The following is a 288,358-nucleotide window of genomic DNA, read 5'->3' as shown; positions in this document are numbered from 1 at the left end:
GATTAAAGCATGGCTTAGCCACTAATGTTTTGGCCTTAGCCTCTGATGTTTTGAAATCCTAGAGATACCCCTGGTTTTAGGACGGGGCGGAAGGATAAAAAGATTTTTTTTTTTTAATAATTTCGTTTTTAAGTATTTAGAGTAGTAATTATAAATCCTTAACTAATTTATTTTCTTTTTGAGTATTTAACAATTCTCTTGTGTATACACTGGCGGCCAAAAGTTTGGAATAATGTACAGATTTTGCTGTTTCGGAAGGAAATTGGTACTTAAATTCACCAAAGTGGCATTCAACTGATCACAAAGTATAGTCAAGACATTATTGATGTAAAAAATAGCACCATCACTATTTGATGAAAGTCATTTTTGATCAAATCTAGACAGGCCTCATTTCCAGCAGCCATCAGTCCAACACCTTATCCTTGAGTAATCATGCTAAATTGCTAATTTGGGACTAGAAAATCACTTGCCATTATATCAATCACAGTTGAAAGCTATTTGGTTTGTTAAATGAAGCTTAACGTTGTCTTTGTGTTTGTGTTTGTTTTTGAATTGCCACAGTATGCAATAGACTGGTATGTCTTAAGGTCAATATTAGGTCAAAAATGGCAAAAAAGAAACAACTTTCTCTAGAAACTTGTCAGTCAATCATTGTTTTGAGGAATGAAGGTTATAAAATGCTTGAAATTGCCACATTTCTAAAAATTACTATTACAATTTGAAAAAAATGTTCAGAACTTCTTAAACTGCTTCAAAGAGTTCTCATCAAAAATCCTCCACGTGCAGCAATGACAGCTTTGCGGATCCTTGGCATTCTAGCTGTCAGTTTGTCCAGATACTCAAGTGACATTTCACCCGACGCTTCCTGTAGCACTTGCCATAGATGTGTCTGCACTTCTCATGCACTTTACTGTCTAGCTGATCCCACAAAAGCTCAATGGGGTTAAGATCCATAACACTCTTTTAACTTTGCAATTCTTCCCATAAGACCTGCACCCCTGAGTCTTCTCTTTACTGTTGTACATGAAACTGGTGTTGAGCGGGTAGAATTCAATGAAGCTGTCAGCCGAGGACATGTGAGGTGTCTATTTCTCAAACTAGTGACTCTGATGTACTTATCCTCTTGTTTAGTTGTACATCTGGCCTTCCACATCTCTTTCTGTCCTTGTTAGAGCCAGTTGTCCTTTGTCTTTGAAGACTGTATTGAACTCCTTAGTATGAACAAGCATTGTATAGCCTTTATTCCTCGAAACAATGATTAACTGATGAGTTTCTAGAGAAAGCTCTTTCTTTTTTGCCAATTTTTGACCTAATATTGACCTAAAGACATGCCAGTCTATTGCACACTGTGGCAACTCAAAATCTAACCTAATTTAACGAACCTAATCGTTTTCAGCAGTGTTTGATATAATGGCAAGTGATTTTCTAGTACCAAATTAGCAATTTAGCATGATTACGCAAGGATAAGGTGTTGGAGTGATGGCTGCTGGAAATGAGGCCTGTCTAGATTTGATCAAAAATGAATTTTTCAAAAAGTGTTGGTGCTGTTTTACATCAGTAATGTCCTGACTATACTTTGTGATCAGTTGAATGCCACTTTGGTGAATTAAAGTACCAATTTCCTTCCGAAACAGCAAAATCTGTACATTATTCCAAACTTTTGGCTGCCAGTGTATGTGCAAGTTAGGGTATGTACAGTTATTGAATTAAATATGAGTGAATAAATATATGGATATGACATTTATACATTATTGCACTATGGGAGTCCTGAAGGCAGTTTAATTGTTCATGTGGTAAATGGCCTGAGGTTAAAAACTGTTCTTGTTCCTGGATGTCCAACTGGACAGTTCAAAAAGGGAGTAGGCAGAGTGTGTGGGGTCTAGAGTGATTCTACCTGCATGTTTCCTCACTCTGGGGACGTACAGGTCTTGGAGGGTGGGTAGGGGGGCACCAATAATCCTCTCAGCAGTCCTGACTGTCTGTTGTAGTTTCCTTCTGTCTGATTTGGTGGCTGAACCAAACCAGACAGTTAAAGATGTACACAGGACAGACTCAATGATGGCTGAGTAGAACTGTATCAGCAGCGCCTGTGGCAGGTTAAACGTCCTCAACTGGTGAAGGAAGTACAACCTCTGCTGAGCCCTCTTCACAATGGGGTCTATGTGGGTGTCCCAATTCAGGTCCTGAGAGATGGTAGAGCCAAGGAACCTGAATGACTTCACTGCTGCTACAGTGCTGTTTAGGATGGTGGTGGGGTGGCGGGGGTGGTGGGGTTCTCCTGAAGTCCACTATCATCTCCACTGTTTTTAGTGTGTTCAGTTCAAGGTTGTTGTGACCGCACCAGACAGTCAGCTGTCTGTATGCAGACTCGTCACCGTCGCGGATGAGGCCAATGACCGTGGTGTCATCTGCAAACTTCAGGAGCTTGACAGAGGGGTCCTTTGCAGTGCAGTCATTCGTGTACATGGAGAAGAGCAGTGGAGAGAGAACACATCCCTGAGGAGCACCAGTGCTAATAGTGAGGGACCCACTAGCTGCTGCCTATCTGTCAGAAAGCTGTTGATCCTCCGACAGATTGTGGTTGGCACGGAGAGCTTGGAGAGCACAAGGTATTTTAGAATTTTAGAATACAATAGAGAAAGTAGTCGGATTCAAACGTTTACATGGCTAATATTTTGTTGTTTTTGTCTTTTCACTCAGCTTATTGTTTTTGGTAGCGGAGACTGTTATGGCCAACTTAAAATAATAAATAACTGAAAATTTTACCCATATTTTAATTTATTAATACATTACTGGTTGTTGGAAGTGTATTGTGATGTAGAAAATATATAAATCATTTTTGTAATTTTTTATTGTTTGAAAATAATTGCAAAATGTAAGTAATTTTACTCATTTTGATTTTCAATACTTTGCACATTAAAAACTGTTTAACTGTAAAATTGTGTTTCCCATAATTGCTGCAAAATATGAAATATAAGCAATTTCTTTTCACTTTGTTTCTCAATACACTGCATAAAACTTAATAATAGTAAAAACTTTATTCTGTAAACCTATGTTATCCATTAATAGCTACTAATGCAAACTATTTAAATTATATGCGTTGGCTTGTCATTTACATACAGTAAGACAACCAAAGACTGCTTTACACAACTTATCTGTATGTGGTTTCATACAATAAATTAAAAGCATTATAATATATATTTTAAATACAAAAAGATGAGAAAGAAACCGCTGCAGTAGTTAATACATTTTTTATTTTAAAACAACATTTACTAGACCGTATATTGTATGCCACACTGGCTGATAAATTACCAAAATCACCAGCAGTATTAGGCAAGAACAAACAAAATAAGGTGATTATTGGGCGAGAAGGATAACAAAGAGGAAAATAAATATACACATAAATAATATTTTGTAATTATGATGCTGCTATTAAGTAATCCCAAACAGTTGTGAATGTTATATTGTGCTTTATGAAGGCTATATCGTCTCCAGTTACTCTTGTAACCACGGTTCCCTGAGATGAAGGGAACGAAACATTGCTGAATGCTTTGGGGAATTCCTTTTCCACGACCTAGTTGAAGCCTTTGTATCATAACACCAATCTTATGATTGGCAATGATGTCTGAGCTCTGCCCTTTTAGGCGCACATTTGCCTTATATAAGCGGGTGCTCACACACCATTACTTCAGAATTTTCTGACTGAGGACAAGAACACATCACTCGTAGCTCAAAACTCTGAAGTAGTAGTACAGCCACTATATATATATATATATATATATATATATTTATAAAGGATACAGCTCCTGCCTGGGTGCTACGGGAAGCGGGTAGATGTCTCGCTGCTGCGAGGCGGAGAGACTTCTTCGCTGGAAAACTAGAGGGGGCGGGTGATCCTCGCTGCAGGCGCTGAGAGTCAGGTGATGAATGTCCTGATCAGTGTTGGGTAAGTTACTCTAAAAAAGTAATTAATTACTAACTACTAATTACATCTTCTACAGTTTAATTGGATTACTGCATTACTGATTACATTGCATGACTTATTACTAATTACTTTCTAAAACCCTTATCAACCTTGACCAGATGAAAAATACAAGGATAGACATGAAATAAATCATATAAAATCAAATAAATTATTCACAAACTGGCCAAAGAATTTAAGGGGGCAGCGTTAAATGAATATATATATATATATATATATATATATATTATATTAACATTCAACAGTAAATTTCGATTTTAAATTCACGATTGTTTTATACAGAATTGTTCTATAGTCTATTTACTGCAATTACCTCAAAAGTAACTAATTAAATTACTGAAAAATTTAGAGTAATCCTTTAATTTGCTTTTTCAATGAAAAACAAATGTAATTACGGTAATTAATTACTTAGTATTACACCCAACACTGGTCCTGATGGATGTCTGTAGACAGCGAAGAGAGGGCTGATCCAGGTGTGTAGTCAAGACGAGATGGTGTCGGTCTTGAAGGAATACAATTCGGAAGAAATGGTGTGTGAGCACCTGCTTATATAGGGCAAATGCACGCCTGAAAGGACGGGGCTCAAACACCATTGCCAATCATAAGATTGCCGTTGTGATACAAAGGCTTCAACTAGGTCGTGGAAAAAAAATTCCCCAAAGCGCTCAGCAATGTCTCGTGAACTGAATTGATAAGGAAGCACCAATCACTCGGGTAGGTAGGGTGTGAGCTCCTGAACATGATGAACTCTGGGATACACTTAGCCTGAAATACTACTTCGAAGCGGTATTCACGCTAGTGTGGATTTAGAGTGGGTTAAGTGCACTGAGCTTTGGCATGTTTTAGACATGGGACAGTCTTGAATACTTACTTCCTGTCACATGTATGCACACTCAAGTGACCAAGACTGCAAGTGTGGGGATTGGGACAGGGCCTCACTCAGTGCTGGTCCTCCCTATCCAACTTTTTTCCTGAATGTGGAAGTGTTCCACAATTCACCTGTGTTCAGTTTATGATCTTCAGTGTTTTTACTTGCATCAGTGTATATTCGTAGTAGGTAATGTTATGTTTAAAGTATAACATTTGTAAAAATAAAATTTGTCAAAAACAAAAAACATGTGACTCTATAGTGCTGATACTTCACAGTCTAGATGACCGCTTTTTGAGTGTGTAGTAGATGTTATGAAGCAACGGTCTGAGGTTATGTTGATATGACTAACTACTTTGAGTTGTCATGACAGCCAACAACTGCCTGAAATTCATTTTTACTCCAAACAACACTTAAATTTTTGTTGTTCTCCATCTGGATCGCTCATTTTGTTAGTTTTTGAGTCTCGAGACCAGAAAAAGAAAAAAAGACAATTAGAATCATCATGGCCCTGCCCAGTGGTTGCTCAGGAAATCTGTGAATACGCAATATATGCAAGATGCGTAGGGCCCCCTATCCGCCAGGGGGCCCCCACGCTTTCAAAGACGTTAGCAGCCGAGAACAATTATTTTTTGCCGTGAAAACATGACAGCTTCTTGAGGCAAACATATCCATAACAGTAAAAAAAAAAAAAAAAAAAAAAAAAAATATATATATATATATATATATAAAAACATGCAAATATAAATGTAATGTCAACTGTAGAGGAGGAGGGGGTTCGGGGATATTATAATCATTATAATTGTTTTGTTTCCATTTCGGACATGCACCAGGTAATGAGATGTGTAACAGTGTATAGGCATGGCTGTTCCTACACGTCAGGAACTAAAAAAGAAGAAAACGCGCAACTATCAAGTAAGATGAAGGTATGTACTTTTATCATTTTTAAAATTCTTATTTAATATTTACATTATCAATAAAAAGCTCATACTCCAGTTCTCCAGCTTTTATGTTAGACCACTGCTTTATGAGAGAAATTACATATCGAAAGTAATTTCTTAATTTGTGTCAGTACACATCAAAGCATGCGAAATCAAAACGCAACATATGATTTGTAATAAAATAATAATAATAATAATAAAATAATACCTGTGCAATCATGCAAGCTCTGCTGAATAGGCCATGTCATATCAGTAACAGGTGTTACAATATATTGTAAAAATATCAGAAGATCTTACAATGCTTAGTGATCACAACTTAAGTGTGATTTACTAAGCAATATGTTTAACTGAATATAACTGTATCTGAATGCTCCCTGTGACAAATATTTAAAAAAAAGTACAGAATTGATCAGAATAAAAATGATAGCCACTAACATTAAATAAATTATTAAATGTATGATCCAGAACAATCAAGTCTCGCTCAGGCATGTGCACCAATTCCGATCTTCTCTGTTATATGTTATATAAATATTAATCACATGATATAACATTACCATAGCCTAATAATTGAGGAAGCAGTCACAAATGTGTGATTCTTATTGGAAAGAAAAGGAAAGCTTCAAAAACATTTGAAATTTAACACAAGATTAGCAAGTATCCCAGAAAACAGTTTATTAAGTCCTTGGCACACTGAACAAAATTAAACAGCCCCCATTTTTGCCTGGATCACACTTTGCCAGTGGTACCAGCGACTGCAGCTCAATCTGAAATAGACAATGACATTGACATCACATGAGTATGCATTTATTTTAACAAGATCATGTCAGGTGAATACACATTTAAAGTTTGTAAAGCAACCTGAAATTCCAAATTAGTTTTAATACCACAATGAAATGTCCACTTACAGTGTATTGTGTGTAAGGATATTCACTTCCAAATACAAAACAAAAATCTGTTATGTCTTCTGTAGAAATATGTGCATCACAAATGCAAAGCATAACATCCACAAATATGGCCATGACAACGTATGATATGTACTATTTCCTGTCACCCCAATTTTTTTTTTTTTTAAATGTCGTGGTAACCGCTGACCTGTCTGCTTGCATCATTGCCAATTAGAACTGTGCATCTGCACACTTCAAAATAAGAGTGTATCATGAAAACAAAGTATTAACCCTTGTGCATCAATTAAAAAAAGTTACTCAGAGGTCCTTAGAGGACAAAAATGTCAGCGTCAAAAAACTGTCATAATAATATTAATATTATTTTCCACTTTCAGTGAGTTAATTTTTTTAACCAACATCAGTCCTGATCTTTTCAGGATTTTAACCCTTTAAACGCCAGTTTGTTTATATAAAGCCACTGTTGTTTTTTATGGGAAAAAAATAATAAAACACAAATGTATTATTTTCCATATACTAAATGCTAAGGGGAATTGTTTTTATTTTTTGGGATTATCACAGTCTGGGATATGTCAGTGACTAGCAACAATGTTGATTTTGATGCATTATTATTTTTTGTGTCGGATAAAAAAACAATAAAAAAAAAAAAACACACTCAGGACCTTAGAGGACAAAAATGTCTGTGTCAAAAAACTGCCATAAAAACTGTATATAGTAATATTATTTTCCACTTTCACAGACTTAGATTTTTTAACCGACATCAGTCCTGATCATAACTACCAAATATTCATTCATTTTCAGGATTTTAACTCTTTAAATGCCAGTTTGTTTACAGAATGCCACTCTTGTTTTTACACACACACACACACACACACACACACACGCACACACAAATTTCTCAATACACACATACAAAACACACTCTGACATCCATACCAACACACACACATATATTTTTAGCTGCATCATTTAGTCAATTGGCCTGCAGTGCTCTATAATACAGCAAACAGAAAATAGGGAAAAAGCATATATTTGCTCCATAGTCTAAACATGAGGAATTTGCCATAAGGTGTTAAGACTCAGAAACTGTAGACTGAATGAGTGTATTTTGTCCTGTGTCAATGGCAGATTTTGAAACCTTAACTGTAAAAAACCATAACCTCTTTATGAAAAAATACTTAAATCGTATCCCAACGTAGTAATCAGTCAAGCAAGACCGCACAAAGCGCACTGACTGATCAAAAGCACTTTTAACAAAACCATCTATTGTTACGGAAATGTAAAAAGTTGTAGTTTTGTCGTAACTTTGTCAACATATATTACCTTTTCAAAATAATCCTTCATACAAGTTGAATCATGACGGTGTTATTAATTAATAATGTTAATCAGGATAATTAATGAATATTCATGTTTTCTCCACCCACTGGAACAAAATTTCTCAGAAATGTAATATATTGTAACACCAGAAAAGTATTCAACGGTGATCCATTTTCAGAAAGCTAGATGGTCCTAGAACGTTATTTTTGGTGAGCATTTAGCTGTCAATCAAAATTTTATTTCATTTATTTAATTGTTCATTTGTCTTCCTTCCATTTTTATATTTTTGTTTATCTGTCTTTTAGTCTTCATTCAATTACTCTTGTTCACTGTTTCATTGTTTCATTGTTTGTAAAAACTTTAACATTAGGCTACTAGTCTATACATTTAGAGTGTTTTCAGACCTGTAGCTTGCTTGATTTGTTCCGAAACAGGGGCTAAAATTGTGCTATTAAAAGTCATGTGAGAACTGTCCCCTCATTAGTCAGAATGTTAATGCGCTGTTCCAGGCTTTAGCTCATATATGGGCTAAAATGATATACCTGTAAACAAATTGTGAACTGGTACAAATATGAGTATTGCTCTTACAAATAATCTAGGGGTTTGGCAAAATAGCCGCAAACTTTCCACAAATTTGCCACTCATTTTTTCAAATGCAAATGAGCTTGCAATATGCCTCAAATGTTTGCCAGAAGTTTGCAATTCTTCACTGGTAGTGAACCTGCAAGGAAGTTTTGGCAACAATGAAGAGTTTTCCAAAAAGCTCATTTGCATGTGAAAATAATCATTTGGCGAATTTGTGAGAGAACTCTCGAATTTTGTCAGGTGTTTGTTACAGTTATACAAAATGTATCCACACAGAACTGAATGCGCGTTCCAGTCAGAGGTTGCACTGCAAATAAACATTATTATTACTCAGTGGTCAGTATTGGGTGAGTAATGCTGTCCAGTGACAAATTTTTGTCAGTGGCCACACATATCATATCTAGCCTGTCTAACCTTTTCTAAGGTGATAGAACAACCTTTCAAAATAGATTCCATTGTGTCGATATGCCTTTGATGTTAATTATGTGACACTTAATTGTGTAAAACAATTGTCTATATAGCCCACAATGCAAATTGTGGCTGTAAATCCACCATGTTAAACTGAGAGGTGAGGATATGAGTATTTCTGCAGGAAACTCACTTTTTGCATGAAACACCTCCAACACACCCACTCCAACCCATCGCAACAGTGTTAAGTTTCTTGTTCTTCAGAAATGCCAGTGCTCACCACACACTGACCTGATTCAGAATCAGAAGAGAACCTTACTGAACAAGGTACAGTAGTGTCTCCCAGAGCTATGGTTTGACTGGAGATATTTCCCTGCATGTTCATTGTTCACCCAAAATATACATCATGCATACTCACACACAAACAAACACCACATTTACCACATTTGTTTTAGATGTTTGAATACTGAAGAGTAAGTTAACATGTCTCAAGAATGTGCTTACAAATGACTGCATCTGTCAAAAATAATAATCACTCTATTTGGACTAACTACTGTATTTTTGGTGTAACACAAACTGAGATCTTGGGACAGTAACATTTGTACATATTGAGTTTGAAATACCTATGGATGGATGGATGGATGTAATGAGGAATTCAATAAATTAGCAACAGACAGACAAAGATATGTATTTTCCTCATATATGAACACCTTTGGCAATGATGATGAGTCTCTAGATGACACTGACAAGCCAACCCATCTTAACAGTTGACTTTCATGCCACACTTAAACAGCCCAAGCTCAGTCAAACATTAACTGTTAAGACCATTTGTGAAAAGTAATTCCACAGATCATTGATGTCTGAGTTTTGACAGGGCTTTTCATAACTCAGGACATTAAGCCATTAAACAGTTGTAATTTAAGCCATGTGCAGTTCTTACTGTATGTTTGTGGTAGAAGAACAATAATTTTCCATGTTCCAGCACACTCTTGGAACTTTTCCCCTCAGGAACTTCATCCATCCTTACAAATTGTTTATAAATTGGAGTATTAGGGTATTAAATTGTTTTAAATCTTCAAACAAGATATAACATAAAACAACGGCATCCTGAGTAAACACAAAATAAAATTTTCAAATATATATATATATATATATATATATATATATATTATTGAAGCAAAAAAGTTATCCAACACCTATATCACTCATGTGGAAAAACTAACTGCCCCTTTAAATTAATAGCTGGTTGTGCCACCTTTAGCAGCATCAACTGCAAGCAAACGCTTCCGATAACTGGAGATCAGTCTTTCACAATGCTGTGGTGGAATTTTGGCCTAGCCAAAATTTAGTTCAGCCACATTGGAAGGTTTTCGAGCATGAACTGCCTGTTTAAGGTCCAGCCATAGCATCTCAATCAGGTTCAAGTCAGGACTTTGACTAGGCCACTCCAAAACATTAATTTTGCTTCTTTTGAGCCGGTCAGAGGTGGACTTACTCCTTTGCTTTGGATGATTGTCTTTCTGCATAATCCAGTTGCGCTTGAGCTTCAACTCACGACTGAGTTCTCCTTTAGGAATTCATGTTGCCCTCAATTATTGCAAGTCTTGATGTTGATGTATGATGTTCTTCTCGTGGAATTCTGTGTTTGATTTACGCCAGATGTAACGGGACAACTGTCTTCCAAAGAGTTCCATTTTCGACTCAGCAGTCTACCAAAAGTTTGAGGATCATCAAGGTGTGTTTTGGCAAAATTCAGATGAGCCTCCATGTTCTTCTGGGTTAGCAGTGGTTTTCACCTGGCCACTCTTCCAATTCCATTTTTGGCCAGTGTCTTTCTGATAGTGGAGTCATGAACAGTGACCTTTATTGATGTGAGACAGGCCTGCAGTTCTTTGGATACTGTCCTTGGATTTTTTGTGACTTCCTGGATGTGTCGTCGCTGTGCTCTTGGAGGAATTTTGGAAGGTCGGCCACTTCTGTTAAGGTTCACTACTGTGCCAATTTTCCCCATTTGGGGATAATGGTTCTCACTGTGGTTCTTTGGTGTTCCAGAGCATTTGAAATAGCTTTGTAATCCTTCCCAAACTGATGTATTTTAATCAACTTTTCCTCATAATTTATGGAATTTCTTTCAAACCTTGGCATAATGTGCTACTGGGTGAGACCTTTTAGCCAAATTCATGCTGCTGAAAAAGTTCAATTTAGGTGTTGATTTGATTGACCAGGGCTGTCAGTAATCAGGCTTGGATGTGTCTAGTCCAGCTGAACCCCATTATGAATGCAGTTTCATAGATTTGGGGATTTAGTAATTAAGGGGGCAAATACTTTTTTACACAGGCCCAGTTGGTATTGGATAACTTGTTGCTTCAATAAATAACATATTTTAAATACATAAAACTGTATTTTGTGTTTACTCAGATTGCCTTTGCCTTTGTTTTATGATAGATTTTGTTTGAATTTTTGAGAATTTAGTATGGGATATACACAAAAACAAAAGAAATCAGGATGGGACAAATACTTTTTCACAGCACTGTTTACAGTATATATATATATATATATATATATATATATGCAACAGTTAGTTCCGGTCCTCGAATATGATTGGACGAGAGATGTTTCATGAGTACTGATGGTCTCACACCATCAGCACTCGGACATTACTGTGAGTATCACTCCACTTGTGTTCGTGTCGTTCTAAACTAAAGTGTAAGAGCAGTGCAGATGTGTTAAGAGCTATTTGTCTCTTTACATTTAATTTTGTGAATAACATATTTTAACCAGCAGGTGTAATATGAGCCAATTGGTGACGTGAAGTGAGTCAGCGTCACTCAGTGTTTACATACAACAGCTCTCCGTGATCGCTCGGATTACTACTACACTACTAAAGCTAGGAAATATCTTTAAATGGCTTTAAACTAACAACTTCAGCATTAAGGCTCATCACAGCTGAGAGACACAACAGACTGATAAATTACAAGTCACTTACCTCTTACCTGAGTTTCCACATTGGAGACATACTGTTCAAAATGAGGAGACTGCGGTTTCTATAGTGAAAGACTCTTGAGCACCAGATACCGTGAAATATGGAAGAATTCCCCTGCTTGGATGGCTATTTTTCCACTGAGAAAATAGGATGAATTTCACCAAAATGACATTGTCTTCAGAACGCTGACTAACAGATTACAGCATCATCAACAGGTGATCGTACACGCTCCATCTCTCTCTCTCTCTCTCTCTCTCTCTCTCTCTCTCTCTGTCTCTCTCTTACACAAACACACACACACACACACATCCTTGTTTCTCCAATAACATGTTAGAAACAGCCCAAGACATGATACTAGTTCTAAAGTGATGTTTTTAAGAGGCTTGGACGCATCATTTGGTTTAAACCAGATTCTGATCCATGGCGTAAGAAAGTAGTTCCCTGCACAAATGCATTTTTTATGACCGTACTCAGTTTTTCCTAATTTTTTTTGTAATTTACTTGTTCATTGAACTGTTGTTTATAATCAATATCACATTCATAATCATGCTAAATGGCCCTAAATCAGCACTGCTTTGATTGCCTGCGGCTGAGTCACAGCAGTGCTGATGTAGGGCCATATTGCACTCATGCTCGTGTGATATTGCTTAAATATACAGTATATATACTGTAAATAGATAGATAGATAGATATTCCACGGGTTTGTTGAGTGCTTGATTCTGATTGGTTAACAGATGTTAACAGGAGTGCAAATATTTTTCAGAAAATGCATGGCTATGAAGTAGTTCCAGGTCTTACTGCATAACGGTTCCATATCACTTTGCCAATTATTTCAGTTATTTTAAAGAGCCGTAAAGGCTACCATGGCAAAATAACCAATTAAAGCAAAGACATTGTCATTCTTATCCGATGTATATAACCAATGTCTATAATATCCTAAATGTATATACATTTCGAAAAGCGCCTTTGCGCTGCCTCTCTCTCGTCTCATCCACATTAAACGTGCTGACACACATACATATGCACGCACACACACATAGAAACTCAAGTCACCACCAACAAACAGAGCTGCACCTCCACTACTTAATGAAACAAGCAACAGTTTCTATATTATCAGAAATAACTTTTAATATGTGCAACTTTTAATGTTTCAATGTATTTCGCCATAATCAGCTTCCCATAGACACAGTGGAAAGCACCATCGCCCTCCCCCTCTCCCTCTCTTTTACTTTTACACAAACTCTCTCGGGAGCAAAGTAAGTGCACCCCCGAGACTCAGTGGGATTGTTAACAGTTGTTTAGAAATGCAAAAGCTATATTCAAGAATGGCGACACTCGCTGCTGCTGAGTATACTTAAACTTATATCTTGTCAATTTGAAGCGATGTTATTCCTGATGAGTGCCGCTTTAAACACAGTTAATTCCACAAGTGATCTCTCTCAGTTTCTCTCTTTCTCTTATTCTCACACACACACACTATCAATACTGAAAGACAGCGCATCCTCCATTGCTAGTTGTAAAGTGATGCTTTTGAATTAACAACAAAGGCTTGAGCTGTATCAAAGCAAGACACTGAATCCGTGGCAGAAGAAAGTAGTTCCACTCACAAGAGAGTTTTATGGACGAAAACCAGAAAATGTCTTAACCTTAATGACTTAAGGTGTGGTAACTGTGGTATAAGTGGAATAATTGACTCCGGCCAAGTTATCTATGGGGTCCTACGCCAATGTTTTTGCTTTAATAAGGTTATAATAAGCTGAGGTTATTGCTGCTTCAAGAACAACAGCGGGCAGTTACGTGCATTTCATCTTTATCAGCACACTTGGTTGTGATTGGTTAATGTTGTGTCTATACTGTACACCTATATACACAGAATGGCAAAAGGTCTGGCAGTTTATTAATTCTTTCCTTTATTAAGTTATTTTATTGAGTTTGCTTGCATGCAGACATATAAATTGTAGTGTATTATAGGTTTGGTTTGAATAATTTTGATTTGTTTTGTGTCTTTTCAATTATCTCCTGATTATTTTAGTGTTGTACTGCACCCAGAGCCGCTGAGCTCAGCGTGAGCCGTGCGGCAAATATAGGCTCAACGCCGAAAATATCCACTCACTGCCACGTCTGTCACCTCTCGACTCACGCATGCAGTGTAAACGGTGTCATCTGTTAATATGGGTGCCGAAATGAAAACGCGCAGCTCACGCCCCACTCACGGAGGATGTGTGAACACGACGTAGGATTTAGCCCGTTTCGGAAAAAATCAAGCAAGCTACAGGTCTGGAAACACCCTTACGATTCCTGCCAATCATCACTTCTTGCAATGTATCAACTAAATGCAGAAGACAATTGTTTTTAAGGTCTCCTATGTACTGTATCATACTACTGTTCATGAATATTAAAACTAGGGTTGTAAATCAATAAAAACTATTATAGAATGAATAACATGACATTATGTTTAGCTGATTAGATAATGTTCAGGTGTTTATAATAAAGTGCTCAGTGATAGTACCGTATATTTTTATATATATATATATATATATATATATATATATATATATATACACTATATTGCCAAAAGTATTCGCTCACCTGCCTTTAGACGCATATGAACTTAAGTGACATCCCATTCTTAATCCATAGGGTTTAATATGATGTCGGCCCACCCTTTGCAGCTATAACAGCTTCAACTATTCTGGGAAGGCTTTCCACAAGGTTTAGGAGTGTGTTTATGGGAATTTTTGACCATTCTTCCAGAAGCGCATTTGTGAGGTCAGACACTGATGTTGGACGAGAAGGCCTGGCTTGCAGTCTTCGCTCTAATTCATCCCACAGGTGCTCTATCGGGTTGAGGTCAGGACTCTGTGCAGGCCAGTCAAGTTCTTCCACACCAAACTCGCTCATCCATGTCTTTATGGACCTTGCTTTGTGCACTGGTGCGCAGTCATGTTGGAATAGGAAGGGGCCATCCCCAAACTGTTCCCACAAAGTTGGGAGCATGGAATTGTCCAAAATCTCTTGGTATGCTGAAGCATTCAGAGTTCCTTTCACTGGAACTAAGGGGCCAAGCCCAGCTCCTGAAAAACAACCCCACACCATAATCCCCCCTCCACCAAACTTCACAGTTGGCACAATGCAGTCAGACAAGTACCGTTCTCCTGGCAACCACCAAACCTAGACTCGTCCATCAGATTGCCAGATGGAGAAGCGTGATTCGTCACTCCAGAGAACGCGTCTCCACTGCTCTAGAGTCCAATGGCGGCGTGCTTTACACCACTGCATCCGACGCTTTGCATTGCACTTGGTGATGTATGGCTTGGATGCAGCTGCTCGGCCATGGAAATCCATTCCATGAAGCTCGCTACTCACTGTTCTTGAGCTAATCTGAAGGCCACATGAACTTTGGAGGTCTGTAGCGATTGACTCTGCAGAAAGTTGGCGACCTCTGCGCTCAGCATCTGCTGACCCCGCTCTGTCATTTTACGTGGCCTACCACTTCGTGGCTGAGTTGCTGTCAGTCCCAATCGCTTCCACTTTGTTATAATACCACTGACAGTTGACTGTGGAATATTTAGTAGCGAGGAAATTTCACGACTTGACTTGTTGCACAGGTGGCATCCTATCACAGTACCACGCTGGAATTCACTGAGCTCCTGAGAGCGGCCCATTCTTTCACAAATGTTTGTAGAAGCAGTCTGCATGCCTAGGTGCTTCATTTTATACACCTGTGGCCATGGAAGTGATTGGAACACCTGAATTCAATTATTTGGATGGGTGAGCGAATACTTTTGGCAATATAGTTTATATAAAAGCAATATCACACGAGCAAGAGTGTGATATGGCCCTACATCAGCACTGCTGAGATTCGGCTGCATGCACGTGGTAGGTAATCACAGCAGTGCTGATTTAGGGCCATATAACACAATTATGAGTGTGATATTGGTTATATACAACAGTTCAAGTAAATAAAAATAAAAAAATTAGGAAAAACTGAGTACGGTCATTAAAAAGGCATTTGTGCATGGTTCTTACATGACAGATCAGAATCTGCCATTACTGGTTCAAACCAAATGATATGTCCAAGCCTCTCAAAAACGTCACTTTAGAACTAGTATCACGGCTTGGGCTGTTTCTAACAAGTTATTGGAAAAACAAGGGTGTGTGTGTGTGTGTGTGTGAGAGAGAGAGAGAGAGAGAGATGGAGCATGTGCGATCACCTGTTGCCACACCTAAACAGAGATGCTTTAGTGTGTTAGTCAGCTTTCTGAAGATCCTATCTTATTTTCTCAATGGAAAATTAGCCATCCAAGCATGGGTATTCCTCACTATTTCGCGGTAGCTGGTGCGCAAGAGTTATTCACTACAGAAACCACAATCTCCTCCACCATTTAGAACAGTATGTCCTCTCCAGTATGGAAAATCCAGTAAGAGGTAAGTGCCTTGAGTTTTTGTTAATAATCAGTCTGTTGTTTTCTCAGCTGTGATGAGCATTAATGCTGAAGTTGTTAGTTTAAAGCTGTTTAAAGCTATTTCCTAGCTTTAGTAGTGTAGCAGTAATCCGAGCGATCACGTAGTGCTGATGAATGAAAACAGTGACTAACTTCACGTCACCTGCTAATTGGCTCATATTACACACAAAAATGATCTTTTGCTGCCACCTGCTGGCTAAAATCTATAATGTCACAAAAATAAATGTTAAGAGACACATATGTACTGCTCTTACACATTAGTTTAAAATGGCACGAACACAATTGGCGTGATACACACAGTGAAGCATCCGAGTGCTGATGGTGTGAGACGTCAGTACTCATGGAACATCTCATCCAATCAGATTCGAGGACCAGAACTGACTGTTGTGTGTGTGTGTATATATATATACTGTACATATAATGTATTCAGATATACAGATTCAAAAATATTGTATTATTGTGTCAGATGAGATAAGCATTGATTAGACAATACAAAAAGTGTCTTTAGAAGTCAATATATTTTTGGTTTTATTCCCATATCATTGAACATATGCGTACAATCAACAGCAATCCATTTTGCAGTTGAGTTCATCAGTCTGTCCTATTCTTACAGAAGGTGTTCTTATGTTCCTTCAGTGCTATTTTTAATTACCGGTCTGTGTAAATATGCGTTAGACAGACTCTTTTTAAGCGTCTCACTGGTTTTCAGACACCGTGTTAGGATAAAAGGTGTTAAACTTTGAAAATCACAAAATCCTCGTATTCTGTTATGTTTCACTCAGCTGTCAAGAGCATGTCCTGTGTGATCGGCACTCATTCTAATGCTGCGCTGTATGTGAGGTTTATTGAGGTATGCTGACTGCCCCCTGCTGATGCGGCTCGTAAAACGTACTTCAAGCTTGAATTTCTCAGATGTTAGGAAAATATATACTTTTATTAAGGAGTTTACGTAAGGGTCAGGGGACATGATTAATTGCATAAAATTTTTTAACAGAGAATTTTTTATATAACTAATTGCACTAAATTAACATGTTAAATCAACAGCCATAATTACAACTTTTTCATGTTGTAATACAAACCACCTTTGCCCCAAAGATAAAAATGGTCTGGCATTCATGAGGTTTTAGATCTACAGTCAGATAATTCTCTAGTTTATGATGATCATGTTCCCTAAAGGTCTTGGATCCTCATTGCTAAATTATTAGTGCTGTACAGCTTGCAAATATATAACAGTTATTTTGCAAACTCAACAGGAACTATGTGCTGATCACATCCTTTGACCTGAAGTAGAGGCCACACCACAGACAACCTCAAAATACAGTGTGTTAAAAGAAATATGTTAATTTCAGCATAAAATGGAAAACTATATTTAGTCGTCACATTTCTCGTATATTGGTATTTCTGACAAGTAACCAAGTTGGTCTCCATTGGTCTCTTCATCTCGCTGCATGAAACCCACAAATTACAGCGAATTTCATGATAAACCACGGCTGGAGATTTCCCCGTACAAGATTCATTCATGACACATTAAGTGCTCACTGAATCTGTTTTTTGTTTTCTCCTTCACTCGCTCTCTCATCTCTCTCTATTTCTCACTCTATGTTTCTCTCAACCACAACTCCTGACATTCGTTGCTTTTTTCACTAGCTTGTGTTTACGGAGTTCAGTCTGGTGACAAGCTGTGGTAGCTAAGAAATGCTTGTCATCTCCTTCTGTCAATGCATTTTCTCCTAGTCATTTTGGAAGCTGTTCTTCTTCCAAGTAAATTGTTATAGCTGTCAATTCACTCTTGTCCCAGTCGTACTTATCTGCCTGACAAATATTCAGTGACATTTATGCAAATAATATTCAGTGATGTTATGCAAATAAAACAAGTAATTTAAGATGCGTTAAACCATAGATATGTTAAATGCTTAATTCTGATTGGCTGACAGACATACTAAGGTAAGTATTTTTCAGTAAATGTATGGCAATGCAGTAGTTCAAGGTCAAAAATTTAAATTCTCTCATCATTATGCACCCTCATGCCATCCCGGATGTGTATGACTTTCTTTCTTCTGTAGAACACAAATTGAGATTTTTAGAAGAATAATTCAGCTCTGCAGTTCTTCACAATGCAACTGAATGGGTACCAACATTTTGAAGCTCCAAAAATCACACAAGTCAGTATAAAAGTAATCCAGTAATCCATGACTCCAGTGGTTAAATCAGTGTCTCCAGAAGTGATTTGATAGGTGTGGGTAAGAATCTGATCAATATTTAAGTCAATTTTCACTATAAATTCTCCTCCCTGCTCAGTCAGTGTCTACTTTCACTTTCACATTATTCTTCTTGTGTTTTTGGTTATTCGAATTCTTCATGCATATCACCTCCCACTGGGTAGGGAGAAGAATTTCTAGCAAAACATTTATTTAAATATTGATCTGTTTCTCACCATATCTATCATATCACTTCTGAAGATATGGATTAAACCACTGGAGTCATATGGATTACTTTTATGCTGCCTTTAAATGATTTTCAGAGCGTAAAAATGTTGGCACCCATTCACTTGCATTGCATGAACCTATAGAGCTGAAATATTCTTCTAAAAATCTTTGTTTGTGTTCTGCAGAAGAGAGAAAATCATACACATCTAGGATGGCATGAGGGTGAGTAAATTATGAGAGAATTTCCATTTTTGGGTGAACTATTCCTTTAAATATTGATCTGATTCTCACCCACACCTGTAGTTGTTATAACACCCTTAAACAGTGCATATTCATCCAGAGCCTCCACTGCTTGCAATCACCAATAACGTTAGTCTAGCTGATAACAACAACTAAGCGGAAGTGTGGTGCATCTGAGAGGAAGTCTCTCGCTGTAATGGCGCCGCCCATGGAGAAGTCAGGAAAAAGGTGGATATGGCCACCTGATTTCAATAAAGAAGGATGTTGCCTCTTTTAGAAGGTGAAATGTGTAATTTCTACAATACTACTGGTACCAAAAGGAACTGCGGCATGGAACTGAATTCTTACACTTTTCGGTGGAATCAATGTTAGAATAGCTTACTTACAGTATAGTTGTCTGCATATTAAACTGGGACTGGAGAAAGTATTTGAACAATGAAAAAAATTAAACCAACTTTCAGAGAATAAGTAGGCCTAATTGTGAATTTATTTTTGGAAATTTGCTCGGAGGACATTCCCACAATAATGTATTTAATGTGCATTAATAGCTGTTAACAAACAATGGTATAAAAACATCAGAATAAAAATGACAGACTTTACAGAAGTGGAGACAGAATGAATGACTCTTATGAGCCAGTTCTTTTGAATTAATAGTGCAACCAGTGTGATGTGGTTCCCAAACAAATTACTCTTATGAACCAGATCTATTTACTTCATTCTGAGAAGTTACTAAATTTAGACCTGTTAATGAACTGTTACCGTATTATGTAATGTTGACTAAAGGTTTTTATTTTATTTTATATCTTTTTTTTATTATTTCTTCCTCAAAAGTAAGAGGAAATCAGAATCCTTAAAAGGAATCAAAACACTGGATTTAAAAGAACGGCAGTGAACTGCGAGTCGGACGGCTCTTCTCAACTGTAAGTGATATATATATATATATATACCAAGATAATTGTTCCTTGTGTTTAAATATTGCTTGTTTATCAAAACCAGAGCAGACAGTTTTCGCGGTGATTGTTCTTACTTCATATATAAGGGTCACGAGACTATGCCCATGTTCCCGACTGAAGTATGTCCTAAATCTATTCATACTACTGGCATGCATACCTAAAAGATGTACTGTTTTGGCAGCAGATAAGTGCCTCCTTTATAAAATACAGTACACACTGTGACCGTACACGGTATGTGTGTAAAAAGGCTCCTATACCAAAAACTGATACTAGCCAATGTACGAATGTCATTATGTAAACATTCAGTGCACAAATTAAATCCACGATGTGTCCTAGTGTGATTATTAAACAGCAAAGGCTGCATTTTAATGAAATAAATACTTTATATAGTCTACATGTGCACATGCAGACTACATATTTAGTAAATTAAATGGCAGCCTTTTGTGGTTTAAAATCACACTGGGTCACGTAGCGACTTGCTCTTCTGAAGGTGTGAAGCTCATAAACCGGCTTCACTCAGTATCTTGCCAAAATAAAAGCTCCATTTAATGGACAAAAATATGACAGAAATATATCACTTTCAAAAGAATCCTTATTTATAGACAACCTATGCATCTTGGTTTTAATTTAACTTACAATTACAACATAATGTGGTACTGGAACTCTCTGAAACAATATGCCAACTACCCTTGTGATCATGTTGCCCATTTCCCATCCATAATTTCTACTTGCGGTTATATTTTAAAAATATAGCTCAGCGAGTAAAAAAGACGCTGACTACCACTTCTGGAGTCACGAGTTCCAATCCAGGGTATGCTGAGTGGCTCCAGCCAGGTCTCCTAAGCAACCAAATTGGCCCGGTTGCTAGGGAGGGTAGAGTCACATGGGGTGACCTCCTCGTGGTCTCAATTAGTATTTCTCACTCTCAATGGGGTGCATGGTAAGTTGTGCGTGGATCGCGGAGAGTAGCATGAGCCTCCACATGCAGTGTCATGCACAGCGAGCCACGTGATAAGATGTGCAGACTGACGATCTTAGAAGCGGAGGCAACTGAGACTTGTCCTCCTCCACCTGGATTGAGTTGAGTAACCGTGCCACCACGAGGACCTACTAAGTAGTGGGAATTGGGCATTCCAAATTGGGAGAAAAGGAGATAATAAATAAATAAATAAATAAAAATGCACCTTGGCTCCATTACAATTTGAGACCATTCACTAGGGCTGGAAGCTGCTTATGTCATTGCATGTCTTTGCAGGATGCTTGTCACACCAAGCGGGGCTGTTCGAAATTGTTTCTGAGAACTGATGATCCTCTGCAGAGATGTTATAGTTGTGGTTTTTCAGGACCCTTAGAAGTGGGTTTAGACATTTTAAAAAGATATAAGCCATAAGGTGGGTATGACTCGGACCTGTTTGCTTATCTTGCTGGAAGATGACAATTTGATTGGTTACTTCTCTTCTCTTCTCTTCTCTTCTACAGTTCTTGCAAACTGCAACTTTTTTGAATGTTTTAATTCTGTTGAGTCAAACTGGACTTCTACTGTTCACACAACGCAGCTTCCTAGCTTTTAAACAGTGGCCCACATAGTCAAACCTTTGAGGTCGTTCAGCACTTCAGAGTTGACCTGCTTGTGTGACCTTACAGTTAGCTGCAAATGCCAATATGATACGATCTAATGTACTGGGTTTGTACTAGTTAATTAAAGGGTTAGCTCACCCAGTCATTTACTTACTCTTATGTTGTTCCAACCCCCTATGACTTTGTTCCGTGCAACACATGCGACGAAATTATGATGAATCTTGATCAGCTAGACCAGCTTAAACCAGTTTAGACCAGCAAACCAGTTTATGCTAATTTAGGCTTGTTTTTTTTTTCAGCAGGGACCACTGACATAACCTCTTCAGCCAAAAATAAAAATATTAAAAAATAATTTTGTAATATTGTAACAAAAACAATTTTTTGCTAAGCTCCAGAGAACTGTAAAATACTTTGCTCCGAAGCCCCCCATGCTCTCCCCTCAATTTTACACATGTACACACCAAACCTCACATTCACACATTCATTTTCACAGATGATGCAGTTATTTTCAGAGTGATTCAGTTATATGTGGGTAGTGGTCAAAATCTAGAGCATGGAAGTGTCAATACATGTTGATGTCTTGAGTGATCTGTAACCTGTGGCTTTTGATATTAATGTCAAGCCCCTTTGCTCACTTAACATTTGGTCTTCTGCTCTCTGATTGTACTGCAATGACATTTAAATGCATTATGCACAGTTTGCACACTATACTCTTTATTTAAACTGTAAATGTTTACTCATTAAGGTATGCACCGACAGTGGTTTTTGTAAGGCTAGTCTCGGAACAGTCTGTCTTCCAGGTTGTCACTGTGATTAAAATTATCTCATGCTTAAAGTGAGCTACAGTGCATGTTCAATGTTGGAATAAATCCTCTCATTACACTGTTCTTTCCTGAAGTGTATGTGTGGCTTTGTAGGACACAGAATAGTAGTCATTGCATAAATGGATTGTCAAAACAGAATTATAAATAGTTGTGCTCACTACTGTCTGTAATTAACTCATCTCACACTGTTTGTATTATGGACATGAGTGATAGTTCAGTGGGACTTATTGAGGATATGTGTGCTGTTGTACAGTACTTTTAAAACTTGTGTATCTTTTAATCTTGATGGATTATATCCAAATAACATAGAGACTACTTTGAGGAGGGCTCTTTTGATTTGGGCCAGTAATTAAACACCTACAGTAACACCCCAGAGAGGTCTGCAACTAACGATTATTTTGATAATTGGCAATTGACTAACGATTATTAGAACAAAACTATTTAGACAATTATTGCAACGATTTGCCTAATCTACAGCTCTTAACCGACAATTCAGCTTGTGCCTCGAGTTAAAGTGTTAGTTCACCCAAAAATGAAAATTCTCTTCATCTCAGATGTGTGTGACTTTATTTCTTCTGCAGAACACAAATGCAGATTTTTTAAATTATATTTCTGCTCTGTAGGTCCATGCAATGCAAGTGAATGGGTGCCAACATTGTGATGCTCCAAAAAGCACATAAAGGCATCATAAAAGTAATCCATACGACTCCAGTTTTTTCTATATTTTCAGAAGTGATATGAAAGGTGTGGGTGAGAAACATCAATATTTAAGTCCTTTTTTGCTTGAAATTCTTCTCCATGCCCAGTAGGGGGCAGTATGCATGTGAATCACCAAAAACACAAGAAGAAGAAAGTAAAAGTGATCTGTTTCTCACCCACACCTATCATATTACTTTTGAAGATATAGATTTAACCAATGGAGTCTTATGGATTACTTTTATGCTGACTTATGTGATTTTTTAAGCTATACAATTTTGGAACACATTCATTGCAGTGTGTGGACCAAAAGAGATGAGAAATTCTTCTAAACATCTTCATTTGAGTTCAGCAGATGAAACGAAGTCATACACATCTGAGATGGCACAAGGGTGAGTAAATGATGAGAGAATTTTCATTTTTGGGTGAACTATTCATTTAATAGAGCTACATATTGCCTAATTCTCCACAATACACCCTGCGTCACAAATATTTTAATTTAATACATCACATGCCATCTTATTATCATCTCAAGCTGTGGCAAATGCACATGAGAGACCAGCACCTCTGTGCTAGAGTGTCATCAGTCATCAGCCGAGAGCACTTTCTCCCTTGCTCAGATTGGATCACTTCACATGACTTAAAGAACTGTAATGTAACTCTGCAATGAAATATGTCAGTTTTGAAGTTTGTTCTTATGTAGATGACCTGCTTCCATATTATTCAAACTTTAATGAAGAATACATTAAAGATATACCGCTGGAGTGTTTCCTTTTTAGACGCTCTAACACTGCTTCTGTATTTACTTATTTTGTATTTTTGTATAATTCCCCCTTACTTTGCGATCTACATCACCTTAAGCTGTTTGAATAGATTGGAGTGCATCTGGACTGTGAGCTGTCTTCTTCCTCTCTTCCCTCCTCTATCAGAAACTCGAGCTGCAGGCCTCCTCATCATTGGAGTTTCATATGATCTCATGTTATGTTAAATGAGATCAAACGACTATTTGACAACAAAAAAATGTGTCAACAATTTTTTATTGTCGACATTGTCGATAATGCTGACTAATTGTTTCAGCCCTTTATGAACCTCAACTTAGTATCCAGTGTAGTTAAGATGATACAGTTGGTGGGTAGTAAGTGGATTTTAAAAATATATACAGTATCATGATAATTGAACCTCCTTAGTGTATGGTTTTATTCTGTGTCCACAATTGTAGGTACATGGAAATATGTTTTCGCCATCGTTGTAACATAATTTTGTAAAGTAGCAACTGTACTGGTTAAAGCTTCCATTATATCATCTATGCTGACACCACACAGATGGTGCAGGATATTAGTTGGCTTCATTTTATGTAAAGAGGACATTTTCTTTTAAATAATCTCCAATGAAAGATTATTTCAAAGAGACTGTGAAATTAAAATTGGAGTTTTGTGGCTTTTAGTCTGCTAGCCTTTCTGTTAGCTTTGAGGCCATCTATATGATAGTAAACTCTTTAATCCTTTAGCAGATGTATGCATTTAAAATTTTTAGTCCTTTCCTATCGAGAAAATAAATGCATGTCCTTTATTTGTCCTAAATCAAATCAAAGAGGTTTACTGTAATATGTCCCACCCAAACCTTTTGTTTCAAAAGGAAATACGTAACACAGGAAAGAAATTTGCACTCATCAAGCCATTTCATGGAGTCTTTAATGCTCATTAGACCACCCATAAGACTGTGTCCTCTCCAAAAGAGAATGCTATTATTAAAGAAATGAATAGTGCCTTTAAACCCAGTACTCTGAGAGACAGTTATAGACAGACCCCCAAAGCAAACTGCACTGCCTTTGTTGTGGGGATACCCTCTTTTGAAGGGGGGAAAAAAAAAACACATCAGAAGAGGATAGGTGCAGAGTAGTGTATTTTCAAGGTGATTTAGGTTCCTTGAGAGGTTTCAGTCGTTGTAGTACAGTTTCACTGTGCATCATCATGTTCTTGTAGCTATGAGAAACATTGCGTACAGTATGCAAAACATTTCTTTCAAAGGGTGGTGGGGGGAGCCAGTCTGGAAATTACTGGACCATTCAAGCAGCAACTGCTAAATGAGCTACCCGCAAAACTGTAGACTAACCCCTTACTATAGAATAACCGTAACCCTACCATAACATTTTTCGCACTTTTAAAATTATATATATAATGTAATAGAAAGGTTTTGTCAGATTTTTTTGGTCTCCAAACTATAGTTAACTATGTGTATCCACAAACACATCAGACTTTTAATCTCTACACTCCTTGATAGCACTTAAAATGTCATTTAGACACATTTTGCAACTTATATATTATATATAAACCAAACATGTTTACAAATTATCAGTGCTCAATCAATTAAATCCATTATCATAATGTATCAGGGTGTTTTTGATACAACAACAGAAAACCTGACCTAAACTCATTTAAATGTGTCATAAAAGCATATATAATGCTTGAGGAGACTGTAATATGCATGCAGTTGGCTTACAGGCTACTTCTCTCAGTTGTGGTTTCTTGTAGTAACAGTTTCCAGAACATGAGAGAAGCCCATTTGTAGACTGAATGTGGATTTCCAGAGTCAAATCACCATTTATTATGTAATTTTATCAAAGCTTACTCTTAATACATGTTCACTATTAATTTTGTGAACACTTACACTGATTGAAATAAATGTTGATTTGCTCAAAGTAGAATGTACTGTATCCCAAAAAAAGGATTTGGACATTAAGCCACGTTTTAAAATGTCAAATATACATTTTCAAATAAATAAATAAATAATAATAATAATAATGAAAACAAAGAAGAAGAAAACACACCCTTTACTGTATCCATATAGTCCCAGGGGGATTTAATAATAATAATAATAGTAATAATAATAATAATGAAAAAGAAGAAGAAAACACACACTCGAGGAAAGCACAGTCCCAGGAGGAAAAAGTTTCAATTTAAAATCTAACAAACTTCTTTTTATGAAATGCTTTGCTTAAAAAGTATGTGTGTGTTTTATGTGCTTTCTTTAAAATAAATGCTAATTGGTTTGATATTTTGTTAGCTAACACAATGACATTCAACCATTTGTACTGTGGCTTATGTGTCCAATTACATTTTGGGGCCACTGCATTGTTTTTACTTATATTGATATAATTTTAATACTTAGCCCTTAAAAGTCTACTGCCTTTAGAACATGTTCAGAGATGCAACTAATTACAGATGTTACTAATGTGCTAAAGGATAAAGGATTTAAAATAATCCTGTTTAACTAAGGGGCCTGTCACGTTTAAATGTGTTTTTGTTCATGTTTTGTGTTCATGTCTTTTATTTTGAAAAAATAATTGCTTGTTCCAGTTTCCTCATTCTGCTCATGTGATATCCTGTTTCCCTCCATGTTCATGTGTCTTGTTCTCATTGGTTCATTGTCTTGTTAACTCGTTCTCAGTCTTGTCGTGTCATTGGTTCATGTTTTAATATCTTGTTATCATGTTCATTAGTTGAGTCTCATCATTGGTTGTCTATGTCATGTGCTTACCTATGTCCATTTATTTAAGCCCTCATGTTTGCCATTGTCATTCGTCAAGTATTGTGGTTGTGTAATGCTCTGTAGCGTCTGTTCATGTCCTTATTCATAGCTCTCATTTCTCGTTCATGGTTTCATTTCACAGTTATTTAAGCTGTCTGCATGTTAAGTCTTGTCTTTGTTTTGTTTCACATTTTGGATTTCCACGTCTTGTAAATAAACTGCACTTGGGTTCTTCACATCTCGTCTTCGTCTTGCTCCCGTTTGCCTGCCTACAATGTTACAAAATACTTGACCTACAAAATGAACCCAGCAGTTCAGCTACTGCGTTGGTCAAGGGAGTCTTTCCATCGAGGAATTGGTTGAGTTTTGTGGACTGTGACCAGGTGAACATCAATGATGTCGCTCTCAAGGACTGTTTTTGTGTTGGCTTAAATAAGCCTCTATGCTTCATGATGCCTGGGGGCAAAATTCAATGGACTCTGGATCAGTTTATGGACTAACCTGGTGCTGAGTGGTTTGTCTTTCACTGTGGGAGTGGCTGATGAGGGACTCGGCACTCCCACAATGGTTGCCACATCCGAGTCGCCAGCCATGGTCGACGAGCCAGCTTCGTCCATGACTTAAGTCAGCGCGCCTATCCCGTCATGCCAAGTCGCCATGACCCCTGAGCCTGCCAACAGCAGTGTTCACGGCCATGGAGGTCATTCCCTTGTCACTGTTTGTCATGTTTAAATGTGTTTTTGTTAATGTTTTGTTCATGTATTTTATCTTGAAAAATGTAGTTCCTTGTTCCTGTTTTCTGGTCATGTGATATCCTGTTTCCCTCCATGTTCATGTGTCTCCTTATTGGTTTGTCTTGTTAACTCGTTATCAGTCTTGTCATTGGTTCATGTTTTAGTATCTTATGTTCATTAGTCTCGTTATTGGTTGTCTAATGTCATGTGGTTACCCATGTCCATGTATTTAAGCCTTCATGTTTGCCATTTGTTGTTTGTCAAGTATTGTGGTTGTGTAACGCTCTGGTCTTGTTATTGTTCATGTTCTTATTCATAGCTCATTTCATGTTCTCGTTCATGGTTTCATTTCATAGTTTATTCAAGTTGTAGTCTAGTCTTTTTGTTTTACGTTTTGGATTTCCTCATCTTGTAAATAAACTGCACTTGATTTCTTCACATCTCGTCTTCGTCTAGCTCCTGTTTGCCTGCCTACAATGTTACAGGGCCAAAAGGGCCTTGGCTTGTAGTTCCATTGATATGATGAAACTGACACTACAATGCTATACCAGTAACCTGCAATGGGCAAGAAGTTTTTGGTACAAGCAGAACAGTTGCAATTCAAGAAGGTTACAGTTCGTTCTTAATATAATTTAAATAATGGTTACTGTAATTTGTAAAATTTTTGGTGTTTTCTGATGTACTGTAGCTGGGTAGTGACTTCTAGGGACTCCACTGAACCAATGAAAAGACAGAGAGAAGCTCCTATCCTAGTGTGAGGAAAGTGTAAACAGTATATTTCCATGATAGTTTGAAGCATTGTGCATCATAAGTTGATAACAATCCCTTGCCTCCATACCGATGATTGATAATATGCATCTTTCATAATTTGCACACCTTCACTTTCATTTTCTTCATGGAATTATTCTTATCTGGCACATTGAGTTGCCCACGAGCCTTTGATGCAGTTCTTTTGCAAAATGCGATTATATCATCGCTGTGGTATCAGAGGTGGGTACTGGGAGATGCATGTGTGAATTTGCATGTGTTCAGAGGAAGGATGCTTCAGAGAGGCGAGGAGAAGTGAGTCTTAAACTTTTTTTTTTTTTTTTTTTTTTTTTACATTTCAGTTGTGGCCATAGTGATGGGTATCTTTTCATCATACTCTTCCTTTCACTCTTAACTGAATAGTTTACCATAACTTGGTATTTTGTGAGTGTGGAACACTGGTAAGAGTGGGCAGTTAAAAAATTATTAAAGGCGAAAAAATTTAAAACGTGAAAAAATCTCAGACTTTACTAATTTGGGCCTTTTGAGAAAAAAGTATTTAATAAATAAGAAATTGTGACAAACAAAGATATAAATAATTTAACTGTTTACATGGCTTAAATCTGTGTTTGCCGGATTCTACTATTATTAGTTTTATACATAGTAATCATTCCTAGTATGCAGTACATTTTCTCAAAATCCCCAAAATACGCGTCTTAATAAATTAGATAAAAAATTACACTCATAATTTTTAACCTTTTCACACATACGTCACACACATTATAACTGGGCCCCACAGAGTTACATCACACATATGTGTTTCTGCAACAGCCAGCTACGTTACAAGCTGCCAGATTCAAATCGGCTTTCGCACTGACACAGGCAACACTGGTCAAGCACCTGTTATTTATATTTGCTCAAACTGTTACTCATACAGTCTTTTAAACTACAGAATGTTTATTTTATATACATACATCCAACTCATTACCAAAGTACCACAATAAAAAGTTAACAGCTCTTATACGCACAGTCAGTACATCAAACCCGATCTTCCTCTGAAGCGTGCTGCCATTTGTTTACATTAGTAGCGGTTGTCATTTGTCAAACAAACAGCTACTCAAAGAGTCTTTTCAAGCATATAATATGTTTATTTGATGTAACAAACAGCTAAATTGTCACCAAAGTACCAAGATAACAGTTCACAGCTTGGATATGTACAGCCATCATATAAACAAGATGATCTTAAGCATGCAGCCATGTCTGCTGATTAGGTGCAGCTACGGTTTTCATTAACAGCAACTCATACAGTCTTTTCAGGCATATAACACATTAGTTTTCTAAAAGAGATAGCCAAACTATCACAAAAGCATTACGATAAGAGTTTAAAACTTGTATACTCACAGTGAAAACATGCTGATCGAGCACAATTATCCGATGTACGCAGCCAAGTCTGTTTACATTAGTGCTTGTCTCACCCACACACACGCACACACACACAATGTCTGAGATGTCAAACAGTGCATATGCAAACCGGACTGCTGATATTATTTGTTCATTTGTTTTTTAAATCTAGAAAAACTAAATAAAAAAAACAAAAACAGTACAGCAGACATAACCCATTTATTCACATGTTTACTATATTGTATACAGTTTTTTTTATGACAGGAAATAAAAAATTTAAATAAAATAATTTAAAACAAAATTCTCATCTACACTCTGCCCCCTCTACCGGTTGTGAAAATAACTTGCTCCAGGGGGCACTGCAGAGGAATATAGACCCTACTCATGAAAAGGTCAAAGATAGAAATCATATTAGATAGTTTCATAATAGTTAGCTTTGTTTTACATCATTGTGGGGACTTTCCATAGACTTTATACGGATCTAACGATAATTTCTATTCTCTAAACCTAACCCTAAACCTAACCCTCATGGAAAACTTTTTGCATTTTTACATTTTCAAAAAAAAACATGTTTACTAAGCCATTTCCCTCTTGGGGACCACTGGCTGGTCCCCACAGTGTAGATGATCTCAGGTTTTATTATCCTTGTAAGGACATTTGGTCCCCCACAATGGAGGTTAAACCTGTACACACACACACACACACACACACACACATTCAGGTTGCTTTTAAAAACTCAAATTAGATCCTTAGGTCATTCAATTAAAAAATCACAATTCAGAGAACTTATAGCATCATACAGGTTTAAATAATTTCACTACTTTGATTTAATCAGCCATTTGAATTAATTTTTTGCCCTGTTGAAGTTATTACAGGACTTCTTTGAAAAATATATTACTATTGTTGTATAATAAAAATACTAATAATAATAACTGTTGTTGTGTTATTGTTGTTATTATCATCATGAATTAATAATAATTAATAATAATAGTTATAATTATTATTGGTAATATTATTATCATTCAGTATTGTATTACAATAAAATAATATTCAAGTTGACAGTGTTCCAAAAAATAATGATGAGAAGTGGGCTAAATGACACTTAAGGGCTAACTGACCCTTTGTGACACAAAGTGGAAATGTACTGTACAATGTGAATGCAAAGAATATAGTGAATACATGTGATTGTGGTGTATTCGGTATATCCGTATTTATCAGTATGTTTGTTCCCTGGGATTTTCACCCATAACCTTGGTGTCGTACCATCTGGGTATGAATGCAATGCCTCTCTGAGCAATGCCTAACTTTAGGACTTTATTTTCATCTTGTTTGGTTCCATTTTGTTAAAGGAATATTACTTGTTAAATACAAGTTAAGATCAATCAACAGCATTTGTGGCATAATGTTGATTACCACAAAAATGCATTTCAACTCATCTCTCTTTTTCTTAAAAAAAAAAAAAAAAAAAATGAGCAAAAATCGAGGCTTCAGTGAGGCACTTCACCCCAGTGAATGGGGCCAATTTTTGGAGGGTTTAAAGTCAGAAATGTGAAACTCATCATTTTATAAAAGCATTTACATTAATATTTCTGTTAAATCCATGCAGGCTATTATTTGAAGTGTAAAGTTGTTTCAATTGTCGTTTTTGTGGTAGGCTCCTGTTCAAGATGGATGAACGTTATTTGTCACTGATATTACATCGTCTTGGCAACAAAGTTGTAAAATTGGATATAACTTTACACAGAAAAGGTCAGTAAACAATTTTATCACACTAAAATCATCTCAACACGCATATTTTTATGTCTTAATGCTATAGTTTGGAAACATTGAGTATTTGAATGTTTACAGATTGGCCCCATTCACAGCACCTCACTGTAACCTAGATTTTTTGCTTTTTTTTTTTTATTTTTATTATAAATCTTTGTGGTATTCAGCATTATGCCACAAATGCTGTCGATTTAGCTTAACTTGTACTGAACCCAATATATCCCTTTTACTTTCTTGCCATTGTGTATATAATCAATTTACAATAAGTTTAAGTTACTGAGCTTAACCAGAGCATATTTCTAAAAGTATGGTATACCCTTATATAGAAAAACTTCCTCAGATTACATCATAAACATATACATTTTTTTACAGTTACAGTGTACAAAAAGTACTGCAGTCTTCAGGATGGCCCATTAGCTAAATTCTACATAGCCATACTAATTCCAGAGTCATCAGCGACAATGAGTAGAGGTTATGATGGAGTAATAAGTCAACAGCACAGATAGGCTAGATTTCTAGAAGAAGAAAAAAAGTGGAAAAAGACCAATCACACATGACTGAAGTGTTAGGGGAGGGGCTGGCTAGAGTTTAGAGGTGGCCATGCTGTATCTCACCCACATGTAGGTTTCTGCTGGTTGATGAAACCTCTGGTTGAGGTCGCAATCTGCATTACTGCGTCTCTGTGCACTTGTTCACCTCGGGATGCAGCATCTTCTTTGAGCGCATAGGTACGTATTTAAAAGTTTCTGTGAGTCAGGTTCTTCTTTTCCATCCTCTTGTGTCTCTTTCTCTCTCATCTTGTGTCTTTTCTTGCTGTCTCTCTCTATATCATCTCCTCCCCCATCACTCTGTGCTTTCTATATCTGGAAAAACATCTTTTGATTACAAAAGCATGCGTGCAAGTGTCACAGACTGATTGAGCGTTGAGGTCTTCAGGCCCGGAGAGGATGCGTCACTGCAGACAGGTTTTCCCCTGTTACTCATGGGCCTCTTATTGTCTCTTTGTGGGCCTGACCATTGCATTTGTGCAGTTATTAAATGTATCACCTGTTTGTGAATTATTGGAAGCGTGTTTGTACATATCAAGATTGTCATGATCAGGGCTAATGCCTGTTTTAGGACTACAGTTTTGACATTTTATTGCCGTACCTTCATACAGTGATTGGAAGGGTTCAATTTGGTGATGGGACAGAGTGTAACCTAAATGTCATTTGAAATACTCTCACCTTTAAACATTTAAAGGTCTGCACAGTGGATAAGTCAGTTGCACACAGTTCTACAGAAATTGCTGTCATTTTTTGTGATGCAATTACATTGTGTCTTCAGTTTCATTCTATTGATTCTCACGCTAACCTGAGAATTCACCTGCATTTGGGCTTTAGAAGAAGTGGGCAAAGAAAGAGTAGGAACTGGTGATGTCGACCTTTTTCTGCAACGCTCTTGACCTGACAATCGCTAAACAAAAAAAGACGTCTGTTTCAGAAATGGTTTTGCAAAACTTTAAAAAAAACAAGTAGGCTAATTATTGGAAGTTTCGATAAATTGCATTTTAAATGGTAACTGTACAATAATCACATACTGTAGCACCACGTTTACCTTGTTTCTGCTTCTGTGTCTTTTCTAGTTGCTAGTGTAACTGCGTTCGCAATAGTTATACAACAACAGTATATGCAAGAGTGTGTAAACATTTCAGACTTCTGTTATGACTTAAGCTGAATATACATCTCTATGCATATTTTATGGAGAATATTAATGCAGTAGAAAAGCGTTTTTGATTTTCATTCACATACAAAAACATTTGTAGAGCAAAAACGTAAAGTGAGTGCGTTCAGGCTGGTGGCCTTTTCAATGGTCAGCAATCTTTAAATGAAGGCAGTAAATTCATTTTTGCATTTTTTTATTTATTTATTTTTTGTATTTTCTAGTGGTCTCAGCATATTGTTCTGGATTTAAAGCATAGCTTTAATACAGACTTACTATATACAATAAAATGGCTTGTCAGACTACAAGCTTTACTACAAGCTAATACTATTAACTAAACTCTAATGGACAAAAAGAAGTATGTTTTATCTGTTTGTAGAAAAGCAAATGATATTTTTAGGTAATATCTGAACTGTGAAAGTGGGAAACAACTTAATGTATGTGTGTTGTGTCCCAACTGTTGTGAAATTAGGTCATTTATTAAAAAGCGTACAGAGTAGCTTTAGTACAGTATTTATTACAGTTTACTAATATTTAAAACAGAAATGTGACTAGCAAATATTTAATGCATTAATATGACTTACTAGTCTAGACTATTAATACTGCAACATCAAACATTGCTCATCATCAGACTTTTTTTTCCTCCTCAGACAAATTTGCACACACAAGCTAAAGCTACAAACAAAGCCGAAAAGGACCAAAGAAGAAATCTTGTACTGTTTCTAGTCAGTCTTATTCTGTGTTTTATTATTTGGTTCCAGAGCTACTCCTTATGTGTGTCATGTCTCTATACGTTTGGAAATTAGGACAGTTATGAAAAAACGTTCAGCGTAGCTTTAGTACAGTAAGGTGACTAACTAATATTTAATACAGTATTATGACTCATGTAGACTATTAATATTGTAACATCAAACATTGCTCATGACAATTTTTTTGCACACACAAGCTAATGCTACAAACAAAGCCGTAAAGGACCAAAGAAGAAATCTTGTACTGTTTGTAGTCAATCTTAATGTGTTTAGTTATTTGGTTTCAGAACACCTGAATTGTGAAAGTGGGAACTGGAAACTACTCCTTATGTGTGCCGCATCCCAGCTGTAGTGAAATTAGAACAGTTATGAAAAAGTGTAGGCCTACAGCATAGCTTTAGTACAGTAAGGTGACTAACTAATATTTAATACAGTAAAATATTGCATCATCAAACATTGCTCATTAGACTTTTTTTTCTCTGAAAAATTTGCACACACAAGCTAATGCTACAAACTAAGATGAAAAAGACCAAAGAAGAAGTCTTTTATGTTTGCAGCCTAGTATATTTGGAGTTATATATTCTAAGTTATATGGTTCACAAATATAAATCTGGAAACTACTCTTTGTGTGTGACAACTCCACAAAGTAGTTTGACTAATTTATTTTACTAATATTTAATAATGTGACTCACTAGACTATTAATATTGTCATGATCACACTTTTTTTTTTTCCAGATAACTATGTATAGACAGGCTAATACTACAAAGAAAGAAATAAAGGACTAAAGTTGGAGTCTGTTTGTAGCCAAGAGTATTCTGCATTAAATAATTTGGTTCCAGAAGACCTGAATGCTAAGTGCAGAAAGCTACTCCTTATGAGTGTGACAACTCCGAACAGTTATGAAAAAGAAGTAGCTGTCCATTATAATATTCCACCATTAATGTATCTGAATAATTTTGAGTGGATGTGGTGTGTGTGTGTGTGTGTGTCTCTCACTTAATGGCAGTTTAGCATCAATTCTAGTAATAAGAACATTGAGCATCGTCATTTCAGTACAGCTTTTTCCACACAATCCGTCATCATTGCGTCTGCGCTGAGGGGGAGTGATCGTATCAGCGATTTGTTTTTGCAGACATTCGATACTCTTCGACTTTCTTTTTGCCAAACCGAAACACAGATAACGAAACAATTGGTAGGGTTCAAATCTTTAGATCAATTGTTTATCGCTTACAGAAATTTGAGATACTTATGTCAGTGTTACACTATGTTCTGTCAAAAGGGGCTCATTGTCTTTTTTTTTATTTTTTAATAAAAACAATTAAGCATTTTTACTCTCTTGTAGTTTCTTTATCAGGATTGTCAATATGTATGTTTTTGACAGTGTTTTTCAAAGTAGTATTTGGAATTGCATTCTTTGCACAGGCTTCAAGGTGGAGTATCGAAATCGCATTTTCGCGTGCCCCACACTAGCAGTGTCTGTGCAATTGCGGGGAACCCATACTCTTCCGAGAGTTCTTCTCAATTGTGCGATGTTCTGCGCTGTAATCAAGCACAGCACCAGACACCACATCACAATGCTACTACAGTAGATGCATATCTAAACCGACCTACTGTATGGCCTTTGATACTGTTGTTGTTGATCAAACAAACTTGAACTCTTATGAGCCTCATCGTACCAGCATTAGTCACAGTTTCACATTCTGAAGAGTTCTGCGGCTTCATCACAGAATTTCAAAGCTGATGTGAAATGCCCTTGCCTCACATGGCCAGACATGGCCACCTCCGCTCTCTGGTGCACCCAGACAATACAATTCCAGTTCAAGGTTGAATGTATTCTGAGATAGACATGATTAAACATCGCCAGACTTTCATTTTGTGAATAAGATTGTCTGATGGCTGAAAGTAGGTTAGAGGTGTTTTGACACCAATGAGGAAAAAAAACCCTTCATCTCAATACGTCTTTCACAAACTCTGAAATTCAGTATAATAGCCTAGTATATTTACGTCTTTGGGCTTATCAATCTTACAATCTTTCTTTCGGTCTTTCATTCTAAAAGACATTTGCGCTTTTTACAATATAAAATGGTTATGGTTAATTTTATGTCTTTAAATTTAAATGCAAATTTGAATTAAAAATTTAGTGCATTTTTAAATGGTCATGATACAGGTTATGATTACATTTTTATCTTGATAGCTTAAAAGAAATAGTCTTCTTATCCAAGGATGTAAGATGTTTAGAGATTGATTTTCGCTGTATCATTTTGAATCAAATGATCTCACAGAATGGTAATGGCTACTTTCATTTGAGGTTTCCAAATTTGGGAAAATAATCCAAATAATATCTTTGTTTGTTTGTTTGTTTGTTTTTTATTTGGCTAATTAATGGTCTGTTTTTGTTAGAAATCCAAGCAGAATGACTGGCTTGAAACATACACAAAATTAACTAAGTAACTAAAATAAGCACTTAAAATGGTTAATAATGAAAGGATGATTTTAAATTAAACAAAACCATGCCTTTTTTGGTCAAATATTTCCTGGCGGTCTTTTTAGTATTTTTCTCTGGCATGCTGGCTGCACATTTTTGCTCTAGAAAACTGCACTTAGAAAAGCATTTTTTCACCCATCAAAAATATAATTCAGGTTTGCTAGTGAGTACATTTGTTTTTAAAACATTTAAGGTCATACTTTATATTTGTCTGTTATAAAAACTGTATAAATGAATCACTTTTTTTAAGTATTTGCTTAAAATCTATGGTATATTAAATTTAGGTCAAAAATACCTACGAGACATTTTTTATATATATATATTTTAACATCCACTAAATGTTTACCATATTTACTAATTTTCACTTGAAATATTTAAAAAATAAAAACCTTTCGATTTATATCTTTTTTCCATTGTTGCACATTGTTGCTTCCAAGCAACATACCTAAAATTATGACATTAAATTATTTTTCTAATTTAGTTTTTGATTTTTGTAATAAGGTCCATTTTATGCAACAAAAGTGAATCAAACTTTTTCTTTAAAACAATGATTTCATAATGCGTGCAATATGAATTTAATGACAAAGGGTTCGTTTTGTGTTCATCCTATTTTATCCTGTTGACTAGCATTTTAAATACAAGGTTAATATGTTAAATTCACAACAAGTGATTTCAAATTATAACATGTTTATGACATTTGTAATGTTGTAAAATAATTTGTAGTTTGTTCTATTAGCAGAATTACGCCATTTGTCACTTCTACTGTAATAGAATTTCACTTCAACAAGTTTCTTAAGAAATTCATACCGATAAAGTTTTGACATCAATTTTCTCTCTTTCTCTCTCTCTTTCTTTCTCTCTCTGTCTCTCCATCCTCTTTCACATTGACTATGATTCCTTATGTTTCCAATGAAAAGCTTAACCTTTGTTTTTTTCCCTTCGAAGGTTGAAATGAGTTTTTGCAGCGCGACACTAAACCTGATCACCTCACAGCATCTGCATATTTTACTCTTAATTTTTCCCTTCTCCACTTTTGCATGAAGATGATCCGCATCCATAACCCTCACCACGTACCTTTTCTACTTCAGACAGAGCAGCTTCGCCAAGCAGGGACCCTTTGTGACACTCTTCTCACTGTGGAGGGCCTTTCGTTTAAAGCACATGCTCTTGTACTAGCTTTGGCTAGCAAACGACTCAAACGTCAGTTAATGAATCAACATGGTCCTGGTCCAGGGTACAGCTGTGCTATAGATAGCATCTCTCCCCATACACTTAAACAGATCCTGGACTATGTGTACAGCGAATCGGTGGAGGTACCCAAAGATGACTTGGAGGAGCTGTTAAGGGGTGCTCAGTACCTGGAAGTTGAGTCTTTGGTGGAGCAGTGTGAAGCACAACTTTGGGGCCCAGAGTCCCCAGACAAAGTGGACGGAAAAGGGGTCGAAAATAACACACTGAAACTCACTTTACTACAAGATGACAAAATGTACAAAGACTCTCAGTTGTCAAAAAGAAGCCCTCCTTTGGATGAAGACCTCAATGATTGTTCTGTTGAAGAAGAAAGTTCTCCTACCAATAAAGATCCAAGAATTCATAAGAGCTCACCTCATATCCCTAGTTCTCCACCTCCACAGAAGAAAAGCTGCTCTCCTGTGTCTCTTCTGCCTCTTATAACCTCCAGAGAAACCAATATCTCCTCTTGCGTTCCAGCTCCTTCCTCTCAACTTTGTTGGCCCCCTTTCAGCCCGTCTCGAAGTATGTTGTTCAACAGTAGAGAAATCCTGACCTTTCACTCCCTCCGAGCTTCCCAGCACATGTTGGCCTACCCCTACCCCACACCCATGTACCCCATCCTCTATCGCTCGCTCCAGCCCCAGGTGTCCTCTTCACTTATGGGTTACACAGGATTGCTTCACCCCAATCACCCGCTCATACACTCTCCAACACTGACTCAGGACCGTTCTTTTATTTCTGGTCTAAGACCAAAAAATGCCTCTATCAATGCAGCTATAAAAGGATCCAGGCCAGACAATCAAGAGAGGTAAGATTCTCAGCATTTTATTAATGTCAGAAAAATACAATTATAATTTTCATTAAACATTGTTTTATTTAAAACAATTTACAAAACACTTAACCAAAAGCAACCACGCTTTTGCGTTAGCTAACTTTGCCTCAGTTATTAAATATTTTTTAATGTGCAAGATAACCTACATCACTAAGATTTACAACTATGCAAATGAGTAATGATTTTGCATGTTAATTAATTTTATTAAAACTTTCAAATTAAAAATATATCAATGAAGTAGTGCAATAAAACATCACTTAGCTTCATACTGTAGAAAATAAAGAGGTAAACAAGTTTAAAAACTTCAGGCTTTTTTTTACTAAATATCTGAATATAAAAATGAAAGAAGATATTTGATTATATGTGAACATTGAGATTATACAGACAACTCTTCATGACCATTGTACTTAAGCATATATTCTCAGGTTTTAATAACCAACTGTGCTTTTTTCAATGTGCTTGTGTGTGTGCTTGTGTTCTTACATACCTGAGTATATGTGCATGTACTGTGTGTGTGTATATGTGTCAATGAATGAGTCTTACTGTAGGTGATACCCTTCACTTTCTGTACTTTCCAACAGACATATTTTCCCCAACCAGCCCCCTGTTTCACCCACATCAATTTCATTAAAATTAGGGGACTAATAACTTAGGTAATTCTCTTAAGGTGCAGAGGAATAACCTTAAGTGACATTGATTGCTATATTAAGTGTATTAAATTAAAGTGTTTGTATGTGTAATGTAATTATTTTGACCAATGACTGTGATTTGATGTATAATACATAGTTAATCATCATAATGATCTGTGAGTCACTATTTAAGTATTCCAAGTCATTAAAAATCTATTTTATTCATAATAGAAGTGTAGAAACACCATGTGAATAAGAGTATATACTGTATTGTAAATACTGGATATGTCGATGGAGTGTTTTGGAACATAACACTTACTATCTGGGCCGAAACTAAGGGGAGCCCCCCGACTGTCCCCGACCTTACTAACAGCAAACATGAAAGTCAGTCATCTCCACCTCCAGTGCAGTATGTTCTATTTCAGTCTTGTTTTTAGGCAAAATCTGTTCCACTCCCTACGTTCTTACACACACAAACTCAAACAGTTGCCCCGTTCAAACACAGATCTTTATTCTGGTTTTTATTGTGTGCTAATAATGAAACAACTGAGAGTAGATGCAGAAGTATCCCTTTACCTTTTTTGGCATGGATATATACAGAAAAACAGTACAAACCACCCACACACATCTTGAAATCATCACATTTCATAGGTAGATAAACATTGTAAAACATCTGAAATTATGTGAAATCTACAAATGCCCTTTGGGCAAATATATTAGTGCCACTTCTTAGATTTTGATAAACATTTTGGCACTCATTTGAATTCATCTTGTCTAAATATTTGGATAGCATACAGTCAGATCTTCTTTCCCTCACACTGTAGATGCACTGCAGATTGCTTTCTCTGGCAGAGGAAGCCATCGTTTGTTTGCTTTGTTTCCTGCTACGTGAACGCAAAACACTTTTGTTCCTGCAGTTTTGGTAGTTTTTAGACAGAAGGAGGTGATGTAAGTCTAAATGGATCTTCTTAACCATTTGATAAAAACAGGTTTGAAGCCCAATGCATTTGACAAGTCTGAAAAATAGCGACTGTTTGCTGCCGTGCAATTATGAATGTTTGGTTACAGAACATGTGTGCGTTCTTCACTAGGATACACTTGACTGTATTTACAGTATGTTTCTTATGATCTTTGAAATGTTTTGATCAAAAATATGATGCTGAAATTTTTTTAATTAGTTTTGTAGACACATATGAAAACCATGCCTATGTATGTATCTCTTTACGAAACAAAATTTATATTTATTTTATTTTATTTTAGTTATTAATTCTTTTAATAACTAAACTAATTCTATATAATTCTTTTTTATTTTTTATTTTTTTAAATGGATGATTTGAACTAGATGGTGAAAGACAAGCAGCTAATAAAAGCCCTGTGTACATGGGCACATTATACTGTTGAAAGTTCATAAAGATTGTTGACATAATGCCCAGAATGTGAGTTGTAATCTAGGCTTTGAGGAAGTACTTTGAAGAAGTTAAAATATAAGATAGCCTTGATTTGTTTAACTTTTTTTTCTTTTTTTTTTTTTAGTTTTGATACTTGACTATTATTCTACAATTTTGAAAATAATTACAATACAGAATGAGTTGGGGTGTACAAACTTTTGACTGGTAGTCTATATGTGACTTTGAGCTTGTAGTGTACACACATCTGTTCACATATATTCTTTTTATATATATTTTCTCCTGAGAAACATCACATGCTTCTCTTACGATCGCTCTTGTACATGTGCAAAGACCTATTTCTCAAGATCTCAAGCCAGCACAATGCATTTGTATTAATGCATTTGCTGCATCTCTAAGATGAGGTGAGCAGCAAACTTCTGTGCATTAGTAAGTGTGTGGGTTTCTCACTGACATTAACTATTGGTCAGAATTAGCTGTGGTCTGTCAATGTTCAACAGAACCCCTGTATGTGTTGAAATTAAGCCCTAGAAGTGTGACCAGCCTGAAGGTGTTTGATGACCAGATCAAGCAAGTGGTTAAAATAACACCTGTTCACTCAATGGCTCAGTTTGTCAAGTTTCTTAAGTTATTTGTCCATGATGAACAAAGTAATCATCACCTGTGCTTGATATGGAAAATATGGGCATCTTTGAATAAGAATAAAAATGACGACATTTTCCACAGGAAGCCAAAGGTACAAGAGGAGAGGGAGATATGCTGCAGACACTGTGGTAAGCCTGCCCTGGAAAACACGTGGAGGCCGGCGATTGGGTCGTCACCATCAGGTTATATGTCGTCCACAAGCACTCATGTGCATACAATCATGTACAATGGCCCCAAAAAGTAATTGGGTACTTAAGTTACACTTAATAAACATCTGAATTGCGCTACATAACAAAATATCAAAGTGTCATTTGTTTTACAGAAATATATGTAGCACAAGCACACTTTGCAAGCAGAATATTTCCCAAAAAGTAAAGTTTGTTAGGTTTGAAATGATAAGAAAGATATAGTGTTTAAAATGTAGACAAAAAAGTAAAAAAAATTCATAGTTAATGTGATGAGCTACACCTATGGTTACTCTGCTAGGACCTTGACACTATCCAAAAAGTGAATTTAGTTCTAATAAAAAAACAATTTAAAAAAAATAAACCTGTAGTGTAATTTGTTTGCAGGTTTGCTTGGTTTGATATTTTGTTTTCTATTACAATGCCGTTCATACATTTTTAAGCGTGACTTAAGTGTCCAAATACTTTTTGGTGCCACATTATGTACAAACACAAAACAATTACAAGAGTTTGACACTTATCCTATCCTTTAAAGAAAATGCACACTTGGGTACTCATACAAAAACTTACATAAACACACACATACACACAAAAGGAATGCATGGCTAAGCTGTCGTAATTGAGCATATCCTCAAGATCAGAGGAATATAAGCATGCAACAGGATGTAAATGTCGTGTATGATATTTCAAAGTGCGGAAAGCAAGCTAGTGTACAGATGCTGTCTGTCGACTCCTTCCACTGACAGTGGTAAAACAAAGCATCACAGACAGTATAAACAATGACAGTGTTTTTTGAAACGCAAAATTAATTAATGTATCTACAATAGGCGTCAAGGAGGCAGGCAGATATGTAATATCATATAAAAGATTCGATTCCTTTTAAATCAATTAACTCTAGAAACTTTATTAAGTTTGTTTGCCGAAACAGACGTTAAAAGGAAAATTTCAATCAATAAATCTATTGTTTTGTAATGTAAATCTAAAAGCTGAAATGTCATTTCTGCACTGCTAGTGTCACCAATCGGAATTGCAAAAATAACAGTTGTTTTCAAACAGGTCTCCCGAATGCTTCCCCATGTGACATTGGTCAGACAAACAGATAGCCCCGTCCCAAGTGCTATTGGTCGAGCGAATGTTGCTGTGTCGGTATGGTCGGGATGCGCGCAAACAGAGCAATGTTTAGAAAACGCCACAATTTTTACACTTTCAGGGAAATCAACAGCAGAATATTACACGTTTTAGATTTAAAATGTAAATTTTTTACTTCAAACTATCAATCTTCAAAAAAAATGGCACTTGAGGCAGCTTAAGTGTCCAAACATTTTTGTACGAACACTGATATATCTGACCCCTAACCTGTTCTAAACTGGGGTGTAAAGCTGTGTGCAAGAGAAAACTGTGACATCTAAGTCTTGGCACATCAGCACAGTCCTGCGGTCGATTGCCTCTGTGCTTCATGGTGGTTTGTTTACAGTATCATAAGAGAATTGTTGAGTTGTTCTTTTTTTTCATCCTAATTGGGGTTAGATTGCTTTTTATGTGTGCGAGCATGCGTATGCCTTTTTGTGTGCCTGTCTGAGCATTTTGGGGGTGAGAATGATAGTAACACATTGTTATGAGATATCACTTTGAGACTACATAATGGACAAATAATGTTTGAGGCTGGTTTTGCTATACAGTGGCTCCAAAAAGGATTTGGATACTTAACCACTTTCACTCTGACATGGGAAAAAGTGGTGTGGCACCAGTACTGTGTTATAAGTTTATGCTTAAAATGTAAAAATCCCTGGATACACTACCAAAAAATATTTTGACTTGTCCCTCCTTTTCATTTTAGAGTAAAGCAAAATGATGGGTTACATTAAGAATTTTAAAATGGAAGTGATTGTGGCCAATCCGTTGACATTAAAACAATGACTTTTCCAAAAGTACAGCCACAAGACGTAAACTATATGCGTATTAATATGAGTTTAGTGTGATAAAATCACTTACTAACCTTTTCTGTGTAAAGTTATATCCAGTTTTTCAACTTTGTTGCCATGATGATGTACACCATAAACCCTAAAACAACCATAAAAACGACAAATCAAACAACTTTACAGTTTTGACAGAAGAATTAATGTGAGTGTCATTGTAAGTGCCTCACTGTAACCTCGATCATTTTTTAAAGAAAAGGGGGGACGAGTCTAAATAAAATGTTGTGGTAATCAACATTATGCCACAAATGCTTTCGATTGAGCTTTACTTCTATTGAACCCGGAATTTTTTTTTACGAAAAAATGTAACATTGGAAATCTGAGTATCATAATTTATTTGCAGATGCCAATTTTGTTACGTTTTGAGGTGTGGCTTAAGCGACTAAACTTTTTAGGGCCACTGTATCATATAGTGTACATAAAGTATACTGAATTGCTAGATATGAGAGCCACATTCTCTGTTACTTCCATATGTAGGAGATTTTCCCTACAGTTTACAGTTTTTGAAAAAAGTGCGAATGACACCTTAAATCCGCATTTTTAGAATGGTTCGATGCTCATTGGTCATTGTTACTGTTTTAAATTAACCCGATCTCATGAAAAGTCATACATATTTTATGAGTTGGCTAAATCGTATGTAATACGATGTTGTTTTTATGAATTCATACGATTTGGTCACATGCAAATGAAGTAAGCGCAAGTTCCACGTGCGAGGCATGGAAGACATGCTTATTAATACTATGCCCTTGCCCAAACCCCTCATCTAAACCTAACCGCTCGATCAGTTGAGTGTGTAAACATGATAGGAAGCTGTTGTGTGACAGTAGTAAGAAACAGTAGTGTATTAGATGGAAACAATATCGTGCGACATGATTGGCTGTAGTGAAAGTCGTACGAATTCATACGAGAGAAGTCGTATGATAACATATGTATTAGCCAAATTTAGAGAAATGGTACAAATCCTTACGATTTCTCCATAAGAGTTTATTGTTTTAAAGAGAAAACTTGTGCTGCAAAGCGCAAGCTGCTGCAGCAGAATGTAACTGTGCTGCATCATGGGTTAGAGAGAGAGTACGGGGTATGTGGGAATGTGTGGGTGTATACATACATGTGCATCTGTCATGTGCTTGTGTGTGTATGTGGTAATGTGTGTGCCTTTGCTTTTGTTTTTAGCGTGCTCAGAATTGTAAACTTACACAACGTTGCATGTGTCCATTTGATTGTCACGAACAAGTTCTTTACGATTATAAAGGCAGAAAGTGTTAACCATGCTTTTTTTTCACCTTTTGAGATGTACAGGGGAGGATGTGGTGTGTATGTGTGTGTGTGTGGACAGGGAGAGCTATGAACTAGGCCTCACACCAAGAGAGTGTTGCCACAGGATGTGCTTATCTAAAATTGGGCCCCTTGGTTGTGCACTGCCAAAGCTCACGTCACTTTTTAGTTTTGACCATAAATCACTTTTCCATCAATTGTTTCAAATCTGGTCTTCCATGTCGTTTTTACATTTAGATAAATAAACTCTTTTGTTATAAATTCCTATATTATGTTGTAACACAGCTCAATGGAAAGGAGGAGGCGAGAACCGGCTTGACAATATAAATGATAATTTAATGAGAAACTTAACCACACACACACACACACACACACCCCCCGTAACACTCTCTGTCGCACTGCCGTCTCTGGTCGGCCTTATCCCTCTCGGGCTAATCAGCCCAATTAGGAGCCGGGTGTGCAGAATCACGACCCGACCCGGCCTTCCGCCCTGCCACATATATATATATGCACAGAAGATGTAATGTAACAGATCAAACAACTGAAGATTCTCAATCTTAATATAATTTTCATTTGGTCTCTTTAAAGTAAACCATCACAATGTCTGACAAGTACTTAGTTTACCTGTGTCAGGATGATTGTGACAACAATTTAGTATCTAAGCATTTATGATGGAAAACAAAGAAGTGCTAAGGATTCTGCCCTATTTCTAGGTCTTTATGAAACAATGACATGTAAGCAAATTTGTGACACTGAGCATGTAAACTCCTTTGTACAAAACATCAGGTTTGTCTGAGACCGCATATCAATTCTGGGATTTAAATTTTTTGTTTTTACCTGGAATAAACAAAGTTTTAGCATTCTGAGTATGTAAGGAAAAGTTATGCTGTAAAATTTTTATGAAAAATAAATATATAGTATATTTATAAAAAAGTGACATCTGTTGAATGCGTTGTCAAATTTCAATGAAAATTAGTATGCATCATCTGCATCATGTTCTGAGGGAACCTGAGTAGTTTAGAAAAAAATATTTTTAGCATGGCTATCATACTACATGCTATGATAGCTTAGCATGCTAATCGGATAGCATGCTAACTCTAAGCTATTCTTTCTTTTGTTTTGCAAATGGTTACAATGCTATCCCTAGACAATATTAGCTCAGTATGCTAATCAGTTAGCATGCTAATCAACAACTCTCTTCAGCAACACAAGCCTTGACAACCGGGTGGTGCAGTGATTAAAGCTCTGCACCACAGTTCCAAAAGTCGTGTGTTTGTATCCAGCAATGGATGGTTTTAAAATGTGTGTTTCTGTTTTACCTTTGAGTCTTCACATTGTGCTTACTACTACATAGGCTGTACTACATCACATAATTCCTGCTTTAATTCAAAACCACTTAGCTGTAACAATAACATTTTCTCAGCAATCTTCTATGCTCTTTTTTGTCAGCTGTGTAGTGCAGTGATTAAATCTCTGGACTACAGTCCTAAAAGTGGTGTATTTGAATCCAGCAAAGGATGGATTTGAAAACTGTACTTCTTTGATCTGTTCTTTGTGCTTACTTCTATGTAGGCTTTTCTACACTGGATAATTCCAGGTTGAATTCAAAACTACTTCGCTCTAACAACATTTTCTAAGCAACCGTTTTGTACTCTCAGCTTGGAATGTCTCTTTGGCATCGTGTAGACTTGTCCGTTGTGTTGTGAAGTGGTTAAAGCTCTGGACTGCAGTTTAAAAGGTTGGGTGTTTGAATCCCACCTAGGCAAGTCTTCCCTTATAATAATAGAGTTCTGGCAAACTTGCTGCAAATTTGTCACTTGTTATTTACACATGCAAATGAGCTTTGCAGCTAAATCTTCATTGTTGCCACAGGTTTGTCATAGACGTGTTTGCCAGTAGAAGCAAATTGTCCATTGTTGCCAAAGGTTTGCTGCAGGTTCACCACTACCGGTGAAGAGCTGCAAACCTCTGGCAATAATATGCAGCAAATCGCAAGCTCATTGCATATAAAAATAATGAGTGATAAATTTGCTGCAAGTTTGCAGAACTCTAGATTTGTGTAAGGGATACACTTGTACCTCTGCTGTTCTGAAGCTCTTTGCATTATACTTAGTGAATGTTTCAAGCCAGTTCATTCATATTTGTAAAGCACTTTTCAGAAAATCATACTCTAATGTCTTAAAGCCAACAGTAAACAGCTTTATAGAAAGTCATGCCTTAATGTCTTCATCTTTGACATGTCTGGTGGATAAAGGGCTTGCCCACACATTGCTGCTTGCAGCTATTAGCAAACTTCACAAGTCCACTTTCACTTAAAATAAACTTTTAATGTGTGGTTAACTGGTGTTTTAGCAGGAAATAACAATCACCACCATCAAGAAATTAGACAACACTTAGTCAATTTTAAACACATTTGAACAAATGTGAAGGGTTAAAGGTTACCAGTGTTGGGCCTCATGTAGTCAGATAGAAGACAAAGGCAGGACTAACACAGTCGTAAAACCTAACTCAGGCCCCCACATAACAAGTCTTAAATCTTACTGATAAAAACCGTGCCAAAATCAAACAAAGGGAGTCTAAAACAGACTACAAATCCCATGAAGCCTTGCTCACCAAAGGATCGAACTCTCAACTCCTATTGGATGAGGCACACAACAGAACGTCCCTCAACCATGACATCATCAGGAGTAGAAATACCTCTGAAATGCTTCCGGGATTTGCTTCCAGCAACTTTGCTCGCTGTGTGTAGACGCAGCTCATCGCTGCTCTCAAGTGCAGCCTTGTGGCACAAGGAAGTAACGTCCAACTTGAAACTGTGGCCATACAATCTCCATCTCGCTGGACGAGTTGAGATTACTCTGTGTTCCACTGAACACTCTAACGGATCCGAAGGAGACCGCCGAGCAATCCGCATCTTCATCCGTTTGTCAGCAGAAGTGAAGAGATAAAAGATTTCTCTTCCATCTTCAATCAAGTCGACGTTGCTAATTTCTCCGCCAGCCCGCCGAGAATCAGCAGCCATACCACCCGCCGACAGAGCGAGGAAACGGCCTCCCATCATCACCCGAGCCTCGAGGAACCGAGTCTGAGTTAAAGGACGGATGAACACACATTCTGCATCCTCATGCAATTCAAGTAAGAGGTTTACGTCTGGGCAGAGATAGAATATTATAGTATGTTATTCTTGTGTTTCAAGGTTTTTGCTTGTACAGTTTACAGACCGCCATGTACGCTCATTATTAATACTCAGGGTATTAATTATCACGAATTTGATTTGCTGTATTGTGGTCCAAACACAATGTGCATTTCCGCCATCGCGGGTGAGACCGGCAAACTGAGTTTATCCATTAAAGAATCAAAGAACGTGGATGGTTACGAGCCGTCCACCGCGTCTCTGAGTGATAAACTAACAGCTGCTTTCTCTCCCATGATCGCGAAATCGGCTTTGGGGCTGTCACTTAATTCTCTCTCTCTCTCTCTCTCTCTCTCTCGTACTAACCACACACACACACACGCGCGCGATCCCTCACAAACATTCTCGGACACATTTTTGGCTAGTAGATAGCTTCGTGATAAAGCTCAGCTATCCCTAAGCTATCGTACAAGCAGATACACGCGGTAACTGGTAGACGCCATTGACTGGTTTCTCTCCGCCCACATTTTCGGCCATATTCTCTGGCCGGAAGTCTCGCGTGACATACTCTCCACGAGAGTCACGTCCGCCATTTTGTGCGCGTCCCTCCTTACACACACACACACACACACTCTCACACACACACCCTCATGTGTTATAGGATTATTTTGATTTCCATATCTAATCATATCACTGTTTAGTTTGTAGTTGTAAGTCGGAAGTTTATTGACTGCATTGTATTAATTATTAATTGATATTACTGCATAAATAAACTTTGTATATTACAAAGAGAAGTGTTTTGGTTTGTTTTGCATACTCCTGTGTCATGCTGACGGGATGTCAGTGCTCAGATTCAAGCCTTCATTCATTGTTTTTTTTTTTTCGAAAATCAATATTCTTCAGATGTCGATTTTCCTAAGAAAACAATCTAATATTGAGACTGTTATACTATCTGGTTATTAGTCCCTGATTCCAGGGTGGTGCCCCGTCAATGTTAATCCTTATTAATATTCTATTGATTTTTGATAATTGATAATTATCTTTGATGATTGTTGAATTTGAATGATCAATAAGCTAGTGTTAATTTTAATTAATGTTTCATCGATGTTAATGATTAATTATTATCTTTGATAACTGTTGATTTAAAGGATTAGAAAAGCTAACATTGATTCTCATCAATGTTCTATTGATTTTAATAATTAATAATTATCTTTAATAATTGTTAATTATTGCTAATAACCAAACCCACTCCTAAACGTAGCACACACATTTACTGGAGCCCCATATGAGGTTTTAATGAGTTAGATTCAATTAATTAATTTAAATATTAATTAATAACTAAAGAAATAATTATTAATTATTTCTGATAGTAACACTGATCTAAACAACCAGTAAAGCTCAACACCAGCACTCCAAAAAAGGACTTTTGCAGGTTGTTCACTTAATTAAAACGAACTAAAGTAACACAATTTTAGAACATTTTGTCTTAACTTAAATTCATTACATTTATTCAATTAAATTTGTAAAAATTATTTTACTTAATCCATTGAGTAAGGTGAATATTTTTATAGCACTGACGAAACTGGCCAGGGGATTACGATTTCCCAGCATGCTTTGCAGGGGACTGGATGGTGTGAACAAATGTTGAAACTAAGTGTTATTTTATGCATTTCTGAGCAAGATAAGAATAGGATGAGTTTTGTTCATGTTTACTGTTCTGTTTTATAATTTTTTCAAAGTAGTGTTTGTTTGGCTGGGGGGTTACCATTGTGGTGAAGACTGGTGCTTGTGCTTTGGCTGAGGATGGACTTGCACTGTTAAGTGATGTATAATTTTTAATGCTGCTGAGTTATATAAGTATTTTCTATCAACCTGACAGTGTAACAGTTTCACTGTCCTTATTCTTGCTCACTTTCCATATACTAATGATTAAAAAACATATTAATTTGAACCAACATAAGACCAACATTTAATAGACAAAAAAAATATTCAGAAAACATAACCAGTTTAAGTTACAGGGAAATGATTAAATTGATCTGGTTGGACATTACTATTTTACATAGATTCTTACTCATTAATTTGTGTTGTCACAACACAAGGAGTTTGCATAAATAAAAACTGATTTGGTTGTGTGGAACCATTGTCCATAATTTAATTGAGTTAGTTTAAAGTATCATTTTTGTTTGAGTGAGCGTAAGACCAAAAAATATATCCCAGCTCTCTCATAAAGTACAAATGAAGATGTTTTGGCCCGAGTCTCAGAAATGGTGTGGTAGTTTTAGTCCATAGGTAAAGTCAAGCAGGTCAACATCTATTTCTACCTGACACTAAACAATTACTTTTGTTCGTGTAAAATAATGTAGTCTGGTTGATTAGTCATGTTAAATAATGTTTTTGAATGAAATAAAACCAGTTCATTTAGATGTTACCACACACTCTGATTTTTTAGGTTATCAAACAATGCTAGACCTTTTTGAGAACTAAATTTTCTGAGCCATTTTGCTGTTACTTTAAAAACAACAATTGTATGCGTCCTAGCAGTGCACCACAGGTGCAGTTCATCACATTAACTACGGACATGTTCCACTAATGTTCAACAATCACAAAGTGTAAAAATACTTTTGTCTAAATTTTGGACAGTATATCTACTGTTACCAATTTCTAAGAACAAACTTTTTCTAAAATGTTTTGCTTTTAAGTGTGCTTGTGCTATCTTTCTTTAAAATAATTGATAAATAGTTTGATATTTTCTGATCAAGTTCTAATGATATACTCTATATACACCGATCAGCCACAACATTAAAACCACCTGCCTAATATTGTGTAAATCCCCCTCCAGTGCCAACCCGCATCTCAGAATAGCATTATGAGATGCTATTCTTCTCACCACAATTGAACAGAGAGGTTATCTGAGTTACCGTAGACTTTGTCGGTTCAAACCAGTCTGGCCATTCTCCATTGACCTCTCTCATCAACAAGGTATATTTCCATCCACAGAACTGCCATCACTGGATGTTTTTTTGTTTCTGGCACCATTCTGAGTTCATTCTAAAGACTGTTGTGTGTGGAAATCCCAGGAGATCAGCAGTTACAGAAATACTCAAACCAGCCCATCTGGCACCAACAATCATCCATGCGATTATCTAATCAGCCAATCGTGTGGCAGCAGTGCCGTGCATAAAATCATGCAGATACGGGTCAGGAGCTTCAATTAGTGTTCACGTCAACCATCAGAATGGGGGGAAAAAATTTGATCTCAGTGCTTTGGACCGTGGCATGATTGTTGGTGGCAGATGAGCTGGTTTGAGTATTTCTGTAACTGCTGATCTCCTGGGATTTTCACACACAACAGCCTTGTTGATGAGAGAGGTCAACAGAGAATGCTATTCTGTGATGAGGGTTGGTGCTGTTTTGGTGGCACAAGGGGGGCCTACACAAAATTAGGCAGGTGGTTTTAATGTTGTGGATGATCGGTGTATACACAGTATATAAAAAGTTCACAGCTTTAGGCTATTCAAAAATGGTCTAACATGATAAAAAGATGATTCATCAATTTAGTGCATTTATCCACAGTTATTCACTTACATTTCTTTTTCTGACATCACCTGTTTGCAGGTTCGGAAGAGATGACTTCCAGGTGTAAGTTTTGTGAACGAGGCGGACGGGACAGGCGATCTCTGCGTTCGCTCAGAAGGGGTCTTGGAGAGAAACCTTACCAGTGTAAACAGTGTAGCAAGAGGTTCAGCCTTAAACACCAGCTGGACACACACCACCGAGTACACACAGGTACATCTCAAAGCTTACGATTCTATAATCCCTGGGGGAAAAACTAAATCATTATGGTTAAATAAAGAATTCACCTGAAACTGGACTTGACTTTTGTTTTTCATCTACAGGTTGGGATTAGGTCTGATTTATCTGTATTATGACATGCATAGATCCACTAATGTCACGAATCTCTGCAATTCTTGATTCTGATTGGTCAATTGCAGCATTCTGCAGCCAAATATGTGTGTGTGTGTGTGTGTGTGTGTGTGTGTGTGTGTGTGTAATAACTGCTAAACTGTATAAATAATGGAATAGTTCACCCAAAAATGAAACAATCTCTCATCATTTACTCACCCTCATGGCATCACAAACTCATATGACTTTTTATTTTTTATACAAAACAAACAAAGATATTTGATTTAAATTATGTATATGTCCATACAATATAAGTCAATGGGGTCCAAAACTTTCAAGCCCCAAAAAGGACATAAAGGCAGCATAAAAGTAATCCATACGACTCAAGTGGTTTAATCCATGTGTTTTGATGAAATATGATAGCTTTGTAGAACAAGAAACTTGTTCACGTGTCCTAGTGCTTGACGAGTGTGATTGTTCTCGTTAGGGCTATACTGCTTTTTTCTTACTTAAAGCTTCAGAAGACATGGGTTAAACCACTCGAGTCATATTGATTCCTTTTATGCTACCTTTAAGTCCTTTATGCAGTGTAAAAGTTTTGGACCCCATCAAAAACAGTTCATGCCATAATATAATCATTTAAACTTCAGTCATCAATAGTTCATGTCTATTTATTTATTTATTCATTTACTTTGTAAGCAGCTGTGCAGTAGTACTGTATATACAGTCAACCAGTGATTATTGCAAAATAAAGCCCTTCAGGGTGATAAAAGTTAAACCTGTCTGGGTTTATTTTTGCAATAATAACTAGCTGACTGTACATTGTCATTACATATCATCAAATTGTTTACATTAACACTCAAGCTCAGTTTTCTCTCACTTTCTTTTGCAGGCGAGAAACCATTTGAGTGTAGACTGTGTGGCCAACGTTCACGTGATTATTCGGCTATGATTAAGCACTTGCGTACACACGGCGGTGCCACGCCCTACCAGTGCACCCTGTGTCTGGAGTTTTGTAGCAGTCTAGCAACCATGCAGAAGCACCTGAAGAATCACTCCTCCCAAGACTTCCCACCAGACTGGAGTCTGAGCAGCACATATCTGTACAACAGTCACACCTGACCCTGGCATCTGCTTTCAGCAGCCTGTAGAGCCACTGGACGTTTGAGTCCATTGGGCTAAAATGTGTTGAAATGGGAATTTATTTCAACTTTTAATAAGATTTTTATTTTTGGAAACATTTTATTAATCTAATTGTTATTTTTTATTATTTACAGAGCCATTATACAAATATGATAATATATACATATTATATATATATATACATATATTACAAAGGGCTTTTGGATTGGATTTCTTTGAGGACTGAAGTTAGGTGAATATTTCATCTCCTAGTTACTATAAGGCAGACTGTAATATCATCACAATATAATTTTTGAGCCAATGAAATTTGTACCATTTATCTAAGTATTCACTATGTGATCTATTTACACAAATATGCAATATTTTAATTAAAAGCATTATAAGTAAACCGTCAAAGTTTGTCAGTAACTTTTCTAAAGCAGAATTCTTTGAAACTAGTCTTTTTTTAAGCAGCAGAATGGCAGGATGCAGATTTATCTCTGAAAGTGTAGGCTATTAAGTATAAAGTGTATGCCTTAGAGATAATGGAATACTCTTCATTGTGAATGAATCAATAAATTAAAGGACAGTTGATAAAACAGTGACTGTAAAACTGAATAGATGTGCACAACTGTAGGCCTTTGAATCATATTATTGGTATTGGTACAACATGAAAGAGATGTTGGCTCATAGAGACGTAGCTTCAAGTCCAGCCTCATCCCAATCCCCTCTCTTAAACTCCTACTTTCCTGTCTACTCAATACTATCCTATAAAGGCAAAATGTCCAGAAATATTATATACTGAATATATTCAACTATGTGTGTATGTGTGTATATATATATATACATATACAGGGTTGGGAGGGTTACTTTTGAAATGTATTCCACTACAGATTACAGAATACATGCTTTAAAATGTAATTTGTAGCGTATTCTGTTAGATTACTCAAGGTCAGTAACGTATTCTAAATACTCTGGATTACTTCTTCAGCACTGGTAGATTTTTTCACTTGTTTTGACTATAAAAACTCTGCCAGTACAGTAAGACAAAATACACATGTTAAAATACATTCTCTGAAAAACCTAAATATCTTATGCAGTGTTGTTTCTATAAAAAGATCAATCTAATTGATCTTGTTTTAAGGTTTTTTAGATATTTTTACAGGAAAACAATGAAAAAATTATCAAGAATAAGATTTTTGCCCTAATATCAAAGGTCTTACTAGAAAAAAGAAATTATGATCCAACGTGAATTTTCTTGATAAAAAAAATATGATCGTGCCTGGTAACGTGCATGTCAAATGGCTAGAAATAGCATTTTAGCTTAGCGTAAAGCTGACAATTTACACAAGGTTTATTTCTATTTCTTCTGCTCCAAACTTACTTCAAACTTACTTCTCTGTCTGCTCGTATGAATGTAACACATCATAAGAAAGTGTTTCACCGCTGTTCAAATGCACTTTGGATCGCATCATTTATATGTATAAATGTTTTCCATCTGAAAGGACTAAATATTAAATGAAACAAATTACAATAAAATGCAAAGTAATCTGTTCAGTAATCAAAATACTTTTTGAATGTAACTGTATTCCAATTACCATTTATTTAAATTGTAACTATAGTGGAATAAAGTTACTTATATTTTGTATTTTAAATACGTAATCCCGTTACGTGTATTCTGTTACTCCCCAACCCTGTATGTATGTATATATATATATATATATATATATATATATATATATATATATAAACACACCAGGAGATCAGCAGTTACAGATATACCCAAACCAGCCAATCTGGCACCAACAATCATCCATGCGATTATCTAATCAGCCAATCGAATAGCTGCAGTGCAGTGCATAAAATCATACAGATTAATGTTCACATCAACCATCACAATGGGGAAAAAATCTGATCTCAGTGATTTGGACTCGGCATGATTGTTGGTGCCAGACGGGCTAGTTTGAGTATTTCTGTAACTGCTGATCTCCTTGGATTTTCACACACAACAGTTTCTAGAATTTACTCTGAATGGTGCCAAAAGCAAAAAACATCCAGTGAGCAGCAGTTCTGCAGATGAATGAGAGTGGCCAGACTAGTTTGAACAAGTGATGGGTCATTCATGAACAATTCTTACATTTTGAACTAATCTTTTATGTGACTCAGAAGAACGAGTAGTCTCAGAGAGTGATTCGTTCATTTTGTGTTGGCCGCTCGTTTGTTACTTGAAAACCGCGTAGGCGCTGTACAGGAAACAGAAATTATTAGTTCACCTTTCAACTCTTCTGGTCTGAGTCGTTTGCATTTTTGTCATGTGACAGCCATATACGCTATGCATTGTTCACACAGGAAACAGAAGTGATTAGTTCAGCTCTCTAGTCATATCTGGTCCGAGTTGTTTGTTCTTTTGTCACGACAGCCGTATAGGCTATGCACATATGGCTGTCACGTGACAAAAGAACAAACGACTCGGACCAGATGACTAGAGAGCTGAACTAATCTTTGTTTCTCATCATTTGTCCTTAGCTGCATTATCAATTTTTCTTTATTGGGATTATAATTAAAGTTTGCATAAGTAGATGTGTTGGGGGGGCGGGTCTGGCTATTGAAAATGTAACATTTTAATTTTAATTCTGCTCAAATGAACAAAATGACTTGAATAAAGATTCGTTCATTTTGCAGAACGAGACTCAAAGATCCAAATCAATAAAATGATCCGATCTTCCCGTCACTAGCTCGAACTGACAAAGTCTACGGCCGTTCTGTACAATTGTGGTGAGAAGAATAGCATCTCAGAATACTATTCTGAGATGCGGGTTGGCGCTGTTTTGGCGGCACGAGGGGGATTTACACGATATTAGGCAGGTGGTTTTAATGTTGTGGCTGATTGATATATATATATATATATATATATATATATATATATATATATATATATATATATATATATATATAGACCCAAAGCGTTGAAAAGGAGTAAGACGCAGCCCAACACAGCACTGAACGCAGATGTCTCGAGGCGCACTTGTTAAAGCAGACGTTCTTTTAACATGACACGGCGTCTAGAAAACGCGCCGCAACAACGCAAACGTGTTTGATGTAAACTGCCCCCAGGTCTTCGTAGGAATGAAATGATTCTACTATATGTCTATTTTGCGTGTAAAATAGATTTATTGAATCTATTAAACAGTATAATACAGTATGGACGAGATGCCAAGAAAAATACTGTTTACTTTTTTAAGCAAACTTATTAGCTCTATGTTCTCATCCACCTCATTACTTGACATTCATTAATTTCTATACACTTTATAATAAGTTTGGCCACAACATATATGCACCTACTAGCATTATTAGCAAATAAATGTCTATCCATCACCTTTAAGATCCAGCCATGATCGTACAAATTATCTCCCAAACAATTTAAAAACAACAATATCTTGTGCGAGAATCTAACTAAGGAGAATCGCATTCGTTCACTTCAGACACTCGCTCCTCCTGGATGTTGTCGATAGTGAACGCGCGCACTCCTGGCGGTTTCACAGTGTTGTCTTCTTGATCATTCCCGCCTAATATCCAGTTGACACTCTCTTTGAGAGATTCCTGAAGCTCTAGTCCCGCTTGCAGAGTCTGTAGGTGGTTCGCATCTCTCGCACTGCACGGCGGAAGAGGCACTGGATAGGTGCTGTGGAAGCGTCGCAAGTCGACCCGGAATGCCCCCTTCTCCAGTGTCATGCACGGCTCGAAACGGGCTCCCCACTCTATCTCCGTCTCGATGTAGGAGGTTTTTGCTTGGCACATCATTCCTGACCAAAGAAAGTTGTGAAATGATCTGACAAGGCATTATAACATCATTTATTGATCTTATTCACGCTAGCGCCATCTTTTATGTTTTATAGGAATGACAACGAGGCTGTGAGGGATAGACTTGCAGTCTCTTCAATGGGCTGTACTGCAGTTTAAAGTGTTTTTGTGTCGTTCCACAGCAAAACATTGATAACGTATCTATCCAAGAACATTCTGTATACAAAGAACTCCTGACAACATGAGTTGTGGAAAATCAGATGTGATCTAGGAGCTTTATACCGTTCGTGCCATTGAAGAGATGGTAAGTCTTTCCCTCATAGCCTCGTTGTCGTTCCCATTAAAAATCAAAGATGGCGCTAGTGTGAATAAGGTCTACACTCTACAACAGATCACAATATGACCCCAAGCTAGCGCCATGCTCCACTAAATAGTTTTTTTTTTTTTTTTTTTTTTTTTGTTGTTGTTGTTGTTGTTGTCTTGCACAGGAGCGTTTTTACCTGGGCCCAGTGGTAGGCTTTAGCAAAATAGGGCCATACAATGACTTAAAATAATAATAATAAATGCTATAAAATCACTAAAATCAATATTAGTAGAAGTAGGCCTACAACATATTTCATAATTCAGCAACAACCTTCAACAGTTGCTCCCTTGTTTTTATTAAGGAACATACAGTTTTTCTTCCAATAGAAACGTTTGAAAACATTCAGCTTTGTCATCATGCTGAAGGGCCAGACGAAATTTGTCTACACTGGCCTCCAATATTATCTCTGGCAAAAGAGCAGTTCAGGTTGTAGTCCAAAAACCCAAAGGACAATTATATTCCATATTCCAGGTTCAATACCAGTTAAGCTCAATCAAAAGCATCTGTGGCATATGTTGATTACCACAAAAATATATTTCGAGAAAACAAATCAAGTTACATTTAGGCACTTAGGCAACAGTGGAAGTAATTGTTGCCTATTTTTGCAGGGTTTAAACAGAAATGTGAAGCTTATAATTTTATTAAAGCACTTACATTAATTCTTCTGTTAAAACTAATGTATTAATTGAGCTGTAAATTTGTTTAAATAGTGATTTTTACAGTCATTTTATGGTTTTAGTGTTTGTTGGCATTCCATCATCTTGGCAATGAAGTTGTAAAATTGGATATAACTTTACACAGAAAAGGTTAATAAGTGATTTTATCACAGTAAAATCATGTTTACACGCATCTTGTTTGTCATGTGGCTATACTTTTGAAAAAGTGAATATTTTAACATTCAAAAATTGGCCCCCGTTGTAGATGCCTCACTGTAACCCAGATTTGTGCTTTTTTTAAAGAAAGGAGGGGCACGTCAAAATACATTTTTGTGGTAATCAATTTTATGCCACAAATGCTTTTGATTGAGCTTAACTTGTAATGAACCCAGAATTTTTCTTTAACATTCTGGGTTGTGGCTTGCCTCAAGAATTTCCTATGGGTTTTAATAATTGCAGTTTTTTTTTATTAATGAGTAAAATAAATAAAGAGGCTTTCAACTTTTGTCTTAGAACATAAATTACACAGTCATACACAGTCATAACTTTCTTAATTTAAAGGTTGCGTTTGTTTTCTCAGTTATGCGCCCCCGTGTCTGTTACGAGAGTCTGCATGTAATCTGAGACAGACTCTGTAACTCATTGGGTATTATTATAGTCCTTGTAATTGATTATTACATTTCATAATCGATGCATCGTAGTTTCGGCATAATATATTCACGCATTTTTACACCCTTAAATATTATTATTACACGTAAAAAAAGTCATTTCATTTGGGTGTGCAAGCTTTCATTTTTGGTGGCATTTGAGGGGCACCTCAGCAAACGGGCAGGGGCTCGAGCATCTAAAGCCACCCCCTCTGCACGTGCCTGCTTGCTTACTTTCTTTGTAGAAATGCCATATTGGTTACACCATGGAAAGACATTTGGGTCAGTAGGTCAGCATATCCAGAGTTTGGGCTGCGTGGGTGGGTAAGTGATTGTAAACACACCTGTGGCTTCCACAATACCCTCCAAGATGACGATGATCTCAAACTGTTGCTTCCGTAGCTGCCCAGGGCCAAGCTCCCAGAAAGGACTGTTAGAATCTATGGTGTGTTGAATGACCTGGGGCTCCACCAGAAATAGACGGTCAGAGCCACTCTCGTAGCCAAGGTTTATCTCGGACTGCTCCAAGGGGAGAAATTCACCCTCAGATGTTTGCCGAGACTTGATGAGTTTAGCGCGTACTTTGGCATCTACCATGTGGCTATCACGCAGGTCACCAAGACGGAACATAAGGCAGAGACGGTCGTCACGGTTGGCCACAACACAAGTTCGGCTAAAAAGAAGCGTTTCTGCACGTTTCTTGGGACGCGAAATCTTGACAAACATGCAGCCCACCATGAGGGCGTCAATCATGGATCCCACTATGCACTGTGCCATGACCAAAAGTACACCTTCATGGCAGCTTGGAGAGACAGTACGGGCACCGTAGCCAATTGTTCTTTGTGTTTCTACTGAGAAGAGCAACGCTGATACAAAGCCATCCACATTGGGGTAACATACCTCACGACCTGCCAGTACATCATCAGCACTCTTTGGAGGAATTTCAAGATCTCCACGCAAGAATGCATTTAGTGAATACAGCCCTGCAAAGATAAACCAAGTGACTGCATAGCACATCATGAAGACAAAGAGAAACCATCTGTACTGAAGGTCCACAAAGGAGGTAAAGATGTCCGCCAAGAAGCGTTCTCTCTCAGCCATGTGTGCCAAGTCTACCCGACACTTCCCATCCTTGGACACATAGCGGTACTGCTCGCGAAGCTCCGGAGGGCAGGTGGGAGTCTGTGCAGTCTCTGTCTCTATTAGCTTGCTTCGCGCTTTAGCGCTACACTCTATTTCTCGCACAGGTGTGCAGAGGGCACTGCGGGATGGAGTGGCTGTGGCACTGCACAGAGGGTTGGTGTTTAGGCTAGTCATGTTGGGAACACTAAGCGCATGGCGACAACATGGACTAATGTTAGCCTCGTGTAAGGAGCAGCGCCTCAAAAGCTCCATTTCAGCCTCAGTGGGAGTGCAAATACTAGGCCTCTGGCCACGTATGTACCCGCGCTGTGGGCTGTATGGCAAGTCTGTAGTGCTCTTGTGGCGCCGCATGGACACACATGGGCTGGTGGCCTGACTTGGCATGATGTCAGGCAATGGAAGGGGATTTCCACTGACTGAATCGGGTTGATTATCACTCAAAGCCAGAATCTGGGTAGGAGAATAGAATCAATGACATTGTGCAGTAGAAACAGAAGATTCATACTTCATTCATTCACTCTGACATGATATATGAAAGACCATCTTTTCTGGAAAAATGTGATGAAATAGTTGATAATGTAGGCTATAGTGGGGTCCAAAATTATTTTATTTTATTTTATTTATTTGTTTGTTCTTGTTTTTTTTTTTTGTTTTTTTTTAATAAAACGTTTTTATTACAAATTATTACAAAAATAAATTATATTATCAGACAAACTCTTATTATCATTTTATATAATGTGAAAAATTTACATATATTTCAGAATTTCTTTGCATTTGGTATTTCCCCTTTTTTATTTAAAGGGATAGTTCACCAAAAATGAAAACTCTCTCATCATTTACTCACCCTCATGCCATTCCAGATGTGTGACTTTCTTTCTTCAGCAGAACACAAACAAAGATTTTTAGAAAAATACCTCAGCATTGTAGGTCCAAACAATGAAAGTGAATGGTGATCAGACATTTGTAGCTCTAAAAATCACACAAAGCAAACATAGAAGTACACTCCTGGGCCCAAAATGGCAAAACATTAAGCTTTTAATGGTCTCCATAACAAATCATTGTTCAGGAAATTAGTAATAATTAAACAAATGCACTCCTGGTAAACTACAATTTTCTGGTGAACAAAATATAAATAACATGACTTGAAAACCATGTCATTTCAGTTAAAGCCAGTAGATGGCTGTAGCCAACTACAGTGTAGTCTGATGGCCTGTTGTAACCTAATTTTATATTTTTTCACAAGAAATGCATTTGAATATATATTTAGACATCATCAAACAATTATCTGTCAAAGTTAAGCATTTTAAAATGTATTTGAAGTGTCAGTTTTGCAGTTAATGTCATTATGCTTGCAATCAAACCTGATCATGGTGTTACAAAGAGAAGACACAGAATAAGCATTTTTCTACCAATAATTTATTTCAAACATAAAAATTCATTAACTCAAAGTAAATGCATAATATTGTCAAGAAAATGAAAATCGAGGGCCTGGGTATCTCAGTGGTAAAATACACTGGCTACCACCCCTGGAGTTCACTAGGTCGACTCCCAGGGTGTGCTGAGTGACTCCAGACAGGTCTCCTAAGCAACCAAATTGTCCCGGTTGCTAGGGATGGTAGAGTCACATGGGGTAACCCCCTCATGGTCACTATAATGTGGTTCGTTCTCAGTAGGGCACGTGGTGAGTTGAGCGTGGTTGCCGCGGTGGATGGCGTGAAGCCTCCACACATACTATGTCTCCATGGCAACGCGCTCAACAAGCCACGTGATAAGATGCGCGGGTTGGCGGTCTCAGACGTGGAGGCAACTGGGATTTGTCTTCCGCCACCTGGACTGAGGTGAATCACTATGCGACTACGAGGACTTAAAAGCACATTGGGAATTGGACATTTCAGGATCTGGAAGTCGCCATTTGTCCTACCTCTGTTTAAAGGTGGAGATCCTACACTTTTAAACAATTATAGGTCAATCTCAAAGCTGTCACCATTGGCTAAAATCCTTGAAACTCTTGTTAGTGAGCAGCTTAAGGTGTTTCTGTATGCAAATTCCATTTTATCAATGTATCAATCAGGCTTCAGGAAGAAACATAGCACAATTACAGCAGCCATGAAGGTGTTAAATGATATTATGGATGCCCTTGATAAAAAACTGCACTGTGTTTCACTTTTTATTGAACTGTCAAAGGCCTTTGATACAAATGACCATGTGATCCTGAAGCAGAGACTGTTGAGTATAGGTCTGTCTGAACATGCAGTTGCTTGGTTTGTAAACTATCTGTCTGATAGAACACAGTGCACTCAATTTAAGGGGCTTAATTCTGTTCAAACTTCTCTGTCTCAGTTGAAGCTTGTAATTAACACTGACAAAACCAAACTAATGGTATTTTCTAAAGCAAAGAAAAGGCCCCAGAAGCTTCCACCAATTACCACTTTTCAAGGTGATGCCCCATATTCAGCAACTTACAAAAAAAACTGAAGCTGAAACTGGGATTTTATTTCAGAAATAAGGCTTGTTTTTCTTTTGAAGCTAAAAAGAGACTGCTGTTAGCCACCTTTTTGCCTATGCTGGACTATGGCGATATTTTATATTTGAATGCTTCTGCCCAGTATTTGAAATCAATTGACACCCTTTTCCATGGAGCATTGAGATCTATTCTAAACTGCAAAACTGTTACTCATCATTGCACTTTATGTGAAAGTGTTGGCTGGTCTTCTCTAGGCACCCGTAGGCTCTGTCACTGGCATATTTTATCTATAAAGCCATTCTGGGGTTTCTCCCGTCTTATTTGTGCATTTTTATTATTTTTAAAAGTAGCTGTTATTCACTTCGGTCACAGGACCTTATTTTACTAACTGTCCCTAATGCTAGAACTAATCTTGGCAAAAGGTTTTTTTATGTACTCTGCTCCATCAGCTTGGAATGCCTTACAAGGTAGCCTAAGAATGGAAAAACTTGTCCCACTAAGTGTTTTTGAGTCACTGATGAAAGCTTTTGAGACTGATTATTTGTCCTGTCAATGTTTTTAACTAGTGTTGTTAGGTTTTTGATTGTATTTTCTGACTTTTTATTTGTTTTATGTTGTCTGTTTGTAACTGTGAAATGACTTGCTGCTGCCTATCTTGGCCAGGACACTCTTGAAAAAGATTTGTAATCTCAAGAGCCTTTCCTGGTTAAATAAATTTTAATAAATAAATAAGATCTCCCATTACTGGCCACAAGCCAACAGTGAAGTTCACAGTTTCACGAGAACCCTTAAGACAACATCCACTGCCACTGTTGAAGGAAAATAATGGAAACAAGAGCTCCACAAATTTCTGAGAAATTACAGAGCAACCCCTCATCAAACTACTGGGATGTCCCCCACTGAACTACTGTTTGGCAGACCCATCAACATTAAATTACCTGCCTTAAAAAGTACAGTGGTTAACGACACACATTAACGCACAGATAGCTCCAAGAAGAAGAAGATGAAAAAATATGCAGACAACAGGAAGAATGCATCTCATTCATAGCTCAACATAGGGATGTTGAACTTTTTCGTGAAAGAAAAACAGGAAACTCATGACATCCTTCAACCCAAAACCCTACAAAGTTATAAAAACCAAGGGAACAATGATCACAGTTCAAAAAACACAGCACATCATCACAAGAAACATCTCTCATCTAAAACCTCTGAAACAATGCATTACAGTTCCACTTACCAACTCCAACACTGATGTCATATGCAAACCTCAGGAGCACCAGAATCCCTCCAGTACAAATGGAGATAAAATATCCCAAAAGAGAGAACAGAAAGAAACCGCCAAGACTGATGGATTACTTAATATAAGGCAAATGCAACACAATACAAGGAAACAGTCACTGAGTTCAGTTGAGGACAATTATGTTTTAGGTCTTCCTATATTTTTAAGTTCTGTGGACATTTCCACTTTGCTAATTTTAGTTGCTAAGGTTATAATTTGAAGTTAACACAATTAAGAGAAAATGTATTTTCCAATTATGTATGAATCTAATCTTACACCCTAATACTTTGAGTGAAAGTATAAAAAAAAAACAAAAAAAACACATTCCCTTTCCAAAGTTACTTTTCTAAAACAAAGGGATGCATGTAATGTTGGCCCATTTTCTGTCCAAACCGATTTTAAACGCTCACCTTTCACACATACAGTGGAGTACATGCAAAAGATTGGTCTCTTTGTAAAGACAACCCCTCAAATAAAAAATAAAAATGTTATATATTTAATAAATATTGTAGATGTTCAAAATATGAAAAAAAAAAAAAAAAAAACACAATAAATAGGCGCTTTTTGGATTCTGAAAGTTTTGGTTGATTCCATCAGGGAGCAGCAAATACAAGAATTTTTTTCCCTCTATCCCTATCTAAACAGAAGCTATTGAACTGCAACTAAAGAGAGGCAAAGGGTCCTTTTTTGTGTCTTCAAGTGTCATTTTGGAGACTCCAGTTACCCAAATGCAAAAACAGGTTAAAACAAAGAACATTACACCAAAATTTCTAATTTTATTGTATGTTACACATGGCAGGAGCACTTTTCTGGATTTCCTTCCAGGTTTTATCATCTTTGTCTCTGTGACACACCCAAGTAATAGGCAAAATGGCAGAAAAGGAATGAGACAGAGCAGCAGTTTTTTACACAAAAACATTTTTATTGTGTATAACAACATAAGTTATGGTCTACTTGTACCATAACTTACACCATGTACTGGTTACTACTTGAAGATTCAGAGTGCAAATATAGACTGTAAAGAGTTAAATTAGAGAGAAACCTGCAGAACTGCAAAATAAATAAATGACCACACCCACCTGCTGACACAAGACACAAAAAGAGAACTTGTAAATACATGGTCAGCATTTAAGAACATTTGGGAATTCTGAAAACAATGAGAATTAAACACCAAGAACTTTCAGTTCATTTTAAGGTCATTTATGTTTGTGTCCTTCAGAGTGCCACTGATTCAGTTCATCTTTGGCACACAGAAAAGAGGCACCTGGCATTTTGTACAGTATATAGGAGTTCTCACTTTATTTCCTGAGAGCTTGCACAGAGCACACACTCTTCTGCCACTTGTGCCATCTGCTTCCAAAAATTCTGGGTAACATTTCTTATCCTGGACGAGTCGAGAAGAGGATGACTCTGTGGCAGCAGATGTGCTCAGTGGTGTGGCAGCACTTACCAGCTGTGACACAAGCATCTCTCTGAGTGTTTTTTGGCTGAGAGGGGTCTTGCTCTGAGCCTTTGCCAGGTGCTGGAGGAGAATAAAGCTGTTTACTACTGCAATGTCCAGGAAATGGAAGAAAATGTCTTGTACCATCTTTTTGTCTTGTGCAGAATTTTTACCCTCGTAAACAAAAACAAAAAAGTTCCAGGTGTACCCACAGGCAGAATCTGCATGAACAAAGAGTTTATAGCCCCACTTAGTGGGCTTGTCCTTTATGAACTACTTGAGGCCTATGCGTGCTTTTGAAGCCACCATCCTCTCATCCACTGACACCTTTTGGCCTGCCTGGAAATATGTAGTACATGCTGCCAGGATGTCATGGTACAGTGGCTTGATTTTGTTCAGCTTGTCGCACTTCGGTGTTCCTTTTTTATGTGTGTTCTGCAGGTCCTGTTCCAGGTCGCAGAGATGGAGACTCCAGGAGATTGCTTGAAATCTGGCCCTGGACATCACAGATTGTGGGTAAGGGAAGTTATAAAGTTCTTTCTTCGCCCAGTAGTCTTCAACACCTTTCGCTTTCACGAGACTCATGTAGATAATCATGGCCAAATATGCATGAAAATCACACACCGTAAGAGGGGTCCAGAAGAATTTCTTCCCAGCTTCAGCTCTCATCACTGCACAGTCATTTGTGTTTTTAACAATGGTCTCTACAAATGAGTTTGTAAAAAAGAGCTGGAACAGTTCCAGTGGTGAATACACCCTGTCCATTGCGAGCTGTGGTCCTGGGTTTCTCCTTGGAAGGAAAGCTGGCAGCACAGGCTCCTTATCTTCCTCCTCTATGCCATGCTATAGTGTCTCAGCACATCCTGTTATCCCCCGTGCTGAACAAGACATACCTCACTTCTGCCTCCTGAGACCACTCTGTTTCTGCTGGAGGCTCATCATCAGCTGAATTTGTGCTGTAACACAAAAAACTGCAAAAAACGGTTTTATATGCACAGACTTGGGTTAATTTGCATTGAAATATATATTACATAAAATTAAAAAAATATACTCATGATCAACACAATATTCTTCATGTCTGAATACTTGCAGCATGTTAAAGTTGTGACATAAAAAGCAAAGTAAAACTTAGACTTGTGCTTTTTCACAAACATTTATAAACTTACTAAAAATCAGGGTCTTCTTCCCCAAGAAATTAATCTATAGATCTCTTGGACCCCTGCGCAGAATAAGGCCTTCCTCTCATCTGCCTTAACATGAAACATGGAGATTTTGCTGTGGGCGTGGACATCCTAGAAGTTTGAGGTGCTGTGTCTGGTTCAAAATTTTGGCCTATAACACAAAGCAAACACCTTATAATAAGCACACACTTGGTTATTGACACTGAATGATATAATAATGATATACTCATAATCAGCACATTATTCATGTCTGAATAATTGCAGCCTAGATGGGACAGATAACACAATATAAAAGTTATTAAAATTAAAACATCTACTCAGCCCTGCAAACATAAACAGTATATGCACAGTAAATATACATAATCTACAATTTAAAAAAAATATATATATATATGTTACTTTTGAAATGTATTCCACTACAGATTACAGAATACATGCTGTAAAATGTAATTTGTAACGTATTCCGTTAGATTACTCAAGGTCAGTAACGTATTCTAAATACTTTGGATTACTTCTTCAGCACTGGTAGATTTTTTCACTTGTTTTGACTATAAAAACTCTGCCAGTACAGTAAGACAAAATACACGTTAAAAATACATTCTCTTAAAAACATAATTATCTTATGCATTGTTGTTTCTAAAACAACATAAATCAAATTGATCTTGTTTTAAGGATTTTTAGATATTTTTACAGGAAAACAATACAAAAATTATTATTAAGAATAAGATTTTTGCCCTAATATCAAAGGTCTTACTAGAAAAAAAGAAATTATGATCCAACGTGAATTTTCTTGATAAAAAAATATGATCATGCCTGGTAACATGTGCATGTAAAATGGCTAGAAATAGCATTTTAGCTTAGCATAAAGCTAACGATTTACACAAGGTTTATTTCTATTTCTTCTGCTCCAAACTTACTTCAAACTTACTTCTCTGTCTGCTCGTATGAATGTAACACATCATAAGAAAGTGTTTCACCGCTGTTCAAATGCACTTTGGATCGCATCATTTAAATGTATAAATGTTTTCCATCTGAAAGTACTAAATGTTCAATGAAACAAATGACAATAAAATGCAAAATAATCTCTTCAGTAATCAAAATACTTTTTGAATGTAACTGTATTCTAATTACCAATTATTTAAATTGTAACTGTAGTGGAATACAGTTACTTATATTTTGTATTTTAAATACGTAGTCCCGTTACATGTATCCTGCCATGCACATGTAAAAGAAGTTACTATACATACTCAAAAAAAAATGTGTTTGCTTAGTTGCTGCATTTTGTCCTTGCAAGGCAGTACAGATTTGGACGATCAAACTTATGAATGCTCATGAAATCTCAAAAAAATAATGATTCAATCACTATTATAAGTGTAAAAACATATACTTACTCATCAAAATCAGGGTCTTCTCCCTCAAGAAAAGCAGCTTCTCTCACCAAGTCGTAACTCCCATCATTGCAAGAATCCTCGTCACATTGGTGATGAAGTTCATCCAAGACCGCTTGTACACCAAAGAAGAACTTATGCGGTGCCTTTCTCTTCCCAGATGCCATTTTTTTAAATCAAAAACTACAAATAATCGCAATCTACCGTCATATACCACCATCAAAAGCCGAATCCGCCCGCTTCTCTACATGTATTCTGCCCCGAAACATGCGCAACTGTGCGCTCTAGTTTTCTCCCTCCACCTTTTGTCGCATATTTCAGCCTATGAGTGGTCGAGAAGCTTGATTGACATGTCGTTGAAAAGCTTGGTGTCTCAGCTTTAAAGACGTATAAGATTTGTAAATCATCGTCATCATCAGAGGACGCCACCATCGTTTGCAGATGATGTCAAGATCATGTTTTTTCCTGTCGCACCGCTTTTTTGCTCTGGACTTCAGCAACATATTGGTTGATTATTTACACATGTAAGCTCACAGAAAGCTGGGAATAGGTTCATTTGAAAGAAACAAGCTAAGGTAAGGTAAGAATTGATATAGCGTTTTTGCCTAATTGGGGCTTACAGAAGCAGTGATCGGAGCAGAAACAAGACGTTTGAATTTTTTGTTTTTGATATATGTGACGAGGAGGAGGGCGGGGCCAGGCTGTGACTACGCATGCCCGGCCCCCAATCGGGCTAATCAGCCGAGGAGAGGGATAAATGCAGCTGCATGTGGCTCTCTCTCTCTCAAACTGCCGCATCCCGCTGCACTTATCCCTCTCCTCGGCTGATTAGCCTGATTAGCCCTCCTCCTCATCACAATATATTTTATGAATTTTTATATTTCACTTCATGACTCTTTTGATTATTATTCAAATTTTGGAACTACTGCAACAAAATCAGCCACAGATTCACATTTGTGAGAATGAGAGCTTTCATTTGATATTTGATTTGCCTATTTTGGTGCAATATGATGAGGATTTTATGCTTTATCCTCTTACTTGTAATATAAAAGCAAAAGTGATTATGTTCTGTGGAAAGTAGAGATTCTAAACTTTCAAATGGTGTCACACATCACTGTTTATGTAATATTAAATGCACAATCATTAATCACTTCTGATACTGCTCACAGACCCACCGGCGGGTCCGCTGAGTGTAAAAGGTTAAGGAAAAGTTTCCCAGAACCCTTGGCTGTGAGTGCTGGTCAAGCAAGCATGTTGCTGTCGGTATGCTGCACTTTATTTTTCACACAACGTTGTTGGTCTGAAGTCATCACACTGCCTGTTTAGTTTCACTTTCACATCTGAAAGTGAAAGTTAAAGTGGAGATTTAGAGTAAAAATGATTTATTATTGTTCTGTTTCTTACCCATACCTATTATATTGCTTCTGAAGACATGGATTCAAACACTGGAGTCAAATTGATTACTTTAATGTTTCCTTTATGTGATTTTTGGAGCTACAAAGGTCTGATCACCTTTCACTTATAGAAAGAAAGTAATTCACACTGGAATTGCATGAGGGTGACTAAATGATAAGATAATTTTCATTATTGGGTGAACTGTCCCTTTAAAGACAGCATTCACCTGATTTGGAACTGACTGCACAAGTTTGTGCAAAAGCTGATGATCCGTGTTATCCCAGAATGATTCGAGAAATTTTCATCACATTTTTTGTGTGTTTTATTGGAAGCAAGGAAGCAAAAGACCTTTTGTGCAAAGGGGATAACATGGACAATGTCACGAATTTGTCTACATTTTATTATTGATCTACGAATAGTGCAGAAATTTAAATATTCCTGTCTTTGTTTTATTTTATTGTATTTTTTCAAAATACTATCATTTTCTGTTCCAGGTAAAAAAATTTAAAAAAATCATAAAAAAAGAAGATTTTTTTTTAATATAGTCCACATTCACACAAATCTGTTTTTGTTTGAAAACTCAATTTTCAGTTTTCTAATGTCATTTTTCCACCAAAGTAGGCAGTAATGAAGAGTTTTTTAGAAAAGCTAATTTTTCCAAGTTCCAATGTGGATGAGAGTCGCAAACAAAGCAAAATCAATGTTTTCAACGAAAACATATTAGTGTGGATAGTCTCAGGCCACATCCACACTGATACGTTTTTTTGGCCACGTCCACACTAATCCATTTTTGATTGACACTTTGTTCACAGTTTCTCAAATTCATCGTTTTCCAAAGAATGGTGTGGGATTGGAGAGTTTTCAAAAAGCTCAATTTTTGGTGAAGGAAAATGCAGTTCTAATGTGGATGAGAGGCTTAAATGAAAAATGTATATGTTTTCAAACTAGAAATTATTAGTGTGAACGTGGCATTGTCTCAGGAAAACGATTACATTAGGAAATTGAAAACTAAGCTTACAAAAAAAAAAAAACAGATTGTTGTGTACATGGCCTCAGATATTTGGACCCCACTGTATTTCAAACCAAAATTTGAAGCCCATATAAATTCAACCTACAGTGGTAGTGTTCATCTGGTGGCGCACTCCATCTCCAGGTTTGGACAACACAACAAAGCTGGATTTTGGCCTTAGGCTAGGATTGTTGATGGATGCTGGTTTGGTCCTGGTATTATCTTGTGTTGGCCTTGAGGTCCCTCTGCCATCTGCGACAGGAGAACTTCTGACCGCACTCAGCATGATTCTGAAAGTGGCTCTACTCTTAACAGGTAGGTTGGATCCAAAACCTTTCCAAAGAGAAGAGATTGTCATCTGTATCTGGGCAGTATCAAATAAAATAAATTCATGTGTATTGTCACCATTTAAGTTATACAATTAAATGCCAAAGAAGCATTTACATGTAATATATATATAATTGTATGTAATATGTATATGTAAAATGAAAGTTTGTCTGGTTGTTTTGAAAATATTTGCACCAGAAGTGAGCAATTCACCAAGGAAGAATGGGCTTAAAGAAGGGTTAACCTGAGCAGACAGTTTTCTAAGCCTCTTCATCCGCTAGCTCAGCAAGATACTCAATCTCTCCTTCCCCATCTTGAAACACTTCATAAATGTGCTTACATAAATATTCTTTAATGTGGTGACAAAGGCATGACAGGATAATCTCAGTAAATTCTTCACTAGTTCAGTCATGTATTAGGTTAAGGACTGGTATTTCAGTTTAAACCATCAATTTTTTGTTAATGTCATTGCTAACAACCCAAATCAACAAGTAACATTAATCAATCAAAAACACATGCAATAACCTGGATCTGTAATCCAATTTTAATTCTGAAATGGTTTGTTCTATATTCAACAGCAGAAATTTACATTTTGATGGTACAAATGTCTTGATGTCTAGAAAGCAGGGTTTTCAGACTTTTAAGGGAATAAAACAGCCCATTTCCTTTCCTCAGTTCTCAGTTTGATTTGACTACTAGCCATGCTCTTTACCACAGTAACCAAGTCTAGATAACTAGTATGATTAAAATAAACAGAGCATTTAATGTATAGCTGTTTTTCCAATACCCCCCCAACAAAAAAAAACAAAAAAACAAAAAGAAGAATGAGAGCTTATCTTACCCGACGACGGTGATTCCAGCTACAGCTTTGGACAGTGAGTAGCTGCTCTTGCAAGTACTGAGCACAAACCTAGTCATCACAGTAGTGGACATCAAAGTTATGGGTTATCAGCTTATCTTAATCCAGGTGTCTCAAGAGACTACAGCGGATAGGACAGATTTGTAAAGTCATATTGCCCTTGGTAGGTATCCATATAATGACCATGATTAGCTCTCTATCAGGTTGCATTGTTCTGAGATGGGAGATGATTGTACCATGGGGTTAGTTAACAACTTATTTTCCACCAGCACTTGATACTGGGATGTAGATACTTTTGTATAATAAAACTACAAATGAATAGTTCACCCAAAAATGAAAATGCCCAGTAATTTTTATTATCTACTCACCTTCATGTCATTCCAAACCATGCTGTTTTTCCATCTAACACAAAAGGAGAAATTTGAAATCTTTATGCAGCTCTGTTCCATACAATAAAAGTTCACTGACTAAATCTTTCAAGTTTTATTAAAAAACTAAAAACATAAAATCAAAATCAAAAATGTTTTTTATGTGTAAATCTTAAAAATAGGCTAATATATATATATATATATATATATATATATATATATATATATATATATATATATATATATATATATATATATATTTTTTTTTTTTTTTTGTTTTTTTTTTTTGGAGTGTACAAAGCTTTTGTATGGCTTCAGACTCTGAATATAGCACACAATATGGGCTAGTATAATTTTTTTGGATTATTCCTTTACGGAGCTTGACAGCTGCGGTCATTCTAAGATGTTTTACAATAATGCAAACAAGTGTTTTTGTAGATATGAACAGCATATGGGGTTTGGGACAACATGAGGATGAGAACATAATGAAAAAATTTTGATTTTGGGGTGAAGTATAGGCAACATAACAACAAAATAAGACAAAATGTGCCATAACCAGTGTTGGGGAGTAACGGAATACATGTAACGGGATTACGTATTTAAAATACAAAATATAAGTAACTGTATTCCACTACAGTTACAGTTTAAATCATTGGTAATTAGAATACAGTTACATTCAAAAAGTATTTTGATTACTGAAGAGATTACTTTGCATTTTATTGTCATTTGTTTCATTTAATATTTAGTCCTTTCAGATGGAAAACATTTATACATTTAAATGATGCGATCCAAAGTGCATTTGAACAGCGGTGAAACACTTTCTTATGAAGTGTTACATTCATACGAGCAGACAGAGAAGTAAGTTTGAAGTAAGTTTGGAGCAGAAGAAATAGAAATAAACCTTGTGTAAATCGTTAGCTTTATGCTAAGCTAAAATGCTATTTCTAGCCATTTTACATGCACATGTTACCAGGCATGATCATATTTTTTGATCAAGAAAATTCACGTTGGATCATAATTTCTTTTTTTCTAGTAAGACCTTTGATATTAGGGCAAAAATCGTATTCTTGATAATAATTTTTGTATTGTTTTCCTGTAAAAATATATATTTTTTAAATGCTTAAAACAAGATCAGTGTGATTGATCTTGTTTTAGAAACAACACTGCATAAGATATTTAGGTTTTTCAGAGAATGTATTTTTAACGTGTATTTTGTCTTACTGTACTGGAAGAGTTTTTATAGTCAAAACAAGTGAAAAAATCTACCAGTGCTGAAGAACTAATCCAAAGTATTTAGAATACGTTACTGACCTTGAGTAATCTAACGGAATACGTTACAAATTACATTTTACAGCACGTATTCTGTAATCTGTAGTGGGATACATTGAAAAAGTAACCCTCCCATCCCTGGCTATAACCATACATGTCCTCCCCTAATTATTTAAAGAAGTGGAGCATTAAAACTGAACTATGATTTGATTGGTTTATGATTTGTAGCAGGCTATAGAAAGACTAACTCAGCTCCTCCCCCTTAGACAACTTGAAATAATCTCAGGACTGCTGCTTCAATTCTGCTTATATACGACGTGGGGTGAAATAGCAGCACGTTATAGTCATGACCTCAGAATTTTGTTTAGACGACTCTTTTTGGGATCCTGAACTTTATAAATGCAACCGATGTGAGACTAAGTTTATGATTAAAATGGGTAAGTTTCTTCAAGCATCATTTCTACACTAGATGAATTCATCACCGTTTGTCTGTAATATTTAGGCTATTTACTGATTTGCTTATTTCACGACAGGGTACGAATTCAGTCCAAACTGCGGACTGAGCGACAGGGGAGACCAGCTCAAAGGACCGTACAGAAAATGCAGCGATGGATCGTTTAACAATGGATCTTTCATTAATTGTCAAAAATGCGAGTTTTGCGCACCGCCACTGTTGGCTGCTTCTGTTTGCAGCGCCAAATCGGATACCGTCTGCTGCAGAGAAGGGTGCGTATTTTATTTAGAATTAAACATTTATTTTCTTGATTCCATCTGTTTTGTTTTGTTCACATTTTTCTTTATGCACCAAGAGAAATTCCATGTATTTCTTTTCCAGTTAGTTCTAATATGCCAAAGTTCGAAAGTTGCAGCGTGTTTTCTCAGGTCAGATGATAAAACCTAAAATGAAGTAGGCGCCAGTAAGTATTAGGGATGGAGGAGCCCACATACTTCTGATTTAGCCAACACAGAGTACAATGTGTGCTTCACTTGTAAGCACTTATTGTTGTCTGCTTGTTTGCTTTATTGCCTTTTTTTCTTTCTTTCATTATTTGATGTTCCTTACTGAGGAATCCTCATCTTTGTTTGTAGGAAGCAGGTTTTACATGGACGCTGCATCGTTCCAACAGTGCATACCACAGTGATAACGGTAATAGAGCTTGCTATAAACATTTCAAGCATTTTCTGAGCTTTGAAATACCACTGAACTTTCAAGATTATGGATTCAGGAGAGCCCAACCAGTTTTCTCATGTATCTATATTAAACCAGAGAGCTAAAAATGTTGAAGTAACAATCCTGGTTCAATACAAGTTAAGCTCAGTTGGCAGCATTTGTGGCATAATGTTGATTTCCACAAAAAGCATTTGAGGTTAGTACAAGGCACTTACAATGGAAGTGAATGGGGCCAATTTTTGGAAGGTTTAAAGGCAGAAATGTGAAGCTTACAATTTTATAAAAGCACTTACAATAATTATTCTCTTACAACTAGGGATGGGCGATACCACTTATTTTCTTTTCGATCCGATACCAGTAATTTCAAGTCCAATATCATCAATACCGATATAAATTTCTATAATTTTTATTTTTATTTTTTTGCGATTACTTGGGATTAAAAAGGGTCATTTAAAATAATATTTGTAGTCATAATTCAAGTCATTATTTTTTTTAATTTTATTTAGCCTAAACAGAAAATTATTAGACTTCTATTTTGTTTAACCTTACAAAAATTAACCACTACAGTAACTATAGTTTAACCATGGTATTAAGTTAAACCATAGTTACCACACAAAAAACATGGTTACTACAATATTACTTTAGTAAAACCATGGTTAACTATTTGTTTAATTACTTATTAACAACAATTACACTCAATTATAAGAAATAAGAAATGTCACTTTTAGATATGTTGTTATTTTAGCGTGAATTTACTCAAGAAGCAGTGGTGTAGTAGTGTCTGAAGAGGTGGGCATACTGTAAATATATGAAAAATACATGCACCCGATCTCTAAAATTAACTTCATACTGTATGTAAAATGTGTAAGAATTAAAATTGGGACTGTTGTAATTATAGTCCCACATAAACTTACAAAATGTATATCAGGGTAAGTTTCTTGCTGGAGAGTACACTGCTAAGAGCCATGGTATGGTAACTTTATGTTAAATATATATCTAAATTAATAGGTGTCATTAATGTTCGTTTTATTAGGCTACTATGAAAATGTTTAATACTTTATTATTACTCTAACTAATAAACTAATTCATAATATGCAATAAACTGTTAAGCACTGTAGCTAATATGAGTGTAGTAATGTTCACGTTATCTTGTATTAACATATATAGCCTACATACAAATTAATGGTTATTTGTTTTATTTGTGTACTATTATGTGCTTTTCTGTGTATTTCACATATTTATAAAAGTAAAGTTGAGTTCTAACAGAGGCAATAGAAATAATTTATGTAATAACTTTACAAATCTTTAAAAATTGTGTTTTATATGTTCTTTTCTATTGGGTGGCACATGTCCCCCATTCTAACCCTGAAAAATACACTTAAAAATTAAACACCTACATTATTTTTCATATATTTTTTAAACACTTAAACATAATGCACCTTGTAAAGTCCTACTGAAATTTAGTTGACATGAGTTTTCTGCCTTTAAATATTTTTTTTTTATTTTTTTTTTAATAATAATATATTTAGAGTGAAACATTTTTGTCCTCCATCTTTTTTGTCAATACCAAAACAAACACAAAAAGTCTCTCTGGACTGAAGCAAAACATGGCTACACCCCGAACTATGTGACCAGGAAGACAAATTATGCAATTTCTTCTCCCTGGACCATGTGGTGAGCAGATGTATTTTAACATTTTGAAATAAGAGTGTTGTAAAGTCAGAAAACCTGGATTTCATTACCGAACTTGTTTAGTCTTATAAAACACAAAATGTGACATTTGAAAAAATTACATGAGTTTTTTGTGACTTTCCTCTGTTCAAATGAGTAATGTCTAGAATTTTACTGTGCTGACATTTTAATATAATGGCAAGATTACAGTTAATACCGAACAAGCTATATTTGTTTTGGTAGTGATGTTAAGTTGTTCTTTCAGATTTTATTTAAAAAAATATATACACTACCGTTCAAAAGTTTTGAAACACTTGCCTGAAATGTTTCTCATGATCTTAAAAATCTTTTGATCTGAAGGCGTATGCTTAAATGTTTGAAATAAGTTTTGTTGACAAAAATATATTTGTGCCAACATATTAATTTATTTCATTACAAAACGAAACTTTTATTTAAATTTTTTTTTTTTTTAAATGGATGTCTTGGACCGAATAATTAAGAAAAGCAGCCACTAAGTGCCCAGCATAGATAGGAACTCCTTCAATACTGTTTAAAAAGCATCCCAGGGTGATACCTCAAGAAGTTGGTTGAGAAAATGTCGAGTACGTTTCTGCAAATTCTAGGCAAAGGGTGACTACTTTGAAGATGCTAAAATATAACAGTTTTGATTTATTTTGAATTTTTTTAGTCACAACATAATTCCCATAGTTCCATTTCTATTATTCCATAGTTGTGATGACTTTACTATTATTTTAAAATGTGAAAAAAAAAAAAAAAAAAAAAAGAAAGACTGAGTAAGTGACCCTGAACTTTTGAACGGTACTGTACGTTATTTATACCAGACGTAGGCTGTGCATGTTAAGTCTAGGCATTCAGTGTGATTCATGCCATTAAGAGAAACAGTTTCACAATGAATAATCATACATTACGTGGCAGTCAAATAGTAATACCAACTGACATTTTAAAAACACATCCACGCACGAAAGCCAGAACTTGAAATGACACTTAAGACACAAGCCTAATTTTAAATGCAGCATGACTGTTTTGTGAAATTAACATCAAAAATCATAAATTTTTTTATATGAATCTACCAAGGAGGTTTATAATACCTGATCTAATAATATTTGCGATATAAATGTTGCTTGCAATACATTTTGTTTCGTCAGGGTACAATGGTTATGCTGCGTTCCATTCAAGTTGGATGAGGGATATTCCTATTTGATATCTCCGACAATAAATGCATTCCATTCCCCGATATTCGGAAGATGACGTTTAAAGAAACAAAACTGCAATGCTTCCGTTAGCTCAGCAGGGGTTTGACTCACATTAGAGATGTCTCCTAGCAACCCAACTGATAAACAGTGCTACAGCGCTAGCATTTGTGCTACAGGTTTACGATTATCAAAAGAGATTATAATGTTTTATACACCTGTTTCTGCAGGCGTTTGTTAAACAAGCTTTAATATCATGTAATGTGGAAACGAACACATTTATCGATATTACTTGATAAAGTGAATGTTTATCACTTACTATGTATATCTCTCTGAGTGTCGACATGTTTGTGTAACATCATGCCCCTGCATCTCGGCGAAATCAGAGTTGAGAATTTCTGCACGAGCCTACAAGTTGTAATTCTGTCTTCAAGATGCATTTCTTTGCACTTTTCCTAGTAGGAAGTTGTAAAATCTGAATGCTCCAGCAGCCTAATTTACACTTAGAAAACTCCTGATGTTGCTATAACAATGCAAAAAGCACTTACCAATTTACTTGAAGTGAAAATCAGTCCTACTTTCCTGTTTAATAAATTAATTAATCACAGGTCATGCAGAACATCTCGCGTTTTTAAATCCATAAGGATCTCTTTCTCAATGGCGATAGGGGCAGTGATGACGACCTTGCGCTCTTCGCTTTCAAATTACGTACATCACTTAAAGCGTGATTGCGTCACTCAAGGCCAGCTAGAAGGCCTCGACCGGGACATATCCAAAAGATCAGACCCACCTAGAACAAATAAATCAATCTGATTGGCTGACGAATCTGACAATCTGACTTTAATTGCCCATTCATTTGCACTGTTGAGGGATTCTGTGGAAATCCTGAAGGCCTGATGGGATGGAGCTCAAACTCACGTGCTGCATCGGGCATGCGATTTGTGAAACAGTTGTCACACTTTGCTTGTAAGCATCAAGGAATAAATTCGGACTGAATAAACTTTTTGTTTTTCTCTATTTGTTTGTAGATTAAGAGTGGAAAGCGATTAAAAATACATAGGCAAAAAGGTGATTGAGAATGAAAGGATTCAAAATATTTTTTTTATTTGGCATGTTAGGCCAGCAGAGAAGGCTTTGCTGGCTCTGAGAATTCGCCACTGATTTATACATATAATACATACTCACCGAGCTCTTTATTAGGAAGGCCTGTACAGATACTTATTCATGTGATTATCTAATCAGCCAATCATGTGGCAGCAGTACAATGCCTAAAATCATGCAGATACGGGTCAGGCGCTTCAGTTAATTTTCACATCAACCATCAAAATGGGGAAAAAAATTGATTTCAGTCATTTTGACCATGGCATGATTGTTGGTGCCAGATGGGTTGGTTTGAGTATTTCTGTAACTGCTGATCTCCTGGGACGACGCACAACAGTCTCCAGAGTTTACTCAGAATTGTGCCAAAAAACAAAAACAAAAAAAAAAACATCCAATGAGTGGTAGTTCTGTGGACAGAAATGCCTTGTTGATGAGAGAGGTCAACAGAGAATGGCCAGAATTGTTCAAGCGTACAGAAAGGCTATGGTAACTCAGATAACTCCTCTGTACAATTGTAGTGAGCAGAATAGCATCTCAGAATGCACAACACGTAGAACCTTGAGGTGAATGGGCTAAAACAGCAGAAGAACTAGTCGACATTTAATTAAGACCATAATGTTCCTAATAAATTGCTCAGTGAGTGTAAATCTATGTATGCTTTTACTGATAAGTAATATATTAATAAATAACGACAACTTTTATTGATATAAATGTGATTGCTGGTGTGATACCCATTTGCCATGCCAATGATAATACAAAGTAATTAAATAATGAACAGTAACAAGAAGAAACATTTGAAAACCAGATTGAGAATCATATTTATATCAATAAAAGATGTCTGCGCAACTTTACTCTTACAATAAAAGAATGTGTATGTATTCATATTTAAGAGGAGAGATACACAGAGGAACGACGCTGTAATGAAAGTTGTAATGTTGTAAATAACTCGACACTGAAAAGGTTAGTAAGCAATTTTATCACACTAAAATTATGTTAACACACATGTATTTTTTACATCTTGTGGGTCGTCTCTATACTTCTGAAACAGTATTTTATCATTGACTAATTGGCCACATTCACTTCCATTGTAAGTGCCTCACTGTAACCCAGATTTTTCCTTTTTAAAAGAAAAGGAGGGATGAGTCAAAATACATTTTTGTGGTAATCAACATTATGCCACAAATGCTGTCGATTGAGCTTAACTTGTATTGAACCCAGAATATACCTTTAATGTTTACTTAATCTTTCCAAATAAAGAACTAAACATTCAAAATAAAGAGGACATAAAAATGGATTTTAGGTGCATAGTTAAAGCTTAAATAAATACATGCCGTTAATGGTGTTAAATTATGTTTTCTTAGACTAGTATTGGACCTTTTACGACAACTGCCTCTGTGACTGATCCAACCACCTCTATTGTCAGTCCAGCTTTCTCTGTTGCCCATCATCCAAATATTAGAGGTGTAACAGGTATTGTTTTTCATATCAGTATTATCATTGGTCTAGTTAGTTTTACAAGTTTTATAGCTTTTAGATGTTGTATAGGCCTATAATAATCTACAAGTAAGATATCTTTATAATAAGATATATTTTGTTTGTGTACTTCTCTGCAGGGATCTCCATATGTGCAGGGATTTTATCCATCCTCACTCTAGTATGTCTGCTACTGTTTATTAAGAGGTGGAGGACAAGACGTTTCAACGAAGGTCAGTCACTGTAAAAAAACATTCTCCGGAGGCATTGAAACAGGAAATTGAGTACTGAGTCCTATAAATATTAAACATTTGATTAATGTGTGGGAGACAGAAGTGTAGAAAGGACTTTTAGGGGTTCTTCTGAGTGCAACACTAGTGTAACACTAGTGTAAAAGGGTGCCTTTAGGCCAGTTCTCTGAGGTACTTACAAAATGGAACATACTGTAAAATCTTGCTAATACTCTAAAGACTGTGAATGGCTTCTACTGTAACCACATAATAAAGTAAAGGCTTTGAGAATTTGCAAATGTTCCTTCAGTGCAATAGGATATATTTTTTTGAGGATCTTCTTTTGCACGGCAAACGATGTGTCAAGTATCTTTTTATTTTTACAGTGACGTATGCTTTATGCTAAAGAAACATATATTGTAAATTATACAAATCAAGATATAATTAGCATTTTTTATTTAAGTTTTTAATCCTTCAATCATGCATGCATTACATGCTTGTAATTGTTGCATCACAAGGTCTTGTCTGTTGCTGTAAAGCAGTACTGTATGTATCCCACAACAGATGTTTCCCTTGTCTTCAACAGAAATTAAGAAGTGCTGTAATGGTGCAATTCGTGAATACCTGCCCAAAAAGAGCATTACTCAATCCTCGATGACATACAATGTAATCAATGAGAACAGTAATAATGATGACATGACTACATCTTCGTATAATATAATAGGTGAGTAAAAAAAGAAAAAAAAAGAAAAAAAGAGAGAGAATTTTCCTGGCATGATTTTTCATAAGGGTGAAAACTTTTGAGAAATGTCCAGGTCACGTCACCAAGCAAAAGTAAAAAAGTCTATTGAAAAATCTACTATTCATACCCAGTTCTCTTTGATGTAATGTATTATCTTCCTGATTACTGTAAGTCTTTATTACAGTAAAAATATTGTTTTGCACTGATTTTGTAAAAATTAAAATCAATTTAATTTTAAAGGCAGTACAACAAATGCTACCTGCTACCATGTATAAATCCTTTAAAATAGATTTTTTTCATGTTACAGTAATGAGAAAGAGAATGTATTTCACATTAATCAGAACTGTACTAAATTGTCCTGAAAATAATGTCACAATGCACAAAATCTTAAGGCTTATAAGTTTATCTAACAGACTTTATTTTATTTATTATATACATACAGCTCTGGAATAAATTAAGAGACTACTGCAAAATTGTACTGGATTTATTGTGTTTGAGTAAAATTAACATTTTTGTTTTATACTATAAATTACTGACAACATTTCTTCCAAATTCCAAATAAAAATATTGTCATTTAGAGCATTTATTTGCAGAAATTGACAACAGGTCAGAATAACAAAAAAGATGCTGTGTTTTCAGACCTCGAATTATGCAAAGAAAACAAGTCCATATTCATTTTTAAACAACACAATACTAATGTTTTAACTTAGGAAGAGTTCAGAAATCAATATTTGGTGGAATAACCCTGATTTTCAGTCACAGCTTTCATGCATCTTGGCATGCTCTCTACCAGTCTTTCACATTGCTGTTGGGTGACTTTATGCCACTCCTAGAGCAAAAATTCAAGCAGCTTGGCTTTGTTTGTTGGCTTGTGGCCAACCATCTTCCTCTTGATCACATTCCAGAGGTTTTCAATGGGGTTCAGGTCTGGAAATTGGATTGGCCATGACAGGGTCTTGATCCGGTGGTCCTCCATCCACACCTTGATTGACCTGGCTGTGTGGCATGGAGCATTGCTGGAAAAACCAATCATCAGAGTTGGGGAACATTGTCAGAACAGAAGGAAGCAAGTTTTTTTCCAGGATATCCTTGTACATGGCTTGATTCATGCGTCCTTCACAAAGTCGAATCTGCCCGTTTCCAGCCTGGCTGAAGCACCCCCAGATCATCACCGATCCTCCACCTGTTCGTCTAATGGTTAGACGGAGACCTGGAGAGGCCTACAAGCCACAGTGTCTCGCACCCACTGTGAAATTTGGTTGAGGATTGGTGATGATCTGGGGGTGCTTCAGCAATGCTGGAATTGGCAGATTTAAATTTTTTCATTATTGGCATTTTAATCAGTCTGCTTGTCCAGTTGGACAAGTAAAATTCTCTTTCACTTGCCCTTCAAAAATCCACTTGTCCCGGACAAGCATTAATGTCGAGCCCTGATTAAATATTGTATTCAACATTCTCTGATAACAATGTTTTCTTCTGCAGTATAGCTCCTAAAGTACGTTTAGGTACGTTGTTTTAAAGGATTTTTAGATATTATTTTGGAAAACAAGCCAAAAAAGACTAATCATAAATGTATTTTTTTCCAGTGTATAGTGGATTACACTCTCTCACCTTTATATTCACTTCGATCCATCTTTAACTCACAAAAAACACATTTTGTCTTCTTAATAGAGCTGCGTATCGCCGATTTTCTTCATGATAAGATACACACAGTGAACATGACACATATATTGTGATTCACTATGTCGCGAGCCATCACGTTATAATCTAGCTGCAGCAAACGCGTGCGAGTGATGAGTGTCCAGAGTGTACATCAGCCGGGAGAAGATTCAATCTCTTCCCCGGTCACTTCACGCAACTCATTGACGCGGCGCTGACTGCACAGAGAAATGCCAGTTTCTGAGTTTATTTTCATAACCCGCTTCCTTATTATTTGAACTTTAAATAAAAGATTCTTTAAAGATATAATGCCGGGGTGTTTCATTGCAAAACGGAATGTGGCACAATAATCTTTTTATCTCGATTATCCTGTTTCCGTAATCATTGGAAGCTAAAATTGTAATTGAAAATAAAATTTGATTTATCGCCCAGCCCTAACCTGAACCCCATTGAAAACCTCTGGAATGTGATCGAGGAAGTGGCCACAAGCCATCAAATCAAAGCCGAGCTGCTTGAATTTTTGAGCCAGGAGTGGCATAAAGTCACCCAACAGCAATGTGAAAGACTGGTAGAGAGCATGCCAAGACGCATGAAAGCTGTGATTGGAAATCAGGGTTATTCCACCAAATATTGATTTCTGAACTCTTCCTATGTTAAAACATTAGTATTGTGTTGTTTAAAAATGAATATGAACTTGTTTTCTTTGCATTATTCGAGGTCTGAAAACACAGCATCTTTTTTATTATTTTGACCAGTTGTCATTTTCTGCAAAAAAATGCTCTGGATGACAATTTTGTTTATCTGGAATTTGGGAGAAATGTTGTCAGTACTTTATAGAAAAATAATAATAATAAAAAAGTTCATTTTACTAAAACACATACCTATAAATAGTAAATCCAGAGAAACAGAGGTTTGCAGTGGTCTCTTAATTTTTTCCAGAGCTCTATGCATACATACACCGATCAGCTACAACATTAAAACTACCTGCCTAATATTGTGTAGGTCCCCCTCGTGCTGCCAAAAAAGCGCCAACCCGTATCTTAAAATAGCATTCTGAGATGCTATTCTTCTCACTACAATTGTACAGAGTGGTTATCTGAGTTACTGTAGACTTCGTCAGTTTGAACCTGTCTGGCCATTCTCTGTTGACCTCTCTCATCAACAAGGCGTTTCCATCCGCAGAACTGCCATCACTGGATGTTTTTTTGTTTTTGGCACCATTCTGAGCAAATTCTAGAGACTGTTGTGCGTGAAAATCCCAGGAGATCAGCAGTTACAGAAATACTCAAACCAGCCCATCTGGCACCAACAATCATCCATGCGATTATCTAATCAGCCAATCGTGTGGCAGCAGTGCAGTGCATAAAATCATGCAGATACAGGTCAGGAGCTTCAGTTAATGTTCACATCAACCATCAGAATAAAAATGTGATCTCAGTGATTTGGACCATGGCATTATTGTTGGTGTCAGATGGGCTGGTTTGAGTATTTCTGTAACTGCTGATCTCCTTGGATTTTCACACACAACAGTCTCTAGAATTTACTCCGAATGGTGCCAAAAACAAAAAACATCCAGTGAGCGGCAGTTCTGTGTTTGGAAATGCCTTGTTAATGAGAGAGATCAACAGAGAATGGCCAGACTGATTTGAACTGACAAAGTCTACGGTAACTCAGATAACCACTCTGTACAATTGTGGCGAGAAGAATAGCATGCGGGTTGGTGCTGTTTTGGCGGCACAATATTAGGCAGGTGGTTTTAATGTTGTGGCTGATCGGTGTGTGTATGTGTATATAATATATGTATATATATATATATATATATATATATATATATATATATATATATATATATATATATATATAGAATAGAATAATAGTAGAGAGAATCATTTCAGCTTTTATTTCTTTCGTCGCATTCTCAGTGGGTCAGAAGTTTGTATACCTTTTGTTAGTATTTGGAAGCATTGCCTTTAAATTGTTTAACTTGAGTCAAACATTTTGGGTAGCCTTCCACAAGCTTCTCACAATAAGTTGCTGGAATTTTGGCCCATTTTTTCCAGACAGAACTGGTGTAACTGAGCCAGGTTTGAAGGCCTCCTTGCTCGCACATGCTTTTTCAGTTCTGCCCACAAATTTTCTATCGGATTGAGGTCAGGGCTTTGTGATGGCCACTCCAATACCTTGACTTTGTTGTCCTTGAGCCATTTTTGCCAAGGTATGCTTGGGGTCATTGTCCATTTGGAAGACCCATTTGCAACCAAGCTTTAACTTCCTGGCTGGTTTCTTGAGATGTTGCTTCAATATATTCACATAATTTTCCTTCGTCATAATGCCATCTATTTTGTGAAGTGCACCAGACCCTCCTGCAGCAAAGCACCCCCACAACATGTTGCTGCCACCCCCATGCTTCATGGTTGGGATGTTGTTCTTCGGCTTGCAAACCTCACCCTTTTTCCTCCAAATATAACAATGGATATTATGGGCAAACAGTTACATTTTTGTTTCATTAGACCAGAGGACATTTCTCCAAAAAGTAAGATCTTTGGCCCCATGTGCACTTGCAAACTGTAGTCTGGCTTTTTTATGGCTGTTTTGGAGCAGTGGCTTCTTCCTTGCTGAGCAGCCTTTCAGGTTATGTTGATATAGGACTTGTTTTAGTGTGGATATAGATACTTGTCTACCTGTTTCCTGCAGCATCTTCACAAGGTCCTTTGCTGTTGTTCTGGGATTGATTTGCACTTTATGCACCAAACTACGTTCATCTCTAGGAGACAGAATGCATCTTCTTCCTGAGCGGTATGATGGCTGCGTGGTCCCATGGTGTTTATACTTGCGTACTATTGTTTGTACAGATGAACGTGGTACCTTCAGGCATTTGGAAATTGCTCCCAAGGGTGAACCAGACTTGGTCTTAGCTGATTTCTTTTGATTTTCCCATGATGTCAAGCAAAGAAGCACTAAGTTTGAAGGTAGGCCTTAAAATACATCCACAGGTACACCTCCAATTCAGTACAGTTCCTAACAGAAGCTAATTGGCTAATTGTCTAAAGGCTTGACATCATTTTCTGGAATTTTCCCAAGCTGCTTAAAGACACAGTTAGTGTATGTAAACTTATGACCCACTGGAATTGTGATATAGACAATCAAAAGTGAAACAATCTGTCTGTAAACAATTGTTGGAAAAATTACTTGTGTCATGCACAAAGTAGATGTCCTAAACGGCTTGCCAAAACTATAGTTTGCTAATATTAAATCTGTAGAGTGGAAATGAGTTTTAATGACTTCAACCTAAGTGTATGTAAACTTCTGACTTCAACTGTATATATATATATATAGAGAGAGAGAGAGAGAGAGAGAGAGACACATTATTTTATTTTTGGGAATTTCATTCCCATTCATCTAGCTCCTGAGGTCCAGGATGCCCCTCTGAAAACCGTGCTGAACAACCTGGATGTTCTCGAGGAGCTTGTGTTGGTGTTGGACCCAGACATCTCTGGCGCTAAGAACACGCGTCACCTTGCTGCCCAGTGCTCCTTTTCCTTTGCCTGGATCAACTATGCTTATTCCATGAAGGACCACAAAAGCCCCTTCATTGCTGTTTTAGAGGGTGTTGTCACCAAGAACCCAGACTGGACTGTTGGTCACCTTGCTGGGCTGTTAAACAGCATTGATCGCAATGACGCATTGGAGATTTTAGCAAAGCTCCCTGCAGAAGTGGAAAAATGATTAAGTCTGTACAATTAAGAAAAGATACTCCTCTATAGCATATTTCATAGTTAACTTAAGTATTCCTTGACAGTTGATAAAGCACAGGATGATAAATTAATGCAGTGAACCTATAAAGATATTTTGATTAGATAAAAAAACTAGGTATTTCAGTCTGTAACATTGTGTAATGGCTAACAGATGTGTGGCTGGAGTCAATGCATTAAAAACAAAGAGTACCGGTAATTCATTCTTTCATCAAACAAAGCCATTTTACTTTCTTGAATAAGTATTTTTGTTACATTTTACTTTTAGTTATCATAATTTTCAAAACAGTTCTGTCTAGACTAAAACTTTGCATAACACCAGGGGCGTGTCCATGATTTTTTGCCCGGGTTGGCAAGTCAAGTAAGGGGTGGCATCCAGTAATTTAGTCTGACTGAGGGGGGTATTGTCAGTTTCGTTTGATGGGGTGGGTGACCCGTAGGGCAGCTGTCACCCTTCTGGCCCCACCCCCGCATAACACTACATATTAATGTTAAGCTTTTATTTTCTTGTATCTTGTAATCCTTACCAAAGTCTCGCTACGTAGACCTGTTTTTACAATTTTTTAATTTTTTTATATTAAAAGACATACCAAATATGATTGTTTTTATTCTGTTAAATTACTAATACAGTGTACAACAAATTATTTTCATAAATATTTTATATGATTTATAATAATATTTTACTAAAAAGTTTGACTTTTAATTCTGGACACATCTTACAGATTCCAGAACATTGTCCTAAATATTATAATATCATGGAAAAATTCTAAGTTCTGAAAATATAAACTTCATTGCTTGCAAAAGATTTGGCCACATAAACAAATGAATCTATGAATTTAATATTACTGGCATTACAAACTGTATGCAATCATCTGAACAACTTGTGCTTTTGTATGTTCCGCCCAAAGATCACAATAAATCTTAACCTTTGTTCAAACATTGTACATCTTTATTAAGCAAAAAACATTATAAATAAAAAAAGTGCATAGAAAAATTAAACAGGTTTAGAAATATGTATACAACTATTTACAAACATAGGGTTTATTTGTACAAGGTAGCAAAGACACATTTTTTCAGTTTTTAAGTCTTTTTCCAACACATTTTTAAAATAACCTACACAGGAACAGACAAATCTTTCCCAATAAGCTCTGGGAGGCGCATCGTCACAGGAGGTCCTGACTAGTGCTTTCCATCCTTCATTGCACACAAGCCAACTCTGCATGACAGTAAAGATCAAACAATTTTTTATTCTCACCTAGTTTTGCATTAGTATTTCTCGACGTTGCCTGAACAGCTTGAGGTAGAATCCTTGCAAGTCTGGGGAGGTTTGATTACAATTTCAGGTTCTTGATTGCGATCGTTCCCGTAAAAGGAATAAAGCAGATGATGTCAATGTGATTTTGGGGGAAAAAATGCACAGGGTGTGAGCTCCAGTAACTGCTCTTTCTAAGCCAAATAAAACCAACAAATAAGACCATGACATAAAAAAATAAAAAAAATACAGCTGGCTCAAAACATCACCTCTTAAAAAGGCCACGTTGCAAGAACTCATCCTCAAACAATGTTCAAAAAAAGAAAATGGAAAAAAAGGTTAAAAACAATGAAAAACCCTGAAGAAAATTCCGATAAGACCTTGGTCACATACAAAGCACAGATCTATGGGTATCTAATACCCATAAAGACAAATGGGAATAAATACAACACTCCTACAGCAATCTTTTATACTCTGAAAAATGAACAATGGCATCAGCTTGTTGATTGTTCTGCATGGAGAAGTGAACCAACTCAAAAGGTGCTGAGTGCCAGGTTACCATCTGTTGTTTCAATAACTCTTCTATAAATATATTAAGATATATTTCTGCTGCACAGTATAATGCAGTAATGAGATTTTGTAAGTCACCAGTACAAAGCCCTATATCTTATAGGACACATTTAAACAGTTTCTAAATCCCAAGATAGTGCTCCAATTGTATGTACAATTATGGCAAAGAAATGATTTTATTGCATGATGTCATCACACCTTTAGAAGCTGTGACGCAAAGAGTATGCGTTTAGCCGTCACAATTAGCTTAAGTAGTGTGCTCTACTTTGACAAAAAAATACAAATATTTATATACTCTCCAGGCATGATTTCGATTTGACACAAGGCTCTTGTTTGCGAAAGAGGAACTCATCAGACATACGAATCACAAACATGCTTAAACGTCACCGTCTGAATATTCAGTATGGGCCTTGCTTGTATAAAGACACCATAGACATGTATGGGCACAATGTTATTGTTAGAAAGCATATTTGCTATTTTAGTACCAGACGAAGCAAATACAGCATGTACTTTTTTGGTCCTCTAACAAGTCAGAGGAACTAAGTTGTTTCCCTTTCAGGACTCATGTTAGGGCATAGCACCATGGAGACCTTCAAGTGGACTAGAAGTAAAAAATAAAATAAAATAAAAAACCTATACAGTATTACGCCACACAACGAGCGCAAAAAATGAAGAACAAGCTTTTGCGAAAAGAATGAAGTAACAGGTTTACACCGGCCTGTAAAAATGCTATGAAAAATTAAAAATAAATAATAAAAAAAAAAAAATGCTACAAAGTAGGGTTTTTCAAGCAAAGATGCTTCAAAGACAAACCAGTGAAATGCAGTGAACATGTCCATTACTACCATGCACAAGGAATGGATTGATGGGTTATACTGAGGGGTTATACAGTGTTGTCCTGAGCAGTGTTAAGTCTTTCTCAGCTAAAAACAAGACTGTGTGATCAAGAATTAAAACTATAGACAAACAGATCTCAATTATACATTTACATCATTTCATTAGCATCTTGACTGCCACTTAGCTTCTGCATACTATGTGGTCCACACTATAAAATGTTTCTCAAGCACATGAACTTGAGAATCCAGCACTTTAACGTGGGCTAGAGGAAAAATGGGAGGGGGATATTCATTGTTTTAGGTTTAAAGGTTTATTAGGTGATTGGTTGCTGGAACAGCCCTCCTGAAAACTTTCTCTCAGCTTTTAAAAAGACCCACTGAAAATGTAAAAAGCTGCCACGAGTCACAATTTTGCCACAAATTACACTACAACTCTGTCAACCAACGTCTAACAACATTCTTGCAATATTTGTGCCATTCTTGCTTGTACTTTGCTGCTCATGAACTGCTAAAAAGAGAGAGAGAAAAACATGCCATGACTATGTAAGTCTGAGACTCAAAACAGCTAATTTTTTTCCCCAATATGACATTTAAGTAACCACAAAGGATGCAGCGTAGTGTAAAATCTTCTTGAGGGGCCCTGGTTAATTTTTCACCCTTTATCTTCTCCCATGCCTCATTTGCTCTTGGATTAATGGCTCTATTGGACTAAACATCTAGTGATTGGCTGGAAAATAATGAAAACATGAAGCACACGAATGCCTCCACAATGGCTGTTCGATGGTTTGTTTCTGCTGAGAAAAGCTAGCCCTCCATTTCTCTGTTGCCTCCCCACAAAACTCTAGATTTTTGAGCTGCATGTCTTGCAAGTTGGTGTCTTCCTTTCCATTTCTCCTGAAATCTCGTTATATGTGCCGTCAGACCTGTTGATGGACCTCCAAACTGAAGTGGTGACTCCATTAAACCTTGCTCTTTTCCGAGAAACCTTCTGCCTGGACCCCCTTTACCCGTCAAGCCTCTTTCCAATGTTTTTACCCGTCTTCTCCGTTGTTGTGAAGTTGCACTGCAACTTTTCCTTAGTTTAAGAAGCGTCTGCAACGCTTGGCTCCACAGTTGCAGCTGAGCTTGTTGCTGGCGTCTTCTATTGGGAACTTGTAGTCATACGTTAGCTCCTCTCCACGGTATATCTTCCGTAAGGCAAAAATGACTATGTGTTTCTGACCCTCCACGTTGATGACTCGAGAGTAGCAGTTGGGTTCACAGGAGTGGTTGATGAAGCGTGCTGCGTTACCATGCATGGTGGCATCTACCACGTCAAAGTCGTCAATGCGGAACATGTAACATCCAATGCCCTAAAAGAACAGCATAAGAAGAGGTGGTAAGTGCAAACAGCAGCAATATTCAGACTCGGACACAAATAATCAAAAATTCTGGTTTGGGGTGAATCCACTGATATATATAGAGCTCTGAAAAAAAAAAAAAAAAAAAAAGACCACTGAAAAATGATCAGTTTCTCTGGATTTACTATTTATAGGTTTGTGTTAGAGTAGAGTAAAGCTAACATTTTAGTTTTATTCTATAAACTACTGACAACATTTCTCCCAAATTCCAAATAAAAATATTGTCATTTAGAGCATTTATTTGCAGAAAATGTCAACTGGTCAAAATAACAAAAAAGATGCAGTGTTTTCAGACCTCAAATAATGCAAAGAAAACAAGATCATATTCATTTTTAAACAACACAATACTAATGTTTAACTTAGGAAGAGTTCAGAAATCAATATTTGGTGGAATATTCCTGATTTTCAATCACAGCTTTAATGCGTCTTGGCATGCTCTCTACCAGTCTTTCATATTGCTGTTGGGTGACTTTATGCCACTCCTGGAGCAAAAATTCAAGCAGCTTGGCTTTGTTTGATGGCTTGTGGCCATTCATATTCCTCCTGATCATATTCCAGAGGTTTTCAATGGGGTTCAGGTCTGGAGATTGGGCTGGCCATACAGGGTCTTGATCCGGTGGTCTTCCATCCACACCTTCACTGACCTGACTGTGTGGCATGGAGCATTGTCATGCTGGAAAACCAATTCTCAGAGTTGGGGAACATCATCAGAGCAGAAGGAAGCAAGTTTTCTTCCAGGATAACCTTGTATGTGGCTTGATTAATGCATCCTTCACAAAGTGAATCTGCACGATTCCAGCCTTGCTGAAGCACCCCCAGATCATCACCGATCCTCCACCTGGTCATCTAATGGTTAGAAGGAGGCCTAGAGAGGCCTTCAAGCCACAGTGTCTCACACCCACTGTGAAATGTGGTGGACGATCGAGGTCTGGAAACACTGCATCTTTTTTTTTCATTTTGACCAGTTGTCATTTTCTGCAAATAAATGCTCTAAATGACAATATTTTTATTTGGAATTTGGGAGAAATGTTGTCAGTAATTTATGAAATAAAACAAAAATTTTCATTTTACTCAAACTCATACCTATAAATAGTAAATCCAGAGAAACTGATAATTTTGCAGTGGTCTCTTAATTTTTTCCAGAGCTGTATATAGAACTGGATCGCTGACGCAACGGTAAACTGCCAGCAGGGGTTGAGACAACCGGTTTTATTCGAGCGGCCATCTTCTAATGCCCAAACTGGCATAGAGCATCAATGACTGACAGGCGAAAATGCCCCCATTTCACCGTCTCCGACCTGCGGATACAATGGACGCATTTCACCCTCAAGTGAAAATCATGTTTAATGTTTAATTTACTTGTTAGGTATAGTATCAGTTACGAGGCTAAAGATATAAGCGGACCACGAAATTAGAGCATTCACCTGCCCTGGTGTGCAGCCTATCAATGCAGCACAACAATCACCAAAGGAAGCGGCAAAACTGTCCACAAGTTTTAATGTAAGTAGGAAAAGCTTACTTGTTTTGGGGTGACAACACGTCCTTTCCCTCGGAGGGTCCTTAAAGTTAAGATTTTTAATTAGCCTAAAATGCCCAGGATTTGCCTGAAGTGCTTTCTGTAGTCATACATGGATATATGTCATAGATTACATGTTCGTTTGCCATTTAAACCTATCGTATCAGTTTAATTTTAACCAGCTTTGCTTGTCTCCCTCAATCTCAGCGCCCGCTGTGTATGTGATCGAGGGAGAGAGCGCTTGCTTTTTTTCCAAGTGGCCGCGAGATAAAGGCACTTTTTGACGAAAACATAAAACAAGTAACTCGGAATAAACACTTGGATGTTCGCAATAAATATGTCTGATAATGTCTGTTTGTATCTTACCTCAGTTTCGGTGAACTTGTTTACATTCAGCTGATCTGTTCGCCACTTAAGTTTGTTAGAGGTGGATATAGTTTAATACAGATACACATAACTCGTATGGGCTTTCAAGAAACAAGAAAAATTCCAGACTTTAAATAAATAATTACACGTGGGGGACGTTTGCATTATAGGCATGTACAGGCAGATTTCAGATATAAAATAGGTGACTGAATGACTAATGTTTACTCGCTGAAATTAGAACTTTCTATTAGGTCAATAGGCATATTGGAATGTTTGGGCATAGCAATATGGCGGCGCAGTTGCTTCACTGTTTTGACGTCATCAGCAATCCAGTTCTATTATAAATCAGTGGGTGAACCTCATGAAAATATTTTTTCCCCCTCAAAGACAATGAAGCCTATTTTAGCACCCTTTAACACAGTATGTTTACATTGTGACATAATATACATTGCATTCAGAAAGTATTCAGACCCCTTCATTATTTCTCACATTTTGTTATGTTGCAGACTTAATGCTAAAATGCTTTGATTTTTTTATTTTTTTTTTCACATTAATCTAAACACCCCATAATGACAAAGCAAAAACCAGATTTTTGATAACTTTGCAAATTTATCAAAAAGCAAAAACTGAAATATCACACTGACATAAGTATTCAAACCCTTTGCTATGACGCTTAGATATTTAGGTGCATCCAATTTCTCTGGATCATCTTTGAGATGTTTCTACACTTTGATTGGAGTCCACCTGTGGCAAATTCCATTGACTGGACATGATTTGGAAAGGCACACACCTGTCTATATAAGGTCACACAGCTGAAAATAAATATCATAGCATAATCCAAGCCATGAGGTCAAAGGAACTGCCTGTAGAGCTCAGAGACAGGATTGTGTGAGGCACAGGTCTGGGGAAGGCTACAATTTTTATTTTATTTTTTGGCTGCATTGAAGGTTCCCAAGAGCACAGTGGCCTCAATAATTCTTAAAGGGAAGATTTGAACAACCTGGACTCTTCCTAGCGCTGGCCGACCGGCCAAACCGAGTAATCGGGGGAGAAGGGCCTTGGTGAGAGAGGTGACCAATCATTTTCTGAGCTTCATTTTCTTTATTCAAAATATAATTTTTAATGACTCTTTTAATTTTAGAGTGAAAAATGTTATGGACATGTTCTTGGTTTTGTAAGATTGACCCATAGATCTGTTTGGGTTTAACAGAGAAAAGGGGCAAAAACAAAACAATCCGAACACCCAACATAAATTTGTGTTGGTTAACCCGGTGATAATCATTTTGAGATCACAAATACACAATTACTGTGAGAAATCTGTGCCTTTCCACTTACCTTGCCATCATAATACTTCTCTCGTTTGTCTGTAAGAACGGACCGAATGACAATGCCTGAATACTCGATGACCATCTCTCCTGCTTCTATATTCCGCTTGCAGAAAAGCCCTCTTCCATGAATCGCAGACCTAAGACATATGAGAGTTACAGGAATTAATGTGACTCGATTTCAATGGCCCACAAATAGAAGCAACACCAATCAAACTAGCAAGAAAAAGCTTCAGCCTGCCCAAGAATATATTGTGGTTTAAATTTAAAAGCATGTTTGCTTTCAGCAATTGCAAAAGAAGTTGCAAGATTCAGAAAGTTAAAATTGATGTATGCATTCATTTCCATAATATGAATAAGTGTTTCACAGCATGATTTCCCCGAAAAGTTTAAATACTGTGCCGTTTTCAAAACATTACGCTTGTTTGAACATTCTGGACAGTCTAACAGTGTATTGATGTCATCACTGGTGTAGGTTTAGGGTGGGAATGATTTTCCTGACTAATGAAAAACAGTGTAAATCAAGGGCGTACCCAGGAAATTACTTTTGGGTGCGCCTCAATAACAATGGATGGGCCAAGTTTTCCTTAACAACAGAGAAGCAGCGCATTCAAACCATTCTTTCACACTTTCAGAAATCAGAATTTTAGCATTTTTTTTTTTTTTTTTAACTATTATATAAATATATATTTGAAGTCAAAGAATAATCTCAAATATTGTGGAACACGGAGTCACGTGATGCCATGCGAGGAGCGGACGAGCTCTGCAAACTTTGCTAGTTTTAATACTATTTGTGTCATAAACTGGTGAGATTCGATAGACCCTGAATCTTAACTGTCTTAGGAAGACAATACGTCAAAAACTTCAAAATCCTCTGGTTCTGGAGACATGAAAAGACACTTAAGTGCTCAAGCTGATTCCCCACAGTGGCAGGCCGAAAGCCTCAGACTCAATTCGGACTGTGAACTGAAAGAAATCTGGCGTGAACTGATGAATGTGTCGGCAATGCTGATGAAGGTCATTGCAGACTTGGAGGATCTTGCTGTGATACATCAATCGATCACTTCCATGGAGATTAAATTCTCTGAGTTGGTTACAAAATTGTCAGATGTCGAGAAACAAATCGATTATCTGGAGCCATCGGAGAGGGAATTAGCTGCTAATCTGCTAGTGACAAAGGGAGATTTGGAATGCATTTGGGTAAACTGGAGGATTTTGAGAATCGTAATTGATGAAACAATGTCCGAATTGTTGGAATGGTGAATGGAGATATGGTGAAATTCCTAGACGAGCTCTTCCCGAGTCTGCTTGACATAACAGGCCATAAGCTGGAAATCGAGCAAGCTCACAGGGTTCCGGCTCGCAGATCCGTGGAGGGAGACAGGCCCCGATCAATTCTGGCCAAATTTCTGAGATCATCCGATAAAGATCTTGTGTTACGTGAGGCGAGGAGTAAAGGAAGGCTTTCTTGGAAGAACCACAACATTTTCTTGTTCCCAGACTTTGCGAATTCGACAAGAGAAACGTGAACGATTCAGGGAATGCAAGAAACTCTTACATGAATGGAAGGTCGCTTTTGCTCTGATGTTTCCGGCCAAACTGAGAGTAGATACTAAGGATGGCCGTAGAGAATTTACATGCCCACAGCAAGCACTGTCCTACATAAAGACAACCGAGAAAGCCATTTGGTGATTTTCATGTTGCCGCCTAGTGGACCTGACTCACTGAACTTGACTGTTCGAGGAAACTGGGCACCTTTTTCGTTTCGTTTTGTGCTGGTTCCGCCTAGCGGCTGGAGTTTGTTTTGTATAAAATAATTTCTTTGGGACAGCTTTTGGATGAATCTGCTCGTTTTGGGTGCTTATGCCTCCTGTTGGCTGGAGTTGGTTTTGTGGAATATTTCTTGCAGGAAATTGGAGCGATTTTGACTGCCCGAAGAACTGAATGCCGAGTTTTTTTTTTTTTTTTTTTTGTGCTGGTTAGCGGCTGGAGCTTGTTTTGTGGAGGCACACACCTTCGAGACAAATCGACATTTTTTATTTTATTTGATTTTTTTCTCACTTACTGGCTGGAATTTGCTTTATAGATTATCTTCTGTTTTACACATTTTTATATAGAAACACCGGACTTGAGCAATCTGATGGCAAAGTTGTCGTGTGGGCTCTTGTAGGCATACATGGACTGCTTGAGTTTAGAGGGATGGACGCCGGTTGGTGCTGTCGTGCGCAGGGTTAATGCGCACATTTTCCTTTTTTCTGTTTGCTTTGTTCTGGGGAAAGTTCGGGGGTTGATTGTTGCCCCAATGTGGAATGTGGTCTTTATAATTTTATTTTTGACACACAATCTTTTTTCTGATATGTCAAAATGACAAATGTTAATATGAGTTACTCTCTCTCCACGTGGAATGTGAATGGGTTGGGGCACCACATAAAAAGGAGTTATTTCTTTTCTTAAGCATAAGAAATATGATATAGTGTTTCTTCAAGAAATGCATCTTTCCCTGTAGGAAGCTGAAAAATTTGGGAAGATATGGGGTGAACATGTTTTCTTTAGTGCTGGCTCAAGTAAGAGCAGGGGAGTCATTACACTGATAAGTAAACATCAACAATTCAAATGTCTCAAACAGATTAAAGATAAATGAGGAAGAGTCATTACTGTTTTAGCAGACATTCAGGGGCAAAGGTTGATTTTGGCTAATATTTACGCACCTAACATTGATAATCAGAACTTTTTTATAGATCTTGAAGGGATGCTGCAAGCCGCTGGCACCCCTCATGATATAATATTGGGAGGAGACTTTAATCTTTTGATGGACTCAGTCCTTGATCATAGTGAAGCAAAAGTGTGTAAGCCCCCCTCGAGCAATACTGACGATTCACAGGATGTGTAAAAATCTTGGTCTTGCAGATATCTGGAGACTTTTGAACCCATCTGGTAGGGACTACACATTTTTTTCCCATCAGTCCATAAGATTTATTCTAAAATCGATTTGTGTGTGTGTGTGTATATATATATATATATATATATATATATATATATATATATATATATATATATATCTAAGTCCCTCATATCATCTGTTGTTGATTGCTCAATTGGAAACATTTTAGTCTCATATAATGCCCTGGTGAGTTTAGAGGTGTTGCCACATACAGAGAAAAAGAAATCATATAGTTGGTGCTTTAATGTATCCCTTTATCAAAATCTTGAATTTCAACAAATATTAAAGGCTGAAATCAATGTTCATCTGGAGACCAACTGGTCCTCAGTATCCTCTGTGGATGTGGCTTGGGAGGCACTTAAGGTGGTTCTTAGGGGCCAGATCTACAGTATGCCTCATTCATCAAAAAATCCATAGCACGAGAACTCGTGGAGTTGAAAGGGAATATTAAAAGTGCAGAGGCAGAGCTGAAGCGCCGAATGTCGTCTGATGGCCTCAGAGAATTGACCCGACTGAAATACAGATATAATACTATTTTGTCACGGAAGGTGGAGTTTTGGCTATTCAGGGCAAGACAGTCATACTTTGAATTGGGGGACAAAGCAGGGAAGCTTTTGGCTAGATACATAAAGCAAAGAGAGTCTTTCTACCATTCCCTCAGTGATATCTGCTGGTGATTAAATATTTACCTCAGCCATTGATATTAATAATGCTTTTAAAGAATTCTATCTTGATCTCTATAGTTCCACAACTTCGTCTACTGATGAAGATATTAGAAACTTTGTGGAACCATTAGAACTACCTAAACTGACGATTGATCAAAAAAATTTGCTTGATTCTGAGATAACCTTGGAGAAGCTTGGCAAGGTAATTAAGGCCTTGCATACAGGCAAGGCTCCAGGGCCAGATGGCTTTGCTGCTGAATTTTTTTTTTAGATCTTATGCTACAGAACTGGCTCCACTTTTGTTAGAAGTTTATACGGAATCATTAAAGAATGGGAAGCTTCCACCAACCATGACACAAGCCTGGAGCAGTCTGATTCTTAAAAAGGACAAAGATCCAAGCGAGTGTAAGAATTACCATCCAATTTCTCTGATTCAGCTAGAGGTAAAAATATTGTCAAAAATCCTGGCTAGCCGATTAAGTTATGAAATCTCTTATACATATAGACCAGGTGGGGTTTATTCGGGCCACAGCTCTTCTGATACATTTCATCATTATCATGTGGTCAGTGGTGAATGATCAGACTCCGGTCACTGCCATCTCACTTGACGGCAAAAAGGCATTTGATATGGAAGAATGGGATTATCTTTTTAAGATTTTGGAAATATACGGGTTCGAGAACACTTTTATTGGATGGATTAAGTTACTTTATAGACATCCGGTAGCGGCGGTACAAACAAATGGATTAATTTCAGATTATTTTACTCTGGATAGGGGCACCCGGCATTATTGTCTTGCCCTGGAGCCATTAACAGCTGCGATAAGAAAGGAGGATGATTTTCCAGGGGTGGTGGCGGGAGGTATGGTGCATAAGCTTTTGCTTTACGCAGATGATACTTTATTATTCGTCTCTGACCCCATTATTCACAGCATTATTAATACCTTTTCTAAGTCCTCAGAATACAGTCAGTTGGTCTAAATTCGAAGCTTTGGCTCTGACAGCATACTGCCCAGTAACGGTCTTCCAGCCGGGTGCCTTCCAGTGGCCCAAACAGGGCATTAAGTAATTGGGCATTTTATTCCCAGCAAATTTGTGTGATTTAATTAGAGTTAATTTTGACCCCTTAATAAAAAGGTTTTCAAGCGATGTAAGTAGGTGGGCTTCATTACATTTATCTGTGATTGGGAAGGTTAATGTTATTCAAATGAATTGTATTCCAAATTCAACTACTTGCTACAGTCTCTCCCTGCAGATGTCCCCCTCCCTTATTTCAAGCAATTTGATAGCATAGTGATTTCCTTCATTTGAAATGGTAAGCATCCTAGACATTTTAATAAGTTGAATAGGCCGATCGACAAAGGTGGGCTAGGCCTACCCAAGACTTTGTTTTATAATTATGCATTCGGTCTTAGACATTTGGCTCATTGGTCGCTTCCACCTGAGAGAGCCCCTCCCTGGTTTTGTATTGAACGGGAAGTTCTTGCCCCTATAGTGGAGAGAGAGAGGTTTAGATGTAGATGTGTGTGATTATTTTATATATATATATTTATTATTATTTTTATTTTATTTATTTTTGTGTATATGCGCTCATGTGACCACGGGAGTGTTTGTTGGGGTAGGGGTGGGGTTGGGGAGGGGTAGTGGTGGGGATTAAATGTTGATTCCATGTATATATATTTTGTTTCTCATGTTTTCTATGTGAATATAAGCAGTATATATATATATATATATATATATATATATATATATATATATATACACACACACACATACACACACACACACACACACACACACACACACACACACACACACACACACTGGTATGCCACTTGTGTAAATGTTCATGAAACCCTTTGAAAATGGTCATTATTTAGCCATTTTGTTTGGTTATGCCATTGATAAAGTAATGTCACTTTATCGTTAACAAAACAAGAAACATTCTATAAAACCAAGTCTAACCACCAAGAATCTGAAAATGGATTGTAGACTGGATTCCAAAGATTATTAGAAACATCATGAATCCCTTGAGTTGCTTCCAAAGTGCAAACCCATTTTTATAAGCCTGCCTCAAAGACCTTGTGTGAACTTCAGTACTCAGAAGAATTCAGGCCTATTTTACTTCTGACATGGCTGTATTTTCTGCATTTAAACTAAATTCATGCTGGGGACTGGCCGTACCGCTAAAAACTAAGCAACATTAGCTCAATATTTCCTTCTTGCTATTGCCATTTTTATACATGCTACCATCCTGTTGTGGCTTCTGCAAAATGTTCACCAGACAAAGTGATAATTTCCACAAGACTGGGTTAAAGATAGACCTGAAACTATGACTCTGTTTCCCATTTGATGGTTAAAAAAAAATCTGTTAACCCACCTGTAAACACCAACGGCTTCTTTGGATGTTCTCTCCAGATGTCTAAAGCGCATAGCCATCGGAAGCTCCAAACTTGTTGCACGCCTTTAAAACAATAGTTAAAAAAACATTTATTAATCTTATCAATCATCTAAAATAATACTCAGTTACGCCAAGAAAGAGGAATGATAATACCATCAGCACCTTAAAGACTTAAAGGAACATAATTCTCTTATGCATTTATGTATGCATTTATTTCTTCTTTATTATTTATTACTCCTTTATTTATTTATTATTTTTCATTGTAATTCATTATTGTTCACTGCTTTATTTTTAAATGTTTAAATAAATTATAATTAATTTTCATGTACACAAATAATGCATTTACTTGTATTTTTTTTTTTTTATTGTTCTTTGTGTACTACTCATATATATTTTATGATCTGAAGGAGAGCAACAATGTTTTCCTGTATGTGTATAGCACAAAAACAAATTTCCCTAGGGGGACAATAATGTACCAAAAACACCAATAGCCAGGAATGGCTTTTATGCATCACCATCATCATGCATATATTGTTGTATTACTAGAGGAGGGAAATAATTCTGGCTTTTTAATGATACCTTCACTAAGTTTATATTATATATATATATATATATATATATATATATATATATATATATATATATACACACACACACACACACACACACACACACACACACACACACAAATATACATACACACACACGCACGCATGCACACGGGAAGCTCTTGCCCCTATTTTGCCATTGCAAAGCCTTTCTATCAAACTAATCGGAGAAGTTACACCCCGTTATCTCACATTTGCACTCAGTATGGAAAAAGTGTGCAGAATGTTTAATTCAGACATTTATTTAAATGTTGCTTCAAGCATACAGCTGAACCCTAAATTATGTATTGATAAGTCCCCTTTCTGCTGGTCAGAGTGGATTGTGAGGGGGGTTACTACACTTGGTGACCTAAATGAGAGTGGTGTGTTGAGATCTTTTGAAAATTGTTCAACATTTTGGGATTCCTAGATCTCAGTTTTTTTTTTAGGTATTTACAGCTGCGCCACCTGCTCTGTACTGATATATAAACTCAGCAAAAAAAGAAATGTCCTCTCCTTTCAACTGCTTTTATTTTCAGCAAACTTAACATGTGTAAATATTTGTATGAACATAAAAAGATTCAACAACTAAGACATAAACTGAACAAGTTTCACAGACATGTGACTAACAAAAATGGAATGGAATGGAATAATGGATGATGCTGTGACACACCGCCCCAGACCATGACGGAACCTCCACCTCCAAATTGATCCCGCTCCAGAGTACAGGCCTCGGTGTAACACTCATTCCTTTGATGATAAATGCGAATCCGACAATCACCCCCAGTGAGACAAAACCGCGACTCGTCAGTTAAGAGCACTTTTTGCCAGTCTTATCTGGTCCAGCGAAGGTGTGTTTGTGCCCATTAGCGACGTTGTAGCCGGTGATGTCTGGTAAGGACCTGCCTTACAACAGGCCTACAAGCCCTCAGTCCAGCCTCTCTCAGACTACTGCGGACAGTCTGAGCACTGATGGAGGGATTGTGCATTCCTGGTGTAACTCGGGCAGTTGTTGTTGCCATCCTGTACCTGTCCCGGAGGCGTGATATTCGGATGTACTGATCCTGTGCAGGTGTTGTTACACGTGGTCTACCACTGCGAGGACGATCAGCTGTCCTTCCTGTCTCCCTGTAGTGCTGTCTTAGGCGTCTCACAGTACGGACATTGCAATTTATTGCCCTGGCCACATCTGCAGTCCTCATGCCTCCATGCAGCATGCCAAAGGCACGTTCACGCAGATGAGCAGGGACCCTGGGCATCTTTGTTTTGGTGTTTTTCAGAGTCAGTAGAAAGGTCTCTTTAGTGTCCTAAGTTTTTATAACTGTGACCTTAACTGCCTACCATCTGTAAACTGTACGTGTCTTAATGACCGTTCCACAGGTGCATGTTCATTAATTGTTTATGGCTCATTGAACATGCATGGAAAACATTGTTTAAACCCTTTACAATAAAGATCTGTAAAGTTATTTGGATTTTTACAAAATTATCTTTAAAATACAGTGTCCTGAAAAAGGGACGTTTCTTTATTTGCCGAGTTTATAATGCTTGTGTTTTTCTGCCCCACATGAGAGAAACACATCTTAAACTTTCATTAAGAAAAATACATACCTGGTCGATTTGAGAAGAACTTCATCCTCTTCCTCATCATACAGGCCAGTGTCAGGAAGCTGTCTGTGCTGAGACGCCAGGAAGTTAAATATATCAAAGGTCGACTTCCTGTGAAACACATAAGAGTAGGTGAATTTTCTGACTTTTACTAAGAAAACATCCTGTTTTTAAACATCTTAAATTGCGTGAGAATTTCAGCTCCTAGATAACGTCATTGTGGTCATGCTTTCTAAGACAGATACAAAAGCACAACCAAACTCCCCTACACATTTGCTTCTTACCTACAAGCACTGTGCAAAAAATTATTCTGCATCCAGGCAACACCCACTCCCTTGTTGCTAGTTATAAATTATTAGTCATTTAGCAGACACTTTCTCATCCAAAGCTGATGAAACAGGGACAATCACCTTACACAACTGTGATCTCTGTAATCGTCTAATTAATTAAAATAAACATGAGCGATAAAAGCCTACAAATGAAGACAAATGAAAGACATTACATTAATGTGGCAGATGATTACACTGCAAAAATTTGATTTTCAAGAGAAGTATTTTTGTCTTGTTTTCCAGTAACATTATCTAAACATTCTTAAAATGTGATTTATTTACTTGACAAGAAAACTTCCTTAAGATTTTAAGTCTTGTTTGAGAGAAAACTAACCAAATCTACTAAGATAAATGCTTAAAACATGAGAAAACTGTCTGCCAATGGGGTAAAAATTGTTTTTTTTCTTACCCCTTTGGCAGATTTCTTGTCTTAAGTCTACAGTTAACTTAATTGTCAAATTCCTCTTAAAACAAGACCATTTTGCTTGACAAGTAAATAAATCACGTTTTAAGAATGTTTAGATAATTTTACAGGAAAACTAGACAAAAACACTTGTCTTGAAAATAATGTTTTGCAGTGTAATGCGTTGAATAGGCATTACATAAAGTGGCTTTAGAAGTCAATATATTGTTTGTTTAATTTCCTTATCATTGAACCTGTCACTGGCCTACAGTACACAGCAATCAATAATATCAACAAAAAAATATATATTTTAACACCAAAAGCTGAACTGACCTCAGGTAGACTTCAGAGCGAGCACAGCCACTTGGGTTGATGGGTAAATCGTCGTCCTGACTGGCCTGCTTGTGGAAGCGGAAGGTGTGACGCTGGCAACTTTTGGCCCCTTGGAGTTGTTCCAACAGGTAGACAACAGCATCATGCAGCATTCCCATCATACGAGCCCCGGTCATCCCAGAGAAAGACAGCTGCCTCAGACCAGCAACTGCACGGGCCTCCTGAACTCCCTCGATAACAGCTGTCCAAGCCACTGTGAGGAATTGAGACAAAATTTAAAAAAAAACATAGTATATGTACAGGATACATACATATATAATGACATATATACAGCTGAAGTCAGAAATGTACATACACCTTAGCCAAATACATTTAAAAACAGTTTTTCACAAATCCTAACACTTAATCATAGAAAACATTCCCCGTCTTAGGTCAGTAAGATCATTATTTTAAGAATGTGAAATGTCAGAATAATAGTAGAGAGAATTATTTATTTCAGCTTTTATTTCTTTCTTCACATTCACAATGGGTCAGAAGTTTACATACACTTTGTTAATATTTGGTAGCATTGCCTTTAGATTGTTTAACTTGGGTCAAAGTTTTGGGTAGCCTTCCACAAGCTTCTCACAATAAGTTGCTGGAATTTTGGCCCATTTCTCCAGACAGAACTGGTGGAACTGAGTCAGGTTTGTAGACCTGCTTACTCGCACACGCTTTTTCAGTTCTGCCCAAATTTTCTATCGGATTGAGGTCAGGGCTTTGTGATGGCCACTCCAATACCTTGACTTTGTTTTCCTTGAGCCATTTTGCCACAACTTTGGAGGTATGCTTGGGGTCACTGTCCATTTTGAAGACCCATTTGCGACCAAGCTTTAACTTCCTGGCTGATGTCTTGAGATATTGCTTCTATATATCCACATAATTTCCTTCCTCATGATGCCATCTATTTTGTGAAGTGCACCAGTACCACAACATGATGCTGCCACACCCATGCTTCAGCAAGGCTGGATTTGGGCAGATTCGTCTTGGTGAAGGACGCATGAATCAAGCCACATACAAGGTTATTCTGGAAGAAAACTTGCTTCCTTCTTCTCTGACAATGTTCCACAACTCTGAGGATTGTTTTTTCAAGCAGGACAATGCTCCATGCCACACAGCCAGGTCAATTAAGGTGTGGATGGAGGACCACTGGATCAAGACCCTGTCATGGCCAGCCCAATCTCCAGACCTGAACCCCATTGAAAACCACTGGAATGTGATCAAGAGGAAGATGGATGGCCACAAGCCATCAAACAAAGCCGAGCTGCTTGAATTTTTGCACCAGAAATAGAATAAAGTCACCCAACAGCAATGTGAAAGACTGGTAGAGAGCATGCCAAGACGCATTAAAATATGTAATTGAAAATCAGGGTTATTCCACCAAATATTGATTTCTGAACTCTTCCCAAGTTAAAACATTAGTATTGTGTTGTTTAAAATGAATATAAACTTGTTTTCTTTGCATTATTCGAGGTCTGAAAACACTTGACCAGTTGTCATATTCTGCAAATAAACGCTCAAAATGACAATATTTTTATTTAGAATTTGGGAGAAATGCTGTCAGTTCTTTATGGAATAAAACAAAAATGTTTATTTCACTCAAACACATACCTATAAAAAGTAAATCCAGAGAAACTGATAATTTAGAAATTTTTTCGAAAGCTGTATATATCTACATACATACATATATATATAATCTAATGCTACAATAAAATCAGTTCCGGAAAACATAACAGGCAAAATTGCAATAGGAGTTAAACAGATTTTTAAGACATGATCTCATACCTTCAATGTTGTCTGCCTCTACAGTGAAGCCATCATCACTAATAATCTCGAAGCGTAGGTGGGGTTGGTCTCGGCTAGGAGGACTCTGATCTTCACTCTCTGAGGGAGGCATCTCGTCATCTGAGCAGGACAGCATCCCTAACAAGAATTAAGAATATCATTTAACACCATCAATGTTTCATTTAATTAAAAGACCGTGAACTGACAAGAAAAATAAAATAAAACAAGTATAAAAGGAATAAAATAGTATACCTGAGTATTTGTTCCACTCAGTTAGTGCACTGCGGTTGGCAGAATCCCAAGTTGCTGGCTTGTTGCTGTCTCCACTTCGAGGCATTGAAAGACGATCCCAAGGCCCAGGCCTAAAACAGAAAGAAGTCAAAATGCATAAGTATATTGAAGCAATCTGCTAGCCACATATGAGTCAATTAGTCATGCCATTGTTGATGTTGAAATGAGACAAAGTGAAATTCCCTCTGAATAACCCCCTTTCCTTTTGATGGCTTACCTTGCATTCTCAGAGTCACTATTTCGCTCTTCATTTAGCTTGTCTAAGTCAAGAATTCCCTTGACGGTTGGTGTTTTGATGCGTACTCCATACCTGCAATGGGACAAAGGACTATATGAATAAAGATTCCATGCAATTTGAGAGTAACCACAATATCCTTAGGTCGGAACAAATGCTAACTGGTTCTGTTTACCTAGCAGATACTGCGCTTGACTTGCGTTGTTCTTCCAATCCACTAGAGCGTTCTTGCTCTAAAAAGTCCGCTTTTGATTTCTTGGTGGCAATACGATCAGATAGGGAGGACACTCTTTTCATTCGAACCTGCTTTGGTCGATGTTCTGCTCCTGGAGTAGCTGGTGGGGAAGTCGTTGCCTCAGGTTCGACAAAGAGATCTGGGGGTAAAACTACAGAACACGTTGTTTGAGTTCGCCCAACAGGGGTAGTGTTACAAGGTGATGATGGGCTAAGAATACGGGAAACAGTCTTGTTGGGGTCATAATAGCCAGCCATAGCTTGGTTGATAATAGCCTGGGCACTTTCTGCTTGATTAGATGCATCCGAGGAAGTTGTTGTTTGCTCTGTACATTTTTTGCTTGTGGGGCCTGGTGTGCTAGCATGCTTCATTCTCCTAGGTGTGGAAGACTCTTTCTTATTCTGAGGCTTCTTTATTCCTGATGTGGAACCATCGGCGGAAGCTTTTTTACTCCTACGTGGCTTCTTAGCATCTGCCGGTAATGAAGCAGTTCCACTGTTACTGGTAGTGAGTAGCTGGGTAATGGTATTAGAGGTCTGTACCACTGGAGTCAAAATTTGCGGGACTTGGATTGGAATGGTGGCACTTCCAACTGTGGGCAAGTTACCAGCTGCTGCAAGCGTTGCCGAAAAGGCATTGCTTTGCAAGAGGCTGGCAATTTGGGTGACACAATTGAAGGAAGGGGAATTTGGAGACGGCAGCTGGAAGGTGTTGCTTTCGGGGTTCTTGACAAAAATCTGACCAAGTCGATTAACAAGTAAAACATGTGGAGTAGGATCCACATTGGGTCCACCAACCTCCTTTACAGTGAGAATAGCATGACCTGGTAATGCTTGGGTAACCAACGGTTGTTGGGGTTCCAACGTTGATCTGGGGGTTGAAAAATTTATGGAAATTGTCCGTCCTGCGGCAGTTTCTCTTTGCATAGGCATAGTGCTGTACCCATTCATGACAACTGGACCAGAGGCTGGCTGAATGGCAGAAGGCATTGGTTGGCACTGCATGGATGGTTGGGAGGTCACGGAGGGGGATGAGGAAACTACAGCGACTGTTGTAGAACCAATAGGCTGTGAGTAAGTGGGGTACAGCGGAACAGACACTGTACCTGAAACTGGCCCATATGTCCCATGGGGCACACCAGTGGCTGATGGCACAGAGAGCATTAACTCTGGTTTCTGCTGCAAATTTGTGGAAACACAGGGCATTGACCCTCCAGGAACTGTGGGGGAAGAATGTCTTGGGTCTGTAGGTGGATGTAGTTTGGTTCTGAAACTCTCCAGAGGTGGCAAGACTGTCTTGCCCTCAGGAGTTTGGACAGGGTACAGGGGAATATCTGGCAAAGGTGCCAAGTTTGGGAATGTTAGACAAGGAACTTGTGCAGAGAGACTGGAGGATGAACATTTGGGAAACACTGAAGAAGGAACAAGAGTTTGCTGCAGTGGAGTCTGAACACCATTAACTGGGCCCAACGTGGAAAGGTCGGGAGCACCCTCAGGAAAGTGGTTTGGGTTAACTGTAGAGCCATCCATAGAAGATACAAAGTGCCCACTACTAGGATCCAAATATATTTCTTTTGAGTCTATAGATTCTTGGGGGTCACTAACAGAATCTTCCTGAACTGGGACCAGCTCTGTGAAATGTGCATTGGGTGAAGGTGGATCACATCTTACAAGGAACAAGGGTATCTCTGGCTCAACACCTAAACTGGTGGCTTGGTAATCATTACCATATGTAGAAAATGCTGTGTTTGGGTCAACAAAATTAGTCAAAGCGTCTTGTGGGAGTATACCTACCACAGGGTCTGGCTGCAATGTTTGAATTATACCACAGGAATCTTGCTTAGCATTAACCTCTGAGGAATGAGTGTCAGAGTTGGACAAAGGTTCTAACCGACAGCCAACTGACGAAATATCAGAAACAGGACTTGGAAAAGCCAAACATAGCCCATTGCTGGCTGTCTGTTCGTGTGATTCAGCATTAGGTGATTTGTGTGGCTTTTGGGCCTGATTTGACTTCTTCATGCTCTGGTTATCATTATTAGTTACACTTGTGTCACTCTCTGCCCCATCATCTACACCATCAAGTTGGGAAATATGCCTCAACGATGGAGATGTAGGTGTCTGAGAGGCATCCCTTTGAGCCTTGCAAGTAACAACAGTGCGAGTGAAATTGAAGTAGTTCTCCATGTCCTCATCAGAGGAACTATTACCCCAGTCTTCCCTCTTGTTGACAGTACAAGACAATCTCTTGGCAGACATTTTGGATTTCTCTTCATCTGGCTCCCAGAAGTCATCCTGGTTGTCTTCACCTTCAACTACAATTTGCGCACTGCAGTTCATAGCAACTCCCTCATTCAGCACAGTTTCTTCAATTTCAAGCTCAGCTTTCAGTTCAGGTGCTATGGTCAAATCTGCCTCCATGTGGAAGGAGGTGTAAGGGTTTTGTGTACCCAAAGAGTCTCCAAATGGCAAGGCACCATTTTCTGCTGGATGCTCTTGTGGTGATGCTATGAAATTGTGTGGAAATTCTAGAGAGTCTAACTGACTGAACTCAAAAGGCTGTGATCTCGTGGAGAGGTGGGTGGGAGAGGTGAGGGATCGGTTGGTGCAAGGAGTGCTGCCGATGCCACCTTGCCATGTGGACTGTAAGAACAGTCCTGAGGTAGAATGGGGCATCATTATTCCAGGACCCCGAACTGAGGAAGCACTTCGACCAGTGGGACGAGCTGATGAAGAGGTCAGCAGGTTTTCAGTAGCACCAAAGGGGAAAACTGGGGAGGTAGGCTGGGAGGTTTTCGAGTGGAGGGAACCACATGCTCTAGATGCAATTGGGCCCACTGGGGACCCAAGAGTGGGGGAGGTCACGTGACTGCGGGTACCACTATTCTGGGAGTGTGGACTATGCCGTCGTGGCCTTCGAGTGTCATCCAAATCACTGATAGTCAAGATGTGGTGAGACTTGGATGGGGCAGCTCCTGGGAAAAACATATTAATGGTTAACAAGCAAAATTCAAAAAGCAACATTCTTAAAATGATTGCTGATATACTACTTCACTAATTTGATCTTGATTACCAGGGCAAGGCAGTGGTCTGTACAGTCCTCCAGCAGGTCTTCTGTTCTGAGGATATGAAGGGATTTTGGGGCGGGCACCAAGGTACGGTTTGGCAAAGACAGATGTGGAAGACGTGGAGGTCAAATCCACTTCCGCATTTTTAGATTCTAAGGGAAGTATATAATATATGTATGAATATTTCTGCTGTCATCCCATATTTGTTTACATTTATTCGTTTGGCAGATGATTTCCTCGAAAGCGATTCTTTACAATGCATTCAAGGTATAGAATTCTATGAAAACCCAAAAATCTCTAAACCATCACTTTGTAGGCAATAGCATTAAGTTGGACTTACCTGACTGGGCGCATGGACTGTGGGCAATTGTACAATTTCCCCCCTGGTCAAGCAACTCTTCCACTGGTTTTTCCTGAACAGGTGGCCGGACCTCCCTAACACGAAACGTGTATTTGCAGCGATAAAGTGGGTTCACAGTACTCCAATACCAGCGAGAGCATCTAAAAACAAATAGTCTTAGTTAATGTGCAAGCAAGGGGAAAAACTGAAAGTGTGCTCTACCATTATATCTGGAGCAAATGGCTTTCATAAATAAGATGTTATCAAAAGCAACTTACTCGTAACCCACTGGGAAAAGTTTTCCATGACAAGCCGATAATTCACTTAGCTTTCCCAGCTTTTCTACAAGTAAAGAACCTAAACAAAACAAAATTGTTATTCATTCACACATTATGTAATATTATAAAAGTCTATCTCTTTGTAACATTAAAACATAAAGAACCAACCTATCATTAAATTGATTGATTCCGGCTCCAACCCAGTCAAAAACTTTCTGCGAAGACTTATCCCTTCAAAATCCACATAAACTCTGCGGAGTACTTCAAACCCTTTACCAGAGATGATCTGGCAAATTAAAGACAAAAAGTGTTCTCAAATCAACGTGCAAGGCCCCCAAAAAAACAAATTGGCAGCAAGACTACAACTAAAGTACAAGAAAATGAACTGAAAGCATACTTTTCCACTTATAAGGTCACGGTGCTTGTGGCAGAAGACTCTCTTATCATCCTGGAAGACACAGTTGCGGAAACGGGCACACATGAAGTGGTAGTTGCTCTGGCATGAAGTAAGGCAGCAACCGACCGTTGCCCCAGTTCGGTTACATCGTTCGCACCGCTATGGACAGAAGATGGATGATTAGTTAAACCATTATTTGAGATATCTGCATATTTGCAGATGGTATATAATAGAAGTTTTACTGATATTTGCCTTTTATCATTAGAAAAGTTACAGGGAACTGTTGAGGAGAGACTGATAGAATATGTGCTTCAGAGGAAGATTTATGAGCGTTCCACAGGATGCTGGATCTGCTTTAGTTGTGAGAGGTTGGTTTATTACGGTTTAAACGAGATATACACATATTTGCAGACAGTATACGATATTAGTTTTATTGATATGCCTTTTTATCATTAGACAAGACAGTTAAAAGTTACAGGGAACTGTTGAGGAGAGATAGGGAGAATGAAGCAGGCGAGCACTTTAACATTATGAGCTCAAACGTGTGTGCCGCGGCTCTGATATGTGAATGACACTGTGTTGCACACTGGTCTATTATTGTAGTAACGCGATGGCATGTAATAACAAAACGAACCGTGACTGGTCATTTACATGTCTGAACGCATCACATTTGATGTGTAAACGCTAACTCCGTCCTGTAGGTGAAGTGTCACCCCTCACCTGTCAATCAACCGCTACGCTAAAAAAACATTGTTGTTTACAAGTGGTTTAAAAGGAAATAACTGTCCGATTGGAAAATGTTAAAAAGCGGATATGTACACAAGCAAGAGAACTTCATGGATCTTCTTCAGTGTGTCATGCAGGGACACTTATGTGAAGTATGAACATCTGTAGCTCAGGTTAATTCAGGTAATCCACTAAAATAACAGACAATTCTGCTCAAAATTTTGATTTTGTGCTCAGATTAAATTTCAGCTGTATCAGGGAGAAATAGTGCATGTTTCTTTCGCACTTTCTTTGTCTTTTCTGACTTTGTTGCGCTTTATTATCATGCAGTAACACACTGACATAGTGATTGATGTATGTCTTCATCAAACAGAGTCCCTTCCCTCCAAATCCGATCACAAGTGGTCAAAGAAGGTGCATTTAAACAACCAGGTGTAAACAGCGATGTGTCTCACCTGACCACATGTGATCGGATCACCCGAGATGCATCTTAATACCAGGTGGAAATGGAATTTATGTGTATCTATATTAACTGATGATTTGTTCAGTATCATGTCATAATATTGTTCATTTTGATAAAGTTCTTATAAGGTGTGAGCAGTGTTGAACCAGAGTTTTATGAGATAACATACCATCAGACGTCCTCGTGCTACAGCACTGTGAACATGCAGAAGTGAGCCATTATCCTCCTCAAACACCTCTGCAGACCACATGGTGCAGTTCACATGAGCCCATTCATTCTGCCCTAGGTAGAGCAGCCTTCCTGCATCCTGGCAAGGGTAAGGTATATGACACAAAAGGTGTAATTTCAGCTTTAGGGACACTAATATCAATTTACTTGCATCACAGTTAGGTGTGTATTTGCTAACTTTATTAAACGGTACCTGAAAAATGTCACTCCATAAGCACCCTTACAAAAAAGCACTATGGCAGTACCGTGCCAAAGTGATGTTATCAGAAAGCAACACCTACTTTGATATATAGGATGCTACTACAATGTTACCATCCCCCCAAATCTACTAACAAGCTGTTACATCTACTATAAGGTTACAAATACAGTGGGGCAAAAATATTACTTCTGTAGACATGAAAATCTTTAAGTGGAAATCTTCAATCCAGGTGATACAATCCCCCCAAAAATTTTCAATGAGCACATTTTGTCCTTTAAGCTTTTTTTTTTACTGCATAACATTACAGATCTCAAAAACGTGAAGTCCAAAAAAACAGTTAATGAGTTCACTGTGAATTGAAGTCTTTAAAGTACTTACACTGGCCTTAGCATCACCATATTTTTGGCACAGAACGCACTGCCTCTTGTCTTCTTTTGACCAAACTGTGTCCAGGTCTGCTTTAGCTGGTCGACCCTTCTTGCCTAGAATCAGAATCAGAATCAGAATCAGCTTTATTGCCAAGTATGCTTACACATACAAGGAATTTGTCTTGGTGACAGGAGCTTCCAGTGTACAACAATACAAAAACAATACAAGCAGCAAGACATAGATAATAATAAAAAATAATTATACACATACGTACAGACACACACATACATACACACACACAGGTAGTGCAAATCTAATACAATCTGTTATGTACAGTGTAAATGTTTTTTTTGTTGTTTTTTTTTTTTCAGAGGAATGAAATGGCAGAAGAGGTTGGATGTGTTGGATAAATATAAAAAAGTCTAAACTGTGTATTGCACATAGTTATTGCTCAATGGGGCAGTTTTAACTGTTCATGAGATGGATAGCCTGAGGGAAAAACTGTTCCTGTGCCTGACGGTTCTGGTTCTCAGAGCTCTGAAGCGTCGGCCAGAAGGCAACAGTTCAAAAAGGTAGTGGGCAGGGTGAGTGGGGTCCAGAGTGATTTTTCCAGCCTTTTTCCTCACTCTGGAAGTGTACAGTTCTTGAAGTGAGGGCAGGGGGCAACCAATAATCCTCTCAGCAGTCCGAACTGTCCTTTGTAGTCTTCTGATGTCTGATTTCATAGCTGAACCAAACCAGACAGTTATTGAAGTGCAGAGGACAGACTCAATGACTGCTGAGCAAAACTGTATCTGCAGCGCCTGTGGCAGGTTGAATTTCCTCAGCTGGCAAAGGATGTACAACCTCTGCTGGGCCTTTTTCACAATGGAGTCAATGTGTGTCTCCTACTTCAGCTCCTGTGAGATGGTAGTGCCCAGGAACCTGAATGACTCCACTGCTGCCCGTGCTGTTTAGAATGGTGAGGGGGTCAGTGTTGGGGTGTTCCTCCTAAAGTCCACAATCATCTCCACTGTTTTGAGCGTGTTCAGCTCAAGGTTGTTTTTACTGCACCAGACAGCCAGCCGTTCAACCTCCCTTCTGTATGCAGACTCATCATCATCTCGGATGAGGCCGATGACAGTGGTGTCATCTGTAAACTTCAGGAGCTTGACAGAGGGGTCCTTGGCGATTCAGTCATTAGCGTAGAGGGAGAAGAGTAGTGGGGAGAGCACGTATCCCTGGGGGGGCACCAGTGCTGATTGTACAGGTGCTTGAAGTGAGTTTCCCCTGTCTCACAAGCTGCTGCCTGTCTGTCAGAAAGCTGGTAATCCACTGACAGATAGACATGGGAACAGAGAGCTGGTGTAATTTATTCTGGAGTATAGCTGGGATGATGGTGTTGAAAGCTGAACTGAAGTCCACAAAAAGGATCAACCATAGAACAATCCACCATAATCCTGAGTTAGGATTATTCTTTCAGTTTTCCATATGTACACCCATAATGCTTACTACTGACATTCAATTCTGCCAGTGTTTATTTACCTTTCAGTTTCAGTCTTAATGCCCTCATGTCCGTATAGTGACTTTGGTTATGGCCCAAAGGTGTGGATAGATCTGGTTCTTCTCCCATCTTAACATCAGTGTGTCCCCCAGTCACATGTGGGGTGCCGTCCAATGCCTTACTACAGCCATCCCTCTCGCGCCATTGAGCATAAACATGTTCATAATTTGGTGGCATCACAGCATGTGAAAGCATCCCACTATAACACAAGGGAGGGTACAGGAAGGAAAACAAGCATATGTGATTATCAAAGATGCAAAAGGTCTGCTGGAGATAAATTAAAGGGATAGTTCATCCAAAACTGAAAATTCCATAATTTACTCAAAATTCTGGCAGCATGCTAGTCTCAGTCAACATTCACTTTCATTGTACAATGAAAGTGAATGATAACTGAGGCTGATATTCTGCCTAACATCTCCTTTTGGTGTTCCACCAAAGAAAGAGAGTCATATAGGTTTTGAAACAATGCAGACCCAATTCTGTCAGAGTAAAAGACAACAGAATTTCATTTTTAGGTGAAATATCCCTTTAACATTGCTATACAATAAATGCTAAAGAAGAAAATTACTATAAAACACCACTGTACAAAAACAGCAAACATATTTCATATTACATGACTTTATTTAGGCAGCTGGGATCCATTTGTGAATATAAATTTTGATTCACCAAGAATGCACAAACACTAAAATCACGTAATCTGACAATGAACGCTTACGCTGGCAGATGTTTGGAGCGTGGATCCCACACTTTCGGATCCTGACTGTTGAACCAACTGTAAACTTCCTCTAAGAGCTGAGGAGGAGTAAAAATTACATTTTAAAACAAAAAAAATAAATAAAAATCTATTTTAATATTATACAGGGTGGTCCAAAAGCCTGAGACTATTACTGAAAATAAGTCTACTGTTCATTATTTACTAATCTAATAAAATGTTTTCATAACAAATGATAAGCATTTCTATTTGAGTCAAAAGTTGAAAAAACAAAAATACAAAAAACAAAAAATTCTTAGCAGGTGGCATGTCTCCCTATTTGTTTTACTATTTGTCGCACGAAGTCAATTTGGCATGGACTCCTCTTTTTGATGATCCATGTTAACCAGCATGATTTTAAAATGTTTCAAACAGCATATTATGTGCTTCAATGGATGCAGGAAAATCTGGCATATTGTACAAAAAGGGGTTAAAGGAATAGTTCACTCAAAAATGAAAATTCTCTCATCATTTACTCACCCTCATGCCATCCCAGATATGTATGACCAACTTCTGCAGAACACAAATGAACATTTTTAGAAGAATATCTCAGCTCTGTAGGTCCATACAATGCAAGTGAATGGTGGCCAGAACTTTGAAGCTCCAAAAATATATAAATGCAGCATAAAGGTAATCCATAAGGCTCCAGTGGTTAAATTCATATCTTCAGAAGTGATATAATCGAGGTGGGTGAGAAACAATATTTAAGTCCTTTTTTTTTTTTTTTTTTACTCAAAATCTCCACTTTAGCTTTCACTTTTACATTTGTGAAAGTGGAGATTTAGGGTACAAAAAGGACTTAAATAGTGTTCTGTTTCTCACCCACACCTATTATATTGCTTCTAAAGATATGGATTTAAACACTGGAGTCATATGGATTACTTTTATATTTCCTTTATGTGATTTTTGGAGCTACAAAGGTCTGATCACCATTCACTTGCGTTGTATGGACCTACACAGCTGAGATATTTTTCTAAAAAAATCTTTGTTAGTGTTTTGCTGAAGAAAGAAATTCATACACATCTGGGATGGCATGAGGGTGAGTAAATGACAAGACAATTTTCATTTTTGGGTGAACTATCCCTTTAACATTGTCATACATTTTAAAATTTGCTTACATTTGATTAGAGACCACAAAATAGTGCAGAATGTTAAATATTTCTTCTAAATTTTACATCATGCTTGCTTTGTTTAACATTTTCAGAATCCAAAAGAAAATATATATTATTTTTTTTAAATGCAAAAAAAAAAAAAAAAAAAAAAAGATTTTCAATGTGGTCTCAGATTTTTTAACCCCACTGTACAATGTATGCAAGTATAAAAAAGGCAAAGTCAACTGACATGTAAAAAAAAAAAAAATAAATTATCTGCAGAACATTACTAGGTTTAGTATAAAAAAAAAAAGCCTTTTGTCAGCTCACCAAACAAGGACATTTTGCATTTACAGTCTTAAAAGTAGTCTTACAATAATAAAGGAAACATAATGCAAAAAAACTGTGTCAGTCAGCTGATGATACAGCTGATTGAGTCAGTCAAATAACAACTAACGTCATAATCATATCCTAACTATAAATTAGTAGTACATGATTAGTAGAGTTTACAAGAGAGGTCCTGAACTTGAACTACTCTGACTGGTTGAGTACTGATATCACATGTATACGCTATATTGGTCATTAAATAATAAAAAAACAAAACAATAAAATACAAGAATCTGACCGTCAGATAGAATGAGCGGGCGAGGGCAGTGGGCCTTTGCTCCTCTGGCAGAGCTTCCTCTTCCTCCAAATGACTGCGAATAACCTTCACCACATCATCGTGGAAGGAATTCTGCTCCGCAAAACCACAAAAGAAACTCTTTTTTTGTTATTCTGCACTTCTGTTAATTCTAGAATAAAAACTTATGGTCAAAAACGGGAACAGGTTATGCAAGCACATGAATTTCTGTAAAAAAAGAATAAAACTTAAGCATAATGACTCAGCTGTTGGCAACCTAAGGCGCTAGAAATACTATAGTTTATTACATGTGAAAGGCAAATTACCTACACTAATCTTTTGCTGTCATGAACACTGTCTTATTTCATTTGAGCAATATGGAAGCCAAAGAGTACAAAGTGTGTGCTGCCAATTTGAATTTGACTAAGAAGTTAACTTCCAATAGTTTAAATATTCAGTCTGTTTGTTGCTTTCAAAACAACGGACTTTGTGGCACAGAGGAAAAACAAGAAAAATGATTAAAAGGCACCTTTGTGTGAAAAAGGTCACTTTTAAGCAACATTTTCATGCAAAATGCTGATGTTTAAGATACTGACCAGAGTTGTGTACAAGCCTTCATCAAACTTCTTTCCCACTGCACGCAAGTCACAAACAGTCAGGGCTTCAGTCCAAGTGTTTGGAGAACCCAGTGAAGAACACTACAAAAGAAGGCCAGGAATTGTATGCAGTGACAAGTGTTCCTATTTACAGAGGTTTCATTTCGAGTATAAATGTTTAGACTTCAATTTTCAAGTGTTTAAACAGAAGACAAAAACGTAGTCACATTTCCCTTGATTCCTGTGACGCTGAGCTCTATAAAGCCTGACGTTTAACAGAATGACTTGGGAAGGCATGTGCTTGTCACAGTGAACGTTATGGAAACATATTTACACAATGTGCACATACAAGTGATATATAACAAGTTGCAGTATAAGAACCAGAGTACTTTAGTGGAGAGACAGTAATTTATCACTCCCCTTTAAAGAAGTCAGCAATCAGTGCACTCCAACCACAATGTCCCATTCCAGGTTTGTTCCAACCCAAAATTTGCACTCCATGACCACTTGACTTTAAAAGTTCTTTCAATATTTTTTTTTTTTAATCATTGAAATCTGGGCACACTATGCATTTTTGAAATGTTTTAAGTAAAATCATAAAACTGCGAAGAGAGAGTGCCATACTACCGATTCTTTTTTTGCATATGTGGATGGAACACTTTATTAATTTTCTCTTGACATGTCTTTTTAAATTCCAAAATAAAACTAAACTGTCAATAAAAGTGCCAACCTGCCTTCATTAAAAATGAAAATGCCACTATGACGGTTATGAGAAATGTTATGTTGTTAAACATATTTAAACGATCAGTTAATGCATTAACTTTTAGAGACCCAGAACACTAAAATTATACTAAAATTAACAGTCAGAGTAATAACTAATGAAAACAAAATTGAAAAGACAAATTGAAAATAAAACAGAAATAAAAACATAATTAAAAACTAGGAGGTAAGCCGATATATTGGTTTTACCGATTAATCTGCGCCGATAGTTGCTTTTTGGAAATATCGGTTATCAATATTTAACGTTTTGTTCCCTCCGTGTTCCTCTGTGGCCAGCATTGGAGGATTCTACAGTTAAAATAGCTTGATTCTACAGTATAACAGCCGCCTCTAGAAGTGAAATAAAAACAAATCGCTGACACATTGTCTAAATCTTTCATCATTGGCAATATTCATCCATTTTTTATCCTCACTTCAATGCATATTTAGTTTTTTGATTAGTTAATCAAGTGTTTGATTAAACTGAAGCGAGGGCATTCAAAGAAAAATGGGACTACATGGAAATGTGCCATTTATGAAATATATGAAAGCATACAGTGCATCCGGAAAGAATTCACAGTGCTTCACTTTTTCCACATTTTGTTATGTTACAGCCTTATTCCAAAATGGAATAAATTCATTATTTTCCTCAAAATTCTACAAACAATACCCCATAATGACAACGTGAAAGAAGTTTGTTTGAAATCTTTGCAAATTTATTAAAAATTAAAAAAAAAATAAAATCACATGTACATAAGTATCCACAGCCTTTGCCATGACACTCAAAATTGAGCTCAGGTGCATCCTGTTTCTACTGATCATCCTTGAGATGTTTCTACAACTTGATTGGAGTCCACCTGTGGTAAATTCAGTTGATTGGACATGATTTGGAAAGGCACACACCTGTCTATATAAGGTCCCACAGTTAACAGTGCATGTCAGCGCACAAACCAAGCCATGAAGTCCAAGGAATTGTCTGTAGACCTCCGAGACAGGACTGTATCGAGGCACAGATCTGGGGAAGGGTACAGAAAAATTTCTGCAGCATTGAAGGTCCCAATGAGCACAGTGGCCTCCATCATCCGTAAATGGAAGTTTGGAACCACCAGGACTCTTCCTAGAGCTGGTTGCCCGGCCAAACTGAGCGATCGGTGGAGAAGGGCCTTAGTCAGGGAGGTGACCAAGAACCCGATGGTCACTCTGACAGAGCTCCAGCATTTCTCTGTGGAGAGAGGAGAACCTTCCAGAAGAACAACCATCTCTGCAGCACTCCACCAATCAGACCTGTATGGTAAAGTGGCCAGACGGAAGCCACTCCTCAGTAAAAGGCACGACAGCTCGCCTGGAGTTTGCCAAAAGGCACCTGAAGGACTCTCAGACCATGAGAAACAAAGATTGAACTCTTTGGCCTTAATGGCAAGCATCATGTCTGGAGGAAACCAAGCACTGCTCATCACCTGGCCAATCCCATCCCTACAGTGAAGCATGGTGGGGGCAGCATCATGCTGTGGGGATGTTTTTCAGCAGCAGGAACTGGGAGACTAGTCAGGATCGAGGGAAAGATGAATGTAGCAATGTACAGAGACATCCTTGATGAAAACCTGCTCCAGAGAGCTCTGGACCTCAGACTGGGGCGAAGGTTCATCTTTCAACAGGACAACGACCCTAAGCACACAGCCAAGATAACAAAGGAGCGGCTCCGGGACAACTCTGTAAATGTCCTTGAGTGGCCCAGCCAGAGCCCAGACTTGAACCCGATTGAAGATCTCTGGAGAGATCTGAAAATGGCTGTGCACTGATGCTCCCCATCCAACCTGATGGAGCTTGAGAGGTCCTGCAAAGAAGAATGGGAGAAACTGCCCAAAAATAGGTGTGCCAAGCTTGCAGCATCATACTCAAAAAGACTTGAGGCTGTAATTGTTGCCAAAGGTGCTTCAACAAAGTACTGAGCAAAGGCTGTGAATACTTCTGTACATGTGATTTTTTTCATTTTTATTTGTAATAAATTTACAAAGATTTCAAACAAACTTCTTTCACGTTGTCATTATGGGGTATTGTTTGTAGAATTTTGAGGAAAAATAATGAATTTAATCCATTTTGGAATAAGGCTGTAACATAAAATGTGGAAAAAGTGAAGCGCTGTGAATTCTTTCCGGATGCACTGTACATGAAAATGTCAGCAAATTCATCGCATCTCCAACTCGTATCTTGTGAATAATAATAAACCCAATTTCTCATTATACATCATCTGATGAAATATACAGTATATACACAAAAACCTTCATCTGGTAAATATATAAAAAATATATATAGAAAAATGCTTTAACTTTCTATATATCTATTTAAAAAAAAATTGTCCCATTAATCGGTTATCTGCCTTTCCCACCACCTTAGTTATCAGTCTCGGTAAAATCCATTATCAGTCGACCTCAATTAGAAACTATAAGTCTGACTCGCGTTCACCCTCTCCACCTTTAATTTGCACTAAACATTTTGTGCTTTTGATTGCTGTCGCTCTGATAACATTTTAAAAAATCCATCTCTCTTCTTATCCTGATTGCTAATAGTTTATTAACGCTGTTTTTAAACCCATGGTGAATTTTTCTGGCAAGCCAGTGCATTGTGGGCCATTAACAGGAGATATGTCTGTGATGAAGTGGTTTTGGAGTGATCTTGGGAGATCTTCAAGCAAAATCATGCAATTTGCTTCCTGCTTTGCGTCGCTTACATACTTTGGTCCCAATAACTTAAGGAATAATGAACACCTACAGGAAGTTGTACCTTTAAAATGACTATATAATACACTTAAAAGAGATCTGACACCCACCTTCTTGCATACAACAAGGTGTTTGGTGAGGGTGGAGCTCAGCAGGCAAGACAGCACTCTCTCTAACCCCAACTTCAGCTCCTGATCAAGCAGTACTCTCCACCCTGCTCCGCTCACTTCACCTCCATCAGGCTGATCTTGTAAGCAGGGCTGACAAGAGTACACCACATTCTCAGGTAGACTAGACAAGATTTCATACAAGTCATCTGTGAGGAAATGCACAATGAAACCACAAATGTACGGAGTCAGCAAAAGGGAAATTAAATCCTGTTGATTCAGCTTGCAACAACAATTTTCACAGGAATCTCAACAGATTTCACATTTCCACGTTATGCGTAATGAAGATACAGGCCCACAAATATATTTTGAGGAGACGTGAGCACCAAACATTGTGGTAAATAGGGTATTACGCATAACATGGAAATGTGAAATCTGTGGGAAATTCCCATGTATTTTCCTTATAATCACTGAAGAATTTGAGGATGTGAAGCATGTGAAGAAATCAAGATTTCAATGACAGAGGAAGAAATAAAATGGTACACTATAAATGTGGCATGCTTTTTTCATCAAGCCACATTTTCTTTTCCTCTGTTAAGGAATTCTTTCTAATTCCAACTGTATAAACAACCTTGCAATAATTCTATTATGCTCTATAAACTACCATAAAATAATTTATTTACAAACCAAAAGTCATTATAAAACTGAAGCTCTTTTTAATATGAACCTAAAAGCCACATCTGGCCAATTTAATAATTGAAAAGAAGACCAAAGATGCATGTTAAGTTTGATCATCACATTTAGAGAACTAACATAAATTAAAAGCAATAAAATATATTTAAAATAAAATAACATTTGTATTAGTGAATAGAGTGAGTCAACCTTTAAAAGTTTAGTGCTACATAAAAGGCTTCAGCGATTTTCATAAACTGGGCTGAAAAACCATTTGCCATTTCTGACCATTCCATTCGGTCCACTCTTATGCAGAACAGCTTAAGTGTACACACTCACCTGTCAGACCTTCACATTTAGCATGGACCCAGTGGTTACATGTGGAGCACTGCATCATCTGACTATCATAATCATTATCTTCATAACACTTGAAGCATATAGTGCAGTAGTTCCCTACAAAAAAAACAAACAAACAAAAAAAAACATATATTAGTAACTTTGTGCAGCTGTTAATTATATATTTGAGTGGGTATATTTATAAAAAAAAAACAACATATGGCTTTTTGCAGACGGTGTATGTATGTATGTATATATATATATATATATATATATATATATATATATATGCATGCACTGACTCACTGGATGTTTTTAGTTTTTGGCACCATTTGGAGTAAATTCTAGAGACTGTTGTGTGTGAAAATCCCAGGAGATCAGCAGTTACAGAAATACTCAAACCAGCCCGTCTGGCACCAACAAACATCCATGCGATTATCTAATCAGCCAATCATGTGGCTGCAGTGCAGTGCATAAAATCATGCAGATATGGGTCAGGAGCTTCAGTTGATGTTCACTTCAACCATCAGAATGGGGAAAAAATGCGATCTCAGTGATTTCGACCATGACATGGTTGTTGGTGCCACAGGGTTCCAGACTAACAAAATTACATAGAAGCCATTGGCTCCTAAACCGAAACATTAAGGAGCCAAATGGCTGTTTTTAGTCACCAAATCACAAAATTGCTCGATTTAGATTGCTGTTCAGAAACAAGATAGAAAGCTGAAGAAAAGGAAGACAGCTGATAACCCATTCATCGAAGGTTTAATAAACAGAATATATTGTTGAGAAGATAGGTTTGCATTCACTTTTGTCTCAAATGTTCACACCCCTTTTGTAATTTATTATGAGAATTAAAAATATGAGATAAAAGATTTTTTATTTTTATTTAGTACTGCCCTTCAGAATCTACATTACAGATAATTACATATAGTATGCATATAGTAGTTTGTTGTCTTCTTGAGCATCAACGAATGTTTGCACCTTGTGTAATTGTTGTGTACAAGTCAAGTGTCCTAAGTGTCAAAAGCTTGATCTCACATACATATATATACACACACACATACATACACACACACACACACACACACACACACACACACACACAGCCTGTGAGAGGTCTATACAGACCCCTGACCTCTCTCACATTACCGAATTACAAATGGTACACTGAAATTTCATTCTGATTGATATTTTATTTAAAACACTTAAACTCAAAATCAGTTATTGTAAGGTGACATTGTTTTTTTGTTGGGAAATATTTTTATGAAAAATAAAAAACTGAAATATCTTGCTTGCATAAGTATTCAACCCCCACACATTAATATTTGGTCGAGCCACCTTTTTGCTGCAATAACTGCTTTAAGTCTTTTGGGGTACATATATACCAGTTTTGCACACAGTGACGAAGTGGTTTTGGCCCATTCTTCTCTGCAGATTTGCTCCAGGTTGTTCAGGTTGGTTGGTTGACACTTCTGGACTGCAATTTTCAAATAGTGCCACAGATTCTCAATAGCATTGAGCTCAGGACTTTGACTGGGCCACTGAAGGACATTTATCTTTTTGTGCTTGAGCCACTGCCATGTTGCTTTGGCCTTGTGCTTTGGATCATTGTCATGCTGAAAGGTGAATTTCCTCCCAAGCTTCAGTTTTTTAGCAGACTGAAGCAGGTTCTCTTGCAGTATTTCCCTATATTTTCCTTCAGTTCTAACAAGATGCCCAGTCCCTGCTGATGAGAAGCATCCCCACAGCATGATGCTGCCACCACCATACTTCACTGCAGGGATGGTGTGTCTTGAGGCATAGGAAATATTAGGTTTGCGCCACACTTTGAGTTTTGGCCAAAAAGCTCTAGCTTGGTCTCATCTGACCACAAAACTTTCTCCCACATCACATGCTTTCTGGCAAACTCCAGATGTGCTTTCAGATTGTACTTTTTGAGTAACGGCTTCTTTCTTGCCACCCTCCCATACAGGCCAGCGTTATGCAGTGCTCTTGATATGGTTGACTGGTGTACCATTACTCTACTGCCAGCCACTGAACTCTGTAGCTCCTTTAAAGTGATAGTTGGCCTCTCTGTGGCTTCTCTCACAAGTCTCCTTTTTGTTAGAGCGCTGAGTTTTGAGGGACGGCCTTTTTTTTTGGCAGTGCCTGGGTGGTGTGGTGCAGCTTCCACTTCCTGATTATTGATCCAACTGTGCTCACTGGGATATCCAAACATTTGGATATTATTTTGTACACTTTCCCTAATCTATGCATTTTTATTACTTTATCTCTAATCTTGCTCTTCGGTCTTCATTTTCCTTCAGATTCACAGCCTGACCAATGATCCTTCAACAATGGGTTTTTTTATCCAGAAAATGTGATTGTATTTATTAAATGTGATTTATTTTTATTTCCCATCATAAAAACAATGTCACCTAACAATAATTGATTTTGAGTTCCAGTGTTTTTCTGTTTTTCATTTGTAATTCAGTAATATGAGATTGGTCAGGGGTCTGAATACTTTAGCAAAGCACTGTATTTTTTTATATATATATATATATTACACACACACACCTGAAAACTAATTAAGGTAGTTAGAAATATTTTTCAGTAACAATAGCTTAAGGCATACATACATGTAGTATGTAAAGTGTCACATTTTTTTTTTATGGTTTAAGAATCACAACAAAAAGAGGAAACTTAGTGCAATAATAAAAACCCCAAGAGATTAATCAAACATCACCTAAACTCATGGTCATACTCTAACTACAAATACAAACTCCAGAGCTTGTGTTTCTAGATAGTGCCTCTTTACAGGAATAGTTCATCAAACATTTACTCACACTCATGTCATCCCAGATGTGTATGACTTCTTCTGCAGAACACAAACAAAGGTTTATAGAAGAATATTTCAGCTCTGTAGGTCTATATAATGCAAGTGAATGATGACCAAAACTTTGAAGGACCAAAAAGCCCATAAAGGCAGCATAAAAGTAATCAAATAAGACTCCAGTGGTTAAATCAATGTCTTCTGATTCGATCTAAATGATTTTGGGTGAGAACAGACCATAATAACTAATTTTTTTTTTACATTATAAACCTTAACATCAGCAGTCTCCTTGGCGATCATGATTTCAAGTTAGATTACACTTCCAAGCACCATCTAGCACTCTGCGCATGCGTCAAGTGCTAAGAAGAGTAATCAAGCTTGAAATCATGATCGTACATAGAGACTACAATGGTAACATCTACAGAGAAAAAGGTGTTACATTTTCGTCTGTTCTCACACAAAAGCAATTTGATCGCACACTGGAATTGTATGGACTACTTTTATACTGATGTTGTACTTTTTGGAGCTTTAAATGTCTGGCCACCAATTCACTTGCATTGTATGGACAAACAGAGCGGAGATATACTTCTAAAAATCTTTGTTTGTGTTCTGCAGAAGAAAGAAAGTCATACACATCTGGGATGGCATGAGGGCGAGTAAATGATGAGAGAATTTTCATTTTTGGGTGAACTATCTCTTTACGTAGGGTTTTCACTGAGGCCCTACGTGCTCCTCCAACTGGTTCGCTAATACAAGTAAACATCAAAAATATGTAATGGACATCCTAGTGCAGCTTGTAAGAAGTTAATTTTTGTCCAACATAATCACAAATAATAGGCCTTTACATGAATCTGTCTTTCAGAAAATAAGAACAAACAAGTCTCACCTTGATCAAACAATCTCATGCAGTCAGGACACAGACCCTTGTCATGATTCCACTCAGTGTCCCAGGTCTTTCCTGGGGTCACACCGCAACTTCTGCACCTGATGCATGTCATGCACACCTGAAAAACGATCAGGAATTAGTAAAAAAAATGTACATTTAATAAAAATAATAATTAAAAAAAAAAAAACTAACAAACATTATGCATCAACATAATTGACTCTGATGGAATATTGACATCAATTTCAGCCTGTTCCACACAAAGCCATCATATATCTTCAGAAGACTTGGTATATTGCGTATGAGTCGTTTGGTCAACTTTATGGTGCTTTTTTAGTGTTTTTGTGACCTTTTTGTGTTCCACACTCCTACAGCTGCTTAAAGATTCCTGAAAAAAATTATATTGTAGAGTTCCACAGAAAAAAGTAACAGCACCTGGTTTCGAACAAAACAGTGAGTAAACGTCTTAATTTTCATTACTGTTGAACTATTCCTATAAGATCATACATGACTTGCTCCTTTAAATTGTACTTCAGTGTCTTGTGCTTGATATTTCATCTGGCCCTAATACTTTTTCCCCTTTTGCTGCAAAAGACTTCTTTGTTAGTTTGCAAGGTCATGGAAGTAGAGTCAGCAAACCACACTGAGATTTTCCCCACACTGAAAGTCTTGTATATTGAGAAAAATCCCAACTTAGTCAACTTACCCATGGCTTCTTTCGTTTGTTGGGTTTGGGGTAGTTGGGACCAAGACAGGCAGGGTGATAAAAATTTTGACACCTTTCACACTCCAACAGAGGCTGCATAGGAATTAAACATAATGAAAACAATCAATGTCATCACAAGGTTTCCGCAAAACATGTTTCCACTGAAATCCCCCTTAAACATACAGTGAGTTCAGACACAAAGTTATCATTCCAAAACTGCTCCACAGAGCTCCTGAAAAACTTTGAGGGACAATGAAGGAACTAAAAGCATAAAGCTTGGACACAATTTCAGTTTCTTATTACTGGGTAACAGTCCTCTACATTGCGAGTAAATCACTCGCATATGCAACTAAATTATGTCTGTTATTAGCCACTGGCTAGTAAATATTAAGATTTCACTAACCAGTTATTGAGTTGTGTAGTGGCAAAGAAGAACTTAAGCACAGCGATCATTTTACTGAATAAGAAACTGCCGATTGTGAAGCTGGATTCAGCCTCATCTTTTACATTGCGTTGTGTCTCATGACCTTATCTGGCTGCACTTTTCCACGGACTGTTTTTACAACATGCTCTGTTTTACAGCATGGCTACAGACCAGTAACACGCCTGCCCTGTTGAATAGCTGTTGGAAGGACAAAGTGATGCAAAACTCGAGAGCATGTAGATTTTAATTTGAGAAACTGTACAATACTTATTATGAACGTAAAGTTTCCATTTGGCTCGTTCCGTGTATTTTGTTTCCAAAGACAAGATCCACGCACCCCATTTTCATTTCACGTCTCTTTTAAAATCCTTTGTTATTTACAGTGAGTTGGTGATCAAAAAGGTAAATATAAACATTGATTCTAATATCAAATTGAACAGTTGAGGTAAAAACAACTGCAACTTCTCTCTCGTTAATTTACGATGCGATCATTCAACCGTAAACATTTGCATGCAGAGCAGCAGGATCTCTTAAAGAGACGGTACCATTTTAGCACTGTTTATTCATATTAATGTAAACGCCATGTAAATCGCACAAGTTCATATACAAACATTCAACAAAATGTAGTAAGTGTAATATATGTGTAAATTAATAAATATTTAAAGACACAATCACACATAATGAAACAATTTAACTTCAGAAAACACTGTAAATATGAATGATTTTAACAAATAATAAAAAAATTAAAGCTAAAATGTGATTAAAATGATCAAAAGTTAAATATAAAATATATAATCCTGCATATTATATTGTGTGAAGTTATATATATATATATATATATGAATAATATATACTGTATTTATGTGAAGATGACCCCTTCTCAATTTGCTTAATATCTTTTTTAGTTTTCAGTTTCATTACGCTTACATGTCATCAAAAGTCTGAGTAAAAACAAAAATGTACTAGCCAATGGTGTTTTTTTCTCCATCATGTCCGTAGAGGGTTGGGGTTATGAAATCTACCTAGGGTTAAATGGTTCATTTACCCCAAAAGTGAAAATTTCACTGTCATTTACTCACACTACTGTTAATAGAAACCGGTATGACTTTCTTCCGTACAACACATAAGAAGTAACTGTAAGAATGTTGACGCTGTTCATTTTCCCATACAATGAACATGAATGGTGACTGAAGCTTAGATTCTGTTATATTTTGCGTTTGACGAAAAAAAGTCGCATGGGTTTCGAATAACATGAGGGTAAGTAAATGCTGACAGTAGTTTTGTTTTAAGGTGAACTATCCCTGCAAGTGCCCATGATCATTCTAATGTCTGATGCTTCACAAACTACCTTCGATTCTTTGTACTTGCGACCACAAACGCGGCAGAACTTGCAGCGGCGACAACACCAGTTCTCCTTGTTCTCCTCCAGGGGGCGCTCTGAGGGCTCCAAGCAGAATCGGTGGAAAGGCTCACAGCACACTTGACAATGCAGCATCTGCAGAACACCACCACAAACTCCCTTAATAACAATTTAGAAACTGCAGAACAGTCACAAAGACAGAACAATACTGTGGACTATTATAGTCCTACTATAGTAAATGTATATGAGTGTTGGGAAAGTGGGTTTTATAGTAAGGTATTGCATTCAAAATGTACCTCATGCTGGCCTTTACTGGCACACAGCAAGCAGGCGTACTGGGGCACGAGGGGTACAGAGGTGAGAATGCTGAGGCCACCTGTTGCCCACACGCTCTGCACACTACAGTCCTCCTGTGGGGAATGAGAGAGGAATGAGTAACAAATGGCACCACACAGCCATGCAGCATACGTTCACCTGAAGATACGACCAGATACAACTTTGCATGATGGAATAAATGATGGACAAGAAAATTATGCCTTTTGAAAAGCATACCAAACATTTTTTTATTTTTTATGTGATCGATATGACACAAAATGTAATTTTGACAAACACTACTGAGCATCCTGATTTGCAAACATTCTGCATTCTAAGTGAAAAAGAGTAGTAGTCAACTCAAGTGTGTTTGAGTCTTTATGGCATGGACAAATAAAAAAAATAAATAATAAAAAAACACATTAAGAATGGTGTAGATTTCTCAGAAAGTGTATCCATTTTTTTCCCTTTCTGGGTAACTGATACTTTAGTTTATAAAAAGTTGCTGCCACCATGTGGCAAAGCACTGAAAACAACTTAAAATCACATAAAAACAATATTTTTTTGAGTATCACTGGACTTATTTACCTTAAATAAGTCCACCTTAAACTCATTTTTGGGAAAGGATTAAGTAATGTACCTTGAAATCGACGCAGATCTTGTGTGTTGGTTCTGCAGGCTCCTGCTCTCTCTGTTCAAAACCGTTGGCGAGCGCCGCTAGGACACTGGGTGGAGTCTGTTCATAAGGGCTCTGCAAAGAAAAGAATTGGGAATTTGCTTAAACTTTTTTTTTTTTATTGAGATGTTGGCTAAAAGAGGATTGTTTTGAGAGGGTCCACAGCTATCATCTGACTCTTGTACAATCTAATTACCTTGTCAAATTTCCGTCTTATAGGTTGCCCTCTGTGGAAGCCAGGGCGGCGGTGCCGCACTCCCTCGTCAAACGCGTCACCAATGAAGTCATCCAATGACACAAAATCTTTGATGCATTAAATAAGACAAAATTTTGGCTTATATATAAAAAATGCAATTATTTATTTGTAAAGGAAAAACTATTTTAATAAATACCATCATGCCTTCTACAACTGGATACTATTAAGAGCTGTTGCTTTTCTTTATATAATGCACCTATAGTAGGGAAATGTAATAATTCTTGTTCTGATTCTGGCATCTCTTAACGATTTCATTAGCTGTTCTTTTGTACCTTTCAAGAAACAACCCCACCCCCAAAAGAGTAGCCCTAAATATCAAATAAAAAAAATATATGAAAAATACTATATTTAAATTACTACAAAAAATATATATATTTTACTATTTGAAACCACACTGTTTTTAGTTTGTAATTTGATTAAATAAAATATATTTTAATATTAATACAAAATATATTTTAAAAAAATTTAAAAAAAAATATTAAAATGTTTTTATTTTTATTTTTTTACATCCACATCCAGATGGAAATCTTGCCGTTCCAGTTTTAAAAAATAGAACCTGCTTTGAATAATGACTGGTTCTTGATTTCCATTCCTAATATATTGAGTGGTCTAACCTGCATTGCGAAGACCAGGAGTTCTCCTACGGGCTTGGGAGGTGGAGTTCGAACCTCCAATCCAGTCGAAGTCAGAATCGTAATCTAGCTGGTCACAGTAGGACCGTGGTTTTACGTGTCGCCGTGGCTGTTTCCGCACAGATGGACTGTCACCTAGAGAGGGTGGAAACGTCCGTCCGACTCCATCAGTGACCTCACCCTCTTCATTACTCGAGTAACCCACACTGATCGATGAACGTCGTTTCTTGTGCCCTGCAAAAAGTAGCAAACAGGCTGGCGTTTCAAGAATGATCACAATGCACTTAATTTTGTCCATCCTTTTTGCTGGTTTACACTCTTAAAGCTAAATTGTATAATTTCAACGGCACTAGTAGCAGTGGTTTAATTACTTTAAACAGGTTTCCATAACATTGCCATCATCTGTAATTGGTCAGACCAAAATATAACCCTGCCCAAAACTTAAAACACTGTTCGAGCCAATGTTGCTATAGTGGTCTAGTTGCGATTTTCAAAAAAACTAAAACAAACTGATATGTTGAAAGTGCCACAAAGCGGGGCAGTGTTAAAATACGCTGGCTACCACCCCTGGAGTTCGTTAGTTCGCTAGCTCGCTAGTTTGAATCCCAGGGTGTGCTGCGTGACTCCAGCCAGGTCTCCTAAGCAACCAAATAGGCCCGGTTGCTAGGGAGGGTAGAGTCACATGGGGTAAACTCCTCGTGATCGCTATAATGTGGTTCGTTTTCGGTGGGGCGCATGGTGAGTTGAGCGTGGTTGCCGCGGTGGATGGCGTGAAGCCTCCACACGCGCTATGTCTACGTGGTAACGCACTCAACAAGCCACGTGATAAGATGCGCGGGTTGACGGTCTCAGACGCGGAGGCAACTGGGATTCGTCCTCCTCCACCCAGACAGAGGCGAATCACTACGCGACCACAAGGACTTAGAAGCACATTGGGGATTGGGCATTCCAAATTGGGAGAAAAAAAGAGGGTTATTTAAAATTTTCCCTGCCATATTAAGCTAGGAAAAGAAAAAGTATTTTAACTGAAAAAAATACACATCACTTTTAAGCACTTTCTTACCTTTTTGGAACTTGCCACTCAGCCTCAAGGCCTTCCTTTCCTCAACTTGGTCACATCTCTTGTATCTTCAAAACAAAGAAAGATTTAGTTTTTAGTTTGTATTTTGAAAGGAGTGAGTTGATTCAAGTTTGAAAAATCATAGGGCTTGAAAGACACTACACAAGAAAAACAGTTGCATGAAATTAAACCACGATTTCAGAGTTAAGTCCTTGAACATTTTGGCCAAAATAATACTAGAACTAGCATACTTACACGCAGCACTGCCGTTTTGTGTTGGGACCACCAAACTTGGGTTTGTCCAGGCAGTTTATGCACTTGCCACAGTCCTCTTCATGGAGACAACCTTTGCACTCACCACACCTTCGGGACCGGGGCCCAAACAAGTGTGCTCTACCTTTGCGAAACTTTGGTGTTCTGTGTTCTTGTAGCACAGGGCTTTCTGGGTCAGAGTGCGACTCAACACCTGCAACCATGACAGTAAATGTCAAAACAGAACCTCAATACACACACACACAAAAAAAGCTATCAGACACAGTAAACACATTAACTCTGTTCCATTCAAACCCTAGTGAGCTGCCATGCTGGCTATTCCCTCCATAGAAAGCTGCCTTCTAAGATAGCATCCTAACTGAAACCTCATTATTTGGAACACTTTATATAGACAGTAAGTCTGTATGCCATACAAACAGTTTGATGTTTGCATGTTGCTAAACTAACAATACAATACTCTAAGTATATTACATTAAATATCAACACATTTTTGGTAAAATAGTTTTTAATGATACTTTTCAAATTGCTGCCTACGTAACTGCTGATTATTATTCTTTATTATATATATATACACACACCGATCAGCCACAACATTAAAACCGCCTGCCTAATATTGTGTAGACTGCCCTTGTGCCATCAAAACAGCACCACCCCAGCACCAACCCGCATCTCAGAATAGCATTCTGAGATGTTATTCTTCTCACCACAATTGTACAGAGCGGTTATCTGTGTTACCGTAGACTTTGTCTGTTCGGACCAGTCTGGCCATTCTCTGTTGACCTCTCTCTTCAACAAGGCTGTGACAAGGAGGAGGGTGTGACCGGACCATGAGAATGCATGCCCGGCACTGAGTTGCCTAATCAGTGGGAGGGAGATAAAGGAAGAACCAGGGACGCCAGAGAGAGGGAGAGAAAGACGCACGCAGCCGCGCTGTGTGTGTGCATGTCTGTGTGTTTTATGTTATGTTTAAGTTCCTTTGTACCATTAAAGTTTACGTTGACTGCTCAGCCCGCCTCCTTCTTGCACATCTTGCAAATGCGTTATATTGGTGCGGAAACCCGGGAGGAGGAGCCATTGCCGTACACCGGAGGAACCACTGCCATCCGCCAGGGGACAGAGGAGCCTGCTGCCAGCCGCCAAGAGGTGGAGAAGCCCACTGCTGTCTGCCAGAGGTGTGGCTGAGGACCGGGTGTTTTTTTCTTTTCACTCTCTCTCTCTCCCTGTCTCTCCCCCCTTGTCTCTCTCAGACTCTCAGGAGGCAGGGAGGACCATCCGGTGGTGGAACGGCTGGAAAGGCAGAGTCTCCAGCCAGTCTGGATGGCGCCCCAGCCTGAATCGGGCGGTGGAGGACGCCCTCCTCCTCATCACAAAGGCATTTCCTTTCGCAAAACTGCCCCTCATTGGATGTTTTTTGTCTTTGGCACCATTCTGAGTAAATTCTACAGACTATTATGTGTGTGAAAATCCCAGGAGATCAGCAGACTCACAAATACTCAAACCAGCCCGTCTGGCACCAACATCCATGCGATTATCTAATCAGCCAATCATGTGGCAGCAGTGCAGTGCATAAAATCATGCAGATACCGGTCAGGAGCTTCAGTTAATGTTCACATCAACCACCAGAATAGGGAAAAAATGTGATCTCAGTGATTTGGACCATGGCATGATTGTTGGTGATCTTTTTTGTTATTTTGACCATCATGAAACCTCCACCAAATTTCACAGTGGGTGTGAGACTCTGTGGCTTGAAGGCTTCTCTAGGTCTCCGTCTAACCATTAGACGACCAGGTGGAGGATCGGTGATGATCTTGGGGTGCTTAAGCAAGGCTGGAATCGGGTAGATTCGTCTTTGTGAAGGACACATGAATCAAGCCACGGACAAGGTTATCCTGGAAGAAAACTTACTTCCTTCTGCTGTGACAATGTTCCACAACTCTGAGGATTGTTTTTTCCAGCAGGACAATTCTCCATGCCACACAGCCAGGTCAATCAAGGTGTGGATGGAGGACCACCAGATCAAGACCCTGTCATGGCCAGCCAAAACTCCAGACCTGAACCCCATTGAAAACCTCTGGAATGTGATCAAGAGGAAGATGGATGGCCACAAGCCATCAAACAAAGCCAAGCTGCTTGAATTTTTGCTCCAGGAGTGGCATGAAGTCACCCAACAGCAATGTGAAAGACTGGTAGAGAGCATGCCAAGACGCATAAAAGCAGTGATTGAAAATCAGGTTATTCCACCAAATATTGATTCCTGAACTCTTCCTAAGTTAAAACATTATTATTGTGTTGTTTAAAAAATGAATATGAACTTGTTTTCTTTGCATTATTTGAGGTCTGAAAACACTGCATCTTTTTGTTATTTTGACCAGTTGTTATTTTCTGCAAATAAATCCTCTAAATGACAATATTTTTATTTGGAATTTGGGAGAAATGTTGTCAGTACTTTATAGAATAATAATAAAAAAAAATAATTTTACTAAAACACATATCTATAAATAGTAAATACAGAGAAACTGATAATTTTGCAGCGGTCTCTTAATTTTAAAATCAAGATTTTATCATGAATCAACAGTGGTACATTAACAGCTCTTCTCTTTGATTCAGTAACAACTCTTTGTCTTTGACTGCAGTATGTGAATGAATATGAGAAAGTACCTTTTTCTGCAGGTGAAGGGGATATGTCTGATCTCTCGTGCAGGGGTAGCGCACTGAGTCGGGGAATGTCATCGGGAACCATGGCACGAGGCTGCCCCAAAACCACAGCTGCAGCTCTGCATACATGTTTAATGCGAGGTCCTCCTCTGCCAGGCTCCTTATGGAATGAATTGAATGTAAACAACAAAAGCACAAACCAAATTCAGAATAATGATTTGATGCCTGATAATGATTCGGCCTCATTTTAGCCATATTCATGACAATTACTGGTGGAGTGTACATATTACAATGCAATAACTAAGATTTATTACTCACTGGACATGAATGTTAATAGATTTTTTTTTCTTCTCATAATTTGTAACCAATCCTAAAGTATAATGGGATCAAATAAGAATCCTTTAAGTATAGGATGGTCATATTGGATACACTGAAAAAATAAACTGAAAAATAAGAACTTCGGTTCTTTCGGTAGGATTCTTGTTTGATTCCATTAGGATTGGTTCTAAAAAGTATTGATAGAAATTCCATTAGCAATCCTGCACCATTTTTATTTTTTTGACAAGCCATCCATTTTGGCATTTTATTTCAAATTGTTTGCTCTGTACTACATAAACTTGACACTACCTGCTCTGGAGAGGCGTCAGTCTTGTTAGGACAGGCACTTTCAATGCGTTCCTTCTGTTTTCGCCTCTGCCTTTTTGTTGAGGTGATTCTACTCTCAGGTAAGAGCTACCAAAATCAATAAGGAGGTGAGAGAAAAGATTAAACAAACAATTTTAAGACCACTTCAATTATAAATATGACCAAAAAGCACAAACTGGGCAGAATTTTGCTGATACATTTGTAAAGCATGTGTTAGGGTTTGCTTGAGCAAAGCGAAATTTAGTCTTAGACCTGTATTCACTGTTAAAAAAAAAAAAAAAAAACTTGACTAGAAAGGTACATATTTTGCAATCCAATCTGTAGTTTAATTACTTACCCCAGATGATTTCAGCTGTTTCTGCTGGTCTATTTTGATGAGTTGAACCTTGGCTTTCTTCAGAAGGTTGAACATGCGCTTGTTAGCTACTGTAAGGCGAGGACGCTGGGAAGTGGTTTTATCCTCAACAGCATGTTCCTCAGCTTCCTCAGAAATCAGACCTTCTGATTCTGTGAGATGCAGTTTCTCAAAGTCTAAGGTATAGAAGAAACAATTGGTCCAAACTTTACCAATTGATATGATACGTATTGCGATACACATCACGGTTCGATATATATTGCGATACATCACTATATCATGATTATATTTCGATTTTAATTTCAATTAGTTTAGGTATATTTCAGTTATAATGTCAATTTTGCTTACATACAGAATGAAAGAAATGATCTTTCAGCTAATGCTGTTATTCATTATACAGGGGACCTTCTAACTTGTTAAATTAGGGACATATCCATTTTACAAATGTTATTTTATCATTAGTTTTTCATCATTTTAGTGACATTTTAGCTTTTTAAAAAACAAAATAGCCCATGTACTACATCAATAAATATGATGTACTGAAATTGCTTGTATTATATTGCATATATACAGTATATTGTTCCATGCTTGTTGTTTACATGCTTAATTTTACAAGTATTTACTTAGATATGTAGAACAAGTGCTAAAACGGTCTCTTTAAGACCTGTGGCAGAGACTTTGACAGTAGTGTTTGTTTGGTCGAATTTTTACAGCATTCGTGCTATGTGTGATTAGAATTAAATGTTTCTTTTGTTGTTTTTCATAAATAACTGACTGTAGAGAACAGTATTAAACAACAAATGGTTAGCTTGGATATAGTCTTTGGACTCACATCACACAAAAAGAGTAAAAGCTTTTGCTCTCAGCTCGCAGTGAAAAGTTCTCGGTGCTGAACTTCTTCGCCACTACACAACTTAAACACTGGGGAGTACAATCTAAAAAATGTACCAGCCAGTGGCTAATCACAGACATTTTTTGCAGCATATGGGAAGTATTTATGCACATATGATTGTAGGGGATTGCAGATAGAAAGAAAGAGCGATCTTGGCATTTTAAGAATTGACATTTGGATTGTACAAATGAATAACTTGTGACAGAGGTCCAGCAGGTCTGTGAGAGAAACTGTGAATACTGCAGGATCAGTTTCAGTCTCTTTCATGCCTCATAGAAGCGTCTCTGACTGCACTGAAAATATCACGATATACCACGATACATGGATCTAAGTATCAATAATGAATATTGTGAGAAAGATTATTGCAATATATCGATATTTGATTGTATCAACACAGCCCTAGGGTCAGTGTTGACTTAAAATAAAAGAGAACAGCAGTGAACCTTCATTATAAATAAAGTTATAATAATTATAATAAATTATTAACCAACCTTTGCATTTATTGGGAAGTGAAATGTCTGTATAAATGGAGAATTCATCTGGCTGTTCATCCTCTTGTACATCTCTTGCCCGGTGTTGCGACAGCAACTTGGAACTCAGAGCTCGGACACAGATGGAGACCTTGCGAACAACCCCAGGGGTGTTGAGATCCTCAATCTTAAGTTTAGCTTTTTCCTTTTTCATGTCTCTGAGGGACTGTATTAGACTGGCTCCTTCTTCCAACTCTATCTTTTGTGCCTTGGCAGGGGATGAAACAGCTTTCCCCATTTCATCTGTTGGGGTCTTTTCACGCCTTGCGAGGCTCTGTTTGAGTTTCAGTTTCTTGTATAGCCTCAATTTTGAGGCTTGGGCTTTGAACTTTGTGGATCTTCTCTTCTTTTGGAGAGGATCAAGAAATGTGTCCACTGTAAAATCTTTGGCAGATAGCAAGGTCTCCAACTCTTTGTCAAGGTCTTCATCGAAGGCATAAATGTCCTCGCTGGTCGGCTCCAGTGCTTGCCATTTGAAACCAGGATTTCTGAGGAGTGATCGTCTTTTCCCAGATGGCTTTTCGGCACTGAGGCTCTCTGTGTCATCAGGTGATTTAGGTTTTGATTCACAAATGGAAGACAAATCAAGATCAGTCTGAGTTTCACTCAGATCATCTTCTTCATCCTGAGATTGAAGGGTTCCAGAATCACCTCTTTCACCAGAATCTTGCTTCTTAGATCTCGGTTGTAGACCAAGCTTCTTTTGGGAGTTCCTACGAGGCAGTTTAGACATCCCAACATCATCCATGAACCTCTTTGGCGTTTTGATCACCCGAGAGGATCGGGCACTTACAACTGGCATTATGAAGTGCCGTATGTTCTTCATGAACTTCGTTTTGCTGTGATGAATGTCTTGAACATCTTGATCTTGGTTCAGTTTTTCATTCAGAGAATCCTTTTCTGCTTGATCAGACAAATGATCTCCATTGGTGTCCTTCAACGGCATGGATAAGAGCTTGACTCTTTTTCTTTTACCCTCTATGGACTGAATACTCGAAATTTGTTTCCTCTTGTACTTTGTTGAAAATATACCAACAAGTGTAGGCTCCGCTTCTTCAGAGCCAATTGTTGGTGGACAATCTTCACTAACCTCAACCAACTCCTTGTGTCGCAGCCTTGGATTTTTTAACTTGCGGCCAATCAAAACCCTTCGTCTACGTCGGGCTTGTTTAATTCGCCTGTGTAGAGGATGAGGAACCTGTGGCTGATCTCTCACCGAAGGCTCTAAAACCAGAACCTCTTTAGTCTCTGTTGATGCGGTCTCCTCCAGTTTAATCTCCTGCTGGGCCTCCTTCCCAAGGAAAGGACTGGTTGGAGTTGATTCAACAGTTTGTTCAATTACCTGAGGTTCGGTTGCTTCAGGAAACGGTTCCGTACTTGGTGGAATAGACTTTTTTCCTCTTTTCCGCCCAACTTCACCAGTTTCCATTTTTGGTTTTGATTCTACAGATGCTGGCACTATTGTTGGCAATATTGGTGATTCCTCCTCCTGAGATTCATTTTCAGTTACAATTTCAGAAGTAGAGTTTTCTTGAGATGGATTTGTTTTTACTTTTCGTCTGTAAATTGTCCAGTGTTTATGTTTTGCACGCTTCTTCCGGGCAGTGTTTTGCCGTAGTCTGTTCTGTACTTTGGGGACTGAAGGAGGTGGAGTAATTTCCAATAAGCTCTCAATCTTCTCGAGATGCTGATGGTCTTCCACTTTTGCAGGGAGTTCTTTTATTTCAGGTGACGTTGTGACTTGCTGAACTAAAAATGATTGCTTCAAACTGTTGTTTTTGCCTGGTGAGGAGACAACCTTTATTTGAAGTGGTGGAACAATATCCTTAATGATCAGTTTTTCAGGGTCCGTCTGAGTGGCCTCATCTGGATGTGCTTCTTTGACAATTTCAGACCTTTCAAAGACCTCTGCATTTTCCTTTTTCGAGGTCTCTTCAACCTTCTCAATGGTCACTGGGTTTTCTGGGCTTTCAGGAGTTACAGTACTGGCAGTGTTTTCCAAGATTTTTGGCCCCTGTAAAGTGCCAGTCTCCAGTGTGTTGGAAGGAGTAGATGTCGATTCTTCTGTAGAAACAATTACTCCCTCTTCAGATTTACAAGGTTCTGTCTCTTTGCAAGGGCTTTCTTGCATTTTGCTTAGATTCTCTTGGACTTGGGAATCTTTCTTTTTGCTGTCTGGTGGTTTGCCTAGATTCTCTTGGACATGAGTATCTTTGCTTTTGCTCTTTACTAGTGTAAGAGTCCATACAAACTTGCAGCGTTTCTTGCTAGATCGGGATTTGGGGTTTCGTATTCTGGTCAATTTCAAACCTGGGATTCCAACAAAATCACTGTCGAAAGAGAACTTTCCATGAGGATCAGCTGCTGAGTGACCAAGATCAGTTGCTGATTGTAAATGGGAATCCTGATTCTTTTTGGATTCCTTATGATTCTTTTTCCTTTTCTTCTTTTTTTCCTTTTTCTTTTTGGAAGGTGACCTGGATTCATCAACTGTTGAGACTTCCAACAATGACTCTGCCAAACTCTGGTCTCCAGATTCCTTTATAAAATTTGAGGACTTACTCCGTTGTCTCCTTATCACAAGCTTATTTACTTCAGAGCCCTCTTGTCCTGACTTCTCATCAGTTTTTGGCTTTGTACTTTCACTGGGCAGTGAATTTTGAGTCCGTCGAGTTGATTTCCTCAGCTTCAGTTTTTGGTGACTGGCCTTTTTTTCAGGATCTGTTTGTGAAATATATTCTGATTTCTTGTCAGCAGATCTTCCTCGCCTTCTGGTACAAACCTCCTCCTTTGCCTCACTAGCTGTGCATATACTGGCTGGTATGTTAGTCTTTAATTTCACATGAGCACTTGAGATTTGGACACATTGACTCTCCACAGCTTCAGATTTGAATTTGATTACCTTCTGCTTTTTAACAGATTTGTGTTGCGATGACGGGACTGCTGTCACAGTCTTTTTAGTCACCAATTTGATGGTAATCCTCTGAGTTGATTTAGTCTCCTGTTTTGTTGACCCTCTTTTTCTCCTGGTTTTAGAAGACTTCTCTGATCCTCCTTCACCACCACCACCACCACCTACTAAAGTGTCTTTTGGAGGCTCTTGACTGAAGATTTGCTGTGCAGAACCTGAATCATTTTGACAGTCTTGTGAACCTGCGTTTTCTGTGTTTGAAGCCACTGCACGAGCCAGCCTCTGACGTACCCTCTTAGATGACTTTGCTGAAGCATTATCACCTGAAAGTGGACAATTGAAGATAGAATTAGGTTAAATTAGATTTAAATTCTCTTTCATACCATGATCCCACAGTGGCTAAACATATTAATTTCAAAAATATGCCACAGAAGCCACTGAATATCAAGATGACAGAATCTTTTAAGTACACATTGTTTATGTTGGAGTCCTTGAAGTGACACTCTGATGTACATGGAAAAAAATCATGGTATTTTTTATTATTAATTTTAAGTGTTTACTTAATATAATATGGGATAAATGTAAGATCAATAAAAAATGATGCAAACAAAATGAAACACATTTGGAGATTTGTTTTTATTTTTATCTGAAGCCACACTTACGTTTACGAGGCTTTCGTCCAGAGCGAACGGAAACACTGTTTGCATTTTCACCTACAAAGCCTTTGAATTCAGCTCCCTGAAAGTAAACAAAGGAATTAAGTATAAGCACAATTGAATTTAACACATAGGCTGTGTAACATGCTTCAAGTGTACATTTTATTTGTTTTCATTGCAAAGTATAACTGTGCATTTAATCGCAACTGTACTGTATATACTTTGATATAGCACACATTACATATCCTATTACATAGCCTATACATTTTCACATGCCTATGGCTATATTATGTTTTCAGTATAAATTAAAGTTCACAAGAATAATATAAGGCATTCAACTCATGTAAATATATTTGCATCTTTCCCTGTATTTTTTTTTATTATTATTATTTTTAAGGCTGACATTGTAAAATGGCAAAACTGTAGATATAGGAAGCTTTTATTAAGAAAAAAGTGTCAGGGATATGAAATAAATAAGACACAAAAACCCACTGTTTTTTATATCTATGCTTTCAGGTTTTCTAAAATGCTAAACCTTAAAAAATGGGCAGCACACAATTATTAAGAAAGTGAGACAATTATGCATTTAAAAAGGGGTTGTTGTTATCATTCCTAAAAGTTTTGAGACATGCTTTTTAGCTTGCCAGGACTTTATGCATATGGTAGGTGAAGTCAGGTAAGCATCTTGTGAGATTCATCTCGTTAACATCAAAGTATTCAAACAAAACAATACAGTAATGCTGTTACGGTGGTTGACAAAGATTTTATAGGAGAACAAGCAACTCCCGTGTTCACGTTCAAAACATTCAAGAAAATATACTCAAAATATTCAATAAAACATCATGCTGGTGGCCTGGGTAGCTCAGTGGTAAAGACGCTTCGCTAGTTCGAATCCCAGGGCGTGCTGAGTGACTCCAGCCAGGTCTCCTAAGCAACCAAACTGGCCCGGTTGCTAGGGAGGGTAGAGTCACATGGGGTAACCTCCTCGTGATCGCTATAATGTGGTTCGTTCTCGGTGGGGCGCGTGGTGAGTTGGGCGTGGTTGCCGCGGTGAGTGGCGTGAAGCCTCCACACGCGCTGTTTCCGTGGCAGCACGCTCAACAAGCCACGTGATAAGATGCGCGGGTTGACGATCTCAGACGCAGAGGCAACTGAGATTCGTCCTCCGCCACCCGGACTGAGGCGAATCACTACGCCACCTCGAGGACTTAAAAAAAAAAAAAAAGCACATTGGGAATTGGGCATTCCAAATTGGGAGAAAATTTTAAAAATAAATAATAATAATAAAAAAAAATAAAACATCACGCTGAAAGACTTAGAAACAACAAAACAACAACAAGCCCACTACTCTCATCTTTAGCGCAACACAACTGCAACAAAGTTTCTGTTAAGCACCTCAAAAATAACTAATTATTTAGCCTAGTATTATGACAAAAAAGAACACTCAACGAAGGTACAGTTAACTTATAATCAGTTAACATTACCTTGTTAATATCAATTTTTTTTATTCTTTATGACAAGAGTACATTATCAAACACTCTGAACTGACCAGTTTCACACACTATTTAAAATTCCATAAAAAGTAGCATGTTGGCAGAGATGGAAGCTGTAAACTTCCCAAACTCATAAAATCATAGAAATTCACTGAAACTGTAAACTTCACAGAAACCAATACACAGAAAATTATCCTATATATGAGACAAGCATGTCTTCAAGCCATCAAAGTCCACCAAACTTTGACCTTCTAAGTATTACTTTTTTTTTTTTTTTACCATTTTAGTTGCATGCTTCTGCTCACAGAACACAACACAATAGCACATTTCCACACCAGTGGTACATGACATTCAGCAGAACAAGTGCTCCAGTATAAAAGCAAAGACATACAGCATGGTACCACACACTTTTTGACCAATCAACTGAGTTTTCCAGTCGTTCGTAAAACAAATAAAAATGACAGATTTCATTACAGTGTTTGCACTCATAGAGAGCAATTTCTACCCAATGAAATATTCTAAGCAGAGAATAACTAGGCAAACTTACTACAGTCACAACAGAAACTGATGTTAAAATATTTTCCATTTCAATGACTTTTCTAGGCCTGGAATTCACAATTTTACAATTCCCTAATATGTCCATGTTTTGGAAACCATTGGAACCCAGTGCATAACACTGACTGACCAGTACACAGGTTCAGTATGCATGCTTGCTGAGTAGTTATAACCATGTGTGCAACCTCAACGAGCAATATGCATTCAAAGAACACATGGCTCAGTGTTTCAGTCTACCTTATGATGACCCCTGCTATTCTCTCAAATAAGCATCAAACTAACATCATTGTTCTTCCCTGCAGGTAATCCAACCAGACTGAATGGTGTTATCAGCAATCTGCCACAATAATGGGGTGTAGGAACTGGTGCATTCTTAATATAAATAAAGAGATGTTTTTGTGCAAATGCCAGAATAGTTACATGTATATGTATCACATATGGGAGCATGCATTAACTAGTAAATTGCATCATCTATAACCCTGTTTCTACTGGGAGCTACAATGCTACAGTTATTGCACCCCTCCCCCTCCATGTTTTAATGCAACAATTGATACTGCAATCGCGGAAACATTGTTTATACACAGTAAAGTGTGAATGCAGGCATACACCTACAAGTTTAAACAACACTGGTGTAGCTACAGTCCTTTCTGTGTGCTACACCCCTTTAATAGGGCAGATGTGCTGCTGCTCGCATGTCCATTTTGTTCAGCGCAGCTTGCGATTGCAGACACTAAACTTGTATTCCTGTTCCTTCCTATTAAACATGGCAATGAGGCCACGATTGTGCATTCGAATAAGACTGTAAAAAACAACAACAACGTGCAAACATACACTCACCTCTTCGCTTCCACTGGAGCTGTATCCAGCCTCTCCCAGCCTCTTGTAACTCGCCTCTATACCGAGAAGGCGCAAGTGCGACGGGTCTTCGTTTAGCGCGAACTCCAGGCCGGTGGGCCTCGGGCCTCCGCTGGAGCAGCACTCGTCTTCATCTGTCCCAGAGCGGCCGAGCTGCCATCGCTTCTCCGAGCGCAAACAGCTCCGCGACGACCAAGGCCGACCGGGGAAGCGACCCCGCGCCGCGCCCACACCGCCTGCGCCCACTACGGCAGCCGCGGTTGCTGATCCGCATCCCGCCGCCGCCATCATAGCTTCAACAACAACAACCGATAGATAGGAACTCAGGGTTAGAGAAGAGGGAAAGCGCCTGATGGGGAGGGAGGGGGAAGGCGCAGGGTGCAGTATGGGAAATGTAGGCTGGGAATGATTTGTAACAGTGGGTTTGAAGAAACATTTAACTGGTCAAAACTGTCAAGAGAAAAATTAAAGCTACCTAGATCACGAGAATTAAGATCTATGTATTGCATTTATTTATATATAAAAAAAAAAAAAAAACGTAACCAGATCTTGTCGTTTGGTTAATACGTTCTGTTAATATTTCCATTATTTGATGAACTTGGACAGCTTATCCATAAGTGTGCATTTATATATATATATATATATATATATATATATATATATATATATATATATATATATAAAAGGACCATTAATAATTTTTCATTGTGACATTATTTTTATTCACAACTGAGCATGATATTCTCCATACTGTAATGCAAACTATATATTATTCAAATGTGTGAAAAATTTATACATCATGTTAGCATTTATGCCTTTAATTTATGATGACTTAAATGTAAAATAATAATAATAATAATAATAATAATTATATATATATATATATATATATATATATATATATATATATATATATATATATATGTATGTATGTATGTGTATATATATATATATATATATATATATATATATATATATATATATATATATATATATATATATATATATATATTGGTTGCAGTAGACCTACTATACATTTATTTGTCTTTCAAATGCATGTTATGAAAATGTTTTTTGGATTGTGACATTAGTTTTAACTAAGCGCAATGTCCACCGAATTCTCATTACTGTAATGTGATATTGATACAAAACATTATGAAACTATATATTATTGAAATTGTGACGTATTTAGGCTATAAAACATGTTAATATTGTGTGTCTTTAATTTATGCTGGCTTAAATTATATATATATATATATATATATATATATATATATATATATATATATATATATATATATATATATATATATATATTAGCTATAGTAAGCTACAACAAATTTCATTGTCATGAAAATGTAGAAATACAACTGTGTTTTTTTATTTATTTTATTTTTAGTATTATTAACTTGGATCACTTATCCATAAGATATTTTTTTAAAAGGAAAGATTAAAAGGACAATTAAAAAATGGAAAAAAGACCATTAATTTGTTTTCTGCATTGTGACATTATTTTCATTTTCAACTAAACACAGTGTCCATGAAATTCTCATCGCTAACATGAAGAAACAGTGATATTGATACGAATGATCATGAAATTATATATTTTCGAAATTGTGAATGCTATACATCATGTAAGTATTTGTGCTATTAATTTACTTGTAAATGTAACTACATTCTACATTTAATTGTCATAAAACTATGGTTACAATACATAACAATCTCAGTAAGCCTCAAAAGTCTGAATTATATTTAAGCAAAATATTATTTATTTTTTTCTTTTGATTTAGGGTGAAATGTGACCTGGACATGTTTTTTGTGACATTCCGCCATTAATCTAATTTTCCAATTTCCGTTTAATTTTTCCGAATCCTTGAAAACTACATTACCCATCATGCAAAGCCGACTACTGACGTCATACCATAGTTTTCACCAGGAAGCGGAACCATATAAGTTGTTTCACCATCGCCTTTGTTGTGTTAAACCATCAGTTTCTTGTCTGAACTCGGCGTTTAAGGTAGCCACCTATTTTTAATAAAACAAATGATCATTTTAAGATTATAGAGAAGGAAATCTGACATGTGATATTTGTTAATGCTTGTTTGCTGTTCTGATGAGTTGTTTTGACTGAGGTACATGCTAGGTGAATATTGATCTTATTGCTCTAACCACTTTTACCATTTTCCAAACAATATCTTTGTTTTATTCCAGATTAGATTATCTAATTGAATGAGAAGGCTGTAATAGGGCCTGTAATGCATGGTATTTAAAAATAATCCCAATTTCTCTCTAGCATTCATGAAAGTCACTATATTTTGGCAGTACTGTCTTGTGTAGGTAGATGGCAGCAATGTTTCAAGATATTGATCAGTTCAGTTGGATATCTGTGGCTTTAACGTGTCAATGACCTTCTTTTCCCTTCATAGGAAACCCACCACCACAACAAAGACTGAAGCCACTATGAATCTTGAACGTATTCCCAATGAGGACAAACTAAGCCTTTGTAGAAGATACTATCTTGGTATGATGACTGCTTGCATGGCATGTTAACGTGACTTGTAATAAAAAAATGTTGTATACATTTAGTTACAATGCTGTGTCATTATTCTTCCACAGGTGGTTTTGCATTCCTCCCCTTTCTCTGGCTGGTTAATGTGGTGTGGTTTTTCAAAGAGGCTTTTTTAAAGCCTGTTTATACAGAACAACCGCAGATTAAATCCTGTGAGTATGTGACAGAATCCTAAAACTCAACATTATTTCCCACATCATTTAAGTGTTATAACCCACTTCGCCTCGCAACATAGATATGACAGCTTGATCATGGTTTTATAATTCCTGTCCAAGAACCTTTATTTAATGCAAACATTGATGATTTATACAACCCCAATTCTGAAAAAGTTGGGACAGTATGAAAAATGCTAATTAGACAAAAAGAAGTGATTTGTAAATTATATTCACCCTTTGCTATATTGAAAGCACTACAACTACACATTATATGATGCTTTACCTTGTGAATTTCATAGTTAAAAAAGTACAGTCATTTCAAAGCAGATGATTGCAACACACTCCAAAAAAGTTGAGACGGGCAATTTAAGACTAATAACAATTTGACGAGTTGAAATAACAAGGCAGTGTGAAACAGGAGATGTTAAACAGGTGAGAAAATTGTGTCATAGTGTATAAGCAGCCTCCAAAAACAGCCTAGACCTTCAAGAGCAAGGATCGTTCAAGAATCGCACTTTGCCAGCAGATGCTTCTGTAAATAATCCAGCACTTTGAGAACAATGTTTTCCAAAGACAAATTGGAAGGATTTTGGGCATTTCACCCTCTACAATATAGTTAAAAGATTTAATCTCGGTGCGTAAAGGGCAAGATGAAAACCACTTCTGAATGTGCGTGATCTCTGATCCCTCAGACATCACTGTCTTAAAAAAAAATGGCATTAATCTGTAATGGATATCATGAACATGGGCTTGGGATAACTTTATTAAACCTCTGTTAGTCAACACCACTCGCCGCTGCATCCACAGATGCAAGTTAAGACTTTACTATGTAAAGCAGAAGCCATACATCAACACTGTCCAGAAGCGCTACCGACTTCTCTGGGCTCGGTCTCATCTTAGATGGAAAGTAGAGCAGTGGAACCGTGTTTTTTGTCTGACATTTGACAAATGTCCACATTTCACATTTTCACATTTGTTTGTCCACATTTCAAGAAGTTTTTAAAAAAAACAAAGCTGTCGTGTTATCCGGGCCAAAAAAGGACCATCCAAGCTGTTATCAACATCAGGTCTAAAAGCCAGTGTCTGTATGGGCCAGGGGTGTGTCAGTGCCCATGGCATGGGTAACTCACACATCTGTGAGAACACCATGAATGCAGACAGATTTGTACAAATTTTGGAGCAACGTGTACAGTCATCCAGCACGCCTTTTCCAGGGATGTCCCTGCATTTTCCAGCAGGACAATTTCAAAACACATACTGCCCGGATTACAAGTGCATGGCTGTGTAAGCAGAGAGTGCGGGTGATCGATTGGCCTGCCTGCAGTCCTGACCTGTCTCCAGTTGAGAATGTGTGGTGCATTATGAAGCGCACAATACGGCAACGAAGACCCCATACAATTGTGCAGCTGAAGGAAAATTCCACTTTTTAAGCTTAACAAACTTGTGTCTTCAGTGCCCAAATGCTTAATAAGTGTTATTAGAAGAAATGGTGATGTTTCACATTGGTAAACACTCAACTGTCCCAACATTTTTGAGCATGTTGCAATCATCTGATTTGAAATGACTGTACATTTAAAAAATAAATAAATAACATTGAAATTCACAGAGTAAAACATCATATAATGTGTAGTTGTTGAGTTTTCAGTATGAAAAGGTGAATATAATTGACAACTCATTTTTGTTTTTATTTGCATTTTTCATACAGTCACAACTTTTTCAGAATTGTGGTTGTAGTTTATGGAGATTAATGCTGTAGTGTATAGAATGTAATGTATACCATCTCTTCTGCTCTCAACAGATGTAAAGAAGTCAGCACTAGGGCTCTTACTGTGGGTGGCCGTACTGACGACGTGGATCACCATATTCCAGCATTACAGAGCACGGTGGGGGGAGGTGGGAGATTACCTCTCCTTCACCATTCCTCTCGGCACAGCCTGATGAGATGGCACTGCATTACAAAACTTGTTTTATTCTTTCCATTTTTCTCCTCCCATTGACAAGATGCTCCCTGGCTAATTTTACCACTGTCGTCACACACAAGATAAACTGGATCTGGCTGGGGGTTGTGGTATTTTGTGAACTGATGAAATCATTTGTTGGTAGAGTGAGATATTATGGACACAAATGCACCATGCTAAAGTGCAAGTGAGTTCGTTTGCTGCACTACTTCTTAATAAAATACCTGTTCCCTCTCTCTTATTGAAGCTTTAGCTGGAATTTTTATTAGAGTAGAATTGAGATAACACATTAATATAACCAGTTCTGATCTTGACCCCTCAATGCATTGAATAGAATGTATGAAAACACGAAAGGCCGCGCCAGGCAGGTCGATCCAAAATAAAGACTTTCAGCTATATTTAGTCAGTTGATTTGACACGTAATTTAACTGTACACAATGAAAAAAAAAAGGAATTTTTTTTCTGTTATATTTTCATTATTTGGATGGGCAGCAAAGAACACAGATTTCATCTATAGACATTAAATTATCTGTTCAAATTTTGTTTTACTTTGAAGTAAATTTCAAGTCGTGTGGAAATTGTACTGTGGTTTGATTGTCTTTATATGATAAATGAATCAAAATAAACAATATAAATAGAAATTGAGTTCTGTGGCGTGATTCACAATATCAATATCTTAAAAAAAACATTTATTAGAACCCCAACAGGAAAATCATTTTTTCAAGGTCTGAAGGAGATTAAGTTGCTATTTTTTTAAATTAATATCCAATTACTTTTTCTTTTAAATATTGAGTTTTTAATGTTTATTTGGAGCTACTTCCATGTTCATTTATTAAGTCCGGTGGAGTGAGGCTTCCACACAAAATGAGAGATTTTCAGCATTAATAAGCATGAAATAAGTGAAAATTGTGTGGATATTAGCACACTGGAAATTAACTGTAGGAAATAATGTGTCAATATATAATGCATTTCTATATATTATAATTACTGTGCTTGCAGTTTTCATGACACTTTAGTTAAGACTTCATATGGAACCATCACACCGCAGAACCATTGAAATGGAAGTGAAATCAAAAACTTGATTAAAACCTAAAAGAAATGATTACAGCACCTAAAAATATACACTTTCCTTTAGATATGCATCTTAATCTGTTGATAGAACAAATCCATGTCCAATCAACTACCTATTTGCCATTTATAGAGCTTGTTGTGAATGGAAAACGAAAGCTCCAGGAGGCAACGCACAGTGTTCCAGAAAAATCTGCATGAGGGACGAGTTCCCCTTTTATTCTTGCTTACTAATCAACACAGCTTACAAACCAGACTCTGTAATATTGATGCATGATGGCTCCGTCTCATGTGTAACCCCTTATAGGCACCTATTATGAAACTCGATCCCACTTTCGAGCGAATGCTAAGACCCCCGTTGATCTTCATTGGTGCTGTTTTTAGTCACCTATAGCCAGTGCATGAACAGAAAGTTCTGCCTCTGTTACCAGCAGATGCCAACAGCAGAAGGACATGTTATCCTCAGCTTCAATGACTTATGCTGCTGCCAGTACATTGGTCTGTATTGCATTCAAAGGCCGGAATGTGTGTAGCTGTATTTTCCAAGTCAGAAGCCACGTGTAGTAGGCACTTGATGAAGCTCTACTTAGTAGGTGTCCTTTAAAATGAGGTGTGAATTATCCTGTTGGCTTGATTCTGTTGTTAGAGGTCAGCAGTTGGACAGTGTGTTTCGTGTAACATCATAACATCATTATAATTCCCTTCATTCCTTTGTCAGGACATTTCAGTGATTTAAAACCTTTTGAAGACTTGAAATGTCAAAATGTGTTGAAGATCTTTCAGCCTTTTTGCTGGAATCTGTGTTGAATCAGGCACAAATCCCTTTCTACTGTTTTAATACATTTTAACAGTTGATACAAGATGTTTGAATTAGATTTTTTAAAGATTTTTTTAATTTATTCAGGGTTTAGGGTTTGCAGTTGTCACATATTACGCAATGGTGGCTTGAACTCCTTAAACGTACTTGAAAACAGACAAATAGCAATATGGCATCATTGCCATAATGCCTGCCAAACACATTTCTCATTAACACTAACACAAAAAAATGCCAGTGCCTGGCAGTGGGTGTGCCATTCAATATTGCAGAATGCTACAATTTCAGGTTCTAAAATAGGCATGATTCTCAAGTTACATGTCTATAATATTGCTTGAATGAAAGAACATGGTACATTTTGTTCTATTATAAAGCCCCTCCATGTTGAGCTTGTGTGGGTGCTATATGGGGAGCATGACATAACTCAGCAAAGGTGAAACGGTGAAACTATGACTCAGTGCATACTGGAAATGTTCTATACTGTATTTTCTTTTTGGGCCATTTAAGGGTTTCTTCAACTTCAGGCAATTTCGACCATGCCTTCATCATTTATTTTTGGTACTTTTCAAATGCCATTAATGTATAGATTTTACTGTTTTAGTCTTGTCCCAGACCCAACCTTTCAATATTAAACTATGAAAATCCATAACAAAAATACAAAATATTTAAAGGAATATTCCAGGTTTCAATACAAGTTCACCTCAGTCGACAGTATTTATGGCATTATGTTGACCAAAAAAATCAACTGGTCCTTCATTTTCTTAAAAAAAAAAAATAAAAAAAAATAAATAAAAAAAGAAGCAAAAATGGAGGTTACAGTGAAGCAATGTACAATGGAAGTAAATGGGGTCAGTTTGTTAGGAGGGTTTAAAAGGCAGAAAGGTAAAATTTATCATTTTATAAAAGCTCTTACATTAATTCTTCTGGTAAAACCTGTGTATCATTTGATCTGTAAAGCTGTTTGATTTGTCGTTTTAGGGTTTATGGCATACATCGTCATGGCAACAAAGTTGTAAAATTAATGTGAAAATGTATTATATATTAGATATGAGCCACCAATAATAATTAAATGAATACAGAAAAGTCTTACATCATTCAAATGATGTACCATATTGATTTTGCAATTGTACTGTAATTGATTTCATAATTTACAGTACTCTTATAGTAACCACTCTTAAAAAATGACTAGTAAGGGTTACACAATTTTTATTTTGCAACTTTTTGCACATACAGTTTTGTTTTTTTAAGTACATTTTAATGGTATGAAATTAAAATAAATCTACTTCATGAAATAATATTGGTTGAAGAGAGTAAATTTAACTAAACACCAGTTAATACAGTAACTTTTCCTTACAAGTTTGATGTACAGGTGCATCTCAGTGAATTAGAATGTCGTGGAAAAGTTCATTTATTTCAGTAATTCAACTCAAATTGTGAAACTCGTGTATTAAATAAATTCAATGCACACAGACTGAAGTAGTTTAAGTCTTTGGTTCTTTTAATTGTGATGATTTTGGCTCACATTTAACAAAAACCCACCAATTCACTATCTCAACAAATTAGAATATGGTGACATGCCAATCAGCTAATCAACTCAAAACACCTGCAAAGGTTTCCTGAGCCTTCAAAATGGTCTCTCAGTTTGGTTCACTTGGCTACACAATCATGGGGAAGACTGCTGATCTGACAGTTGTCCAGAAGACAATCATTGACACCCTTAACAAGGAGGGTAAGCCACAAACATTCATTGCCAAAGAAGCTGGCTGTTCACCGAGTGCTGTATCCAAGCATGTTAACAGAAAGTTGAGTGGAAGGAAAAAGTGTGGAAGAAAAAGATGCACAACCAACTGAGAGAACCACAGCCTTATGATTGTCAAGCAAAATCGATTCAAGAATTTGGGTGAACTTCACAAGGAATGGACTGAGGCTGGGGTCAAGGCATCAAGAGCCACCACACACAGACGTGTCAAGGAATTCGGCTACAGTTGTCGTATTCCTCTTGTTAAGCCACTCCTGAACCACAGACAACGTCAGAGGCGTCTTACCTGGGCTAAAGAGAAGAAAAACTAGACTGTTGCCCAGTGGTCCAAAGTCCTCTTTTCAGATGAGAGCAAGTTTTGTATTTCATTTGAAACCAAGGTCCTAGAGTCTGGAGGAAGGGTGGAGAAGCTCATAGCCCAAGTTGCTTGAAGTCCAGTGTTAAGTTTCCACAGTCTGTGATGATTTGGGGTGCAATGTCATCTGCTGGTGTTGGTCCATTGTGTTTTTTGAAAACCAAAGTCACTGCACTCATTTACCAAGAACTTTTGGAGCACTTCATGCTTCCTTCTGCTGAAAGATGCTGATTTCATTTTCCAGCAGGATTTGGCACCTGCCCACACTGCCAAAAGCACCAAAAGTTGGTTAAATGACCATGGTGTTGGTGTGCTTGACTGGCCAGCAAACTCACCAGACCTGAACCCCATAGAGAATCTATGGGGTATTGTCAAGAGGAAAATGAGAAACAAGAGACCAAAAAATGCAGATGAGCTGAAGGCCACTGTCAAAGAAACCTGGGCTTCCATACCACCTCAGCAGTGCCACAAACTGATCACCTCCATGCCACGCCGAATTGAGGCAGTAATTAAAGCAAAAGGAGCCCCTACCAAGTATTGAGTACATATACAGTAAATGAACATACTTTCCAGAAGGCCAACAATTCACTAAAAATGTTTTTTTTTATTGGTCTTATGATGTATTCTAATTTTTTGAGATAGTGAATTGGTGGGTTTTTGTTAAATGTGAGCCAAAATCATCACAATTAAAAGAACCAAAGACTTAAACTACTTCAGTCTGTGTGCATTGAATTTATTTAATACACGAGTTTCACAATTTGAGTTGAATTATTGAAATAAATGAACTTTTCCACGACATTCTAATTTATTGAGATGCACCTGTATGTGGTACTTAAATATACTTGATCATTTTAGTATGATTTTGTTTTAGAACATTTCACATTTTGAACTTTCCTTATAAACAAATGATTAATCATGTACTTCATTACGAAAGCCTTTCAGAGGGAATCTTAATGCATGCTACAGTATATAGTCTATTAGATAACATCCTCATCTTTCATTAAGGGTGATAAAATCATAGTACAAAGCTGCACACAGACCTCAACATTTGATGCACAAAACAGGATGACTAGCTGTTTTTTTTTTTTTTGTTTTTTTTTTTAAACAGGTAATTTTGAGTAGAAAATGAACTTCCGACTGCACAAAACAAGAAGTTACCAAACGTGAGAACAAAATTAACAATAAAAACTGTGTCAATAAACTTGCAAACAGTGAAATCATGCAAGCTCAATAACTGTTCAAGCATGCTTGGAACACCTGCTCTGAAAAGTTAAGTAAAACTAACTTATTTATTTTACCTGTGAATTTAACTCAAATTAGTGAATAAATATGACAATGTTTTTTACTTTAGGATTAATACATGGTGACACAGTGTAAACATAGCAAACAATCATAAATAATATTTACTTAAAAGCTAGAGCATAAATCTTTTCATGTTTCAATTGATTATAATGGCAGAATTTACTTAATATTTCCAAGTTCACGCTTAAACTAACATATTCAATGTAGAACGTATTAATTTATTTTCAGCTGTATTTACTTCACCACAAAATCTTTTTTTTTTTTCTTTCAGTGATATGGTAGGCCTATGTGGAGAAAACCATGGATTTTTTTTTTTTTTTTTTTTTTTTTTAAGAATCCATTTGACAGTGAACAGTCGCATGCACAATTAATTAGACTCTTTTTGCATAATATAGATGATTTTTCCTCACTCAGACACTAACGTCCATCATGTCCTCCACTGCGTTACACAAGGCCAATATCATAAATAAACGATGCTTTCCTTATCCCACCCTTGTCACTGGCATTCCATAACAGCACGTGTAACTTTAATTGCACTTTTGGCATCGTGGTCCAAGATTTCATTTTCAGCGTGAAAGAGGTGCAAGAAAGATCCCTGCCGGAGCAATCAGTCCATTTATTTATGACATGTGTTTAGAGGAAGGGCTCGTGTGAAGGGGCGGTGATTTCTAAGCTATTTAAACCTTCTAACCAACCAAGAGAGCAATAATTGTTCCTGCGTTAGTTATCCCAGAGTTGGGCAACGGGACGTTTCCCCTTTAGAGAACACATCTGCAAGCGCTATTAATAGCCGAACAGCGATACATTTTTTGAAACAGTGATAATTTGGTGGTTAGTTTTCAAATTCATCCCCTCAAAAAAAAAAAAAAAAAAAAAATGGATTTCGATTTGCCTCCTTCTCTCCCGGTGAGCGGTATCCCGTGGGAGAGGGTTCTGCCACCGTTATTTCCCCGGTTAAACGGAACGATTGGACCGTACTCGTGGACCCCGACCGAACTTCTCATCCCAGTTTCCGAGCACACCGGAGCAGCACAGGTGGAGTAATCTTCTCCCTTCAAGTAGTCCATGGTAACCATATTTTCTGCCAAATTAGGCTACTACAGGTATTGTTAGGGGCTGTTCACACAGAAAGCGTTCTTGCGCCAAAAAAAAGGCTTGAAGAAGAGCAACAAGTAGGCTAGAACAGAACGCAGGTGTCTCAACACGCGCTTTAAAGGTCCTTAAAGCTAATTTAATAGTTCTAGAACTTCATCCAGACTTAGACGCCACTTCCAAAACAAGCAGGGGCGGAGATTCCGGGGGGGATAGGGGGAGGTAGCCCCTCAATAATCAAAACAAGCAAGTACATTATTTATATACCACGATCAATGGAAACATGTAAATGCCTCACGCTGCAACCCGTGTTTTATTTTTAAATTGATTCTTTTATGTGTTTTTAGCATAATCTGAGGTAAAGAATCACAATTTATGATACCAGTGTTTTCGACTTTACTGCTGATTTGAAATATGTCCTTTGATTGTAATCTTGACCAACCGTTAAGGAGATTTCGGTCTTTTCCCATTCAAGTAGATAGGAACTGCACTTTCATGACTGGAAATAGCCTTCCGAGAGCATTCCAAACATGGCCGACAGTGGACTGACTTGCTAGTAATACCAAAGTTTTTCTCAGTAGACTCGTTTTTTTTTATTTTATTTTTATGTAACATGTAAAGTGTAACCCTAAACTCACCTCAAAAGTTGGAAATGACGTGACTGCATGACTGATGCATAACATTGAGTCAGGGCCGTGGGTTTGTGGGGCCCTAGGGGAAATTATGAAAACGATTTATGCAGATGAGTGTGCAGTGCTTAGCTTTACTTCTTGTCGATTTTAGATACACTGTTGTTATTTTATTTGTTGTCACTTTCAGTTATTTGTCTTTTTGTGATTATTCAGAGCTCATTTTATACGTAATATGATGTTTTTAGTTTTCACCGTCATTGTGATTTATATGTTAAATGATCAGGTTCACGCGCGTTGCACGTTACTCAGCGAGTAAGTGCTCTGAAAATTGTTCATCAAAATCAATCATCAATATTTTAAATTCTATGACTTGTTCATTTGCTTTGCACGTGTTCGTGGGGCCCCGTTAGACATGTCAGGGCCCCAGGCAGTCGCCTGTATTGCCTGTAGGACGAGCTGGCCCTGCATTTAGTACTTTCAACTAGATTTATGCCAGAATTAAACAGGCCGTAGAGCAAAAAGTTCCTTTAGAGAAAGTTCGCATTGGATTCTGCAAGAGGAATGAATTAAATTCACTTTCTCTTCAGGTTACCTGTGATCACAATGGATTTACTGTTCAGGTTGATGTGAAACACTTTAATCCTGAGGAGTTGCTGGTTAAAGTAGTGGGAGATTATGTTGTGGTGGAGGGAAAGCATGAACAAAGAAAGGTAAGTAATATGTTCTCTCAGGTGCCTGGAGTAATTTTTATTAGTCGGATAGGCATGTCACCCACCCATAGTTACTACTTGTGTATTACAATGTAATGGCCTATATTAAAGTAATATTCCAGGTTTAATGCAAGTCAAGACTACAACCACTTCTTTTAAAAAAGCAAAACTCTGGTTGACAGTGAGGCACTTACAATGGAAGTGAATGGGGGCCAATTTCTGAACATTACAATACTCACTTTTTTATTAAGTATAATAGCTACAAGACATGAACAATATGCGTGTTAACATGATTTTAGTGTGATAAAATCACATATTAACCTTTTCTGTGTAAAGTTATAGCCAATTTTACAACTTCATTGCCATGATGATGTAATGTCAACAAACCCTAAAACGACTATAAAAATTATGATTTACACAACTTAAAAGCTCAAATAATACACATTTTAGCCTTTAAACCCCCCAAAATTGGCCCCATTCACTTCCATTGTAAATGCCTCACTGAGGAGGGATGAGTCGAATGTAATTTTAGTGGTAATCAACATTATGCCACGAATGCTGCCGACTGAGCTCACCCAAAAATTAAACTTATCTCATCATTTACTCACCCTCATGCCATCCCAAATGTGTATGACTTTCTTTCATCTGCAGAACACAAAGGAAGATTTTTTTGAATAATATTTCAGCTCTGTTGGTCCATTCAATGCAAGTGAATGGGTGGCAACATTTTGACGCTCCAAAAAGCACATAAAGGCATCATAAAGATAATCTATATGACTCCAGTGTTTTAATCCATATGTTCAGAAGTGATATGATAGATGTGGGTGAGAAACAGATCAATATTTAAGTCCTTTTTTGCTTGAAATTCTTCTCCCTGCCCTGTAGGGGGCGATATGCATGACGAATGCAAATCACCAAAAACACAATAAGAACGTAAAAGTGATCTGTTTCTCACCCACACCTGTTACATCACTTCTGAAGATATTGATTTAACCACAAGGGTATTAAGGATTACTTTTATGCTGAATTATGTGATTTTTGAAGCTTCAAAATTTTGGCACCCATTCACTTGCATTGAATGGACCAAAACAGCTGAGAAATTCTTCTAAAAATCTTCATTTGAGTTCAGCAGATGAAAGTCATACAAATCTTTGATGGCATAAGGTTGAGTAAATGATGAGAGTATTTTCATTTTTGGGTGAACTATTCCTTTAACTTCAATTGAACCCGGAATATTCCTTTAACATCATCAGCTGTTACCCTGCAATTAAGCACTAGTTTGTACTGGACTTTGGAGACACGTGACCGAGTTGATGTGTGTATTTTTAACTGTAGGATGGTTCAGGACTGGTGACGCGCCAGTTTAATCGGCGATATCGAATCCCAATTGAAGTGGACATCATGGCTCTGGAATCAGCTATGTCACCAGAAGGAATGCTTGTAATCTCTGCACCTCTGAAACAAGGGGAGAATTCCAGACTGTTGAATCACACTGGACCATAATGTGCGCACGCACGCACACCTTCATGTTTGGGGGTCTTTTGTGAGTTCATTCTTAAACATGTTTATGCAAGGCACTAAAAGCTCTCCTCACCTCGAATACAAGGACAGACCAAAACAGACCAATTCTCACTTCCTCTCACTCACTATTGTGGTGGCAGAGTATTCACCAACCAATTTCAAACATATCTGATTAGAAGCAATGAGACGATTTTATCACATTTCCTTTGCATTTACTCTTGGTTTAGCACACAGTCTGAAAGTCCAACAAATTTCATCCTCATTTTAAATGGTTCATCTGATCCAAACACACTCATGCTCAGAATGCACTTAGTGTATCTACAAGGAGCGGTCATTCTAAGATTATCCTGTGTTGTATCAAATTTACAAATTGCTATGTTGAGATTGTACATATTTTTAAATGATCAAATGATAACGTAACTGTTAATATCGTAAATTAATGTGAGATGTACAGTTTGAATATCAATAAATATAATGTGACACCCTATACTTATTTTCAAAGTTTTTATTTATAAATACATTCATACACGTTTGAACCCACAACATAAAATACAACATAAATAAGTAGTAGCAAAATTAAACATGACTGTGTGTTTGAAATATTGCACCTTCGTATATATTAATCATGTGCCTGTGGGAGGAGCCAATGGGAGGAGCTGCTGGAGTATCACATCAACTTCACTGAAAAAAATATGGAAACACTTTACAATAAAGTTGTATTTGTTAACATTAATTAACATAAATATTTACACCCCTATTAATATTCTTGGTTAATGCTAATTTAAACATATACTAATGCATTTTTTTTTTTAATTAAAAGTTGTATATTTAATGCATTATGAACTAACATGAACAATGAAAAATTCAAAGGATTTCTTCATTTTATTTACAACAACCAAGAATAAAAAAATGCTGTAACATACTGTATATTGTTCATTATTAGTCTATGATACCAAATGCACTGACTATTATTAAGGAACAGTACCTTATTGTAAAGTGTTACAAAGAATAAAATTCAGTCTAACTATAACATTGCACGTTAGTCTTGATTAACATACGTAGTTTACCATTAGATTATGTCTTTATTAATAAAATGACATGAAGGTCTGTTTAGAGTAGAATATGATTGACACAGATTTAAGTCAAATATTAAAATTACGTCTTTAACAACTAAACTGTAAATATTCTCACCAAAGTTGTTCCTTCACCAATTTCCTCTGCTGTCTGAGGACTTGCAGTAAGGGATCGTCTTCAAACTCCTGTCCATCTGAATCTGTGTGCAAGATTGTGAGATCAAGATATTCCATAGAAAATCCATATATAATGTGGTAACACTTTAAAATAAGGTTACATTTGTTAACATTAATTAACAACATTAGTTAACATGAACTAACAATGAACAATCATTTTATACCACTTATTAATCTTGGTTAATGTTAATTAAAGGCTCTGCGGGGTAAAAAGCTCCATTAATTTTATTTTCTCCCAAAACACTAAATAGCCAAAAAAAAAAAAAAAAAAAAAACTACCACAGCACTTTCCTAAACACCTGTTTGTCAGTATACACTGGACAATGTTCCTGTTCTATGGGATCTTTGCGTGTGGTGCCTAAAGGTTGATTTTGAGGCAATCTGATCAAATATTTATTATTTTTTTAAGTGTTGCAAATTTATGTAGCTAATGAAAATCCCTGAAATTAACATTTCTTTTGAAACTTTTTGAAATGATACTTACCATTTTCAGTTTTGTTTAAGGTCATTAAATCAAATTTTCAATAACTGTCCAATAAGTGAAAGGATAGCATTTGGGGTAAAAAGCCCCCCTGTTGCAGGGGCTAAAGGCCCCTATAAACACATTGTTTTTCTTAAGTGGGGTGAACAGATGTGTTATGAAAAATGTTCAAAGGGGGCACACATTGACTCATCCAATTATAATAGAGATTAGTTTGTTTATAGAATACTTGAGATGTAGCAAAATGCCAAATGTGATTGAAATTAACAGGAAATGGTTGACTTTTTTTTCTCAAGTAGTTAATTTGAATAAGCATCATTTTAATTTGTTACTCAAAAAAGCATCTTGGTGTCTCAAAATTATTTGTAAAAGTTGACAAATTGTGCCCTGTAACTACAGGTGCATCTCAATAAATTAGAATGTCGTGGAAAAGTTCATTTATTTCAGTAATTCAACTCAAATTGTGAAACTCGTGTATTAAATAAATTCAATGCACACAGACTGAAGTAGTTTAAGTCTTTGGTTCTTTTAATTGTGATGATTTTGGCTCACATTTAACAAAAACCCACCAATTCACTATCTCAACAAATTAGAATATGGTGACATGCCAATCAGCTAATCAACTCAAAACACCTGCAAAGGTTTCCTGAGCCTTCAAAATGGTCTCTCAGTTTGGTTCACTAGGCTACACAATCATGGGGAAGACTGCTGATCTGACAGTTGTCCAGAAGACAATCATTGACACCCTTCACAAGGAGGGTAAGCCACAAACATTCATTGCCAAAGAAGCTGGCTGTTCACAGAGTGCTGTATCCAAGCATGTTAACAGAAAGTTGAGTGGAAGGAAAAAGTGTGGAAGAAAAAGATGCACAACCAACCGAGAGAACCACAGCCTTATGAGGATTGTCAAGCAAAATCGATTCAATAATTTGGGTGAACTTCACAAGGAATGGACTGACTGGGGTCAAGGCATCAAGAGCCACCACACACAGATGTGTCAAGGAATATGGCTACAGTTGTCGTATTCCTCTTGTTAAGCCACTCCTGAACCACAGACAACGTCAGAGGTGTCTTACCTGGGCTAAGGAGAAGAAGAACTGGACTGTTGCCCAGTGGTCCAAAGTCCTCTTTTCAGATGAGAGCAAGTTTTGTATTTCATTTGGAAACCAAGGTCCTAGAGTCTGGAGGAAGGGTGGAGAAGCTCATAGCCCAAGTTGCTTGAAGTCCAGTGTTAAGTTTCCACAGTCTGTGATGATTTGGGGTGCAATGTCATCTGCTGGTGTTGGTCCATTGTGTTTTTTGAAAATCAAAGTCACTGCACCCGTTTACCAAGAAATTTTGGAGCACTTCATGCTTCCTTCTGCTGACCAGCTTTTTAAAGATGCTGATTTCATTTTCCAGCAGGATTTGGCACCTGCCCACACTGCCAAAAGCACCAAAAGTTGGTTAAATGACCATGGTGTTGGTGTGCTTGACTGGCCAGCAAACTCACCAGACCTGAACCCCATAGAGAATCTATGGGGTATTGTCAAGAGGAAAATGAGAAACAAGAGACCAAACAATGCAGATGAGCTGAAGGCCACTGTCAAAGAAACCTGGGCTTCCATACCACCTCAGCAGTGCCACAAACTGATCACCTCCATGCCACGCCGAATTGAGGCAGTAATTAAAGCAAAAGGAGCCCCTACCAAGTATTGAGTACATATACAGTAAATGAACATACTTTCCAGAAGGCCAACAATTCACTAAAAAATGTTTTATTGGTCTTATGATGTATTCTAATTTGTTGAGATAGTGAATTGGTGGGTTTTTGTTAAATGTGAGCCAAAATCATCACAATTAAAAGAACCAAAGACTTAAACTACTTCAGTCTGTGTGCATTGAATTTATTTAATACACGAGTTTCACAATTTGAGTTGAATTACTGAAATAAATGAACTTTTCCATGACATTCTAATTTATTGAGATGCACCTGTATTGCCCCGGTATCTATACGATATCACTTTAAACCCTCTAGAGGCCTTTTACCCCAAGTGAGGGGTAAAATGTTCCCTCACCACCTTTTTTTAAAAACTAAATTTTGAAACAACCTTCCGTTATTATTTCTTTTCACACAAATTATGCAGCTCCACCAATTTTCAATAGGGTTAAAAAAAAAAAAAATAAATAAAAAAATATATATTATATATATATATATATATATATATATATATATATATTTTTTTTAACCCTGATACATTTTGTGACCAGAAAAAAAAAGCTAAATTTCCTTAAGGGGTGCCTTTAGCCCCATTGTACCCATCTAATAGTTGTTGTTTTTTTTTTAATTATAAGTTATATGTGCTAATATTTTTTAATACATTATGAACTAACATTAACTACCAAAAAAACAATTATATATATTTTTAATTAACATTAAGATTAATACTGTAGAAATATATAGTTCATTGTTAGTTCATGATAACTAATGCATTTACTAATGTTAACAAATGTAACTTTATTATAAATTGCTACCGATAACATACACAAAATATATGCGTAACATATCTGTTACAATGCTGAATCTAAGAAAATGAAGCAATGGAGACCATTTAAAAAAATAAAATACACACACACACACTCACACACACACACACACACACACACACACACACACTGCATCCGGAAAATATTCACATTTTGTTATGTTACAGCCTTATTCCAAAATGGATTAAATTAATTATTTTCCTCAAAATTCTACAAACAATACCCCATAATGACAACATGAAAGAAGTTTGTTTGAAATCTTTGCAAATTTATAAAAAAAAAAAAAAAAAAAAAAAAAATCACATGTACATAAGTATTCACAGCCTTTGCTCAATACTTTGTTGAAGCACCTTTGGCACCAATTACAGCCTCAAGTCTTTTTGAGTATGATGCTACAAGCTTTGCACACATATTTTTGGGCAGTTTCTCCCATTCTTCTTTGCAGGACCTCTCAAGCTCCATCAGGTTGGATGGGGAGCGTCGGTGCATAGCCATTTTCAGATCTCTCCAGAGATGTTCAATCGGGTTCAAGTCTGGGCTCTGGCTGGGCCACTCAAGGACATTTACAGAGTTGTCCTGGAGCCACTCCTTTGTTATCTTGGCTGTGTGCTTAGGGTCGTTGTCCTGTTGAAAGATGAACCTTCGCCCCAGTCTGAGGTCCAGAGCGCTCTGGAGCAGGTTTTCATCAAGGATGTCTCTGTACATTGCTGCATTCATCTTTCCCTCGATCCTGACTAGTCTCCCAGTTCCTGCTGCTGAAAAACATCCCCACAGCATGATGCTGCCACCACCATGCTCCACTGTAGGGATGGTATTGGCCAGGTGAGGAGCGGTGCCTGGTTTCCTCCAGACATGACGCTTGCCATTCAGGCCAAAGAGTTCAATCTTTGTTTCTCGTGGTCTGAGAGTCCTTCAGGTGCCTTTTGGCAAACTCTAGGCGAGCTGTCATGTGCCTTTTACTGAGGAGTGGCTTCCATCTGGCCACTCTACCATACAGGCCTGATTGATGGAGTGCTGCAGAGATGGTTGTTCTTCTAGAAGGTTCTCCTCTCTCCACAGAGAAATGCTGGAGCTCTGTCAGAGTGACCATCGGGTTCTTGGTCACCTCCCTGACTAAGGCCCTTCTCCCCCGATCGCTCAGTTTGGCCAGGCGGCCAGCTCTAGGAAGAGTCCTGGTGGTTCCAAACTTCTTCCATTTACGGATGATGGAGGCCACTGTGCTCATTGGGACCTTCAATGCTGCAGAAATTTTTCTGTGCCTCAATACAATCCTGTCTCGGAGATCTACAGACAATTCCTTGGACTTCATGGCTTGGTTTGTGCTCTGACGTGCACTGTTAACTGTGGGACCTTATATAGACAGGTGTGTGCCTTTCCAAATCCTGTCCAATCAACTGAATTTACCACAGGTGGACTCCAATCAAGTTGTAGAAACATCTCAAGGATGATCAGTGGAAACAGGATGCACCTGAGCTCAATTTTGAGTGTCATGGAAAAGGCTGTGAATACTTATGTACATGTGATTTTTTTTTTCATTTTTTATTTTTAATAAATTTGCAAAGATTTCAAACAAACTTCTTCACGTTGTCATTATGGGGTATTGTTTGTAGAATTTTGAGGAAAATAATGAATTTATTCCATTTTGGAATAAGGCTGTAACATAACAAAATGTGAAAAAAGTGAAGCGCTGTGAATACTTTCCGGATGCACTGCGTGTGTGTGTATATATATATATATATATATATATATATATATACACTATATTGCCAAAAGTATTCGCTCATCTGCCTTTAGACGCATATGAACTTAAGTGACATCCCATTCTTAATCCATAGGGTTTAATATGACGTCGGCCCACCCTTTGCAGCTATAACAGCTTCAACTCTTCTGGGAAGGCTTTCCACAAGGTTTAGGAGTGTGTTTATGGGAATTTTTGACCATTCTTCCAGAAGCGCATTTGTGAGGTCAGACACTGATGTTGGACGAGAAGGCCTGGCTCGCAGTCTTCGCTCTAATTCATCCCAAAGGTGCTCTATCGGGTTGAGGTCAGGACTCTGTGCAGGCCAGTCAAGTTCTTCCACACCAAACACGCTCATCCATGTCTTTATGGACCTTGCTTTGTGCACTGGTGCGCAGTCATGTTGGAACAGGAAGGGACCATCCCCAAACTGTTCCCACAAAGTTGGGAGCATGGAATTGTCCAAAATCTCTTGGTATGCTGAAGCATTCAGAGTTCCTTTCACTGGAACTAAGGGGCCAAGCCCAGCTCCTGAAAAACAACCCCACACCATAATCCCCCCTCCACCAAACTTCACAGTTGGCACAATGCAGTCAGACAAGTACCGTTCTCCTGGCAACCGCCAAACCCAGACTCGTCCATCAGATTGCCAGATGGAGAATCGTGATTCGTCACTCCAGAGAACGCTTCTCCACTGCTCTAGAGTCCAGTGGTGGCGTGCTTTACACCACTGCATCTGACGCTTTGCATTGCACTTGGTGATGTATGGCTTGGATGCAGCTGCTCGGCCATGGAAACCCATTCCATGAAGCTCTCTACGCACTGTTCTTGAGCTAATCTGAAGGCCACATGAACTTTGGAGGTCTGTAGCAATTGACTCTGCAGAAAATTGGCGACCTCTGCGCACTATGCGCCTCAGCATCCGCTGACCCCGCTCTGTCATTTTACGTGGCCTACCACTTCGTGGCTGAGTTGCTGTCATTCCCAATCGCTTCCACTTTGTTATAATACCACTGACAGTTGACTGTGGAATATTTAATAGCGAGGAAATTTCATGACTGGACTTGTTGCACAGGTGGCATCCTATCACAGTACCACGCTGGAATTCACTGAGCTCCTGAGAGCGGCCCATTCTTTCACAAATGTTTGTAGAAGCAGTCTGCATGCCTAGGTGCTTCATTTTATACACCTGTGGCCATGGAAGTGATTGGAACACCTAAATTCAATTATCTGGATGGGTGAGCGAATACTTTTGGCAATATAGTATAATACATATATATATATATATATATATATATATATATATATATATATATATAGAAACAATAGAAATATGCTTTGTGGTCAAATTGATTGTACTGGACAGTTGTTAATACATACAGTATATATACAGTACAGTGAACGAGTACATAAAAAGGAATGCCATTCGTGTTTTTTAGGGAAAATGTATATGGAAAAAGATTCAAAATAAAACTTCTGTATTGCAGAAAATACACATTCTGTTGTACTAGATTAACTTTTAAAGGGGCAAACCTGCTAATTTATAACAGGTTCAGGCTACATTATGCAACCCTAACATGACCAGTCAAATCAACTTCATTGTTTAAAACAAGTCCATGAACACCAATACTGCCGCCTTCATACCTTCTGCATCCTGCATAAGTTGATCTATGACCTCAGAGGGCTGCTGTCCACTGGACTGAGGGGCAACAGGGGATTGTAGGGGTGGAGGGGTTGAATCTGAAGAACTTGGAGTCTTGCACTCATTTGGGGAATCTGCACCTGGAAAGAGCACCTCAGAGACAACCTGTCAATGCAAGGACAGTATATTACTATTCAGTAGTCTAATACAAATGTGTAAAGGTTTCATCAATGGCTGCATCAGCCGTTTCATTCAAAAGAAGCACTGAACAAACATTTTAACTGCATTTAACTGCCTTCATTCCCTTTCTCTGATCTTCTTAACCAATCCAAACTAACTGCACTTACTATTTAACAAATATATATATATATATATATATATATATATATATATATATATATATATATATATATACACACACATACATTTGTCTGTCTCTTTCTTCTTTTCTTTCTTTACCTCTCAAGCCACTTTGAAAATTTGGCAGTACCATAATGCAGATACTGTTGACTTATGTTCCTCGTTTGTAAGTCACTTTGGATAAAAGCATCTACTAAATGTCTAAATGTACATTTACTTAACTAAGGGACTTTATTCTGCAAGGGAAGGGTTTGTGTCAACAGCTTCAGTATAGAAACAACAGTGTCTTCAACCAGTGGCAACAACCAAAAACTGGCACGTCACTGCATTAGATAACATAATCAAGCCAAGTGGTATTTATTTTGGACCAGCTGTTAAAAAAGTAATTGCAAAAATGGCTTAAAGTTCTTTTAAAAGGTCTAGCATTATATGTGTTCAAATAATTTTTATACTTAGTTTGCAGTGCCATTCATGCATTTTTAAGTGTAGTTGAAATGTCTAAATTAGGACTGTCAATCAAATTAAAAATGTGCAGATTAATGAATCAAATTAATAACAATTAATCACATATCAATATTTACTTAGAAAGGCCCCCAGATAAAAATATTTCAGTATACAAGTTAAGCTCAATCGACAGCAATTAATTTTGACTCGTTCTCCTATTCTTTAAAAAAAAAAAAAAAAAAAGGAGTTACAAGGTTACAGTGAGGCACTTACAATGGAAGTTTAATGGGGGCCAATTTAACAGTTGGAGCATTGAAATACTCACGGTTTCAAAAGTATAGCCACAAGACATAAAGGATATGCATGTAAATATGATTTTAGTGTGATGAAATCATTTACTAACCTTTTCTGTGTAAAGTTATAGCCAATTTTACAACTTCGTTACCATGACAATGTAATGTCAATAAATCCTAAAAGGACTGTAAAAATGACGATTTAAACAACTTCAAAGCTCAAATAATCCATGAGATTTAACAGAAGAATGAAAGTGCTTTTATAAAATTATAAGCTTCACATTTCTGTCTTTAAAAATTGGCCACATTTACTTCCATTGTAAATGCCTCAATGTAACCTTGATTTTTGCTTTTTTTTAAAGAAAAGGAGGAGAGTCTAAATACATTTTTGTGGTAATCAACATTATGCCACAAATGCTGTCGATTAAGCTTAACTTGTATTGAACCCGGAACATTCCTTTAATAGTCCACAGTTAAATAGGTAAATCGACAACTCTAGTCTAAATACTTTTTTGCGGCCACTGCAGTAAATGTAACACACAAACCTGTCCCAGAGCATTGTGTATTGGTGAAGGTGGTGGTGCTAGATCACCAGGCCGTTCTCCTCCTGTTAATCTTTCACACTCTTCTTTCCACCTGCTTTTTGCACATGGCTCATCGGCTTTGCGACTGACCCCTTCATAAGCCCTGGAATGTCTGGCCCTCACTGGGTTGCTGCCTTGCATAACACTATGCCTAAACAGACATACAGAACAGATTGAACAATACAAATACAACAGCACCACAACAACAATGCATGTAAAAGTCATTAAAGCTGAAGTGAGCAACCGTTTCAATTTGAAAATACTTTCTCCTATCCCAGCCAAATGTGAATAGACAAATGTAAGTAAGATATTTGTTGGATGGTTTCACTGAAAAGTCCAAAAACTGTCGCTTTATGGAGCTTGTTTGAGAATCCTTGTCAGCCAAGCTGACTCAACCAGTGGCATGTGTTTGAGATGGGGATATGTTGTTTTAAACCAATGGCAGATGAGGGGAGTATTTAGGAGAGTTGTTTAAAAACAATCAAGATTTTTTTTTTTTTTATTCTGTTTGGTGACAGTAGTGGTGCAGAAATTACATGTTTCAGCTTTAGAAGAAGAAGCAGCCTTAATTTTTGTCACACATTATACATATATCTTTTGCATATATACAGTGAAATTTCTTTTTTTTTTTTTCACATATCCCAGCTAAGCTGGGGTCAGAGTACAGGGTCAGCCATGATACAGTGCCCCTGGAGCAGGTAGGGTCAAGGGCCTTGTTTAAGGGCCCAACGGTGGCATCTTGGCGGTGCTGGGGCTTGAACCCCTGACCTTCTGGTCAGTAACCCAGAGCCTTAACCGCTGAGCCAGCACTGCCCCCCCCCCTTTTTTTTTACTTTAATTATCATTGTCATAGCAGAAAGTAGAATAGCAAGACATGACATTTGAAGTACCAATCAGACTTTTTCTTTCGGCTTGCAGGTGCAATCTTCTTCTCACGTCTCTCATTCTCGGTTTTCCCTCTGACTGCCGTGCCTCTCTTCACATGAGGGGCCGTCCACCGCTCCTCTGTGCTATCAGAAGTCAGTGAAGATGGAGAAGAGGACCTCTGGCTTATGCTCTTCTCTGATGCGGTCTTCACAAGGCTGACTTGTGTTCTGTGATGTTGTGGCAGGACGGAATGTGCTTCCGGATTCTTTGTGACACTCTCCTTTGAGAGCTGGGGAAGGAAATTTGGTCGAATATCGAGGTCAGGTTGCTTCTGGACCTGGATGGAGGCATCAGGCTGGAGTCTGGAGACACTGGGGCTTGAAATAGGGAGAGATGACTCAGGGACTGGAGGATCGAGACTAGCAAAGGAGACAGGTGTGAAAGAGAGATTTGCTCTCTGAAGGGGCGTGGTGTTGGGTCTGTCGTGTGCCTTCTGGAAGGAAAAACAGATGAACATTTTCATAAATGTATTAAAGTTGTTTAAGCAAAATGAACAGCTTTATTATTTATTAACAGCTTCTAAAAAGGAGCAGGACACTTCCCAACTCTTTTGTTGTTTTGATGTTAAGCGATGCATCCAATAAAACTCTACAGTATTATAAATTAATCTGTGACTTGGTAGATACTAGCCAAATTAGGCAGATGACAACATGGAAAGGTTGCACAATGCCCCTCATCCTCAAACCATGAGCAAAACTACTTAAGGTAAAAGAACACATGACTAGATTACATTAAATAAGGGGTACAGTTCGGTATTGTGTTGGGCCATCATTCAATGTCCATTGTGTCCTGAAGCAAAACCAGTTGAGAACTTCTGGTCTAGAAAATAGCACAGGTGTTTGTGGATGGCTGTTTTTATGTATCATGTAGATGATTAAAGATGATTTTAAACAATGTGGACAAAATACTGTACAGTACATGAACTAAATGAAATACATTTTTATGAAAAAATAAATAAAATAAAAAAACTGTGAAAATTAACCCTGCTCATCTGCAATAAGCAAAATGTTCCACGTCAAATGTTAGGACAATATTCAGCAGATGCTTTTGAGACATTAACATTAAGAATGCATGTGAATTCGCTCTTTTTAAGATGTTTAAAACTGAATCAACCTTAACGTTGATTCACCTGGTTTGGTCCTAGAGTGTGAGTCAGGGGTATGTGGAGAACAGAATTGCGAGAAGGGCTTTCCTGACACCAAAGCCTGGCATGTTCCATCTTCCTCCTTAGACGCCACTGAAAAAGGATGTCATCTTCACGACGGACACCTGACCCCAAGGAACCAACAGCAAAGGGAGCAGGAAAAGACGTTCCCTCGCACAAACTAGGATCTAAAACTACTTAAAGAGACAGAGGGTAGAAAAGCTCCATTACACGTAATTGTAACAAAGTTAGTGCCTGACAAACCAAAACAAAATGTATTTTAAAAGGGATAGTTTACCCAAAAAAGAAAATTCTGTAATGCCTTCATGTTGTTTTGAATCTTTATAACTTTTGTGGAACATAAAAAGGAGATGTTTGGCAGAACATAAGCCTCAGTCACCATTCAATTTAACTGCAACTCTTTTTCCATTCAATGAAAGTGAATGTTGACTGATGCTGTCATTTTTCCTAACAACTCCTTTTGTGTTCCACAGAAGGAAGAAAGGTTTGCAACAACACGAGGGTGAGTAAATAATGACAGAATTGTAATTATGGGGTGAAATATCCCTTTAACGGATAGTTTAAAGGGATAGTTCACTCAAAAATTTAAATTCTCTCATCATTCACTCACCTTCATGCCATTCCAGATGTATATAACTTATTTTCTTCTGCAGAACACAAATCAAGATTTTTTGAAGAATATTTTAGCTCTGTAGGTCCATAAAATGCAAATGAACGGTAACCAAAAACCACATAAAGGCAGCATAAAAGTAATCCATAATCCATGTCTTCTGAAGCAATCTACTCTATTTTGGGTGAGAACAGACCAATATATATATATTCATTGTACATCTTGCCATTGCAGTCTCTAGGCATGCTCATGATTTCAAGCTCGATTACACTTTCTAACAAATGCAGAGTGCTAGATGGTGCTAGGAAGTGTAACTGATCTTGAAATAGGATTGAATGTATAGGATTAAACTGAAACGCCTATTACCGGCACTTCTTTTTCGGGTTCTTTTCACTGAAATGAAGTCAAGAGAAAGTGCTCATAAAACTTCTGCTTTTTTCCTCCATTCAGTTAAACCTGTGGTTAAAGGCATTGGTGCATTTGTATCTGATAAGGAGGATGTGTTTATGCAATAGGAAACAAAAAGATACTAAAAAGATAAATGTTTCAGGCTACAAAAAGTACACTTAATGTGTTAAGCTGCTTTTAAGTGTTATACCTGTTACTTACAGTTAGTTGAGCCCATTAAGGTGGGTATGACAGGTCTGCAAACTGGCTCATCAGTGCTTACGGGGGAAGAAAAATCAGAGCAGCCCAATCCCTCAGAACTGACAGGGACTGATCCACTGCTGAGAGAGTGCTCACTGAAAAAAACCCCACATAAATTGAAGGTAATCTAAAACTATTCAACGCTAAAGACTTGCATATTTTTAAGAGTTAAGAGCACAAGATCACTTCTCATTTAAAAAAGCAACATGAAAGACCACTGTGTTTCTATAACACCCTGTACTGTAGCTTTTTATTGTGCAACACCAAAATAGGCTTTGTTTCCCCACTGAACATTCAGTACTGACATTCAGGCAGGAAACTTTCAACACGTCAGTTGTTGTTTATCATTTTGAAATGGCATTTTCTCAGCACCGGTCATGGTGAGTGTGTGTTTATGTGTGGTGAGGGTCTCACCTCCTCTGCAGTAAATGACTGGCCCGCTCCTGTAGCTGCAGTATCTCAGGTTCTTCTGTGTCACAATGGGACAACTCAGATAATGTCTGGAGAGACATTTGAGGTGGATATTCATAAGATAAACAACTAGTGGTTTGAGAGGTTGCTTACTGGATGAAGTCAAAGAACCCACACAAAAATCTATGAATGTGAGGTCCCTAGAAATGGCTTGGGTCCCTTCTTCAATGTAAGTCTCTTTAGGATGAACCACTTATGTTGTATTCTTAATTTGCCTCACTTTTTTTTTTTTTTTTTTTAGGAAAAGGAGGGACGAGTCAATGTCGATTTTTGTGGTAAACAACATTATGCCACAAATGCTGTCGATTGAGCTTAACTTGTATTGAACCGGGAACATTCCTTTAATACTTAGCATTGGGGTTTTGTTTAAATTGTTTAAAAGTATGAGCCATGTGAAAATAAATGCAAAGTATGAGTCTTAGTAAGCACCACTAGTAATAATTGTAAGTATAAATGCCAAATACTGCAATGCTTTAAGACCTACACAGGAAGGACAGCCTGGCTGAGAAAGTTTCCATCAGGTACATTCAATCTTTTGGAAGACAAGACCACGACTGAGGTCCTGCAATTCTGGGAAACTGGGCCAAGTTTGTAAATACATAAAGTTTGACACTAAACAGACACTTCATATCAGTGTGGTTTTATGTGCAAGCAAGTTCTTCTTCCTTTAATGCCGAGGCATTTAGAGCCTTACAATTCCATCCATGGAACATTGAAAGCAGGAAGTTAAATAAAGCATGTCAACTTTGCCCTTGATGATCTGGGTAACATGGGAACTCTCTAAATAAAGAACACTCAAAGGTTTTTCGGCTACCACCACTAGACGGCAACAGTCACCCACCACAATATTTACAACATTTGAATTTTTTTTTTTATCTTGGAGCTAATACTCTAATTCAGAGTTTGTTTTAGTTTTTTTAAATGGGGGTTTGCAAGGGGCTTCATGGAACATGTGAGAGAAAAAAAAAAAAAAGATTTTATAAAGCACCTTAACAGTAAGAAATAAAAATCTAAATCTGCATATACTTCTGTAAATTTCCAGTGAGTTTTTCAGCTTGCTTACTGGTTGTATGGCACCACTTACTGTACAGCTGCTTTGGAATGATATGAACTGTGAAACTCGCAATACAAATACACTATATTGCCAAAAGTATTCGCTCATCTGCCTTTAGACGCATATGAACTTAAGTGACATCCCATTCTTAATCCATAGGGTTTAATATGACGTCAGCCCACCCTCTGCAGCTATAACAGCTTCAACTCTTCTGGGAAGGCTTTCCACAAGGTTTAGGAGTGTGTTTATGGGAATTTTTGACCATTCTTCCAGAAGCGCATTTGTGAGGTCAGACACTGATGTTGGACGAGAAGGCCTGGCTCGCAGTCTTCGCTCTAATTCATCCCAAAGGTGCTCTATCGGGTTGAGGTCAGGACTCTGTGCAGGCCAGTCAAGTTTTTCCACACCAAACTCGCTCATCCATGTCTTTATGGACCTTACTTTGTGCACTGGTGCGCAGTCATGTTGGAACAGGAAGGGGCCATCCCCAAACTGTTCCCACAAAGTTGGGAGCATGGAATTGTCCAAAATCTCTTGGTATGCTGAAGCATTCAGAGTTCCTTTCACTGGAACTAAGGGGCCAAGCCCAGCTCCTGAAAAACAACCCCACACCATAATCCCCCCTCCACCAAACTTCACAGTTGGCACAATGCAGTCAGACAAGTACCGTTCTCCTGGCAACCGCCAAACCCAGACTCGTCCATCAGATTGCCAGATGGAGAAGCGTGATTCGTCACTCCAGAGAACATGTCTCAACTGCTCTAGAGTCCAGTGGCGGCGTGCTTTACACCACTGCATCCGACGCTTTGCATTGCACTTGGTGACGTATGGCTTGGATGCAGCTGCTCGGCCATGGAAACCCATTCCATGAAGCTCTCTACGCACTGTTCTTGAGCTAATCTGAAGGCCACATAAACTTTGAATGTCTGTAGCGACTGACTCTGCAGAAAGTTGGCGACCTCTGCGCACTATGCGCCTCAGCATCCGCTGACCCCACTCTGTCATTTTACATGGCCTACCACTTCGTGGCTGAGTTGCTGTCATTCCCAATCGCTTCCACTTTGTTATAATACCACTGACAGTTGACTGTGGAATATTTATTAGCGAGGAAATTTCACGACTGGACTTGTTGCACAGGTGGCATCCTATCACAGTACCACGCTGGAATTCACCGAGCTCCTGAGAGCGGCCCATTCTTTCACAAATGTTTGTAGAAGCAGTCTGCATGCCTAGGTGCTTCATTTTATACACCTGTGGCCATGGAAGTGATTGGAACACCTGAATTCAATTATTTGGATGGGTGAGCGAATACTTTTGGCAATATAGTGTACATTTAGATTGGAAAAAAAAAATCTGCAATATTCTAATACTGGGTAGAATAAAAACTCTTTAGTTATATTTTTGTTGGAAAACTGTTAATAAATAGTAAATTAAAGTAACTTGGTACATAGTAAATAAAAACAGAATATTGCAGCAACAGACTGCACAATATAAATTCTCTGACTCTTTAAGAAGAGCCTTAACATGTGGTTAACATGACCTCAGCTGCCTTCTAAGCAACAGTTGCACACTTTAAAGCAAAACTCACCAGCATACTGAGGTCAAGCACACATCTAGCAGGAGACTGTGTCGTTTCAGCATGCAGTGGCTTTAAGATGGGGCTGTGGGTCATGGCAGAGCCATCATTCATGATGTCAAGTGGCTCTACAGCACAAATACACACAAATACACACACACACACACACACACACACACACACACAGGAAAAACAGCCTTTTCAGCTCAACAAACTTGAATATCAGATAGTTTGGGAAAATGTATAGGAATACAGTTTATATATATAAACCTGCCTAATACCGTGTAGGCCTACCTCGTGCCGCCAAAACAGCGCCAACTCACATCTCAGAATAGCATTCTGTGTGAAAATCCCAGGAGATCAGCAGTTACAGAAATACTCAAACCAGCCCATCTGGCACCAACAATCATCCATGCAATTATCTAATCAGCCAATCGTAGCAGTGCAGTGCATAAAATCATTCAGATACGGGTCAGGAGCTTCAGGTAATGTTCACATCAACCACCAGATTGGGGGAAAAAAATGATCTCAGTGCTTTGGAGAGTGGCATGATTGTTGGTGCCAGATGGCCTGGTTTGAGTATTTCTGAAACTGCTGATCTCCTGGGATTTTCACACACAACAGTCTCTAGAATTTACTCCAAATGGTGCCAAAAACAAAATACTTCCAGTGAGCGGCAGTTCTGTGGACGGAAATGCCTTGTTGATGACAGAGGTCAGAGGATGGCCAGACTGGTTCGAACTGACAAAGTCTACGTAACTCAGATAACCGCTCTGTACAATTGTGGTGAGAAGAATTACATCTCAGAATGTTATTCTGAGATGCGGGTTGGCGCTGTTTTGGCGGAACAAGGGAGACCTACACAATGGTGGTTTTAATGATGCGGCTGATCAGCGTATATATAGATCATCAGCATCATCATATGACAGGAAACATGTATTAAGATAGTTAATAGGGTAAATTTTAATCTCATGTTGGCTTTACAGTAGGTCCAGTATTAAATAACAGGGTTTGCAGACTTTGTAAACCTCTGGTAAGATTCTCTGATGTTTGAGATGGAGTTGAACTGGATAGAGGGGATGTGGAAGTCCACCAAAAAGGCTGGTCATCTTCTCCCTCAATGGCCTGATGCTGTCTTTCCTCTCGACTCTGTGGCTTTCCAAAACGGAAGCGCTCAATGTACCTTGAAAAGATTTTGTTGCAAGAAGGATGTTACATAAAGGAAAAGCAACAACATACCTTTAAAAATTAAACAAAGACTGCATGTAAAAATAAAGGTAAACATAAAGACTGCATTAAAAGCCTGAGCACAACACGTACTCTATGTGTCATCAAATTTGGTAACATTTCTCTAGAATTTTAGCTTCCTCTTAAAAAGGGAAGCTATACTGCTGACATATCAATTGTAGTTTATGGCCAAATAAAGGGTAATTGAAACTACTATTGACAACAGTGCTGCTAATAGGTAAACTTTTAAACTGTATTAAATAGCCCCTTCACTAAGCTGCGCCTTAAAAACATTACTGACCATTTGTTCCTTAGCAGCTGTTACGCTCCTGGAACGACGTATCTAACAGCGCTGCACTGAAGGCATAACGCACTTAAAATAGGGCCCTGGGCCTTATTCAGAAAACACAAAGAAATAAATTCTGTGTAAATACATTCATACATACAGTAACTGTCCCACTGAACTGAATTTAGCAATTTATGTAAGAATGTTTTTTTTGTCAATACAATGTATAAGATTTACACAGAAATGCCTTCTATTGGTGTTTCATGAACTAGATCCATTGCATTCTAGTATGATCAAAACCAGAAGGTATTTACTTGTTTAAAAGGCAAATGTCTTATGAGTTTGTTTTAATTGCTAAAATGCTTTGGTAGGTAATCACACAGTCAATTAATCATCAAAATCACAACAAAACTAACCACCCACATCCGGTTGATTATAACACTTGTACTAAGCCCAATAATTGCTCATACTTTGCAAGAATGGAGGGTTCCTTTGCTTCAGTTGTCGCTGTGGCTACCGTGTTTCTCATTGCCTGTGACTGAGCTTCTGTGTGGGGAGAAGACGTAGCGTTGAGTGTAGAACTACTCAGGTCAGTAGATGGCCAGGATTCTGAAAAGATCAACTGGTGTTCTGTAGATGCTGGAGGGCAAAGGAGGACACTACGTGATCTTTCATGGAAGACCTGGTCCTCTGTTCTCAGAGATGATGTTTGATTAGGAGGATCTAGAGGACTGGGTGGCTCAGCAAACCTGACAGGACTCAAGGCCTACCAAGAGCACAAGAGAAAACCCAAAACAGAAAAAACATTGCTAAGCTTTTGCACCAGATCTGAATCACATTGGGTGATCTAGCACATAAGTAGTACTGATAAATTGTTATTTCTGTTCTGTTCATGTGATTGGGACAGGAAAAGATTCAGAATGTGTTCATGATGGAATACTTGCTACCAACTAACTACTACAGTTTAAGGGTCATTGACAAATAAGGTTGTCTGATGCGAATAAATATGCCTAGTTCAGAAAAATGTAATATTTTAGTCTTGAGTTTCATACATTTTTAAAAAAAAAAATTCTACTAAATAAATAAATAAATATATTTAATGATTTAAAAAATGTCATGTGAAACCATCGTCAAATGTATAACAATACATTCCTTGCACCTTGAATCCAGTGTACAAAACTTAAATAATAACAGTATTTAAATAATAATAATAAACATTTTTTTTTACTGTGTGTGTGTGTGTGTGTGTGTGTGTATTATATATATATATATATATATATATATATATAATACACACACACACACACACACACACACACACAGCTCTGGAAACAATTAAGGGACCACTGCAAAATAATCAGTTTCTCTGGATTTACCATTTATAGCTGTGTTTGAATAAAATGAACATTTCTGTTTATTCTATAAAGTACTGACAACATTTCTCCCAAATTCCAAATAAAAATATTGTAATTTTGAGCATTTATTTGCAGAAAATGACAACTGGTCAAAATAACTAAAAGATGCAGTGTTTTCAGACACTGCATTTTTTTTTTTTTAATTGCAGTATAATTCAAAGAAAACAAGTTCATATTCATTTTAAACAATACAATACTTACAATACGTTTTAACTTAGGAAGAGTTCAGCAATCAGTATTTGGTAGAATAACCCTGATTTTCAATCACAGCTTTCATGCATCTTGGCATGCTCTCTACCAGTCTTTCACATTGCTGTTGGGTGACTTTATGCCACTCCTGGTGCAAAAATAGTTTGTTTCATACAGTTTCAAGTTTTATTAGTAACATACATAACCATACACAGTACGACATGTAGTGAAATTCTTGGTACGACTTTTCTCCCCCAATTTACGATTAAAAAAAAAAATAAAAATAGAAGTAAAAAAATAATAATAAATAAATAAATTACAATTAAAATGTATAATATTGCTTCAAGTGTGTGGTGTTTAATAGTGAAACTAGTCCTGGTGTTGTCCTTAATTCAGGACACAGACGGCCTGGGGAAAGAATCTGCTTCTCATTCTCTCCATTTTGGCCATCAGGGAGCAGAAGCATTTCCCTGACAGCAACACAGAGAAGAGTCCATTATTAGGATGGCTGAGGTCTTTAATGATCTTCCTGGCTTTGGTCCAGCATCATTTGCTGTAGATGGACTGCAGGTCAGGAAGTTTGATGTGGGTGATGCACTCAGCTGGTCGCACCACTCTTTGTAGAGTCAGTCTATCTTGTTTCCAAACCAGGCTGTGAATTTTCCCATCAGGATGCTCTCAATGGTGCAGGTGTAAAAGTTTTTTAGCACCACAAAAGGCAGTTTAAAGTCCTTTAAGCACCTAAGGTGGTAAAGATGCTGACAGGCCTTCTTCACCATGGTGTTAATGTGGCAGGTCGTGTGAGATGTGTATGCCAAGATATCGGAAACTGTCCACTCTCTCCACTGTGAGTTGATCATAATGGGGTGGTAGTTCCTCGCCTGCTTTATGCTGAAGTCCACTATCAGCTTCTTTGTCTTGCTGACATTCAAAAGGAGGTTGTTCTCCTGGCACCAGTCCTCCAGGCCTTTGATCTCCTGCAGATAGGTCCTCGTCATTATCAGAGATCAGGCCCACCACAACAGAGTCGTCAGCAAACTTGACAACGGTAGTGGAGTTGGAAGTGGCCACACAGTCATAAGTGTACAATGAATACAGCAGGGGGCTTAGAACACAACCGTGGGGGGCTCCAGTGCTGAGGGTAAGGGGGGGTAAGACATGTCTGCCCACCCTTACTGCTTGTGGCCTGTCAGTCAGGAAGTTGGAGATCCACTGACGCAAAGATGGACTAAATCCTAGGTCCTCCAACTTGGTGGCGAGTTTAGAAGGAATTATAGTATTAAAAGCTGAACTGTAATCAACAAACAGCATTTTAACATAATTTCCCTTCCTCTTGTCCAGAGGATCTAGGAGATATGTGATGGCATCATCCATTGAGCGATTTGGATGGCAAGCGAACTGTAAGGGATCCAGGGTATCAGGTAGTGAGGAGGTGATCTTTCAAAGCACTTCATCACAATTGAGGTCAGTGCTACAGGACGACAGTCATTAAGGCAGGAAGGTTGGGGTTTCTTCGGGACAGGAACAATGATGGACTGTTTAAAGCAGGTTGAAATTACTGACTGTTCCAGGGAGAGTTTGAATATCTCTGTGAACACCGACGCTGTAAGTGGTAGTAAGTGTAAATTCAAGCAGCGTCCTTCACAATGATTCATGCATCCTTCACAATGACGAATCTGCCTGATTCCAGCCTTGTTGAAGTACCCCCAGATCATCACCGATCCTCCACCAAATTTCACAGTTGGTGCGAGACACTGTGGCTTGAAGGCCTCTCTAGGTCTCCGTCTAACCATTAGACGACCAGGTGGAGGATCAGTGATGATCTGGGGGTGCTTCAGAAAGGCTGGAATCGGGCAGATTTGTCTTTGTGAAGGATGCATGAATCAAGCCACATACAAGGTTATCCTGGAAGAAAACTTGCTTACTTCTGCTCTGACAATGTTCCACAACTCTTGAGGATTGGTTTTTCCAGCAGGACAATACTCCATGCCACACAACCAGGTCAATCAATGTGTGGATGGAGGACCACCGGATCAAGACCCTGTCATGGCCAGCCCAATCTCCAGACCTGAAACCCATTGAAAACCACTGGAATGTGATCAAGAGGAAGATGGATGGCCACAAGCCATCAAACAAAGCCAAGCTGCTTGAATTTTTGCGCCAGGAGTGGCATAAAGTCACCCAACAGCAATGTGAAAGACTGGTAGAGAGCATGCCAAGATGCATAAAAGCTGTGATGAAAATCAGGGTTATTCCACCAAATATTGATTCCTGAACTCTTCCTAAGTTAAAACATTATAATTATAATTTTTTAATTATAATTTTCTTTATTTATCACACATTATACATTTGCACATATACAGTGAAATTCTTCTTTTTCACATATCCCAGCTAGGCTGGGGTCACATTGGTATTGTGTTTTATAAAAATGAATATGAACTTTTCTTTGCATTATTCAAGGTCTGAAAACACTGCATCTTTTTTGACCAGTTGTCATTTTCTGCAAATAAATGCTCAAAATTACAATTGTTTTAATTTGGAATTCGGGAGAAATGTTGTCAGTACTTTATACTGTTTTAAGTTTTTTTCTATCATTTTGGCTATGTTAATGCCAACGGCATAAATTTTGCCAAAATTGTATATTTTTGGGGAAATTTTGATATTTCAACCTTAGTTCCTTTAATACATCTATAATACACTGTGTACACAAAATTGTTGCACTCAGGACCTTAAGGACGAAAATGACCCCATTGAAACCCATTAAAACTGCAATATTTAATCCTAGTGCCATTAAAGCATAAAATAATGAATTCTATGATATTATGTTTTCATTCTGGAACCCTGGCTTCCAAATTTACATTTTTTTTTTTTTTTTTTTATTTCCACCAGATGGCACCATTTTTCTCATGTTTAGCATATGGAGCAAATACATGCTTTTTTCCTATTTTCGGTTTGCTGTATTATAGAGCACCGCAGGCTGATGTCAGAATGTGTTTTGTATGTGCGTGTTGAGAAATTTGTGTGTAAAAAAACAACAGTGGCATTATGTAAACAAACTGGCATTTAAAGGGTTAATCCTGAAAATGAATGAATATTTGGTAGTTATGATCAGGACTGATGTTGGTTAAAAAAATAAAAAAGTCAGTGTAAATGGAAAATTATATTAATATATAATATTTTTATGGCAGTTTTTTGATGTAGACATTTTTGTCCTCTAAGATACGGAGTGTGAGTTTATTCATTTATTTATTTTAATCTGACACTGCACAAAAAATTTGAATACATCAAAATCAATGTTGTTGCGAATCACTGCAGCGGTATACCGGTTTCATGGTATACCACGGTATTAAAATTGATGGTTATCATACCATGTACATTTGCTTATCTACGGTATTGAGAAAAAAAAAACGCAACCGGACAGAGAATCTCACCTGCGCGTGCCCATCTCCTTTCCTCCTCGACTGCCTGTTAGACTCGTCAACTTGTGCCACACACACACACATGCAGCGGAGAAAATATCAGAGAGAAGCGAGGGGGTCTGACATAAGTGAGTGTGTGTGAGTTAGAGCAGTGTTTCTTAACTGGTGGGTTGCAGGTCTATTCGGACTGGGTCGCGGACAGCAAGGAAAGAACAATGCCATGGTTCTCCCATTGAAGATATTTCGCCGGCCGCCCAAGTGATAGCCTATTTAGGACTGCCGAGGCAGATTTAATGATAATTTTGCAATCAGCTAAAGGCTTCTCATCTGCACTTTCACCCGAGTGTAACGGAACCAGCTTGTGATCATGATATACTCTGCTCTCTGGCATGCGCGTGCAACAACTGGGCTTCCCTCGATACTGCGGAGCGCAGACCTCAAAACTGATGTGACCAATTTCAATTCTAGTGAGACTTTTCTAGTTTAAAGCGTTACAGAGGAAGTCAAGTCAAACCTCTCAAACAGTAGGAAGCCCTGACATGCCAAACAGCACTAAGGAGGAAAAGAGCAACACTGTGCTATGCGCTAAATTTTTTTTTATTAAACATCATCACCTTTACTAAATTGTTTCACGATTTTACATGAGTAAAAGTAACTGTTATATTTTTACAAAATGTTATAGTTTCATATAATCTAATGGTAGAATCTATTAGACCTCATTTTATATCAACAGTGGCATTTTTCAAGATGTGTTTCAGCTAGTACTTGTTTTTTCATAAATACTATAATTTATTATTATTATTATTACTATTATTTAAGACTAGCTACATTGAGCTACATTCTCTTTACATTGAGCCTTTCCTCCTGTGTAATATGTATGTTCTGTTTGAATTATGTTTGAAATTAGAAACAAACAGTATAATAATGTGTTTATATAAGTAAATATGCTCTTCAATTTTTAAAAGGGGGGAGAGAAAACTTCCTCTCGCTTTTGTTGTTGACGTCAACAACTAAAATAATGTCACTTGATGCATGTCCTTGTACTTGAAAACCATGAACAAAACTATGCAACATAAAAGGAAATGCGACCCAGGATACATTAAATACAGGTTACGTTTTTACTATGGCAAGTCACCACTTGATTTCCAATGTAAAATCTGGGGCCTGAAGCAAAACCGGTTGAGAGTTAAAGGTACAGTGACAATCCCAATATATATATATATATATATATATATATATATATATATATATATATATATATATATATATATATATATCCCCTTAGCATTTAGTATATGGAAAATAATTATTTTTTTTGTGTTTGTTTTCATAAATAAAACAACAACAGTGGCATTATATAAACAAACTGGCATTTAAAGGGTTAACATCCTGAAAATGAATGAATATTTGGTAGTTATGATCAGGATGTTGGTTAAAAAAAAAAAAAACTAATTGAAAGTGGAAAATAATATTAATATATAACATTATGGCAGTTTTTGACACGGACATTTCGTCCTCTAAGGAGTAACTTTTTTAAATTGATGCACAAGGGTTAAATTTATAATACATTACCACTCATCCATGAAATTAAATCAACATGATTAAATCAACACTCATATTTTATGCCATAAAACGTAGGTTATAATTAGGCTTATAAAAAATAAAAATAATTTACTACAAAATTACACACACACACACACACACACACACACACACACACATTTTGTGAAAAGCAAAATAATTTCGCTCACAAGCTTCTTTTGCTGCTTTGGGATTTTTCTTTCTCTAGATGGGCTGTAGTGGCTCTTGGGCAAAGGGGGATTTGGAGGAAATGGATTCTGTCTTGTGAAAACAGCTGCACCACTAAGAAAATGGGGGCAGAGTTTTAGTATGTGTGATCAGGTAAACCAGATTCTCGTAGATTAGCATGCAACTCACCTAGATCTCATGCTGATCATTCAAACCTGTTCCGACCAATCCAATCCACAGAACGCAAGAGACGTTTCATAATTCTTTTGGGTCAGTGATGACCTAAACAAAAATAAAAACAACATAAATTGAAACATTATGAACTAAATGGCGCGTGAACCTGAACTGCCTTAACCGCCGCGTGTTTACGTAACTAAGGGATTAAACACTCGTTTAGCTCAGTTAAGACACTTATTAATATACCATAAGCTATTTGAAACATGCAAAACAGTAAAAACAATAACTACAGCCGCACATAAATATGTCATATATTTTGAAATTTCACAGGAAGGTAGCTTTGCTTACTTTTCGAATTGTGTGCCTGCGCATCCTGGGAAATGAAGTCAGAACAGATTTTGTTTACGTCGTCGTTGAAGCCCGTTTAACATCCAATAGTGTTCCTAGTTAGTGATCGATAGCAATTTGAACCAATAAGAGTGATACACGCCCATCTGCTGCGTCCAATGACGAGCCAGGAACGTTATTGCGCGCGGAAGAGGAATGTCGGATTGAGACCGAATAGAAGCGGCTCGTCGTCAGTCTTTCAGCTAAACATTGAAAGGTGAATAAGGTTTAATTTTGCGCTCATAAAGGGTAAATAACGGTCCTTTTGTTATTATTTACAGTATTGTATTATTATTAACATATTCGTGTAGGCGGAGAAGCGTTTTAATGTCGTTAATGAGGAATTTTATTGGTTTTCTGGCTAGCTAACATCAGCTGTTTATGTCATGGAAGCTGATTAGCAAAATAATACGATCATTGTTTTCAACATGTTTTCAACATTATTTTCACTTATTTTTCATACATCCTGTGTTTTTTCCTTTTCAAACGTCGTCCTATTAATTTTCAAAGTAATATGTAACTGTGAATGCAAGTGTTGTTTTCAAATATCACTTAAAGCAGTTATTAACCAAAATAATAATAATAAAATAATTGTATAACAAGCTGTGAATAACTTTAAATATAATTTAATATATTAAATCCTCAGCTGAATGAAAGTAAAGGAAGAGAATCCCTGTTGTTTGAGGAGCATTTTGGAGGTATAATGCTTCATTGTAAAATCAAGACTGAGAAAACAGGTGAGGATGCACACCAAGACCTTCACACGACAATTTGTATTCTTAGTATGTGGAATATTTTTGAGTGCAAGTTATGCTTCTTCATATTTTGGTATAGATGCAATTTGGACTAATATGTCTCTGTAGGGGCCTGGGTAGCTCAGCGAGTAAAGATGCTGACTACCACCCCTGGAGTCCCGAGTTCAAATCCAGGGCATGCTGAGTGACTCCAGCCAGGTCTCCTAAGCAACCAAATTGGCCCAGTTGCTAGGGAGGGTAGAGTCACATGGGGTAACCTCCTCGTGGTCGCTATAATGTGGTTCTCGCTCTCAGTGGGGCATGTGGTGAGTTGTGTGTCGATGCCGCGGAGAATAGCGTGAAGCCTCCACACGCGCTATGTCTCCGCAGTAACGTGCTCAACAAGCCACATGATAAGACACGTGGATTGACGGTCTCAGACCCAGAGGCAACTGAGGTTTGTCCTCCACCACCCGGATTGAGGCAAGTCACTACATCACCAGGAGGACTTAGAGTGCATTGGGAATTGGGCATTCCAAATTTGGGAGAAAAGAAAAAAATATGTCTCTGTAAATGTGAGTTTTTTTTTAATTTAACTTAATTTTTTTAGATGCTGGAACTCCTGGAGCTCGAAACCGCCTTGATGCAGTGTTGCAAGGTCTAGTTGAGAGGAGTGACAGTGAGAGGTTAGTGCGTGTTCATGTGCATAAAAGGGACAGTTCAGCTTAGAAATAAAATTCTGTGACTGTTTACTCACCCTCATGTTTTTCTAAACCAGTATGACATTCCTTCTTGCAATTAAAGTGAAGGGTTTTGAGGCTAAAATCTTGCTTAACATCTTCTTTTGTGTTCCATGGAAGAAATCATTAATATGGGTTTGGAACCACATGGTGACAGAATTCTCTCTTTAAGCATGGACATGTTAAGACTTTTCAAAATACTCTCCCATAGAAATCTCATAAATGACCTGGGGCCTCATGTATAAAACTCTGCTTAGATTTCTTCCTAAAAGTGTGCGTAAGCACAAAAGTCAGATTTTGCGTACGCACAAAAACATTCAGATTTATAAAACCGTACATATGCCAGAACCTGCGCATAGTTCCCTTAATATATCCCAACTAGCGGAAGATTGTGCGTACATGCACGTGATTCATTCCCCACCCTGTCTCCTCCCCAAAATAACCATATATGGAGTGTACAATGCCTGTTTTTACTGTGCATGTCCTCATCTACATACAATTACCTTATGCATTTCACCATCCAGACACATGATTACTGCGTTTAACGGTACGAGAAACTGTATTATAAGACTATAAATGTCACATGTGCCCAAAGGTTAGATGCTGTACCATGAAGAAACATTATTTATTAAGATATAAACTTGTTTTCAAAGAATATATCTTGAATATCCCTTGGTAAAATGTTTTATCTTTGCAGACAAATCTAACCTAAGCCATTTTGCTTCTCAGAAAACCTTTTAAATCGTTTTAAGGGTGTTTTTATTGAGAAGTTAAATATTTAGTACTGGAAACAAAATGAAAATTATTAAAATTCTTTATGCAGCATTGTCTGATATCATCGGACAACTAAGATTTTTATATTTGACTGGTATTTTATATATATATATATATATATATATATATATATATATATATATATATATAAAACAGCTGAACGGCAAATTTACTTTTCATAATGTTTTTATTAGACTAGAACGGGGGTCTCATTGTGATGAGAGTCGGGATGAAGTGGAGCAGGCAGCACATTTGATGCATATTTTATATGCATTGCTGTACCTGTTTGCAGCTGTACAATACTGTTTCTAATGAGACATGTCTCTCCAATGATTTGTCCGACTACTGAATGTGGCCAGCAGTGCCTGTCTTATAGCTACTGTCCGTTTTACCGAGCCATTTCACGTCAGAGTCCAGTGCGCATCGCATTACAGGTCATCTTTATCTAAATGCTGAACTTATCTCAGTACGTGATTGTAATAGAACAGAAAATATCTCAAACTAAGAAATCTTCGCTGTCATTTTTAGTTACTGTATGTTCCTTCTCTACGATGACACGGGAAAGTTCTCCAAATGCAGCACATCCCAAACCAATATTTCCCTTTTACAGCTTATATTGGAATGCCTTTTTAATTAGTTACATACAAATAATATAGCCTTCTTCTGGCTTAACGATTACTTCTGTTTCAAATGCTTAACTACTTAGTTTATTTAATTCTAAATGTGAATTAAATATAAATCAGAGTTTATAATCAATCTGTTCAGTTCTTTATTTGTCCAGCTGGAGTCGCCAATTCACACACATTAGTAGAAGAGTGCGTACGCACAGTCAAGAGTGTCCGGATGGTGCGCACATATTTACGCCAAGTTTATTTTTTATAAATCACGATATGTTCATGGGAAACTGCTTACGCACATTTAAATGCCCATTTTGTGCGTACGCAATGTTTATACATTGTGCCTTTTTGTTGTCACTTTTTATTTGACATTTGTGATTGCATTTGGATTGAGCAATGGAACAGTCTCTGGTTGCATAATTCATTTTGACTATGCTGAAATAGCACTTCCTTTAACAGTATCCTTACCAGATGTGAAATGCTTTCAGTATTAAGTATTTCTTTAATCACAGTAAAAGAGAAAATGCTGCTCAACGCACACAAAAACAGCCAATCAGAACATATATGATGTTTTTATTTACAGCTGTGTGAAGTAGGATTTTAGACCGATGGGATTTCACTGTAGAATGTTATGGTCCATCACATTTTATAACAGTAATACTGCAGTTTTCATATAGTAATCATAATTTTACTATATATTGTAACCATGACAGTAACAATGTTGATTTTGTGGTTTACTACAAATACCATGATTAAACTATGGTAACTATTGTAAAACCATGATTTTTATTAAGGGCAAACCTGTTGAAGTGTTTGCCAAATAGAGTATTCTTTGGATTTTTAAGTAGATTTTTTTTTTTTCTGAACATGGCAAATACTGAACCGTGAACCTAAAACCGTGAACCTAAAAACCTAAAAACGCTAGGACTCAAGATTGCGCCGAGTATGGCTGCTGCGTTGCGAGCTCCGACACAACATAGTAATGTTTTGTTTTTGTTCACAATTCTTATGCTTTTTGTATTGGATGTTGTCTGCCTTATTGCCTACGACAGACAAACACTTTTGGACATTGGTTCCGCAATTTCACACGTAGACCGGACTTCAAATTCCTCAATGCCGACCCGCTGTTTACAAACACGCAAGCGGAGCCCTTTGTCTGGGCAGCACGGCCGCGGAAACGCAGGAGGAAAAGGGGAAACAGAGCCGGCGTTCTCATCAGAGTTAGACGCCGCGCAAATCGACCCAGTTCAGTCTCTGGATGACAAAATGTTATCTCTGGATGTTCAGTCTCTGGATAACAAGCTCTGCGAGCTGAAAGCGCGGATCTCTTTCCAACGAGATGAGGGACTGCTGCATTATCTGCTTTACAGAAACTTGGATGTCTGCGGAGATTCCAGACTCAGCCATTGAACCCGCGGGGTTCTCCGTGCACCGAGCAGACAGAGCGAAAGACCTCTCAGGTAAAAGCAGAGGTGGTGGTGTATGTTTTATGATCAACAAATCCTGGTGTGATCAGAGGAACGTACATTCTATCAAGTCTTTCTGCTCTCCTGATCTGGAAATTCTCATGCTTCTGTGTCGACCATTCTGGCTACCGAGGGAATTCACAGCGGCATTATCACAGCTGTGTACATTCCCCCACAAGCCGACACAGACCGGGCACTCAAGGAACTGTATGGGACTATAAGTGAGCAGGAAACCGCGCACCCTGAGGCCGCGTTCATTGTGACCGGGGACTTTAATAAAGCCAGTTTAAAATCAGTCGCACCAAAATATCACCAGCACATTAATTTCAACACACGAGGGGACCGGGTTTTGGACCATTGCTACTCTCCCTTCCGGGATGGCTACAAATCCCTCCCCCGCCCACCATTTGGCAAATCGGACCACTCTTCCATTCTGCTTCTGCCCGCTTACAGGCAGAAACTGAAACAGGAAGCACCCACCCTCAGAACGATCCAGTGCTGGTCGGACCAATCAGATTCTACGCTACAAGACTGTTTTGATCACACGGACTGGGAGATGTTCCGGTCCGCCTCTGATGATGACATCGAGCTTTACGCTGATAGCGTAATGTGTTTCATCAGAAAGTGCGTAGAGGATGTGGTTCCGACCAGAACAATACGGATCTATCCGAATCAGAAACCATGGATAAATAGCGATGTTCGCGCGGCACTTAATGTGCGGACCTCCGCTTTTAATTCCGGGAACGCGGAGGAGCATAAACAAGCCAGTTATGCCCTCCGAAAAACTATCAGAACCGCAAAACATCAGTACAGGAGCAAGATTGAAGGACAGTTTAACACCACCAACTCTAGAAGCATGTGGCAGGGAATTAACATCATCACGGACTTTAAAGGGAATAAAAACTCCACCATGAACACCGCTGCCTCTCTCCCGGATGAGCTAAATACTTCTTATGCTCGTTTTGAGGAAAATAACACTGCTCTCACGGCCGAAGCTACAGAGGTTAGTTCACTCTCCGTCTCTGTAGTGGATGTAACCCGATCCTTCCGATGGGTGAATATCCGCAAAGCCGCGGGCCCAGACGGCATTCCGGGCCGCGTCATCGGAGCGTGCACGAACCAGCTGGCTGGTGTTTTTACGGACATTTTCAACCTTTCCCTCTCTTTGTCTGTAGTCCCCACATGCTTTAAAACATCCACCATTGTGCCTGTTCCAAAGCAATCAAAAATAATTTGCTTAAATGACTGGCGTCCTGTTGCTCTGACCCCCATCATCAGCAAATGCTTTGAGAGACTAATCAGAGATTATATCTGCTCTGTGCTGCCTCTCTCTCTCTTGACCCACTGCAGTTTGCTTACCGCAACAACCGCTCCACTGATGATGCCATTGCATCTACAATACACACTGCTCTCTCCCACCTGGAAAAAAAGAACACTTATGTGAGAATGCTGTTTGTAGACTACAGCTCAGCATTCAACACCATAGTGCCCTCCAAGCTAGATGAGAAACTCCGGGCTCTGGGCTTAAACAGCTCGCTGTGCAGCTGGATCCTGGACTTCCTGTCAAGCAGACGCCAGGTGGTTAGAATAGGCAGCAACATCTCATCACTGACCCTCAACACTGGAGCCCCGCAGGGCTGTGTTCTCAGCCCACTACTGTATTCCTTGTACACACATGACTGTGTTCTCCTGCATCTCCGCCTGGTACGGCAATAGCACCGCCCACAACCGCAAAGCACTGCAAAGGGTGGTGCGAACTGCCAGACACATCATCGGAGGTGAGCTTCCCTCCCTCCAGGAAATATATACAAGGCGGTGTGTGAAAAAAGCTCAGAGGATCATCAGAGACTCCAGCCACCCGAGCCATGGGCTGTTCTCACTGCTACCATCAGGCAGGCGGTATCGCAGCATCAGGACCCGCACCAGCCGACTCCATGACAGCTTCTTCCCCCAAGCAATCAGACTTCTGAACTCTTGATCTCCGATGATCAAAATACATCAGCACTGCACTTTATTACCCTTACTTTATTACCCTTACTCTTATATCTCACACTGGACTGTCATAAATTATATTAATATTATATTATATTCTCTCTTAACATCTGACTATCAACCGACAGCCTGAATGTCAATACAGTACAATACTGTACATTCTATATTTACTACTATATATACTTTTTTTTTATATATATATATTTTTATTTTTATTGAATAATGTGTATCTATATAGTGCGCATTGTATACTGTACAGTGTATGTTATTATTTGTATACTGTTGAGTGTAATTATGTGTATATCAGATGTTTAAATTGTGCTGTGTTAATTTGATGTTATTGTAAATTGGTATATGTCTCATCACTGTCACGACTGCTGTGTTGATCGGAACTGCACCCAAGAATTTCACACACCATTGCACTTGTGTATATGGCTGTGTGACAATAAAGTGATTTGATTTTGAAACAAACCGAACCATGAAAAATTTGAACCGTTACACCCCTATTGTATATGAAGCACAAATGCACCTTAAGAAATATGACAGTTTTTATGACAATTAATCGTATTAGCCCTAAAACATACAATTGTCATATAATCGCAATTGTTTGTTTGACAGTTAATTGTCAGCCAAATTTCAGAATCGTGACAGCCCTAATTGACCTTAAATTACCACTTCTACTATGATGTTGTATCCTGTGTAGTGCGAGAGCCCAACAAATTAGCACACCAGTGTCATAGAGTTACCAAATATAGTAAGAAGAACATACAAACATTTTTATCTGCTTTTCCAGAACCTTTGGAAATTATTTGGAATCTGTTCTTGACTTTTCTCAGAAATCAGGAGTAAATAAGATATAGGACAACAGGAAGTGTTTAGGAAATGTGGCCAACTGAAACATAATGGCCTTTTAAGGCATCTCAAGGATCTCTAGTTCCACTGTGCTCAGACTGATACTTTGATTCTTTGTTACAGCCCATCATTTATGTTAATCTGATTTCAATCTAATGGTCTTGTTAACTGCTATAATTACAATGATTACATTTCTTCTCAGAACCGGAACTACTCTTAAAGCATCTTTTCATAGCAAGTTAGGTACATTAAAGCTAAAGCAGACATGCTTGTATTTGCTTTCAGATGTTCTCAGATAACGTTGATATTGATTCAGAAAAGGGAAATTTGTCTGAGAAATGTGTCTGAGTAATTATTGTAAATAAACAAATTAAAACTGGCATGTGAATAATCTTCTTTGCTCTCTTTTCTGGTCCAGAGAGCAAAATGAAGAGGATGCTGGAAAAATGGCAGCAGACTCTTTGAGCAAGTATGCACTTATCTTTGCATGACTAACATAAACACATCACCCTGTCAGAAAACTGTAGACAAGTTTTTAAAGACATGTAAGGTAAAAAAAAATTGTAGTCAAGTTTTTAAAGACATTTAAAGTCAAAAATTGTTAAGACGATGACTACCACACCTGGAGTCACAAGGTCGAATCCAGGGCGTGCTGAGTGACTCCAGTCAAAATTCCTAAGCAACCAATTGGCCCCGGTTGCTTGGGTGGATAGAGTCACGTTGTGGTCGCTATAATGTGGTTCTCGCTCTCGGTGGGGCGCGTGGAGAGTTGTGTGTGGATGCCGCGGAGAATAGCGTGAAGCCGCCACCCGGGTTGAGGTCTCCACAGCAATGCGCTCAACAAGCCACGTGATAAGATGTGCGGATTGACGGTCTCAGACGTGGAGGCAACTGAGATTCGTCCTCCGCCACCCGGATTGAGGCGAGTCACTACGCCACCACGAGGACTTAGAGCACATTGGGAACTGGGCATGCCAAATTGGGGAGAAAAGGGGAGAAAATCCCGCCCCTCCAAAAAGGAAAAAAAATAATAATTTAACAATTCTGTGTAATGCAGATTATTTTTTTTCTTACTCTCCTTTCTCTTTAACAGGGATTTGTCACCTTCCTCTGCTGGGAAAAGGCAAGCAAAATCTTCTCTGACCTTTATTTTATTTTTAGTGGATGAGACAATGTCGGTTTTGTTTAATAACCACATTAATAACTATTGAAAGTAGTCCAGCAATACATTTTATAGCCTGAAAGACGTCATTGATTAAATCAGCCCTTGAAAACATGAAGAATGCTTCATGTCATATTACTAAAATAAGTACTGTATTACACACTACCAAGCTCTGTGTGAGCCTTTTTACGAACTTGGACATATCTGGGAATTTTAAAATTGTGTTTTCTAGGCCTGGATCAATCATGAGAGTTAATAAAATCCTAAAAGTACTGGACATTTTTATAGTGAATTTAATTTTCTTTTTGCTCTAAAATATTTCATCAATTATATATTGCTCTTTAGTTCTGGTATATGAGAGTAAAACCTGCCGCAAGCCATAGTGATGTCCGATTTCTGAGTGAATTGTTCTATTGAGTCAGTTCTTTTCAATGAATTGGTCAAATGGTTCAAAAATTGGGCTGAATGATTCATTAACAAATTAGTCTGAATTTGAATAATTTTTGAAAATCCTTGTCCAGTAATCACAAACGACTGGGAAGGACTATGACATGTTATTGGTCAAAAATTTGGGGGGAACCCTGTAAGACCCTTTATCATTTGAAGCATGCTTTGTAAAAATTTACACTACCCAATCCTAACAAAACAGCAGATATTCAAAGTTTATTTTAAGATTAAATTAAGACTTTCTAATGTTTCAATGACCTTTCACCACTGAATTACTGCTTAGGAAGAATATATAAAAATTTAAAAAAAATCACAGGTTTGGCAAAGATTGTAAGAACTTTAAATGCACCATTGCCTCTCACAGACCATCATCACGATTCCCACAACATAGAAGGAAGAAGCGCAAAGAGATGGATGATAGCCTGGCTGAAACCAACCAGCACAAACAAAGTAAGAGCCAAAAGATTAAATATATGTGAGACTGAACACCTATGTAATAACAAAAGTAAAGAGCAAATAGCGAAGTATATGTACAATATGTCTTGACAATTTTGGATCTTAAGGATCTTACCATTTCTAAGAAACACTGTGGGTTTATTTCCAATCTATTGTCAAATCAGTGAAAAAGAACTTTAGACAAGTTTTTATCTCAAGCCCAGTTTTTGAGAATTAAATTCATATTTTAGTTTTTTTTTTTTTTTTTTTTTTACTTCCCGTTTTCTTAATGCCACATGTCACTTTTTTTCAATCAGATGCTTATGTCATCAAGTTATTTGACCGTAGTGTGGACTTGGCACAGTTCAGCACCACCACTCCACTCTACCCTATCTGTCGGGCATGGATGAGAAACAACCCCACTGTGCGAGAGAAAACTGCCCCCAGTCCCCCTCACAGCTCTGGAGAGGACGAGGTCAGACCCACTACTCATACTGCAATGATTTGAAATGCTCTTCAGCATTGGCCACTGACCTGATCATTCAGCTTGTTGTCATAACTCTGTTTTATTCCAGACTGGAACTGGTCATGGAAATGTAGTGTGTTGATTTTCTCTGATGGTGATGCCCAAATATGGAAGGCACAGATAATCATGCCAAGATAACCATGCCAATGAACAAAATATATTGATGTTATTACATATTTACTGGTTACTGGTTAACCAGTGTTAGTGTTAATTGGTGTTGCACTATTCTTATACTAAAACATCTTAAAATGTTTTTAAAACAGTGTGATACTTGTTTACTTTAATGTTTATTCCAATGCTCAAAAGTTGCCCCATAGAACCCATTGAAAGTGCAGTATTGAAAAAGTGCTTTTTTGTTGTTTTTGTTTTGTTTTTATAAATTGTGGGATTGGCCTATTTTTCTTTGGAAACTGACAGGATGCCACAGGTGCTATTAATAGAGCTTAACTCCTAATTGACCTAGAACATTCCTTTTAAGGCACAGTTAGCTCTCCCTTTACCTCTCTTAGCTGAGGTTTATTTTTGAAGCAAACAAAGCATAAAACATGTCTCGGCTCAATGCAACGTATGTTATATAATAACCTTTTAATTGTGAGGATATCATAAAAACAAATTTGTTGTTGGTTGCTAAATAAGCTGCTACATTTCTGCTTCAATTTCCCCTCTGAATTCATTTACCCAGTGGAGAGAGAAATTCAACTTGTTTTTCTTTGAATTTGCCCAGATGGCTCCTGTATGCATTGAGGATCATCCTTGCCTCCACCGATTTATAAAATAGTTCCAGTTCATGCAATGAGAAGTATCACAATAAGGGGAAAATGTTGAGAAAAATGAAGCAATTGTTTCAAGTTCTGTTTGATTCTCATTCTTTCAGATGACTGACATGTTGAACGGCAAAGGTCAGAACGTGTACAGACTTCCTCCACCTGTTTCCTGCTCGGTCAATTCTGCTGGTGAGCTGGTTAATCTCAGAATTCCTCCTGTAGAGAAACCCGCAGAGAGCCAGGTGAGTTGACTGCAGTCTACAGGAAATGCGTATCTTTCTTTAATAATCTGTAATTGTATCTAAACACCTCTTTTTTGACAAAGTGTTAAATGGAGAGGAGATAAAGTTGCTTCTAAACTGACAGCACTTATGCTTATCTCTTAAAGGGATAGCTCACCCAAAATGAAAGTTCTGTCATCATTTACTCACCTTAATGTTGTTCCAAGCCTGTATGACTTTGTTCCATGAAACACAAAAGAAGATATTAGGCAAAATATTTGTCTCAGTCACCATTCACTTTCATTACATCTTTTCTCCGTAAAGTTAAAGTGAATATGTACTGCAGCAATTGCTGTGGCAACATTCTGCACACCATTTTATGTTTCACATAAGAAAATCATTAGGGTGAGTAAATGATAACCAAATGTTTATTTTTGGGTGAACTAACCCTTTAATCATGCATTTCTCATATCCATATCAAATTGTGCTTTTCTGCTCTTAAACATCTTTTTCTTTCTTTGTCAGTCTGTAGACTCTGCAGCAGGGGCATCACCTCTTATCTTCAGTCACATCAAACGCTGGAAGAAAATTAGACAGAAGTATGAGTTCTTCTTTATGATATATCATATTTGTTTTTTAATTGGTGATTGATAAAAGTGTTATTATTGGCATTGGATATGCCATGCCAATGGATATTTACAAGTTAAATCATCACATATATGTTACTTTTGATTCACATGTGTTTTAGGTGGAAGGAGGCCTCCAATAAAAACCAGCTAAGATACAGCGAGAGCATAAAAATTCTTAAGGAAATGTATGAACGTTAGTTCACGCATCATCACTAGGTCATCTGAACAAATACTGTGTTAAGAGACAAACAAAGACACTCAAATAGTCTGGTATGAAGCCTTAAGTGATTAAAATAGTTCAAGCAAAATTGTGAATTGATAACTGAACTAAAACTATATGTGTGTGAGCAATTGTTTTTTGTAATCTCTTTGTTTTTCTCTTGAAATAACTCTGCAGTACTGACCTAAAGAGTAATTTAATGTTTTGGTTATATTGAATAAAATAATATTCATGAATTTAAATGACTGTGTTTATGACAGTTCTTGGCTTTTTCCATTACGACTTGCCTGCTCAGTATGTTCCTTTCTTGACTGTTATCTACCCACTGTTTCCTCTCTGTGAGGTGCCATTATAGTAGAGATGAGAACTTAGAGTTTGTTTGTAGGCTAAGTAAACACAGAAATTAATTGCATGGGTAATGCATTTTGACAATGCATTCGATGAAAAACATTTATGGAAAGGATCCAGTCATGCCATCATGAAACATACACGTGTTTAGATTGCTTGTGTGCTTTAATTTTGTGTATGTCCAAGCCACAGAAACAGATACCATTCATGCATCTTTGAGGCAATGCTGAACGAAATGAGCTTTTGTATTTAAAAAATTGTAAGTGCCTTACTATAACCCGATATTTTATTTTTATATTTTTATTTATAAACAAGGGTCAAGTTATTTTTATTGTTTTCATTTTTTTTGTGGTAATCAACATAATCTCAAAAATACTTTCGAATGATCTTGTATTGAACCTGGAACATTCCTTAAACAGTAACAAAAAAGTATGTGTGTGGAGATATGGAAGAAATGTACAAAGCAAATGATTGATTTCTTATATGCATTTTATTCGGAATATCTAAAGCTGAGCATTACTGAAATGAAATGATGGTATATAAGAATTCTATTACAATATCAATGTCTTTGAGATGATGACAATGAGAAAATCAATGGAGGAAAAATAAAAGTATGCCTCTTTTAAAGTTCTGTTTACACCAGTCACTGTGAATTCTTTAGAATGAAAAATCCCTTATTTTATAATTCCTAAAGTAGTTCATACTATAAATAAGGGGATCTGCCCTCTAGTCATCAAAATTTCACTCTTTATCTCAATCTGATCTGTCACAAGGTGGTGCATAACAAGGCTGCATTTTTGGCTTGTTTTATCGGATTATTCAGACCACTGAAACTTCAGTGCAGCATGAAGAATAATATAAATTCTCAGAGGCTGATTTTCTCTAAGGTTTGGTTTGTCATCCTAACCTCTGGAAGGGGTGGAGATGGGTTTTTTTCTGCTTTGTGACTCTGAAGGTCAGATCTTCAGTAAAAGCCATCTTAAGCACCAGCAGCAGGGACTGTTTAAGATTCTTATACTCATCACACATGCACATATAGAGAATCAGGTTCAAACAGCTGTTTAGAAAATACATGCATTCAGCTAAAAGTGCTACTATAAAACTTACCTCTGGAATCCGGTTATTCCACCACTTATTCTCTGCTGCAATTATTAAACAATTTAGACAAACATGCGATGGAAACCAGCATATAAAAAAGCCAGGACCACAGCTATGACCCACAAAGGCCTAAGATGCGTTCTCCTTTTGAGGTGTTTGACTCGTACCGCAATAGCCATGTATAAAGACATGATGATCAGGAAGGGGATGAAAAAGCCCACCATAAACCCAAATAAGCCCAGAGGCTTAACGATTTTTAAAAGTTCATCATTGAACACAAATTATTTTATGGCATAAAGGATGTTGCAGCCGATGGATGAAAGCCACACAATAATGCAAATGATTTTTGCTTTGACTAGAGTTTGTATTTTCTGAGCCCACACAACCATCCATGTGTATATAGGCATGATTGTTGTTAGCAGAAAAATGCTAGCAAATATGTTCAGCCTTGGCACAAAGCGAAGAAAGTTGCAAAAGTCTCTCTCACCAAATCCAGAGAAGAGATATACAACTTGGGTTTGCCAAGTTGAGGAACCAAATGGAGTTGACTGACATCCTCATTTTATAGCCAGTCATGAATATGACAAGCCCATTTCCAATGAGACCAATGAAGATGGCCAAAAACAATAACGAAAGAACAAATTTAAGGCTCAACATGACCTTATTTTGCATGGTGGAATATTTTATATAAATTATATACATTTTTACTTAAATATATTGATCAGCTGAGCAATCTGATGGCAAAGTTGTCACGAGGGTTCTCGTAGGTGTGTATGAACTGTTTGAGTTCGGAGGGGTGGACACCAGTTGGCGCAGTCGTGTGCGGGGTTAATGCACACGTTTGTCTTTTTACTGTTTGTTTGGATCTGGGGGATGTTTGGGTTTTGATTGTCGCACTAATGTTGGAATGTGTTCTTTAAAATCTTGTTTTTGACAAGATCTATTTTTTCTTACATGTCAAAATATCAAATGTTAATATGAGTGGATTGTCTCTCTCCACGTGGAATGTGAATGGGTTGGGGCACCCCATAAAAAGAAGGAAGATTATTTCTCTTCTTAAGCATAAGAAATATGATATATAGAGCAACATTGACACTTCACAGGATGTGTAAAAATCTTGGTCTTGGTCTAGTTGGTGTTTTAATGTATCCCTTTTGCAAAATCCTGAATTCCAACAAATGCTAAAGGCTGAAATCAGTGTCTATATGGAGACCAACTGGTCCTCAGTATCCTCTGTGGGCATGGCTTGGGAGGCACTTAAGGCGGTTCTTTGGGGTCGGATCATACAGTATGCCGCATTCACCAAAAAATCCAAAGCACAAGAACTCGTGGAATTAGAAGGGAATGTTAAAGGTGCCGAGGCAGAGCTGAAGCGCCGAATGTCGTCTAATGGCCTCAGAGAATTGACCCGATTGAAATACAGATATAATACTATTTTGTCGCAGAAGGTGGAGTGTTGGCTATTCAGGACAAGACAGTCATACTTTGAGTCAGGGGACAAAGCAGGGAAGCTTCTGGCTAGATATATAAAACAGAGAGAGTCTTTTTCTACTATTCCCTCAGTGAAATCTGCTGGTGGTGAAATATTTACCCCAACCACTGATATTAATAATGCTTTTAAAGAATTCTATCTTGATCTTTATAGTTCCACATCTTCGTCTACTGAAGAGGATACTAGAAACTTTGTGGAACCATTAGAACTTCCTAAACTGTCAGCTAAGCAAAAAATTCTCTTGATTCTGAGATAACCTTGGAGGAGCTTGGCGTGGTAATTAAGGCCTTGCCTACAGGCAAGGCTCCGGGGCCAGATGGTTTTGCCGCTGAAGGTTTTTAGATCTTATGCTACAGAACTAGCTCCACTTTTGCTAGTTTATACGGAATCATTTAAGAATGGAAAGCTTCTGCCAACCATGACACAAGCCCGAAGGACAAAGATCCAAGCAAGTGTAAGAGTTGCCATCCAATTTCCCTGATCCAGCTAAACGTTAAAATATTGTAAAAAATTAAGTAAAGTTATGACATCTCTTATACATATAGATCAGGTGGGGTTTATTCGGGGCTGTAGCTCTTCTGATAACATTGGACTTTTCATCAATATCATGTGGTCAGTGGCGAATGATCAGACTCCGGTCACTGCCATCTCACTTGATGCCAAAAAGGCATTTGATACAGTAGAATGGGATTATCTTTTTATGATTTTGGAAATGTACGGGTTCGGGAATACTTTTATTGGATGGATTAAGTTACTTTATAGACACCCGGTAGCGGCAGTACAAATAAATGGATTAATTTCAGATTATTTTACTCTGGATATGGGCACCTGGCAGGGTTGCCCTCTTTCCCCATTATTGTTCTGTCTTGCCCTGGAACCATTAGCAGCCGCGATAAGAAAGGAGGATGATTTTCCAGGGGTGATGGAGGGAGGTGTGGCGCCTAAGCTTTTGCTTTACGCAGATGATATTTTATTATTTGTCTCTGACCCCACTAGATCTATGCCTTGCCTCCACAGAATTATTAATTCCTTTTGTAAATTCTCAGGATACAGAGTTAATTGGTCTAAATCCGAAGCTTTGGTTCTTACAGCGTACTGCCTGGTAATGGCTTTTCAGCCGGGCACCTTCCAGTGGCCCAAACAGGGAATGAAGTATCTGGGTATTTTATTCCCAGCAAATTTGTGTGATTTAATTAGAGTTCATTTTGACCCTTTAATAAAAAGATTTTCGAGCGATGTGGGCAGGTGGGCTTCATTACATTTATCTATGATTGGGAAGGTTAGTGTTATTAAAATGAATTGTATTCCAGAATTCAACTACCTGCTACAATCTCTCCCTATAGATGTCTCCCTCTCTTATTTCAAGCAATAGCGAAGTCCTTCATTTGGAATGGTAAACGTCCCAGATTACATTCCAGTAAATTGCATAAGCCGATTGACAAAGGTGGGCTAGGCCTACCCAAGAATTTTGTTTTATTATTATGCATTCGGTCTCAGACATTTGGTTCATTGGTCGCTTCTAGAGAGAGCCCCTCCCTGGGTTTGTATTGAACAGGAAGTTCTTGCCCCTATTTCACCATTGCAAAGCCTTTCTATCAAACTAACCAGAGAAGTTAAGTTACACCCCGTTATCTCGCATATCTGGACAAAAGTGTCCAGACTGTTTAATTCTGACATTAATTTAAATGTTGCTTTGAGCTTATGGCTGAACCCAAAGTTATGTATTAATAAGTCCCCTTTCTGCTGGTCAGAGTGGATTGTGAGGGAGGTTAATACACTCGGTGACCTATATGAGAGTGGAGTGTTGAGATCCTTTGAAAGTATGGTTCAACATTTTGGGATTGGGACTCAGTTCTTTAGGTATTTACAGCTGCGCCACATGCACTGTACTATTTTTGGGAGTAGCATACACCCCACTAAAGCGGCAGATACTCTGGGAGTGGAGATTTCTGCTTTTGGAAAAGGTCATGAGGCATCAGTGTCTGGGGGATGGAGCTTCAACTTCTCCCAAGAGATTATGGGAGAAAGATTTAAACTTGGTATTGGAGGAGTGAGTGTGGGCTAGGATTCTAAAAAATGTCAAGTCTACATCTAGAGATGCAAGGGTGCGCCTTATGCAATTTAAGATTTTACATTGATTCTATTGGACCCCCTCTAGATTGTATAGGCTTGGTCTTAAATACACACACACCTGCTGGCGATGCCATGTTTTTTGGTGGTGTGTTAAGATCCAAGAATTTTTGGTTGAGGGTTCAGAGTTTTATGTGTGACATATTGGGCACTCAAATGTAATTTTGCCCCAGACTCTGTATTGTAGGTGATGGGGCGATCATTAATATATGGGATAAATGCATAAAAAATCGGGTCCTAGCCAGTGTTGTGATCGGCAGACAAATTATTCTTAGGGGATGGAAGTTGGCTGGAGCGCCTCATTTCAAGAGTGGTGCACAGAGACGGGGAGGGTAGCGGCATTCGAGGAAATGTCATGTAGAAGGATAGGCAACTTAGATTTATTTAATAAAAAATGGGGCAGCTATTTGGCCTTTTTGGAGGACTCTCGGGGAGGGGCAGTGGAGAGAGAAGTGCAGTTTTAAATATTTATGATAATTCATATATATATATATATATATATATATATATATATATATATATATATATTTCTTTTTTTCTTTATTTCTTTATTTAGTTTTTTCTTTCTTTTTTGTGTGTGTGTATATCTGTTGAGGGTCAGGGTGGGGCTTGGGATTGGGAGGGGGAAAGGGAATAATGGGGGTTAAATGCTGATTCTGTGAATATATGTTTTGCTTTTCTGTGTCAGTTGTGTAAATCAATAAAAAAAAGTTAATCAGAAAAAAAAATATATACCATACAAGCTGCAAAAAATAAATGTATGTTTCTCTAAATCAGTTCTTTTGTTCAAAATTTTGGACAAATTGAAACTATCTTTAAAACAGCATGTGCTTAAAAAAAGCATATTGAACTTTGTAATTTATAGTGCACAGATTAAACTCTTACTGATTTTCTCTTTTTCAGGTTTGTGTTGTCAAATCTCACAATAACTTCTTTGCATGTTTCTTGAAACTGTGCACTTCCACCGTAGATGCACAGGAGGGTCTGGATGGGACAGGCCTTTCTAAGGTAAATAGCCTCTTTGGTCTTAGTCTGTCTTCTGTCTGGTGGGTTTTTTCTCCCCAATTTTGGCATGCCCAATTCCCAATAAGCTCTAAGTCCTCATGGTGGCAGAGGACGAATCTCAGTTGCCTCCGTGTCTGAGACAGTCAATCCACACATTTTACCATGTGGCTTGTTGAGCGCGTTACCACAGAGACCTAGCGCTTGTGGAGGCTCATGCTATTCTCCACGGCATCCATGCACAACTCACCACGTGCCCCACCGAGAGCAAGAACCACATTATAGTGACCACAAGGAGGTTAACCCAATGTGACTCTACCCACCCTAGCAACCAGGCCAATTGGTTGCTTTGGAAGCCTGACTGGAGTCACTCAGCACGCCCTGGATTCGAACTTGCTACTTGAGGTGTGGTAGTCAGCGTATTTACTTGCTGAGCTACCCAGGCCCCCTTGGTCTGTCTTCTTGGTCTTGTTGACAAATTGTTGGTTTTATACCAGACTCAAAGCTGTTGCACTGAATCCCTATAGGCTGATTTGTTGTTGTTACTGATAAGGTTTTTAAATGTGGTGTCATCAGCATTCTTGATGATATGATTTTATCAAGTATATCAATACCTGTATCAGGTACTGCAGAGGGCAGTGGGCATGTGCCTACAATAGTGGTGTGCCACATGCACGCAGTCCTTTAGTCAAGTCATTTTTATTTGTATAGCGCTTTTCACAACACATATTCTTTCAAAGCAGCTTTACAGAAAATCATGCTTTAACAGAAAATTAATCTGTAATATATGTAAAGTATTAGAGTCATCATTGTGTAGTTTGATTAAAATATGACTGTAAATTGTGTATAAAAATAATTAAATAAATAATAATTGTGTTTAGAACCCATGTGAGCAAGCCAAGGTGACTGTGGCAAGAAACACAAAACTCCATAAGATGTTGGTTAGTGGAGAAAAATAACCCTGGGAGAAACAAGGCTCACTGTGGGGGCCAGTTCCTCTCTGGCTAAACAGCATGAATATAATGCCAATATTAGTTTCTTGTGTGTGTAGTGCAAGTCATGGTTTAAAAATTGTAAACTAAGTAAGTTTTAAGGGCCATTGTTTAAACAAAGATTTTGTATGAACTGTAAGATTAATGACTATGCCTTTGAAGTCCATCCTGGATTAACTGCAGAAGTTCTGAAAGTCCATTGTTAGTTGGCTGATGAAGGCTTTTGTTGGCAATTAAATTATAGTCTATGCATTCCTTTCAAGCGTGTATCCTATCAATAGACCAAGTTGATGCCGGCAAGTCATTTCGGTGAGGTTCGGTGGGGTCCATCCTAAATCCAAGGTTCAGGCAGTGGCATATGAAGTATCCCATGTTTTACGGTTGGAGTTGGTATCAATTCATCATCTAATATTTCTGTCGAAATTAATGAATATCTCTCTAAAACTGCTGTTAGATAAGCATTCACTCACCTCATTCACACTCTTCCACAAGCCGGCCGATCCTCTGTCCCGTTCATGAGTTGTTTGTGTCAAATTAGGTATTCGTCCATCATTTAGTTTAGTTCACCATCATCTGTTGGTCCTCGTTTGGTGTTGCATTATGAACTCACCATGTATTAAAATTAGTCTTATGTATAGTTTGTCTGAAGATTGTCCTTTCTTAAATGAAAAGGACCCCAATATTGCAAATTAAGTGAAAAAGTACACACACACAAAAAAGATTAGCCAGAATTTAAAATCTTATCTAAACTACGTATGTTAGTCTGTATGCAGAAAGGCACATCATTATATATATATATATATATATATATATATATATATATATATATATATATATATATATATATATATATATGTATATACAGTATATATGCACAGTGACTTCATATATATATATATATATATATATATATATATATATATATATATATATAATACAGTGTATATATGAGTAAAAATGAATAAAAGAGCATATAAAAAATTCCACCCAAAACAACTGATATTGAAATTATCTTTAACATACTTTAGTGCTTCAGGTCAAAATCAATAGTTAAGGACTATCAAAGGCAAATATAAAATTAATTTGACCAAGAAAGTAAAAATATGGGGACTAAGAAACCTTAAAAAACTAGTGCAAAAGCAACTAAACATTTAAGTTAAAATGCTAAAGTGAAAAAGCCAATAATCTTACCAGTTTTCTGATGTCTTTGATTGCTGAGTTAGTAAATAATAAACAAGTACTGGCTAGTAGATACTCCCTTACTGTAACTCACACACCGTGTCCTATCACTCTCTTAAATGTCCTTTTAAGGGTAAGTTAAGAGGAGTGGACACCACATTTAATTATTCACAGGCTCACAGCTAAAGAAAACACAGAAATTAACTGACTTAATTAATTGTGTGGGGAACTTGCGTATTCTTGGGGGTCTCGTTTAAAATCATGCAATCAAGTAAATAAGTCGTTTAACACCATTATTTTTAATGGTGTAGTAATGCATATATTTAATTTGACAATTTTCTAAAAAATTTGATCTCAGAGCAGCGCTGCTCCTTCCCTCCCCTTGATCTCTCTCTCTCGCTTTCTTGTTCACTCACTCACTCACTCACTCACTCACGTGCGCGCGTAAAATGGGAAATGTGCAGTCATTTGCACTCTTTGTACAGTGGAATTTAATCATCATCAAAGCTCACAAATGCAACATGTGAATGAAACATGAATACTAGCGAAGTGGTAGGTCTTAGTTTTCAGAAATTTGCCAGTCAGACACAAGTCAGTCAGACACTTGTGTATGCGCAAGACAAACTGTGTCCAGAAAATGATAAAAATCTTATTTTTTTTAATCAAAATGTCTTGATACTAAATGTGTCTATTGTGTGAAAGTTAAGTAAGATTAAAGAGGTACATGTGCAAAACAATTGATAAACGAGTAGATTTTTCAGGTGCTGTAATAAATTGGGAGAACAAGAAGACAGGGGTCTTTCCAGTCATCTTTCCATTACAGCAAGTGGTGTTTTGTTTCAGTTCATCTCTTGGAATAGTTTTAAGAACTATAATGGATGTGACAATTTAGTAGGTTTGGTCTTGGAGGACTAAATCTTCTACACTTCTGTAGAGCAAGTACGAGACTTGCTACGGCTAAACACACGGACATGCTTTGTCAAACATGAAAGACATGCTGATGCTACACAATTAGAAATACATACATACAATCCCCCATGAAGAAGAACTTGACAGGTGGTGCTGGGGAAGAGGAAGGTTTCAGACAAAAACTCTCGCAGTGCACTGCAGTGAAAACAGCTTACCTGCACCATGTAGAGTTTAATGACCGAAATTTAAGTAAATTTTTCTACAGCTATAGCATAATGCTTTGTTTATTTTACTGTACAAACACACACACATCAAACTTGGTACACTGTAAAAAAAAAAAAAATCCTGTTGCTCCACCCCCGTTGAGAATCCCTGAATTAGATTAACCAATTAATTTTAATTATGACTGAAATACCCAGATTAGATGTTTTTCAATTTATACTGCACCGTGAAAACAGACAACATTCATGCATTTTTGACACACTGACACTGTACCTTTGCTTTTATTCAGAATAAAGATCAGGGAAAATGAGATTGACTTAACATTAACAAAACAGCGAAAGGTAAAGAGTTGTAAAGGAATATGACAGCATGTTCCAAAGCAAATTATTTCTTAGCAGAAATGTGCACTCCATGAAGCTGTATACCCTTCTAAATAGACTAGTTTAGACCAGCATGAATTTCAATGTTCTTCCAAACTACATTATGCTGCAAAATAATAACATGAAATAATAAAGAAAGAAATCTCTGTCTAAATCTCAGTTTAAAGTTCAGTCATTTGCTCTGGTAACTGAATTAACTCCTTTTATATGGACAATCTTCCTTTTTATACAGTACATACAGTAGTTAATTCCAAAAATGAGTGAATCTAAATCTAATCTTGACTCAAATGATCTTCAGTCAAATCTGTCTCGAGCACCAGCAGCAGGGGCTGTTTAAGCTTCTCCTTATACTACTCACAAATGAACACATATAGAATGTGGTTCAAACTGCTGTTCAGAAAAGCCAGGCAGATAACTAATGATAATATAGGTCCTTCTGGAGCCCTATACTGATTCTCACTTGCACTTGTCACCCAAAAAATTAAACAAGGAAAGGAAACCAGCATATGAAAAAGGCCAGGATCACATATAGAATGACCCGGTAAGCCCTGAACTGCTTCACTTTTTGTAGGTGTTTGATCCGCACTCCAATAGCTATGTATGAAGATGCAGTTAACAGGAATGGGATCAGGAAGCCCACCATAAATGTACATGAGAGACTTGTAGTCAACTATGAAGAGAACCATCAGCAGCTGATGGATGAAAGCCACACAATAATGCAGATGATTCTGGCTTTGACCAGAGTTTATTCTGAGTCCGCACAGCCATCCATGTGCACAAGCATCGGCCCAGACTGATAGTTGGCAGAAAAAAAAAAATGCTTGCAAACATATTTAGATTTGTCATAAACCCGAAAAACTGTATCAAGAAGTCATGTACTGTACGTGCCAATTGCTAAACATCAAGCAAATGGCTATGACTGGGGTCAAGAGGTATATGAAGTCTGCAGTCGCCAAGTTGAGAAATTGAGTTTCCTAATTTACATGTACTTTGTGATAAAAAATAAACCTGAAATATCTCAATAATCAAAAATAATTATTTTATAAAATAATATATATAATTTTTAGTTGAGTTAATTTAACTAGTACTGAACTTCATTGCCCTCCACACATTTGACTGAAGTCAATTATTCCATGGATAAAAGAAAGTCATATGGGTTTGGAACAACATTAGGGTGAGTAAATGATGATAGAATTGTCCTTTTTGGGTGAACTATTTCTTTAAATCATTAAAATATAACATAGTAAAATAAGTATTGTAGCTAAATTAATATAAGTTTAGAAATATTCAAGGTATATGAATACATTAAAAAAAAAAAATAAAATAAAAAAAAAAAAAAAATTAACCTGGAATCTGTAAGCTGATTCTGCAATATTCACTTAATTAGCCATAAATACCTTCCCAAAAGCTGGCATAGATCATGAATTTTCAGTGTCTTTCAGTATATGGGTTTTACAACAAAAATGCAACAATTATTTGTTTGTTTCCTTTGGCAGACATAAAAATAACTTAATTTACAACAGTACCGAGTTATAACAAAGTGCACATGAAATCGTCCTGGTTACTTGCGTAACCTCCGTTCCCTGATGGAGGGAACGAGACGTTGTGTCGATGTAGTGACACTAGGGGTCACTCTTGGGAGCCCGAGACACCTCTGATAAAAGGCCAATGAAAATTGGCGAGTGGTATTTGCATGCCACTCCCCCAGACATACGGGGATAAAAGGAGCAGGTATGCAACCACTCATTCAGGTTTTATGCTGAGGAGCTGAGACAAGGTCCGGCCATTTCAGCAGGTAGTTCAGCATTGTGGCAGGAGGGACACAACGTCTCCTTCCCTCCATCAAGGAATGGAGGTTACACAAGTAACCATGACGTTCCCTATTTGTCACTCACTCGACGTTGTGTTGATGTAGTGACACTAGAGGTCCCTATAAGAGATGCCACAACTGGCTGAACTGTGTTACATGAACTGGCGGTGTGTGATGGGCAGACCACTGTGTGCCTCGTAGCCAGCGCACCAGGCCGACACGTAATCTCCCCCAACATAATTATGAGTGTCGAACGGCCCTTTGGGGACAAGTCGACTACCCAAGAGATAGAGACAGGCTAACCCAGTTGTGGCCTCATTTCCCCTTCTTTTTTTCCACTCCCTAAAAAAGAAGGGGGATTATCCGACTGGGCCACCAGGTCTAGTCAGGGGGTATCCCTCCCAAGGGGAGGACACCGCGGAGACCACACCTTGCCCAAAGAGAGGGGGGGATATTTAAGTGGAAAAATATGTCACCTGGTCTTGATGACCATGAGGAGAGTCTCAAGGTAGATCCAACCCAATGGTGGAGGAGTTACTACAAACGTGGAGACTGGGGCGGAGGGGCTCTGCCCAAGGAAGACGCAGTTTGCCAACAGGGAAACGAATTAGTGGAAGATATGCATCGCATGGGGTTACCTTACAGGGAACCACCACATGCGCAGCACCTACCCCAGAACAGGGCTCTTAGTTAGCACGTGTACTGGGCCGGCAGTGAGTCTCTCCGAAAATTCGACTGCCACAGGGCTCAGAGGAAGTCAACCAGGGAACATAGTTTGTGAACACTACTGGGAATTAATGGCGCACGTCTTCAGCTCAAAAGAGGTGGAAGGCACTATGTGCAAGTGATACACCCGGCCGGCTATCCCGGGCTTATCCGCTTGTACTGCGTGCCACTACCTGGGATGAAACTGGTTCCACCCGGAGGTTGTAGAACCTTGCAAAGGTGTTGGGTGTTGCCCGGCCTGCTGCTCTGCAAATGTCTGTTAGAGAGGCACCCCTGGCCAGGGCCCAGGAGGCCGCTACACCCCTGGTAGAATGGGCTCGTAGCCCTACCAGGGGCAGCATGTCCTGGGCGTGATATGCCATAGCTATGGCGTAAATGAGCCAGTGGGTGATCCTCTGCTTGGAGACAGCGCTTCCTTTCCGCTGTGCGCCAAAGCAGACAAAGAGCTGCTCAGAGATCCTAAAGCTCTGCGTGCAATCCAAATAGATGCGTAAAGCGTGCACCGGACACAGCAACGACAGGGCTGGGTCTGCCTCCTCCTGGGGCTGCACTCACAGGTTCACCACCTGATCCCTAAAAGGGGTCATGGGAACTTTGGGCACATAGCCCGGTCGGGGTCTCAGGATCACGTGAGAGTAGCCCGGACCGAACTCCAGGCACGTTTCGCTGACAGAGAACGCTTGCAGGTCTCCTACCCTCTTAATGGAAGTGAGCGCAGTTAGGAAGGCAGTCTTCGAGGAGAGTGCCTTAAGCTCAGCTGACTGTAAAAGCTCAAAGGGGGCTCTCTGTTCCCATGAGGGAACGAGGCGTGGTTTGGAGGGATTCAGCCTCCTGGTGCCTCTCAGGAACCTGATGATCAGGTCATGCTTCCCTAAGGACTTACCGTCGACTGCGTGGTGTGCTGCTATGGCGGCAACGTACACCTTCAAGGTGGAAGGGGACAGCCACCCTTCCAACCTCCCCTGCAGGAAGGAAAGCACTGATCCGACTACGCATCTCTGGGGGTCTTCCCGTCGGGAAGAACACCACTTAGCAAACAGATGCCACTTAAAGGCATACAGGTGCCTTGTAGAGGGGGCCCTAGTCTGAGTGATCGTGTCTACCACCGCGGATGGTAGACTACTTAGGTCGGGGGGGGGCTGTTGCGAGGAAGGTGAGGTTCAAGAACCACGTCTGGGTGGGCCAGTAGGGTGCTACCAGGACGACCTGCTCCTCGTCCTCCCTGACCTTGCACAGAGTCTGCGCTCACTGGGGGAAACGCATATTTGCGCAGGCCAGGGGGCCAGCTGTGTGTCAGCGCGTCTATGAGGAGGGGGGCCTCGGTCAGGGCGTTCCAGAGCGGGCAGTGGGAGGATTCTTGGGAGGTGAACAGGTCCACCTGTGCCTGTCCAAATTGACTCCAAATCAGCTGGACCACCTGAGGGTGGAGTCTCCATTCTCCCCTGAGGGTAACCTACTGTGCCAGCGTGTCTGCTGTAGTGTTGAGGTTGCCTGGGATGTGAGTGGCTTGCAGTGACTTGAAGTGCTGCTGGCTCCAGAGGAGGAGACGGTGGGTGAGTTGTGACATACAACGAGAGCGCAGACTGCTTTGGCAGTTGACATATGCTATCGTTGCCGTGTTGTCTGTCCGAACTAACGTGTGGGGTGGGGCCTCACGGCAGGGTGGAGCTCGAGGTGCCACACCATGTCTTGGCCGTGCTGAGTCTAGAGACATTGAAGCACTTATCTGGCTCCTTGTGACCACCCCCAGAACAGCCTGGGACAGGGGAGGAAGAGGCCTGTCCTCGTGACCCGTGGAGACTGTCACATCGGGGGCGGATATGTGCCACAGCTGGGCACTCAGGGGCAGGAAGACCACCGCTGGAGCACCAATACTGCAAGGAAAAACCCGTGGACAGTAGTTGTGATGACGACCGTGCACACTGGGTATGTGACCCAGGGAAGAAGGAAGACGCTCTTTTGCTGAACTTTTGGGTACCGCAGCCACTTGGGCATGCGGCAAAATCAAACAAAAAGGCAACAAAAGATTCTCCAACTGGCCCTCCACTGGGGGATGGAGTGGTCTTCTTACCAGCTCCAGGTGAGTGGGTTTCTTCGACCCTGGGTCGCCCGTCTCAGGGGCGCTTTGATGACCTCCGTGGGTTCTTAGCGGCCGACTGTGAGACGGGTGGCGTCTGCTTCCTGCGGTGGGCTCCACGCCGGGGCCGGGCTGAAGGGGCGGGCTGCGGCGGAGCCGGTGCAGTCACCGCAGGGGGATGCCCTTGGCGACGAGCAGACGGGGTAGCGGGATCTTGAGCCATGCCGGGGCAGGACATGCTGTATAGCCTCCATCTGCTGCTTCACCGTCGAGAACTGCTGGGCAAAGTCCTCGACGGTGTCGCCGAATAGGCCAGCCCTGGGAAATGGGGGCAACAAGGAACCGTGTCTTGTCGGCCTCACCCATCTCGACCAGGTTGAGCCAAAGGTGGCTATCCTGGACCACTAATGTGCACACCGTCCACCCGAGAGACCGAGCCGTGACCTTCGTCGCTTGGAGAGCGAGGTCGGTCGCCGAGCGCAGTTCCTGCATCAGATCTGGGGGGGAACTACCCTCGTGCAATTCTTTTAGCGCCTTGGCTTGGTGGACCTGCAGGAGAGCCATGGCGTGCAGGGCAGAGGCGGCTTGTCCAGCAGTGCTGTAGGCTTTAGCCATCAGGGTCGATGTGAACCTACAGGGCTTGGATGGGAGCTTTGGGCATCCGTGCCAGGTGGCGGTGCTCTGCGGGCATAGGTGCACCGCAAGCACCTTATCCACCGGGGGAATCGCCGTATAACTCTTGGCTGCCCCGCCATCAAGGGTAGTGAGGGCGGGGGAACTGAGGAATTGGGACCGGGCAGTAAAAGGTGCCCCCTATGATTTCGTCAGCTCCTCGTGCACTTCCGGGAAGAAAGGCACTGGAGCGGGGCGTGGCTGCTTTGAGCGGCGCCGCGAGCCCAGGAACAAATCATCGAGCCACAAGGGTTCAGGGGAGAGTGGAGGGTTCCACTCTCCACTCTCGGCAGGGAGCCGCTGGGGTGGCTTGCTTTCTTATGAAAGCAAGCCATGACCGCAACGTTGCCATGGTCATGTTCTCGCAGTGAGAACATGAACCATCCGCGAACGCTGCCTCCGTGTGGGTCGCGCCCAGCCACAAAAGACAGTGATCATGACTATCCAAAGTTGAGAGATAACGACCGCAAGCAGGAATAACACACAATCAGAAAGGTATCTTTAAAAAGACGCATCTTTAAAAAGACGTTCCGTGTGTGTCGCTCTGTTAGAGAAATATACTCTTTTAGAGAATTAAACTCTTTCAGAAAATATACTCTCTTTTTTCTGCCAAAGCGCCCAGGGGCGTTCTCTGCAGTGCACCAGTGCAGAGGAGGGAGAAGCCGCTGATATGCGCCGTCAGATCCACAAGAGGTGAATGAACAGTAGAAATTCAGCATGAAATGAGCATGACTGTTTGGCTCCGAAGAGAAAATCTGAATGAGTGGTTGCATACCAGCTCATTTTATACCCGTATGTCCGGGGGAGTGGCATGCAAATACCACTCGCCAATTTTCATTGGCCTTTTATCAAAGACCAGAGGTGTCTCGGGCTCCCAAGAGTGACCCCTAGTGTCACTACATCGACACAACGTCAAGTGAGTGACAGATAGGGAAGCACACTTCTTTGGAATGACTCTTATAACTTTACTTGTAATTGGGAACAAAATGGAAGATACAGGTTTAAAACATGAAGGATTACCATGCTCAAAGACAAGCATATCATGCATAATGTGAAAAGTACTTTGAATATACTTTCATTAAAGACCACTCTTTGCTATGCTGCTGGATTTTTATGCTGCATATCAGCGTTCACCCTCACACGGTTGAGTGCTGTGTTTCCCCTGGGCGCTTCGGCAGCCTGAGTCTGCAGGTGTTAAAAGAGTATATTAGAAAGAGTATATTTCCTTCTAAAAGAGCTTGCGCAAATGCTTGGCAACTTTTTAAAGATCTCCCATCCCCCAGCACGCTCATTCTGTCCGGACGAGCTGTCGAGCGATGCAGGCGGTCTGCCTCAGGGCGGGTTTAATGTGTCGTTTGCGGCTCACAATGAGGATGAGCTTTTGGTCGCGGCATCGGAGGGTGGGCTTCTGCTATCAGAAGCGGATGAATCTTCTGAGCTCCTGCCCACGGGTGGTAGAGCACAGGATGAGTCGGACGCTGAGATGGCAGCCATGCTTTCCCAGGCGGCTGCGAACATCGGGCTAAAGTGGAACCCTCCACCCTGCCCTGAGCGTTCACGGCTGGATGATTGGTTTCTGGGCTCGAAGCGTGACTCACGGCCGTGCCCCGCCTTTCTTCCCGGAGGTGCACGAGGAGCTAACGAAGTCATGGAAGGCAACTTTTACTGTCCATACACGTTTCACGGGCTCGTCCACTCTGACTACCCTCAACGGCGGAGCGGCTAAGCAATATGTCAAGCTTCCCCAGGTAGAGCGCGCAGTAACGGTGCATTTATGCCTGCAGGGTGCAGCCACCTGGCGTGACTGACCAAGGCTCCCTTCCAAGGCCTGTAAGTTCTCTTCTTCTTTAATGATGAAGGCTTACAAGGCCGTGGATCAGGCCGCTTCTGCCCTGCATGCCATGGCCATCCTGCAGGTCCACCAGGCCAAGGCACTAAAAGACCTGCACGAGGGTAGGACCGACCCAGGGCTGATGCAGGAACTGCACACTGCGACCGACCTCGCCTTACATGCGACAAAGGTCACGGTGCGCACCCTGGGGCGGAAGATGTCCGTGCTTGTGGTCCAAGAGTGACACCTGTGGCTCAACCTTGCAGAGATGCGTGATGCCAAGAAACTCCATTTCCTTGATGCACCCATCTCCCAAGGGGGTCTTTTTGGCGACACCGAGGATTTCACCCATTAGTTCTTGACGGTGAAAAAGCAGACAGAGGCAATTAAACACATCCTGCCATAGTGTGACCCAGCTGCCTTCAGGCCACCGAGGTCCCACACCCCATCTGCTTCTCACCAGAGCCGTTCCCCTGTGGTGCCGGCCCCGGCTCCTGTACCATTGGAGCCCAAAAGCCGGCCTCAGAGAAAAAGATCCTCCCACGGGAAGTCGGCTCCACCTGCCCATCAGTCGGCCCCCAAGAACCCCAGACGGGCTTCGAGGCAGTCCTGACATGGCCCGCCCAGGGGTGGTAGACATGATCACTCAGGCAAGGGCCCCCTCTACGAGGTGGCTGTATGCCTTGAAGTGGCGTCTTTTCACTAACTGGTGTTCTTCCTGTGGGGAAGACCCACAGAGATGCGCCATCAGGTCTGTGCTGTCTTTTCTTCAGGAAGGGCTGGAGAGACAGCTGTCTCCCTCTACCCTGAAAGTGTATGTGGCTGCCATAGCAGCTCACCACGATACACTGGACGGCAGTCCCTTATGACAGCGTGACCTGATCAACAGGTTCCTCAAAGGCGCAAGGAGATTGAATCCTCCTAGACCACGCCCGATCCCCTCTTGGGATCTCTCTGTGGTCCTACCTGCCCTACAGAGACCCCTGTTTGAGCCCCTGGAGCAGGTCGAGCTCAGCACTCTGTCTTTGAAGATGGCCCTCCTGGTGGCGCTCACTTTAGATGCTCAGAGCAGCTCTTTTTCTGTTTTGGAGGACAGCAGAAGGGGAAAGCTGTCTCCAAGCAGAGGTTGGCCCATTGGATTGTGGATGCCATTTCTCTCGCATACCAGTCTCAGGACTTGCCGTGCCCCTTGGGGGTCCGGGCGCACTTCACTAGAGGTGTTGCGTCCTCCTGGGCACTGGCAAGGGGGGCCTCTCTAGCAGACATACTGTAGGCAGAGCTGTAGGTTGGGCTATGCCCAATACCTTTTGCGAGGTTTTATAATCTACGCATAGACCCAGTTTTGACCCAAGTGTTACACGGTAACAGCAGGTAGATAGGGCGGCCGGTTGGGTGTACCGCTTGCATTGTGCCTTTTTCCTTTTTCAAAGGTGATAATGTGTGCTTTTTGTCCACAACAGTTCCCCACACCGGTGAACTCCGGATGCCTCTTTAATTCTTTAGCACTGTCCGGTGATGAACTTGGCAGGGGAGTAATGCCACCAGGCCCAGTACTCGTGGTATTCCCCTTTTCAGGTGAGCCCGTGTGCTTTTAGCTCAGTGCTCCATGCGTGGTGATTCCCCTTTGGTAATCCCGTATGATGAGTTTCCACTGTTCGGTTTCCCCCTTAGGTGAAACCTGTGTTTCCCCTCGTCAGAGCTTTCCCTGTCTCGGCCACTGTGCTGCGTACCCTCTCTGTAGATAGGGTCCTCCTGTGGTATCATTCCTCATTGATAAGTCCATGTGAGGTATGCTCCACATGTTAACCTCCCTCTGGCAGGATGTGGTCTCTGTAGTGCTCTCTTTCTTGGAGAGGGTAGAGCACTTCCCAGCACTATTCTAGAAAGTGCTCTGCAGGAGATTGCTTAACAGCAAATTAAGAAAGGCACCGCCGGTAGCCTACTTGGGTAAGTGCCTTCTCCCCCCTTAACGGGACTAGGGAGATGATTTACCTAACTCACTGGAAGGTCATGACATGTTTGAGCGCTCGCAGCTTGCCGTGTCCACTCTTCCGTGCCTCGTGACATGGTTCAGCGCCTGCTGCATTTCCTATAGGAACCCCTGGTGTCACTACATCGACACAATGTCGAGTGAGTGACAGACAGGGAACATCTTGGTTACTGATGTAACCTCTGTTCCCTGATGGAGGGAACGAGACATTGTGTCCCTCCTGCCGCGACGCTGAACCAGCCGCTGACATGGCCGGGACTCTCTATTGGATCCTCAGCATAAATCTGAATGAGTGATGCACGCCATCTCTTTTTATAACCGTATGTCCGTGGTGGAGAGTGGCATGCAAATTCCACTCGCCAATTTTCATTGGCCTTTTCTATTTTAAGCAAAGGTGATTGGGGATCTCAAGATTGAACCCCTAGTGTCACTACATTGACACAACGTCTCGTTCCCTCCATCAGGGAACAGAGGTTACATCAGTAACCAAGACGTTTTCATCAAATGGCTCCCGAAATGACAAAAACCACTCATTTTTACCTGTGAGTCTAGTTAAAACTTGTAAAGAAAAAACGACATCGAAGGACTAAAATATTTAGACATATGTGCAGTATGTATGCTGCTTTTGTTTTCACAACTGCAAGCACATCCTGCTGACAGCTACTCCTCTCAAAATTGAAAGGTCAAGTTGAGTGTACTGCATCCATTAATGCAGGGTGCTCAGGTTATACATGCCAAATGTTATCAAATGGTTTAGTTCTCTCATGCCCTGATTTAATCTTATCTTTTAATAAATTTGCTGTACTAAACTATAGAGACATTCAATTAATAAAATGTTGTAATATATTACAAATTATACAGATGAAGACTTAAATGTTCTTGGTCCTTTGTAAAAATTATGCTCTTTTACTCAATTTGAGCCATTCCTGCAATACTCTTCTGTTTATTTATGGATGAATAAGATTTTTATTTTTTATTTTTTTATTTTTTATAAATAAGAAAAATAAATTCATAGTTTTCCACTTGTATCATTTAAACAGATTCCTTTCCTTTTTTTTTCCCTCTTGATAAGAAAGCATCTCTTATGTTCATGCAAGAGTTCTTTTAGATCAAATTCAGTTTAAGATTAATGCCTTACAATCTTCAGTAAGCAAGCCAAAGGTAAAAGATTCAAGAAAAATCTACAAGATGTTTAAAAAGGTTGAGGAAGAAACCTTGTGAGGAACCAAAACACATTTTATACAAAGCATACACGCACACTATGCATTTGTTCAGCAAACAAAAGTGTTGTAGTGCACGATGTAGGTTTACACTTAACGCTACCCCATAAGAAAATCTATTGGCTTATACAGTCAGTTTAGGTTAAGAAGTTAAGTTAAAAAATTAACTTGTAATAAATTAGTCAAATTCATATTTGATTGACATTTCATTTATTTAAACATCCATTTTTATTCAATCACTTTGAGAATGATGATTTGTGAGGTCTTACAAGATACATTACCATTCAGCAGTTTGAAAACACTAAGACATTTGTGGTTTGGAAAGAAATTGATGCCTCTGTTCACCAGGGATGCATTAGATTGATAAAAAATGAAAACATTAGTAATGTACCATTACAATTTTACATTTTTAAAATTAATACTGTATTCAAAGGGATAGTTCACCAAAAAATGAAAATTCTCTCATCATTTACTCACCCTCTTGCCATCCCAGATGTGTATGACTTTCTTCTGCAGAACACAAACAAAGATTTTTAGGAGAATGTCTCAGCTTTCTAGGTCCATACAATGCAGGTATCACATAAAAGAAAAAAAGAAAAAAGTAATCCATATGACTCCAGTGGTTAAATCCATATCTTCAGAAACAATATAATTCATATGGATGAGAAAAAAGTCTTTTTTTTTTATATACTCAAATTTTCACTATCATTTCATTTTACATCTCAAAGTCACATGTGGTATCCTGTTTAGTTTCACTTCAACATCTGTAAGTGAAAGTTAAAGTGGAGATTTAGAGTAAAAAAAGGACTTAAATATTGATCTGTTTCTCACCCACTCCACTGTAAAAAAAAAAATTACCTACTTCAACTTAAAAACAAGTTTAACTGCTGCCATTAGCAGATGCTAATGGCGGGAGGTGTGGCGCATAAGCTTTTGCTTTAAGCAGATGATATTTTATTATTCGTCTCCGACCCTACTAGATCTATGCCTCGGGATACAGGGTTATTTGGTCTAAATCTGAAGCTTTGTCTCTGACAGCGTACTGCCCGGTAACGGCTTTTCAGCCGGGCACCTCCTAGTGGCCCAAACAGGGCATTAAGTATTTGGGTATTTTATTACCAGCAAATTTGTGTGATTTAGTTAGAGTTAATTTTGACCCTTTAATGAAAAGGTTTTTGAGTGATGTGGGCAGGTGGGCTTCATTACATATATCAATGACTGGGAAGGTTAATATTATTAAAACGAATTGTTTTACAAAATTCAGCTACCTGCTACAGTCTCTCCCTATAGATGTCCCCCTCTCTTATTTCAAGCAATTTCATAGCATAGCGAAGTCCTTCATTTGGAATGGTAAACGTCCCAGATTACATTTCAGTAAATTGTATAGGCCGACTGACATGATTTTGTTTTATTATTATGCATTCGGTCTCAGACATTTGGCTCATTGTTCACTTCCACCTGAGAGATCCCCTCCCTGGTTTTGTACTGAACAGGAAGTTCTTGCCCCTATTTCGCCATTGCAAAGTCTTTCTGTCAAACTAACTGGAGAAGTTAAGTTACACCCCGTTATCTCACATTTGCACTCGGTATGGACAAAAGTGTCCAGAGTGTTTAATTCGAACATTTATTTAAATGTTGCCTCGAGCATATGGCTGAACCCAAAGTTATGTATTAATAAGTCCCCTTTCTGCTGGTCAGAGTGGATTGTGAGGGAGGTTACTACACTCGGTGACCTATATGAGAGTGGTGTGTTGATATCCTTTGAAAATTTGGTTCAACATGTGGGATTCCCAGATCTCAGTTCTTTAGGTATTTACAGCTGTGCCAACTGCTCTGTACTATTTTTGGGAGTAGCACACACCCCCCTAAAGCAGCAGATACTCTGGGAATGGTGATTACTGCTTTTGGAAAAGGTCATGAGGCCTCAGTGTATTACTCCCTGCTAATTCAGAGTCTGGGGGACGGAGCTTTAACTTCTCTCAAGAGATTATGGGAGAAAGATTTAAACTTGGTATTGGAGGAGTGAGTGTGGGCTAGGATTCTAAAAAATGCAATCTAGAATGCAATTCAAGATTTTACATCGATTCTATTGGACCCCTTCTAGATTTTATAGACTTGGTCTTAAAGACACACCCACCTGCTGGCGATGCCAATCAGAAGATGGAGACACAACCCATGTTTTTTGGTGGTGTGTTAAGATTCAAGAATTTTGGTTGAAGGTTCAGAGTTTTATGTGTGACGTATTGGGCACTCAAATTTCTATTTGCCCCAGACTCTGTATTTTAGGCGATGGGGCGGTCATCAATATAGGGGACAGGCACATAAAAAACTGGGTTCTAACCAGTGTTATGATCAGCAGACAGATTGTTTTAAGGGGATGGACGTCATTTCAAGAGTGGTGCACAGAGATGGGGAGGGTGGCGGCTTTCGAGGAAGTGTCATGTAGAAGGCTAGGGAACTTGGATTCGTTTGATGGGAAATGGGGCAGCTATTTGGCATTCTTGGAGGGCTCTCGGGGAGGGGCAGTGGAGAGAGAGGTATAGTTTTAAATGTGTGTGAATATATATATATATATATGTAAATGTTGATTCTGTGAATATATGTTTTGCTTTTCTTTGTTAACTGTATGAATCAATAAAAACTGTTATTCTGAATTATTTTTTTAAGTCAAATCAAAGTAGCTGTACAAGTTATTTAAACTGATTATTTTAAATCTTGTCTAGCTTTGGATTGATCTTTGTAAGTGGATATGTCTTAACAGTACTAGTTGTTTCAACTTAGCAAAGTAAGTAGTCAAGTCAAGTCAAGTCACTTTTATTTGTATAGCGCCTTACAGAAGATCAAGCATTAACAGAAGATAAAACTGTAAAATCTATAATGTCTTAGTCATCATTGTGTAGTTTGATAAAATACGATTGTGAATTGTTTAAAATAAGTAATTAAATAATAATTGTATTCATAACCCCAGTGAGCAAGCCGAAGGTGAAATAAAAAAAAGTTATGATTTACTAACATGCATTCTGTTCACTTGTCATGATAAGTGGTTTTAACTTATTTATTTCAGTTAAAAGGAAGTCTTAACATTACTTTTCTTGTTATGATAACATATACTTTTTAGTGTTTTAAATGTATAGATCATAGTTATATAAACAATAACACCACCACTTTATGATGCAACATCGAGATTTTATTTTCATTTAAAAGATCATACACAGGTTTTAAAAAAGTTTGATACAAAACCTGCCTGTGCATGTGTTAGTGAGTGAATAGAACAGAAACAGAAACAGAAATAAGAAACAGTCATAAAAATGTGTCTGAACATATCAGGAAGACTTTCCTCATGGAAAATTGGAAATAAGCTAAAAAAATCATTCAATAAATGTCGGTTTTAGTTCTTTGGTCTTTCTTGCACATGTAAGTGTTTGAATGTGCATGAGTGATTGCATTTAAGTGAGAGTGTTAATGTGTGTATTCGAGTTGTGTTTAAAGGATTAGTTCACCAAAAATGAAAATTCTCTCATGATTGACTCACCTTTAAACCATCCTAGATGTGTATGTCTTTCCTTCATCAGCAGAACCTAAATTAAGATTTTTATAAGCACATTTCAGCTCTGTATGTCTATACAATGCAAGGAAATGGCTACCAAACTTTGATGGTCTAAAAGACACATTTAAGGCCAGATAAGTTCTTATTCATTCTTTGTTCAGGGGTAAAATAAGTTCAAAACAGTTGTGCAACAGTATACTGTTTACGAACATTCACATACCACCGTTAATTATTAAAAAAAAAAAAAAAAAAAAATATATATATATATATAAAATATATATATATATATATTTTTTTTATAAAAAATAATTAACGGTGGTATGTGAATATATATATATATGAACCCCTGACCTTCTGATCAGTAACCCAAAGCCTTAACCGCTGAGCTACCACTCAGTGGTAGCTCAGCGGTTAAGGCTCTGAGTTACTGATCAGAAGGTCAGGGGTTCAAGCCCCAGCACTGCTGAGATGCCACTGTTGGGCCCTTGAGCAAGGCCCTTAACCCTATCTGCTCCAGGGGTGCTGTATCATGGCTGACCCTGCACTCTGACCCCAGCCTAGCTGGGATATGTGAAAAAGAAGAATTTCACTGTATATGTATAATGTGTGATAAATAAAGAAAATTATAATTATACCAGCCACGCCACTGGGGGTGGTGCCAGCACATTATACACGGCCATACTATGTGCCGATAATACTCTGTTATTGTCATTTTATGATGTTACTGATACTACTGCAAGGATGGGTGTATAATCCTGTTAATGAGCAGAATATAGACAAAAGAATGATTACACGCATGTCACTGTGGGCAGATTTGTGAATGGCTTTCGGCAACACATGAATTATGCAGCATATCAAACAACAGAGTAAATGAGAACTTAAGTATATGAGTAGATTTGATACTTTCTGTAGAATAATTAAACAACAACAACAAAATCACGCAACATGTCCTTGGAAAGCGCCTCTATGCGAACGACCGTACAGATTTAGGTTATTTTGCACTATGCCAGTATGTTCTTGTTGACTGATATTAGCTGACTGAAAGATATAAATGGAATCAGCTGTCGGCTTGGGAGTTGGTGGAACCCCAGGTCACGCCTACCGATGATGTGGACCATTGCCAGTACGAAGGTGTTTAGCAGCAGATTCTAAGTTTTCCTAAATGTCGCCCAGGCGAGCTGTTGCGAACCACCAAGGTGAATTAATCTGTTCCCACAGCCGAACTGAGAATGCCAGTAAGAACTTAAATGGTTAAGTTCATTACACTTTGTTGGGCCCCCTTGAATTTAGATTATATTAAACTGACTTAAACATTTCAGTTGAATCTTGTACAATTTGACATTTAAGTCATTTTTTCTTGTACAAATTGTTTAACTTATTTTGGTAAGTTAAAGTAATGAAAACATATAAGTTGACATGACTTATTGATCATACCATTGAAACTGTTTTTTTTTTTTCACAGTATATTGCGTCTGAAGATATGGATTTAAACAGTTATATGGGTTACTTTATATGATGATTCTGCTGAAGAAAGAAAGTCATACACAACTGGGATGGCATGAGGTTGAGTAAATGATGAGAGAAATTGTATTTTTGGTGAACAATCCCTTTGAATACAGTATGAATTTTAAATATGTAAAACTGTAATATAATATAAATATCATACTATTATAAACTGACTACTAGAAAGCCGGTAGCACTTTATTTTACAGTACTGTTCTACATTTACTTAGTATATAGTTACAACAACTTCAGTAATTACTAGGTACTAACCCTAAACCTAAACCCAATCCTAACTTTAACCCATATGAAGTACACGTAGTTGTATGCTGAAAGTACACATACTGTAAAATAAAGTGCAACCAGAGTGCCTAAGTTGTGATTGCTTCAATGAAAGGATTTGTGTATAAACAAAAGTTTAAAGATTACATAATTTCTTTGAAATAGTCATTTGTAATATTCTGTTTGTCTTTAATTCTTATTCATTTGAAAGCATCCTCTGTTTAAAAAACAACAACATAATTTTCTTTCAAAAACATACAAGTTGCATATATGATTCCAAACATTTGAACAGTAGTGTATATACAAGTGGGATACAAAGAGTTTGTAGGCCTATACAATACTACTGCTACTACTACTACTACGACTACTACTACTAATAAAAACACCAATACTGAATCATGTTAAAGTATTACCATTATCATGGAATTAACATTAACTACAAATAAACCAACTTGACTGTTTGTCACTAAAGCATACTTTGGAGCAATGTTCATATTTTAACATTGCGCAACACATACAGTATACAGTATAATACCTTATTTATTCATCTCCTCATCGTACTCCATTTGCTATTCAGCGAGTGCAGCCTTGTTTTAACTCTCATGTGCTAATGAATTGGTCATCTCTGTTCCAGTATGGAAATGGGTATTGCGTTTGGATTGCGAATGTGAGAGGAGAGCCAGGTGTTCCTCCACAAACACATGCTCGAACACCATCACCAAAGATTGTCTGAGCTTTTTCTTGAAATCTTCACACATAAATACATACAAGATGGGATTCAGGCAGCTGTTCAAGTAGGCAAGACTGAATATGAAGAGTCTTATCGAGTCCAAAAGTTCCTTAAATCTTGTAAGCTCAGCTGGTGGGTTTGTAGAGATGATTTCACGGATCCGCACATCAATGAAAATGAGTATATAGAATGGAAGCCAGCAAAAGAAGAAGGCCAGGGTAACAGCCAGGATAATACGAAACGGTTTGAGTTTATTGTTGTTCCGGAGGCGCTGAACTCGTACTCCAATTGCCAGGTACGAAGCAAAGATTATGATGAAGGGAAGGAGGAAACCAACCACAAAACGGAACATTACCAGCCTCTTGTACGTCTGTAGTCCATCTGGATATTTATTTAAACATTTCATCTTTTGTTCTTTAGCATTAAAGTTTGTTTCCCGAAATATGACCAAAGGAAGGCTGCAGGCAACTGACACTAACCATAAAAGCAGGCAGAATATCTTTACCTTCAGTACTGTTCGTTTGGTCCGGGCCCAAACCACCACCCACGTGGACAGGCAACGGTCCAGACTGATAGCAGCCAATAGGAAAGTGCTAGAAAACATATTCAGCACCGTCACCAGGCTGTTTAACTTGCACATGAAGTCACCAAAAGGCCAGTCGAAATTACGGCATTCGTAAATTATGTTAAAAATCAGGAAGAATGTAAAGATGAAATCGGCGATTGCCAGGTTCAGAAACCAGATGGTATTGACGGTCTTTTTCATTCGGAAGCCTGTTACATAGATGACCAGTCCATTGCCAACAACACCAAGCACACATATTATGCAGTGGATGAATATAGTGATGCTCATTAAGGGATCCATTTTGACTTGTGGATTGCTGGTTGATGCCGTCATATTGGATTGGGCTACGGTTTGGTCTGAAGCAGAACGTTAATTAATTGTTAGAATAAGCACACAGAAAGAATAGTATGCATGGTCATTGTTTATAGATATTTCCTTATCAGTTTGGAAAATACAACAATGCTACAGGATATTTCAAAATGTTGAAGTAGTTCATTGTATTTGCAATGTCATTTTAGAAGGAACCACATATACTTACTCATTTTGACCATATTTGTTCAAGAGGCTTAAAAAGTACACACACACAAAAAAGATTAGCCAGAATTTAAAATCTTATTCTGTATGCAGAAAGGCACATCATTATATATATATATATATATATATATATATATATTTATATATATATGCATATACAGTATATATGCACAGTGACTTCATTTATATATATATATATATATATATAATACAGTGTATATATGAGTAAAAATGAATAAAAGAGCATATAAAAAATTCCACCCAAAACAACTGATATTGAAATTATCTTTAACATACTTTAGTGCTTCAGGTCAAAATCAATAGTTAAGGACTATCAAAGGCAAATATAAAAATTAATTTGACCAAGAAAGTAAAAATATGGGGACTAAGAAACCTTAAAAAACTAGTGCAAAAGCAACTAAACATTTAAGTTAAAATGCTAAAGTGAAAAAGCCAATAATCTTACCAGTTTTCTGATGTCTTTGATTGCTGAGTTAGTAAATAATAAACAAGTACTGGCTAGTAGATGCTCCCTTACTGTAACTCACACACCGTGTCCTATCACTCTCTTAAATGTCCTTTTAAGGGTAAGTTAAGAGGAGTGGACACCACATTTAATTATTCACAGGCTCACAGCTAAAGGAAACACAGAAATTAATTGACTTAACTAATTGTGCAGGGAATTTGCGCATTCTTGGGAGTCTCGTTTAAAATCATGCAATCAAGTAATGGTGTAGTAATGCATATATTTAATTTGACATAAAAAAATATTCTGTTAATTCTACAATTTTTCTAAAAATGTGATCTCAGAGCAGCACTTCTCCTTCCCTCCCCTTGATCTCTCTCTCGCTCTCTTGTTCACTCACTCACGTGTGTGCGTAAAATGGGAAATGTGCAGTCATTTGCACTCTTTGTACAGTGGAATTTAATCATTATCAAAGCTCACTAATGCAACATGTGAATGAAACATGAATACTAGCGAAGTGGTAAGTCTTAGTTTTCAGAAATTTGCCAGAGACTTGTGTATGCGCAAGACAAACTGTGTCCAGAAAATGATAACACCCCGTTGTGCCGTTATTTGAAAATAATTCAAAATAAAATATATTGCATATGTACATGTAAATAATTTCTAATTAATTGAATAAATGCATAATAATGTATATTTATAAATGAATTGTTGTCTGTGTTTTTGCCTGTGTCCCATCAGAAACACAAATTTCAACATTTCTTTTGATTCCCATTTCTATTTTCTTTTTTCTCTCTTTCATACATTTTACACCTCTATTTTATTCACAACAAGTGGTGTTTTAGCTTTGTCAAGCATGAAAGACATGCTGATGCTACACAATTAGAAATACATACATACAATCCCCCATGAAGAAGATCTTGACAGGTGGTGCTGGAGAAGAGGAAGGTTTCAGAGCAAAAACTCTCGTAGTGCACTGCAGTGAAAACAGCTTACCTGCACCATGTAGAGTTTAATGACCAAAATTTAAGTCATTTTTGCTACAGCTATAGCATAATGCTTTGTTTATTTTACTATGCAAACACACACACTTCAAACTTGGTATACTGTAAAAATAAAAATAAAATATGTTGTTGAAAATAAAATACTGGAAGCTGCGATTGCCAGAATAATTATGTAAAAAATACAGTAAAAATGTAAACAACTTTACAGAATAACCTGTACATTTTACTGTTTAAAACTGTTGTAATTTATACGACCACGCTGGCACTGTTAAATTTACAGTAAAAAAAAAACGTCATAAACTTTTTTTTTTTTTTTGTGATTAACATTTTTATTGATTCATACGTGGAACACAGAAAAGCAAAACATATATACATAGAATCAACATTTAACTCCCACTACCACCCCTCCCCATCCCCAACCCCAACCCCAACCCCAACCCCAACCCCGCCCCAACCCTCAACAAACACTCCTGTAGTCACACATGAGCACATACACACAAAAGAAAAAAAAAAGAAAAAAGTTCCAGGGCAAGACAGAAAAATAATGGGCAAAGAGAACACAATGGTAGAAAAAGACTCTCTCTGTTTTATATATCTAGCCAGAAGTATTCCTGCTTTGTCCCCCAATTCAAAGTATGACTGTCTTGCCCTCAATAGCCAAAACTACACCTTCCATGACAAAATAGTGTAATATCTGTATTTCAATCGGGTCAATTCTCTAAGGCCATCAGATGACATTCGGCGCTTCAGCTCTGCCTCGGCACTTTTAATATTCACCTCCAACTCCACGAGTTTGCGTGCTTTGGATTTTTTTGTGAATGAGGCATAATGTATGATCCGGCCCCTAAGAACCACCTAAAGTGCCCCCTAAGCCACACCCACAGAGGATACTGAGGATACCAGTTGGTCTCCATATAAACACTGACTTCAGTCTTTAACATTTGTTGGAATTCAGGATTTTGCAAAACGGATACATTAAAGCACCAACTATATGGTTTATTTTTCTCCGTATGTGGCAACACCTCTAAACACACCAGGGCGTGATCTGAGACTAAAATGTTTCCAATTGAGCAATCAACAACAGATGAAATGAGGGACTAAAAAAAATCTATTCTAGAATAAATCTTATGGACTTATGAACAAAATGTGTAGTCCCTACCAGAATGGTTCAAAAGACCAAGATTTTTACACATCCTGTAAGTGTCAATGTTGCTGTAGGGGGCTTGCACACTTTTGCTACACTATGATCAAAAACTGAGTCCATCAAAAGATTATAGTCTCCTCCCAATATTGAGGGGTGCCAGCGGCTTGCAACACCCCTTCCAGATCTATAAAAAAGCCCTGATCATCAAGGTTAGGTGCGTAAATATTAGCCATAATAAGACTTTGCCCCTGAATTTAATCTAAAACAATAATGTCTCTTCCTAATTTACTTCAATCTTTTTGAAACATTTGAATTATAGATGCTTACTTATCAGTGTAATGACTCCCCTGCTCTTACTTGTGCCAGCACTAAAGAAAACATGTCCACCCCATATCTTCCCAAATTTTCCAGCTTCCTGCGGGGAAAGATGTGTTTCCTGAAGAAACACTATATCATATTTCTTACGCTTAAGAAGAGAAATAACCTTCCTTCTTTTTATGGGGTGCCTCAACCCATTCACATTCCATGTGGAGAGAGACAATCCGCACATTTGACATTTTGACATATGAGAAAAAATAGATTGTGTGTCAAAAACAAAATTATAAAGACCACATTCCAACATTAGTGCAACAATCAAACCCCGAACTTGCCCCAGAACCAAACAAACACAAAAAAAGAAAAACATGTGCATTAACCCCGCGCATGACAGCACCAACTGGCATCCATCCCTCTAAATTCAAACAGTCCATGTACGCCTATGAGAGCCCCCACAACAACTTTGCCATCTGATTGCTCAAGTCCAGTGTTTCTATTCAAAGTTACACAACAACAGATAATCTATAAAACAAACTCCAGCCAATAGGCGGAATAAACACAAAAAATTTGTAGATTCATCCACTTAACTGTCCCGAAGGTGTGTTATTCCACAAAACAAACTCCAGCCGCTAGGCGTAACCAGCAAAAAAAAAAAAGGGGTGCTCAGTTTCCTCGGGCAGTCAAATGAATGTTCAGTGAACCGACCCATCTGGCTGCTACATGAGTGCAACAAATGACCTAATCACTCCAATGTCTTGCAAGAAATATTCCACAAAACAAACTCCAGCCAATAGGAGGCATAAGCACAGAGAACATGCAGATTCATCCACTCAACAGTCCAGAAGGAGTGTTATTTCACAAAACAAACTCCAGCCACTATGCGAAACCGACACAAAAAGAAACAAAAAAGGCGCTCAGTTCCTTGGACAGTCAAGTGAATGTTCAGTGAGTCGGTCCATTTGGCTACATCATAAGTACCACAAAATAACTTACTCAATCCATTGACTTTATGAAGGACATCGCTTGCTGGGGACTTGTAAATGTTTTGTGGCCATCCTTAGCATCTATTCTCAATTTGGCCAGGAACATCCGTGCAAAAGCGACCTTCCGTTGATGTAAGAGTTTCTTGCATTCCTTGAATCGATCACATTTCTCTTTTGTCGAATCCCCACCAGTCTGGGAACAAGAAAATGCTGTGGTTCTTCCACAAAAGCCTTCCTTTATTCCTCGCCTTGCGCAACACGAGATCTTTATTGGATGATCTCAGAAATTTGGCCAGAAAGGATTGGGGCCTGTCTCCCTCAGGGATCGCCGAGCCGGAACCCCGTGAGCTCGCTCGATTTCCAGCTTATGGCCTGTTATGTCAAGCAGACTCGGAAAAAGCCCGTCTAGGAATTTCACCATATCTTGACCCTCTTCACTTTCGGGAATTCCGATGATTCGGATATTATTCCGCCGGTTGAGGTTCTCCATATCCTCCGATTTCTCCCAGATGTGCTCTAAATCCACCTTGGTCGCTAACGGATTAGTAGCTAATTCCCTCTCCGATGACTCAAGATAATTGATCCGTTTCTCAACATACCCCACTCTTGTGACCACCTCAGTGAATTTAGTCTCCATGGCAGTGATCAATCTACGTATTACAGCAAGATTCTCCAAGTCAGCAATGACTTTTTTCAGCACTGCCGACATGTTCTACAATTTTCGCCGAATTTCCCATTCTTCACCGGCCAAATTGGCTCCCGGGCTCGAGCACTCAGTGGTGTCAGCTTGAGCACGTAAGTGTCTTTTAATGTCTCCAGAGCCCAAGGATTTTGAGTTCTTTGATATATTGTCTTCATAGAAAAGTTATGGAACAGGGTGTTTTGAATCTCACCGGTTTATGACATAAAAATTATTAAAACTAGCAAAGTGTGCAGAGCTCGCCGTTCACACGTCCGAACCTCGCATGGCATCACGTTACTCCCAAAATGTCATAAACTTGATATTAACCTTCTGAAATTTTAAAAATCTGCTTTTTACTTTATATTGTTATTCACCATAAAGATTACAGAAGAGCACATGATGACATGAAGTTCACCAATAGTGGCTCTTTCAAGAGCAATAACCAATAAACACGTAGAGACAGTGCTCAGTGTCAATAAACATTAACTAAACTACATCAAATATAACACAGAGCACCCTGATGTAAATAACTGATATTATAAAATAAGAAACATAACTATTCCCATAAAATATAATGAAATATGATGGGTCATGCAGGGAATTATGGGAAAAACCCGATTATTGTTTTTTACTGAAAATGTAAAAAACAATTACTGTAAAAAAAATATATGATCTCGCTTGTTAAACATAATGTAAATTTTTACCATTAATTATACATGAGAATCATACTTTTTACATCTAAACAATTTTAAATTTTACAACATTTTATTGTAAAAATGTCACAGTCTGTCTCCCTCATTCTTCAAGGACTCTTATTTTGACTCCATTTCCCAGGATTCACTTTCATTATCATCTGCACCTGCCTTCTATTCCCTCCTTAGTTTCCCAGTGTATAAATACCCTCTATTTTTGTTAAGTCAGTCCTTGAAGTGTTACGTTGTGAGGTGTTGTGTTTTGGTATTGTTAGCCTTGTAGTTTATGTTCTACTTCAACGTTTATAGTTAAAGGATTTAAAGATTCTACTCCTGCGTCTCCTCTCTTCCACTCCATGACACCCACATTACAAAAAAAAAAATGCTGTATTGTCTTTTTAAATATATTAAACTTTTTTGCTGTATATTTGACTGTTAATACTCGTTAATCAAGTAACGTTTTTTTCCTGTTGCATTTTACAGTCTTTTACCGTTAAAATTACAGACATTTTTTACAGTGTAGTGTGATGGTTTAGGCCAAAAGCAGGTAAGCAGAAGGTTGTTGGTGTAATCCCTTCCAGAAGCAGCCTACCCTTGAACAAAATATTTTATTCCAGGTTGCTCCAGAGGATTGCATATGTCAGTGTTTTCCAACCTTTTTACTGCCACTGCAAATCTTGCTTGGAAGCAATAAGTTTTAATAGTATTTAGACCATTTAAGGAGACCAGTGTCATAGCTGCAACATTATATTTTATATTTATTTCCAAGATGTTTTTATGTTACGTTGGGAAACATTACACATATACCATCTATATTTACCTACATTTCATATTATTTACATTTGCCGAAGTTAACTGTAGATATAAGGTACTGTAGATGTTTTATGCTTAATAAAGAAAAGACATAAAAATGGTCTTTATAATCATAAAGTTGTGGAAGACTGCAGACAAAATGTTTCCTCAAAAGACAGTAACAAGCACTGAAATGACAGTATTACAAAGTCACATGGTGGTTGTGTAAAACAAGACAATGAGAAAAAAAAAATGTAACGAAATGGTGCAAAAAATACAATAAATGGTAGGATACTCCTCCTACCCCATATTAATATGCAGAGTCAAAGTCAAGTCTTAGTCTTTGCCATGAGTCCAAGTCAAGGCTTAAATCTCTTTTAGTAACACTTTTGACTGTGTTACTAAAATGTATTGTTTCAAGGGGTTTCCTGGATAAAGTGAACAAATGGCCACTCATTTTTACAGGAATAAGCGTGCATGAGAGCCCCCCTCATTTCTAAACAGTATATTAGTGTTTAAAGAAAATTTTTCTCCTTGTAGATTAAAATATTTTTTGTTTACGAGTTTCCAGTTTGGAGTCCAAGACAAGTGTTATGTCTTTTGTCACGAGTCCAAATCTACTCACAAGCCGTTTAAGGCCAAATCTAAGTCAATACTATTTTTTTTAATTTATTTCATGTGTAATTACAAATATATTATTTCTCATGATTTCCTAGAACATGAGAAAATATCCACACCCCCTTGTATCTAAACAGTATCTCAACATTAAGAGAACATCCCTGTAGCCATAAAAACCTGTGTGTGATGTTTGTGAGTTTCAAATTTGAGTCAAGTCTCAAGTCAATTGCTTATGTTTCTAGTTTCTAGCAAGGCATCAAAAGTGGAGTGCTTGTTGATATGCTTTTTAGATTGCTGACACCTCAGTATAAAATGAAGAATAAATGTTTTCCAATCACTCAGAGACTGGTGTTTTTAAAGGCTGGTTTTGTCCTGGCCACTGGCAGTGGAGGAGATGGTGGTGTCGTTTGCTTGGCACCTTGTGTCTCTGAGAGGCGTGAACAAGTGGAGAAGCGAGCTAATCGGAAGCCTAGTTGTTCTTCTGCAAAAGCCGATTCGAGCACCAGCAGCAAGGACTGTTTAAGCTTCTTCTTATACTCCTCACACATGAACACATAAAGAATGGGGTTCAGACAGCTGTTTAGATAAGCCAGGCAGGTAAGTAAACTCCCTGAGTTTTCAATTATATTTGTAACACTCCATTTATTCCGCACTGCACTAATGTAACACAATTGTTGAACATGGAAAGGAAACCAGCAAATAAAAAAGGCCATGATCACAGCTATAATGATCCAGAAAGGTCTATGTTGCTTTCCTCTTTTGAGGCGTTTGGCCCGCACTCCAATAGCTATGTATGAAGATACAATGATCAGGAAGGGGATGAGGAACCCCACCACAAACCTGTACGTGATCAGAGACTTTAAGATATCTGTGCTGGCTGTAAAGGAGCAGTATTTAATTTCATTATCTTTTTTTACTTGGCGATAGATGACAAAAGGGATGCTGCAGCCGATTGATAAAAACCACACAAATGTGCAGATAATCCTGGCTTTGACAAGAGTTCGTTTATTCTGAGCCCACACAATCACCCATGTGCACAGGCATCGGTCCAGACTGATAGCTGTCAGTAAAAAAATACTTGCAAACATGTTTAGCACCGCCACAAATGAGATAAACTTGCACATTACGTCACCAAAGTGCCAAGCGTTCTTGTAAAAGGCAATTAAGATGTTGATAATCAGGACTAAAATGAAGATGAAGTCTGCAATCGCCAAGTTGAGAAACCAAATGGAGTTGACCGTTGTCTTCATTTTGTAGCCAGTCACAAATATGACAAGCCCATTTCCAATGATACCCACAGCAAAGATGACAAAATACATGCATATAATGAAGATGTCAAGGCTTGATAAGCCTGTGAAATTGTATGTTGTGTCTCTGCTCGCATTTTGAGGTCCCAAAGTGGTGTTCACTACACAGAAAAAAAAAAAGAGAGAAAATGGCTTTTGATAAATGTAAACAAACATGGGCTATATATATATGTGGCAGGGCGGGTCCGGGCCGTGATGCTGTGGTCCCTAATCAGGCTGATCATGCCTCGAGAGGGATAAAGCCGACCGGAGGCGGCGGTTCAAGAGAGAGACCGCCACCTCCGGAGGCCTTTATCCCTCTCGTGGCATGACCCGCCCTGCCACAATATAGTAAAAACATACAAATAAATAAATCATCATGTAAAGCATGCTCAAGGTAAAATAATGTTAGAATCCATTGGTTTAAAATGTTTGATGATGCACAGTACACTTAATCTGTACTTAGAGAAATAGTTCACCCAAAAAAAAAAAAAAAAAAAAAAAAGAAACAGATGCAATTAAAATGAATTGTTACTGAGGCTCTCATTCTGTATAACATCACCTTTTGTGTTTCAGGGGTCGCTGGCATGCTGAATCGGGACCTCTGATTGTTTCCATGGGAACACTGATTATTACTACCTTCAGCTGTGAGCGACACCTGCCCCGTGTTTGTTTCTCTTATTTAAACCCCTGCCTGTGTCATGTCCGATGTCGGATCACTGTGACTGTTACTGTGGTGTTAGTCACTGTCTAGGTGAAGGTATTGTTTGCTGCCAATTATTAACTGTGCTCATTGTGTTGTTGGAGCGGGCTCGTGTGTTGGTTGGTTTCCCTCTAGATCGCCTTTGCCTGTGATCATTTGCCCAGTTTTCCCGTGGAGGAGGATTCCTCTCTTCTGCCTAAGTGTCACGAGAAACCGATCGTCTGGGCTTGACTTTGTTTATAAAAGAACTCTTTCTGTTGAATAATAACTCCAATTGAATTATTCCTTCTGCTTTTGGGTCCTGCCCTTCCCCACACTATAACGGAACTGTGTAATTTTGAAATTAAATTAATAAAACTGTCTAGTTTTCTTTTTATTTTATTTTGTTAAAGATGAATAATTTCAATTTGATGGAACTTTGTATTGAAAAAAATAAAATAAAAAATAAATAATAATAATAATAATAATAATAATAATATATATATATATATATATATATATATATATATATATATATATATATATATATATATATACTGTAATCCTACATAAAACTATTAAGAACACAACTTTTCATTATAATCTTTATTTTTACTACACAAATTCATGTGCCATCCTTCTGCAAGAAGATTTAGCTCTGATAAATCTGATATACTGTATAACCATATAGAACATAGTGTATATAAAAGTTTAGTTAATATATTTGAGCATATATTTTCATATTTACATATCCACTAGTATTTGGGACAATGTAAGTTACATTTAAGTTACATATTTCCATTTGAAAAAACATCAGATTTCTGCATGGGAACAAAGAACAGAGGCAATAAATGTGATGAGATGTGATTCGATGTAATCTATGATCAGAAGAAAATTTGAAAGGGCGGTTGTGATTACTCCTTACACCAAAGGGCATCTTACTCCATCCTCCCCTTTACTAGGTGTCAAATGTAACGTACTGTATAACTCTTTAAAATATAAAAATGTAAGTATTTAAAAAGTGTGAAATCTCTTTTCAACTGTTGTCAAAACTAAAAATACTGCTATTCATCTAACCCCCCCCCCCCCCATTAAGTGGAGTATAGAGCATAAGTGATGGTTAGTTTGAGTAATAAAGACCATGTCAGCTAAACTAAAATGTGTTTCACATGCAACGCATTGTCTGCATAGGACCACAAACCACACAAAGCAAATTTGTACAGGCACTGCTGTGACTCAGGATAATTATTGACCTGTTATTCTGATCTCAATTTACAACTTTATACTGTTTGTAGCCTATTTTGCATTTAAGCAAATGCTCCCCCACAGTATTGCTGCATGATTAGAGAGTATAATTGCAAATTTCATCCACTGAATTACACTGCATGTGTTTTACTAGTCACTGAATACTACATTATTACATACTGCATATTGTTTGTAATTTTTCTTTTAAAGCAGTTCATACTGAGAAATTTCAATTGGATGTCCATATCTGTTAAATGTCTATTAGAGACCATGCTTTTAACTTAAGTGGTCATGCTGCTCAATCTTGATCCAAGTTTAGATTCTGAAGAATGCTAGATAATAACACACAAATAAAAGAGTGAGGGAAAAACAAACGCCTGACTTTTTCTTAAGTGATAAACAAATTTTTGCCCAGTTATACTGATTGATAAAATGCCCCCCTCACACCAGTGGTACAGTTCTTATGTAGCAGTGTGCACTGACTGTTTCTAATACAGTTATTCATTTTCTGCATCATAAAATGTGTTTGATAAGCATATCAAATATTGCCAGCCATTAGAATATTGCATAGATTCTTACCCATTTTCTGTCTTCCTTGTTTTCCTTCCTTCTCTCTTCAGGTGTGCGTTATGAAAGCCCACAACAACCTCTTTGCATGAACAATTTGTAGCTGTTTCCCCTTGTATGAAAGAGAGAGAGAGTGGAGTGGGGTGAGTGAGGGATTTAAAATCATGCAATCAAGTAAATAAGTAGTTTAAAACTATTATTTTTAATGGCGTAGAAATGCATATATTTAATTTGACATAAAAAATGATTCTGTTAATTCTGCAATGTTCTAAAAATTTGATCTCAGAGCAGCGCTGCTCCTTCCCTCCCTTTGATCTCTCTCTCGCTCTCTTGTTCACTCACTCACTCACTCACTCGCGCGCGTGCGCGAAAAATGGTAAATATGCAGTCATTTGCACTCTTTGTGAAGTGGAATTTAATCATCATCAAAGCTCACAAATGCAACATGTGAATGAAACATGAATACTAGCGAAGTGGTAGGTCTTCTGCGATCTGCAGCATCTTCAGTTTAATTTTCAGAAACTTGTCAGTCAGACACTTGTGCATGCACATGTTTTTTATTTTTTAATCAATCTCGAATCTAAATGTGTCTATTGTGTGAAAGTTAAGTAAGATTAAAGAAGTACATGCGCAAAACAATTAATAAACGAGTAGATTTTGCAGGTGCTGTAATAAATTGGGAAAACAAGATGACAGGGCTCTTTCCCATCATCTTTCCATTATTTCCACCCCTGACATTGTTTTTGCTTAATTCACCATTTGTGCATTAATTGTGCCATTTGGGAATACTTAAAACTATATATTGCATATGTACATATAGGTAATTTCTAATTAATTGAATACATGCATAATAATATATATTTATAAATGAATTGTTGCCTTGTTTTTGCCTGTGTCCCATCAGGAACCCACATTTCAACATTTCTTTAGATTCACATTTCAATTTTTTTTTTCTGTCTTTCACAAATTTTACACCTCTATTTTATTCACAGCAAATGGTGTATTATTTCAGTTCATCTCTCGGAATAGTTTTAAGAACTATAATGGATGTGACAATTTAGTAGGTTTGGTCTTGAAGGACTAGATCTTCTACACTTCTGTAGAGCAAGTACGAGACTTGCTACTGCTAAACACATGGACATGCTTTGTCAAGCATGAAAGACATGCTGATGCTACACAAGTAGAAATACATACATACAATCCCCCATGAAGAAGATCTTGATAGGTGGTGCTAGGGAAGAGGAGGGTTTTAGAGTGAAAACTCTCGTAGCGCACTGCAGTGAAAGTGGCTTACCTGTATAATGAGGTCACAGGTGGTAAGAGTGCTGACTGGGAAATGAAAACACAACACATTTGCATCTTTTCTAATTTGTAGATTTGTTCTTGCAAATTAATTATTGCAATGCCACAGCAAATTATTATTATTATTATTATTATTATTATTATTATTATTTATGCATTTATTTATTCTGTGGAATTTTATCATTTTCCACAGCACACCTGACAATCTTTCATGACACACTAGTGTGCCGCGGCACAGTGGTTGGGAAACACTGGTCTATGTAATACGTTTATGGTGCTGTTTATTTTGACATCGTGTAAAAGCCATGTAAACAAATTCCACTGGCTATGAAGAATTTTTGGATAAAGATTTTAAAATAATGTGCTACTCTAATAATCAATTTTAACCAAACACATTATAATATATAATTATATAGTATAGTTAATTTAATCATGCTTCTTGGTTGGAACCCATACATTTTAATAGTATTTAGATCATTTAAGACCAGTGTTATAGCTGCAACATTATATTTTATATTTATTTCCAAGATGTTTTTATATTATGTTGTGGACCTGACACATATAGGCCATCTACATATACCATCTACATTGTCATGGCAGATTCCCCACAACAGCCATCAAAGCACAGTCGAGTCAAAGATTTCTCAGAGGTGCAAAGTTCTGATTCCAAAAATAGACTTTTATTACAGAGTTACAAAGCCATGGAGCATCTAAAATTACACTTCAGAATCATGCATTTTTTTACACAGTTTCTGTTCCCCTTTATCTCTTTGAGTGATGGCCTCTTCATCCAATGAAATCGTCTTATGCCTCCCTAGTTTCATCATCGCCGTCTCCTTTCTAGCTGGCCACCCTTGAATCCAGCTTGCTTCAATGATGGCAAAAGCATGACTATTTCTTTTTCTATGTATAAAACACACTGTTATCACTTCATGTGGTTAAATATTTTATATTGACTAACTATCCTTTCTTCCTGCATTAATTTGATTAGTATATTAAATGATTTCCCTTATTACAGTTGTTTGTTACACAAATTCCTAAAAATGGAGAGTTGTATGTCTGCCCACATACATGTTTCATCTCTTTTCTAGCACTAAATAGTGCACATATATCATCTGCCTTTTTTGGACACCAGCTCTGCTCTTATTAAAACATTAAATTATTGTTTTAGTATCCCCACACACGTCTCCCTTTGGGTCATACAAAGTTTGACAGAAAGAGGCTGTAATTCTCCCTCAAGCTGCATTTTTCCTTTAATTTGCAACTTGATTATTAAACTGAGTAAATGATAATTAAATCAATGAATGAATGATTAAATATCTAACATACTGAATAACATTCATAATGCAGTTATTCATAGTACATTGATTACACATTGTCATTTTTAGTTCATTGCATACTGCATACATGTTAATTCAATTATCAAAAATGGATTAACTGAATGATTAAATAAAATATTCCATAACATTTACCTACATTTTCCTACGTTTCTAGCAAGTCATCAAAAGTGGAGTGCTTGTTGATATGCTTTTTAGATTGCTGACACCTCAGTATAAAATGAAGAATAAATGTTTTCCAATCACTCAGAGACTGGTGTTTTTAAAGGCTGGTTTTGTCCTGGCCACTGGCAGTGGAGGAGATGGTGGTGTCGTTTGCTTGGCACCTTGTGTCTCTGAGAGGCGTGAACAAGTGGAGAAGCGAGATGATCGGAAGCCTAGATGTTCTTCTGCAAAAGCCGATTCGAGCACAATCAGCAAGGACTGTGTAAGCTTTTTCTTAAACTCCTCACACATGAACACATAAAGAATGGGGTTCAAACAGCTGTTTAGATAAGCCAGGCAGGTAAGTAAACTCCCTGAGATTACAATTATATTTGTAACACTCCATTTATTCCGCACTGCACTAATGTAACACAATTGTTGAACATGGAAAGGAAACCAGCAAATAAAAAAGGCCATGATCACAGCTATAATGACCCGGAAAGGTCTATGTTGCTTTCCTCTTTTGAGGCGTTTGGCCCGCACTCCAATAGCTATGTATGAAGATGCAATGATCAGGAAGGGGATGAGGAACCCCACCACAAACCTGTACGTGATCAGAGACTTTAAGATATCTATGCTGGCTGTAAAGGAGCAGTATTTAATTTCATTATCTTTTTTTACTTGGCGATAGATGACAAAAGGAATGCTGCAGCCGATTGATAAAAACCACACAAATGTGCAGATAATCCTGGCTTTGACAAGAGTTCGTTTATTCTGAGCCCACACAATCACCCATGTGCACAGGCATCGGTCCAGACTGATAGCTGTCAGTAAAAAAATACTTGCAAACATGTTTAGCACCGCCACAAAGGAGACAAACTTGCACATTAAGTCACCAAAGTGCCAAGCGTTCTTGTAAAAGGCAGTTAAGATGTTGATAATCAGGACTAAAATGAAGATGAAGTCTGCAATCGCCAAGTTGAGAAACCAAATGGAGTTGACCGTTGTCTTCATTTTGTAGCCAGTCACAAATATGACAAGCCCATTTCCAATGATACCCACAGCAAAGATGACAAAATACATGCATATAATGAAGATGTCAAGGCTTGATAAGCCTGTGGAATTGTTTGTTGTGTCTCTGCTCGCACTTTGAGGTCCCAAAGTGGTGTTCACTACACAAAAAAAAAAAAAAAAAAAAGAGAGAAAATGGCTTTTGATAAATGTAAACAAACATGGGCTATACATAGTAAAAAAAAATTTAATGAATAAATCATCATGTGAAGCATGATCAAGGTAAAATAATGTTAGAATCCATTGGTTTAAAATGTTTGATGATGCACAGTACACTTAATCTGTACTTAGAGAAATAATTCAGTTGGTGGTCACTGTGTAAAGTGCTTTGAGTGTAATATAAATGTAACGTTCATTCATTCATTCATTCAAAAAAAAGAAAAAGAAAAAAAGAAAAAAGAAAAAGATGTAATTAAAGTGAATTGTTACTGAAGCTCTCATTCTGCCTAACATCACCTTTTGAGTGTCAGGGAATTAAGTCATATGGGTTTGCAGCAACATGAGGGTGAGTAACTGATTTTGAATTTAATTTTTATTCTTGGTGAACAAAAACGTACGAGAGACTATGCGATATTGTGAATATAGTCACAACTAAATGATGTTGTTGAGTATACGTTCACAATATAGCCCGGCTGTTGTCAGGGTGGGTGATTGACTGGGGGGATGGGATTTGTTAAAAGGATATATATATATATATATATATATATATATATATATATATATATATATATATATATATATATCTCTACTGATGTCTGAGGTTTGTGAGATTTCATCTTAAAAAAATAAATGAATTAAAATATTTTTTTATACTGTAATCCTACATAGTAAAACATAGTAAGAACACACATTTTCATTATAATCTTTATTTTTACTACACAAATTCATGTGCCATCCTTCTGCAAGAAGATTTAGCTCTGATAAATCTGATATACTGTATAACCATATAGAACATAGTGTATATAAAAGTTTAGTTAATATATTTGAGCATATATTTTCATATTTACATATCCACTAGTATTTGGGACAATGTAAGTTACATTTAAGTTACATTTCATTTCCATTTGAAAAAACATCAGATTTCTGCATGGGAACAAAGAACAAAGGCAATAAATGTGATTCCATGTGATTCGATGTAATCTATGATCAGAAGAAAATTTGAAAGGGCGGTTGTGATCACTCCTTACACCAGAGGGCATCTTACTCCATCCTCCCCTTTACTAGGTGTCAAATGTAACGTACTGTATAACTCTTTAAAATATAAAAATGTAAGTATTTAAAAAGTGTGAAATCTCTTTTCAACTGTTGTCAAAACTAAAAGTACTGCTATTCATCTATTTTTTTTTCTTTTTTCCATTTGACGAACATAACTGACGGCTAGTTGAGTAATAAAGACCATGTCAGCTAAACTAAAATGTGTTTCACATGCAACACACTGTCTGCATAGGACCACAAACCACACCAAGCAAATTTGTACAGGCACTGCTGTGACTCAGGATAATTATTGACCTGTTATTCTGATCTCAATTTACAACTTTATACTGTTTGTAGCCTATTTTGCATTTAAGCAAATGCTCCCCCACAGTATTGCTGCATGATTAGAGAGTATAATTGCAAATTTCATCCACTGAATTACACTGCATGTGTTTTACTAGTCACTGAATACTACATTATTACATACTGCATATTGTTTGTAATTTTTCTTTTAAAGCAGTTCATACTGAGAAATTTCAATTGGATGTCCATGTCTGTTAAATGTCTATTAGAGACCATGCTTTTAACTTAAGTGGTCATGCTGCTCAATCTTGATCCAAGTTTAGATTCTGAAGAATGCTAGATAATAACACACAAATAAAGGAGTGAGGGAAGAACAAATGCCTGACTTTTTCTTAAGTGATAAACACATTTTTGCCCAGTTATACTGATTGATAAAATGCCCCCCTCACACCAGTGGTACAGTTCTTATGTAGCAGTGTGCACTGACTGTCTTTAAAACAGTTATTCATTTTCTGCATCATAAAATGTGTTTGATAAGTATAACAAATATTGCCAGCCCTTAGAATATTGCATAGATTCTTACCCATTTTCTGTCTTCCTTGTTTTCCTTCCTTCTCTCTTCAGGTGTGCGTTATGAAAGCCCACAACAACCTCTTTGCATGAACAACTGGTAGCTGTTTCCCCTTGTATGAAAGAGAGAGAGAGAGAGAGAGAGAGAGAGAGAGAGAGAAAGGAGTGGGATGGGCCGAGTGATGATGCAAGAAGGGAAATATGCTTCAGTAGAAAACTATTCTGAATATCAACTTTCTAAGGAAAAAGTTGCTATCTCCCATAGGAACCCCAGTATAACCATAAATAATTTTATTTATATAAGCATATTCTAAAATAATAATTTTCTTTATTTATCACACATTTGCACATATACAGTGAAATTCTTCTTTTTCACATATCCCAGCTAGGCTGGGGTCAGAGTGCAGGGTCAGCCATGATACAGCACCCCTGGAGCAGATAGGGTCAAGGGCCTTGCTCAAGGGCCCTGCTCAAGGGCCCAACAGTGGCATCTTGGCAGTGCTGGGGCTTGAAACTCCAACCCTCTGATCAGTAACCCAGAGCCTTAACCACTGAGCTACCACTGCCCCCAGAAATTTTTGCATATCCCAGCCAAGCTGGGGTCAGAGCGCAGGGTCAGCCATGATACAGCACCCCTGGAGCAGATGGGGTCAAGGGCCTTGCTCAAGGGCCCAACGGTGGCATCGTGGCGGTGTTGGGGCTTGAACCCCTGACCATCTAGTCATTAACCCAGAGCCTTAACTGCCAAGCCACCACTGCCCCTAGAAAATGTGCAATGTTACAACAGCAGTTAAAGCTACACTATAACTTTTGGCCCTCTAGCAGTTAAAAAATAAAACTGCATGCGTCTTGCAGAAGAACATAGTTTTGGTTGTGATTCGGCTCTGCTCCTCTGCTTGGATGAATGTGGTTCGTGGCACAGGTGAACACATGGATACAGGAAATCTTATCAGAGCGAATGGACAAATAAATAACGAAAGACTGATATCCAAAACATGTCATCTGAGCAGGTAAGTGCCATATCTTATGCTGTTGTTTTGACTTATTGGAAACATTGATGTTTTGAAATAAATGACTTCAAAAGTTAGGAAACGTTTGTTAACATTAGACATAACGATTGCTAGTCTGATGAGGTCAAACATTGTAAAGTTTTTATAACTGCAGGATATTCTGGCCAAATAGACCACAGTAGTAACTAATTTATAGATTGTCATTGTTACCTACCAGTGGTCAACATCATTTCAAGACTCACATGTCCTTGGCAAGCCTAGGACTAAAGGATTTATTTATATAAATGATTGCCGTTATAAAGAAAAATACACATGTGTGATAGCAAGTGAAATGTTCTGCGCCAATTACAATATATTTATTGTATTTCACTTCACACACACAGATACTTAAACCATGTCAATAAAATATCTTACCTTTGAGTGAGAAAAAAGCCATCTCTGGGTCACTTTTGAATCCTTTCAGATCTCGGAGTTGTCGCCACCTCTGAAATGCCAAGCTGATGTTGATTCGGGTTTTATTACGGACTCTGTTGTTTTCCATTTTTGCTTGTAGACTCTGCTCTGTTCGGGGTTTCTTTGTTTTTACAACCTGTGATTCCCCGGAAGTTTGCTGTTTTGAATGATCCATGGTCAGTTTTTCTCGTTCGTTGTGACAACAAACTTTCAGCTTCATGCTACTCCCACACCATGCATGAGCTACAGTAGCCGGAGCTTATTTTCTCTGTGTACGAATATGATGTGACACGCACGGGCGAATGACGTATGTATGCAATTTCCCACGAAATCCGTCCTGACAGCTCTAAAATATAAATCATTATTATAGGTTTATGAAAGTGTATTTGGGTAAAGACATGGTTTGGAAGATGGTTGTTTGTTGCACTCTCTCATTAATACAATTTTGTTGTTTTTAAAATAAAAAAAGCTACATAGTGTAGCTTTAAGAATGAAACTCAGAAGGTAGGTAGTTATAATACTGATGTCTTGGCATATTTCTTTATGATTCAAAACATGCAAATTTGACTTGACACAAGTGATAATAGTTGAAAGTATAATAGGCTTGTCGAGGGTTTTAATGCTGCAGAGAGTGTGCCATCTAGAGGTGTTTTACCATAATGAAATAATGGAGCACATCTTTTTTGCACTTTCTGGAGTGTTTCTTTATTTCTACATATCCTGAGAAAAAGCTGAATATAGCTTCTTCATGTAATTTACTTGATTGTGAGGTTTATATGGAGCAGATAGAAGGATATGAGGTGAAATCAGACACTGGTGAAAGGCTAATAAATGTAATATATTATAATATAAATATTAAATGATTACCTGTGTGTAAATGATGTTGTACTGATGTGAAAAAGATGTTGACAGCAAAATTCAAGATGAAGGATATTGGTATTTCAAGCATTTCCAAGGTATTGATTTTAATCAAAGTGATGGAGTTGTAAAATGGTTGAGCCAACAGTGTTGTAAGTGATTTTCTTAAAAATACCACTCATAAAATGTCCCTGTTACCTGACAGATGTCACTGAAATAGGTGTCCTGAGTAATCACACCTGTCTGTGTGACAGCGCTAGACCAGACTACGTATCTAGAGATGGAGCACTTGCATTAAAATCAATAGGAGAAATTGGAACATCCAATATGGTGGATGTAGAAAAGGAAGTTCCGCTTTACAGGAAAAGAGCCAATCACCTTTCAGATACAGACATTGCCTCTGTCAGTTAACACGAAAATATGCATGCACATTAGCTGGACCAACCTGATGAATATCATTTTTAACATGATCTGAGGTAAAGAAGAACATTTTATGAAACCATTTTTGTCAGATTTTACTGCTGATTTGAGGTAAATAGACCCATCGAGTTTGAAAAGCAGAAGTAAACTGTTTTCCATACAATTTGCCACCATGCCAGAAGCAGGGCTGGGGAGTAACGGAATACTTGTAATGGGATTACGTATTTAAAATACAAAATATAAGTAACTGTATTCCACTACAGTTACAATTTAAATCATTGGTAATTAGAATACAGTTACATTCAAAAAGTATTTTGATTACTGAAGAGATTACTTTGCATTTTATTGTCATTTGTTTCATTTAATATTTAGTCCTTTCAGATGGAAAACATTTATACATATAAATGATGCGATCCAAAGTGCATTTGAACAGCGGTGAAACACTTTCTTATGATGTGTTACATTCATACAAGCAGACAGAGAAGTAAGTTTGAAGTAAGTTTGGAGCAGAAGAAATAGAAATAAACCTTGTGTAAATTATCAGCTTTACGCTAAGCTAAAATGCTATTTCTAGCCATTTGACATGCACATTACCAGGCACGATCATATTTTTTTTATCAAGAAAATTCACGTTGGATCATAATTTCTTTTTTTCTAGTAAGACCTTTGATATTAGGGCAAAAATCGTATTCTTGATAATAATTTTTGTATTGTTTTCCTGTAAAAATATCTAAAAATCCTTAAAACAATATCAGTTTGATTTATGTTGTTTTAGAAACAACACTGCATAAGATATTTAGGTTTTTCAGAGAATGTATTTTTAACGTGTATTTTGTCTTACTGTACTGGCAGAGTTTTTATAGTCAAAACAAGTGAAAAAATCTAACAGTGCTGAAGAAGTAATCCAAAGTATTTAGAATACGTTACTGACTTTGAGTAATCTAACGGAATACATTACAAATGACATTTTACAGTATGTATTCTGTAATCTGTAGTGGAATACATTTCAAAAGTAACCCTCCCAACCCTGGCCAGAAGTAGGTTTACATCTCTATGTGTAAACAAATTCAGCTAAATGAAGAAGTTGTACTCGGAACCGCCATATCCTTCCGGAGATAGGAGGCGGGGGGAGGAACCTACCCCCGTGCAGGACAGGACTCAACTTGTGGTGGTGGGGTGGTGGAGGTTGCAGTGTTAGCACACTGAAACAGCAATGTGATAGATTGTGAGCAGACTTACAAAGCAGTGGCTTACATGTGATTGGCTAGGAGTTACCTAGCTAATTGTGCGATGATGTACAGCTGCTAGTCTTCCCGCTAGAACTATGCTGCGCTTACATTTATGATTTTTAGAAGAATCTTTCAGCTCTGTAGGTCCATACAATGCAAGTGAATGATGATCAGACATATATAGCTCGAAAAAGCACATAAAGGCATAATAAAAGTAACTCATACGACTCCATATCTTCAGAAGTGATATGATAGGTGTGGGTGAGAAACAGATCAATATTTAAGAAATTTTTTTTTTTCTAGAAATACTTCTCCCTGCCCAGATATGCACGAAGAAAATGAATCACCAAAACCACTAGAAGAAGAATGTGAAAATGAAAGTTAAATTGGAGATTGACTAAGCAGGGAGGAGAATTTTTAGTAAAAAAGGAATTAAAGGTGCACTCAGTAACATTTTGCTTGTGTTATCTTGGACTTACAGTGACACTTAGTGGTGTGGATGCAGCATCATTCAAAATCAATAGTTCCCCTTCTGTCACTCACTTGACGTTGTGTCGATGTAGTGACACTAGGGGTCGCTCTTGAGAGCCCCGATCACCTCAGATCTTTGAGAAAAGGCCAATGAGAATTGGCAAGTGGAATTTGCATGCCACTCCCCCGGACATACGGGTATAAAAGGGAGCTGGAATGCAGGATTCATTCCGATTTTTGCTTCGGAGCCGAGCGGTTGTACTATCAGCGAGCTGAATACTTCTGCTGTTCCATTCACCTTTTAAGAAGCATATGCTGTTGGATATATGGCGCATTTCCAGCGGCTTTCTCTCCTTCTGCACGATGAGTGCAGATTTCGCCCCTGGGTGCTTCGACAGCGCTAAAAGAGTGTATATTCCTGCTATAGAGTATATTTTCTCTATTAGAGCACACACATTGACGTTGATCGTCTTTATAAAGACGCGTCTTTTTAAAGATGTCTTTCCGTCTTTGTGTGATTCCTGGATGCGGTCGATATCTCTCCACCTCCGACGGCCATGGGCGCTGCCTCATGTGTCTGGGCAGCGATCACACTGAGGCAGCATTTGTGGATGGTTCATGTTCTCATTGCGAGGATATGGCCATGGCAACATTGCGGTTGCGGCTTTCCTTCTTCCGAGGGAAAGCCACTCTAGCCGCCCCCCACGCTGTGCCTTCTACCCACAGGTGTGAGGCTGACCCGGCAGGCGCTTGAGGTGATTTGGGGAGTTCAATGGGTGCGGTCTTGCCGGGTAATTCCCCGTGGACCTCCCAGTCCCCAGCACGCTCATTTGCTCCCGTCCATTTCCGAAATGAGACCAGCCCGCCTCATGGCCAGCTTGATGTCTCTTTTGGGGCCCGCGAGCAGGATGAGTCTTCGATTGCTGCATCGGAGAGCGCACTGGCGATGTCGGATGCTGAGGACTCGACTGGGCTGCCACCTTCGGGTCTGCCCGCCCAGTCTGAGGCCGACGCAGAGCTGACCACCATGCTTGCCCGGGCCGCCGCGAGTATCGGGTTGGACTGGAACTCTCCAGCCTCCCCTGAGCGCTCGCGGCTTGATAATTGGTTCCTGGGTTCGGGTTGCCGCTCATGGCCACACCCCCCCGGTTCCTTTCCTCCCGGATGTGCATGACTAACTCACGAGGTCATGGAGGGCACCTTTCGCCGCCCGAAACAGACTTCTGGGTTCGTCCGCTCTCACTACCCTCGACGGCGGGGCGGTCCACGGGTACATGGAGGTCCCTCAGGTGGATCAGGTGGTTTCGATGCACCTGTGCCCGCAAAACGCCGCCACCTGGCGGGATCGTCTGGCGCTCCCCTCCAGAGCCTGTAGGACTACGTCATCTCTGCCGGCCAAAGCCTACAGTGCCACTGGACAGACCGCCTCTGCCCTGCATGTCATTGCCCTCCTGCAGGTACACCAGGCCAAGGCACTAAAAGAACTGCACATGGGTAGTCCTGATCCCGATGTGCTGCAAGAGTGCGTTCGGCGACCGACCTCGCCCTCTGGCGCGAGCACTCGGGCAGGCGATGTCCACCTTGGTGGTCCAGGAGCACCACCTGTGGCTGAATCTGGTCGAGATGAGGGATGCAGACAAAGCACGCTTTCTCAACGCGCCCATCTCCCAGATTGGACTTTTGGGGGCGACACCGTTGAGGACTTCTATCAGCAGTTCTCGGCAGTGAAGAAGCAAATGGAGGCCATCCAGCACATATTGCCCCCGGCGTGGCTCAAGATTCCACACCCCGTCTGCTTGCCGAGGGCATCCCTCTGCGGCAGTGAAAGCCCAGGCAGCTCCGCCTCAGCTCAAGCCTAGCTCTCGGCCCCAGCGTAGAGCCCCTCGCAGGACACCCCCCATCTCTCGGGCCAGCACAAGGACCCGGAAGACTCCTAAGCACCCCTGAGATGGACAACCCAGGGAGCGAGACGTCAGCTACAGAGCTGGTATCCAGACCACTCCATCCCCCGCTGGAGGGCCGGGGTAAATCCTTTGTTTCCTTTTCTTTTTTGTTCGCCCCGAACGGGCTGCGGTACCCAAACCGTCAAAAAAAGAGCGGTTTCCTCACTCCTTAGGTCACATAATCGGTTTTCACGGCCGCCGTTGTCACGGCCACCAGACACCGAGCATTTGCTGCCAGGGCCCTGCGAAGGCTCCCGGCCGTGCCACACCTACGGCCAGCCGGTTGTGATGAGTCTCGAGGACCGCCCAAGAGGCCCTCCTCCTCAGTCGCTAACCCGCCCTAGGCCGGGTACGCAGAGCAAGGTAAGTGCTTTGAGGTCCCCCTCAGCGCAGCCGCCTCGGGTTGAAGCAATGCTCCTCGACGTGGCGTTGCCTGCTCCCCCCTGCCTCGAGGCCCCACCCCCAGGTACGTCAAATGTGATCATCCCCTTAGTGCCCCTCGCCCGGAGCTTGGACGTGTGGCTAATGCTTTCCAACCCATCACGGTGGCTGGCCAGGACCATCCGACTCAGCTACGCAATTCAGTTCGCCAGGCGCCCTTCCCGGTTCAGCGGCGTCCGCTTCACTTCAGTGCAGGGTGAGAATGCTGCCACCCTGCGTGTAGAGATCGCGACCCTTCTACGCAAGGGCGCGATAGAGCCTGTCCCTCCAGCTGAGATGGGGAAAGGGTTCTACAGCCCTTACTTCATCGTACCAAAGAAAGGCGGTGGGTTGCGGCCAATCTTGGACCTGCGAGTTCTGAACCGGCCTTACACAAACTCCCGTTCAAGATGCTAACGCAGAAACACATTCTGGCGTGCGTCCGGCATCAAGATACATCGACACAGACCTTCCTTCACTTCCGCCTTTCCTTCTCCTCAGTCATCATCTGAACATCCCACGGTTACAGAAGAGGTGGTGCCCACCAACATGGAGAGTCCAAAGCAATGCTTTTTACTCTTAAGTTCCATTCCTCCTCATAAACTTGCATTGAAATCCATCAAGGAAGCTCACTTACCTCCTCACACCCAACCAATATGTAAAACCCAAGAGACCAATGCTCAGACGTTTGTCCTCCAACCAGGCCAGACAAAGGTTTGTCATCACATCAACATTCCCCGTGACCTAATTCCAAGAGTCCTTCAATGCTAACATGCCAACCCCTTGAGTGGGCATGCAGGAGTCTACCAGACCTACAAGTGACTTAAGGAGGTAGCATTGTGTCCAAGAATGTGGACCGACGTGAGGCACTTTGTCAAGAGGTGTGTGAAGTGTCAAGCTGAGAAAATACAACTCAATGCTAATTTTTTTCAAGATCAAAACACTTTAAGGCTGAAATCGTCCTCCAAAAAGAGGAAAGATAAAGATACCCAAATACCTCCAATGACAGATTCTCATCCTTCATCACCAACCATGGGTTGTCTTCTCAAGGTGGGGAGAGTGTGGTGGAGTGAAAATGTGCCCTGTCACTTTAAGTATCCGCCACCAATCCCTAACCTGAGAGACTATAAAATGGCCGCTCATTATAGTACACCAAGTGTGACAGGTGTGGAGTGAAGAAGAGTTGTATGTAGAAATGGTATAAGGGGAAAGTTTGCCATGTGTGTTGTGAGGAGTAGGAACGCCAACGGAGTGAGGACAAAACATAGAAAGGACAGACAAAAAGTGCATTGCTCTAATAAGTGAAGCTTGGATTTAAAGACGGGACAAGCTACCAGACAGATGATTCGAGTTTGTTGTGGAGTGGCATGAGTATGGAGCCTGCCGACCCGCTTAAGGTCTCTTCTACCAAGCTGATATGGAGCCATCATCCGAAGCTAGGGAGATCTTCGTACCAGCCCTTATTCTCTCATGTTTGACTCATCCTCTGTGCTCCTGCAGTATTGCCTCACACACATCAAGGTACATGCAAATGCACTCCTGACCCAGTGCACACCATTTCATGTTTCTCAGAGTGCCTGAACTATCTGTTTGTTTGATGTATTGGACTGTGCTTTATTTTACTGAATTGTTTGATTTACATTTTCATTGCTTAGAATAAATGTATTAATGAATTTATTAAATTTTTTTTTTTTGTCTGGTGACAATTCCCAACACAATACAAAGGTGTCTGTTATCACTGTGACTGGTGGCTTGGAAAGAGCTATCCTGAGTCTTAAATGCATTTTTACAGGCCTGAGCCTGTCTGTCGCCCAAATATAAATATTTTTTTATCATTTAAATTTAAGTTTGGGTGGGCCACCATTAAAAATGTATGAACTAACAGGAACAAACACTGAACAATAGTATTTGGATTAATTAACATGAACCAAGATTTATAAATGCTGTAAAAAAATGTCATTGTTAGTTCAAGATACTGTACCAAATGCATAAACTAAAGTGGTACTCACACTGTATTTTGTAATACAGTCAATTTTAAGGAAATATTCTGTTTTGGCATATACCGCATGCACACGTTATTTCATTTAAAAATCTTGTTTGCTTTAATTAAATGTTATCAGCCTATTTCACACACATACTGCCATTATGCTGGCCTGTGGCCAGCTCTCTAGTTATTTGTATCGACATCGGCCAATACAAACCCATGTCAATTGGCCACTACTTGTAGCAATTAAGATTAATCAGTGCAAACTTCTGCTTCCATGCATTTATTCAGGAAAAGGTCAGCAAACATGTGCATCTGTAATATAAGAAAAAGAACAGTGAAGTATTGGCTAGCATGAGGGGGCAGATCTTATTTGCAAAAACTGGAGAATGGACACTATATATAAAAAATAAAAAATAAAAACAGGACAAGATTTGAGGAACAACCAATATATTTGATTAAAAATTCATTAAGTTTTAATGTAAACCCAACTTGAAATGGATCAAAAAGCAGAGATGGAATTGAAAATGCATCCGTTTAGAATCATAATAAATATAATATAACGGTTTACTGAACAACTTACTGTACAAGAATCTATCCACCTTAGCTATGTATTGTCATCATTAAATGTAACATGACAAACCTTGTAACTATTAAATAATCGCTTAAAGATGTCTTTGCTAACATATTGTTATGAAATATAAGCTAATGTGTGCCATATTGCTTTGGTCAAATGCTATAAGTTAGTCTTATTCGGCACTGACCACTGCGATATAAATGTTATCAAATTAATTAGAAGAAGCCTGTTTGAGAGATACTGATGGAAAATGCTCTGAGTCGTGTGTGCTATATGTGAACCTGGATTTCTCTTTATCTCATTCTTGTGTCGAGATTAGTCAACTTCCTCAATGGTAGGGCCAGAGGAGGTGCCACTTCCTGTCCCTCCAGGAAATCCACCTGGCATTCCACCTGGCATGCCACCAGTGCCCTGATAGAGCTTGGCGATGATGGGGTTGCAAACTTTTTCCAGCTCCTTCTGTTGGTGCTCGTACTCATCCTTTTCTGCAGTCTTTGGTGCAAGAAATACAATTCTCAGTAATGTAAAGTGTCAATAAGTAAATTAAAGAAAGAAAAGAAGAAATGTTAGGAAATACAAATTATCATTACAACACACATTTCTTTGTTCTGTGTTTTGGTTAATGATCTATGAATTAATGTGAGAAATATTCTCAGTGGCTACACAAATGGTTTTCACTTCCTCTAGGTCTAATTGTTCATCTAATTGAAAATCTCATTGTTCTAAACATCCTGTCATGACATAATCTTGACTGTGAACGAGTGTATCCTGTAGATTTGCATATCATTTGTGCAGTTTAAATGTTTATGATGTTACCTACCTGGTTCCTGTCCAGCCAGGCAATGACTTCATTGCATTTGTCAATAATTGCTTTTTTGTCATCTGTACTGATCTTGTCCTTTAGCTTGTCATCTTCCACGGTGCTCTTCATGTTAAAGGCCAAGGATTCCAATGCGTTTTTGGCTGTGACTTTCTCCCTCTGAGCATCATCCTCTGCTCGGTACTGGTCAGCTTCTTGTACCATACGCTCTATATCTTCCTTGCTCAAACGTCCTAAAAGAAGCAGAAGATTAGAAGGAAACTCAAGGCAGAAAAAATGTATAATATTTGGATCCCAGTGTTTGCTAAAGTAAATGTGTATGGAGTCAACTCTTCATGCAGAATTGAGAAAGTGAGTGTGGCTTGGGTCTCAGTGGATTAAGTTATCCTACCTTTGTCATTGGTGATTGTTATCTTGTTCTCTTTGCCAGTACTTTTGTCCACAGCTGATACATTAAGAATGCCATTGGCATCAATGTCGAAGGTAACTTCAATCTGTGGCACACCACGAGGGGCAGGAGGGATTCCTGTTAACTCAAATTTGCCAAGAAGGTTGTTGTCCTTTGTCATGGCTCTCTCTCCCTCAAATACCTAAGAGAAAGAAAGACAAGATTGTTAAAACAGACTACAAAGGGTTGCAAACCTATAAAAGGTTTCAGGACAAACTGATGCAAACACTTGAACTGTTTCAGGAGGCAGTAATGCAAGCACTTCAATGGGTTCTGGAGGAAGTATGAAAGTATGGATCTGCAGTAAGCACTTTCATTTACCTGGATCAGCACACCAGGCTGGTTGTCTGAGTAAGTGGTGAAAGTTTGGGTTTGCTTGGTGGGAATGGTAGTGTTCCTCTTAATTAACACCGTCATGACACCACCAGCTGTCTCAATGCCCAGAGAGAGAGGGGTGACATCTAGCAGCAACAGGTCTTGAACATTCTCAGATTTATCGCCTGCTAAGATGGCAGCCTGGACAGCTGGGTGGGATTTTGGGAAATATTAGAACATCGCCAGCACATGAAATACGCTAAAACAAAAATATGGTAAACCAGCAAGAAAGAGACCTTTTGAGAAGCAAAAGACTAAGAGAACTTTTGAAATGACTACCCTCTTAAAACAGCTTAAATCAGTCTTAGCTGGTTTGCTGGTCTTGGTTAGTTTCATTTGCTCTCCCAGCCTGGCCAAGCAGGGTTTTATTTGATCTGGCTGGACTCTATCTTGGCCAAGATAATAATTAGCTGGTTTAGCTTGTCTTTTAGCCTGGCCAAACTGGTCTTTATCTAGTCTAGCTGGCTTCCATCTGGACCAAGCTGGTCTTTGCTCATCTAGCTGGAATCTATTTTGGCCAAGCTGCTCATTAGCTGGTTTAGCTTGTCTCCCAGCCTGACCAAACTGGTCTTTATCTGGCCTAGCTGGCCCCCATCTTGGCCAAACTGGTCTAGCTGGTTTCCATCTTGGCCAAGCTGGTATTTGGCTAAGCTGGTCTCCCAGCTTGGCTAAGTTGGTCTAGGTGGCCTCCAACTTGGTCAAACTGGTCTTTAACAGGTCTAGCTGGCTTCCATCTAGGCCTAACTAATCTTTGGCTGGTCTAGGCAGCCTCCATCTTGGCCAAGCTGGTCTTTGGCTGGTCTAGCTAGACTCTGTCTTGGCCAAGCTGATCATTAGTTGATTTAGATTGTCTCTTAGCCTGGCCAAACTGGTCTTTATTTGGTCTAGTTCTTTAACTAGTCATGCTGGTCTCCCAGCCAGGATAGCTGGCCCCCATCTTGGCCAAGCTGATGTTTATCTAGTCAAGTTGGTCTCCCAGCCTGGCTAAATTGCTCTCGCTGGCCTCCATCTTGGCCAAACTGGTCTTTTTCTGGTATAGCTGGCCCCCATCTTGCCAAGCTGATCTTTAACCAGTCAAGCTGGTCTCCCAGCCTGGCTAAGTTGGTCTAGCTGGCCTCCAACTTGGCCAAACTGGTCTTTAACTGGTCTAGCTGGCTTCCATCTTGACCAAGCTGGTCTCTGGCTGGTCTAGCTGGCTTCTATCTTGGCAAAACTGATCATTAGTTGGTTTAGCTTGTCTCTTAGCCTGGCCAAACTGGACTTTATTTGGCCTAGCTGGCCCCCATCTTGGCCAAGCTGATCTTTAACTAGTCAAGCTGGTCTCCCAGCCAGGCTAAGTTGATTTAGCTAGCCTCCAACTTAACCAAACTGGTATTTGGCAAAACTGGTCTTTGGCTGGTCTAGCTGATCTCCATCTTGGCCAAGCTGGTCTTTGGCTGGTCCAGCTGGCCTCCATATTGGCCTGCATGGTATAGCTGGCGTCCATCTTGGCCAAGCTGGACTTTGGCTGGTCTAGCTGGCCTCTGTCTTGGCCAAGCTGGACTTTGGCTGGTCTAGCTGGCCTCTGTCTTGGCCAAGCTGGTCTTTGACTGGTCAAGCTGGCCTCCATCTTGGCCAAGCTGATCATTAGTTGGTTTAGCTTGTCTCTTAGCCTGGCCAAACTGGACTTTATTTGGCCTAGCTAGCCTCCATCTTGGCCAAGCTGATCATTAGTTGGTTTAGCTTGTCTCTTAGCCTGGCAAAACTGGTCTTTATATGGTCTAGGTCTTTAACTAGTCAAGCTGGTCTCCCAGCCTGGCTAAGTTGGTCTATCTGGCCTCCAACATGGACAAACTGGTCTTTATCCAGTCTAGCTGGCTTCCATCTTGGCCAAGCTGGTGTCTAGCTGGTCTCCCAGACTGGCTAAGTTGCTCTCGCTGGCCTCCATCTTAGCCAAACTGGTCTTTATCTGTATAGCTGGCCCCCATCTTTGCCAAGCTGATCTTTAACCAGTCAAGCTGGTCTCCCAGACTGGCTAAGTTGCTTTCACTGGCCTCCATCTTGACCAAACTGGTCTTTATCTGGTATAGCTGGCCCCCATCTTGTCCAAGCTGATCTTTAACTAGTCAAGCTGGTCTCCCAGCCAGGCTAGCTGGCCTCCATCTTGGCCAAGCTGTTCATTGGCTGGTCTAGCTGGACTCCCATCTTGGCCAAGCTGGTCAGCCTGCTGTCTTCAAGACTGATCATTTGAAAAGTTGCCCAAAAATCTGCAAAAATACCAGTTTATCAAAGACAGGGGACCAGCTAAGACCAGCAACACATCTTAGACTGGTTTAAGCTGTTTTATCATCAGGGATGTAATTAAAATGATGTGTTCAGAGTGAAAATAGAACCTCCTACCTGCTCCATAGGCTACTGCTTCATCAGGGTTGATGCTCTTGTTAAGATCCCGGCCATTGAAGAAGTCTTGAAGCAGCTTTTGAATTTTGGGAATGCGAGTGGAACCACCAACCAACACAATGTCATGGATCTGCGCCTTGTCCATCTTAGCATCACGCAAAGACTTTTCCACTGGCTCGAGTGTGCCACGGAATAGGTCAGCATTGAGTTCCTCAAAACGCGCTCTGGTGACAGAAGTATAGAAGTCAGCACCTTCATAGAGAGAGTCAATCTCAATGCTGGCCTGTGTGCTGGAGGAGAGGGTGCGCTTGGCACGCTCACATGCTGTTCGAAGGCGACGGACTGCACGTTTATTGCCAGTGATGTCCTTCTTAAACTTGCGCTTAAACTCGGCAATGAAGTGGTTAACCATTCGGTTGTCAAAGTCCTCGCCACCCAAGTGGGTGTCACCAGCAGTAGCCTTTACTTCAAAAATGCCATCCTCAATCGTCAGAATGGAAACGTCAAAGGTGCCACCACCCAGATCAAAGATGAGGACATGGCGTTCACCACCAACCTGTAGCCAGAGGACACTAATTTTAGTGACTAATGATGATAGCTTCAGTCATCATTCACATTCACTGCATCTTTTTTCCCCAATACAATAAAGGCGAAAGGCGATTGTGATCGAACATTCTGCCTAACATCTCCTTTTGTGTTCCAAAGAAAAAGTGAAATGAGTTTGGAACAAAATGAGTGTGAGTAACTGATGACAAAATTTTTTTTTTTTGGTTGAACTATCCCTTTAAACTAGTAATATACAAAGCGCTCTACTACTACAGATCAGTGTAGATCAGGATATTTGTGTACCTTTTTGTCTAACCCATATGCAATGGCAGCTGCTGTTGGTTCGTTGATAATACGCAGGACATTAAGGCCAGCAATGGTCCCGGCATCCTTGGTGGCTTGGCGCTGAGAGTCATTAAAGTAAGCTGGCACTGTGATGACTGCATTTGATACAGTCTGAAATATCAAGAAGATCAAATCATGATTAGTTTCATTCACATAATTTAGGCACAGTTTAATTTGTTATGCATCCACTGTAAAACAAGCATTAAGTTTGGCCTATTTATTAGGAACCTTCTGTAACAGTTCCTATTGCTCAGCTGGTAAAGATCCTCGCACTAACAATGCTGAAGTTGTGGGTTTGAATCCCAGGAATCACCCAAAGTGATAAAACACACAGTATGTACCTTGAATGCACTGTCACTTTGAAAAACAAGTGTCTGCCAGATACAAACATGTAACTGTCATGTAAAGTTAAATGTAAGTTTGATCTATGAAGTTAATAATGAAAGAGTCTTTTTTTGAATTAGTGATGATGATTACCAATTTTTTCACTTTGGTTCTAACTTTTTATTTTCCCATTACAATTATCAAGAGGAAACCGTGGTTCTTGAACTTTTCTTGCTACTCAGAATGCAATATGAAAATCTTTACAGGCAACATAGGTTCAGAAAAACAACCTTTTTGATTACTATCAAATTCATTACACTCCCGTTCTTCCTGTAATCACAGTAATACTTAGTTTTGCAGTGTTATCAAATGGCTAAATCTTCAAACACATCTCATACAAAACTGAATGTATAATTCACCATGTAACATGCAGATTTCTACCTTCCCTTGGTATGAGAGGTATTTTCAGGGCAGCATCAGATATTAATCTGTGGTGAATTTCTCAAAACCACCCTTCAACCTGTTACAAAAATACGTGTAGAGCTAGATTTAAGCTATTCCTTACCACAGTACTTGTGTTTTTCTGCTTTAGTTTTGTATATGTCAGGTTAGGTTATACTTTATTATCCATTAGGCAAAATTTCCTTAGACTCAGCAGCTGCAGTAATACACAAACAACAAATAGAATTTTAGAAAATGTTCTTGTGTATGCTCATTTCATCATCTGCATCTACTTTTTCAGAATTTACAACCACATCCTCATTAGTTTGAAGGTATGCATCTTTTCATGCGCTGTACACATATTTCTTATGAATCTAACAACAATGTAATCTTCTCTTTGACATGGTCTTCCAGTTCCTGTTTATTTAGTGGCACTTGCTATGGACATGAATCATAAATTAAATTGTCGGCTTGTTGAGGAGATGTGTTCTATTACTTTTGAATGATCAGATGATAAAAATCTTAACAAAGGGAAGGAGTTTAGAAATGTAACTTTTCTAGAGTGCTAAATGTTTTGTCTGGTCCTTGAATTATTTAAATATTCTTCTTACCTTGCCCAGATATGCCTCTGAAATTTCCTTCATCTTAGTGAGGACCATGGAGGACACCTCCTCAGGGTAGAAGGTCTTCCTCTCTGCTTTGTATTCCACTTCCACCTTGGGCTTGCTACCCTCATTGATGACTTTGAAGGGCCAGTGCTTCATGTCAGACTGGACCACTGGGTCATCAAAGCGTCGACCAATCAGGCGCTTGGCATCTGTTGAACAAATAAAATGGCTGGTAGCTGCTTGCAAATATTTTAAAGTACTTACTGTATGTATCACTTAAATTACAGTATTAACATTATCAACTGTAACGCCATCTAATGGTGAAGAGGAATGCATACAAGAGTCAATGCAATTTTAACAAATATATTTCATTCTTTTACAAGTACTTCTTTGTGCATGCAACACATCATAACTTATATTTGTCTGAATCTTGCATGTTGTCTTAATCTATACATATGGAGCCTCACATGTTATGAACAAGTGTTGCAAAGGATGGCTTGAATAATGGCTTGAACACTTGAAGATCTCAAATAAATTATGCAAAGTCAGGAAAGGACTGCCATACCAAACACTGTGTTGGTGGGGTTCATGGCTACTTGGTTCTTGGCTGCATCTCCGATCAGTCTTTCTGTGTCTGTGAAGGCGACATAGCTGGGCGTCGTTCTGTTTCCTTGGTCGTTGGCAATGATCTCCACCTTTCCATGCTGGAAGATGCCTACACAGGAGTAGGTGGTGCCCAAATCAATTCCAACTGCTGGACCTTTTGACATGCTATCTGGACAAAATAACCAAAAGAGATTTTTGTGAAGTATTTTAATAATTCCAATACAGTAATTTTGTTTTCTTTATGAATGAGAGGTAAATAATGTTTACTTCTACTTCTAACTCACACACACAATATGTGTAGACCCATTTTTAAATGTTTCATAATCAGTTTTCGGTTCTATATCGGGTCTATCGATAAAGTGCCTTCCTTTTGTGGGTCTTACAGTGGGTTTAGGTGAAGTAACATATAGGTTATTGTTTGCATAAATTATTCAACTTTTTATGCAACATACTGTACATTCATTCTCAAGTCAGAAATGCATAGCATTGCACACTTTACAGTTAGCCCAAAAAATAAAAATAAAAATAAAATAAAAATAACTGGACACTTAAACATAAAAAAAAAAGATCTGTAGGATGCAGGTATCAGTAATGAAAAATAATATTGGTTGATCTCTAAAAATATATACATAATTTATATTTATGAAAGAAATGTTTAATGTAGACAGACTGGCACTTTTCCAGCTGCAACCACATCCGTTGTGCAATGTTATCATGTTGCCCAGTGCTGTCAGCTGCTGTAGAAAGCCCTGGATTGCCTGCTTGGCTGCATGTCATGACTGAGGGTGTGTGCAGCAGTTCTGTCTCCTTACACTGCCTTCTGGCGACTCTCATTTATTCTCATTATAATGATTTATTTATTCCTATTAATAGACATTTTAATATGTAAAAATAATTATAATTAATTATAACTTATAAAAGACCATTTTAAATAATTTAAAAAGGATTTTGGCAAAAAATAGGCCTGATAAAGCAGAATTTTTGCTCTTTGCTTCCTACGGCCAATCTGACAGGAGCACACTGAGATACAAATAACCAAGTGACGCTGGGGTCATGTGGCCTGCAAAACCCTCAAGATTAGCTGCATCTGCATGTTCTGAGACATGAGAGAATCATGTACAATATGTGGTGTGCAGTATGAGTATATAGACTGCTTCAGTGGATTGTCTTTGGATTGAGGGTGTCACATTCATCAAATCCAGGATTACAGCACAATTTGCATGCGGACACATGCACTGCCAGTCGAAAGTTTGGGCACACTTGATTGAATTTATGTTTCTCATGATCTTATAGGCCTAAACCTTTTATTTAAAGGCGAACGCTTAAATACTTTGAATTAGTTTTGTAAACAAATATCAATAGTCTACTTATGGATTTCTTTACAAAACAATCTTTGCAAAAAATCATTTTGAAATGGATAACTTCTGTTTAGTGAAGGAAAAGCAGCCAATGAGTGGCTTGCATACATGGGATCTCCTTTAATAATTTTATTTATTTTTCTAAAGATGCACCTCAAAGTTGGTTAAGAGAATGCTCGGAGTGTTCTGAGCAGTAATCTAGACAAAGGGCTGTTACACTTTAAAAAAACAAATGTCAGTGATATAAATATAACATATTTTAGATTTTACATTTGTTTGGCCACTACATAACTTCCATACTTACATTTGGGTTATTCCATTTTTGACAACTTTACTGTTACTCACAATGTGGACAACAGTAATAATAAATTACTGTGTGCAAATGTGTGCAAACTTTTTACCAGTGTGTTTCTCATTCAAGCACATGAAAGCTTGAAATGTGAGCATGCCTATACAGCAAGGTACTATTATCACCACTAAGTTAAATAATAAGCTCTGTCAGTATAGTACAAATAATGTTTAGTTCTCAGATATCAAAAGTTTATTCTGGGCTCTGAAGGATAGAAGCACAGCCAGTGCAGTTTGTGCTAGAACACAGAGCTTTGCCTTGTTTTAGCAGCAGGTAAATAGTGGCCCTATAGCAAACGCAACAGAATAATCAAGAAGTATGGAAACGTAAAAAAAAAAAAAAAAAAACAACTATCCAAATCTAAAACAAACTAAAGCGAATTGAACAGAGCACCAAGCCACATTTTTCCAAGCTGCTTGCATGGCTTCAATTAAAATGTTTACCTTACTGGCAAAGTTGAACTTGAGAGATAACTGAGTGGATATGTGTCCTTGCCCTGTGCCCTCGGCCAAAGCCCTGCTAGAGTGTGTTCTGGTGCCTTGCGCACTCCTGCACTGCTGGATTCAGAGACAGAAGCCCTGGACTCTCCTATGTATATAGCCACACCAGCCGGAGGGATTCCAGAATGCAGTCACCTGACCCCAGAGCAGAGAATGTTCCAGACTGCAGCTCTCATGTGCTTTGGGCTTGCCAGCCAGCTGCGTAAGCAAGGCAATGAAACACAGAAGGCACTTGTTTCCATTCAAGTGGATTTTCTGTCTCCATTAAGTGTAGTACAGGCTCTTTAAGTGTAGTGCCCTTACTTTTTTACATATTTAAGTACATTCAGAATGTTTTTGTGGTGCTTTTTGCCTCAAAATGACTGGTGGTGCTGTAGTGTGCAACATGCAGATAAACAAATGATCTCATGATATAAGTTTGTCAAACAGTGCTCAGCACTGTAACACTTAAAGGGATAGTCCACACAAAAAATAAAATTCTTTAATTATTTACCCCCTTCCAAAATATATAAAGCCCTTCCAAATCCACATGGCTTTCTTTTTTTCAGTGGAAAAACAAGTGCTCTCTTCTATACAATGAAAGCAGATGGGGACCAGGGACTGTCAAGCTTTAAAAAATAAGGATTAAAAAAGCACCATAAAAGCATTATAAAAGTATTCCATCAGACTTGTGTGCTATTTATAGCTATATCCAAATTTAAGTAATTATTTACCAGAAATCTTGCCTTGAAAATCTCATTTGACAGCTGTGGACCCGTGGTCACCATTCACTTTCATTATTTGGAAAAGAGCAGCTTGAACATTCTGCTATAAACAACTCTTTCATGTTAATGCATACAGAGAATTTCTTCATACTTCGATCAGCCGAGTAACGGTATACTGTTTGCGGACAATCAGACACCAGCCACGCCTCTGGGGGAGCCATTTAGAGGAGCATTTAAATATGAGGACACACAAGACTACATGTAAAACCTTAACTAACGTGACATTAAAATTATATATAATTTGTAATCAATGACTTCAACAATGAATTCTATGAGTAGAATTCACAAGCAGCTATTTTAACCACTCGATGATTTAAAGTAATATACATGCAGTGGATAATGTGTAATTTGCCATGTTTACATTCTGCTTTCATGGCACTAATGTGCTAACACACTGTATGTGGCCATTATATGCACCAGTTACACTGTTATTCTATTTCTTGCACAGTTTTCATTTTTGGGTGAACTATCCCTTTACGAGTAAGACATTGTTCCAGGATATATCGGTTAAAAGCACATTTAAAAGTCCCAATTATGGACTTAAAATAATGTTTTTCATAATTTAACACAGTCTTAGCCTCCATACACAACACATTTGCATTCTGTGCATCTAATGTCGTAGTCTAAATATTATGTTTTACAGCTCAGCTTTATGAGTATGTGTAATTTTGTTTAGAGAAGCCTCTGTATGAGGCCAAGCAGTCATATTCAGATTGCCACACTTTATTTCACAAGAATATGTTACTTTAGGGCAGTATTGTGGAATCAAAAAGGCCAGTGTGGATGAGTCTATTTTTGTGAAGTGACTCTCTAGAAAGAGACAGCTTAAATGTCACAGTAATCTTAAAATAAAACACTCACACCCTTTCCCTCTCAACATCTCTCACACATACACACTCATATACAGTATACAGTTCATGAACGATATGAAGTACAGAGACATCACATAGCTCTGTCACCTCAAACAAAAAAAAACAAAAAAATAAATAAATAAAATAAAATAAAGAAAGAAAAGCAGTCTGGGATTCAAACACTTTATTTAACATTGCTTTTAACTCTTGCTGCATTAATTTAAGTAATGTTCTAGGTTCAATTCAAGTTAGGCTCAATATCATTTGTGGCAAAATATTGATTACCACAAAATAATTATATAGACTTGTCCCTTGTTTATATAAAAATAGAAATAAATAAAAAGCAAAAATTGCTGTTATAGAAAGGCATTCACAATGAAAGTGATGGGACGAAGTGTTGCCATGACAATGCAACCCTATGTTTAAACCCTGTGAGCAATTTTATCACACTAACATAATGCAGAAAATAAATATTATAACTCTAATATCATGTAAACATGTATAATGTTTACATCTTGTGGCTATGCTTTTAACAGTGTGTTTATTAACGTTTATGGACTGACCCCATTGACTTCCATTATAAGTGCCTTATTGTAAGCACAATTTTTTCTTTTTCTTTAAATAAACAAGGGACAAGTCAAAAAAAAAAAAAAAAACATTATGCTACAAATGCTGTCGATTGAACATAACTTGTATTGAACCCTAAACATTCATTTAAAACACCATAAAATGATGTGCAAACTTCAAAGTATAATCCAAAAATCTGTGGGTTGCATTAAAATAACAGTCCCCGATCCCCGAAGTGTTGATCGGTCATTCTGTAGAAAACACACTTTAACAGCACTCACTCTCTGAATAAGTAGTGTCATATTTTGTCAGTTCATAATAACCAAATATACATTTAAGAAATGATTTAACCATTGCATCCTATTTAAAAGTGACATTATTTGTATAATATTCCACATACCCATGTACACTTATATTTCGTGGCCTTTACATATTAAAACAAGGGTACAGACTCAGGGTAAAGGGGGTCCTGGTGTCACCCCCAACCCCTCAATAAGCTATTTCTGATGAGTTGAAATTTGAGAACTCTTTACATTTGGTCATGGAACACTACAGAGGGTCTTCTAGAACTTTACATCTGAACAGCAAGTGTTTATTATTATATTGTGTTCTAATGTGGCCTATACATAAGCCAGCACTTGATACTTGTGAGATTGAATAATACTCACAGGTCAGGTCCTGCTTAGATTAGCAGTAGAATTTCTATTCCCTGTGTTGCCAAGTCTGATATTGCATGCTTCACTGTAACAAATGAAGCATATCTGCAGTCAATGGGCTTAATCAAGTGTTGAGTGATACCAAAAGAATAAAAAAAATAATAAAAAAAATTATTCCAAAATGCTACCTATATTTTCAAGCACAATGAGGGTAAAAGGTAATTAAAACTATGGTGGTGAAGTATTTAAAGTAATCAAGTAAGTGTCTTATTTCTTAAAAGGAATAGTTCAAGCTAAAATGAAAATTCTGTCATTTATTTATTCACCCTCAAGTCATTTCAAACCTGCATGCTATTATTTGGAAGACAACAAAAAGTGCTAAACAAAACACCATAAAAGTTCACGTACAAGAACCAATAGCTTCAAACCTGGCGTGACATGTCAATGCTCAATCTTTGAATCAGACACATACTGAATGAGATTGAAAAGCTTTGGCGGAATGGAAGACTTTCAGTGAATAAATTAAAGCCATTTGGACTAACTATATGGTACATGTAGTGTTTTTTTTTTGTTTTGTTTTTTGTTTTTCTTTTGGAGCTTGACAGTTGCGGTCACAATAAATTGTTGCAGTATAAAAAAGAGCTGTGTAACGATTCTTCAAAATTTCTCCTTTTTGTATTCCACGGAAAAACAAAACAAAAAACAAGAGCATATGGGTTTGGAACAACATGAGGGTGAGTAAATAATAAGTGAATTTTCATTTGTTGGAGAACTAAACCCTGACACCATAATAGAAGGCTCATAAACTGAGATCCAACAATCATCTTAGAAGAAACTGAAATGGTTTGGAATGGAAAATCCTTCATCCTTGAATTATTCCTGAATCAATACCCAGCTAAAAGCAGCATCATTCTTCAGAATAAAATCAGATGGTCCCATGGGAGCACAAAGCCCAAGACCCTGAGTTTCATGAGTATCAGTCAACAACACCTTTCCCAGAAAAATTCCATGCAGGCCTTTTGGTCTCAGGAGAAAAGGTTACGGAGTTGATATAAGAAGTTGTCCTCTTTGCTTCTGCGCAAGCGATAGCGAGCGCTCAAATAGTCCCAAGCTGAGCGTTTGCAGTAGTTATAAAAATGTTCCTCAGCTTTTTGTAAGGTGCTGTTCAGGTCCAACTTGCCCTGCAGACTGACCAGTGACAGCACTGTTAGACTTGTTGGTAACTTCTTGTGCTCCGTGAGAAACATGAAAACACTCAATTATACAGTGGCCCCAAACTGCATTTGGACATTTAAAGAAATATTCTGGGTTCAATGCAAGTTAAGCTCAATTAACAGCATTTGTAGAATTATATTGGTTACCACAAAAAATGTATTTGAAAAAATTGCAGTTACTGTAAGACATTTACAATGGAAGTCAATGGAGCCAGTCTATAAACATTAAAATACACACTGTTTCAAAAGTATAATCACAAGACGTAAGAAATATAAATGTTAACATGATATCAATGTGATAACATCTCAGTTCCACATGGTGTTTACTGACGTTGCATTGTTCTGACAATAAAGTTATAATATTGGATAAAACTTTACACTGATCAGATTACTAAGTGATTTTATCACACTGAAATTATGCTTTTAAAACAATGTGTATTTTAACGTTTCTGGACTGTTCCCATTTACTTCCATTGTAAACACTTTCCTGTACTTTTTGTTTTTTAATAAACAAGGGACGAGATTAAAAAATTTTTTGTGGTAATCAACATTATGCCATGAATGCTGTTGATTGAGTTTGGCTTGTATTGAACCTGGAATATTCCTTTAAGCTACTGTACACATAATGTAAGAATTTCATTGCATTACATGACAAAATATTAAACCAAGTGGGATTTATACAGCACATTTTTAAGCTAAATAGTTTTTTTAAAAGAAGTTTGATAGGATTTAAATGATAAAACAACAGATATTCAGTACATTTTGAAATGAAGACAAAAAGTGTTTGGAAACTTTTTGGTTGGGAAATGTTAGTGGACCTGTTGTTACTCTGTTAGCTAAGACACCTGTGTGAATTTGAGGGGGCCTGACATCATACATCCCAAAAATCATCTTGAGACCAGCTAGTTGAAAGTGATTTAAAAATGTGTGGCTAAATTGTACTAATTATTGGAGCCACTGTACTGAATACCTCTATTTCTAACATCTGTATAAAGGTAATAAAATATCAAGATAACAACAAGGATACAAAAAGTGCATATCCTAAATTCCAAAATGGATCTAATTGATAATAAATTCGAAAGGGTACCAATCTAAAAACTCATCCCCACACACACCTGCTTGTAAACTGAATGAGCTGCACCTCATTCCTGCAGTTCAGTAGAGTATCTCTGTTTTCCAGCAGGATAGTAGCACACATGAAGAGTTCAAAGGTGAAGTCTGTGTTGACTGCCTGAGCTTCCGTCAAAGGTTCATCCTCTGGAGATCACACAATCACAAATCAAAATAGTGTTTAAAAAAATCACATTAAATGTATTAAGTCTGTGGGTCAATGAAGTGACGCTCATTTATTTATTGTTTTGGACCAGATCTCTTAAGTTATAAAAAAAACAATGTACATTAAACATATCAAGATACACACGTACACACGTAATACATGTACACATGTTTTAAAGGTGCAAGGAAAGTAATACATTTTACTTGATGGTCATGTGGTGACTTGAAATGTCACCACATGACATTTGTGGTGTCCTTAATTTTTTTTTAATTTATTTTATTTTTTGTTTATTTTCTTTTTTAGAAAATGCAACAAATGTTTTTCAAAACTATATGAAACCAATTTGGACACAAAGATTAAATTTTTACAATCTTGACGTGTGTTTTAAGCTAGATTATTAAAAGATCTTTTTGTTATCACCTCGGACAACCTTATTTGTCAATGTATTACATCAAAGCTGCTGCGATTAAGTGACAGATACAGTATAACTGAAACAGATGTCATGAGAAATCACACCTGTTTCTGTGACAGCCCTAGACTCAGTAGACAGCAAAAAAGATTGCAGCCTGCATGCTACCCAATCAAAAAACTTGATGGTGCCACTCAGGTGCCTATCACTTCACAACAATCCTAAGTCTGATTGCCTAAAAACATTTACATGAATGCTTTCGGCAGTCACTTTACAGCATGCCTTTTATCTATACAGTAAATTTTATCCGTCCATGCATTCTCTGAATCAAACCCATGACCTCAACTCATACCCAGGCTGTGTTTTCGCGCCAGTCTCTCCCGATATCGAGCTCGATCCACCTGCTGTGAGATGAGCTCCAGGTGATCACAGCTGAGAATTTCAAATAGACGCAGAGCATCGCTGTGTTGAAACTCACGCTGGAAACCCAACAGCAGCCACCTAAAGATAATGAAGGGTGGTTTGGGAAGAGTCATGCTATATTAATTACCAACTGACGACTAGAAAAGAAAAGCGATGGTATGTAAATAAAGTAGGAGAGACAAATAGAAGAAAATGAGTTAGGTTGGAAAAACAATGAAGTAAAGTAGAGCAGGCAGGGTGAATTCAAGTAAAGTCGGACACTTTTTGACAATCATCTCAATTTTAAAAAGTGGCCTAATTTAGCTGAAATCACCCTGTATACACACACACATACACACACACACACACACACACACACACACAAACAAACTTGTTTTTATATCATTGTGGGGACTCTCCATAGCCCTCCATGCATTTTATGGATTTTATACAGATCTAATGATAATTTCTATCCCCTAACCCTAACCCTACCCCTAAACCTAACCCTCACAGAAAACTTTTTGCATTTTTACATTTTCAAAAAAAAACATTGTTTAGTATGTTTAATAAGCCATTTCCCTCGTGGGGACCGGTGGCTGGGCCCCACAAGGTAGGTGATCTCAGATTTTATTATCCTTGTGGGGACATTTGGTCCCCACAATGTAGTATAAACATGTACACACACACACACACCTGTGACAGAATGTGAGTCTATCCATGTTATCTGTGACCAGATGAGAATGCAGCTGAGGATCCAGTTCCTTTAGTAAAGCAGCCTCCAACTCTGAGAAACACCACAGCAGAAACAGCTTTTTACAGTTTTTACCAATACGCTATTACGAACAATTAAAAATTAAGAGTTCCACCCCTTTGCAACACTCATGAAAAAAATTAGAGATCGACCTATAATCGTTCTGACCGATACTTTTTTTAACCAATATTTATACTTTTCCACTTAATCAGTTATAGGTTCTTTAATATCAGGTCTACAGATAAAGATGGGCACAAAAGACTTTAATTTTTAAATATTAATTAAGTGATGGGCTTTAAACAATTGTATATTGCTACTAAAATTAGTCAAATTAGTTATTTGGAGACTGTGCACAATATTACTTTTGTAAAGCAGCCCACCAGAGGTTACTGATAAATGATTAAGTTGTTAATGTGCCTAAAATCAGAAATATAACAAGAATTAAAAATCAGTTAATCATATTGTTTATTATAGGACAATTTAACACTAAAATAATCAGTATCATATCAGTCATCCAAACCAATATTGGTTGATCACTAAAAAACATAGAATCAATATTTTTATTAACAGGGTAACCCACCCATTTTGCGATACAGTCCATCAGCACAGAAGTCTTTGGAAAACTTCTCCATGTAACAGGAGAAACTCCAGTATGTGTCTACTTCTGAGTCCAGTACCTCCAGAAAGCGGCTGCACAGGTCATTCATACCCTGAGCGTAACTCACTTCTGCAGAGAAAGAGAATGAGTGCAAGAAACTGATGATAAAGCTTGAAAACTATTCACACACACAACAGAAAATGAACATAAGACTTCTCAATTCAGCCACCCTCTTCCTAGGAGAAATAGGTTTCACGCAAACGAACACATCTGAACAAATAAATCCAAATATGAAAGGACAAATATGTTTACAACCAAATACCTGGATGAAAAGCAGCAAATGTGATCAGGATATCTCTTAACACAAGTAGGTTTCCCAAGCCTTCATTCCTGTGAAAAAAAAACAAAAACAAAAACAAACAAAAAACAGCAGATTAGAAAGTTATTTTTTATAAGAAATAATTGTAATTGTTGTAGGAGCAATTTAATAAGTTGGTATGTATTTTTAAAAGAGAAAAACAATAAATGACAGGACCTTTGATGCTCACATGCAATAATTTTATTGTGTATTACGATTTGTCAAAACTCAAATTGTACAAATGTGTGTTTTCTCTAGCAGTGGTTTTGTATGCTGTTTCAATCACCTAAATCAAAACCCTCTTAAATTAGAATCACTTTTGTGAATTCATCCCTCAAAATAAATTTTCACTATCATAATATTTTTTTGTAACAGCTCCTTGGTAAACAAGCAAACATAATCAACTCACACTGGAATAACTATTTTATGAATAGATATTTTTAGGAAAAAAAAAAATACATTTTTTGATCATAAACGTCAGGTGTTGTCACATTTAAATGACATACATTTATACAGTTTATTAATCACAATATTCGCTTGCAAAAAACATTGTTTTGATATTTTTGTATGTTACCTTTTCTAATTTATTTGAGTTTTTTATCGTTTTGTGCCACACAATTGTTTTTTTGTTTTTTTTTTCCCCCTGGGCAAGAACAGTGAAATTGTTCAATATCAAATTGTCCAAGACTTCAAGGTATGTGGCTATGCAGAAAGTGACATTAAAAAATTAACCTACCCAAAGTAGCATTCACTCAGGGGCGTAGATTCCGGGGGGGTCAAATCAAGCAAGTACAGCCCCCCCTAAACCCCCCCCCCCCCACCCCCCCACCCCGACAATATTTATACCATGATCAATGTAAACATGTAAATGCTTCATGCTGCAACCCCCCAGACTCCCTACACCAAACCTTAACCCAAAACCCAACCCTAACCTTCCCTTACAAAAATTAACCATGGTTTTACTACAGTAACCATCATTTCACCGTGGTATTTTGTAGTAAAATCATAACTACAAAATTAAACATGGTTTCTATATTAACACCATATTACTGTAGTAACACCATGGCTAATTGCATTAAAACTATGGCTTCCGCCAAAAAACATAGTTACTACAATATTACTATAGTAAAGCACTGGTTAATATTACCCATATCAAACATTTCTTTCAACTCCCCGAATGTGACCAAATCACTGCGAGGCAATCAACCTTTAAATTCATTTGCGATATAAAAGTGAAAAGTGGGACAAAAGGGGGCATCGAACCCGGGTCATCTGCACGAAAAAAGCACATCCATATCGTTTTACACACAACGCCATTGCAACCACACTTAAGGGTGCAGTTTGTCTTTAATTTGTGTGTTTCCATCAGACTACTTGAGTGCAAATAGCTGCGCAGTGTAGCAGGTGCTATTTATGCCTAGTGTAATAATAAATGATAATATAATAGTAATACCTTTTATGAAGGAGTTTTGAGATAAGTCAGTATATATTTTTTTCATTTATATTTGGCTAAAGTTGTCTTAATTTTGCATGAGTGATTGTTGTGCATCCAATGTTTACAAATTGTTCAGAAATTGCTCAGCGAGTAAAGACGCCGACTACCACCCCTGGAGTTCGCGAGTTCCAATCCCAAGGTGTGCTAAGTGAATCCAGCCAGGCCTCCTAAGCAACCAAATTGGCCCGGTTGCTAGGGAGGGTAGAGTCACATGGGGTAACCTCCTCGTGCTCGCTATAATGTGGTTCGCTCTCTGTAGGGCGCGTGGTGAGTTGTGCGCGGATGCCATGATGGATGGCGTGAAGCCTCTACATGCGCAATGTCTCCGCGGTAACGTGCTCAACAAGCCACGTGATAAGATGCGTGGGTTGATGGTCTCAGACGCGGAGGCAACTGAGATTCATCCTCCGCCACCCGGATTGAGTCGGGTCACTACGCCACCACGAGGACTTAGAGCACATTGGGAATTGGGCATTCCAAATTCGGAAGAAAAAGGGGAGAAAATCCCCCCAAAAAAAGAAAAAGAAAAATGTAATTATCACATTACAGTTTAGAACCAAAGGCCTCAGTGGATTCAGGCAAGAGTTACACATTTCTACTGCTACTAAACTGGCATTATTGTGAATTCTACATGGTCTATTTGCAGTGAGCAAAACTGACAGTATTCAAATCATCAGCTAGTTATTGTTTAACCACAGTAAAATGGTGTGATAGAACCTCTCTCCCAATCTGATATGAGGGCTGATATGAGTGTTAGTTGCTTTGAGTTCCAAGGTTGTTTGATAAACTGGTGTGGCAATGCTTAGCACTGGCAACCAACATATGTGATGGAAAATGAGCCATATGTTTCACACACCTTGTCTGTTTAAACATGAGTACGGAATAACTGACTTCGAAGAATTCTGAGGAACTGTGTTGTTTGACGAAAGTAACATCATGTATAACAGTCCAACAACATTGAACTTTACAGGTCAACTTTAAAAATGTAGACTATCTCTGAAATGTCAGTGCTAATTCCCGTTTCCAATTGCACCAAAGGCAAAACAGAGATGGTGGATCTGTTCTAGACTATCACACAAAAGACAGCAGACCTTATTAACACGGAAGCACTATGCTATATAGTGGCTATACAGCCATAAAAATGAACAAAAGAAAATCAATCATCTGAACAAGGAAGTCTTTAAGGAAGTGAGCAGATATAATCATTCATTGAGGCATAAACAAAGCCTGCTAAGTGCATGTCTGTCTCTGTTGTTTTGAGCTCCATAGAGCCAGAACAAGATGTTATAGGAATATTCTGGGTTCAATGCAAGTTAATCTCAGTTGACAGCATTTGTGGCATAATGTTGATTACCACAAAATTAATTTAAACTCGTCCCTACCTTTCTTTAAAAAAAGTGAAAATGGAGGTTACAGTGAGTCATTTACAATGGAAGTGAATGGGGACAATTTTTGGAGGGTTTAAACAGAAATGTGAAACTTATAATTTAATAAAAGCACTAGCATTAATTCTTCTGTTAAAACTCATGTATTATTTGAGCTGTAAAGTTGTATAAATGGTAATTTTTACTATCATTTTAGGGTTTTAGGGTTCGTTGGCATTACATTGTCATGACAACAAAGTTGTATAATTGGCTATAACTTTACACAGAAAAGGTTAGTAAGTGATTTTATCACACTAAAATCACATTAACACGCATATCCTTTATGTCTTGTGACTATACTTTTGAAACAGTGAGTATTTTAACATTCAAAAATTGGCCCCCATTCACTTCCATTGTAAGTGCCTCACGGTAACCCAGATTTTTCCTTTTTTTTTTTTTTTAAAGAAAAGGAGGGGCAAGTAAAAATAATTTTTTGCAGTTATCTACATTATGCCACAAATGTTGTTGATTGAGCTTAGCTTGTATTGAAACCAGAAAAAGTTGCACATACAGCATTTTCTGTATTTGGCATATTATATGCACAACTTCGTTAGGTCTTACCGATAGTAAGGCAGATCTCTGTCCGTTCGGGGAACATCCTTGTCAATAATGCGTATGGCCTCCTGAAGCTCTTCCAGGTCGAAGGTTACCCGTTCAAACAGCACCTGCACATTAAAAAGTCAACATGAAATCAAAACTAACCCGATTTACATTGTAAATACACCTTACTGGTCATATTAGGAACAGTTTGGTGAACCTTTTTTCCCCCAGAGCAAAAAACAAAACCAAAACGGAGTGACTATTTGCGCTAGGTGTAAATATAGCCTGCCACACAGTGCAGCAATTTGCACTGCAGTAGTCTGGTGGAAACACAGAAACTGAAGACAACTGCACCCCTGTCGCTGCAGTGACGTGGGGTGTAACGTCCGTGTGAGCTTTTCGTGCAGACAACCTGGGTTCGATTTTGCCTTTTGTCCCACTTTTTCCTGTCCTGTTTCCTGTCTCCACTATTAATATTTCCATAAATACTACTTATAATAATTAGGGCTGTCGATTTAACGCGTTAATTCCATGCGATTAATTATATAAAAAATAACGCACAAAAAAAATAATAATGCAAGTAATTGTGTCCCCGGACCGTGATAAGGAATCCTTCCATCTGAGCAATTCAAGCCTGAAGTACCACCTGTTTTCTCCAGGGGGCAGTAAGTGAAATTCAGATGTTTGGGCAAGGCGGTTATACAGAGAACAAACCACACTCAACGACAGTAGACAAAACAAGATAAGAACACAGTCTTGCGTTCAAACACAGCTTGATAGAGCGCAAATATGAATGCAAGGATCTCAAGACGTGATTTTCTAAGCTTGAAACTATGTTTAACTTGACACAGCGACCTAAAAACGGTATGTTTATGACGCGACGCAAACGAGACGCTCCAAAAGCATCTGACGCAGGTGTGCATTGACGCATCCTTAGAAAAGCCCTCATAATAAATATATCTCGGACTGATTGACGAATTCTATCGCAAAATGGATTGTGTGAACTGTAAGCCAATGATAGGCAGATGACATAAGTTCAATAATATGGAAATAAACAAAATATTGCATACTAAAGCCACTTTTTAAATTGTCTTTTTGGTAACACTTTACAATAAGGTTCTATTTGTTCATATTAGTTAATGCATTATGTATCATGAACAAACAGTTAACAATATATTGTTTACAGCATTTATTAATCTTTGTTAATATTAGTTAATAAAAATACAATTGTTGATTGTAAGTTCATGTTAGTTCATAATGCATTTACTAATGTTAACAAACACAACTTTTGATTTGAGAAATGTATTAGTATATGTTGAAATTAACATGAACTAAGATTAATAAAAGCTGTAAAAATATTGCACATTGTTAGTTCATGTTAACTAATGTTATTAACTAATGTTAACAAATGGAACCTTATTGTAAAGTGTTACCATCTGTTTTAATGCTTTAGTTGTGTGCCACAATGATACAATGCATTTTAATTATCTATATTATTATTTTTTATAATATATATTTTATTTATAATGATTTAAATATAATTGTTTATAAGTATTTAATTATTATTCTTTGAATTATTGTTATTTGTGGGGCTTTCTAAGCAAATATTTATATATGCGATCAATTGCGATTAATTCGATTAATTAATCGCCGTACCATGTAATTAATTCGATAAAAATTTTTTATCGATTGACAGCCCTAATAATAATATATTACAAAATAAAAAAAGTTTTATTTCCTTGCAGTGATTTGGTCACGATGAAGGTCAGGGAGGTCAAGGTTTGATCCGGGTAAAAAATTAAATTCTCTCATCATTTACTCACCCATCCAGATTTATAGTAAAAAAGGACTTTAAGATATGGAATTTACCACTGGAGTATTAGTAATTACTTTTATGCTAGTTTTATGTGCTTTTTAAAGATTCAAAATTCTGGCCACCATTCACTTGCATTGAATGGAACAACAGAGCTGAAATATTGTTTTAAAAATCTTAATTTGTGTTCTTCAGAGGAAAGAAAATCATACACATCTGGGATGGGATGAGGGTGAGAAAATGATGACAGAATATTCATTTTATGAGAACTATCCCTTTAAGGAAAAAATAATTAGTAGAGTATGTAGTATGTATATATTTACCTGAGCCTGCAGCTCCAAAAAAGACAACCTCTCTTTGACCTCTTCTGACCGGTACTGCTGCCGATTGCGCTCTCTGTCCTGCCTCTGATCAAAATATTTCACAGCTGTCAAGAGTTCCCCTAGTAAAAAAAGAAACAGTATTGTGATTCTTTCACATTGCCACAACATGTCAGTAATGAATCAAGACACTTTAAATATCATATCAGTGGGGGATTAATGCTAACTTTAAGGGTTTATTATTCCATATAAGAATGCAGAAGTTCTACCCAAGAATATAATTTACCATCTGTGCCATTGAGACGCAGGCAAACGGCTCCAGGAAGCAGCTGTTGCCATTTCCTCTTCATGGCCTGATAGCGCACTGCCATCTGCTCCAGCAATAGGGGGCGCTCCAGAGCTGTTGAGCTGCAGGGATACATCCCAAACAGAAAGCGCCATACCTGACCCCGTTCCTCAGGCGACACACCACCTGAAACACCCAAACAGAACAAGTCATGCATTAGCAAATGATTTGCAGGTGTAATTTGAAAACATTGCTTGAGACATGGAAAGAAACATTTTCTATTTATTTCAGCAAGCTGTAAAAGTGCAACACATTTCAATAAATAATTAATATTTAAAGTCATAAAAGTAAAAATGTATGATAATGACCCCTTAAACTGCTCTAGAAGCAGGCCTACTCTATTGAAAAACACTTCTAGTTCATTCTATCATTTGGATCTTTTGAAGTTGTTAAAGGGATAGTTCACCCAAAAATAAAAATGATCTCGTAATTTACTCACCCTCATTCCATCCCAGATCTGTGTGACTTTCTTTCATCTGCAGAACACAAACGAAGATTTTTTGAAGAATATTTCAGCTCTGTAGGTCCATACAATGCAAGTGAATGGGTGCCAACCTTTTGAAGCTCCAAATTCCACATAAAGGCATCATAAAGGTACTCCAGACGACTCTGGTGATTAAACTCATATCTTCTGAAGTGATATGATAGGTGTGGATGAGAAAAAGATCAATATTTTTTAATTACTTTTAATCAATAACTTATTCCTCCACTTTCACCTTCTCCTTCTTCTGTTTTTGGCGATTCACATTCTTCGTGCATATCGCCCCCTAATGGGCAGGGAGGTGAATTTATGACAAAAATGACTTAAACATTGATCTGTTTCTCACCAACACCTATCATATTGTGTCTGAACACATGGATTTAACCACTGGAGTCATATGGATTACTTTTATGCTCCCTTTATCTGGATTTTGGAGCTTCACAATTTTGGCACCCATTCGCTTGCATTGTGAGGACCTACAGAGCTGAAATATTCTTCTAAAAATCTTAATTTTTATTCTGCAGAAGAATGAAAGTCATACACATCTGGCATGCCAGGAGGGTGAGTAAATCATGAGAGAATTTTCATTTTTGGGTGAACTATCCCTTTAACTATCGGATAACCTTACTACGGAGTGTGGCAATGATACAAGAACAATAAAGAGTTTAAACGAATTACTTGAGTAAACAAACCGACAGCATCCTTATTGTCATTGATAAGTAGCTTCACAATTTGATTGCATCACTTTAAAGGAATGAATTGCATGAAACATACTAAATCTCATTAGCTCAAATACAGAGGCCAATCTAGTTCAGCATTTCACAATGTGTTTGCCTGGTTGGAACAGAAAGAGTTTGAAGGTCCACGCAGGACAAAAACAACCTCTAATCCCCTTCTATGTCAGCTTGATCCCCCTTCTTACAGAGTTTGAGAGGACCTCATTATGCAATTTGTTTGCGCTTTGCACAAAATCTCATGTCAACGAATGAGAGGAATGTGTTTTGAAGATGAGAAGCCCTTCATGCAGAGCATGAATTCACTGAAGGAATGTTATCATCGTCGTCTGCATGTTCTGTAAATGTTTCAACTCTATTGCCAGTTCAGCTCTGACTCTAATATCTATCTAATCTATCTATCTATCTATCTGGAATTATATTGTGTTTTTTAAGAGATAGTTCACCTGAAGATTACAATTCTGTCATCATTAACTCACCCCCATGCGAAACCGTATGGTTTTCTTTCTTCCGTGGAAAACAAAAGGAAATGTTACGCAGAATGTTCAGTCTCAGTCATCATTCACTTTCACTGTCACTGTCTGAAAAAAAAAAAAAAAAAGATGCAATAAAAGTGAATAGTGATTGAGGCAAACATTCTCCCTAACATTTCGTTTAGTCATTCACGTATGAAATAAAAGTCATGCGGGTTTGGAACAAAATTATATGATGTGATCACATTTGCATCACACACTCGTGCAACACACATTTGCAGTAAGATTATAGTGTGTTCCTGCATATTACAGTAGCCTATGTACAAATGTGATTGGATCTCATGAGCAGTGATGATGCAATGACCAACAGCTACTTTGGAGGCCTCTTGATAACTTTGAGAGGATTACAACCAAGCCCAGCTTGGAACACAGCTGCTAAAATGTATGATTATTTTGTTGTATTCCGTACAAATGTGAGATTTATGAAGCTGATTAAACAAGATTATTCAAAAAGATACAAATTAGATGATCGCCCTGTGGCTTCCATGATTTAAACAAACTTTTATAAAATCATACAGTGAGGTCCCATTTTCTGAGATCATATTGAAAAAAAATCTCAGATTTCTATTTTTTTTTCTTTTTTCTTCTGAAAATAAACAGAAATTTGGAGATTCTTAAAAAAAGTGAAATAACAGAATGTCTTGACATTGAAGGAATATTCCGGGATCAATACAAGTTAAGCTCAATTGACAGCATTTGTGGCTTTATACTTTATACTTTTGAAACAGTAAGTATTTTAACATTTACAATTGGCCCCATTCAATTCCACTGCAAATTGTAACTCAGATTTGAATATTCCAAGTTCAATATAAGTTAAGCTCAATCGACAGCATTTGTAGCATAATGTTGATTACCACAAAAAATTATTTTGACTCATCCCTCCTTTTCTTAGAAAAAAAAAAAAGAAAAAGAAATAATCAAGGTTACAGTGAGGCACTTACAATGAAAGTGAATGGAGACAGTTTTTGGAGGGTTTAAACATAAATGTGAAGCTCATAACTTTATAAACGCACTTGCATTAATTCTCCTGTTAAAATGTGTGTATTATTTGAGCTGTAAAGTTGTTTAAATCGTAATTTTTAACAGTCATTTTAGGGTTTGTTGACATTACATTGTCATGGTAATGAAGTTGTAAAATTGGCTATAACTTAACACAGAAAATGTTACTAAGCAATTTTATCACACTAAAATCATGTTAACATGCATATCCTTTATGTCTTGTCGAAATACAATTTTGTGGTAATCAATATTATCCCTTACAAAAAAATCAAATTTGCATCTTGTTATTTTTACAGGCAAATGAGCTTGTGATTTGCCTCAAATGTTTCCCGGAAGTTTGCAGCTCTTCACCGCTAGTGGTGAACCTCCTGCAAACCTTTGGCAACAATGAAAAATTTGCCACATGTTTGCCACGAAGCTCATTTGCATGTGAAAATGATCTGTGATGAATTTGCAGCAAATTTGCAGTGAACTCTCAATTTTTGTAAGGGATGCCACAAACGCTGTCGATTGAGCTTAAATTGTGTTGAACCCTGAATATTCATTTAAATGAAGAAGACATAAGATTCTGATTCTGAGGGACAGAGTAAAGAATGTTAACATATTCAACACAAAGTATCCTAAAGGATGAGTGTTTGTTCAATTGTAAGATCAAAGTATCAACCGGGTTGACCTAGTAACTGCAGGCCTATCTTGGTTTCTTGCAGGGTTGTTCCTGGTCTGGTATACCATACTTGACATGGCTAGTTTTCAGTTATAGATACTATAACTATACAGACCAGCTTGAAAACAATGAACATTATACCAGCCTTCCCAGCCAATACCAGTTACTTCTGCATATGCATGACCTGCAACTCAATTGTTTAACAAAGACACAACTGTTAGCATGCCTTTCGCTGTCTTGTTTGACTATTACAGTACTTTCTGAAGGAACATTTCTCTTAATTAAACTCCTATGGACCATGCTTTCAGTTGTCACATCTAAAGTATGGCCAATGCTTTAAACATGAATCTCATGACTGTAGTTCTACATGGCCTAGAATCTACAGTTCTTCGATTTACCAAGGACATTTTCATAACTTTGTTGGGCAATGCATCACTTGACTAGCACTTGACAGGAAGAGGATGGGTAGGCCACTGATTCCAAGTCAATCAGGGTTTTATGGTGTATTAAACTAGGCAGATAGGTCAAATGCTTCCATTTGAATACAATAAAAAAGGTGTTTAGAATAGGCTATATGTGGCAGAGATCGAATACTGTAATAAAACGATGAAGGTGAAAGAATAACTTTCATAATTTCTGTCCTACCTTTCCCTTGTCATAAAAAGTAATGGAATGGAAAGTCTATTATAATTTGGAAGCAGTCTTATTAAGATCTATGAACCAAAATGACCTTACTGCATAAACTGACATTCCTAATTTTAGGGTACAATGGGGCAATGGGGGTAAACACTTTCTCCCAAAACACTGAACAGCATCATAAACTACCACAATACTTTCCTAAACACCTGTCACTTTGTCACTATGTACTGCAACATTTTCCTGATCTATGAGATCTTTGCGTGCAATGTCTATAGTTTGATTTTAAGGTAATTTAATCTAATATTTAATAATTTTTTTAAATGTTACAAATTTACGTAGCTAATGAGAATCCCTGAAATTATCACATTTATTTGAGTAAAAGTACTTATTTGTCATTTTCAGTTTCGTTCAAGCTAATTAAATAAAATGTTTTTCAATAACTGTCCAATAAGTGAAAGGATAGTATTTGGGGTAAAAAGCCTCCCTGTTGCAGGGGCTAAAGGCCCTCTTTAAACACACTGATTTTCTATGTGGGAAGAGATTTGTTATAAAGAATGTTCAAAGTGGGATCACATTGACTGATCCAATCACAATGGAGATTAATTTGTTAAAAAAATACTTGAAATGTTATGAAATGCCAACTGCCAAGCATTATTTTAATTTGTTACTCAAAAAGCTTATTGCTGTCTCAAACGTAGTTGCCTAAGTTGACAAATGATGCCCTATATCTACACAATATCGCTAAGCTAGTACTCAGTATCACTTGGGTGGCTACACAGTCCTTTATTTATTTATTTATTTATTTATTATAAATCAAAACAGCCTTCAGTTGTTATTTATTTTCATCAAATAATGTTGCTCCATCAATATTCAATACAAAAAAGCATAAAAAAAATAAAAAATAAAAAAAAAAATCTTGATACACTTTGTTGACCTGAAAAAAAAAACAACAAACAAACAACAACAACAACAAAAAAAAAATCCTTAAGGTGTGCCTTTAGCCCTGTTGTTGTATCCTATTTAATTTTTCACTTTAGTTTATCAAGTTGGATCTTATTTGATTCTTAGAGGGTTCGTTTTTGATCCCAGATTCCTAATTATGATAGAAATTAATTTCATAGCATCCCATTAGCAGTTTTTCACAAGAGTTTGTCTCAATATCATGATATCTAAAGCAGTTAATATGTAAAATAATAAATCAATATATAAGTACCTATATGCATGATGACCAAGGTGTCATTTCAAGACCACCATTTAAAATTACCGTTTTTAAATATATACATCCTGAGTCTGGACTCGTCCACTCTGCCCTCCTCGTCCATCACACCTGGTAGAGAGATGCGCTGACAGGTAGACGCAGGTGCGATCACGGGTGCGACCGACCGACAGATGGTCTTGTTCCCCGCAGAAACACTGCAGTTCGTTCCCTTAACTTTCCCAGTAGGTCCATTACTTTCCAAATGTTTTTTCCCGTTCCCTTCTACATGTGATTCATCACAAGATGCGATCATGCTGCTTAACTCCTCATAGACTCTTTCTCCCAAAAATCAAAGTTGTTGTGAGGTCATAGTTGGGATGGAATCAACAAGTAAAAGTCCTCGGCACTGCCTTCAGAAAGCTCATTCGAGATAGTAATTTGAGGTAAACACACCCCCTCCTCTTGTCATATGACTTGAATGCTCTCTCGTGACATCAGGTTTTTAAAGCCCTTGAGCCGAAAGTGCTGAAATAAATGCTGGAATATCTCCTCCTTGTGGTGGGACTCCCTTCCTTTCTCTTACACGAGGGCGCAAGTTAAAGGAGTAGTTCACCCAAAAATAAAAATTATCTCATCATTTACTCACCTTCATACCATCCCAGACGTGTAAGACTTTCTTTCTTCTGCAGAACACACATTAACTTATTAGAAGAATGTTTCAGCTCTGTAGGTCCATACAATACAAGTGAATGGAGGCCAGAACTTTGAAGGTCAAAAAAGGACATAAAAGCAGCATTAAGGTAACCCACAAGACTCCAGTGGTTAAATTCATATCTTCTGAAGTGATATGACAGGTGTGGATGAGAAACAGTTCAATATTTATTTTGGCTGGTGTTTTTACAGACATTTTCAACCTTTCCCTCTCTTTGTCTGTAGTCCCCACATGCTTTAAAACATTGCTCTGACCCCCATCATCAGCAAATGCTTTGAGAGACTAATCAGAGATTACATCTGCTCTGTGCTGCCTCTCTCACTTGACCCATTGCAGTTTGCTTACCACAACAACCGCTCCACTGATGATGCCATTGCATCTACAATACACACTGCTCTCTCCCACCTGGAAAAAAAGAACACTTATGTGAGAATGCTGTTTGTAGACTACAGCTCAGCATTCAACACCATAGTGCCCTCCAAGCTAGATGAGAAACTCCGGGCTCTGGGCTTAAACAGCTCGCTGTGCAGCTGGATCCTGGACTTCCTGTCAAGCAGACGCCAGGTGGTTAGAATAGGCAGCAACATCTCCTCATAACTGACCCTCAACACTGGAGCCCCACAGGGCTGTGTTCGCAGCCCACTCTTGTATTCCTTGTACACACATGACTGTGTGGCAACACATAGCTCCAATGCCTTCATTAAGTTTGCTGATGATACAACGGTGGTAGGTCTGATCACTGACAATGATGAAACAGCCTACAGAGAGGAGGTGCACACTCTGACACACTGGTGTCAGGAGCACAACCTCTCCCTCAACGTCAGTAAGACAAAGGAGCTTGTGGTGGACTTCAGGAGAAGAGATAGAGAGCACAGTCCCATCACAATCAATGGAGCACCAGTGGAGAGAGTCAGCAGCTTCAAGTTCCTGGGTGTCAACATCACTGAGGAACTCACATGGTCCATCCACACTGAAGTCGTTGTGAAGAAGGCTCATCAGCGCCTCTTCTTCCTGAGACGGCTGAGGAAGTTTGGAATGAACCGCCACATCCTCACACGGTTCTACACCTGCACTGTAGAGAGCATCCTGACTGGCTGCATCTCCGCCCGGTACGGCAATAGCACAGCCCACAACCGCAAAGCACTGCAAAGGGTGGTGCGAACTGCCAGACACATCATCGGAGGTGAGCTTCCCTCCCTCCAGGAAATATATACGAGGCGGTGTGTGAAAAAAGCTCGGAGGATCAACAGAGACTCCAGCCACCTGAGCCATGGGCTATTCTCACTGCTACCATCAGGTAGGCGATATCGCAGCATCAGGACCCGCACCAGCCGACTCCATGATAGCTTCTTCCCCCAAGCAATCAGACTTTTGAACTCTTGATCTCCCACGATCAAAATACAACAGCACTGCACTTATTACTCTTACTCTTATATCTCACACCGGACTGTCATAAATTATACTATTATTATATTATATTCTCTCTTAACAACTGACTATCAACCGACAGCCTGAATGTCAATACAGTACAATACAGCCTACTGTACATTCTATATATACTACTATATATACTTTTTTATTTTTATTGAATAATGTGTATCTATATTGTGCGTATTGTATACTGTACAGTGTATGTTATTATTTGTACATTGTTGTGTGTAATTATGTGTATATTAGACTTTAAATTGTGTTGTGTTAAGTTGATGTTATTGTAAATTGGTACTGTCTTGTCACATTCACGACTGCTATGTTGATCATAACTGCACCCAAGAATTTCACACACCATTGCACTTGTGTATATGGCATATATGTGATTTGATTTGATTTGATTTGATTTGATGTTGGGGGTGGGGGTTGGGGTGAGGTTATACTATGAGGTAGAACACCATCCTTACTCATGGTATACTACCTCGATTTATCTATTTATCACATTACAATTGTATAGAAAAATACTACAAATGTCTGTTGCTAATGTGCGATTGTTTGGGGTGTTATACAGCACAAGTTTGCAACACTCTGCCCACTCTCAAATTGCTTTAAACTAATGCACAAGTAGTAAAAGTAAAATATTTTATTTAATACCGTGTTTGCCTAATATTTGATTGTGTGGGCAAGATTCATGTTTGGGTGGGCTCAGCCCACACCTGCCCAAGCCTGCATCCAGCCCTTCCCACATCTATCATATTGCTTCTGAAGACATGGATTTAACCACTCTTATGGACTAATTTTAAGCTTCCTTTATGTGCTTTTTGGAACTTATGAGTTCTGGCCACCATTCACTTGCATTGTATGGACCTACAGAGCTGAGATATTTTTCTAAAATTCTTCATTTGTGTTCTGCAGGAAAAAAGAAAGTCATACACATCTGGGATGACATGAGGGTGAGTAATTGATGAGAGAATTTTCATTTTTGGATGAACTATCGCTTTAAGACACGTCCGATATCGTGCACAGACAAGAGTATGTACTGTGTTTGATGAAGGATGCACTTCTCTAGAACAGAAACTACTCTACAACATAATCTACTCTACTCTTGTTAAACAAGCAACATTTAAGCACAAGAAACAACTTTCTTGGTATATATAGCACTTACATACGAGAAGAGCTGTCTGATTTGCTGTTCACCGCCGTTCTTGTAAATGCAACGTAATGAAAGTGACATCTCAGTTCCCAAGGCATTATAGGATAGTATAGTGTCCAGGCAATGCACACTTCAGAATCTTGTTGGAAAAAGTAGGTCTGGGTATTTCTCGTTTACTTTTTTTTATGAAAACTGTGGAATCGGACATACTCCTCCATTAGCATACTGTTTTATTTTAAAGCAGTGTTTTGTGTCAGCTGCAAATGAGCATGAACTCATTTAAACACATGAGTCTGGTTTAGTCACAGAGTATATTCATCAAACCTTCTTAACACTATTTGGCTAATGTTTATTCAAACACAAATCAAGGCTTAAAAGTTGTATTACCACACATTGTACACACTGCACGGTGGACCAACATGTATTCAAACAGTTAAAATAAGAGTGATGTTAAAATGTGAGTTGCATATAACAACATAGCCTAATAGTTGACTCCCTAAATGTGTACAACAAAATTCTCTGTAAAGAGCAATATTAGTTTTTTTTTTATATTATTACCAAAAATGCTATTTTCTATACATAATTTAATAACTTTTTTGGTGATTAAACTAAAATTGACTGACTTCTGTTTATGTTTGTCGACATAGGACCACATAGGTTTTAGTATAAATATGAAACCTCATATGAAGGTGTTTGACTTCATGTTGGAAAAAAGTCCTTTATTTCTGTCGTCACTGGTACAACGTGACAGGAAAAAAAAATATTGTTCTTGTGAAATGAATGTAGCTGTTCAACGGTTCAAAATATAGGCACAACATGTGTGAGCAATTACAATGGGCCCACACAATGATCCACCTCTTCTATTGTCATAACGAAAAAAAAAAAAAAAAAAAACGGCTGGTATTGTGAGGATGGCAAGAATATATATTGTTGCAACAAAACTGTTTTAAATTAAGGAACACAGGAGAGTACAGTTCAAAGTGGAGAAAAAAGTGCTACAGAACTCATAAATATAAATACAAGAAGTTTGGATAATAAAACCATTAAAGCAAGAAATGTGTAGAGTAAGTAATCTCTGGATTCGCCCTCCACTCCATCTGAAAATAAGAAAAAGATACAGAAATTGAGACATAAATACTGTCTGTACCATCCAAAGATGTGCCTATAAAATGTTGATTTGGAATTTTGATAACTACTAAATGTATTCGGAAAATGCAATTATAACATTTAATTGTTGGTGGTGCATTTGTTCAAATACAGGTAGGTCTAACTCAAGTAAGCTCACCATCTTTATTAACTGTTTCAGCATTTTGTCTTTATGCACAATAATTGATATGCCCTGATCTTCTCACTGTACCTGTAAAATTGTATGTAAAAATTTTGTGGTCCAGAGTGGCATTTTCATTATCAGTTCCAAAATGCACAAAAAGTTGAGTTCCGTTTCCGTAGTGCTGCCGAAATTTGCCATTAATATTGCAGAAGAAGTTACAATAGAACATGCCAGAGTCATTCAGCTCCAGGGAGCTCAGGGCAAGGCTTGAGCTCCAGTGGCTTTCATTTCTATGCTCACAGTGTCTCCCACTAAATTGAGGAAGCTTATTGACTGTGGGATATGTCCCCTCTCCGCGAGTGGTATACCACTCAATAATGCACTTAGAGATGGCCCAATGTATTTCTATATGAATCTGACAGTGTATGGTGATGTTTTCTCCCGGTGTAGTGTGCACCACACTTGGCCACTGTTTTACCCAATTTTGAGTGTGGCCATTTCCTGTAACAAATGACAAGAAAGACATTTATACAAAAGAGGATTGCTGCTCCATTTTATCCGTACTGTAGAATAGAAGTCAGTAAATCTTGCTAACCAAGATGTGGTGCTCTCGTGTGCTCGTAATAGTATTGATAATGAAACTACATACTTTGACACCTTGACACCACTGGAACAAGACCATTTAGAAAATCAAAACCATTGCTTATTGCTTAAATGCTGAAATAGTACAGCAAGTCATTAAACCCATAAATCAGATTTCCCCAGAGATGTCACAAATAAAATACTTTGCACATAAAATAGTCACAAATTGAATAAATTTGATATTGTCACATGTAACTGATTCCCTTCATGGACGCGCATAGGAGAGCATTGGGAAGTAAACAATTATAGTGAAAAGGATTTAAATATTGATATTTTTCTCACCCAAAGCGATCGCATTGCTTTAGAAAACATTCATTTAACCACTGTAGTCTTATGGATTACTTTTACCATGACTGTCTGTGCTTTTTGGAGCTTTAAAGTTCTGATCACCATTCACTTGCATTGTATGGACCTAAAGAGCTGAGATATTTTTCTAAAAATCTTTGTTTGTGTTCTGCTGAAGAAAGAAAGTCATACACATCTGGGATGGCATGAGGGTGAGTAAATTATGAGAACATTTTCATTTTTGGGTGAACTATCCCTTTAAGTTGACACAACTTAAAATTTGAAGGCAGTACGAACATTTCCTTTTGTAAGTTGAAACAAGATTTTTTTTTTAACAGTATTTAGAAACATATGAAAAGATTGAGACAATAAAGGGTGTCAATTACTTTAAGTTGTTGGATGCATGGTGGGTCAAAAGCTTTTTCTTAAATTTTCTACTTTAACCAGTTGCTTAAAACACCTGTAGTCACCCAAAAATATTCACATATGGAAAAAGAGTGGCAGAGGCTTTGGCAACTTAAGATGCACATGTGGGTTAAAAGCTAAAAAATTATATATATATATATATATATATATATATATATATATATATATATATATATATATATGATGAAAACAAAATAAAAGAAATTTAGAGAGAAGTTGTGTTACCTGAGAGACAAAGGGCAAAGAAGACAGCAGCAATGACAACATCACAGAATAACATGTCTTTGTCTGTATGAAGGAAAGGGAAACAGATTTTACATGAGTTACAAATGCTTACTAGATACATTATCAAAACACAAATAAATCACACTTTTTAGAACTATCTCTAACAATCTTGCCAGTCTATGAAAAGTCATGAATTTTTACGTTACATTCAGTACAAATCATTAACCATTATTCCTTCTGAAAAAACAAATCTTAATGCAATCTTGTTTGGTACTATCACAGATTCCTTTTGAAATAATGATGAAATTGTTTTGTTGTTGTTTCACTTACCTCTGTGCTTCTCAGAAATAGGGGGCTTCCAATAATGTGCATATATTCTTCTTCGTATCAGGCCCTGGTTTCTTGTTAATTAAATGCAATGCACATTGCAGAGGGCTTTCACACGTTACAGTCACTTCCTGTGGCATATATTCAAAAAGGAGTAAGATGCTCATTTTCCCTTCAAGTTAGTCCAGACAGAGACAAATGTAGAGCGCTGTCTGTTTTTACACTTTTCCACTCTATGCAAAGAATCAGTTATGTCTCTTGCAAAGTTTGTATGTTTGCCAAAGACATGCTTTGAAACAATGCTTTTGCAGACAGAATGAAAATGATAGAGAGAAAATAAAAAAAGCTTTGTTTTGAATTTCTACAAAAGGGGTTCTTAAGTGGTAACAGGAAGTCTACAGTATGTGTCAATGGCTTGTCTGTCTTTGAAACATTCAGAACAGTACAGTTTAACTGGATGTGTGGTCATATGGGAGATAGTGTTTTCGGAATTCAAGAGAAGAATTGTATGTTTTCATTTGCATTTAGTTTTTTTTTTTCTCATGCCAGTCAGAACCCTTAAAGTATATCCAAAAACGAGCATGAATGTATTCTGCAAGTTATTTCACACAACATAATGTGATGTCCTTACATTAATACACCACTAGATGGCACTCAGTTCCTGGTGGTAGTTATGTTGTGAAGTAAGAGAAGAGAGAGAGAATGCTGCACATGTGCGTGTTTAGTTATCATGTTAGTTCTGAGCATTTTTATTAAAGTTTCCTAAGGAATATCCTCATTGTGTTTCTTGTCTACATGAAGACTTAACAATAATGTATTTGTTTGAGTGGGGTCATGTCCATGATGTTTAGAAATATCAATATTTGAGAAAGGATATTGCTTACTGTTCTCTACCAGGTTATCAGCATGCTGTGGAAAAGATTGCTGTGTATTTTTAAGTTGCTGAATGCAGTGATTGGCTCAGGTATTGTGATCATCTTTGTTTTGCCACACTTAACAAAAACAAGGTTTGACTGGTACAATTTGAAAAGAAAACTAGAAAAGGAGAGTATGTATGGATGGATGGATGGAAGTAATTGAGTGTAATGATGGTTGGATGGATGGATGGAAAAATGGATGGATGAATGGATGGAATGATGGATGACTGAATGATAGATGGATGGATGGATGAATGGATGGGAGGGTGGATTGAATGATGGATGATGGATGGATGGGTGGATAGATGGATGGATGTAATGATGTATGGACAGATGGATGTATGGACAGATGAATGAATGGGTGGGTGGATTGAATAATGGATGGATGGATTTAATGATGGATGAATGGATGGATGGATAGAAATGGTCAACTACTCTGAACTTCTCTAGAACCCCCCATCAATTTCTATTTTAGAATCAAATACCTACAATTTGGTTTTTTATTCAAATGTAAACAAGATAAGACTATTGATACTTTTAAGGTTAATTCAGGCCATGATGGGACTTTTGTCACCCCTCCACAGATAGTTCTGTGCATGAAGACACAACTGTCTATCTGTCCACTGTCCATCCAAAAACAGTGTGTAAATCCACAGAGTTGACAAATGTATGATGTCCAAGTGGTATCTTAATGTGGTTGAGAGCTTATACAAGTATAGTTGCATATGATCCTTTTTGTTTAATTCAAGAGAATAGAAATTAAATTCTGGACAATATCAAATGTAATGTGAAAACTTAAGGTATCAAAGTCTTTAAAATTCCACACATTTCAAGGAAGAAATCCTGTATGTATCTTCTGTAATGGGCAAAGGTGTTTTATTTCCAATTAGAAGGTTCCACTACAGTGAAAGTATTTGGATAAGCTCATCAGTTTTGTTGAACATATTCTCCTGTGGAGACAGTAAGTAATCGTAAGTATTGTTGTTCCACTTGCTCTGGTCCTTATTCAGTGGTGGTTGTATTTTTGCTGAGGTTCAGAGCAGCATCTTACAGAATAAGGTAAGCCTTGTTTTCTTGGTGTACAGAATGAACACATCAGTAACACCATATACTTATCCATCAAACTTTAATGCTTTGATTTGCAGGGGAGAGGCTGATAGAGAAGATTCAAACTGATATGCCAACTTTGAGATGACTAGAGAGCAGAGGTGGGCAGAGTAGCCAAAAACTGTGCTCAAGTAAAAGTACAATTATTTTTAAAAAAAAAAAATTACTCAAGTAGAAGAAAAAGTACTAACATAAATAATTACTTGAGTAAGAGTAAGAAAGTATCCAATTAAAAGAGTACTCAAGTAGTGAGTAACTCGCTACTTTCACAAATGACATAATGGATGTTAACTGCCCTATATTCCATTACATAATACACATTTAACATGTATTACAGAATTATTATTATTATTAATGAAAATTCTGTCATCATTCACCATAATGTTGTTCCAAACCCGTATGACTTTCTTTCTTCCATACAACACAATAAGGAGATATTAGACAGAATGTTTGAGTCACTATTTACTTTCAGTGAATGTTTTTTTTCTCTCCATATTTTGAAAGTGAAACTGTCAGTTTCTAACATTCTGTCTAACATCTTTTGGGTTCCACAGAATACAAAGCGTAACACGGGTTTGGAACAACATGAGGGTAGGGAAATTATGACAGAATACTAAATTATGGCTGAGCTATCACTTTAAAGAGATAGTTTACCCAAAAATGAAAATTCTCTCATCATTTACTCACCCTCATGCCATCCCAGATGTGTATGACTTCCTTTCTTCTGCAGAACACAAATTAAGAGTTTTAGAAGAATATTACAGATCTGTAGGTCCATACAATACAAGTGAATGGGTGCTAAAATTTTGATGCTCCAAAAAGCACATAATGGTAATCCATAAGACTCCAGTGGTTTATTCCATATCTTCAGAAGTGAAATGATAGGTGTGGGTGAGAAACAGAAATTTCTCACCCATCTGTCATTTTTTGCTAGACAGCAAGGGGCGATATGCAGAGAAGGATGTGAATCACCAAAAACACAAGAAGTAGAATGTGAAAGTGATCTGTTTCTCTCTTTCTCATCCATACCTATCACATCACTTCTGAAGATATTGATTTAACCACTAGAGTCGTATGGATTACTTTTATGCTGACTTATGTGATTTTGTTTAGCTTTAAAATGTTGCCACCCATTCACTTGCATTGTCTGGACCAAAAGAGCTGAGAAATACTTCTAAAAATCTTAATTTGAGTTCAGCAGATGAAAGAAAGTCATACACATCTGGGATGGCATGAGGGTGAGTAAATAATGAGAATTTTCATTTTTGGGTGAACTATCCCTTTAAGGGCTCTTGTCAGATCTGGATGAATTTGTCAATAAGAGAGGTTTGGAAACATTTCTATTAATTATTCCAGTGAAAACGTGAAAATGATATATATTTGCTGAAATATAAACCAAAGCAAGATCATGTTTTATTAATGCCTATTTTAGCTATTTCATAGCTTTTAAAGTCCTGTGTGGATTCTTATTTCAGTGTAGTTACAGTTTTCAGTGTCGAAAGAATTTAGATCATTAGTTCTGTACAGCAGTACCGCCGCTCTCTAAATGCAGAGTACGCAGCCTAGTGTGTAGGGCACCAATGCTGGTCGTGGAACACTCGCTGTGTCTGAAACCGCCCCCTATCCACTATATAGTGCACTATTTTGTGTGTGTGCCATTTTGTAGGAGTGTCTGAATTCTGAGTGAGCCACTCGTTCCCTACTTTTGTTCACTCATTATTACCCACAGTGTACTCTTATTTTGAGTGTACATTTGATGTACACTCAACGATGGTTAATTGCCCATAATCCACCGGGGAGACTTATGAGCTGGGAGTTTACTGCTTCCTTCACTCCAGCAATGTTTTATTTCCTGCTGAATGTAGTAAATTACTTTTTGACAAATCATTACTTAATTAACATAATAACATATACAGAGGCAAAACAAACATTTTAAAATGTACTCTTTATTTGATAAAATGTGTTTACTCTTTATATTAACACACAGTATATATTAAAAATGACAAACAGTGGTGTTGAGGTCGCCTGGGATGCGAGTGGCTCATAGCGACTTTAGGTGCTGGTGACTCCAGAGGAGGAGACGGCGGGCGAGTTGTGACATGCAACGGGAGCATAGACAGCCTTGACGGTTGATGTACGCTACCATCGCCGTGTTGTCTGTCCGGACCAACACGTGCTTGCCCTGGATCAACGGCCGGAACTTCCGCAGGGCGAGCAGTACTGCCAACAACTCGAGGCAGTTGATGTGTCAACGCAGCCGCAGGCCAGTCTAGGAGCCGGCAGCTGTGTGCCCATTGCATACGGCACCCCAGCCCATCTTGGAGGCGTCTGTCGTAACCACGATGTGCCTGGAGAGCTGCTCTAGGGGAACCCCTGCCTGTAGAAATGCAAGGTCGGTCCAAGGGCTGAAGAGGCGGCGACAGATCGGCGTGATGACCAAACGATGTGTCCCGTGGCGCCATGCCCATCTCGGGACTCGAGTCTGAAGCCAGTGCTGAAATGGTCTCATATGCATCAACCCGAGCGGTGTGGCAACCGCTGAGGATGCCATATGCCCCAGGAGCCTCTGAAACATTTTCAGTGGAACCACTGTCTTCTGTCTGAATGCCTTCAGACAGTTCAGCACCGACTGTGCGTGCTCGTTCGTGAGGCACACCATCATCGAGACTGAGTCCAACTCCAAGCCGAGAAAAGAGATGTTCTTAACCGGGGAGAGCTTGCTGTTTTCCCAGTTGACCCGAAAGCCCCAGTCGGCTGAAGTGCGTGAGCACCAGGTACCTGTGTGCACACAACACATCCTGAGAGTGCGCTAGGATTAGCCAGTCATCGAGATAATTGAGGATGCGGACGCCCACTTCCCTTAGCGGGGCATGGGCTGCCTCTGTGACCTTCGTGAAGACATGAGGGGACAAGGACCGGCCAAAGGGGAGGCTCTATCGCACCCTTCCATAGAAGGGTAGCGATCTCCACACACGCAGGGTAGTGGTGTTCTCGCCCTTTACCGAGGTGAAGCGGATGCCGCTGAACCTGGGCGGGCGCCTGGCAAACTGAATTGCGTAGCCGAGTCAGACGGTCCAGGTCAGCCATCACGACGGGTTGGAAAGCTCTGGGTGAGGGGGACCAAGGGGATAATCACGTCAGACGTATTGGCGGGTGGGGCCTCACGACAGGGCAGAGCCTGAGGCGCCATGTTGAGGGGGCTCAAACCCCATGGCCATGCTGAGTCCAGTGACATCGAAACACTTACGTGGTTCCTGACGCCCACCATAAGATTGGTCGAGGAGGGGGGAGGAGGAACATCGTCCCCGCAGTCTGTCAGAACCAACCTGGTGTGGGCATGTTTGTGCCACAGCTGGGCACGCAGGGGCGGGGAATCCGCCGCTGGAGCGCCAAACCTGCCAAAATGGGACGGTGGACGGCGGTCATGATGACGGCCATGCACACCTGACATGTGACCCAGAGGGCAAGGAAATCACTCTTTTGTTGAAGTTTTGGGTACCACAGCCTCTTGGGCATGTGGCAAAAAATGAAATAAAAGATTCTCCTCCCGGCCCTCCACCGGGGATGGAGTGGTCTGTCTACCAGCTCCGTAGAAGCGGGTCTCCTTGCCCCTGGGTCGCCCGTCTCAGGGGCGCTTCGAAGCCTTCCTAGGTTTCTTGGCGGCTGGCCGTGAGATGGGTGGCGTCTGCCTCCTGCGGTGGGCTCCACACCGAGGCCGGGCTGTGGGGGCAGGCTGCGGCAGAGCTGGTGCTGTTGCTGCAGGAGGACGCTCTTGGCGACGAGCAGACAGGGTGCAGGGTCTTGAGTTGCACCGGGGCAGGATGTGTTGAATGGCCTCCGTCTGCTGCTTCACCGCCGAGAACTGCTGGGCAAAGTCCTCGATGGTGTCACCGAACAGGCCAACCTGGGAGATGGGGATGTCAAGGAACCGTGCCTTGTCAGCCTCTCTCATGTCGACCAGGTTGAACCAAAGGTGGCGTTCCTGGACCACCAGGGTGGACATCGCCTGCCTGAGAGACTGCGCCTTGACCTTCGTCGCCCGGAGAGCGAGGTTGGTCACCGAGTGCAGTTCCTGCATCAATCCTGGGTCAGAACTACCCTCGTGCAGCTCTTTTAGCACCTTGGCTTGGTGTACCTACAGGAGAGCCATTGCGTGCAGGGCGGAGGTGGCTTGTCCAGCGGCACCATAGGCCTTAGCCGTCAGAGATGACGTAAACCTACAGGCCCTGGACGAGAGCTTCGGATGCCTGCGCCAGGTGGTGGCGCTGTGCGGGCACAAGTGCACCGCGAGCGTCTTATCCACACAGGGGAATCACCAAATACCCCTTGGCTGCCCCACCATCGAGGGTAGTGAGAGCGGGGGAGCTGAAAGATCGGGACCGGGTAGTAAAAGGTCCCCCCCACTATCTTGTCAGCTTCTCATGCACTTCCGGGAAGAAAGGAACCGGGGCGGAGTGCGGCCGTGAAAGGCGCTCTGGACCCAGGAACCAATCATCGAGCCGTGAGGGTTCAGGGGAGAGTGGAGGGCTCCACTCTAGCCTGACGCTTGCGGCTGCCAGGGAAAGTATGTCCATCATCTCCGCGTCGGCCTGAGACTGGGCGACCACACCCGAAGGGGGAAGCCCAGCCAAAGCCTCTGCATCAGAGTGGACGAGCCTGCTCTCCAATGCTGGACTTGAGAGTTCATCATCTTCATGTCCACGAATAAGATGTCGAACTCACCCTGAGACGAGTCTCATCCGAGATCCCGACCGGGGCAAGCGAGTGTGCTGAGGAATGGGAGATCCGTGGGGGGTTACCCGGTGGATGTGGTCCCATTGGAGTCCCCAAATCGCCCCCAGTGCTAACCAACGCGGCCTCATACCCATAGGTAGAAGGATCGAGATGGGGAACCGCTGGGGTGGCTTGCTTTCATACGAAGGCAAGCCGCGACCGCAATGTTGCCATGGTCATATTCTCACAATGAGGACAAGACCCATCCACGAACGAAGGCTCTGCGTGGGCAGCGCCCAGACACGTAAGACAGCGATCATGGCCATCAGAAGCGGAGAGATAACAACCGCAACCAGGAATAACACACAAACGGAAAGGCATCTTTAAAAAGATGTTCCGTGTGTGCCGCTCTATTAGAATTGAAAATATACTCTTTTAGAATATACTCTTTTTTTTTTTTTTTTTTTTTTCTGTCGAAGCGCCCAGGGGCGTTCTCTGCACTCCACGGGTGCAGAGGGGGAGAAGCCACTGAAATGCGCCGTAAATCCAGCAGATGAGGTGAATGAACTCGGCGGATGAATTCAGCTCATTGAATAGAACCGATCGGTTCCGAAGAGAAAATCTGAATTAGTGGTTGCATACCAGCTCCTTTTATATCCATATGTCCAGTGGAGTGGCATTCAAATTCGACTCGCCAATCCCCATTGGCCTTTTTTCAAAAAGCAGAGGTGTTTGGGCTCCCAAGAGTGACCCCTAGTGTAACTACATCGACACAACGTCAAGTGAGTGACAGACAGGGAACCACATTTTCTTGAAAACACATTTTTAGAAGCATACATTTTATGATTTGGGTTTGATTACCTTGATTTCAGTTTTTTTTTTTTTTTTTTTGCGCTTTGGTACAATTTTCACATGCAAGTGGTACATTTTCAGAACTCTTTGAACAAAACACCTAACTGATCACACTTGGTCATTCGTTCAAAACCAGCTAATATACTTTCATCAGAGCTGTACATGTTTCCTATCATACTGTATAATCACTGTTTCAGAACATAAGATTATTGTGATGTGTAATGAGAACATTTGGGTTAATCAACCAAACACAATAGAATGATCTTCATTCAATGAATTCATTTTATCAATCTATTAATTCTTTAGCATACAATGCAAGATAAATGTTTCAAATTAACTTTAAAGACTTAAACTGTAAATTCATGCCTGTAACATCAACCCAATGTGTAATCAAAAAAATGTGATCAGTGAAGATACAGTATGACGCTGGACTGACGTTCTCTGTCAATTCTGACAGTACAGAGTGTTGTCAATACGTGATACTGTTAGAATTATGTAACAACTACAGTAATGTACACTAATGCCATTTACTGTACCATACTGTGCCATACTCTTACAGTACAGTATGACTGAATTGACAGTTGACTTTCAGACTGGGGTTAGTAATTACATTTTACTTTTAGTCATTTAGCAGACACTTTAACAGTAACCAAAGTGACTTACAAATGAGAGACCAATTGCAAATGCTCATACACACACTCTGAATGCATATGGTACATACTGTAATGAACAGTGATAATGTATAATATAATTTAGCAATATTGTTACAATGTTGTATGTTTTCCTGTTCTGAATGTATGATTTACTGTTGATGAAATTCAATAGGTATACCAAATTATTCATTGATTAACCATTAAGATCAGTTGGATCAAATGATAGACAAATGTATTAATCTGAACAAGAACAGATGCAAACAAAAATTTTGATGGTAATAGCATTATGAATGACAGTTACTGTCAATAAAAGGTATATATTGATAAAACACTTATTTGATGTGGTGAAAACATTATTTTGTGATTTGTGTTTTGTGCTTAGTCATTTGAAAATATGCTGAAATGTTTGAAATAAATAAATAAATAAACAAACTGCACTTATAATGATCTGTTGTAATATAAGTACTAAGATCTATGAAAATTTACCACTTGTGAAAATAGGACCAAAGCGAATAAAGCGTCTATTTGAGTGTCTATTTGTACCCCGGTGTAAATAGCATCTGCCACACAGTGTAGCTATTTGCATCCATATAGTCTGGTGGAACAACAGAAATATATGACAAACTAACCAATAGATGTCGCTGTAGTGGCGTGGAGTGTAAAGATGGTGTGCGAATGTGTAGTAGTGTTGTCCTCGCGACCGTGGTTCGAATTTGTGTTTTGTCCCGCTCTTTTTCCGCATCCGATTTCCTGTTTCCACTCTTAATATTTCCTTTAATACTACTCAAAATAATAGATACAAATGAATATAATTGTTGATTTCATCACAGTGATTTTGTCACAGTGAATGTCGGGGAGTGCAGAGAAGGGTTTGATTCGGAGGCGGGGTCTGTCGATCACATTTCTTACCACTTGAAACCATGGTTACTGTAGTAAAACCAAGGTTATTTTTTCTAAGGTAAGGTTAAGGTTAGGTTTAGGGATATGTGTTAATATAGTATGTCTGTGGGACTTTAAATAAACACAATAAACACACTGCAGTGATGTCCAACCTGTATGTTAGTATTTAAATACGGGTGCAAATAGTATCTGACACTATTTGCACTAGGATGCAATTAGTATCTACCATTATTTGCACCAGGGTGCAAATAGCATCTGCCAATAAAAAATGAAATTTGGACAATTATCACTAGATGGCACCACTGAGTTTATCTTATACCCTATTCTATTTTGTGCATCACTGTTTAATTGCTTTGTTCATTATTTGCTTAGTCTAAGCTAGCTTTATATGGTGAATCTCTTAAAAAAGGCTACCTTATGTTTCTGTTGAGGGCTTTTTACACTACACTTAACCCTGGGTTATAGTCATTTTTAACTCTGGGTTAAGGCCCTGTGTTATGAAACCCTGTTTCAGAGCAGGGTTAGAACCTCCTTTGTGTGGTTGAACCCCAAAATGACATGCCAAAGGTATAAGGCCTTTTCACACTATGCTTAACCCTGGGTTAACATGATTTTTAACCTTGAGTAAAGCAAAGTTTCACACTTGTAACTTTTACATTTTGAAAGGGGGTTGGCATCACTTTTAACCCTGTGTTATGCCCTACTTCAGAGAAGTTTTTTTTTTCTTTATTTCTTTCACTTGAGTAAACTGGCAGAAGCTCATTATTCTTTTCACTTCCTGTTATGCTTTACAGAAAAAATAAAAATAAAACAAGAAAAACATCTTCCTTTTTTATTATTACTATTATTTTATTCACTATATTTTGCACTGTAAATACTCTTTCTGCAGCACTACACTAATGAAGTCCTTGCTATTAGTAGATGAAATAAGTAAATCAAGTCCTTTTAA

The 288,358-nt window shown here is 38.3% G+C and overlaps 12 protein-coding genes, 1 long non-coding RNA gene and 2 pseudogenes across 27 annotated transcripts; 5 read left to right on the top strand and 10 right to left on the bottom strand.

Annotated features, from left to right (window-relative positions):
* Nucleotides 1-31,975: 31,975 nt before the first annotated feature.
* On the top strand, nucleotides 31,976-54,207 carry LOC127429853 (zinc finger and BTB domain-containing protein 16-like). Of its 2 annotated transcripts, none has more exons than XM_051679145.1 (5): nucleotides 31,976-32,074; nucleotides 37,228-38,323; nucleotides 41,109-41,155; nucleotides 51,212-51,382; nucleotides 52,392-54,207. In XM_051679145.1, exons 2-5 carry the CDS (start codon nucleotides 37,320-37,322, stop codon nucleotides 52,619-52,621), a joined length of 1,452 nt encoding a protein of 483 aa, XP_051535105.1. In that variant the 5' UTR covers nucleotides 31,976-32,074; nucleotides 37,228-37,319; the 3' UTR covers nucleotides 52,622-54,207. The 2 variants fall into 2 exon arrangements, with proteins under 2 accessions (XP_051535105.1, XP_051535104.1); XM_051679144.1 differs by having other exon boundaries at nucleotides 41,109-41,209; nucleotides 52,392-54,206.
* Nucleotides 54,208-55,594: 1,387 nt separating this feature from the next.
* Nucleotides 55,595-70,659, bottom strand: LOC127429851 (G protein-activated inward rectifier potassium channel 3-like). The gene is made up of 4 exons (XM_051679141.1): nucleotides 70,558-70,659; nucleotides 69,496-69,722; nucleotides 58,434-59,682; nucleotides 55,595-56,424 (listed from the first exon to the last, which is right to left on the bottom strand). Exons 2-4 carry the CDS (start codon nucleotides 69,673-69,675, stop codon nucleotides 56,075-56,077), a joined length of 1,779 nt encoding a protein of 592 aa, XP_051535101.1. The 5' UTR covers nucleotides 69,676-69,722; nucleotides 70,558-70,659; the 3' UTR covers nucleotides 55,595-56,074.
* Nucleotides 70,660-72,488: 1,829 nt separating this feature from the next.
* Nucleotides 72,489-86,159, top strand: LOC127429859 (IGF-like family receptor 1). Its single transcript, XM_051679161.1, has 7 exons — nucleotides 72,489-72,649; nucleotides 72,746-72,938; nucleotides 73,302-73,359; nucleotides 78,728-78,836; nucleotides 78,980-79,072; nucleotides 79,656-79,793; nucleotides 84,874-86,159. The coding sequence occupies exons 1-7, from the start codon at nucleotides 72,559-72,561 to the stop codon at nucleotides 85,194-85,196; spliced, it is 1,005 nt and encodes a 334-aa protein (XP_051535121.1). The 5' UTR covers nucleotides 72,489-72,558; the 3' UTR covers nucleotides 85,197-86,159.
* On the bottom strand, nucleotides 86,149-140,872 carry LOC127429839 (histone-lysine N-methyltransferase 2B-like). The gene is made up of 37 exons (XM_051679114.1): nucleotides 140,521-140,872; nucleotides 137,642-137,717; nucleotides 134,030-137,302; nucleotides 132,629-132,822; nucleotides 132,274-132,378; nucleotides 131,650-131,806; nucleotides 128,974-129,184; nucleotides 128,722-128,786; nucleotides 127,641-127,892; nucleotides 126,967-127,073; nucleotides 126,735-126,845; nucleotides 126,079-126,192; nucleotides 125,771-125,917; nucleotides 123,999-124,091; nucleotides 123,296-123,413; nucleotides 119,598-119,711; nucleotides 118,590-118,795; nucleotides 115,004-115,105; nucleotides 114,411-114,521; nucleotides 112,659-112,735; nucleotides 111,925-112,142; nucleotides 110,410-110,513; nucleotides 109,774-109,911; nucleotides 108,416-108,574; nucleotides 108,187-108,304; nucleotides 108,019-108,097; nucleotides 107,741-107,901; nucleotides 107,406-107,552; nucleotides 104,274-107,307; nucleotides 104,081-104,173; nucleotides 103,825-103,934; nucleotides 103,573-103,710; nucleotides 101,749-102,001; nucleotides 100,687-100,794; nucleotides 98,471-98,554; nucleotides 92,498-92,627; nucleotides 86,149-89,232 (listed from the first exon to the last, which is right to left on the bottom strand). Exons 1-37 carry the CDS (start codon nucleotides 140,827-140,829, stop codon nucleotides 88,957-88,959), a joined length of 11,292 nt encoding a protein of 3,763 aa, XP_051535074.1. The 5' UTR covers nucleotides 140,830-140,872; the 3' UTR covers nucleotides 86,149-88,956.
* Nucleotides 140,873-142,452: 1,580 nt separating this feature from the next.
* On the top strand, nucleotides 142,453-145,865 carry LOC127429865 (gamma-secretase subunit PEN-2-like). Of its 2 annotated transcripts, none has more exons than XM_051679173.1 (4): nucleotides 142,453-142,555; nucleotides 142,965-143,059; nucleotides 143,155-143,259; nucleotides 145,061-145,865. In XM_051679173.1, the coding sequence occupies exons 2-4, from the start codon at nucleotides 142,999-143,001 to the stop codon at nucleotides 145,198-145,200; spliced, it is 306 nt and encodes a 101-aa protein (XP_051535133.1). In that variant the 5' UTR covers nucleotides 142,453-142,555; nucleotides 142,965-142,998; the 3' UTR covers nucleotides 145,201-145,865. The 2 variants fall into 2 exon arrangements, with proteins under 2 accessions (XP_051535133.1, XP_051535134.1); XM_051679174.1 differs by having other exon boundaries at nucleotides 142,525-142,681.
* Nucleotides 145,866-150,109: 4,244 nt separating this feature from the next.
* LOC127429863 (alpha-crystallin B chain-like) lies at nucleotides 150,110-154,960 on the top strand. The gene is made up of 3 exons (XM_051679171.1): nucleotides 150,110-151,553; nucleotides 152,830-152,952; nucleotides 154,288-154,960. The coding sequence occupies exons 1-3, from the start codon at nucleotides 151,395-151,397 to the stop codon at nucleotides 154,453-154,455; spliced, it is 450 nt and encodes a 149-aa protein (XP_051535131.1). The 5' UTR covers nucleotides 150,110-151,394; the 3' UTR covers nucleotides 154,456-154,960.
* Nucleotide 154,961: 1 nt separating this feature from the next.
* proser3 (proline and serine rich 3) lies at nucleotides 154,962-179,117 on the bottom strand. Of its 4 annotated transcripts, XM_051679137.1 has the most exons (15): nucleotides 179,053-179,117; nucleotides 178,717-178,809; nucleotides 178,530-178,641; nucleotides 175,285-175,427; nucleotides 172,226-172,521; nucleotides 171,262-171,425; nucleotides 170,255-170,370; nucleotides 167,556-167,641; nucleotides 167,103-167,236; nucleotides 165,848-166,059; nucleotides 164,682-165,151; nucleotides 163,753-163,942; nucleotides 162,113-162,275; nucleotides 155,665-155,746; nucleotides 154,962-155,154 (listed from the first exon to the last, which is right to left on the bottom strand). In XM_051679137.1, exons 4-15 carry the CDS (start codon nucleotides 175,345-175,347, stop codon nucleotides 155,097-155,099), a joined length of 2,034 nt encoding a protein of 677 aa, XP_051535097.1. In that variant the 5' UTR covers nucleotides 175,348-175,427; nucleotides 178,530-178,641; nucleotides 178,717-178,809; nucleotides 179,053-179,117; the 3' UTR covers nucleotides 154,962-155,096. The 4 variants fall into 4 exon arrangements, with proteins under 4 accessions (XP_051535097.1, XP_051535094.1, XP_051535095.1 ...); XM_051679134.1 differs by lacking the exon at nucleotides 175,285-175,427; XM_051679135.1 differs by lacking the exon at nucleotides 175,285-175,427 and having other exon boundaries at nucleotides 165,848-166,056.
* Nucleotides 179,118-179,214: 97 nt separating this feature from the next.
* Nucleotides 179,215-190,853, top strand: lin37 (lin-37 DREAM MuvB core complex component). 2 transcript variants are annotated; one of them, XM_051679167.1, is made up of 10 exons: nucleotides 179,215-179,308; nucleotides 179,738-179,828; nucleotides 180,436-180,511; nucleotides 186,685-186,735; nucleotides 187,360-187,389; nucleotides 188,240-188,325; nucleotides 188,628-188,785; nucleotides 189,711-189,842; nucleotides 190,347-190,420; nucleotides 190,570-190,849. In XM_051679167.1, the coding sequence occupies exons 2-10, from the start codon at nucleotides 179,795-179,797 to the stop codon at nucleotides 190,646-190,648; spliced, it is 720 nt and encodes a 239-aa protein (XP_051535127.1). In that variant the 5' UTR covers nucleotides 179,215-179,308; nucleotides 179,738-179,794; the 3' UTR covers nucleotides 190,649-190,849. The 2 variants fall into 2 exon arrangements, with proteins under 2 accessions (XP_051535127.1, XP_051535128.1); XM_051679168.1 differs by having other exon boundaries at nucleotides 179,274-179,340; nucleotides 190,570-190,853.
* LOC127429866 (uncharacterized) lies at nucleotides 189,403-190,400 on the bottom strand. Its single transcript, XR_007895364.1, has 3 exons — nucleotides 190,270-190,400; nucleotides 190,032-190,057; nucleotides 189,403-189,816 (listed from the first exon to the last, which is right to left on the bottom strand). It is a non-coding gene; the product is annotated as an uncharacterized LOC127429866 (long non-coding RNA).
* A 957-nt stretch (nucleotides 190,854-191,810) lies between the features above and the next one.
* On the bottom strand, nucleotides 191,811-196,812 carry LOC127429631 (C3a anaphylatoxin chemotactic receptor-like; annotated as a pseudogene).
* Nucleotides 196,813-200,694: 3,882 nt separating this feature from the next.
* On the bottom strand, nucleotides 200,695-201,253 carry LOC127429630 (prostaglandin D2 receptor 2-like; annotated as a pseudogene).
* A 13,933-nt stretch (nucleotides 201,254-215,186) lies between these two features.
* LOC127429857 (chemerin-like receptor 1) lies at nucleotides 215,187-218,693 on the bottom strand. 2 transcript variants are annotated; one of them, XM_051679157.1, is made up of 3 exons: nucleotides 218,373-218,692; nucleotides 217,911-217,937; nucleotides 215,187-217,728 (listed from the first exon to the last, which is right to left on the bottom strand). In XM_051679157.1, the coding sequence occupies exons 2-3, from the start codon at nucleotides 217,921-217,923 to the stop codon at nucleotides 216,671-216,673; spliced, it is 1,071 nt and encodes a 356-aa protein (XP_051535117.1). In that variant the 5' UTR covers nucleotides 217,924-217,937; nucleotides 218,373-218,692; the 3' UTR covers nucleotides 215,187-216,670. The 2 variants fall into 2 exon arrangements, with proteins under 2 accessions (XP_051535117.1, XP_051535118.1); XM_051679158.1 differs by lacking the exon at nucleotides 217,911-217,937 and having other exon boundaries at nucleotides 218,373-218,693.
* A 5,325-nt stretch (nucleotides 218,694-224,018) lies between these two features.
* On the bottom strand, nucleotides 224,019-236,611 carry LOC127429856 (C3a anaphylatoxin chemotactic receptor-like). 3 transcript variants are annotated; one of them, XM_051679156.1, is made up of 4 exons: nucleotides 235,728-236,611; nucleotides 234,317-234,416; nucleotides 228,395-228,494; nucleotides 224,019-226,010 (listed from the first exon to the last, which is right to left on the bottom strand). In XM_051679156.1, the coding sequence occupies exons 3-4, from the start codon at nucleotides 228,396-228,398 to the stop codon at nucleotides 224,941-224,943; spliced, it is 1,074 nt and encodes a 357-aa protein (XP_051535116.1). In that variant the 5' UTR covers nucleotides 228,399-228,494; nucleotides 234,317-234,416; nucleotides 235,728-236,611; the 3' UTR covers nucleotides 224,019-224,940. The 3 variants fall into 3 exon arrangements, with proteins under 3 accessions (XP_051535116.1, XP_051535114.1, XP_051535115.1); XM_051679154.1 differs by lacking the exons at nucleotides 224,019-226,010; nucleotides 228,395-228,494 and adding an exon at nucleotides 230,352-232,337 and having other exon boundaries at nucleotides 235,728-235,854; XM_051679155.1 differs by lacking the exons at nucleotides 224,019-226,010; nucleotides 228,395-228,494; nucleotides 235,728-236,611 and adding an exon at nucleotides 230,352-232,337 and having other exon boundaries at nucleotides 234,317-234,740.
* Nucleotides 236,612-242,696: 6,085 nt separating this feature from the next.
* LOC127429850 (heat shock cognate 71 kDa protein-like) lies at nucleotides 242,697-252,875 on the bottom strand. Of its 3 annotated transcripts, XM_051679138.1 has the most exons (10): nucleotides 252,711-252,867; nucleotides 250,520-250,729; nucleotides 249,958-250,163; nucleotides 248,540-248,692; nucleotides 247,691-248,246; nucleotides 245,258-245,460; nucleotides 244,880-245,078; nucleotides 244,489-244,721; nucleotides 243,950-244,160; nucleotides 242,697-243,406 (listed from the first exon to the last, which is right to left on the bottom strand). In XM_051679138.1, exons 2-9 carry the CDS (start codon nucleotides 250,722-250,724, stop codon nucleotides 243,984-243,986), a joined length of 1,932 nt encoding a protein of 643 aa, XP_051535098.1. In that variant the 5' UTR covers nucleotides 250,725-250,729; nucleotides 252,711-252,867; the 3' UTR covers nucleotides 242,697-243,406; nucleotides 243,950-243,983. The 3 variants fall into 3 exon arrangements, with proteins under 3 accessions (XP_051535098.1, XP_051535099.1, XP_051535100.1); XM_051679139.1 differs by lacking the exon at nucleotides 242,697-243,406 and having other exon boundaries at nucleotides 243,425-244,160; nucleotides 252,716-252,875; XM_051679140.1 differs by lacking the exon at nucleotides 242,697-243,406 and having other exon boundaries at nucleotides 243,425-244,160; nucleotides 250,520-250,725; nucleotides 252,711-252,858.
* Nucleotides 252,876-254,532: 1,657 nt separating this feature from the next.
* On the bottom strand, nucleotides 254,533-272,214 carry LOC127429854 (TBC1 domain family member 15-like). 4 transcript variants are annotated; one of them, XM_051679148.1, is made up of 11 exons: nucleotides 271,866-271,946; nucleotides 268,246-268,347; nucleotides 266,492-266,677; nucleotides 266,209-266,327; nucleotides 264,094-264,197; nucleotides 260,578-260,645; nucleotides 260,238-260,384; nucleotides 259,600-259,690; nucleotides 258,857-259,005; nucleotides 257,935-258,076; nucleotides 254,533-256,793 (listed from the first exon to the last, which is right to left on the bottom strand). In XM_051679148.1, exons 3-11 carry the CDS (start codon nucleotides 266,625-266,627, stop codon nucleotides 256,631-256,633), a joined length of 1,119 nt encoding a protein of 372 aa, XP_051535108.1. In that variant the 5' UTR covers nucleotides 266,628-266,677; nucleotides 268,246-268,347; nucleotides 271,866-271,946; the 3' UTR covers nucleotides 254,533-256,630. The 4 variants fall into 4 exon arrangements, with proteins under 4 accessions (XP_051535108.1, XP_051535109.1, XP_051535106.1 ...); XM_051679149.1 differs by lacking the exon at nucleotides 271,866-271,946 and adding an exon at nucleotides 271,815-271,839; XM_051679146.1 differs by lacking the exon at nucleotides 268,246-268,347 and having other exon boundaries at nucleotides 271,866-272,214.
* Nucleotides 272,215-288,358: the final 16,144 nt, after the last annotated feature.

The sequence above is a fragment of the Myxocyprinus asiaticus genome, chromosome 39, assembly GCF_019703515.2.
Source record: "Myxocyprinus asiaticus isolate MX2 ecotype Aquarium Trade chromosome 39, UBuf_Myxa_2, whole genome shotgun sequence".
Classification (NCBI taxonomy): Eukaryota; Metazoa; Chordata; class Actinopteri; order Cypriniformes; family Catostomidae; genus Myxocyprinus; species Myxocyprinus asiaticus.
The sequence above is the reverse complement of the archived record's forward strand: the minus strand, read 5'-3'. Positions and strand labels throughout refer to the sequence as shown.

Coding starts and splice junctions, on each gene's coding strand:
- LOC127429853 (XM_051679144.1), top strand. CDS start 37,320: ATGAAGATGATCCGCATCCATAACCCTCACCACGTACCTTTTCTACTT. Junction 38,324..41,108: donor AGGCCAGACAATCAAGAGAG/GTAAGATTCTCA, acceptor CATTTTCCACAG/GAAGCCAAAGGTACAAGAGG. Junction 51,383..52,391: donor ACACCACCGAGTACACACAG/GTACATCTCAAA, acceptor TTTCTTTTGCAG/GCGAGAAACCATTTGAGTGT.
- LOC127429851 (XM_051679141.1), bottom strand. CDS start 69,675: ATGCTGAGTGCGGTCAGAAGTTCTCCTGTCGCAGATGGCAGAGGGACC. Junction 59,683..69,495: donor ACCAGATGAACACTACCACT/GTAGGTTGAATT, acceptor TCTCCTACCCAG/ATTCTGGCTTTGAGTGATAA. Junction 56,425..58,433: donor GGGTATTGTGGAAGCCACAG/GTGTGTTTACAA, acceptor TTCTTTGGTCAG/GAATGATGTGCCAAGCAAAA.
- LOC127429859 (XM_051679161.1), top strand. CDS start 72,559: ATGACCTCAGAATTTTGTTTAGACGACTCTTTTTGGGATCCTGAACTT. Junction 72,650..72,745: donor TAAGTTTATGATTAAAATGG/GTAAGTTTCTTC, acceptor ATTTCACGACAG/GGTACGAATTCAGTCCAAAC. Junction 73,360..78,727: donor TGCATACCACAGTGATAACG/GTAATAGAGCTT, acceptor ATGTTTTCTTAG/ACTAGTATTGGACCTTTTAC.
- LOC127429839 (XM_051679114.1), bottom strand. CDS start 140,829: ATGATGGCGGCGGCGGGATGCGGATCAGCAACCGCGGCTGCCGTAGTG. Junction 132,379..132,628: donor AACAGCTGAAATCATCTGGG/GTAAGTAATTAA, acceptor TGATTTTGGTAG/CTCTTACCTGAGAGTAGAAT. Junction 131,807..132,273: donor CTGACGCCTCTCCAGAGCAG/GTAGTGTCAAGT, acceptor TCATTCCATAAG/GAGCCTGGCAGAGGAGGACC.
- LOC127429865 (XM_051679173.1), top strand. CDS start 142,999: ATGAATCTTGAACGTATTCCCAATGAGGACAAACTAAGCCTTTGTAGA. Junction 143,060..143,154: donor TTGTAGAAGATACTATCTTG/GTATGATGACTG, acceptor ATTCTTCCACAG/GTGGTTTTGCATTCCTCCCC. Junction 143,260..145,060: donor ACAACCGCAGATTAAATCCT/GTGAGTATGTGA, acceptor TGCTCTCAACAG/ATGTAAAGAAGTCAGCACTA.
- LOC127429863 (XM_051679171.1), top strand. CDS start 151,395: ATGGATTTCGATTTGCCTCCTTCTCTCCCGGTGAGCGGTATCCCGTGG. Junction 151,554..152,829: donor AGCACACCGGAGCAGCACAG/GTGGAGTAATCT, acceptor CTTTCTCTTCAG/GTTACCTGTGATCACAATGG. Junction 152,953..154,287: donor GAAAGCATGAACAAAGAAAG/GTAAGTAATATG, acceptor TTTTAACTGTAG/GATGGTTCAGGACTGGTGAC.
- proser3 (XM_051679134.1), bottom strand. CDS start 178,736: ATGATCAGCATGAGATCTAG. Junction 165,152..165,847: donor ACACTCTAGGACCAAACCAG/GTGAATCAACGT, acceptor TTTTCCTTCCAG/AAGGCACACGACAGACCCAA. Junction 155,155..155,664: donor TTGGTGAAGGAACAACTTTG/GTGAGAATATTT, acceptor TATTTTTTTCAG/TGAAGTTGATGTGATACTCC.
- lin37 (XM_051679168.1), top strand. CDS start 179,795: ATGCTTCATTGTAAAATCAAGACTGAGAAAACAG. Junction 180,512..186,684: donor GAGAGGAGTGACAGTGAGAG/GTTAGTGCGTGT, acceptor TTTCTGGTCCAG/AGAGCAAAATGAAGAGGATG. Junction 187,390..188,239: donor CCTTCCTCTGCTGGGAAAAG/GCAAGCAAAATC, acceptor TGCCTCTCACAG/ACCATCATCACGATTCCCAC.
- LOC127429850 (XM_051679139.1), bottom strand. CDS start 250,724: ATGTCAAAAGGTCCAGCAGTTGGAATTGATTTGGGCACCACCTACTCC. Junction 248,247..248,539: donor CATATGGGTTAGACAAAAAG/GTACACAAATAT, acceptor CTCTGGCTACAG/GTTGGTGGTGAACGCCATGT. Junction 245,079..245,257: donor AGCCTGGTGTGCTGATCCAG/GTAAATGAAAGT, acceptor TCTTTCTCTTAG/GTATTTGAGGGAGAGAGAGC.
- LOC127429854 (XM_051679146.1), bottom strand. CDS start 272,112: ATGATCGCATCTTGTGATGAATCACATGTAGAAGGGAACGGGAAAAAA. Junction 260,385..260,577: donor ATTTGCTGCTTTTCATCCAG/GTATTTGGTTGT, acceptor CTTTCTCTGCAG/AAGTGAGTTACGCTCAGGGT. Junction 259,006..259,599: donor AGACTCACATTCTGTCACAG/GTGTGTGTGTGT, acceptor CATTATCTTTAG/GTGGCTGCTGTTGGGTTTCC.